This window comes from Xenopus laevis, chromosome 3L (assembly GCF_017654675.1).
Source record: "Xenopus laevis strain J_2021 chromosome 3L, Xenopus_laevis_v10.1, whole genome shotgun sequence".
Classification (NCBI taxonomy): Eukaryota; Metazoa; Chordata; class Amphibia; order Anura; family Pipidae; genus Xenopus; species Xenopus laevis.
Window position 1 is genome coordinate 87,803,678 of NC_054375.1, and position 245,363 is coordinate 88,049,040.

The window sequence follows — 245,363 nt, forward strand, 5'->3', positions numbered from 1 at the left end:
AGCACCAACGTGCTTATAATGGTGCATAAATCACTTAATTAACTTTGTGCAGAGCAGTGGTATTATTAGAGCGATAGAATGGGTTTTAATCTTATATTTAGGGGTAGTTTTATCAAATGTCAGTTTAGAGTATAATAAATAACACATGCACATTCTATTCATTCCTATGGGATTTCTAGAAGTGTATTTATCAAATGGTGGGGGTCATTTATCAACACTGGGCAAATTTGCAGTAACCCATGGCAACCAATCAGATTGCTGCATTCATTGTTCTACTTGCAGCTGGTTTCAAAAAGCTAATCACTGATTGGTTGCTATAGGTAACTGCCCATGGGCAAATTTGCCCAGTGTTGTTAAATGAGCCCCGGTGAGTTCTAACGTTCACACATTGACAAATACAATTTAATACATCCTATAAGAATGAAGGGAACAAGGGTGAATTTTTATTTATTAAACTCTAATCTCATATTTTGATAAATCTGCCCCTTAGTGTTACTGGTCCTTTTAAAATTGGCCCACATAGAACTATCTCAATGGCTTTGTACTTATTGTGCTTCCTCAATCTAATTTTTCCTAACGCAACTATGCTGTTTGCGCCAATTGTAAAAAAAAAAACAAAATACATAAGCTGTAAGAAAAAAAATATTTGAAATATTTATTATGCATACACTGTAGTTTAGTGCATTTTAATAACCGGTTTTTACAGAAAACTTTAAATTGTCAATGTACCGTTAAGTACCTGTACCATATGGGAAAAGCATGGGAGGTTACTAGGATAAGAATTTCAGTCCTGGATGAATAAAGTTAAGAACTACTTCTTTAGTATAATAGTCTTCCTTTTAAGGTCACTGTTCTTTCATTTAGTTGTATTTTGGGAAAACTAAGAAGTCCCTCTATTCATAAACACCTATGCACAGAGGTCAGTAAAGAAAATGCATTTATTGCATTTATTAAACTTAACAGTAAAAAGTTAAAGTAAGAGCACTGGTTCAGTATAAGGATCCAAATGACATTCCAGGTTATTTAACAGTAGGTGTTTGAGTATTTTCCATGTTTGCTATTGTGTAATAGGAAATCTGCAGAGTACAAATCATATTAGAGAGAACTATCTTTAGGACCTCGATGTTGAAAGCAAAAATCAAAGCTTTAAGTACAAATCTGTGTTTGGTAAAGTGCTTTGTAATAAAATATATATCCCACTTCTAAAAGGAAGGAATTCAGTGGCCCAAATGGAGACTTTGGTCTTAGGTGATACAGTCCATGACGTGAATCTGCAGCGTATCCATGTCTGGAACAGTCAGGTTACATTTTGGACATGTATACACAGTAATACTTGGCTGCTCCATGTTGGCTGCCCCTGCAACAAGAAGAGAATGAAGACTGATCAAAACAGTAAACTTCTATTCATATGCTTTTAGTCTGATGGCTCATGGGGCATATTTTTTGGCCAAATCTGTCACAGCCAGATGGAATTCACTTCAGTGGGGACTGGCACTTTTGAGGCTAAACCATTAACAGGAATATACCAAGTGTGCCAGCCTTCAGACTATAAATACAATGTTGTCTTTTTATTACAGGTCAAGTAACAACACATATATACACATATACACATATATATTTTGAAACACTGATTATACTTAGTGTTTGTTTACCTCTTGCCACTAAATAAGGACCCTCACTGGCATCCAATAAGCTTGTGGCACCATGGCGCCTCTGGAGCTGCTCTATTGACTGCCTAAAGGAAACAGAATACAATTTGTCATGTTACAGTTAAGTTATCAATTTTGTTGCTGTTAAACAGGCTTAAATGTTAAAAGTATGGTAACTGTTTCTCCAATGCCTGGATGGAAGTTTCCATACATTACTGTATAGATGTTTGCTTCCCAGCACGAAAAAAAAATTGTATTTGTATATGTTGATTCTGTCTGTTATGAGCAAAGTCAGATATACAGTGGTGTGAAAAACTATTTGCCCCCTTTCTGATTTCTTATTCTTTTGCATGTTTGTCACACTTAAATGTTTCTGCTCATCAAACACATTTAACTATTAGTCAAAGATAATACAAGTAAACACAAAATGCAGTTTTTAAATGAGTGTTTTAAATGGGTTTTTATTATTTAGGGAGAAAAGAAATCCACACCTGTGTGAAAAAGTAATTGCCCCCTGAACCTAATAACTGGTTGGGCCACCCTTAGCAGCAATAACTGCAATCAAGCGTTTGCGATAACTTGCAACGAGTCTTTTACAGCGCTCTGGAGGAATTTTGGCCCACTCATCTTTGCAGAATTGTTGTAATTCAGCTTTATTTGAGGGTTTTCTAGCATGAACCGCCTTTTTAAGGTCATGCCACAACATCTCAATAGGATTCAGGTCAGGACTTTGACTAGGCCACTCCAAAGTCTTCATTTTGTTTTTCTTCAGCCATTCAGAGGTGGATTTGCTGGTGTGTTTTGGGTCATTGTCCTGCTGCAGCACCCAAGATGGCTTCAGCTTGAGTTGACGAACAGATGGCCGGACATTCTCCTTCAGGATTTTTTAGTAGACAGTAGAATTCATGGTTCCATCTATCACAGCAAGTCTTCCAGGTCCTGAAGCAGCAAAACAACCCCAGACCATCACACTACCACCACCATATTTTACTGTTGGTATGATGTTCTTTTTCTGAAATGCTGTTTTACGCCAGATGTAACGGGACGCGCACCTTCCAAAAAGTTCAACTTTTGTCTCGTCGGTCCACAAGGTATTTTCCCAAAAGTCTTGGCAATCATTGAGATGTTTTTTAGCAAAATTGAGACGAGCCTTAATGTTCTTTTTGCTTAAAAGTGGTTTGCGCCTTGGAAATCTGCCATGCAGGCCGTTTTTGCCCAGTCTCTTTCTTATGGTGGAGTCGTGAACACTGACCTTAATTGAGGCAAGTGAGGCCTGCAGTTCTTTAGATGTTGTCCTGGGGTCTTTTGTGGCCTCTCGGAGCTCTTGGGGTAATTTTGGTCGGCCGGCCACTCCTGGGAAGGTTCACCACTGTTCCATGTTTTTGCCATTTGTGGATAATGGCTCTCACTGTGGTTCGCTGGAGTCCCAAAGCTTTAGAAATGGCTTTATAACCTTTGAAATTTAACTCAGGTGTGATAAACCACAGTTAAGTTTTTTTTTTAACAAGGGGGGCAATCACTTTTTCACACAGGCCCATGTAGATTTGGGTTTTTTTTTTCTCCCTTAACGTAAACCTTCATTTAAAAACTGCATTTTGTGTTCAATTATGTTATCTTTGACTAATAGTTAACGTTTTTTGATGAGCAGAAACATTTAAGTGTGACAAACATGCAAAAGAATAAGAAATCAGGAAGGGGGCAAATAGTTTTTCACACCACTGTATAGCTGGTTCAAAGAGAAGCAGTTTCAAGTAGGGGTTAGAAATGTATTGGACTAACCCTTACTGGGACTAACTCCTTTTATACAGTGTGTCTTTTATATGAAGCTCTAAATGCAGTAACATTGTGAATGCAGCTACCAACCCTGTTGTAATCTATAGTTGCCACTGGACTCGTGATTATCTTCTCAAAATAGTGCATAATTGATTTGATCAACTGTGCAGGGCAACTGATGGCACTTCCCATCTATAGCAAATGAGAAGCGACCTGTGTTAGGTGTAGAGATTTGTATAAAATGTAGCTATGGCCTCGTTTATTTTGTAAAGTTCTTTACTACATGAATGTTTTACTGCTGGTGTTGTGGGTGTGGGGACAGCAACGAACAAAAAATAAAATATCAAAGTATGCACTTGCTACATTAAAATGTGATGTAAAAATTATATTTCCATTTTATATAAATAGACCTTGTATACCTTCTTGCACTAGCTGAAAAATGAGGACAATGTTAAATAGATGTCATAGGTCTAAACCAGTTCACAGTTGAAAAGAGATGAATATATTGCTCTGTAGCAAAACACATACTTGCCCATCATTTCTTCCTTCAGTTTTTCATATTCTTGTATCATATATGCCAGACGAGTTGCTAACTGCTCCTTCTCTTGATGAATGTTTTCTCTTGCTGATCTTTCAGCATGGAAATCTGCACAGTACACGTCAACCTGCACAAGATTTTAATAAGAAATAATACATGTGCATTACAGAAACCTTACATAGGCATGTCTCCCCTTGATTTTTTATATAGTGAATAAACAACCCCCTCTTATAAAATAGAAGGATATTATTAGTTACCAAGAAGTTTCATAACCATCCAAAGTGACTTCTAATTTTGTCATTTTCCAACAGGGGGAACTTTATAAGAATACACAAGTGAGTCATGTGACATATGACATCACTAAGCTCTGATTCAGTAGCACCTAATATGCTCTCTCCCACCAGCCAGGTTCCAGTTTTCTACAGCCTCTTTAAACTAAGTACACATCCCCCACAACTATCTTAATATCAGTGCTAAGTAATTTTAATTTAGCTTAGTTCAGATAAACAGAGAACTTCTGCTAGCACGGTCTCACCTGAGCACGAAGAAGTTCAATTGTTTCTTTATCCTCCTCGTGTTTTGTGTCCATTTCTCTCATTTCATCAATTTCAAATTGTTTTTTTGCAAGTGCCTTTTCACATACATCCAGCTTTTCAAGCAGCTCATTAAACTCAACTTTGGAAACTTTTTCAATCTGATATGAAATGAAACAGAAGAGAACATATGGTGTAAATAATCTAAACTAAAGCATGCCAGGGTGGATTTACTTCTTATGCTAGTATTTTTTTTTTTCTGTACCCCAACATACAGTAGTCCACAAACTGTCATCATCCTATATATTAGTTAGTAATATGTATAAAATACATGTTACTAACAACCACCAAACTTCCCCTATCAAAATGTTTATCAGCAACACTTACAAAAACACTGTTTACAATAAGGGTGCCTGCCACCACAGACAATGTTTTAAACTTCCCACAAAGATGACTCATGATGTGACATCGCTAGATGATGGGGTGGCTTTGGGACTAGGGATCACCTAGAGATGGGAGCACCCAAACACATATAGTTTGGGATTTGTTATCTGGAAATCATTTATCCAGAAAGCTCAAAATAATGGGAAGGTCATCTCCCATAGACTCAATTTTTAGCAAATAATTAAAAATTTTTTTAAATAATTTATTTTTCTCCCTTTACAGGTATGGGACCTGTTATCGAGAATGCTTGGGACCTGGGGCTTTCCGGATAAAGGATCTTTCCATAATTTGGATCCTTATACCTTAAATCTACAAACTAGAACATCATGTAAACATTAAATAAATCCAATGGGCTGCTTTTGCTTCCAATGGGCTTTCCGGATAAAGGATCTTTCCATAATTTGGATCCTTATACCTTAAATCTACGAACTAGAACATCATGTAAACATTAAATAAATCCAATAGGCTGCTTTTGCTTCCAATAAGTATTAATTATACCTAAATTAAGATCAAGTACAAGGTATCGTTTTATTATTACAGATATGGGACCTGTTATCCAAAATGCTCGGGACCTGAGGTGGTCCGAATAACGGATCTTTCCATCATTTGGATCTTTATACCTTAAGTCTACTAGAAAATCATGTAAACATTAAATAAACCCAATAGGCTGGTTTTGCATCCAATAAGGATTAATTACATCTTAGTTGGGATCAAGTACAAGGTACGGTTTTATTATTACAGAGAAAAAAAGAAAATCAATTTGAAAAATCTGGATTTGATTATAATGGTTCGATTCGAACGATTTAAGTGTTCGATCGTACAATATCTATTCGATCGTTCGAATATGCTAAAAATCCTTCGACTTCGATATTCGAAGGATTTCAATTCGAGGGTCGAATTTTGAAGTTTTTTAACTTCGAAATTCGACCCTTAGTAAATCTGCCCCTTAATGTCCGTCTCTGGTGTTTGTCTGGCTTCTCAGTAATTCAGGCGCAAATTCTAAACTGTTACAATTTTGCAACATTGCGTTGACACATTTTTCAGCAGCATCTCTGGAGTATTAGCAACTATTATATCAATTCTAACAGCTGCCTGTAATGAAACGCAAGGATTCTGCTCAGCAGGGACACATAAGAAATGTATCAACTAAATGTATCAATTTAGAACAGTTTACAGGGTCGGTGACCCCCTCTTCCTAGAGCTGCTTTAGAAGGTGAAAAATTAAACTTTACACTTCAATATTAGAAAAACAGTCACATACAGAATATAGGAAGTCATTGGAAAAAAAATCTTTATTTCTGATGAACTGTCTGAAACCAACTGAACTGAAAAAAAGTGTTGGAAGGTGAACAACCCCTTTAAGGCATAGCGATCCAAACTACGGAAATATCCCCAAGTCCTAAGCATTCTGGATAACAGGTCCAATACCTGTAACTCTACAAAAGGTCAGTGCAGAGCTCATTTATTCAGCAAACTTGGCTGTATTCCAAAAAGATGTACATATGATTTTCAGAGGATCCTAGAAGTCATATTGACTCAGTGTATAGGGCTAGTAGCAGAGTGGTGCCAAGTAAAAGGACCAGAAAACTGCATTTTCTGACAAATTCTGAAAATAAAAACTATACATTACTTAGAAAGCCAAAATGTGCACCAAACAAAATAAAATTCTTGATCAGTGTGCATGCAAACTTAAGCACATAGTTAAAAACATACAGTAAATTAATCAGTAGTTTCCAGCTGCATGTGCACATACCTCTCTAATCCTTAGTTCTTGATATTCTGAGTTAAGTTTATCATATGAAACCTGCAAGATGCCTAGTTGATTTCTATGGAGCAAGTAAAAACAACATGAAAATGACTAATGACTTACAATCTTTTGAATACATTTATATTATATGTGAATGAGTATTCTTTTTATAGAGGTAGAATAAAGAACAAGCATTCTTAAACTTTCAGATATTCATTTACAATTGTTTAGCATTTGGAAGAAGCAGAAAATTTTTTTTTCACAAAAATGGCTGTTTATCTACCTACCCATGAATATATCATCATATGTAAGCAACATGCTCTTCTGAGCACATTTAGAGCTTACATTTAATTTGTACATGATAGTACCAGTGGTACACTGCTAATATCATGTGTCACCTGAGAGTCCCCTGCTGTTCTGTCCTGGTGAGAGCTGGACAGAATGATATAATCTTAAATTACTGGTGTAAGAAGCATTTTAGTGCTTCTCTGCTCGGTTCTATTGCCCAGTGTGGGTTAAATCTGCATCAACATCTTAAGCTTTTGCTTTTCTGTCCAGCCACAAAAACACTCTGTATGCATAGCTAGCTTAAGAGTATAGCAGGGGTTATCTGTGGTCATTCATTTGATAACCTGTCACAGCTAAGGCCCAAACGTCAAATGCAACATTGGAGGACAGTTAGCCCTTCAGCTTGAAAGTCTAAAAGGACCCTTCTAATAAATCAAGGTACAAAATGAATTCCACCAAATAACCATACATTCCCCTACTGCAATCAATACACAAGCCAAATATTTGAAACAAAAAACAACCCACATTATCTGTATTAAATTATGATTGCATTACATTATGACTGTTGAATGAATATTCAGCTTACTTTTCAGCCTCTGTTTTGTTTTGTTCTAGTTTGATTTCAGACTCTTGACTTTCCACTTGGAGTTCTAATTTCTTTATAGAATATCTAAGACTTTGCTTTTCCTCCAAATCAACCTGGTTTTCTTGAAGTCTCTTATCTAGCAAAATGCACCTTAAGTTAATGAAAAAAAAATGTGTTCACAAAACAATTAAGATGTATATACAACATAAGATATAGTTTTGTTAAGTGCAAAAATCATTCAAGGAGATTTTGTATATTATTAATAGTTTCCTGTACAATTCAAATCTGGAAAATAATTACTGTAAGGATTTTCATGCACTGTTTTTTTTATTTGCATAGTGAAAAAACGAAATGCAGTATTTATGTATCCCTTTCTGTTCTATGGTTCTGACTCTTGAACCAATGTTGTAGGAGTCACTTCTCCTTGTGGCTAGTCAGCTGGCTTCAACTATATTGCTTCAAGATTCAGAGCCAAAACATCCTGCTTTTAATAGCAATTACACTACCAATAACAAGGTAACTAGTTAATAACTAGTAAAGTTGCTTAAAGATTAAATTGACTTCCACAGACAATGCTGAATCAAAAGCCTCAAAAAACAATACAGGTCTTACTTTTCTTGAAGACTGTTCTTGAACTGTTTGGCCTCATTTAATTTATCATTGGTTTCCTGGAGTTCTTTATTTAGTGACTTCACTTTCTCCTTTAGTATATCTACTTCACTAGAAATCTGTAAAAAAAATTAATAAATAAATAGTGCACAGAAGAAACAGTATACAGTCATGTGAAAAAATTAGGACATCCCATTAAATATTCAATTCTTTATTAAGATATGTTCACATATCTATGTATTTTCTTGTTTTTATTTATCTCTGTACAAGAAAGTAATTTAATTGCAGGTAAACAACAAAAAACCTTTATTTACTCATTAAACAAAAGTGTTTATTCTGAGGAAAAAGTTAGGACACCCTACCCCCTAATAGCTAGTGTTAACGCCTTTGGCTGAAATAACTGCAGTGAGACGCTTCATGTAGCCATTTTGTCTATGACATCAGTCTGAGGACAAGTTTGCCCCACTCCTCAATGCAGAATTATTTCAGCTGTGAGATGTTTGAGGTTTTTTTTGCATGTACAGCACGTTTCAAGTCACCCCCACAGCATCTCAATGGGATTAAGATCTGGGCTTTGGCCACTCCAGGACTCGTTTTCAGTCAGTTCTTGGTGGATTTACTGGTATGTTTTGGGTCATTGTTGTGTTGCAGTGTCCAGTTCCACTTCAACTTTAATTTTCATACAGATGGTCTGACATGTCCCTTAAGCAACCTCTGATACACAGTAGAATTCATGGTTGATTCTATGATGGTAAGCTGTCCAGGTCCTGCTGCAGCAAAGCATCCCCAACCCATGACACTTCCACCTCCATGCTTCACAGTTGGTATGAGGTTATTTTCCTGGAATGCTGTATTTGGTTTACTCCACTCTGTTCTGGTGTCCAAATAATTACATTTTGGACTCATCTGTCCAAAGAACATAATTACAAAAGTCCTGGTCCTTGTCTATGTTCTCTCTGACAAACTTCAGTCTGGCCTTGATGTTTCTCTTAGAGAGTAAATGTTTCCTCCTTGCACACCTCCCATGCAAGTTAAAGTTGTGCAGTCTCTTTCTGATTGTAGAGCCATGTACTTGGATATCAAGAGTAGCAAGAGTCTTCTATAGGTCCCATGAAGACATTTTAGGGTTTTTGGAGACTTCTTTTAGCATCTTGCAGTCTGCTCTTCGGGTGAACTTGCTTGGAAGGCCAGACCTGGGCATGTTGGCCCACTTGTAGACTATTTTCAGTGGAATGGCTGATTTCAAATTCTTTTGAGATCTTTTTAAATCCTTTACCAGACTGATACGCGGCTTCAATCCTCTTTCCGAAGGCCTTAGACAGCTCTTTTGATCTTACCATGGTGTCCACTCTCATCTCAACAGTCAGGAGTACACCAGACTAAATGTCTGAGGTTTAAATAGGGCAAACCTCCTCCTTCAACACTTTGTTTATGTGCCTAATTATGTTGGACTGGTGGACGACAGAGGAAGCTTCTCATTTAACCATCAGACTGTAAAATGCTGTAAGATCAAGGTTAAACACTGCACTGTGTAATTAACAACACAGGTTTTTACACTGAATAGAATGGGATTTTTTTTTCAGAAATACTTGAGTGATCATTCACTTGCTTGCATAGACAATGTATTAATGATGCCTTTAATCCTGATTTTCCAAAATTAAACGAATGAATGAACCTCTGCAACACATATATAACCTTGGGACAGTGTTACTTTGTTTAAAAATATAATACATATAATATTATTGCCACAAAAACACCACAGGACATGATAGCAAGACATGATATAATATAAGAGATAATGATTTTGCCGAATTGTACATACCCCCCACTTAGTGTATATATGTCCTTCACTTCAGAAGTGCATTGTATTGCAGAAAGAGTCAAATCTAATAAAATATTGCTTCCCTTTTAATTTAAATGTAGTGTATTCTGTGTGGTAGATATACTTACAATCACTTCAGATTGACTCTGTTCAGATTCTTGCTCTGTTTGCACGCCCTTGTCACAGAATTCAGAGGTTTGTTTTTCTAGTTCTGCCAACCTTTCGAAAAAAATTATTTTGTTTGGTTTTGGCAATGTACAATTCATTATATAGAACTGATATTTCCTTTCCATTCTAGGTTTATTATTTATGTATTCAGCACAAATTAGGATGATTACATTTATTTCTTTTGAAATTGCCACACTCCGCTGCTCACAGCCTGCGTACTTCTTTCAGGCTGAGAGAGGCGGATTTGATCCGTGTCACATCTGGATTGAATTTAATAAGATCCACTAGTGTGCAGTCATAGGGAGTGCAGTGGAGCAGTATGGAGGTTAGCCTGAAAATGTGAAAGGAGACATTTCCAGGCTGACCTCCGTTCCGCTGCATGTGACTCCACTCCAAAAGAGACCGTTCAGATGGATGAAGCTGGGGCACAGAGTGGATGCACTTCTTTTAGTCTGCAAAAAATACACAGACTGAGATCTGCAAAGCCTATACTCCATGTGGCATTGCCCTTAGTAATATTTTTGGGTTCCAAGCTCCGGAAAGGCTTTAGAAAATAATGTTTCAAGAACATATATTTTTAAATAGAAAATATATTTTTTATGTGCCATTTCTTTAGAAGTATCCAAGTTAATAGAAGTTGTGTGTGTTTATTGACTTATTTGCAGTGTCATGCACACAATTGGTTTATATGTGATTGGGGGGTGGGTCCTGGTGTGGTACACTCCCACCTATGTGTGGCTAGATAGTTTGTACACTAGGCAGGCTTGAGAAAGGGCGAGACTAAACCCGAAATGTTGCCTGGTTTTCTGACCTAATAAATTTAATGTCTCTCTTTTGCAAAGAGGTGCTGCAGCAGTATTTATTCTTTCTAGTAATTCATTGGAAGTAAACATAGATGTTTGAAAGGGTATATTTATAAAGGTGTGTAAAATATTTTATGCCAAAAAAAGATGTAGAGGTTGGTGTAAAATAAATGGTGTACCATGGCATTTAATATTGTTGTATTTAAGTGCTGTTTTTTTTTTTTTACATGCCATTATAACTATGCTCCTTGGTTTAAATGGTATTGATTGATAACAGCAGTCATCCTAAAATTTTAATGCAGTTGAAACTAATTACCACATGTGATTGTGGAAACTCACATTTATATAGCGTGAACACCATTAGCGCTTGATAATTATGCACAGACAATTTACTAAACATATCTAGATATACTTTTGGATAAGATATTGTTTCAATACCATAAAGTTCCCTTACCTTTTATTTGCACTAAATAATTCCTTCTCAAGTCTCTCCACTTTTTGAGTTTCCTCTCTTAGACTGCGAAGAAGCCTGCTGATTGCCACCTCTTCTGGTTCAGTGCCACCCCCTTCTTCCTTGATAGAATTTGTCCTGCTCAAATAATTTCATTGTTATAAGCCAAAAAAAAAAAAGAACAGTAGTTATTTATACAGAAAAGCTTTAAAGGAAATGTATTATGCAACATTAGTGCAGTTGGAGGCTGCAAGTGCTAATGGAGATGGTCCCTATTATGAAGCTGAAGAACACAAAAAAAATAGTAAAGGAAGTCTTAGATCTGCACCACTGTGGGCAGATATCATCGGAGTGAAAAATGACAAAGATCTATCAATGCAAATGCAGAAAGTGGTAAGAAAAGACTGAAGCTTACAAGTTAAGCAGTCAAATAACAAGTTAGAGGAGTAACAGGTAAAGGACAGCAGGAAGGAATAGTGGTAACATAAAAGATTAACTGGGATGATGGCTCATGAACTTGAGCCAACAGAACTGAAGAAACAAGACACCCAGAAAATGAGATGTAGTGTCAGAATATTTTCTTTAACACAAATGCACAGGGTTGGTAGTTTTCTATTTTCTTGCTGATAAACTACAATGTCCTTGCAAAACTATATATTTTAATAATTCTGTAAAATACATGATATCAGCATTAATGAAGGAATGCTTGCTCTGTTCTGTAAACATTGTAGGACTATTGTTCTGAACAGGAAGCCACACCCATACACATTTTCACCTATAACATATCCCGTGTCAACTTACTACATGCAATCACAAATAAGGAACAGTTAAAGCAGGTTTTACCTATATGAAATATTATGGTCAGACAATATTTTATTTGCCTTTTCTTCATTCACTATTTCACCAGATTCCCTTTCCTGAAAAAGAAAATATATAAAAACTTGATATATATGTAAATAACACAATGTACCCTTACACAGAACCCCTATCTGACCCAGACTGCAAATAGTTACCACTTTGTGGGTATTCTGTGGGTACATGAACCAGTTATTGTGTATATAATGTTTGTAATCTCATAATCTTGCATTTTAGCTCTACATTAAAATAGTCAGGGTGAACTTACAGAAAATCCGATTTCCACAAATGAGTCTTCAGAAAAACTGCCGAGTTTCAGCTGCAATTCTGATATTAGACCAAGTAGGTCGGCTTTCTCCGCCTGTAAACGCGTTAACTGATTCTTCAGCTGTTTGTTTTCACTTGCTTCCTCAGAAGTAGAGCAAACTGCCGAACCCTGAAAGCAAAGACGTGGACTTTACACACAGAATTAATTATTATATATGTAGAAATGGTACATTTATGCAGAAATTCACAGAGACTGATCATTATTTATAGCAGTCCATGGCCAAGTACGTCTTATAATCTAAGGTCCCGGCCACATTCACATACAGACAGGTTAAATTAAATTGACTTTAGTGTGTGTGTGTGTGTGTTTTTCCACATTTCTAGATGAATCTTTGCTGTAGCCATATTATTTGTAATTGCTAAATGAAATGTATATATTTTTCTAAAATTCTACAAATACAAAACACCTGCTTAGCTGTACTGAGCTTATGCTTACAATGTATTTTCAAGATATTACTTGTAATTTAATTTTCTGAAGTCAGGGCCGCCATCAGGGGGGTACAGGGGGGAACTCATGTACTGGGCCTGGGCCTAAAGGGGGCCAGGCTGTGCCATAGTTTTCGAAATAGCTGGGCCCCCCTTGGCAGTGCCAAAGCCCTGCGGTCTCTTCGGAAGTCCTGAACCGCCGAAAGTCCCTGAGCCACAAAAAGACCCGAAGCCAACGAAAAGAGCTGAAGTTGAAGTCTTGAAGCCGCGAAAAGAACCAAAGTCACAAAAGGAGCCGAAGTTGGATTCCTGAAGCCTCTAGTTCAGTTCTACTGAACACCAATGCATGTTTTTTATTTTTTTTAAAGCCCTAGCCACCAATGTATTATTTTAATACTCTACAGGCCCCTGTCACCAATGTTTTTTTAAAAAAAATATTGCCTTGGGCCCCAATGGTTTTTTTAACTTGTAAGGGGGGCCTTGTCGCCAAAATTTTTTTTTTTTGTTAACTTATGGGGGGCCCTGACCATCAATGGCTTTTTAGAACTTGTGTGTGGGGGGCAGGGGTTTACAATTTTTAGTGCTGATGTCTGTGTGGTTTTTCAACTGTAGTGTGGAGTGGGCGGGATCTGGGGTGGGGCTTTGGCCTGAAAATTTTGTTTCTACGGGGCCCCATGATTTCTAATGGCGGCACTGTCTGAAATGATCAAATTATAGTATACAAAAAAATAGAAACTCCAAGACAATCGTTCTTTCTAATAGCTGCCAGCCCAAGCTCCCAAACACAGGTTTTCGCTATTCCATTAGTTAGGAATTAACAATAGGATATCATAAGAAGTGGCACTACTATAATGTCGGATGCATTGTCGGTTGCAGAAAGTAAATGACAATGTCATTTAGGTGGTTTTCTCCATGCTAAGATACAATAAACTGCAATTTATCATGCAATACATACTTGGTTAGATGTGGCAATCTTTTCTTTTAAACTTTGCAATTCCTTCCTCAACACCTCGTTTGCACTGTTCAAGTCTAACAAATGCTGATTATGTCTCTTTAAGAGCTCTTCAAGGCGTTCTTTCATCTCCTGATTCATTTGCTTCATGGTTTCTAAAAGTGAGACATAATCACAGAAAATGTAAATTTGCACAAAAATCTAACAACGTTTCTTTAAAGGGGACCCGTCACCCAAAAAAAACATTCCAAATCCTATTTTATCACATTAGTCAAGCAAAATGAACTTTAATTACACTATATAAATTATTTGAATCTTTTTTCATTCAGTCTGGGAATTCATAATTATAGCAAGCAGGCAGCAGCCATTTTGTGGACACTGTTATTAAGACAAGCCTTGTATCATCTCAGAATCTTGTTTGTGCACCAGAATGGGGGACCTGATGCCCATTCCCATGTCCTGGCTACACAATTAAATGGTAAAGAGAACAGGGAATGTGTGGAGAGCAGTGACATCTAGGAAGTGCTGAATGGAAAGTGAAAGTGATTGTCTGCCCCGCCTCTATGCCACTGGCATAGAGGAGGGGCAGACAATATTTGATTGACAGCTGAGATTTTTAAATGAGTTTACAACAGCTATGAATGCTTTAATAAAAAATAGAAATTGGATTTCATGTTTAATTTGAAAAGGACTTTTATCATACAAATTTGTGTGTCTGGATGACAGGTCCACTTTAAGGCTGTACAAAAGGATATTATCTTAAAAACTATTTTAAACCATGTTTGCGTGATTTATGTCAGTCACTGCTAGTGTAGTGGTTACAAATCTCTAAATACAAACAAAAAAAAAAAAAAAATACTGGTTACTTTTATTAGTGGACAGTTGTTATTCTGATTATCCCCTCATGACAATCACTATGTGAATAAAATGCAAGACCATGACCGCCTATATATCGAGGCAGCATACTGTATCTATGGAAAAAGGATCCTGGCATTGCAGGCATTTTCTATTCAAGTCCATGAGAAGAGCCTGCTGGCTGAAAAGAATTCCGTGTGGCAAGAGCGTAAATGCTGCTTTTGATATATAAACGCACAATATTTTACAGAAAAAAATGTTAAGCATCAGAAGTAAACTGTGGCATGCTTGTGGGAGAATTTATGTTTGCACTCTTTCTTAGTGAGTGCAGCTTGAAAGAGCTGCTAAACTATGAGTGGTGATTAATAAGATGTATGCAAGAAACATATTGCAGGGAAAGACCTGCAACTCAGCAGTGACATTTTAAGGGTGCAGATTCAACTAGGAGCTCTGCTGCATTGTAAGATGTGTGATCGAGGCAGAAAGCACTACATATTGGTATATAGAAACAAAGAATGGGAGAGATATACAAGCAATGATACTTGTATATGTTATAAGCATTGCATTAATTTTACCACAACAGTTTTGTTACCTTTTAGATTATTATTTTCCATTAGAAGCTGTTTTATCTGTTCCAGCATTTCTGCATCATTCTTCATGCTAAGAGCATCATAGGGAGCATCCTGATGTCCATTTACCATGTTATTATTATGAGGATGGTTTAACAATTCATTCTCCATGACTGCAGACAAAAAATCCCAATCAGGTATTAAACACACCGTGAAGTAACCATGAAAGCAACGATGTTCTCCATCTTTACTTATCTCAGGGACTACCCCCGGGCTGAAACACATTACCCTTATGATGTTCTGTTGCTGGACAGCTATCACAGCATCCTGTAGCTACAACACTAAACAAAATATTAAAACATCCCCTTTGGTTGGTGAATGTCACCAACAATATGTATTTTTTTATTTTAACTAGTTTAAGGTAAATGGCTGTTTTAGCTCTAATAGTGTTGCCACCTTGTTTGTAGAGTAGTGTAGAAAAGATATTTAAAGGGAATAATGCCACAGCTACATGCATACAGGCCCATAAATTCTGGCTATTTCCTACACAAATTATACTAATATATAACCAGTATGTGCTAAGTCCAAATGCGTTAAATGACCTTACCGCTGTACACAGTGGGCCCAGGTGCACACGCCACAGACCTTCAGCAAGGGGAGCAGATACCAGGAAACTTGAAAAGAGGCTGGCACAAGCCTGGACCCACAAACTAGTAAAGCCGGAGTCAGATTGTAAAAGGATTAAAAAGCTTACATTTTATTTTCCATAATTAAAAACCATGGCCAATAAAATGTAATCTTTTTTAATCCTTTTACAATCTGATTCCAGCTTTACTATTTCGTGGGTCCAGGCTTGTGCCAGCCTCTTTTCACGTTTCCTGGTATTTCCTACACAAAGCTAACTTCTTGTAGCAAGGTTGCCATTTAAAATTCTTTTTGTATAACAAGTGAACTTTCTCTTTCGTTTCTACAGCAGAAATAAAAACAATAAAGTTACCATGTGATGTCTTTAGCATTAAAGCATATAGCTTGAAAGACCTTACTCCACCCTGTAAAAAAAGAATCTGAAACTTATTGGTTTCATTTTTTTCAAATAGTATGTCCATGGCTTAATAATTAACCTTCTAACCAGACAACACACATTGCCCTACCCAGCAGTGTCAAATGTTCCCTCAAAACTCACCTCCTCAGCCAAGTGTACATACCAATGTCTTAAAGGTGATGTAAACCCTTTTAAATACAATGCCCCCTCCCAACAACAAAAAAATCACCCAAAGGCCTATGTGGATCATCATTCTCAAGACAGAACCCAATACATAACTGTACAAAGGAATGGGTGTTGGACATGCTTGTGGACAAGGCCTGTGTAGGGGACCCAATGGGTTTAAAAAAAAGTTTACTTCTCCTTTAACAATGGTTTACTAGCCCCTTAAAGGTGTTGTTCTCCTTTGAATAAACTTTTAGTATGATGCAGAGAGTGATATTCTGAAAGAATTTGCAATTGGTTTTAATTTTTCATTATTTGTGGTTTTTGAGTTATTTAGCTTTTTATTCAGCAGCTCTCCAGTTTGCAGTTTCAGCATTCTAGTTGCTAGGGTCCATATTACCTTGCAAACATGCACTGATTTGAATCAGAGACTGAAATATGAATAGGAGAGAGCTGGATTAGAAAGATGAGTAATAAAATGTAGCAATGACAATAACAATAAATGTGTAGCTTTTCAGAGCATTTGTTTATTTAAATAGGGTCAGTGAGACCCATTTGAAAGTTGGAAAGAGTCAGAAGAAGGAGGCAAATAATTCAAACATTTGCAAAAACAGATACCCGCTGTGAGCGCTGACCGTCACATCATCATCATCATTTATTTATATAGCGCTGTCAAGATACGCAGTGCTTACATCCACACTGAAGACGCTAATATTAATAACAATGCGGCTTTATTGTGACACACAATGTGAACACAATTTGACAGTGTGCAGAAACTCCGCCATAACCGCTTCTCTAGATTTACCCACAAATATTACGAAAACTATAAAAAAGAAAAAATGAAGACCAATTAAAAAGTGTCTTAGAATTAGTCATTCTATAACATACGAAAAGTTAATGTTAAGTGAACCATCTTTTTAACAAAAGGGGATTTAAAAAAATCCACAAGGTCTAAAACCTCAGCACACTTCATCCAAAAGCATGTGGATAATTGAGGGGATATTTAATAAGACATTTATTAGATATTGGACCAGTGTAGTTTGTTAGGTTAGGAGGTGCAGTTTAGGTGAGGCACAACTGGGCCACATGCTCCCCATATACAGCGGTAACTAGAGCATAACTAAAGTAACTAAAGCATAACCCATTACTTCTTCTAAAATGAAATGGTTTGTGACTCACAGTTTCATTTTAGATAGAAAAAAAAAGTCATGTAGCAGCAAGTGTGCCTGTGAATGTAGTGTGACATAGTAAGCATCAAATGATATGTATCACTGGCAGTTCACTAGAACACTGAGCTTGGGAGGTTAGAGCAAAGTGAGCAGCAATCATTTAAACAACGTGCTACTAGCATGTGAGATAAGGGGAGGATCCTGGATAGGCGTGTGGGAACTAGTCAGAGGTAACTCCAGTGCAATATGTCACCATTTCCCAATTTGTGAACATATATAATAATAATGTACACTGCAATTCACACCTGAAAGAAGTAGCCAGTGCGCTTACAGTGCTAGAAAAGCCGTGTATCATAGAATTTGTTATACTTTACTTATTTTAAACAGCGCATTTCCCGTTGCGGTCTCTTTCATTAGTCCTGGTATCTGTCAGCAACCCACGCTGCATAGTCAATTAGTAGTTTACGAGGAAGAGAGGGACGGAGACAAGGACTACATTGCTACACAGAAAGCCTAAACCCCACCAGCAGACACTCACTTACCGACACTTAAAAAATACGCAGCCTCAGATCCCTGCTGTACAAACGTTGTAGCTCCAGCACTCACCTACTGACAGTGATAACAACATACTCTACCACGCCCACCTATGACATTTCAGCTGACTACGCCGACATCGCAAAGCGCGTGAGGTCAGTGTAGTCACGTGATGCCCTTTAACAAGAGCGCTTTATTTCTTGTTTTTTTCGCGCAATGCATCGTTCTGTCCCTTTCCAGCAAGTATAAATAAGCTCATTTCTTAGCAAAAATTATACTGTTTCATTGGTTCTGTCGGAGTCTTGGCTGAAATGACGTAGCTTGAGCTTGATACGCTGGTGGTGTGGGAGGGGGAAGTCAAACGTGCGCATTCGGTTTCCATTCTCAGCAGCGTCTTTACATAGGCGTGGCTTTGTTAGGGAGATGCACCCTATTTTTAACATGAGATTATTCAATTGGGCTTATGTAACATGGCCATAAACACGATCTTTGTTTTGTTTAAAGGGTAAGGCATTTTTCAGTAGCAGTATGCACAAAATGTTTCTGTCTTAAATATATTGATAATGGGTTGAGTGCACCCTTCCCAGCTATAGTCAGGTGATCCCACTGGTGTCTAATAAAAGGGCAGCCAAGATTGGGAGTTTTACTTTGAAAGCAGCTAGTAAGTTGCAGGTAAAACTTGTATAATGAAGCAATAGAATTCTTAATGAATCAGATGAAAATTGAGCGTAGGACTGGCCAGATATGGGATGACTTTGACGTAGTTGGCCAGCTTAAATATATTGCAATATATGGACAAACAATCCCTGTTTTCAGTAATGTAACTAGATGGGGCGGGCCCTGGTGCAGGACGTGCAGCCGAGCCCACCTCCGTACACCCGGAACTCCGTAGAAGACAGTGGCACGTGACCTGCTGGGGGGCCCTGGCCCAATCCCACCTCCTGCTCCCCCGGTAGTTACGCCACTGCCTGTTTTGTTTAAAGGGTAAGGCATTTTTCAGTAGCAGTATGCACAAAATGTCTTTGTCTTAAATATATTGATAATGGGTTGAGTGCAGAGGGTAAGGCATTTTTCAGTAGCAGTATGAACAAAATGTCTCTGTCTTAAATATATTGATAATGGGTTGAGTGCAGAGGACCTCTTGTATTTGTCCATAAACACTATCTAAACATAAATAAATAAAATTATAATATTTTTTAGTTACACAAACATACCTGATTTCTCAAATTGAAAGGAAACCATAATAGTCTGTTTCTGTTCACAGGCACCAGTTCCTCAGCCATTTTTGTTTCAGAGTGCGATGCCCCCCCTAACCTTCAAGTCCCTCTGTGCACCACCCACTAAGGAGAGTAGAGGGACTTGAAATCCCAAAAAGCTCTCTGTAAGACTATAGTTTACTTGAGCAAGGGGGTTGTCCTCCCCAAATCATCGTAGAGACGCCTACAAATAAATTAAATGTTGCTTTTCTGATAATCTCAAGAAAAGTCTCTGATAAAATCAAGTAAAGTCAGTAGTACCATGAGTCTGTGCATATAGACTGAGCAAAGTGACTTCCTAGTGGGACTCCAAGAACCACAATATTGAATACAGTGGTTGTTGCAACCACTCTTCTAAATATTGTTGCCGAAAATACAAGCCAAACCTCCACTTTTTTTTTTTGTTTAAAAGATATGTGCATGCTGTCTCAAAACATATAGGTATGCTGTTAGGTCTTTAAGCTTTAAGTTTGCCTTACTCTGCAATTGTACAAACACACAAAGCAGAATCAATGTTAACCATTGGATGAACTAATATAAACAACATCAAAAGGTAAGAATGTATTACATGGAGCTACAAGACTCTTGTTTGCTGATGTTTTCTCACGTCTTTATTTGAAAACCACAAACATTGTGCTATCGACTAGGTCCGAACAAACTAATTTGAATTTGATTGGAAGTTTTTTTTTATAAAAAAAACTTATTTTTCAAAGCCCACCAATTGACTCCAAATTGGTTCTAGGAGGTCCCCCATAGGCTAAAACAGCAATTCGGCAGGTTTTAGATGGCGAATGGTCGAAGTCAAATTTTTAAGGAGACATTACATGATAAATTTCGAATTAGAATTTTTGCATTTTTTTCAAATTCAAATCGAATTTGGACTATTCCCTAGTCAAAGTACAAGCACAACAATAGCTTGAAATTCAATTTTTTTTTTTTATTTCGAATTTTCACCCTTGATAAATCTGCCCCTGAGTCTTTGTTCTGAGACTGCCTCTTGTGCAGTGTTTTCATACAGGGATCTCTCTCTTAACCTAGAATATGTGGTGGTAATGTGTTAATTCACTTGCTACTCTGCAGCTATAGTCTAATACCCACATCCCCATACAGTCAGCAAATGGTACTGGATAAATAAAAAACCTTTGCCTCAAAAACATTTGTTACTTTGTTTTGTTTGCCCGTGTTTACATTTACACCAATGGTCTGCACTGCTGCTACATTCTAGATGACACTTATTGGTTAGGTAATTGTATTGTTCATTTCTCCAAGGGAGCCCAGCACAACACTTCCCATGTCATAAAAACGGAAAAGCTTTTATCTTTTTATCTCACAGTAAACCTCTATTGAAAGTCAGAAGGGCACCATTAAAACTAGTTTATACTTATCAGATATTTTAATCCTAAACATATTATTTCTTTCCTATTAGAAGTTTCCTTTTTCACTTATTTGCCTCTGATTCGCCCATCATCATTCTTGGTGATGTTAACATTGCCACTGACAATCTCACCATCACTATGGCTCTCAGCCACTCCATGCACTGACAAAGATATATCTACCAAAACACTCTTCTGCCCCTCTCTCGTGTAGATTCTGTCTCACTCTTAAGCTCACATTTTACCAAACTGTTACCATGGCTCAATTAAGCTCACCAGGTTTCTGTGCTACAGCTTGAAACATTAAATGGGTGCATACTATACAATTGTAGCCTGTAGTAAACTTTTGTGACTCCAGCAGTGAGTATTGGCACCTCAGCTACATATAAAGTGAGAACGGTACTAGCACCCAAAGCATCTTTTTTACATTGAGAGTCAATAGGTATTAGTGCACCAAGCATTTTGCACACAGTGATAGGCAGTGAGTTCTTGCACCCAAGTATATTATATCAACTGAGAAGCAGTAAGTAACAGGAGCCAAAACACATTATACAATAAAAGGTAGCAGACACAGCCAGCACATGGCAAGCAGTGAGTGATCCCTCTACTCTTATACCACCTGTGGTTTGGTAACATGCTTGTTACCTTTAGGGTAGGGACACACTGGGCGATTTGGGGAGATTTAGTCGCCTGGCGACTAATCGCCGCGACTTTCCACGACCAATCTTCCCCGAATGCCTCCCCTCACTCTGCGCCTGGATAAAATGAAAAATCGCCTGCGCTAATCACACGCGGCGATTTGTTTTCCGAAGTCGCCCGAAGTTTCCTCGTGAGGCAACTTCGGGCGATTTCGGAAAACGAATCGCCGTGTGTGATTAGCGCCGGCGACTTTTCATTTTATCCAGGCGCAGAGTGAGGGGAGGCAAAAGTCGCTGCGATTAGTCGCCAGGCGACTAAATCTCCCCAAATCGCCCAGTGTGTCCCTACCCTAAAAATCATTGTAACTGCCCATAAATCCTCACTTGCTGGAGACTGTGTTACTGTTCAGCAGTGTGGTTTTTTTATAAGGCTCGTTTCCAGAAGCAGATTAGGATGTGTGTTGTGACCTTTAGCCAACCACAGCTTTGCACTCACACGGATATTTATACTGAAAGTCCAATAAGCTGATAGTTGGCCGGAGTGATTCAGGTGCTGCAGCCCTGGAGCACCTAATTATAAAATAAATGTTTGGGTTTTAAAGTTACCAAAGGCTTAATTTAGCTGCAGCCCCCCTCATGGTAGATGTTTACCTCCACCAGATTTTATAGGAAGTATTTGGATGTATTTATCTACAATCTGTGTAGAAAATACTCAATCTGCTACAGAATGTAGACTATAAGATCTGAGACTCTGGCAGTTTCAGCTCGCCTACCCTGCCCTTAAGCAAAGTGCTGAGTTGCGAAACAAGTGGTACGTGGGGCACAATTAACCCAGGGGCCACTAAAGCAGCAGACACATAGAAATCATGTTTTTAGCCATTTTATGGCATATTTCGTTTTGTATAGATATTGAAGGCTTGTTTTACTATCCTATTGAATTATACATTGTTCTTTATTACTTGTTTTTATCTGTGAAAACTGTGTGTGTGCAATATTTTTGTTTTGGGACCAATACTTGACACATAGTTTGGTAAAATCTATACATACTAGGCATCACACTGTTCAGAACACTCCTGGCATTCATACTTGTTTTATGACAGGATACATGGGGCATATTCTAAGATGAACATACGTGGATTCAGCTGAATGTGTACTATTAAAATATATATATATATATATATTTCTGGTGACTTTGTACAGTTTGGAGGTCTTACAACACTATTACTCATGCAGGGTGCTTATTTGGAAGCAGTGACAGTATTAACCATTAAAATATATATACATTACATATTGGGTCCTCTACATGTCATATACTTGGGTAAACCTATAAACATTGGCCATCAAACTGTTCAGTAAACATTGGTATTGTTTTTTAGACTGCTTGATCTCAGTATATAGGAATATGTGACAGAAAAGATGTTGCAAAATAGAAGCTTTGTAGTGGTGTGTTTTATATGTTATAAAAAGTATTAAATGTATTATAAGATTTGGAATTTGGTAGTTCAGACTAGAAATATATCTTTGGATTTGGCAGAATGTGTACTTTCCAAGCAAAGTTCCCTCTAATTTTATATAGCCTGTGTGCGCAAAAAGAAATGTTGTGTACAAATGTGTGCGCATTTTGAAATGCCATTCACCTTAAAGTTTGTCTTTCCAATATCTAAATTAGAAACTAAGCAGCAGCATTTGTTCTAATTCTGACATTATATTAAAAAAATTAAAAGTGAGCAGTTGGCACTGCAGGCAGTTGGTGTTGACACCTAAAATACATTAAACAGTGGGAAACACAATGAGAAACAGTGGGCACTTACAACAAAAACACATTATACAGACACTGGTTCTGGCACCCCAAACATAATGTACAGTAAAAGTCAGTGGGTGCTGGCACCACCAGTACATTATACAATAAGAAGCATTGTGCACAGCACACCAACCATATTAAACCATTAGTTGGAACTGGCACTCCAAGTACAATGTACACCCATTATATACAGAGAGAGGCAGTGGGTACTGGTACATAAGCATATTATATACAGTGAAAGGCAGTGGGTACGTACTAGTCCCCAGCACTAACAAACTCCCTTGCTCCAGCCACAAGCTATTAGTGTTGCTCTATAATGTTAGTTCTACTAGCTCTCTAATGCTGCACCTCCAGTCTATTAAAATGTCAGCAACTACAGAAACGGCTATGCCCACAATTATATCAGTCATCATACATATATGTATGGAGCTCACCTTCTGTAATCCATTGACCCCTACTGTTTTTTTTTTCTCTTTATTTATTGTGTTTTTCCAACAAATAAATACATTGTATCTTCATATATTTCTCAAAGGAGTAAGATCTAAAATTATCTATAAATATAACAAAAAAAACCCCACACATTAGTTACTTTTTGTTGTATTTGGTGGATATTTAGAATCTCCTTTTTTTCCATTTCCCAGCTATCAGAAATTGACAGGTATTTAATACTTGGAAGGTCAGCATTTCTAGGCTCTTATTTGGAAGTTTGTCATGTAGATTTAACAGCATTGCTTCAGGAGATAATAGACCTTTGTAATCAATGATCTTAGCCAGAAACTTTGTATAGAATCAAAATTCCACCAGATGTGTAGCATATCTATATCTTTGTTGCATCTCCAGCATTGATTTGAAGCATACATTTTTGCTATCCTTGAAGGTGTTAGATACCAATTATATAGGATTTTGTAATAATTCTCCTGATGAGCGACACATTTAGTAAACAATTGTGGTTTGATAATAGCCTTTTGCCATTCCTTTATTGTGAAAGTTTTCTTTAGTCTTTGTTCCCATTTAATTATGTGAGATAGTGAAAGTCTTGAGCTGATCTAGACAGAACAATTCCAATAGTTTTAATGGAGTATTTCTTTTCCATGTTGATAGATTGATATTTAATAACTTTTCCAATACAGAAATAGGTGCCACTGGAGAAAGGAAAGAAGAACACCAAGGGGCAAATTTACTTAAGGTCGAATATCGAGGGTTAATTCCTCTATTCCTTCACTCGAGCTAAGTAAATGGGCCCCCAAGCGTTATCTCGATTATCCATCCCTCCAGATGTTAATTGTCGTCTTTAGAGTTACAGGTAAATTCATTTTTTTCCTTTTGTTATATTTCTCCATTGTCCAAAATATAGACTCCAGAGATGCTGACTTTAGAAGAGTCCTCTCTATATCAGACCATTTTGTCTGTGGTTGTAGGGAAAGTAGAATTGTGACTTGGTTAATTATGTTTTCCTTCTGTTTCTTAACATTGTTTTTTTCTTGTCTTTTTTGCCACCTTTGCTTCTATCCACTTTTATGTTTCCCCATTGTTTGCCTTTTTGTTCTGTTTTCCCTCTGTCTTTTATTTTTCTCTGTACTCTAACACCTTTTAACACTTCTGCTTTCTACTGCTATTCCATATCCCTTCTACACCTACCCAGTTTTATTTTCCTTCCATTCCTTTTTCCTGTTGTTATTTAACACACCCTTCCTTTTTTTCCCACACTCCATCTTCTAATCATTTCCTCCTTAGGAGCCATTGGTTTTGTCCCTCTCCTTTTGGTCAACTATCCTTAGTTTTATTCTGTTCATTCTTAACCCCTATATCTCTTTCTTATTCTTAAAATGGACCTGTCACCCAACACAAAAAAAAATGTGTCTTAAAAGTCCTTTTCAAATTAAACATTATATCCAATTTCTATTTTTATTAAAACATCCATAGTTGTTTTAGGGCTAGTCCACACGGGGAGATAGCGACGCGTTTGCGGTCGCGGCGACAAAGCGCCGCGACAGTCGCCGCGACCGGCGCAGGCGACAGTTTTGTATGGGCGCCTATGTAAAAACGCCTGTGCTAACCACACGAGGCGATGCGCTTTTCAACAGTCGCCTGAAAAAGCCTGGCGAGGCATTTTCAGGCGACTGTTGAAAAGCGCATCGCCTCGTGTGGTTAGCACAGGCGTTTTTACATAGGCGCCCATACAAAACTGTCGCGGCGACTGTCGCGGCGCTTTGTCGCCGCGACCGCAAACACGTCGCTATCTCCCCGTGTGGAATAGCCCTAAAGCTCATTTAAAATCTCAGCTGTCAATCAAATATTGTCTGTCCCTCATCTATGCCTTAGGGCAGACAATTACTTTCACTTTCCATTCAGTACTTCCAAGATGGCACTGCTCTCTCCACATTCTCCCGTTCTCTTTACCATTTAATTGTGTAGCCAGGGCATGAGAATGAACATCGGGTCCCCCATTCTGGTGCACAAACAAGATTCTGAGATGATGCAAGGCTTGTCTTAATAACAGTGTCCACAAAATGGCTCCTGCCTACGTGCTATAATTATGAATTCCCATACTGAAGTAAAGAAAATTCAAATAATTTATATAGTGTAATTAAAGTTCTTTTTGCTTGACTAATGTGATAAAATAGGATTTTGAATAATTTTTCTGGGTGACGGGTTTCCTTTAACGGAACCCTTCCGATTTTTGTCCCACACTCCATTTTCTCATAAATTCATAATTTTCTCCTTAGGAGCCATTGATTTTCTCTCTCTCTTTTTGGTTTCCTATCCTTAGTTGTCTTTTATTCTGTTTACTTCTTTTCACCTTTATCTCTTTCTTATTCTCTCACACACTGGTCTCTGTGGTATCTCCTCTCCAGCTCTTATAGTATCATATTCTTTCACTATATAGTGCTTTCCAATTCTTACCCACATCTCTTTCTTGCTTCATCTTGTCTGCTCTCCCATCCACTTTCTTATTTTTCTTTTTTGTTTGGGCTGCCCATGCCCAACATTTTGTGGTTCTGTGCAGCACCTGTACAGTACATTATAGACAAATAGCAGGGGACCTATTTGCTGAATTCTTGGATGATTTCTTGGACAGACATAATATAAAAGGTTATTGTGATACTAAACTCTATAGTTAGTATAGATATGGGTATATATAATTTATGTGAAAGTATGGAGGCGTGTGTATGGATATTGGATTTTCATTTGAAGGGATTGAACTTGATGGACTTTGATTTTTTCAACCCAATTTAACTATGTAACTAACTATGTAACCTTCCCGCAAAGTTTAGCTACAATGATCATAATTTAAAGATGTGAAATGTAGAGCTATGTTATTTGCATCTGACATCGGTTCAAGTTATGAACATTGTCTGGAAGATGCAGCACAGAACCTTTTTTAATAGACACGTTCCATATTTCTGTTATTAATTATAGAATGAATCCTATGCACATCCCATAGTCCCTGTAAAATCAGTCAGTACATGTTAGTAGGTAAAGCTCTAAATCAGTGTACTGGTTTCTTACCTGTCTTTATTTGTCTCTCTTCATAGTTCATAATCTGCCCTTTAGCTCTGTTCTGTTTTCACCTGTGCCCCCAAAATGCTCTCTAGTTTTCTTATTCCTGCTCCCAAATAGGAATATGGGCAGACACCAAGAACGAAGGGCTTAAGGTATCAGTGGTTCAGTGATTGATTCTTCAACATTCTTTCATGCATCCAGTTATGCTGTGACAGAGCGCACATAATAGGTGTGTGCTGTGTGTGAATCCAAACTGAGAAGAGCATTTTGTAAAATCTCCATGAGCTTTCTTTTGTGTGCCTGTGAAAGAATTAAGACTTTGAGGCCACTGAACCACTAATGCCTTTCACCTAGGTGCTGTCTGTATTCCAGAGGGGGGGTCAGGAAAAAGAGAGCGCAGTAGTGAGCTGCCGGTTCCAGTGCCTCCCTGCCCAACCCAACTTTCTACAGTGCCCCACAGCAGAATGCCCACAAATAAAAGGGACTGTGTCTGAAATATTTTATACCTACCCAGTGTGCTGCACCGCTCCTAATGACTTCTGATATCCATCTGAGACACTCTTGCCTGTGAATGACCAACCCCCCTTATACTTTAATAAAATCCGAACTCTATGGGTCACATTTCAGTGGTGCTCTATCTGGGAACTTTGCTGCTCAACAGTTCCATGTATACAGCAGTAACCAAGAAGATTCAGATGGCACACACATAGCAAAATGTGCTTAAACTTTGTGATTTATTTGGATCCCTGCACAACGTTTCAGGGGATCAACCCCCCCCCCTCCTTTTCCCTACCCCAGTTTGACAGTGAAAATTCTAAACATTATTTCTGACAATTTGACTTGAATTATGAAAACATAACCGGCAAATACTGAAAAAATGGCTTCCCCTGCATCTGTCATTTTGTGTATGCTCTGCTTTAGTTTGTGTGCACTCATCTTAAATGTTTTGTGCACCCAAACCTTAGAGGGAGCATTGTTTGCAACAATATATGTATTGTCCCGGAGTATACCCGCTGTTTGTGGAAAATTTGGTCTTGAAATGCTGGGAGATTTGGATTTATACAAGTCAGAAATCTCCATAAGACATATTGTGTGTTGGCAAGTTGAGGAGATATGGGACAAATCTGTTGTAAAATAAATGTTTCTGATATGTCTTTATATTGTGATATATAGATTTCCTTTTTTTTAAAATGTAGGTATGTAGATGCATATATCTTGTGACCAGTGTCGGACTGGTGGGCCCAGGTGTCAGTGGGCCCTCCTGCTTCAAAACATTTGGCATATTTCATAGCCATTCCCTATTTCTATGAGAACAAAGAGACTATAGGTTGAATAATAGCATACCTCCCAACTGTCCCTTTTTCGGAGGGACAGTCCCTCTTTTGACAGCTCAACCTGCAGTCCCTCATTTGTACTGGAAAGTCCCTCTTTTCTCTGCACTGAACAGCCAGAAAAAGAAACAAAGTTTCTTACTTAATTGGCTTTTAGCAGAGAGCCCAGAACAGCTAACAGGTGCAAATAAGATACTTTGTAACAATTTTGAGACACAAAAACACAGTTTAGATAAGGAGAAATATTTTCAAACTTTCATAACCTGCCAAATTTTGTAAAACAAACATGGTAATCAGGGGGTGTGGCCACAGAAAGGGGTGTGGTCAAAAAATTGCTGCGCTATGTGCAGAAAAAAATTTTTTGTCCCTCTTTTTACTTCCAAAATGTTGGGAGGTATGTAATAGATTATAGCATGTAACGAAAAGAATAGAGGTTGAGTGGGGAGAGGAATTAAAATATTACTGAGAGTGGGCACCTGGTATAAGATTTTTAGGTGGGCCCCTGGTGTCCCAGTCCGACACTGCTTGTGACAACATTGGAATTACAGAAAATGTATAGTTTTTAAAACTTTAGGTTATCCTTAACCCCTGTAATGCACCGAAAGTGGAACACTTGAGAATTTTCTGGCAGTAATTGCAAATGAAGTGCGAAATTGTCCTGCCAGTGAGGGGGTGAAAAGAACGTTGACTGGCTGGCTCACTAGTATCAACAAAAAGGACCGCTAGACTTCTCAACAACAAACGGAACGCCTTCCACTTTTCGGGAAGAGACCCGCCCCTCCCGATTCTTGGTGTACAAATTCGGTGGAGAGGGGCGTGGCGAGTCTGTATAAAGGGCCGGCTGTGTCCCATTCAGCCTGTGTGGGGCGAGCTAGCATTATGTAGTGTTAGTGGGATGCGCAAGGTATGAGGGATGCATTGACACATTTAACTTTGTAACGTGTAGTATAAATTAGCTGCTCGGGCTCCAGGGACAAGGCGCTACTTTGCCTAAATTCTATTGAAATCTAACTAATGGAGGCTATACTGTGTAGTCAGCAGTAAAGAAGACCGCTTCTCAAGAGACGAACTACAAAGTGTGTGTAATTCGGCCGCTTGGTAGATTGCGCTATGTTGTTCGTGCTACTTGCGCTGCTTGGGATGGGAAGCGCTAGCTTGCAGTGCCAACTGCCCTCTGACTGGAGGTCCCTGAGCGAGGGATGCAGGGCAGAGCTGGCTGAGATTATAGTCTATGCTAAAGTGCTGGCAGTGCAACAAGAGACCTACAGCATGTATAACTATTTGCCCTGGCAGTATGAAACTCCGGCGGAAGAAGGGCTCTTTTACTCGGCCGACATCGAGATGCTTTGTGACCAGGCTTGGGGAAGTATGCTGGAAGTGCCGGCTGGATCCCGGCTTAAACTTACTGGTCTGGGTTATTTCTCCTGCCACTCCCATACAGTCGTGCAAGGCCACGCCTACTACTTCTTCCTCAGGTAAGTTTTATAACCACACCCACTGCGACTTCGCAGTTAAGTAGCAGCGACTACCATCGTGTCTGCTCTCCGCTCTTGTATGCTAAAACAAATTCCCTCAGTACAGTGTATCATGGCAACCACTCAGGGGGAAAGGGGCATCATTCATAGTTAAAAATCAATCTGGTGAGGTTATTTGCCTGAAAGTAATTATCTGCTGTGGGTTATTATGTTTTATCCAACCAGTGTACCTACATGAACTGCATTTTATACCTCAGGTGCAACTGTGGGTTTCTCCAGTCAATTCTTATTTCATATATTACTGCTGAGGTGGTTGCTACTCTACTCCTTGTTCTGTTGCCTATTACAGTGAACACACTGGACTTTCATTTATTCCTTATTTTACTTCAGCCTTATGTATAAGTTGTGCATCTCGGTAGCTTGGCAGAAAAAGCTTCAAGCACAGGCATCCTTTTGCTTCCCATGCGGAAGTGCCAGCTGAGATGCCTATTCAAATTGATGGAGGGCATAAGGGCCCCTGCCTACTACAGACCAGCTAATTATTGGAAATCTATGCTATGTTCAGACTAGAAAGGAGTATCTTTTCTGTGGGCTCAGTAGTACACCCTACATGCAAATCCCTACAGTAATATCTGGGTGAGGTGTAGTTGCAATGTACACATAGCATTATGTTAGTGGGGTTAACCTATATTACCCATCACACCTGACCAGTGTCGTAACTAGCTATTACTGGGCCCCACAGCAAATTATTTTTCGTGCCCCCAAAATGTCTAGAGGTTTTACGAATATTTATTGAAATTGTTTATGAAATAGAGCCTTATGGGGCCCCTTCTCATGGGCCCCCCCTGGGTCGGCTTCCTCTATATTACGCCCCTGCATCTGACCCCTATGAAACCTATTCTGAGTTGCAAATAAGCAGGTATGTATTCTGCAAGGCTTCACAGAAACAAATGTTGCTTGCATCTAAATTAATTGGCAATTGTTATTGCAGATGTGGGTTTGGTGTGTGCCTGCTGCTTTTAAAGGGGTATTGTAAACTAGTTGCCCTAATAAAGGGACTTTTTTTGGGAACATTACAAAGATGTTGTACTATTGGCTGCATACTGTAAACAATATTTACTGGCTGCATTCATACACTTTTTGGGAGAGGCTGGGGAGTGTAAATAAAATGTTTCATGACTGAGAGGGAATGCAAAACCTTTAATCTAAAGACTGCAAAACAAGACACCTTAGGGCACATGTAAAGGGAAGAAAGGCTGTTTTAGGTATTTTTCCAACATCTGGAAAACTTTTTTAAACACCTTGTTTAGATTTTTAGCGGTGTTCGACTTTTTTTTTTCTCCTCTGAATTTTAATGTGTCAAATGGAATTTAGAGAGATTTAATGCTTGATTCTGCTCTGCACATGTTCTGTTATCTAGAACAAAATAAACCCTGTCATTGTTTTGGAAGCTTCCTCAACTCTAAATACTTTATAAATGATAATCAGAGTAAATAACTTGTTTATATAACTACTCTATTTGCAGAGGTGTAACATGTGTGAATCTATCAACAAAAAGTCTGTTTTTTGGTTTTTTTTTTGATAGGATGCAATACGTTTAGGACAGTGGCACACACACTTATTGTGAACAGCCCTGTAATTCTAAATCAAGTGGGCTGCAAAATGCTTCCAACTGTCCCTCCATTGACTCATGCCAATGAGCTTTCCGAGCAAGAATCACCTGACCCATGGCTGCACCACTATGGTTCCAAGCAATAGGCTGGAAATTGCACAGGTGGTAAACCACTCACAAATTCCTTGTGTGTCACTGCTCATAGTGATTGAAATTGTAACCTGTCGGTGAATAAGCTTGTCATCTTGTTTGTAATAGAGATGATAACTGCATATTAAAAAAACACTTGACTGTCTAGTGAGGAATTTACTATGATGGTTTAAAGCATTTTTCTTACTTCAACTTTAATTATATGACAGGAGTCAAGATTTTCCAAACATGTTCTTACTTTTCCATGCCCTTCTGAACACCATGGGGAATATGCCACCCCTCTGTCTTGCTAGTTTTCTAACCATTTGTTTCTTCCAAGTTTCCAAACTCCTTCACACAGTATTAAATACTGTAAAACATTACAGGACAAATGCAGTAGACTATACTACCTGGAGATATTCACCTCTCCATGCAAGCATAAAGAAACTCTCAGGGGATATTGGTCAATTTGTCACATGCAGAAAATATTACAAGTTTAAATATAAACCATTGGAACCAACACTCAGTATAGTTGCTTATAAATTGATTTTACATTTGTGCATCTTTGAATTACTTTTAGAACATCCTTGGGTTTGTTTACCTATGAGCATGCTCCCTGTAAATAGTTCTTGTGCTGGTTCTAGGACAGTTTGAAACTCATGACATTGCCACTTTAGACAGTGTTGGGGTCAATTATCAACTCTGGGCAAGTATGTATCCGGGCAGTAACCCATAGCAACCAATCAGCAATTCCCTATTACTCTATTATCAGCTGGCTGAAATAGAACAATAAAAACACCTTTTTGATTGGTTACCACTCGTTACTCATGTCTAGATACTTTGGCCATAATAGTGTATATTGACTTTGACAGCACCCCAGGGTTCTAAGGGAACAAACGGATCAAATTGCAGCAAAAAGGATTTTGGTGAACTATAGCCCCAGGAATATATAAAAAATTTAATTTGTTGCTCAAGACATATAAACATCCTAATCTAACATACAGTAACATATTAATTTTATTTTGGTATACATCTTTAAAACGTTTTTTTTTTATTAAAATGCACTCTGTCTTGCAAAACATTTGTGCTCTGAGAACTTTTCCATATATTCTATGGAATGTCTCAATATCTATCCAGATTAGTAGATTGGCCTGTTTTCCATATTGGTTGGTAAACCTATTGACTGCATTAATAAGTTTACCTTGAAAACTGCTACATATATGGTTTCTCTTTTGAAAAATGTACTGCTCGGTATTTTTTCGGAAATATGGAATTACGCAATGTCATTGATCAAATGAGAGCAGTGAGATTTTGGGGTAAATGGATGGCAGATTGAATCCCCTATGTATTTCTCTTGAATTTGGCCTTGCCCTATGCTATGGAATGCTGAAATTTGATTTGGTCAGATTTGCAGCCCATTTTGGATGGGCAAGGACTGTAGTTTTGTAGCTCACCTCCTGAATATGAAAACAGTCCATGAAAATTTGTAAGGCCCACAACATTGTGTGATTAACAGACCTGAAGGAAAACCTGCAAAAAATACTGCTTTCTGTTGAAATAAAAAATGTAAATCAAGTTTAAAACCAATAAAACCTGGCAGAACCTCAACCGCAATAGCTACCTCTGAATATTCCATCATTTGTAGCTAACACAGGGTCAAATGAAACCATTTTGTTATCAAATGTTGCATCTTTATTTAACCAGATGCAATAACTTAGAACAACATGTACACCATTTGTGGATGAGAAAACTATGGAGTTGGTCGTGCCCCTATTTTGCCACAAATAGAGCAAAGAGGGGCACAAGCCTCTTCTGGAATTTTACATACCTCCCAAATGTCGCTCTAAGATGTTCAGCTCACAGCCCTCAGTCCTGGGTTGATGTTTAAATGTCCCCATTTATCGTCTGTTCTTAGCTCCTTGGCTGTTCCTTGAGAAAAAGACCATGTCTGGAGTTAATGGAGTGCTCATTGGCCATTTCAAGAGTGATTATACTGGTATCTCTTGGGGTTAAAATGCAGTTTTTCCATTTTCTGTAGTAATTATTGTCACCTCTGGGGTTAATATGATGATTTTCCCCCTCCAATTTTTTTTTAGTAAGTAAAAGAGCATGTCTGGGTTCAATATACTGATTAACCATTTTCTGTAGTAATTGTACTAGCATGTTTTTGGTTAATATATTACCTATTTTAAGTGCGTATACTGTGGGTGGGACATGGCTATTTATGGCTGCTGCATCAGGGAAACTCATCAAATCCCAGTCTGAGCCCCTCTGTCTATTTTTTTTTTCTTCTTTTTTTAAGAGCTGTTAAATCTAGATTGTTTGGGAGTTGCCCAATTTTTTATTTGTTTCCTGTCTCTTTCCCCCCCCAGCCTCCAGTCATTTTAGTGGATTCCCCCAGATCTTTTGAATGCTCAGTGCACATGTGCAGTGAGCGTTCAGCGACATCAGTGTGCATTGTGTGCATGTGTGATGAGGCCCTTTTGTTGCACCACGTTATCCTCAGGAGTGTATATTGACCACTCTTATTATGTGGTATATCACTTCCAATAAAGTCTCTTGTGTTCTGGCTCTTCCCATTGATTGGCTGCTCTGTACCTGTTTGCCTGTCCTGCTTCTAAACTATCCCAATATGTCTGCCAACTTGCCAAGATACACGTTTATAAAATGTATAAGTAAATAAAGTACCTCTTCTGTAGATATTCTAAGTTACAGAGGAGTTCGGCTGAAGGTCAAGTGCTTTTACATAGGTCGTGGAACTCAGAGGTGACTTCTAAAATCCTCATATTTTGCAACAGGGGGTACTTTATTTATTCTAATACACAAGTTTCAGTGAATCATGTAATGGAAATTACATCGCTAAGCTCTGATTATAACCAATGTCTCCCGTTTGCTTTGCCAAAAAATTTGGGAATTTCCCTGCAAAATTTGAAACGACGAAAAATTTGAGAAAAAATTGTGAAAATCTAAATTGATGCCCGCGTCCAATTTTGGACTCGTGACCAAAGTCGCTTGCGTTAATTTTTGACGCTTGCGTTAAAGTCAATGGGCATCCAAATAGTGTTGACGCGTGGCGATTTTGACGCGAGCGACACTTCGTCTGCAAACCTAGCAAATTTATTCGCCGGCGGCGAAATGTGGAAATTCGCCGCAAATTTGTGACAGGTGAATTTATTAGCCCATCACTAGCACCAACTTATTGTATACTGGCTTAGTCTAGAAAAAAACATGTTGTTTGTGATTGATGACTTCCCACCCGGAAAATTTTCTATGGACGTACCTTTACATGCTCTTGACTCGCCTGTCTCTCAGACGGGTCTCTCTGTAATGCTTACCACTAGAATGGCTGGTGGTGCTTCTCTTCCAGGCTAAATATTTCCTGCAACAAGCTTCATAGATAACATGTATGCAACTTAAAAGCACCGCAAAAGCATAGCAATTTAGAAGAATAACCTCCTATTTCCACTCTTTCATCCAGAGTCTGACTATAGCCTTACAGAGACTTCTGTAATTTCCACCTTTCTTATAGCATTTTAGTGATCCTAGTTCTTCATACCAACAATGTGACATTGCCATAAGCCATATCTGATGATGAGCTGTTTATCTCCACAAACCTTTGAGAAACATTCATATTTATTTTTCTTTTATTTAGGATGGATGAAAATTACAATTTAATTCCACATGGAGTAAATTTCCAGGATGCGATATTTGCAGATACATTAGAAAACAGAAGAATGTTTTCTAGTCTTTTCCAGTTTTCCAACTGTTCTCATGGGCAGAATGCTACAGTGTTTTCCAGTGACTGGGAAGTTCAAGAAGACACTAGGGTAAAGTTTATGCCTTATTATTGTAATTTTTCTTATACTTGTTAACAGTATGACTTGCATAAGTGTAGGTGCATGATGAGATGTAAAGCTGAGTATTTTAGACAAACAAATTCATCTGGCCCTAGCTTTGCAGTTCTTCAGCATGGGATAGAGCTGAAGTTCATAAAGTGTGTGGCTGTAAAACTGACAGCCCTGCATTTATGAAGCAATGCAACACTTCAAGAATGTGATTGTAAACAGCTCCTGAATTCAGTGTGTGAAGTAACTACTTTATTTTTATTGGCTTTAAAGGACAAGAAAAGCCTTTCAGCTGCACTGTAGTATATTCATGAGGAGCCCTTCCTGTCCCCGATCGCCAGGTTAATACCATTTATTTAGCCTGCAGTTCCCTCTTCAAAATCTATTTTTCTTATTCCCAGTTGAGGACTCCATTTTGCTGAATGTGACATCACTAAGATGGCAGTCTTCCTTAATGTGAGCATGCAGATTAAAGGTGGGTCTTCAGGGGGACACTATCAATGTGAAGTTCGTTCACAATTACATTTACTGCGCACAAGCAACTTTTAGGTCAACACTGCTGCGTATGAGCATGGTCTTCGTCTGTGTGAAGGAGCGAGGGGATGTGGGCGTTTTGTGTTCATAGAGTCTATGCTTTTTAAAAAAGCTCTGCCACAGCTAAACACTATCAAAGTGAGTGATTTCATGAGCACTGCTGATCTCATTGCTATTATGATTCAGATGATAAGCATACCTGCAAACAGACTTTCCTTGTCCTTTATAAAAAATGAATGGCCTTCCTATACGTATATGGTTATTTGTTTATTCTTAATGCATTGTTGAAACTCTTAGAAATTAACTATATAGGACTTTTCCCAAAGCATAATTTCTCAACATTGAATTTTTCAATGGAAAATTTTTTAGCTCTAAACACATGGTACTTGGTGGTGACATTGAGTATTCAAACTGCTTACCCTATATGAAACCACTTCCCATTCATTTGAATTACTAAGTATGTCACCTCATGGGTAGAACATATCTATGGTGAAAATGAACTAAAAATGCTAATACAGGTTTACATTTCAAAGTGTATATGCAAATGAGTAATTCATAATTTAATTAATTCCAAAAGCCTACAAAGGTTAAAGTGTAGACCCTAGCACTACCGGGTATCTCTGCCCATGAACATAGTTAATCTTTTTAATGATGAGTTTGTTTTGATGCAAGTTTAGAAGCAAAGTCCTACAGCTACTGCCTTATTTGATGCAAAGTAGGTCTTCAGCCCTCTCATATGCCAAACAAGGATAGTCTGGGTATTCTTGTTTGGCAGGTCAGGCACAAAAGAAACAGTGTGGTATCAATCTGATGTCCTGCAGCTGACTGACAGGCCTGGGCCATGCCGACTGGGTGCCCAAGGCAACTTCGCCCCCACCCCAGCGCGTGCGGGAAAGTGCACACTTGCAATGTAGTGATGCGAGCATGAAGGAGCATGGCGAGTGCCAGTAAGGAAACAAGGGTCCGGACCAGGGGTAGGTGAAAGAGGTACGTTGTTGGTGCCCATACTTTCGTTGCACCCTCTTCTGCCTACCCCTAATGTCAAGAACAGACCTGACAAAAAGTTGGGCCATCTTGCTGTATGTGACTCTACATACTGACGAAAGCAATGTTTTTATATGTTTTGTAATGTGGTCAGTATTATGAATATTTATCACATATTAACAATTATACTTTTTTTTTACTCCTTGTTTGGTTCATCCGGGATAGATAGAATTCGATTTTCAGTACACATAAAATCCCACCCCATTAATGGACTCCTGCTTATAAAAGTGTGAGGTTGTATATTGGTAATCTAATTATCTGCCACGCAAAAGTCAAACCGTGTAGTTCCTCTTGTTTTGGTAGAAGATTATCTTCTCCTGTGTGATGCTAATCTTTTTACCTAAAACCATTAGCCATTTTGGTTAAATTAATGAAATATCATAGAGGAAAAAGCTGCCAGTTCTTGAAATTGCATTTGAAATTTGTATAGTGATCCTGAGTGTATATTCCTGTATAACCACAGTTATTACTGTCATTTTAAAGACGTCTTGTTGCACTGCTGCTTTAAAATGTTCCATAAATATTTTGAGACACCTTTTTGCATTTACTATAATGAATCATACTTATGAACTAACTTTTGTTGTGCTTGCAGTTTTTAGTTCTGTTCAAATTTAGTTTATAATTTTTAACACGGCAAAGAATGATTTGTTGTCAGGAAAATTTACTGCAAATTACCAATCACTCTTTGAGAACATGTACATGTATGAATAACATGCTAGAATAGAGAGACACTGGCACACAAGGCAATTGAAATGCAGGATTACCACTTGCTATTTATTTTTGTGCAAATGCGAACATGAATAACATGCTGTCACATTCTGGTTGTGTGAAGCTGCTTTCTTTTAACTAAAATATTTTAGTGATAATCACAGGGAGTCTGAGTATTACTCCACTGAAGTCTACAGAGTAAATTCCTTTGCTTCTCTGTGCATTGTTGGGTGGTAGTGTCATGGTTTAGCTGAAGTTAATTTGTACTCCATAGCATACTGGTAAGCTGTATACAGTCTGCTTCTTGGATGCAGTTCTTATACAAAATGTTGGTTAACTTGTTATATGTTTCACTTTGTCTGCCATAGCTGGAAATCTATTTTTTTGCCTTGCTCTCTGTTAATTCATACTACATATATTATTTTTTTTTAATTCAGTCAAGATTTCAAGCTGAACTGTGACCCTCCAACTCCTGAAACTAAAACTGCTTCTTCCTCTTTAACAGCTGGAGGCCTGTAGGAAGGGTAGTTTGGCCAATTACAATGTCATAAAGTGAAGACTATGGAGCTCTTGAGCAGACTGGGGACCATAGAAATTATTTGGAGGACCACATCTGCCACATGGGCCTCCAGTTGGACAGTCTTGTCCTAAAAGAATGTTTGAAATCTTATGGAACTGAAGTAACAGAAAAAGTAATACAAATGGCTTTCTTATTGAAAGAAGGCTTAAGTTGTGGGCTAGAATTTAATTTGTGCTCTGAAATGCATGGGTCACAGGACATGTAAATGAACCTTTTCAAGGCAGCATGTGTGGGAGTGAAATGGAGTATTTAACAGAAAAGATGTTCTAGCTAAAGTAGATGTGATATAGTGATTTGGAGCACTAGGAAATACATGAGTGGGCTGCAATGTCAGGAATGAAAACTCATAGCGTGGGAACAACTTCTGCTAAATGAGACTTATGTTAATAATGCATTTTATTTTTATGTAGGACAAAGTTATTTCTATTAAAGTGAATGGTGAGGAGAGCCAATACACCGTTTTGGAGAAAAAGCAGAAGATTTCTGCAAAGTAGAAAGTGCTGCATTCTTACACAGGACAATTCATGAGCACTTACTCAAGAATAGACGGGCTTGTCTTTGGCTTCTATTGTACATAAATAGGCAAAATGACATGTGCAGTTGGCCAACAATTTTCAAAAACATAAAAAATGTCTCTAAACAGTGATTCACAGTGTTCCTGTTTTGTTGGTTAACATGATCATTTTGAAAGGTGCAAGCCTTTTAGCTTCAGGCAAGACAACCACTGATAAGTCAACACATCCAGATATTTAGAGAGCCATGGGAATGGTGTAATGGGATGTGCCATAGCTATGGCCAAAATCACTACTAGCATCGGGCATTTCCCGGGTGCACAAGAACAGGCAGAAGCCCCTCTTCTTGGAGCACACAAGGGTGCTTTCAGATCAGATTTTCTCGCATTTACCTGTGGGGAGAACAGCCAAGGCTTCAGACCAGGGGTGGCCAAACTTTTTGCAATGAGGGCCAGATTGGGTGAGGTGATAGCTCGACCATTCAGCCTGACATTCTTTGAACCATTAACATTTAAATTACAGGAATCGAGTAATCGTAGCAGTAATATTTGGGCACATTAGTGAAATGACCTGCCACTTCGTCTATACTGCTGCCTGTGTGCTGAAGGTGTTAGTAATAGACACATACTGGCACATAGTTTACTGTATTGGCACTTCAGTAAGTCTATTGACACCTTCAGCCCTAAAGAAGTATGCGAGAGTGGCATGTGCCAGTACGTGTCTATCACAAACTCCTTCAGCACACAGGCAGCAGTATAGACCAAGTGGCAGATCATTTCACTAATGTGCCTTAATATTACTGCTACACGATTCCTAATTGCACTGTGTTGGGGGGCCTCATTATTATTAATTTCATGATGGAGGCTGAGGCCGCACGTTGGACTTTGGTACACAGAGCTTGTGTACATAGGTAATCGCACAACAGCCATAGAGCACTGACTCTGGGTCTGAGAGGCAAGCTTCATTCATCCTGATTAAAGGAAAACTATACCCCCCAAACAATGTAGGTCTCTATAAAAAGATATTGCATAAAACAGCTCATATGTAAAATCCTGCTTCATGTAAATAAACCATTTTCATAATAATATACTTTTCTAGTAGTATGTGCCATTGGGTAATCATAAATAGAAAATTGCCATTGGGGCAGGTAGGATTGCCACCCGGCCGGTATTTTACCAGCCTAGTCAGTAAAACACCTGCCAAGCCTTAAATACCTTTGCCACATTGTCGGGGCTTCAAATAAACCCAGCAAAGACGGAAGCTTTGAACCTCACTCTACCCCATAATGTAGTAAAACTACTTGAGATAAATTCCAACTTTAAATGGCAAAAGAGGAGCATAAAATATTTGGGGGTTCATCTTTTTCCAGATTACAGCTCTCTTGCTTTTGGTTACTATAAAAGCGTTTCCCAGAAAGTGTTAGGCATGATTGCCTCTTGGTCAAAATTTAGATTGTCCTGGCTAGGTAGGGTGAATGCACTGAAGATGGCTGCATTTCCCCTACTGCTTTATCTATTCAGGACTCTCCCAGTTGCCCCTCCCAAAGGTACCCTAGAACACCTACAAAGGTCCTTTAACAAATTTGTCTGGGACAACAAGAGGGCCCCGTCTTGGTTTTGCAGTGGCTTCCCGTAATAGACAAAAGGGTGGTCTAGGTATACCCCATCTTCATTTATACTATTTAGCAGCGCAATTTAGCCAGTTGACCTTATGGCATAGGGGACCAGATGCCCCACTGTGGGTTGATATTGAGTTAGAGGAAATGACTTCTAGCTATGCTATGAATGTCTTATGGCTAAACACTATCCCTACAATCAAATCCAATTATTGTTTATTCCATTTAGCTGTGGCGGAGATTCCGGACACGTTACAATTTATCTCCCTCCTACCCTGCTCTCAGTTTTTTTGCAAATCCGAAGTTTATACCAGGACTTTCTCGACAAGCCTTTCAATGGTGGGAGCAACACGGTTTGACTACAATTTATTCATTGACAAAGCCAACATCCTTAGTTACCCTTCAGCAGCTTTTGGATCATTATGACTTGCCTTCTCAAGAGGTTTACCATTATCTCCAAATTCGCAACTACATAAAGTCGATTTGGAAAGAAAACACTTTCCCACGTCCAACCCCATTTGAGCTTATGTACCTGCAGGTTCTTCCTCAGAAAAAATCGATTTCTTCACTATATAGTGAATAAAGTACCCCCTCTTGTAAAATATAAGGATATTATAAGTTACCGAGGAGTTTCATGACCATATAAAAAAACGAGGCCGAAGGCCGAGTGTTTTTATACAGGTCATGGAACTCCGAGGTAACTTCTAATATCCTCATATTTTACAACTGGGGGTACTTTATTTATTATAATACACAAATTTAAGTGAGTCATGTGACAGAAACGACATCAGAACTCACCGTTTATAACTGATGACATCAGAACTCACCGTTTATAAGGATATAATTTACAAGATATTCATGGCTTTTGTGTATTATATAACTATATCACCAGACTGCCATTAGAGACCTACCATTTGTCTGTCGCTGGGAAAGGGACCTGAAGGTCGCTACGACGATGAAACATGGTCTGACATTATCTCGGCCTCCACACATTGTTCCATTAATGTTCTGATTCAAGAGACTTCCCAAAAAGTGCTTCATCAGTGGTATCTGGTTCCCACCACTTTATCTAAATGGTACCCGTCTTCGTCGCCTCTTTGCTTCAGGAACTGTGGTCAAGTTGGTTCTTAAATGCATATCTGGTGGGAATGCCCGAAAGTCTCCAGATTCTGGATAAGAATCTATGCTATGATCACTGTCACTGGTCTTCCATTAAGAAAAGATCCAGTGGAAGCCCTTCTTAATAAGTATGTCACAGGGGGAAATAAATATACCTGGACTCTAGTAACACATATATTCTCTGCCGCAAAGCAGATAATTGCTAGAAATTGGAAATCCCCTTTCCTAGATGTTCAAATGGTAAAGTTAAATTGGACTCTTTTAACTTGAACACTTAACCAGCTGTCGCACGGGTAAGCTGAAGCGCCACAATAAAGTCTGGAATCGTTGGCTAGCCTACAGAGGTATCCGCAACGAATAATTTTTTTTTATTTTTTAATTGTTTTTATTTTTCGGGCGTATCTCCTAATGTCTTTGTATGCCTGGAGGGTTCAACCGTACTCTCCGCCACAGCTCACCCATACTTTCTCTTTTTTTCCTTATTCCTTGCTTCAGACATCATTTTTTGTTTTATTTTATTTCTTTATTGTTGTTGCTTGTTTTGTATTATGTAATGTGTATCACATCTTTCATTCTCTCATAGCACTTCACATTGCTTGTCAATGTGTTTTGCTGCAATGGAAAGAAAATTTTTCCGGATTTCATGTTTTACTCAGGAATACTTGTTTATTTACATCTGAAGATGGGACTGGGATGTCCAGTAACCGCTTTTTCCTGTATTTTGCAACTTGTTTCTTTATTAAAATAAAAAGAATTAAAACAAAACACCTGCCGGGGCCGGTATTACAAATTTACCGGCAATGCAGTTGCCGGTAAATTGTAATACCCTTTAAAAAAAGCCCTCGGCCTGCCCCCAATTCGCGCAGAACTTACTGTTTTTGCAGTGTTCTTGACATCGGGTCGATGTTGCTCCGCCCCTTTCGCGGCACACTGCGTAGCCCCGCCCACTTTTGCATCATGACCCGTCCCCTTTTTGTGCCCGCCCCCCACCGGCCGGTAATTTTTTTCAGTAAAGGTGGCAACCCTAGGGGCAGGCCGCAATATTATGGATTTCTGGAGAGACACTGTGGGCCGGTGCAAATTTGTCCGCGGGCTGCAATTGGCCCGCGGACCGGATTTTGGACATGGCTGCTTTACTGATTCCATTTCAGTAAATATCACTTTTCTTTGTATCACTTGTATCTGTATAATTTAAATACTTTATTAAAGAGTGATATTTTCACCATGTACTCCTAAAGACAAATGCATTCCTATATGTTTTCCGATAGAGTCCCATAGTGACCCTATTGCTACAGCCTAGTTTCATGGTCGGTCTGAAGGTATTTCTTACTATTTGCAGCTGTGCTTTTACAGCAATGAAGAAACAGTTGCCATCACTAATGCCATGCTAATTATGTCTGGGGTCAGTTGACTCCCGGAAAAAGTGGATAGTCCACAAACATATGGCACCTAAGCTATTTCTGGGATTGTGTTTCATAGACACACTTTTTATGTTTACCAAAAAAAGTGTATATTCCTGCCCGTGTTTACAGAATAAAATGCTTGTAAAATATAAGCCTGGACATGTGCTCTTTCTACAGAAATTGTCTAACTTTACTTTTATGTATGTGTTTTGCGTTAACATTATGTTGCAGAGCCAGCTATAACTCTTAACTCTCCAGTACAGTTTCCCAATAATAAAAGCCATATTCCGATATCTTGCACTGATGAGATATAACAAGATCGAAACAGGCTGTCTGCAAGTTTGGATATATGGCTGTGAACCATTAGGCTCTATCTGTGCTATAAACCAGCGGTTCTGGATGCATAGTTGGCCAAAGGGACATAAAGGAGTGATTTGCATGTCTCCACCCATGATGCCTTATGGGAGAATCAAAACTCTTATTTTGGTATCTAGGCAGTGCTGTGTGTATGGCATGAGACAAGTAAATACCTTCTGATTTCAGAAGGCTTCACTTTGCATGCCAATAATAAAAGGAAAGAGTTCCTCTTGTAGGGTGCTTAGTGAAGTAGTATGTGCTGATCTGATACAAAAGTACACTATTCTGTTTTGACCATAACCATAAAAAAATTGGTAATTTACTTCACTGTGGGACAAGTACACCCATGAAAAACATAATGTGATATTAAAAAAAAAAAAAAAAAAAAAAACTAAAAAAGAACAAAAATTAGTCACAATTCAGCAGAACATCTTTTATATACATTGTTTCTACCAATTTCCAGGTCGTGATGTAATAACCGTATATAAAACACTATTCCTAGCATCCTCTGGAGAAAAATATCTTTAAATCAGTTCTGTACCCTGGAAAGGTCTCCATATACATAAATAAATTACAAATATAGTGTCTATTGTCTATAGTCAGTTCATCAAAAATGGAAAGTTGCTGCCAACTAGAAAAAAACAATAAGAGAAAATATATAGTTTTTTTCATAGTTGACGGGAACTTTCCATTTTTGATGAGATGGGATTTTTAGAATTGTATTTATCAATGGGTGAAAGTTAGAGTTCACTACAAGAGGTCCTCTGCACTCAACCCATTATCAATATATTTAAGACAGAGAAAGTTAGAGTTCTCCATTTAAAATCCCATAGGAATTAATAGAAAATGGGTGAGTTTTTCTGTGACAAACGGTAATCTCACATTTTGAATAATCTTAACCTGTCACAGAAAAATTCAACCACTTTCTGTTCATTGATATTCATTCATTCCTATGGGATTTTTAAAAGCATAACTTTCACCTATTGATAATACGATTCTAAAAATCCATAGAAAGTGGGTGAATTTTTCTGTGGTGACCCAATCTCACCTTTTGATGAATCTACTCCATAGCATCAAGCCACTACAGTTAGAGGGTTGTTTATTAAATCTCCAATTTTTCTGGTCTTGCTTTTTGGGTCAAAACATCAAAATTTTTGTGGAAAAAAACCCTCAATTTTTTCAAAATTTATTATACCCCAATGCTGCTAAAAGCCAGAATCTGAAAATTTGTCATCTCAGACCTGTCGAGGCAAAAACCCGAAAAAAAAAATATATTGATTCGAAAAATCAACATTGTATGTTTCAGGTTTTTGCTCGATTTTATCAAGTTTTTTACCAATGCAATTTATTCAAGCTACTTTATTAATAAATAAGGCAAAATCAGGGATGGCAATTTTGTTGAGCATTTTTTTTTTTATTGAAACCATTAGATAAAATCGGATTTTGGTAAATAACCCCATCTTCCTCTAAGATCAAAAAAATCTAGTAATTGGGACCGTCTGGCTTTTTGAGTTGAATCTGACAAAAACAAGGACGTGCTGATAAAAACTGCTTGTGGAAAACATTTGTAGCTTCATAGCAGTGGGAAAATAGCTTTTTAAAAAAAGTTTAAAGGAAGTATAAATAAAGGGGTTGGGGGCTGTAGCAGATGTTGTCTTCCTTCTGTGTTTAAATAATTATATGGCAAAACTAGTACGTTCAGGAGAAATGGAGAGAAGAATAATTACTAGTCAGTCCATGGTTCAATGACTGATTTATGAACTCTTGCAGTGTAGTTATTGTCAATTTAAAAATTGCTGTTCACCTACATGTATTGAAATCCATCATTCATTCATTTAAAAATGCTAGTGAATACTTTGTAGGGAATGAGGAATTCAGTCCACTATTATTACTAAAATTTCCAAGGGCTTTGTTTGGGGTAGGTGCTAAACACTTGCTTTGCAATAATTTTTATAGCTCCCAGCATTACAAAATAACATTCAGGGATAGGTGCTGGTGATTTATAATCTCCTATGGGAGAATGTGCCTTTGCTACCTAATATTGTTTGCTTAATCAGAGTAGTCATAACACTGCATTTTGAACACTAACACCAAAAAATAAAAGCATCTTAAAGTAATTGTAATGTGCTGTTGCCCTGCATTGGCAAATGTGGTATTTGCTTTAGAAAGACTACTATAGTTTCTATAAATAGGCCACTGTGTAGCCATGGGGGCAGCTATTTAAGTTGAAAAAGTAAAGGCACAGGTTACTTCGCAGATAACCTATAAACCCTGTCATAGAATACAATGTTGTTCTACTAAGTGCATCTGTTATCCTGTATTTAAAGGGATCCTGTCATCGGAAAACGTGTTTTTTCCAAAACGCATCCGTTAATAGTGCTATTCCAGCAGAATTCTGCACTGAAATCCATTTCTCAAAAGAGCAAACAGATTTTTTTATATTCAAATTTGAAACCTGACATGGAGCTAGACATTTTGTCAATTTCCCAGCTGCCCTAGGTCATGTGACTTGTGCCTGCACTTTAGGAGAGAAATGCTTTCTGGCAGGCTGCTGTTTTGTCTGTGTAGTTGTTTGGCTTATATAAAAAAAAATACAGCGACCTTCCTGGAAACCATTACAAGGAGCAACAATTCTTAAAAAGACCCTAGAAATTAAGGACTGTTTGTAGCCATGTTTTATTTGTGCATGCAGCTGTGTTTCAGGTGCTGCTGCCGCCCTTCCCTCTTGCGCTGCACTTTCAGCATTTTAGCATTGGAGCAGGTACAGGGGGGCTGCATCGCTAGTGCAGTGAGTGCTATTGCGCTCACTGCACTGGCAGAGCAGAATTTCCATTTTAAAAAACTTAAATTTGGCTCTTAGTTACCACATGCGGCTTTTTGCCACCCCTTGTTACCACTCCATGCTGCCTGATGCAAGGTTTCTCACCATGGGTGCATGGCATTGACTAGTTGTAGTATTGGGTAAAATCGGTTATTAGTACAGGATGGCTTAAAGGGACACTAAACCGAACTATAAAGCTGTCCCACTGCACCCCCTAGTTCTCTATAGAAGTTTACACATGGAAACAGAATTACACATGGAAACCAATTCAAATGACCAAAAACTTAAATTACAGATGCAAGAGTATTGACCAGTGAGAATGCTGATTCCCAGCACTTTGCCAGGCATTTTGCTCTTATCTTATATACAGAGATTATGGAGCCAAATTTCTACATTGGAGAATTGTTTTGCATTTTAATGCTGCTGTGGGCAATATTGCAGGACTACAATTCCCAGCATACATTAACTTTGTTATTATGTTAAAATATGCTGGGATTTGTAGTCCAGCAACAATTACCGTGTACCTTCACATGGTCGTCTGCCCACCATTGAAACAATGTAGCTGTTCTTATCTCATCAGATGAGATCACTACTTTTCCCACAATGCCTTCAATGTTCTATGATTAACAGTCCCCTCCAGCCAATGTGTTGCACACTTCTATGATTTGTTGGCCTGCTACATTGTACAGTGATATTTGTAGTTAGAACCAGAATTGCTATGGACACTGGCTAGTGTTTCAATAGCAATTAAATTTACAAATCTCTTTAAAACCATTCAAAACTTGTAATGTAAATTGCAAAGTTGCTGAAAATTTTAAATTGTATTTGGTTTTAAAGGAACAGTAACACCAAAAAATAAGTCTTTAAAGTCATGACAATATAATGTTTGTTTTTTGTTTGTTTTTTTTGAATGAGCACTAGGGCACAGAATATTGCTCCTCCTCTTGAACTTGCATCCAGGGTTGTCAAACATTATCTGCATCAGCAGAGTCCTTTGTTTTCTCTACACTAGAAGGTGGATTGACACACTCCTAAGCTGAACCAGTGCTCTCATATGTTACTGGGGAATGTCCCTTGTAGTATGTTAGGGTGTTTATAAACAGTATTTTATGTCTATTTTGCTTCATTCTCTAAAGGGTATACATGCTTATTGTAGGGCTGTTGTGCTAGTTCACTTATCTACCAATACTATGACTCACTACAGCTCGATGACACTTTTCACATATCCTTGACCACAGCCCTCCTCATCCATGTTCAGGGCTTATGCTCAATTATGTGTGCTGCATTTGTAGTACAGGAGATGGAGAAGAGAACTGGTGGAGCTTGGAAGGGAAGTTAAGCGGATTCTATGCTTTAACTTGAGGGGCATGGGGCTTCAGGCAGTGCCCTGTTCTGTAAAATGTTACTGATATTGTTTATATCGGTACTAATTATTATTATTATTATTATTATTATTATTATTATTACAGCATTCATTCTATGGCATGCAATTATCCAATGAACAGTTTGATGCATTGTTTATTTCAGGTAACTTTATTCCTCAACATTTTTTGTCCGGTCATATTTATTAACTACTTCTGTGGTTAAGAACACCATTCATCAGCAACCATTAGACTGCTCGATAATTATAATGTAAAGTGGGGGTTAAATGCTTGCGACTTCCCAGCAGTAATTCTGAATGCATAACCACAGCATCGCATGGGAAATGATAAAACTTTTATGGTAACCTGATGGGTCTGTGAGATTTCTTGTCCTGCTCCCTTCCCTTCCTTTACAAATCTTACAATTCATTTTATTGCAACCAGATGGCAACTATTTATATACACAATAAAGGCTGAGATGTTTGTCTTTTAGAAAGCTTTTTTTTTTCCCCTTTATGTTTGCAACCAAGTGAAGAGCATACACTGGAGGGAGCATTCATGGTGCATTGCAATGTGAAATTTTAACAACATAAACGAGGCGCTTCAGCCATGATGAAGGGTAAAACTTTGCCTCTGGCAGCAGCACCCCATACTTGGTATAGTAAAAAGCCACTCCTGGTATCTTTAAAAGCTGAATATCTGGTTATTGGTGCGCTATCTGCAATAGCGATGCAACCCCACCTGGACTCCCTCTGAAAAAGGTAAGCGAAGTGCTGGGGGGCAGCATTGCAGAAGCTTCCTCAAGGCAGCACAGGGCCATAATTGCCCCTAAACATAAACTCATAGCACCCTGCTATGTCCATAGGCAAGGTCAGATAATGTCCATGAACTTAAAGGGGTTGTTCACCTTTAAGTGAACTTTTAGTATATTATAAAATGGGCAATTCTAAGAAACCTTTCTTCTTCTTTTATTCTTTACAATAGTTTTTGAATTATTTGCCTTCTGACTCTTTCCAGTTTTCAAATGGGGGGTCATTGACCCCATCTAAAAGTAAAATGCTCTGTAAGGCTACACGTTTATTATTCTAGTGTCGTATTTAAATCAAAGCATGGTTGCAAAGGTAATTTGGACCATAGCAATCAGATTTCTGAAATTGCAAACTGGAGAGGTGCTGAAAAAAAATCTAAACTCAAACATCACAAATGATAAAAAAGGAAAACCAAAAGGAAAGAAAATTGTCTCAGAATATCACTCTTCACATCAAACAAAGTTAATTTAAAGGTGAACAGCCCCTTTAAACTCATAGGCATCACAATATGGCTATAGGCAGGGCCAGGTATGAATGAAGTATAAACTCTGTAAAGCACCGTGAAATAGGTTATATGTAATGAAAGAAGAATGAAATAAACAAAACAAAATATGGGAAATACCTACAACAAATGGTAAATTGGACTTTTTTTTTTTTTAAATTAAAATGTTTAAGCATTCAGAAGTGTAGCACAGATATTTTTTATGGTTTATATACCTGTGACACATTTAAGCAGTGCTTTACAAGGTGCTTTTCATTTCTTCATCTGCCAAGGCACCATGATCAGAGTACATGAATATCAATCTAGAACAGTAGGCCTGCATACAATAGATACAAATCTTGAGTGTTCAGCCAGCTCAAATGAAAACTATACCCCCAAACAATGTAGGTCTATAAAGAAATATATTGCATAAAACGGCTCATATGTGAAACCCTGCTTTATCTTAAAAAAAAAAAACAAAAAAACATAAAAATATACTTTTTTTTTTTTGTTTAATATGTGCCATTGGGTAATCTTAAATGGAAAATTGCCACTTTTAGTAGTAAAAGCCATCCCCTTTTCTATATTTCACAAAACATTTACAGCTCTTACCTTATTTGAAATACATAAATATAGGTAAGCTAAAAAAAATTATAAAATATTAATGGCCTTTTTCACATTCTTGCTTTACACATCAGCAAATATGTGGTTTGGTTGTGTTCTATCTTGTTTGTTTATATTGCTGACATGCTGACACCTGCCTATTCTACCCAGGTTGTATATTCATATTTGCTCTAGGCATTTTTACTATGGTATGTAAATGTCTATTGCATAAAGAATTTTAAGTGAATTACCAAAATGTTAAATGCTTACCTGTCACTTCACAGAGACTGCTACTAAGCAACTTTGTTTCATACTCCCTGCATTTTATGCAGTTTTAAGAGTATTTTTCTAAATGTCAATTGCCGCTATATATTGAGTGATTTGATAGAAACTATTTAAATTGGCACAGTGTATTTAAATTTATTATCTGGATATATCCAGATAATAATTAAAGTTGTGTGCCCACTGACATTTACTCAGAGAATGTTTAGCCATATATTTGTAGACACATTGCCACACCAAGCTATAGTTTTTGGCCAAGAAACCAGTTGATGCATGTTTCATGGGCAGGGCTAGAACTAGGGGTAGGCAGCAGATTTAGGATGCAACAATTTAGGAAGAAGGTGAGCTACAAATAGTGATCAATAACAGCTCATTGTCTCTCCTTTCATTTCCTGTGTAAATTGTTTTTTGTCTGATACACTCTTCCAGACAGCAGGTAATACACACATTACCACCCTTGCCTTGGCTGCCAAAGCTCCGTGGTCTGGGTCTGACTTTATGATAACTGCAGTAAACTGGAAAATCTTCATGTAGGACTTGAACAATGTTCAAAGGCAGAAACTGAAGGGTGATTTATTAAGGTGGAGCAGCAAAAACAATTGTGACAAATGTTTCTTTGTAACTTTCACTTTTTCTTCTCGAGGTTCTGATATAGACTCTTAGCATTCATTTTTAGTGAATGTAAATTTCCTGTTATGGATATTCCATCTGTATATTATTAAAAACTGATATTGATGCTTACTTGACAAGCAAGATCAAACTGTTAATACAGGAGAGGATCTTGTTAACCCATGTACAGTAATAACTTTAGTATAGATGTCACATAGCACTTTATTGTAACAGGCAAAGACAACTAAGACAAAAAGAAAATGCAGCAGAACCCTGCTTTTACGTTTTCTAAGGTACCTCTCAAAAGGAACTTAAAATTCGGGAAAACCTAAAATCCAGGAAGAAAGGAACACCGCCCGCAAGCACTGGACCCCCAATAATTTATGGGGAATATAAATTCTGTGGGGTCAGAATTGTTAACCAGTTTTTAGTGAATTTCACAGCAGTAAACAAAGGTAGACATTGCAATATTTGTTTCCTTGTAAAAGTTGTTAACACAGTATATTTTATTTGTCTAAAATCTACTACTTTTAACCTAAAAGCAGTTAAAGAAAAAGCAAACTGCAACTGTGCAGTAAAAATACCTCTCTTTCAATGAAGCGTAGTCCCCCAGCTGTCTGTCTGAGACCGTGCATATTCCTCCTCCTTCATTGCTGGGAACTGGTTTGTCAGTGCTATGAAATCATTTATATTACCTTTATTCAAACTTAAATCATTTTATAGCTAATATTAGCAGCATGTTAATGTCATGACAAACCCCTTTTCAGTATGTTTCCTTTTGAGTCTAGTCACCATTCTTTTGTAGCTTAAACATTTTTAAATGACATGTAATGGTAAAGTTTAAGAACTACAAATTAGAGCTACTTGATTCTTATATAAAGGCATTAACAGTTGATTATTTATTTACAGCTCATGTTTCATACTCCAGATGTATTATTATTATGCCTATGTTCAGTGAGATTTAAGGCTAATGCCAGATGTGGATCTTGGTCTGAGCAGAAATCTGCAGGCAGATATCTGCAACATCTGGCGCTAGCTTTAAAGGAGAAGGAAAGGCTTTGCGCACTTGGGGGTGCCAAATGTTAGGCACCCCCAAATGATTGTATTGACTTACCTGAAACCTGAAAACTGCACCGGCCCGGGGTTATACCAGCGAGCACCATGGAGCGATCCTCTTCCAGCATCTTCTTTCTTCAACTTTCCCAGGGCAGACGCATGCGCAGTTGAACTTAATAGCCAACTTTTTAGTTAAAGTTCAGTTTTTCGTTGTACACATGCGCAGCCGCGCTAAGAAAGAGGAAGACGGAAGAGGATTGCTCCGTGGTGCTCACTGGTATAACTCTGGGCCGGTGCAGTTTTCTGCTGATAGGAGCACAGGTCCGGGGTTTCAGGTAAGTCGATACATTTGGTACCCCCAAGCGCACAAAGCATTTCCTTCTCCTTTAATGTACCTGCCTGTTGGTTTGTTCTACTAAAGTCATACATAAGACCATGTAAGGGTTATGTAACACTTTGGGGTAGAGTTGTATTTTCCACAAATAATGTGAGTTTTATAGGGTATTTTTGAGCCAAAAATAAATTTTTACTCCTTTCGACTGGGAGGTAATTTAAAGTGGACCCGTCACCCAGACAAATTCTGTATATTAAAAGTCCTTTTTAAATTAAATATGAAATCCAATTTCTTTTTTTTTATTAAAGCATTCATAGCTGTTGTAAATGCATTTAAAAATATCAGCTGTCGATCAAATATTTTCTGCCCCTCCTCTATGCCAGTGGCATAGAGGCGGGGCAGACAATTACTTTCACTTTCCATTCAGCACTTCCTAGATGTCACTGCTCTCCCTGCATTCCCCCAGCTCTTTTAACGATTTAATTGTGTAACCAGGGCATGGGGATATACATTGGGTCCCTGTCCCCTGGTGCACAAACAAGATTCTGAGAGGATACAAGGCTTCTCTTAATAACAAGTTCCACAAAATGGCTCCTTCCTGGTTGCTATAATTATGAGTTCCCAGACTGATGGAAACAATATTCAAATAATTTATACAGTGTAATTAAAGTTCGTTTTGCTTGACTAACATGTTAAAATAGGATTTGGAATAATTTTGTTTGGGTGACGGGTCCCCTTTAAGAAAAAAAATGTGATTGTCTAATATGAGATCGAATGGTTCCGACACGAAAATTAGAATCGTATTTGATTTGTATACTCTATTCATACAAGTAATTTTTCTCCCGAAAAAAACCCCCCTCAAATGTCAGGAAGGCTAGTAACATCTCAGGGGAATCATCAGGGGAAATTTCTACTTCCATTACATGCTAGGAAGGCACTGGCTTGTGGCTCACAGGAGCATATAACCATATAAAAAATGTCAATTAAAAATGCATACAGGTATGTGATCCATTATCAAGAAACTCCGTATCCAGAAAGCTCCGAATTACAGAAAGGCCATCTTCCATAGACTCCATTTTGTCTAAATCCAAACTTTTAAAAATATATTATTGATCCTTATTGGAAGCAAAACCATTTTATTGTTTTTTTTTAATATTTACATGATTTTCTAGTAGACTTAAGGCATGAAAACCCAAAATACCCTGTGTTGCTTTCACCTAAATACTCGTGTTTAGTGCAACATGTGTTCCTTTGTAAAATATTTTAAATAAATTTGACAATTGAAATGTCATTGACATTTATTAAATCTTGGTCTTTTCTTATACTGCTAAAACAAAAAGCAGACAATGATCTTGTGAACAACCTCAACAGAAGCTTCAGGGGAAATCAGATCAGGCTAAAATAATTTTGAGAGAATTCAGGAAGTAGAAGAGTTCAAAGAGTGGATTAATGTTCATTATGTTCAGAGAAAATGAATTACTTTCAACAAACGAAAAATCTTTTGGTCTTGTTTTTAATAATTGTAGAACCATCTATATTGTGTTAAGCTTTAATATGTCCCTATATCAGAATTGATATTGTGGTACTAAAAGAGATGTAGGGACGCCAGAATATTGGAGCATGTAAGGAACACTTTGGGTTTCAGGTCATGTTGCTATTTGTCACAGTGGTAATCCTACAGGGTAAATATGTACAGTTTTAGAACATATTCCCCATACTGTACCATTAGAGGGACAGATTGATTAAATAACAAGAAATATACTTTGTGTGTGTGTAAATTGGGCACTATGGACATTAATGGGATAAACAGTTAATTGGATCAAACTGCTTTTGGTTGAGCAGTTTATACGGTTTATATGTGTTTTATATAATTTAATTGTATTATGTTTTAACATGATGTAAGAAACTGTTTCTTAACATTCAGTGACCGTAAGGTTTTGAGTGTTACATATGGCTGCCATAGTAATATGTCACTCTTTCTGTTGCTCAGAAGTGACACCATTGGCAGAGCACATGAAATTGTTCAAACAACTTGCAATGTTTTTTCTTTTTTTGCTGCTTTTTTAATTTATCACTTATTAATTTTAAACAGATGTCAATTGATAAACACACAACAATAAAAAACCTAAATAAATACATATAAGGCTATCTTAACTAATATCAGGTATGCTCAGCTTTAACTCTGCAATTTAGTGCTGTACACTAAATTGTAGATTTCTAAATTCCACAAGAAGAAACACAACCATTATTAGCAATATATACAGGGTACACCCACTTAAATGACACGGTTAGTCCCAAAACCTACTCTTTACTTGATGGATGTTTGTCTTTTTTTTCAACCTAAGGTTATATGTTACTATATAGATCCTTTAAAAGGACCAATATTTTTGCCCAAAACATCTGTACTTTGTCACATTCCCACAAAATATGCTTTTTTTACTGCTGATGAAAAGATCAATACGCGAAGAGGCCTATAACATCTACATTGTGTTGCTGGAACAAAGTATTTTTAAATTCGATATATTCATTTTAAACATTTTAAATTTGCAGTTGACTATGAATGTAATTTTTATAGCTAAGCATTGATCTTCAGCTTTCTTTATTTGAAACCTCTTATAACAAGAGGAGCAATTCTACAAAAATACCAGTACAAGTATTGTGTACAGAAATACCAAAGCGTGATAAGTATCCGCTATAATCTGTTCATATATTTGCAAATGGTCAGCAGTAAACTTATTTAATATTGTATCCGTTGCATACTTGTACAAATGCTGCATTCACAGAGATGACAAAATGCCTTATTTGCCATTACCCTCAAGCACATGGAAGTTCTGGGTAAATGCTGTTCTCTTTTGAAAAACTTTCCTTTGGATAGAGTATAATATGCTTTTTTTTTTTTTTTTTTTTTAACAGCTAAAGACCAGCCTCTCTAATAATGGTGGGGAGGAAAGCTGAACTAGACCAGACAGAGCACAGGTCTGATTTTAATTTAGGGGTACAATCTGTGTAACCTTGATAGATTATGCCTCAATTGAACTTCTGCGTTACGGGGGAAAGAATGGCTAAGAGACTGGAGGAGTGTTTCAACTAGGCAACGAGGTTAGGAGGATGAGTGAGCAAGAGCATTATGGAGAAACTATTTTAGATAGGGCTGTGGAATAAATATCAGGGTAGAAGTGAGGGGGGCACATAGCGTCAGTTCAGTTTCTCTTTATGTAAAGTTGGAATTAAAGCCATGCACTAAAGTAATTACCAAAATTACAAAACTCGAATTGCTCTTGTTTCGTGCAAAACCTTCCAAAAAAAAAAACCTCATCATGAAGGCTATTAACATCTTCAAATAATTCAAGGGACCTCTGCCATTTACTCCTAGATGACCCGACCGATATTAGATGGTGTGTTTTCAGGTTCAAGCTATTTCCAAGGTCAGGATATAAAGAATTAGATTTTTTTTTTTTAACTCGAAAAATTGATTTTTTTTTTTTTTGTCAACCGTTGGGATGCTGAAGGATGCCTGCCTGTGCACCCCATTACCCTGTGTACGTACGATCCTGAGTGGGTGCGGAGGAAGTGGATGATGACAGCCTCTGGGCGCCCACACACGAAATCCAGCCCGGTGTCTAGGTGAAGTAACCCATAGCAAACTATAAGATGATTGCTTTTAAACAGGTGATCAGTACAAACTGCCTGTTGATTGGTTGCTATGGATTACTGCACCTGGGCAAATTTGGTAATCCATGAAGCAATGTGTCTTAATAACTGTATACATTTTATATGTGCAAACTTGTGCAGTATAGGGCATATCTGCAATATATGAACTGGAAAAACTTTGTACAGCGAGGGAAATTAAATGTCTTTTAAATGCTGCTCAACAAACATACCTTTCCGCATATTCACCTTGTAATCAATAAAATATGGCAAAACATTACCAAGCTAAAATATAAATAAAATGGGTATTGCAGCGAGTAAAGAAAATAAATTATTTTTCAAATGATGTAAAAATGTGAAGAGATGGGGCCATTCATTTTAGAGAGGTCGAAAGCAGGGGAAAAGCAGAGATTTTGAACTTTTTATTTTTTGTGTGTTTACAAAACTGAGGAACCAGATAATTAAGGCTTCCTTTTAATAGGCCCAATTTTAAAAATGTAACCATTCATAGCTGGTTTACTCAGGAGGAAGTTCAATAGACACGAACATGTAAAAGTAAACCACAAAACTCAGCTCTATGATAACCAAACCACTTTCCTGATTCTTTCAAGGACTGACAATGGTGTTGAGGGATTGACAAATTGTTAATATGCCACTATTCAAAAAAGCTGAAAACATATAGGCCTTTTAGATTTGACATCCATGTTGTGGCATAACTACTATGCATGCCCCCCCCCCCCAACGCTACTGTATCTGCCCACCTGCTTGCTTCGACCAGGCCCTGCTCCATTCATGGTAGGAACAAACTATGGTGGAAGCAGACCCTGTGGTCTGGGCCACCTGTTCCGCAGTCGCCCCCCCCCCTGCAATTCATTTCTCTATAGTTAGGCCAGTACAACAGGGGTAGGAAAACTTTTGGGGAAGTAGTAAGGAATAAGATACTGGAGCACATTACAAATCACAATATTCGGAGTTTGTGCCAGCATGGCTATAAGCACAATAGATCTTCCCAGACAAATTTTAATTGCTTTCTCTGGGCTGTCCAGTTCTTTTCCCTTACAAACTGCAATGGATTGTATCCAATAATTGCTAGTTGGGTTCACACTTGTTTTGTTTTTAAAAGACAAAGGTAAAGTTCACACAGAAAAGACATTGAAGCAACTAGATATTTTGTATGAATGCCTATACTGACTATTGCATTGTGTATGTGTTGAATATTCCAATGTTACACTTTTCTAATAAGAATATATTGTCTCTGCAGCTGCTGTGCTCTTCTGTGCAGAGTGCCTTATTTGAGGAAGAGGACAGGGTGAAGGAACTGCAGCACAAGGTGGCCACATTAGAAGATCGCCATAAACAATTGAAGATACGTATAAAAAAACTCAAGCGGTCCTTACGGCAAGCAAAAAAAAATGCCAGGCACTTGGAAGTAACGAATAGGAAGCTAAATGAGAAGCTGACTTCAGCATCAAAGCAAATTGCACATGTGAACTCTTTCAAACCAAAGCATTCTCATTCAACCTACCTAAAAGTATAAATTCTATTATTTTGAAACATGGACAAAAACTGATACAATAGGAATAAAGCCAGCTTTATAGGTATCACTGAAGAAGTCCCAAATGATGATAATTTGTTCTGTAGCAAGTATAGATGCGTTCATTCTGCAAAAAGTGATTTAAAAATCCTTTTCTTTGATCAATAAGTATACTGTAAATGAGAAATTGTAGCTTTTAACATTGGCCATTCAAAGTCAATGTAGTTTAATACCAGGGACATGGCTAGAGAGGAAGCAGATTCTGCAGGTGAAGGGGGCAAGAGTTTAAAGGGCCCAGTGAGGTTAATTTGTGGACAGTTTCAATATATCTTGATAGAATAGGCCAACTTGCCAATGTTTTGGAGCCAAAAATTAAATTTGCTCTGGGCCCAGTAATATCTCGTTATGCCACTGGTTGATACAATAAGGCACAGTTAGGATTGCCTGAAGTACATTTTTAATTATACATGAAGAATAGCTCAACATTACACTGCCTCTATGGGTGCTAAGTGTAACAACAACACTGCAAAGAACAAAAACACACCTATATTTTTGGCATTGGAGGGAAATGGTGCCTAACGAATTAAAACATGACTGTTATTCTTAAAAAAAAAAAAAAACAATGGCAATAGTATAATAACTCAAAGGGGACATAGTCTATTTCTGACTCTATATTAGCTCCTAAATGTCAACAACTTTGCTATACACACATTTTGTACCATATTAAAAAAAAAACAACTAATTTTCTGACCTAAATGAACATCAGGCTGTACTTCTTAGTGTCTATTCCCCATATCAGGTGGTAAATTTGTATCCTCCTTGTCTGCTCATGTGTCCGATTGTGCAGTGTCTGCATTCCCTGGCGAAATCTCAAATGTGATGTGGTGGTGTTCTTTTATTGAGCAGGAGAGTATAGGACTGCTGGTGGCTCAAAGCTTTACATGAACTGTCAAGAAAACAAAGTAAAAAGCTCAGTGTGAAGTTCATTTTGGACAGTGATTTTTTTTTTTTTTGGGGGGGTACAAAATTTCTGTTAAGTTTATATGGGATAGGGTTTTGTTCTGAAGTTTAGCAGCTATTGAAGAGTTTTCAGCATTAGACTCTATGTTCTCTTTAAACAAATCTAGTGCTTATTTATAGTGGCAACCAAAGTTGCATCTCGCAAAAATGCACACATTTTCCTGATTTTGGGAATAAACATGGTGACTTGCATCCAAAAATTGCACTTATGTGGCATCACATCTTATGTACATCACACTCTCTCACAATTACTGTATACTTGTGGGAGCAAAATATTTCATTTTCATTGTGGGAAAAAAACATACTGACTGTGTGGAACTGAATTAACAGATTTGCTTCAAATTTAATTGCTCAATATCTGCAGTCACGAAAGGTGGCCCAGACTGCAGGGTCTGCTGTCTAGAAGCGCCCCCTCCTTCCCAGCCTTCTTAAAAGTTGCAACTGGCTGGGCTAGGAGGGGTGCCGAGAAGGGGTTTCTGTGCTTGCACTTTCAAAGATTTTTTTTTTTTTTTTTTTGCCGGGTAGATCCAGCACCCAGTGATTGGTGATGTCATCAGTTAAAGTCTGTGCTTGAAGATGCGATTTCTGTCACATGAAACTTGTATTATAATAAAATATGCCCCTTTTGTAAAATATGATGTATTAGAAGTCACCTTGGCATTTGTTATGCCTTGTGCTTTTATCGGATCATAGAGTTCCTTGGTGACTTATAATATCCTTATATTTTACAATAGGGGTATATTTGCAAATGTGCTGGGGAGAAGATTATCTGAGCATGAACTGAGATGAAGCACTAAAGAGGGACTCTGTCATGATTTTTATGGTGTCATTTTTATTTCTAAATTGCACTGTATACACTGCAAATCACTTTACCATTTAAAATTTTATTCCTGAACCAATCTTTTTGTTGTTGTAATATTGGTGTGTAGGCAGCCATATCCGGTCATTTTCCCTGGTCATGTGCTTTCAGAAAGAGCCAGTGCTGACCTATGGAACTGCTTTCTGACAGGCTATTGTTTCTCCTACTCAGTGTAACTGAAGAGGTTGCAGTGGGACTTTTTTCTATTGAGTGCTAGTCTCATCTACCAGGGAACTTTTAACATGTTACATTACCATTGTTATGTTGATAGGCTGCTGGAGGCAGTGCAGCAGTAAAGAGTGACTAAAGTTTATCATAGCACAAGTCACATGACAGAGGGCACATGGGAAAATAACATGTCAGATTTCAAAATTAAATCTAAAGAAAATCTTGTTTGCTCTTTTGAAAAACTGATCTCAGTGTTGTCTGCTGGAGCACCACTATTAACTGATGTATTTTGGGGAAAAAAATTTGTTTTCCCGAGACAGAATCCCTTTAAGGCTTTTCCTGATAAATCAGTGCCCTTATCCAGTGTTTTGCAAGTTGCGCTCTGGTACTTAATATTGATTATGTATCCATATAGAATGTGATATATGTTTTATTTCGCTTTTAATGCTTGATTAAACAGGCTCACATGTCTGAGAAATGTGTACTTAAAACTTGGCATACATTCTTCATCTCTTATAGCAGATTTATCAATGGTCAGTCTTTTTTTATTAGTCTATGGTAGCCCTACTCATACTGTATAAACACAGGTTTGTAGATAAACGGGTCACCAAATGCAGACTAATATGTTAACGTGTCTTAGAATGTGGAAGCAAATATAGAGCATTTTTAAACGGGATATTATATTGGGTTGTATATTACAATATTCAGTGTGCAAACTGTTGTAACATTGTTTCCTTCAATAAAATTACAAAGAAAAATATTTGTTTACATGAAGGTTAACATTATTTGCAGCCATGTAGACATATTTCCTATGTCTCTTTTGTTGCAGCCACTTTTTATGTCCTATTTAATGCCATGTGATTAAAGGGGTGACCTAAAATTCATAATTTTGCTATTAACCAATTACAGACTTTGTTGTTCAAGGCATGCTCAGCTGCCTCCATGATCTTTGTGGTATACATTCCTGGCATTTTTATTGAAGGTCAGCTTGCCTTTAATAAAGCATGTCTATAGATTTTTAGACTGCAGGCTAATGGGCTTACCTTCAAATCACTTGGAGAAATGCAAAAGGTGGGACTATTGTAAAAGTAACCTGATTAAAAAAAGATCACTAATTTTCCTAAATATAGGCTTATATTAAAAAGTGATTGCAGATGGAAGTTTAAAGGGGAGGGGGATTTTTTTTCTTTTTGTAGTTTGTAACCTTAGGGGTTTTTTTTTAGGCCTATACAAATACTTGGTAGGTTAATGCTGTTTAACTTTCTGATTAAGGCTGATTATCTTTTATATATGTTTGTTTTTGGAGACGGATACATTAAAATGTTTACTGTATATTTATTTTTGTATTTTCTATTGCCTTGCCAAATAGAAATACCTAAAGGCTGAATGTTATATTAATTTGCTTCATTTTCAGTGATTTCTATGAAGGCATTCTTGCTACCATATAACACAATGGGCAGGGCCAGATTTACCCTGAGGGCATCCATCGCCCCCTCGCTCTCAAAGGATAGCGCGCATGTGCATACTGTCTTCTCGCCGGAGCGCTAGTGCCAAACGCTAGTGCTCCGGAATCAAACTAATTTTGTGTGCGGCATGCCCCTTAATTGATGCCTCCCTAGGCCCGGGCCTTTGCGGCCTTGCTGCGAATTCGGGCCTGACAAACAGTGACCGTAATATGGGGATATTTAACTGCCATCATTTTCACAGCAAAGAATAATGCCCTATGTGCCATAAGCCTTGGACTTGCCTAAGCAATCAGTTGCTGAACATAAAGTTAAAGAAGCAGTATACCCCCTTGCTACAAAAAAGTTCATTGATTAAAGGTGGCCATAGACTTAACAATTATATTTCTTGGAAAAGATTTTTCCAAGAAAGATCGTTCGTTCCAATACACATATGTACAGCTCAATCATCAGATATGCAGGTAGAAACAATAGAATTCTACCTTTATCTGACAATTCAGCACCAACAATGGCTAATGTTTGGGTGCCTTCAAAGGCACCCGATCAAAATGTGTCCGTCCAGCCAGATCGACAAGCCGACAGATATCCAAGTCTTCTGCCGATATTGGTCGGCTCTTTTCCAACCATACCCATACTGAATATCGTACAAAAATTTGTTCAATATTATCTGTGCATCTATGGCCACCTTAAGGCTTGTGCTGAAAATACAGTTAGGTCTATAAATCTCTGGACAGACAACTTTTTTTCTCATTTTGGTTCTGTACATTATCACCATGAATTTTAAAAAAAACAACTCAGATGCAGTTGAACTGCAGACTCTCAGCTTTAATTCAGTGGGTTGAACAAAAAGATTGCATAAAGATGTGAGGGACTAAAGCCTTTTTTTTTTTAACACAATCACTTCATTTCAGGGGCACAAAAGTAATTGGACAATTGACTCAAAGGCAGGTGTCAGCAATTCCTTCGTTATGTCATTATCAATTAAGCAGATAATATATATGGTGTTATTTTTTGAGCTTAAGAGGGCAAAGGGGGAAATGGAAGCAGCTCATGTGTGGTCCTTGTGTGGAAGGCACCTTGCAAAAAACAAACATGGAGTAGCTGCAAATAGTCCTCATATGATATAGATGTTAAATGTCTTTCTATGTTTCTGTCCAATAGTTATTGATTAATATGTCCCAAGAGGGGGTGATTTGTTCTATTATAGGACCACAGAAAATCAGAAGAAAATGGTGGCAATAGTGTTTTGCTATATTTTTTTTTTTTTTTTTTTAAAGATTTTGTTTTAATACCTCCAAATATTTGAAATTACTATATGCCTCTATGTAAGCATATTAGTAAGCATTCCATACCACTATTATTGTTGAGTTCCTTAGTTTTGGTTCAGTTGGTGGATAAGTCCAAACATTTTGGAAACCGAAAGCAGGAAAAGATTTGCCGCGCTATGTTTGACCACAAGCATTTTGAGACCACACCCCCTAATTACCATGTCCATTTTACAAGACTTGCCAGGTTATAAAAGTTTGAACACATTTCTGTGGTTTTTAGGTGTTATTACAGTTTTGCTAATGAAGGTGAATTGCCCTTTAAGCTGCAAATCAGTTTCGCCAAGAGACCACCTTGTCTCAAAACTGTTACAAAAGTATATTGAGTATCTATTCTGGGCTCTCTGCCAAAAGTCCGTTAAGTTAGAAACATTGTATCTTTTTCTGATCAGTGCAGGAGATCAAAAGAAAGTTGGGAATGGTGGTCAAAGTTTTATTTTGCACCTTCAGGTATGCATTTCTTGGGGGAGTTGTTAAAAATATATATAAAATTAAATTTGTTTCTCTACTTACATTTGTGAAGGTAGGTGGATCTTTCTTGACTTTAGTAGTGATGTGTGAGTCTAGAAAAAAATCAACCTTCACCCGACCCTAACCTGCTCCTGGAGAACCCACACCCGACGCTAACCTGCTGCGATCTCTTTATATACCCACGACCACCCCACGGTTATGTCACGAAAGGGGGCAGGGCACGCCAGCGTGAATATATAAAAAGAATTGTGTCCAGGCAGAAGTGGGGCAGTAGAAGGTTGCAGACCAGGTGGACACAGGCTAAAGTTCCTGTGGGCTTCAGGTTGGCCACACATCGCTATTGAGTGCCACCTTATTGGTTTGAAATATAAACCAAAATCCCGTTTTAATTATGTGTTCTTTTTTGCACAGTTGGTAAGGCCTATAGCAGAGACAAAAATGTGTTCTCTTCAGCTCAAAACTATAAGCCTGTTTAAACTGAAAAAATGTTATCCTGGTAGATAAAATGCATCATTATTATATGCTTTTTGCACTCCTGCAAGAAAGACCAATTGCTGAAAGGGGAATACTGAAGATTTTTTAGAATTAGTACAGAATTTTTAATTGATTCTACTTATGAAGTTCCTTAATTCTGTGTAAGTACATTTGTGTTAAAAATGACAGTGACAGGTTTAAGTTTTGCTGGTATGTTCTGTGCTGGTATGTTTTTTTTTTTTAATATACCTTTTGGGACAAAAAAAAACTGGGAATTTTTCACTTTCCACAAGGTGAGGTTTCATATTGGTTTAAAGGTTTTTCTGCACTTTCTTCCACAGATTGTGTATAAAGGTTCTCCTGCACCTTTTCCAACAAGCCATGCATCTAGGCTTTCCTGCAGCATTCCCTACAAACAGTGAGTAATTGCCCATAGAATACACAAATACATATCCTGCCCTTTTTTACTCCCAAGAAATGTGTATGTGCCCCTCAGATTATGTAGTCGTTGTACTTTGTTTTACAAACAGTTTGCAAGTTCAGCCTTGCAGTATGTGCAGTCCTGCAAATATATATTTCCAGCTATAACAAAAGCTCTACTGCAGTGTAAGAACTATGTAATATATATATATATATGTATATATGTGTGTGTGTCTTTTGCCAGTTTTTCATGTATATAGAAACAAGTGTTTTGCCTAGATTCCATTTGTTGTTTAAACTTCTTTGTTTTATATTTTGATCACTGGCAAAATGCTAATCACTGTACAAATTTAAACAGAGAAAAGATGTTGTGCACTTTCCAAACCAGTCTCCTTATTAATCTAAGTCAGGAGTATAAGAATCCTTTGCACCTGCCCTTATTCAGTGACCCTTAAATTTCACATTCTGTTGCTGTTCCACTGTGTTAAATTAGATGTAATTAGTCCACTTCAAAGGCAGAGACTCTAACTCTTAAAATGCAATTTTTTTTTTTTGGCTCTAACATTTAGGGGGTTATTTATTAAGGATCAAGTTGTGTTTCCACAAAAATTCTCGTTTTCGAGTTTATTTTTTTGGTCAAAATTCACATTTTCAGGGTTAAAAATGGGAACTTTTTGGGGCAGATTTATTAAAGGTTGAGGTGAAATTTCGAATTGAAAAACTTCGAATTTCGAGCTATTTTTTGTGTACTTCAACTAGGGAATAGTCATACTTCGATTCGAAGTTGAAAAAACGTCGAAATTCAAAGGTCTAATTTTTTTTGAAGTACTGTCTCTTTAAAATTTCGACTTCGACCATTCGCCACCTAAAAGCTGCCAAAGTGCAGTTTTAGCCTATGGGGGACCTCCTATAACCTGTATGGAGGCAATTGGGGGAGTTTGAAGGTCTTCGTACAATTCTAAATAGGCCCTCTTCGACCTCAAAAAACTTCGACCACCATTCAGTTGGTCTTTTAGAATTTTAAGTTTTTTATAACTTTGAACTTCGACCTTTGATAAATCTGCCTCTTAGTGTTTCTTTTCGAGATTTATTATATCCCAACCCTGGAAGAATGGCAGAGGTCCCTTGAACCATTTAAAGATGTTAATTGCCTTCATGGTGAGTTTTTTGGGGGGTTTTCAGAGGGTTTTGCCTCAAAAAACTCATCAATTCGAGTTTTTTCTTAAATTAGAATCCATTAGAGTTCATTTGAGGTATATAAAGCTCTAATATTCGACTTTGATAAATAACCCCTTTACTGTAATCTAATTAGAATAGATCTCAAAATGTAGCAGTAAATAAACTGAATTACGACAGACAAACTGTTACATCCGTGCTAAGATCCACGAAGTTCACAGGCGCCATCTTCTCCTGTGCAGTCTTCTTCCTGGATTGCCCGGCGTTTGGCGGCGCATGCACAGTAGGAGTATTTGACGGATCAGCTCTTTAGCGCATGCGCCGAAAGTCACAAAGTTTTCTGATTTTTTTTTCCGGATACTTCGTGACTTTCGGCGCAAGCGCAGAAGAGCTGAGCCGGCAAATGCTCCTACCGCGCATGCTCTGCCAAACGCCAGGCAATCCAGGAAGAAGACCGCATGGGAGAAGATGGCGCCTGTGAACTCCGTGGACAGGACCTGCGCCGAGGGGTAAGTAGCAACTTAAGGGGATTTGCCCGGGGGGGGAGGAGGGAGGGTGGGAACACAAGGGAGGGGGATTTTAGCGCCAAAGGGGTTGACTTCTCTTCTTTAAAACAGAACAAAGGTTTCTCTCTCTCTTCAGGCTAGTGGCTCTGTTCTATACACACTCCAGACACAGGGGTCAGCCTTGTGTTTAGGTACTAGACCCTACTTACCTAGTTCCCTCTTTCTCTGGGTCGCTGTCTGACAAGGTACTGCTGGTACACTGGCCCATTCTTTACTCCTCGTTGGAGCCTCAACTGCTTGACTAACTGGTCTACCATTTCTCACCACCTACAGGGAGTTCCATGAAGCTATCACTATCTACCCTAGCTAATGACTCTCTAAGATACCCCACTGAAGGGGCAAGCCTCAGGCTCCCTGCTGTCATTCACTCTTTTCACATCAGTTAAGAAGGAAGTAGCACACTACTGTCCCTTATATAGCCTCCATAGGGGAATCCCATCTACAGAGGAATAGACAAAACAATATATTGTAGGGTGGATTAGTGGCACTGGAACCTTAAGGATCTTGCATGAAGTGTGGGTCAATTTCTATGTTTATTCACCTTTCCCACCTTTATTCACCCACGGGCCTCTTGTCCCGTTACACAGTAGCTTTACATGGTAGTGCTGAAAGTACTTCACTATATGTATTTTTTTTATTAGCATTTTCTTGCAATGTAAAAAGGATAGTAATAAAAAAAAAGGTGCATACCAGAATTTTTTGAAAAAATCAAAAACACAAATAAAATTCTCATTAAAAACAGGCCTACGTTTGGGTCTCCTTCTAAAACCTTTATCAAGACTATGTTCACATATATATAGGGGATATTTATAAAGTACAAGCGGTTATCTATATCTCCAGGAACATTTTTCACATACAGTATGGAATTTCACTTGGCACTAATGCATCCCTAAAATCCCGGAAATAGCAACGAGCCTTTTCTTAATGCAATAAGATATAAATTGTAAACCATACAGATACAGAGAATCTTATTAGCTAATATTTGCTTATGCCTGTTTCAACACTGCTGCTGATAGTTTTCTTTCTGATATAATATTAGCATAAACAGACAAAACAATTAAGGCACAAGTTAAATTTCCAAGGTTTAAGGGGTTATAATTTACAATTTAGTTACTGCCCGCATCCTGTTTCATTTAGAGGAGGAGAACAGTGGAGCTGGATCTGGATTTTATCCCAGTGTCTTTATCTTTTGACTGCACTAAGAAAGGTTACATTTTTAAACAAGTTAGCAGTTACCAATGCATGTTGGAAATCTTCCAAAAAATGTTTAAAATGAGCGGCTGCAGTGGGCAGATCCACAGGAAGCAATTATCTTACAGAATCCATTTACAGATACAATAAATCTGACCTTGTCCCACGGCCACATGGAATATCCTCCAATAAAATAGATGACTTGTCATGTGAAAGATTCTTATTTATATTGTTTTTATTGACTTGTGCATAACATGTACTTCTGCTTCTATTTTTCATCTTGCCTTTTGGGACCAGAATGGGGTGTGTACAGTGTTCCCTGTTTTAGAAAGGACCAAAGCTGCCATTTTTGTTTGTTTTGACCCAGATATTAAGCAGAAATAGATCTTAACAGCCTCATAAATGTTCCATGACCTTGAAGGTGATTATAAAGTACTGATTTGATTAAAATGTATATGGTATTTTCCAGAGTGCATAGTTTCCATGTGATTCTGTTTTTACTATGTTGTAGTGGTTGGTGCTGTAGTTTGCATATATATTCTTTTAAATTTGTCTTGTTTGTTCCCCAGTGTAACACTGAGATGGCACCATTTCAGATTTTGAATATTAAGGAAGCTGTCTAGGAAAAAGAGAGAGCATAATAACAATAGCCACCCAAAAGAATGTGCTCTTTCTTGGACTACTTACTTGATTTAGATTTTTTTGGGCTATTTGTACAGAGCAACCATACTAGCAATTCGTCTCAGAGTGAGGCTTTGTTTCCTTGTGTTTATTTTGGCTGCTACACTGTTTCCATGCCACTGTACAAGCATGAATTCATTGATATGCGAACTGCGTTCTGTAATACCTATTATCTTTAATATTTGCAAGACTTTGTTAGGGCTGAACCCCTTTTTTTGCTTTTAAACGTTCTCTTAGAAAAGCTTAACCTCATATAGCCAAGCATTCCTTTAGCACACTATATGCTACTACCACCACCACCTGCTAAATGCAATATCTCTCACTTTGCTGACTTATTTCCATCCTCATACCTTGTGTCTCAAAACTTGAGCTTAGAGGGAACATTGCTTCCAACCTGTACAATGTTTATACTTTTGTTTTAGTTTGTTTTGGTGCGTAAATCTTAAAACTCAAATATATAAAAAATATATTAAAAAAGGCCCAGGAAAGCCTCCTGTCTGACTTTAGGCTTTAGCATAATTTTTACTGCAATTTGTAACTAGTTTATATCATTTTAATGCCACTTAACATTTTATATTCACTTTGTCTAATCTTGGCTGGATGCCTACAGTGAGGGGACATCACTACATGGGTGTGTCTGGATATATTGAATTTAGATTTTCAGGGCTGTGCTTTTTGGCCATAAAGATATTCCAAAATTAACTTTTCTTCATTACCAAAATACTGGGGTGTGGTTGTGTTTTCCATTTCTTGAATTCCACTTTCTTTGAAGTTTTGAAACTTTGATTTTCTGTCATCTTGTTCTCTGGAAAAAAAATTGTGTGCCATAAGCCAAAATGTCTGAATTAAACTGGGCGTTCTTGGTATTTAACACAGTGCCTTGAAAAGTATTCAACCCAGTTTTATCTTTTTCCCAAATAACAAAACCAACCCTGAATATATGTATTCTTCAAAGCACTGATTTCATAAAAAGAATTCATTTATAAATCATAAGATTTGTTAGTTATTTTGCCCCATTCTTCTGCACAGATTTACTTCCAGTTGTTTGAGTTAGTTGGGTGGTTCTTTTGTACCTGCATTTTACATTTTTCCCACAGATTCTTAATTGGGTTGAGATCAGGGCTTCAACTGGGCCATTGCCAGATATTCTGCTTGAGCTACTCCAGTGTTATTTTTGCCTTGTGTTTGGGATCATTGCCTTACTATGAACTTTTACCCATGCTTCATTTTTTCTTTCTTTTGACAGACTAAGAATTTCTCTGGCAGACATTCCCTGTATTTTGTACCATTAATTCTTCCTTCTATTTTATCCTATATGTCCAGTCTCTGCTGATGAAGAGGACCCCATGGCACAAAGCTATGATGGTTAGTGATTTTATGCAATTTAGCATTTCACCACACACATTGCTATGGAGTTTGGGGAATTATAATGGCAACATTTTTTGCAAAACGTTATTTTGTACATAAACATTCAGTACCCGATGAGGTGGTTCATTTTGAAAATGGTGCTTTTTAAAGTAGGGGCAGAAATGAAAACACATGTTGGAAAGCACACTGGATTTGAAGGTCATTATAGTCCATATACCAGGTTTTCTGTAATGTAATTGAATGCTGTCTTTTCTATCTTCTTACAGATCGCTTCATCCCAAATATGGAGACTAACTGCTCCACTGGTGTGTAAGTTAAATTGTACAGGACATTGATCTAGTCTTTTCAGGTGTAAAGTAAAGATAACATTTGAAATGGGTAATCACACAGACATTTTGTAGTGTTATTTCCGATGGTATACACATTTGTTAATACAAATTGTCCCCCCAGTAACGTCAATTTTGTGGTTTGCACTGACATTAAAATTGAGTAAGCTCTTCTAAGTATCCTAACTTGTGTATGATCCTCTACTTTATATGTACATTGGAAATGGGATGCTGCCATACATTTGGGGGATTCAATACCATTTCCATTATCTTTCGGGGGAAAAAAGTGCAGCTGTGAAAACTGTGTAAGCTCATTTGACCTTCACCCACAGGCCAGTCTTATGCAGAGCTCATAACTGTATGGTGCACATTTACTCCATTCTCAGCCACCGAACTCCCAGTATTACTTTATTTCTAATCTTTTTGGAATGATTTTAGCCATCATTTTCACAGCTGCCCTTTAGATTCATAACCTCAATAATGATCCTTTAATGCTGAGGGGCAGTTTTGCCTGAAAATGTGTCCATTGGGGTAGGACTACATGGACGCTGCGACAACATCCGACAGTCGCGTTGCATCTGATCAACAATGCAACTTCATCCGACATTTCTATCTCTTACCTTATTTCTGTCTCATGTGACTTTTCTATCTCATGTCGCAGGCGTTTTGTCTCAGCACGTCGGATTGCACTGAAAACGTCCATGTAGTCCTACCCTTACTGAATCACTCAGGGTTGAATCTGCTGCCATTTCAGGTGAATATGCGATTGTAGAAAGTATACTTGTCCTCTTTACACTTTGTAGCTTAAAATAAAATATAAAGTCAACCCTTAAATTTACCAGGCATGACTTTTTTTGCCAATGGCTCCATTTACCACAAAGCAGAAATTGTTTGGCAGCTGTGTTATAGTTAGAGTAATAGTTTTTCACATGAGTAACCTTAATGCATAGAGGGGTTGAATACTTATGAATAGAATTCTTTTCATAGGCAAACAGAACAGTGCCATCAGTTCTCATACATTCTGACAGCTATTGATGTGTAAAAAGAATAACGTCAATGAATAAAGCAACTTCCTTTTTAATCTGCTGGAGAAGCCTTACAATATATTTGGAAATTGATAATTTCTTCTAGTTGCAATTCATGTCGTTTATGTGGTATATTTATAAATGCATAATGTAAAATGTGCATTATCTGTCTATCATGTATCAATTATCTTGATATAATGTTTAGTTCATTCCTTGAGCACTGTATTTGGCTGAACTATTCCTCTTGGGAACAAGGTGTTCTGGTTTATGTGTGTAAAGGTAGAATTGGCATAAAAGGTATTTATTTCTACATTTTACAGTTTGCCTTCTCAGTGCCAAGTGTGTTATAAATCATGAAATAATCAGATTTTGCTGAATGAATATGCTCCCAGTCAATTCCCATGTGTTTTATATAAGTACTGGCCATTTGTTCTGAAATATTTTCATGATAATATTTACATATGGTGTGAGCCTAATCAAAGACACTGTTATACAGCACTGTCTGTTGCTCATTTATTTGGCTTTGATAATCTTCGAATGAGTGACTCAGACATTAAGAATCTAGCAGCATTGATCTTACCACAATATAAAACATATTTTTTTTTTAAATAAGTTTATTTTTTTCAGAACACTGTATAAATAAGTCCTCATGAGATCAACAAAAGTCAGAGCTTAAAATATTCTTCCAGGCATTGGAAAAATGATTACAGATATCAGGCATAACTGACCTGATAAAAGATGAAGAGATAAATATGTTTCAATTTCAAGGCTTCAACAAATAAAAAGGGATTCTTGTAATGCAGTTATTTGTAAACTGGTGTTCTTGTCGGATAAAAAATACTTTGTTTTGTACTAACTGGACATTTAGGGGCTGATTTATCAAAAATCGACTTGGGTTTTTTTCACAACACGAGAAAAAAACAGTGATAAAAAAACCCACTGGTATGAGTATACTCAAGAATATCCTTTGTAACCTCGAATAGTTGCCATTTATTAAAGAATTAAACCACGAACAGTCGCCAGAAAAAACTCTGCAAGTAAAAGCTAGCAAGGGTGTATAGAAGTCAAAGGAATGTTCTCTGACAACTTTAATTATTTTCAGTTTATTAAAACATTTGAGTTTTTCAGCCTCATTAAAAGCGGATGGGACAATGAGATTGTGATTGGTTTTTTTTTCCACGAAAAAAAGGTGTGCGGGAATATTGTCACGTTTTTTTCTTAAGTTAGCATTCGAGAAAAGTCAGCTTTTTTTCCCCCTCATCCTTGTTTTATCCTTGTCTGCTTTTTTTTCCAAATAACAATATTTTGATAAATCTGCCCCTTAGTAAAAATTCAAGGTTTTGATTGTGCCAATTTTCTGCTTATATTTTATCCAGGTTGTCTGATATAGGAGGCTATATTTAGGGTGTATAGGTTTTTCTTGTGGTTTTCTGGTTTGAAGTCACTCCAGCTGTACCTGCTGATTTAGTTCACTTGGCGTTGTGATTTTCTGTGGCACATAGGAGCATAAAGTGCTATAATAAATATACCTCCAGTCAGTTTGCCATCCAATTGTTAGTCATTTTCATTCGTTCATCCATTCAGTACTTGAAAGGAGGACGTTTTAGTGGTTAACTGCAAAGTTGAAGAAAAACCTTTACAGAGAAAAAAGGTTGTAGGTTCACCACACCCAAACAGACCATTGATAGTTTTCCTTTAACATTTCCTAATCTGATTTTTAGTAGTCTCTGCTTTAAGGGTCATTTAACTATCCCAATCTATGCCGTAACCAATGTCTTATTGATGCTGTTAAATCAAATAATTATTTGAAGTGGGTTCATAAGGGTCCCTGATGTAATTTTCACATTTACCTCCGACCAACTTTGTAAAGCTTATTTATATACGGCAGGAAGTTAAAGTTGAATGGACGTATATGTTGCAGCAAATACCTTACATTACACAAGTCCAAGGAACCTTAACAAAGAAAATAGAGTTGTTATAATGCCCTACACATAAGCCCACTGTATAGTTTATGTTCCATATGTTAGAAAATGTAGGGGGAAAGCCGGTTACCCCAAAAGGGTATCACCCTGAAAAAGACGAGTTTTTTGGGACTTAGAAAAATTTTCTACAATTTTTGTAGGAACTCCCATCTACTCTATTGCACTTCGCCTGGTCTGAGGTGGCAAAGGCAAGTCTGGCACAAGAGGAAACGTTCAGTAAAATGCGCAAGTTAGTGAATTAGCGTAGTTACGTCCACTCGACAAAGCGCAAATTCACCAGGCAAGAGTCCATCTCCTTCACTAGCGAAATTACGCAAATTTTGCCTGCGTTAGTCACTTCACGCTTTAGTAAATTTGCCCCTTAATGTTTTTGGGCTACACATATGCACAGGTATTGGTTCTTCCAGGAATTTGTTCAGTATCAATGAAAAGTAAAACAGACAACAAACTCGGTTGTGAGGTGATTTAAAATTAGATTTATTAGAGGGAACAATTAGGCATCACTTTAGTTTCTCAGTATGACAGACGTAATGTGTACATGATTGTCAAGGCAGAATACATTTGTGTTCTAAGTCTATTTCAGTTTGCATTATGCCAATCACATCAATGTGTTTTCAAGGCTGTTTTTTAACATGCGTTTTAGGACATATTTGAGTAACACAATTATTCCCAAAATATCCGATTAAACTATGAATGTATCATTTTCTGGAGGATACAAGGTTTTGCAGTGCATGCTGCTGCTGTTTTTGTCAGTTGTGGGCAAGTGGAGACATTTGTTGGAGAATGTAAGCTGTATTTAGCCTGTGTTTTTTGCTCATGAATTGCTGTAAGGCTGCAAGTTACATATTATTTGCATAAAACCTATTTAGATGGTAATTCCTACAATAAACATTTACTTATACATGCTTACTGGATAGATTATAAAATCCAAAAAAAATAAGGTACTGTTACAGTTTTGAGCAATGTGGCCCTAATGTTCTAGTTGCAGTTACACAAAAATACCAAGTTGTCTGTTTATCCAGCTATTTAATTTGGTTTGTAACCATAAGACCTGTGTCTCAATTAACACAGTACAGCTAATTGTTGAGTCTGATTGATAAATGTCTTATTTACCTCCCCCCCAATCAAAGCTCCACTCCCCACAGAACTGCACAAGTATATTTCCAAAGACAGAATATTTTAAGACCATGTTTACCAATCTCCACCAAACCAGAGAGATTGTGCCATTAATACAGATAAGGGGTTGTTCCCTGCTGATCATCGGCCATTGGTGTACTTTTTATTGTGGCACCCATAATTAATAGTAACCACAGGGAGTTATTACCATTACTTAAATAAATTTATAATGGTAGTGCTGGGACTTGTAAAACTGTGCTTTTTTTTTTTTAGCATTTATTACAAGGATGAATACAAGACCAACAAAATTACACACATAAATCTGGACAGTATTATAATTATTCATACCTGATGGTCTTAGTCCAGTAAGAGACCATTTACTGTGGTAAATGCATACAACGGCCTCAATTGTCAAAATGACTGGAACATTGAGATCAGTCCAGAGAAAGCTCAGTAACAGACCCAGTGGATTAGGCTAACGGAGTTGAAATGTCTTAAGTAAAACAGCAGAGGCTCCTAAACATAACACAGGAAGCACTGAACAAGTTGGGGAAAATCTATATAAGATTTAACTTCCAAAACAAAAGGAAAAAATGAAAAACACAAGTTGTTTGCTCACTTAATGTTGATTGGATTTTGCTCTAGGCCTCTGTCTGTAACACAAGTATGTGCCTGCTGCTGTTCTTAACAAAAACCTCCAGCATCCCTGTAGCCTTTATCAACTGAAAAATACTGGGGATAGTTTTGTCGGCTGAAGGGCCCATAGCTCCAACATGCTTGGACTTTAGCAGAGTATACATATTTATAATGCTAAAAGAAAATACCAGATTCAGCTCACAGATTTACTCTACTTAATTTCAGCACATGAAGTTAGCTGATCTATCTAGTTTACTATGGACCTTTGTCATGTTTAGGAGCTTCATGTTGTTCTGTGAAAACATTTTAAAGTAAATTTACATTGATTTCATGCACAAAAGTACACATTTACAGGTGTGTATATATTGAAAATAAAGTATGTCACAAGAAAGAGGTAGATAGGTATTATATATCATGTCTTTGAAAAGACACCACCAAAAGGTGGACTTTGAACCCATTTATTTGGTGGTTGTTCTATGTTGAATGGATTGATTTTTATTGAGGATTAACTAGTCGCAATAGCGTATATGGGTATAGTCTTGGTGGGGAAAAAGTTGATTTTACTGAACTCATTTTTTAACAAGGTTGTTCAGATGATGTTTGAATTCTATCTGGCCATGCTTTGCTATACCCATGTATATATGTTTATAGGAACAGTTTTTTACAGTTGCATAACATTAGATGCAAACTCTATCATTGGAAGCTCATGCATTTAGTGCAGAATTTGAAATTCACATGGCAGTAGGGTTTTTAAATACACCTTAATATTGGAATTGAAATCGTCACCTCGTGATTACTGTTATACAAGACAGAAAAAGACAGACAATTTGTAACATGCAAAAAAGACGCCACTGCATTGTTCACACAAAATGCGGACAGTCCAGTTAGGCTAAGCTTTGCTCAGCCAAGGAACATACACCTTACCTAGACACATAGACTACTGCATAGATATTCAGCACAACAGATTTCCATGACAGTAAATTGCATTGATCCTTGAGACATTCTTACATTGTACAATGCCCAACACTGCAGCTCTTGCACTTGGATACAATTGAACATGTTTGGGTGGGGGTATTTTTCTTTTTTTTTTTTTTTCCTTTTTCAATTATTTAGGTCTGGTAGAAGAAATGTTATTGATGGAGGGCATATATATTTAGTATTAAATACTCAACATGCATTGACATTTCATGCAGTTTGGATATTGTTAATCTTTATATTTGCTGTTTGCAGGCTTCTCATACACCAAAACATCCAAACTCTTTCGTGCCGTTTGGCGCCTGCAATGCAAGGTAACCTAACACCCAATGCTTTATAGATCCAATGGACAGTACAGGGGTTAGGTCGCTGTCACATGCAAAAGTCTAAATTGTAATTGTTGTCTGTGTGCACTTTACTTTTGTTTATCATTCTTAAAGGTAATGACTTGTAGGCAGATTACTTTCTATTGTTATATAATACACTTCAGTAATCTTGTCTAGTACAATCAGTATATGCAGAGCTGTTAGTCTGGCAAATATGAGAGGAGCTGGTGTGCCAAAGGACTTGTGGAAATATCTTAATGTTACTTATAACCACCAGCCTGACCTTGAGCATTTGTTGCTTCACTTATGACTGTTCTGAATGGATATATTGGGCACAGTGAGACATATTTATCAATATCTGAGTTAAAGTGCCAGTACCAATCAAAGAGCAGGGAATCTAAGGTGTCCTATAAATTCAACAAAACCCCTAACATGTGGCTATTTTGTCATAACAACAGACATAACAACAGATATACTTGAAAGCTTCTTTGTTTCCACTAGGTGTGGTATTTCTCCCCTCAATTTTTGTAACCTTTATGGTCAGTTCCTGTACCTCGTCCTTGGTACTAGCATTCAATTGAAAGTGTAGTTGGTGGAACAGACCAAGGTAGACGCAGAGCTTTGCTGCAAAAAATCATTTTATTCACACAACATGTTTCGAGCAAAAATGCCCTTTGTCAAGTGTGTCAATACTTGACAAAGGGAATTTTTGCTGGAAACATGTTGTGTGAATAAAAGGATTTTTTGCAGCAAAGCTCTGCATCTACCTTGGTCTGTTCCACCAACTACACTTTCAATAACAACAGATATAGTTATGCTCTAGGGCTGCACCGAATTCAGTTCAGTATTCGGCCAGGATTCATCCTTTTTTAGCAGGATTTGGATTCGGCCGAGTTCTCATGCCTGGCTGAACCGAATTAGAATCCTTAAAATCGTGTGACTTTTTGTCACAAAACAAGGAAGTAAAAAAAAAAAATTTCACTCTCCCTCCCTGAATTAGGGTCCATATTTAGCCAAATCTTCCATGAAGGATTCAGAGGTTCGGCTGAATCGGAAATGGTGAATTAGGTGCATCCCTAGTATGCTCCCCCATATCAATCCTAAATATTTTCACCATGCCAACTTTAGAAGTATTATAATATAGAAATCAATGGTGGTAAAATTCTTTGGCACTCACTAAATTCCACTGTGTTTTAGAACAGAAATCTATCCTGCAGATCAGGAGGCATAATAATTCTCTCGATAGAAACGTCAAGTACAGAACACACTGTTAATATGTCCAAACTTGCTATCATTAGAACTTTTAAAATTGTATTAAATATATAAATTGAACATTAATTTATAGTTTATTTATAATACAATGGGTTTAGTTCTTATACAATAAATTTAATTGGGTTGTACACAGCATATCTGTTATCTGCCAAGTAACCTGGGCCCTTCTGTATTTTATTTATTTCCGCATACAAACTCTACAGTTGAATATATTTTCTAAACACTAAAAGAAATATTTTTGTAAATTGTGTTTTGGCTATGTTTTACCTTTAGTTGTACATATTTACTCATGCTCTTTGGCACATTCACAAAAAAGGGTCTCCACAAAAAAAAACACTGACCTTGGAAGGCTGATTTATCAATTTTCAAGTGAATGGTGAACTCCAAATTTCACCCATTAATAGATACGTATTTAAAGATCCATTTCAATTCAGCCCCACACACTGGAAATCTACAGACATTAAGGTTTTATAGTATATACACATACAAAAAATGCAATTTATGTATAAGAGCTTGGCACGTCATGCAGTGTTCAGAAACCTTCTTTTGCAATTGCTATGGAAATTAAACCAAACAAAATATTATAATAAGGTAACTATGAAAAATCATTTATGGTGAAACATGTGACAATTCTTATTCTTTTTAAAAGTTGTTTTTTTTAAGTGTTTGTTAAAATAGAACATGATTCCATATCTATCTGCTTGGGGTCTTTATAAATAATCTTTATTTAATTTACAATCTACATTTTTTTTACACAAACAAGCAAAATGTAATGCCTGATGCAAACTGTGCTCCTGTCCATTCATAGGCCAAATACCGGGATTAAATGGTGCAAACCCATTTACAATGACCAAATTGGTTCAAGGAAGGATGAGCTAGTGAAAAAGTAAGTAAGAGAGACTATCAAAGGAAAGAGGTGATTAGGGGTTTCCTGTAATTCTAAGGCATTTTTGAAGGCAATGCACTAATAAAAATATTTTGCATGTTGGTACAGTAAGACTTTTGGAAAAACTTGAGGGGTTTCTGTACATATTCCACTAGACTATGTATTAGGTGGAAGAAAACGCTTGCACAAAGTGTATATTTACATATTTCTCAGTTACCCTTCTTTTTTTGATTGGGATAGATGATCTCTAGTGTGCTGTAATTGTACGTGTATATAAAAGTAAAGGGGTTGTTTGCAGTACAAATATATAATTTTGCATTTGGATAAAACTACACATTAAGCATACATTATGTGGGAAGCTGCTTATAGATTCCCCATATTTCTCATACATAGAGTACTACTGATTGGTGATATGGGCAAGATTAGAGGACTTCAATTTCTGGAAACCACCAATGCAGGTATTCAAATACCCTTGCCTGATTGGCAGATATGCCACATGAAAACATGTTTTTCCCTGCTCTGTTGCCATTGTAGAATATCATGTGTGCCAAAACTTCAGGAAGCCATGATGGATTTCTAGAGTAGGAACTCTGAGGTAATGAATGAGATCATGGATTTCACTTTGTGCGATTTTTCTACTCTCTTTCTCAAAGATTGGATATTAGCTGGGAGTTGACCTGCCTGGCAGAAGTGAGATATGTTACTTTACAGTTCATGTCCGCTAACTAGCTCGTCTCTTTCCGTTATAGTTTATCTGATTTGTTAGATTTGTCTAATACATATGCATCTGGATACCTCTTTATATATTCTTGAAACTTTTGCTACGTATAATGCAACTAAATTCTACTGATTACTGGTAATATTTACATACATTGTAAAGCTATTATACCAGTAAAAAGATTGAAAACACTTTATAGCAATACTGTATCATTTCTTTTAATGTGAAAATACAGAATATTTGATAGACAATGGCCAATGGTAGTTGTTTAAATGTTGTCAACCTCTCCATATTTCCTAGGTCTATAATAGGTGGCATGTCTTTATTTGTGGGTTTCAATTTTGCACTTTTAACTGATAAATGTTAATGAATTTGAGATGTATTAGGCACAGCCAATGTGTTTAAAAATGTTTGAAGATGTATTTTTACTTGATTTGCATGGGGAATGGTAATTGATGGCATGGCCAGCTCAACAAAGCTTGTAATCTATTACTCTGGGGAAACCCTTATGTTTTACTGCAATATTTAAATTGTGTCAACATGGCTGATTTTCGAGTGATTTCAGTGAAAGAGATGCAATTCTATCACTCAGAGAAGCTTCTTACGGTAATTACAGCAGTGATTACAGCAAAGTTGACAGAAGAAAGAAAATGGTGAGTCAAATTGGCACTTGTACCTTACTCCAGAGGATTTGTTTAAGCAGAAAGCAAATTGTACTAATTATATAAAGGGAGAAAGACATTTTTAATTCACAGTAAAAGCACAAAACGTGGGCCCATCACTAAGTCTGGCAGAATAAATGAAACAAAGGTTTCCCTCCAGTAAACACTTTTTTATTTTTTTAAAGACTGTGACAAAGTAAATAAAATGTTTAACCTTTATCAGTCTTCACTTCATAATGTACCAATATACTTCTCCACAAGCACTTTTTGCTGTTTGTATATTTTGCATGGAAAACAAAAAAATTATTGTGGGTTACAATGCAACTTAAAACAATGACATGCAAATGCAGGTATCTAGATTGAAACTATCACATACATTTTAGGTGTGCAGCTATTGTAAAGGTTGTCACTGCAATTGGTGGATCTATGTATTGGACACTTCAGATGGGTAATCCAATATTTCTCAACTGTTTCCTGCAGGAACATTCATTGGTTTTTAGTGCCTAGCAGACACATTGTTGCATAGTTCAATCTCGAGACAATAAGTGTGCAATGCATTTACAAATTTCATAGAATAATGTACTCTGGGAATCTAATTTCTGTATTGGCACTTTCTGTAAGCAGATCTGGTCCCAGATACCACCAATTTCCAGTTTTGGATGGTTATTGATGGGTGCTGCATGGGTAATATGACTGGGCTTCTTGGCTGTCCAAAGCCTTTCCATAGACGGGAAGGCAAGTGGAAGCAATGAAGCCCAAAATTGTTGAAAGTAAGTTTCCAATGATGGGAGATCACTAAATGTCAACGGGCTGGCAAGTGTGGACAGCCCATAGACATGCCGCCCCTAATATTCTGCTGCCCTAGGCCCAGGTTTTTGTGGCCTCGCCACAAATCCAGGCCTGATTGTCAAGGGGGCTGTACTCCAACAGATGCATGTAAGAGGCAAACGCAGGTGGGACGCAGCATGTTGCATTTCACTTGCGTTTGGTACATACATGCATCTGTGTGAGATCAGCCCCCTTGACAATAATGGAGTGCGTCTATTCTTGTGCTCCCCTGCGGCTGAACAGAAGAAAGCGCAATGCAGGAGAAAATGGCCATGTGTAAAAGCCCTTTAAGCAAACATCTTACTGGTTGCTATGGGTTAATGCATCTGGGCACACAGCGCCTTTTATTGCATAAGGAGGGTAAAGTGAGATTTGAACAAAGCTCAGTCATTATTTGAAACAGAATAAGTAGTGGTCATCTGTTTAGAAGATGTATTGGAAGTTTTGAAAAACAGACTGACCCCACATTAGGCACATCTCATAAGTGGAACTCCAAAAAGCTGGAATGTGCAGGTACCAGTTGCTACTACTTTACTGCTGAACACTATCCAATGGCAATTTTTGAAGTACGCATCATAAGCATTTTATTTTTTTTTCCCCAAGGGCAACGCTGACCATAATGGAAAAAGCATATTGAGATTTACCAGGGTAACGGAAAGAAGAGACTACGTTTATGTGAATGAGTTGATCATTATACAGGTATCGTGTCCTTGCTGCATCTACCACAGTGAATACAGTTTAGACCAGGGATGGGTTTCTTGCAATGCATCAATGTAGAGTTCAGTATTACAGGCTGGATACTCACTTATCAGACTTGTCTATTTACATGCACACAACTGTGTTGCCTTCATCTGCTCATCAACTGTTTTAGCAGCAAGTGCTTTCAATTTTGACCATGACTAAAATCTAAAGTATGTACATCTATGTTGTTGGAAAAGTTTGAAGTCTACATGAACCTCTAAATAATGTTTTCATTATTTAGACATTGAAAGAAACAACGATGAATAACAAGATCTTATTGTAAAGTGGGGTAGGGTAGAGAATGGAAAGGCTTTTTATTCATTTCTTTTTCACACCTATATTTAGGGCTTCATTTCTTGCTAAATTAGGTAAAGTGAGTTTTGTACTACCTATGTCTCCACAAGATTAGACATTCTTTGGTTTTGAGATTTGTCTGTGGCAAAAATAAAGTAGCAGTAGATGATAGAAGCTGGAATGAAGGTTCTTGAAAAGGGTAGAATTATTATTACATAAACTATCATACTTTAATGTAAGGACTATATGGTTATTTGTAATAACAAATGTTCCATAATAAATTGCCTGATCGACATACAATAATGCATCAGACAACTTTCAGTATTTATTATAACTTGTGCCTAGTGCCAGGAAAAATTTGGTCCCCCTTTTCTATAAGCAAAGCCAAAAAGAAAAAGGAAATACGCAAATCAAAAGAGAGAACAAATATAAGTAACCACAGATATGTAAATTGGGGGTGGCAAAACCCATCACCCTACAGCTGCTACTGAACTACATCTTCCAGTGTATTGACACTTTGTTCAGTAACAGCTTCAAAGTACCAGGTTGATGTTTAACAGGTACATTATTTCCTATCATAAGCTGCCGTTCTGCCCTGCCCTCAATCCAACAGTAAAGTCTGAGATGACTTCATTTAGGTCCTGTTTACAGCAGGTTCTGGCTTCCTCTCCTCTCCCAGGTTAACGTATCATGGATACCCTGCAGTGGCCTTCCTCTCTCTGTACAGGCAACCCTGCATCTGGAGTGAGTGGCTTCTGCTGATGGAGATACCCATTGTAGAATAAATACAGCAAAGGGTTTATGTACATAAGTGCATAAGAGAGGTACCCAACATATTGGCACCCAACATATTGGCACCCCTTGTTTATTATCCTATCCTTTTACATTAACGTCTTCAAATCACCTTATTTATAGTATTACTGTACTTTCTTTAGCAATACAGTTTTTTTTACATGAATGCATTTTGATGATCAAATCCAATTACTACAAAGACCAAAATAACATGGTTCACATTGCACGTGATCTCCTCATGTGCCAGTTCCCTTACCCCTATATGTAAAAAAGGCACTAAGTTTGCCCAGGAGCAGTAACCCATAGCAACCAATAAGATGTATGGTTTTAAACAGGTGACTGGTAAATGCTGCCTGCTGATTGGTTGCTATGAGTTACTACCCCTGGGCAAACCTAGTGCCTTTATTACATAACCCCCATAATGTCTTGCAGTTGCTTGCACCACAATATAGAATACTGGGAAAAAAAGGTTAAATGCACTTCTTACATCTAATAAAAAGGATATTGGAAGTCAATATATCAGAAGCTCATGTCACAAAGTTTTCAGGGAGAACCAAAGAAGTCAAAATGCCCTGCCTTTACTGTTTACTCAAACAAACAAGTTGTTGTCCTATCAACATATTGTATAACCCTACATATTGTATAACCCTACATATTGTATAACCCTACATGTATGAGATCTCCGTTAAGATTTGCATAATATTTTTTGCAGGACAATATTACTATATAATATGAAGGATTAATGTGTTTTTGTGGTAAATCATAGCCAGTTCAAACATTAGATGAAGATTTTCATTCCTTCTTTCTCACATTCGTATTACACATTTATATAAAATATCATTGGCTCATAGATAGTAACTGAAAAAGGCCAAGCCAACCAAGTTTGGAGACGTCTTTGCTCCAGTTTTTAACCAGGAGACTAATATTCCTGAAATGTAACTTTTTTTTTTTTTTTTTAGAAGATTCTAGTCATTTTTACTTAATGTTCAAACCAAGTATCCATGTATAAAGTAAGAGTGTTCTCATTATTCAAAACATGGTGTGTCAGTATTACTGTGCAAGCAGCATGTATGAAGTTCACCGCAGCACCTGTTAATACTGTATATGTGCGGTGCACCAATGGGCAGCACACACTGCAATCTCCCAACATAATCATGTTCTGATTGAAGCCACATCACACCTTGCTCCATCTGTACTTGTATAGGGACACGGTAGGGCAATGTACAGTTGTGACGGAGTTTCACAGTCGCCCTGCCTACAACACATGGTTTAGATTGTAACATCTTGTACATCCTCAAAATAGAACAATATGTTTGATATAAATAAGTACCTGGAAACGTGGAGCAACACTTGACACAACGTGGAAAGACTGTGATCCTAAAAATCTTTGTGGAGGCATAATATCAAATACATTCAAATACTATGCATCATATTTGTAGGTTTAGATATACAATTTATATGAAGGTTCTTAAACATAATTTATATGTTCACAATACAAGGGAATACTGCATTTGTCTGAAATCATAAGATGAGGGCCATCTCATATATATATATATATATATATATAATATATATATATATATATATATATATATATATATATATATATATATATATATATATATATATATATATATATATATATATATATATATATATATATATATATATATATATATATATATATATATATATATATATATATATATATATATATATTTCGTTTTTACGATCACTTCCTAAGAAAATGATTTCCATTGAGAGCTCTGCTTTACTATAAAACTGCTTTACAACTGATCATTCATTACATCCTGAGAATGAAAATAATGTAGCTTTCGGTCTGTCTATAATCTGAGAGTGAAGCTTTTAATTAAATGGTAATCAGAATGTAGGCTGAGGATAACTCACAAGCCCTTTTGCGCATATATATATTTCCCAGACTCTGACCATCAGTAGAATAAGAGAAGATGTATTATATAAATTCATGTATACCAGCTAATCGTAGAAAGGCATTTACCACTCTGGACCTTTGAAGTATTATCCACTCTAGAGCTTTGATTAGTAATAAATATATATTTCAGAACAATATTACCATTCCTTTATTGCCACCTGTTTCCATTTCTGTATTGTATCTGTCACAGTCTTGACTACTACATGTTCTCACCTTGTGAAAAAAAGAGGGCTGCAGTACAAGATGTGTTCAAAAGTATTACTAGAAAAAAACGTATAAATTAAGACACCCAAATTAGTATTAAATAATCCAGTTGAGACTTCAATTAATGAAAAATACAACATATACAGTACCAATACCCCACACTCAGAGAAAAGCAAATTATTAAGAAAAAAACAACATAAAAGAAATGTCCATTAGTAAGAATGTTGCAAGACTCGCACAGCACCAGAGATGGTCAATTCCTTTTGCCTTACTGGAACTGGAGTCATTGCAGTTTCTAATATTTTAAACCATTTTTGCTGCAGTATAAAATATGGCCATAAAAAAATTATTTTTATCTTTTGAGTCCATTCTGGAGTGTACAATTCAGAATGAAATCACACTTGGCAAGTCTGCTGCTCTCCAACTCTGCCCTAAAGCTCTTTGGCTGCTCATTTGCTCCCAGCATGCACTGTTGTGACAGAGCTTGGCCTTGGTCTCCGGTCTCCTCCTACTGCAGAAATGGCTGAAGAAGAGGAAGAAACACCTGACAGGAAACTATAAGGGTTAGATGGGGACTTACCTGCAAAAGGAACAAACATGAATATTATTAGTTATTCCTCATGTATAAAAGAGATGTGATTGGATAAAAGCATGTCAATTCAAACACTGAATTATTTTGCCCTAGGATAACTTTTCAGATAACAGTATTGCTGACTTGCAAGGTTGGGTCATATTTTTATTGGTCAATTGGACAATTTTTATGGTCCCTGTTCTAGACATGGCCTCAATACATTTTTTTTTTTTAGTAAGACATAAGAATTGTATTATTATATGACTGTGAGGATGGTCTATATAAGACAACAGATTTAAAACAGGTTGTGTGCAATATGATGGGATATTCCAAGGAAATTGTCCTGGAAAACATGTCTACCCCATCACTCTTCTCTCAGTCTGGCTCTGTTTCAGCATCTCGCACTTCTTTTAACTTCAAGGGCAACTAGTTTTGCTCTGCATTTCACAGGGGTGACTGCTTATAAGAAACAATTTTTTTCTTTACCTACACTTCTGTAACATGTTGTAACAATATACAAACATAGAAGCACACTGAGAATTTTTTGAGCCTAAAAAGTAACTGTGCAATCAACTGGGTCTCTTAACAGCTTACAAAAAACCCTCTGCATATACAATGTAACAGCTATGCAACTTCTTATTTATTCAGTCAAATAATGTGTTGAACATTTTTTTAAGCCAATGTTAGCCAAAATTTAGCTTCAGTTAAATAAAATGATTCCCTTAACTTTGTTGTATCTGCTCTCAACTGGACCATAAGCTCTTTGGGTCAAGGTCACTTTTTCATGTATTTCTTTTGTATGACTCTCAAGTGTTATATACTTGGTACTGTATGTACAAGATTTATCAATGCATTCTTCATTACAGATAAGGTCTGGTAAGTTCTTTCTGATCCTGCTCCAGATAAATGTCATCAGGTTATGAGAATATTTATATAGATGCTTATATCTATACCCGTCAATTCATAGAGTATAAATAGCAGCATGTTTAATAGCACCAGGTTTCACGTCATGCAAATTAAATTGATGCAGCTTGTTAATATTGCTTCCAATTAGAAATACAAAAAAGGCTTAATACAAGATCAAAAAAGCTAAATCCCATGAATTCCTGTACTACAGTTGTCACCTCAGCTTTCCAAGCACATTAGCCAGCTTTTTATTTTCCCCGGTTTGCAAATGATATTTGGAAAATGTCTTGGTTTCCTGTTTGGCAGATAAAGTGTGCTTTAACCAAACAGAGCTGTCTGTGTCACTTGTTCATTTGTTAGCTGGATGAGAATAAGACTGGAGTCTCGTTTGGGTAGAATGGCAGTGTTTTGTAGCAGCCAATGCTTTTTTAGATTACATGCACTTATCTGTTATTATTATTTAAACTGCCTTTCAGGTCTTTTAGTGAAAAGACTAATTCTAGAGTTACCCTGCATCCAGTGTCAGACTGGGGTGTCCTGGGCCCCAGCCCAGCCCCTCCCCCCCTGCACACATCACGTACCTAACAGGCAGGGGCGCTCCACCAATGAGGCGAGTTGAGACACTCGCCTCAGGCGGAAGCGCCCCCCTGGTTACCAGGGGCGGCAAAAATGCCGCTCCTGGTAACTAAGAGCCGAATTTCCGGTTTTCAACCCGGAAATTCGGCTCTTCTAGTGCAGAGAGCGCAATTGCGCTCTCTGCACTAGCGTCGTGCAGCGCCCTGACCCCCTCCTGCGCAGAAAATGTGAGCGCCGTGAGGAGGGGTCGGGGCGGCAACGGAAGGCCGCCTCAGGCGGCATAAAGGCGCTGCTAACAGGGTACTCCTTGTGGGGGGAGGGGGCACTGCAGACCTGCCCCACCCCATTATAGAAAGGACATTTTTATGGAGCATTTATCAGACTAGCGAATTGCATACTTACAATCTTTACGGCTGGTTCCATCTGGGAGGGGGCTGGCAGGGCTGTTGCCACCTGATACACTTGAACTGTCCTGGCTGCTTCCAAGATGCAATCTTCTCATGTGTCTCACTACTGCAGTGGCATTAAAAGCTTGCTAGAAGGCATCATTTATATGTCAATGGATGTAATATTTAAAATGGTATTATGCACATTAGAAATCTGTATTATAAGGGGCAGATTGATCACAATATGAGATTAGAGCTCACCACAAAAAAACTCATCCAATTTCTATTCATTCGTATGGGATTTTAAGGAGTATACATATCAAATAGTGAATTCTAACTTTTAGCCAAAGATCAATAAGCTTCTAAAATCCCATAGGAATGAATAGAAAAAGGGTGAGGTTTTATTTTTACTGAGCGCTAATATCACATTTTGATAAACCTGCTCCGTAATCTGAAACAACAAACACGTTGATGTGTCTGCACAATTGAAAGAATTTGTGAAGTAGAGGAAAGCACAATTTTTATCTGAGCTTTGTTAGAATGTCATACCACATTATAATTGTACACTGTCAACCCTCCCGCTTGGCATAGATGAGTATTTGTGTGTAAACAGCAAGCATGTAATAATAATAATAATAATAATAATACCCACATATGGTCATTGGTGCATTTCACAAAGGATACCATGCCTTTAACACAACTGGCAATGGGTCCACCCAGGTCTAGAGCTGAAAACTTCTAAATGTTTGTTTACATAGATATAAACAGACTGATTTATGCCAAACTTAGCTATATAGTAATATGTTATTATGTGTAAAATATTTTTTAAATAGTTAAAACAACTGAAAAGGAAAATTTACCAAATCAAACCATTTTTCCTATTTTGTTATATTAAGGTCTGTCTCTAGGCTTTCATGTATCTAGTTTTTCTATAACAACTAAACATTTTCTTCATATAAAACAAAATACATAGAACTTACCCTCCATTTGCTTTTTGCAAAGTTTTTACGAATTTGTGCACTGACAGATTCATGGATATTTTTACAAAGAGCTGTATCTCCAGCAATCCTGTGGAAACAAAGACATTTTCTATACAATACTGTGTTTGGTTAAAGTATTTGAGAAACTTAACTCTAAAATGTTTATGCCTTTGTGTTATGGCACAGAGGGGATGTTTTATAGTATTTCTACAAGCTCTGGCTAAACAAATTGAGTTGTTTTTCTGAAAATAAACTCGAATGTCAGAAAGGCTATTAACATTTTTCAAATGGGTCAGTGGACCTCTCCCATTGACTTATACATGAATTCGGCAGGTTTTAGGTGGCGAAAAGTCAAATACGAATTATTTCCAGGGTATGGGTTTGATTAATCTTGAAATTTGAATTCGAATTAATATTCTAATTGAGTTTGGATAATTCACAATCTGAATTTGAGACCAAATTTAATAAATCTGCTCCTTAATCTCAAATTTTTAGGGAAAAAAAATAGGAAAACAACAAACTTTTAGATAGAGATTTGTGGAAATAAAAAATGAAATTTCAATTGTTGGTAAATTGGCACCTTGTAGTTATTTATTTAGTACTGACCTATATTGAGTATCGTTTTTCAGAGAATACACATCAATTGCATTTGTCCCTACTGCAGAAGCGCTTACAATCATAACGTTCCTATCACATTCACGCAACTCACCAGGGTTAATTTAATCATTTTCATTATTTTTTTGGTGTGTGGGAGGAAACTGAAGTACTCAGAATAAACCCATACAGACACAGGGGCGGGTACCATAGAAATTTGTATTAGTCCGTAACAAATTCAGAATTCAAGTCAAGACCCCAGTGTTGTAAGACAGAAGTGATTATCACTGAGCCACTGTGATTGTAATAAAAAAAAGTAAAACTGTTATATTTCTTTTAAAACTATTACATAATTATGTATCCAACAGGCTGGCATTCTGTTCCATCAACACATCTGTATCCAAACTAGTATTTTTCCCATTTCCAAAGGCTTAAATTGTACTAAAATCTGGATTGAAAGAAAGGCTTGTTATCCTACAGTGGACAGCAGTTACTGGCGGCAGGAGTTTATTAGGGGTGGGACCTGCAGTAACTAGAAACAGGAAATATGTCTGGCACATTTGGACATATGCTACTCCCTTAGATCTGCTTCACTAGCCTGCTGTTAAAATTCTTTTAACTACTTTGCTTTTCTCATTCTGGTAGCGGTTTTACTGCTCCAAACTTCCCTTTCCGCTTTCCAAGCCACCTCCTACTGATCTAGGCCCCTCCACCCTACATCTTGTTCTGCTGCTGATGATGAAAGGACTCCAACCATATAATAAAAGACACACCAAACATTAGATTTGTATCCAAAACTTCTTGCTTAGCGAATGTTTTGGGCTACTGCCCTTTATTAATTTTGCATTAACTGTGAACATTTTTGAGTTACAAAGCAACCATCCATCCACTCAAGCATCCGAGTCTAAAGCTGGCCAGCCATAGATGTGCAGATTATCCTTAAGTCCGACAAACTATCATGCAATCGTCCGACCTACCACTAACCATTCAGATTAAATAAAGTAGTAAAAAGAACAAATCGGACAATGTTCTGGCCATGAATTGACAGACGGCAATTGTACGACTTTCATCAAGTCTGGACTGAGATTCCAAATAGGCCCTGGCATTTCAAGTACACAGAGGCCCAAACAGGCCACACAGAGGTCCAAACAGCCCCCCACCAGCCCAATATATAATGACTGTCTATGGCAACTTACAGCAGCCCCCTGGCATTTGCCAGAACCCACAGATTGCCAGTCCGGCCTGACTGTCATGTCTGACAAATAGTAGTGACCGTCATCCACTGATATCATCAGGCAATTCATGCAAAGTTATTATCGTTAGTCGACAAATCTTCTAACCTGTCCATTCATTTAAACAACCAATTGCCATAGTATGATGTCAGGACAATATACACACGGTCCAAAGATCACACAAAGCTTTGTTTCATATGACTATCTTTGTGTCTCTGGCCAGCTTTTGTCTATGACTACAGTCCATAATAAGAGTTAATCCAAAGTACTGAACATTGTGGGCACTGCTTCAATATGCCTAGTAAGAGTGATCAACAAAAAATGAGCAGGGAGGATACTGGTTTTTGTATGGGGGTATATTGATAATATTGTCTTCCATTTTAGTATTCAGCTATAAAACCGTGCCATAGTTTAATATTGTGGGTCAGATAGGAATAACTGTTCCAAGCCTCAGTTCATTTACTGAGTCTTGCTTGTGGTAGGGGTGGGAATTATGCAGTAACCGATCATTGGTATCAAATCACTGAGAATATTTTGTATTATTCAATTTGAATTGAAATTGTGTGTGTGTGTTAACATTTAAACAATGGCAGTTATTTTCATTTCATTTGCCAATATGTGCAAAGTTATATCGGATGCATCTGCGGTAACAGTTGTCTACAGTTCTTGATTTCAGGCTAGTTATTTTTATCTATTTAAAAAGCAACAATATTGACCTATGTAAGGACTTTCTCAGGACCTTGTATACAAGTGTATTTATCTAGGTCCCAAAGTTGAAGGCTGATTTTGGCTTTAGCAGTCCTTCTTCCCAAGCTAAATGTGGCTAGACTGCATACCAGAAATGTCACTGCAACAAAGGTCTAATGAATTATAAAGGTCTAATGAATTATATGGTGGATTAAGGATAACTTATTTTGTGATTTTTGGACAATCAGACTCTCTACTGTACCTCTTCCATTTATTATTTTTCTTACAAGGCGCCATTATCTATCCTTGTGTTAGAGCACCTTACCTCCTAGCATTTGAAAATGAGAATGAGGGAAAAAAAGTTCTGGTGCACATAGCACGGCAAAATGTTGACCACGCCCATTTTGTGGACACAACCCCTCAACACAATGTCCATTTTTCAAAATTTGGCAGGTTATGGAAAGTTTGAACACAATTCTGGGGTTTGTCATGTTTTATGTGTTATTGCAGGTTTTTCTAATAAAGGTTGCCCTTTAAGCTACAAGTCACAGTTCTCCCAAGAGACCTGCTTATCTTAAATAGTTACAATTGTATCTTTGCTTAACTTGAATTGTTACAAATGTTTCTAAGTGCTGGCACTGAGTATTCGGGGCTCTCTGCAAAAAGGCTCTTATTTAATTAAATTTTAGAAATATAGCATTTTTTGTTGTCAGAAACAATCCGGGACTGCAGGCTGAGCTGTCAAAATCTAGACTGTGAAGAACAGGATGGTTGGGAGGTACGGAGTACATCAGGCAAAACTAGTCTGCTATGTGTTTCCAAATCTCAGGTAGTCTTGTTGCAGTGACACATTCCACAGCTTATAAACTACAATCAGGGCCACTCCTGCCATGAGGTAAGGTGACGTAAGATGAGAACCTTATCTCAGGCTGCAGTAAGCGGTCAGTTACCAGGGGTGGCAAAAAAGCAGCCTCCTGTAACTTTAAGAGACAAATTTCTGTTTTTAAATAGGAAACTTGGCTCTAATAGTGCAGCAAATGAAATAGCGCTCTCTGCATTAGCAATCCGGCCCCCTTTGACCCGATCCGACGCTAACTTTTAAAGGAGACATTTTGTGTAAAAAATAAGAATGTACCAGTGCATTATACTCATTTATATATAGAAGAATTGTGCTTAAAAAGTAGTGTTTTAGGCTGATTTATTGAATATTTCTGCAAAACCCTAATAATCCCTCCTTTCTCTTCCCCTTCCTGCTCCTGAAATCCCAGGCTGTACAGGGGAGCCGGTGGCTCTCAGCTCACTGTGCACTGTAGGACAGGAACCAATCAGCAGCTAGCAGGACCTGATAGGAAACTGAAGCCTCTCTGTGCTTGTGTGACTGCAGGGCTGTGATTGGCTGTCCTCCTGTTACTGTGCTTCTGGCAGGGACCATAAGGACACGCCCACCCCTCATTTGAAACATGGACAGGGACCGGTGAACATCTATAGGGAGCTCTAATAAAGGGGCTATTTTTAAAGATAATATTATTTTTTAGCACCATGTAAAAGCAACACCATATATTGCTTAATTGCCTACAAAATTAGGGTTTTTGCATTTATATCTCCTTTAAGCGTGAAGCAGAAGGGGGGGCATCAGGACAGCTGCCTCAGACAGCAGTAGCCTGCAATACTACATATGCTAGATCTGCTCTTTTGAATGTAATTCTACCACATAGGGATGGGCGAATTTGACCTGTTTTGTTAAAAATTAGCCGCCGGCGAAATGTCGCCGACGTCCATTAAAGTCTATGGGCGTCAACATTTTTACACACGACACCATACAAGTCTGTGGGCGTCATTTCCGCGCCGAACAATGCGAAAACATTCGCCCATCCCTATCTACCAGTCACAGGCACCTCCGTTCAGTGCAAGGCACATCTCTTTGCACTCTGTCCATGGGACACGTTACAAAATATACTCTATTTGTGAAGGTATTTGCTGCAGTAAATTCCTTGCTATTTTCTACACTACCCCCGGTTCTGACTTGAAACAATGTTGCTCAAGCCAGCTGCCCTCTGGATATCATTCCAATTCCCACAATGCTTGAAATCATTATTTACAGATTTGTTTATAAATTGGCTTCTGCTCCATTGTTTTATGGTCAGAACTGTCAGTACAGAGATTAGCAAAAAAGAAAATCTGTAATGAATTTAAACTAGAAAATTAGGCAAACATTTATTTTTAGGTTTAAAACTCCTTTAAGCTGAAGGCCATGTAAAGTATAAAATGACCCACTCATACTTTTAAGTTCCATAATTAATGCAACCAAATTCAGTTATCCAATGCTTAAACATTACTTAGACAAGTAAGGCAATGTGTAATATGCTTATACACAGAACATATCACTGTAACCAAACTAAAATGTCAAGTAAAGTCATCCACACAGGTAATTAAAATCACATCAGCACAAAACAACATTATTTTATTAACTTAATGATCTTGTTTTCTGCCAACACAAATCCCATTTGCATGCTTGCTGCCAGGGCTGTATTCTTTATCTAATGATGTATTGGAAACATAGACACATGGGAAGCCTAGTAAATACACCCCTGAGAGAGAAACAATCTCATTTATTTATTTTGCTAATCTCATGTTTGGGAATATCTTCAGCATTGCTTTTCATCTAATGTAGGCCTCAAAATAGATTGTATCATTGAGGCACTTTTAGGAATTTCTGTGAAACAATACATTCAATCTTTTCTCTTGAGGCAAAGTAAAATTAGAAACACGTCTGATGTATTTTAAGCTATTTCAGTTTATAGGATGTTCAGACTGTGTGGCAGTGAGCTTTTGACGGCATAAACGGGTCTCTGGTTTATATAGACAAGCTTTCTGTAACTGGAATCCATTGGAAATCTATAAAGGGACATTAGGTGTAGTATTAAAGGATGTGCCAGCCTTATGAATTATGGCTCCTTAGTCAAAAAAACTTTATGACCTGTTAAAATGCATCTTTAATTTGAGCTCTAATTGGATCCTCTCTCTTCTCGGGGTGCAAAGAGTTTGTGGTGCTAGTAGTTACCCAGCGCCCCCCCTCTTTATGACTTGTTTTCTCTTCCCCAGTCTGTATACACCAAAGGAGCTATGAGACTGAACAGTTATCCAGCAAAGCTTGTTACTTGCACCCTCCAACCTGACCCATCCTTCCCCCCACCATACAAAACGTACAGACCTGTAAAGCTTAACACATTGCAACTGATCTGTGGCCAGCTGACTGCTTCATATCTTCAAATTATAGCTTTAACATAAGATATACATTCAGTACATACAGTATGTTTGAGACTTACCAGGGATGTCGCAGAGCTTGTTCACATGCATATCTCTTGTTGGGATCCTTTTCCATCAAATTCTGAATAAAATCTTTAGCTGAAAAAAGATGGGAAAGGGTTTAAAAAAACTACAGTGACACATTTCTGAGTTACATCCAACTTTCCCTCTTTATTTGTAATTTATTGTTTGGCATACACAATATAATTATCTCATTATGTAAATGTATTCATTTACATAATGTATTATAATAAGTAAAATAGCAACAGCAATTTATGGACAACAGTGAGAAAGAAAAATTACAGGTCTCTTCAACCTAACCTGCAAATGCTTCAGTTTAATACATTTAATAACCTTAAAGGGGTTGTTCACCTTCCAAACAGTTTTTTCAATTCAGTTGTTTTTAGATTGTTCCCCAGAAACAAAGACTTTTTTCAAATACTTTCCATTATTTATCTTTTACGTTTTTTCCAAAATCTAAGTGTAAAGTTGAATGTTGGTGTCTGTGATGTTTGAGTCTGGCAGCTCAGTAATTCAGGTGCAGACTCTGAACTGTTACAATTTTGCAACATTGAGTTGATCCATTTCTCAGCAGCATCTCTGGAGTATTAGCAACAATTGTATCAAGTCTAACAGCTGTCTGTAATGAAACCCAGAGATTCTGCTCAGCAGGGACAAAGATAAGAAATGTATCAACTAAATGTATCCATTTAGAACAGTTTACAGGATCGGCGACCCCCCCTCCCAGAGCTGCTTCAGAAGGAGAGAAATTACACTTTACACTTCAATATTAGAAAAACCGTCACACATAGAAAATAGAAAGTCATTGGAAAAAGTCGTTATTTCTGGTGATCTATCTGAAACCAACTAGTTGTTTGAAGGTGAACAACCCCTTTAAAGCTCTCAATTTACTGGCCAATCTTAACACTCAAAAGTCAAACATGAAAGTGACAAAAGATACTCACAGGTGTCTGTCCATAGGAAATATATTAATAAGCTAGAGAGAGTGTAGAGATGTGTAACTAAACTGGTACAGACAATGGTACAATTCAACTATGAAGCTATGAACAATTAAACTATAAAATAGCTTAAGAGAGGCAAATTACCACTGGGGCACATTTTTGAACAGGTAACTTATACACGTTGACAATTTTGTACATGTATAAACTTAGTATGTGTTTTGTTTAGCAAGTTTTTTTTTTCCCCCTAATGCAGGTCAGTGACACTGAGATATGCAATGGAGGGTTAACGTTTGAAGAACAAAGAAGTGGAACCAAATGCAAGGAATAATCATTTTTGGAAAGAGCATTGTTAATCACTAAGATGTGATGAATACTATAGCACAGGAGTGCCCGTACTTTACTAATGCAGGGTCTCCTTTTAGTGATGTTGTCCCATTAAGGTCTACATCCATAAAATCATTAGCATTCTGTTCCATGGAAAATATTACTTAAATATTGATGCAAAAATGTATATTGTTATATTTAACAAACAATTATTTCTTATGTAACCTTAGCATAAATTTCTGAATGAAAAACATGAAACGGGTGATTTAGTCAAGTCTACTGATCACCAACTAAAGGTCTACAGATCCCGATCTACCTTTTGGGCACCCCTGCTATAGCAAGAGCCATACCCAAGAATAAAGGATCCAACTTGACTCTTTCCAGTGCATAATACTTTTATGGAGGAATTGAGCACAGTGTTTTGACAGAAAGGCGTTTGCTAGTAACAGAGCTTGCTGTTGACACTTGCAGGAATACCTGGTGGTACAGCCTATTGCTTTATCATCTGTGTGAAGCACTGGCCCTCAGCTCACAATGCACATACAGTACAGTAAGGAGTTCAGCATTTCGCTGGTGAAAGCGTTAAACTCTTGTGAAAGAGTCTTGGCTACACTCACATAAAGGCACCCATTTATCAAATGAAAGTCATGGAGCTATGATACGTATTAGTGAGAACCTTAGATGAGTTAAGATAAAACTATGTTCAACATGGTATTATACCAGGCATAGTAGGTAGTAGTAGGTTATCATATGAAAGCAAAGATAGAATCTAACTCCTTCTGGGCAAGGAAAATAGAATAGGGTATGGGCTAGACTTCTGTGTAAAGGGGTTGTTCATTAAAATGAACCTTCAGTATCTTCATTTTTTATTCTTTGTGGTTTCTTAAATAATTTACGTTTTCATTCTGCAGCTCATATGAGCAGACATTAAAATGGTAAAGAACAATAATAAAAATGAAGTCGCACGTTAATCTGTTTTTTGGTTGCTGGGGTCAGTGACCCCACTAAACCGACGGCATTTTCAGCTGCAGTCTGGAAAGAGGCAGAACAGGAAGGCTAATAAATCAAAAACCATGCAAAATAAATAATCAAAGGTTGTCCAAATGTATTGGAATGTATTTTTAAAAGATGTAATAAACTAGTAATGTCCCATTGACAATGACATGTATCTGTTCTGTACAGCCAGTACTAAAAAATGTGGTACGGCTGCTACTGTATCCCTGACTTAAACTAAGGTAAACCTAAGTATCCACAATCATGTTGTAAACCCTGGAAATGCCAATGCTATGATAACCCGTTCACATGGAAAGTATATGAAACATATTCTAAATGCAGCTGTACCGGGGATTAGGAAAATAGTGTAATGAAGAGAATTAATGTCACTTTTTAACTTAAATGATGATTTATGATTGAATGCTGTGGTTGAAATTCTTAGTGTAATTAAAATTTCTGTTAGTAGAGCAATTCCCTTTTTTTTAAATTAATGTTAAGCTTTTTCCTTTCCAACCAAGTTAATATTTCACTGGGGCAGAGACTTTCGGCAGATATCTTGTCTGCATGCATTAGACTATTTCAGAAGTAAATTCAGTGTTTGTCAACCTCATAAATAATATGCATTGTTTTATATAAAATCCATTAATAGTTCCTGTAAAGGCCTGTGCCTTCAGTTTTGTTAGGATTGGCTTTGAAATTGCAGGCACGCTGTGATGCCAGTGGGTGAAGTTAAACCATTTGCCAGGAACAAGTGAAGCACCAGACAGTCTGACATCGCATTTCCATGAGACTGTGCACAAAATGTTATTAATAATATGAAATTTTAAACAGAATTCATGGGCTGATTTATAACATATTTATTTTTTCTGATAAAAAAAACAACTATTGTCCTGTTTAACAAATTATTTTCCACACAAATAATTTGTTAATTGGGCTGCTGATAAACTAGATGCATCTTATGCATATGGTGTGACTACAGCTTCATGCAGCCACCAACATAAAAAACATTGCTTCTAAAGTTGTCCCAATATTAACAGTCATGGTGGGGGGTGATCAATGTTCAAGCATACCAAGACCTGAGCTAAAGCCCAGCCGAGAGGTAGAGTGTTTACCATGATGAGTGTTTAAGGTGAGATGAAGACTGTCCGAGAGCTCGGGTATGACCTATTCCTAAGTATGGATCTTCATTGTCATTGAGCTGCTGCACCCTAGGACTAGGTCAGTATTAAGACCTATGTACAAGGTTCTCAATTTCTAATTTAATCTCATGTTCGGCTTAAAATGCCCTTTAAAATGATGATCTTATGGGAATGAGTACAGTTTGAAATGCCAGCAAATGCTAAATGCTCGGACACTAACATATGTAATTTATAATATTTAACTGAAAATGAAAGAAAGATCACTTTGACCATACCAGAGTCTGAAATATCATCCCAGTATGGAGAATCAAATTCATAATCAGCCTTTAGAATCTGTTCGAATAGTTTGGAGTCATTCTCATCATAGAATGGTGGATAACCGCAGAGCCTGAAAAAAGTCACAAATGCATATTATTATAATATAGCAAGTCTCCCACAGAAGAATATCCCACCAGACTCTCCTATTCCTTAAAAAAATAATAGAATTTTATCTGCACCAATGTCTACAAAATTCATGGAGTACCAGCCTCCTGTTGAACTACCACTCCCTTAAGATGAAAGGTCTGGGGCATGAGTACCTGGACCTCCATATAACTCTGGTTAATTTTACTTATCTAGTTTGCATTTAGGTACAAAGGCTAAACATAACAGTTTCCACATACAAATAATTTTATCATACAGAAGCAGATATTTTACCATTGGTGTGAAAAGGCAACAGAGGGTGAGGGTGAGAGTGAGTGAGTGAGTGAGAGAGAGAGAGAAAGAGAGAGAGAGAGAGAGAAGAGCAAGGATGTTATGAAAAGTCAAGAGGACCTATAGCTTTATCAGAGCTTACAATGTAAGTGAGTGACCTGCAGGCTGTGGGAATGGTTGCTGAGTGCATTGAAGTTGGCATGAGAATTTTGAAGTAAATTCAGTATATGACTGGTAGCCAGTGCAGGGACTTGCAGAGACGGGCAGCAATATATCAGGAGAAAAAGTATATGTCTGGCAGCAATGTTCAAGATGGATTGAACGAAGGTTAGTTTAGACTGGGTGGACCCATAGTACCCTGTTGTACAGTCTATGTGGGTTAAAGTATGATGAGAGGGTGCATGAAAATAACAATAAGGGATGGTAGAGGCTATTTCCCAACACATAAATATGTTGCATATTAAAAAAACTGTTCAGTGTAAACATAAAACTGGTTAAATAGATAGGCTGTTCAAAATAAAAAATGTTTCAATACAGTTATTTAGTCAAAAGTCTGGGGTAATTGGATGTCTAACCTTATAGGCAGAGCACTACTTTGCAGTTCTCTAACCTGTTACCAGTCAGTAACCAATGAATGACTTGAAGGGGTGGTATATGGGACATATATGTCCAGTTCGTTTGCTTTTGCGCTGAATGATGAGGATTGAAAGCAGACTAACAGTTTTGTCCCATGAGGACCTCCTTGCAGTCGCTGACTAACTAAGAGGTTAGAGAGCTGCAATGCAGGAAGTAGTGTTCTGGCTATTATGTTATACATCCATTAAAATATGACACACTTCTTTCTTATATTCTAATTCTCCTACTTCCAATTAGTTATAAAATTTCAACCAATGACAGCAGTGACTGTGGCCATACTATACTTTGTTCCAATCCCTTCTACACCGAGTTGATTTCTCCAGCCAGGATGTGCTAGTGATTTGTCTATTTCTTAAATTATTCATAAATCAAGTTTATTTAAAATATCATGTTTAACAACTTAATTCCTTAAAGTTGTCCTTTATTTGGAATTAAGGGAAACTGTATGGCACAGCTCCCACCAAAATGTTTTTATTTATCCTTTTTGGGGCCTCAACACTGCGCAGTCACATAAACAATGGAGTCTGCTCTGTAGGCTGAAGTGCTATAGTAATAAATATTATACAAGCTATCTAGAACAAAAGAACATAGCATATGTACATATGGGGATGATATGATATCAAAATTCAAATTGGATTCTCCTGAGGTTTCCCAGCAGTTTTTTTTTTTTTTTTTAAATGTATCAACACAAATTATCTGAAAGTGTTTGACTACTTAAAGCAAGCTCCATTATTTTCTTAGGTTATTATAGTTCAGCAATAGTTCTGCGACTGACTTAGATGTTAACAAATGCTTGGGATCTGGGGTTTCTGGATACTGGATCATATAACCATACTACATTTTGACAGTAACACTGAAAATGATTTGTTCATATTGAAAGATAAGTATTTTTTTCCAAGTGAACAACTAGTTGAAAAATTACCAATCATTGATCTGCTCCTTAGTTTGGAATATATTTAGACTGAATATGCTTCAATAAAAAAATGTCTTATTTCCATTAATTTTACGGAATTAGGAAACATCACTATCTATTGATCTAAAGCTATGAAAAGCCCCTGAATAACAATAAATCAGATATTAAACTACTGTAACCACAATATTCTGGATAAATTTCACTATACGCCAACATCTGGACATTTAGTCTAAAATGTAGTCCATTAACCTGGTTATTATCCAGTATAACATTAATTTATGCACATGAAATAGAGAGCTAGCATGCAAAACCGAGAAAAATTATAGAGCTGTGGCTAGACCATAAATAATACACGAGTACATTAAATTGTGGAAGCTTTAGGGGCTAATGTCCTTATACAGAACAAAACCCTTAAAGTAACAGTAACACCAAAAAGATTAAAGTATTTTAAAGTAATATAATGTCCTGTGCACTACAATGGTACAACTGGTGTGTTTGCTTCAGAAACTCTACTATAGTTTAAATAAAGAACATGCTGTGCAGCCATGGGGACAGCCATTCTAAGCTGAAAAAGGAGAAAAAGGCGACTTTGGAAAACTGAGTGCTGCGAGTGCCATCCTGCTGGCGATTTTTCATTATAGCAGGCGGGAAGGCAGTTCAGGGAGATTGTCGCCCCAAAGAAGAGGCAATTTGTCGCTGGGGCAACTAATCTCCCCGAATCTGCCCGTGTGTCCTTACCCTTAAGGTATCTTGTCAATTTGTATATAAACACAATAATAAGCAAGCATGCATCAGTATATAATAGAAATGACTCTTTCTGGAAAATAAAACTTTGTTAAGGGGAAAAAGTTAATTATGTGGGATGTAATGGTGGATTTTACCCTACAAGGCTGGATTGTACTTGAAACTGGGAAGAGTTGTAAGTAGATTTGTCATGACTTTAAGGAGTTTATTTATCAAAGTCCGAATTTATCTCAATATTTCCTGAAAAAACTCAGACCAAATCCGCACTGGTATTTTCGGCTTATTCATTAATGCACTTTCCTGAAAATTTTGTTTGCGGGAAAAAATCGTGAATTGTGATTTTTGTCCGGATTATTGCATGAAACCCAGCGCAGATCAGAAAGTCTTTGGGATTTATATGCAACCTTGGCAGGTCTGAGATGCCGGATTTTCGGATTGACTTTTTCCATCCTCGGGGTATAATAAATTCCGAAAATTTTGTGTTTTTCCACTAAAAATTCGGATTTTATACAAAAAAAAAAGCACACAACTTTTTCGGGTTTTTGCCGTACGGAGTTTATTAAATAACCCCCTAAATGTCTGATTTTTAAAAAGGGACTGCTGGAAGGTAAGTCTAAAGATAATATGTATTGGGCCAAATCTACCGGATCAAGTTGTTTGTCTTTGCCTGAGGATATTTTCAAATTCAATAGATAATATCAACTGAGCAATAAGCTGGCAGCTCTGGAAGAGCCCACTCAGCAGCTTATAGTGGCTTGTGTATGGTCACCTTGTCATAACAGTTACAGTCTAGCCCATTACATAATTCAGAGGAAGTGATATGATCTATCTAAAAGAGGGCAAGGCTACTTCCTATTGTGTGTATCTGTACAGTAAATAACATTAAAATCATATCATAAAAATAAACCAGATATTTAACTGGTGACAAACATATTGGGCTGCAATTATCTTCTTTGCATTTAGTTCATGAAAACAAACTCAGCTCTTAACTACCATTCTGGAAAAAAACACATGTTCCATACTTTGTTAAGGCAAAAATATTTCGTAAAAATGGATGGTTTTCCCCGGTTTCTATGACTTTGCTTACTCTGTAGATTCCAAACTGGCTAAACACATTTTCTATCAATTCATTACTTCAGGGAGGAATAAAAATGCAAACAGTGGTGTCTGGAGGTAATTATGGCAGTGTTTAAAGAATATTCTTGGATTACACTCAAAGTCTCATATAGTGGCCTATGGTAAACTATTTGCTTTGCTTATCTAGTCTATTTTTTAATCCTTATAAAACACAATAGTGACATTAGCTGAATAAACAAGCTGTTATTCAACCCCTTTTTATGGAACACAGGTTTCATGCTCTGTAAGGGATTACTGGAAAATGTATATTTGCCATGAAGGTACCACACATACTACGCCAACGAAATTTTAGTTGTCATATGATAAATGTAAATATAGCAAATACATACAGGCATTTTATTTCCTCTACTCCATTTTTAGCACCCATCCAATATAAATGAGCAACCAAAATTTGTTATGGTGTCCAGGTGTGCTGTGCTTTTAAAGTCTTTATTAGTGACCTTAAATCAGATCAAAAGTAAAATGTCACCTTGATATTGAAAAAATCTATATTGTATTGGTGAGTGAGCTGCCAGCACAGTGTAGCCATTTGCAACTTATTGGGCAATTGGCTGCCAGTCGACATAGTATACGGCAGTGCCTGTGATGTTAGATCCCCCTTAAAAATGATTAAAATGCCCAAATACCCTGAAAATAAACAGAGAGAAAGCAGATTTAAAATAAGTAAAGGATCACTGTAGGTCATTTCCAACTGGCAGAAAGTTAACCCACGGCAGTCTCCTGGGCAATGACTGTAGGTCAGGCACTGTTTGTTACTCTAGCCTTTTGCTGTCATTTGAAAGTGTCATTTGTGATCTTTGCTGTTTTGATCTCTGCCAAGGAGTAGCGATCATGTGCCAACATTGTCATTGCTTAATACAGTGGCTGTTGGACTTTTTCAAATGAACTTTTCCCAAAAATTCATTAGTTGGTAACAAACACAACTTTCTATTTAGTATAGTAAATAAGTATGCACTACAAATAGCACCCTAGCTCAACTTCAAGCTGGACCTTTAGGTGTATCTAGGAGAAATAACAATAACTCTCTCAATAACCTCTTCTCAGATCCCATCCTAACTGGCCTTTAGGCTGAGCTCTCCTCTGACTCCTTAAGGCCAACCACATGGTTTTGAAACTACTGCCTTAAAGCATTCGTGAGGAGTTTGTGTGAAAACATGAAGTGAAGTAGTGATTAGAAAGCCTTTCATCAAGAAAGTCATTGTACTTACAGAATGTATGCAATAACACCAATAGACCAGCAGTCTACTGCTTTGCTGTAGGGTTTCTGGGCCAACACTTCTGGGGCTATAAAACATAACCAACATTTGTTACTGTACATCGGATAAGGAAAGCAATAAAGCACACACTTCTTAACACACAAACAAAACTGTCCAATGTTGTGAAGGGAATCTAACATAAAATGCATAAACATTTTATTATTTTTAGCATTATCTTCAAATACTGTTTCTAAGGTGTAGTAACGCCAAGGTTAGTAAATGATTAAGATTATCTCTGCCTGTGATACTCAGATACTGGAAAATAGGACCATTCAATAGTATTCAGACACTTGCCCAAATTGATCAATGTTCTCATGTACTTATTGATAAAATTATATATCCTATGCTTACATTTTGTTTTGTGTTAAAGTAAGGTAAAAAATTTTAAAAAAAGAGTACCAGTGATTTCAAATGTTGCAGAAAAAAAATCAGTATAGTGTTTTTTATTCAGTAAAGTAAGAGATTTGGTTAAGAGTCTGAATACTTTTGCTAGTCGCTGTGCGTGTGAAAAAGTAAATATTTAATGCTGTGAGACTAGGGGAACTGGTAATAGATTACAGAATTATTCAGAATAAAATATTTAGAATCTGTCAAGTACTAGCAATGCCCCTCCTGGTCCCTACAGTAGTGCAAAAAGGTGGGGCAGAATCACTCCTATATAGGCATATATATATATCGTTTAACTGCTTTACTATAGGGTAACATGATATTCCAGGGTAAGTGTTGCTCATGCCTACAGTATGTAGGCCTATCCATTGTCCATGTGCATTCTGTACACCAAGAATACAAACACTGTGAATATCCATAGTGAATTCCTACAAATTCTGTGGCACATCCATTTTAAGAGTAATCACAGACTTTAGGGTTCATCCATGAGGTGTAAGGCAGGGTGCAAAGTGTAAAAAACAGGAACAACCTGCTGTGCATTGCACATTGATCTGCAGGCTAAATGAATTGCCACAGTTCTCTGTGCTCCATTTCGGAATGCAGTTTCTCCAACGAATATCGTTCTGCCTGCGTTAATCAGCATTATCTTTATAAGGGGCCCGACGAGGAAGGCACGTAGGCATATACCTTTCTGCCCCTTAACTAGTGTGTTGGAGTGTGGTACAGAGTACATCCAGATGCAACTATTGTACTTATGTAGAGTGGCTTTTTTTTAATGACCCCTCAAATAAATACAGGACAGTCAGAGAGGACATCTTAATTACACATAATTATGTTTTCAGATCTAGATGCAAGTGCTGGGGCTGATTTGTTAATTTATCAACCACTTACCAACATAGCCAGGAGTTCCACAGGCTGTAGACATCACATCCCCTTTACCTTCCATTTTAGACAGACCAAAATCACTAATCATAATCTTTGACTCTTCTACCTGGCTGAAATACAGCAAGTTTTCAGGCTGGAAAAAAAATATTAAAAAAATAAGCCAACCTTTAAAGAAGTGATCAGTTTTTTTTAGCACTGTGTGTTATGCTACAATGGAAGATGTAAATCCTACTTCTAGATAAACAATATTTTAATCAAGCATATTTAATGTAACTGTTATTACAAGAATTATATATTCTTGTATCAAACACACATGTACCCCTATATATAGCTGTCATATTTGAGAAAAAAAATTACATTTCCTTTGTTTTGCAGAGAAATCAAATATAAAAAAACAACACACACAAAAAATGTAATTCTTAACTTATTTCACACAGATATCCTAAAATGAATCAAAAAATTAAAGGCATCTTAATTTGTGGGATCTGAAGCTAAGGAATGAAACTTCATATATGATTATAGACAGGATGGTACATTATTGCACAAAATGGATGGCTAAATTGAATTGATGGGCAAACAGGAGTAAGGAGGTTAAAGGGATTCTGTCATGGGGAAAAAAAATTTTTTCAAAACACATCAGTTAATAGTGCTGCTCCAGTGAACTTCTGCACTGACATCTGTTTCTCAAAAGAGCAAACTGATTTTTTCTTTAGATTTCATTTTGAAATCTGACATGGGGCTAGACTTATTGTCAGTTTCCCAGCTGTCCCCAGTCATGTGGGTTGTGCTCTTATAAACTTCAGTCACTCTTTACTGCAAGTTGGAGTGATACCACCCCCTCCCCCAGCAGCCTAACAACAGAACAATGGGAAGGTAACCAGATAGCAGCTCCCTAACACAGGATAACAACTGCCTGGTAGTTCTAAGAACAGCATTTAATAGTCAAATCCAGGTCCCACTGCAACACATTCGGTTACATTGAGAAACAATAGCCTGCCAGAAAGCAGTTCCATCCTAAAGTCCTGGCTCTTTCTGGAAACACATGGCCAGGCAAAATGACTTGAGATGGCTGCCTACACACCAATATTACAACTAAAAATACACTTACTGGTGCAGGAATTAAATGTTATATTGTAGAGTGAATTTTTTGCAGTGTAAACTGTAATTTAGAAATAAAAAACGACATCATAAAATCATGACAGAATCTCTTTAAGGCCTCTATCATGGTAAATTCCCTCTACATAGATTGATGCAAGGAATAAGCAAAGCAGACAGATGGTCTGTTAAAGCTGCCTCCAGAAGGATGTATACATGTAGCAATTGTGCATTGCATTTAACTGAATACAGGTCCAAGCAGCTGCAAGTGTCTGATCCTCCCTAAAAAACACCTACTAATGTCCATCTCTCAAGATTTAGTACACAGGCCTTGAGAATGCAATACAGCTTTGCTTTGCTTCAGTCAATATACTGTATATGAGGTTCCCCAGGTTCTGTTTAAACTTACCTTAAGATCTCTGTGCACAATGCCCAGTCTGTGAAGGTAGGAAACAGCATCTAAAACTTGTCGGATAAGGGTACTGGCATCTTTCTCTGTATAAAATCCTTTCTCCACAATCCTATCAAACAGCTCTCCTCCAGACACTCTAAAAAGAAACAGAACACATTTAGCACTTAATTAAACCATGTTTTTTATTATATGTCATTGAAATTGTTGTGATGACCTTAGTACACACAACGCAATTAATCTATGAAACTGTTCAAAGCAGAAAGTGATGTCTAAACAGGGTTATTATGATGTAGGCAGTGATATACTGAGACTATGCACATTTTTTTATTTTTGTAATTTTTGAATGGAAATTGAACAGAAAAGGGATACAAGGTAAATAATAAAAAAATACCAGTGACATTCTGTAACATACTAACACTTTAAGGTGAACTACCGCTTTATAGGAACAAGCTGCTGGGTAGCCATGGGGGCAGCCATTCGTGCATAGGATACACAGTAGATTGTCTATATAAATTATTGTAAAGATTCTGAAGCAAACACACCAGTTTTACCAGTGCAGTGCAACATTATGTTATATTGTCATTCCTTTAAAACACTTTCATTTATTGGTGTTACTTTTCCTTTAAACAAGTCAAAACTATAATTGTGAGAAAACTTATCGGCTTTGAAATCGAGTGGGGATATGATTGACAAATGTAAAGAGATTTGTGGAGAACTGCACTTTAACTTGCACATTCCAAGCACAAAATAAATCAAATAAAAAATTAATGTCTGGAAATCTGTTGCAGACAACAGTGTGTGCACAGTTAGGGCTCAGTGAATCTGAATGCTATGGGATAAATACACACATTCCAATTCTTTATGTGATTCTGCTTTTCTGGTGTTAGAGCCTGTCCAAAGCTGATGATAATGAAACCATTACAATAACAAGTGCATAGAAAAGTTGCATATTTATATGAATAGAGTATAATGAATCTTTTTTAGCAAGTGAATAGTCTTGAACAGGCAAGCCCAATCTGTGCTCTCAGACTGAAATACTACTAAAGTGCTGTTGATTATTTGGAGTCATGTTGCTGGTTTTACACTGCTACTCACGTAGCCTATAAAAGAAGGCCTGGGCTAAGGCCCTGCACACTGCTGCCCTGGCCTGACTTAACAAAGGTTGGGTTTCCTGCTCTACTTGATTTTAACTACAAATGTTTTTCCTACAGGATACATTGAAACATATAACAAAAATGTTCAAGTGCATTTTTTGCCACGACCAATGATTGACTGACCTGTTGAGCCCCCCCAAAGACCTGACTGATCGATAACTGGTCATAAACCCTGTGGGGTGAGGATCGTGTTGATGGGGGGGGAGGTCATCAATAGACCACTGTAGGCCCCAGGGTCAATGATCAGATTAGCCAGATTTCACCCTGCATATGGGTGGCCCAATTGGGCCCAGATAAATTTGTTTGGCAACCTCACCAAATGAGTAATTCTACCAATGTATGGCTACAATTGTCCCAAATTGCATGCATGCTAAATGATTTGGCCCATTAATTTCTCTGCTCTAATGAATCATTCCAAAGTGGAAAATAATTTGTTAAATAGAAAAAAGATTATCATGTTTTTCCAAGTTTTTGTACTGCTCAGAAAAAGATACAGATTATTGATCGACCCCATAATACTGAAAGTATTATGAGGCTATTCAGTGGTTTTGAACTATTTCCCCCTCACTTAGCCAGTTCCAACTCAATATTTGTAGTTCCATTCTGTAAATAATAGATAGATAAAATGATGACCTCACTCTGTTTATATAAGCAAGCACTCTAGCCAATTACATAAAAGCCACCGCCAAAGCCTTTGCTTATTTTACTTCTTCAGATGTTAGCATTGTGTTCATGAGCCCTGAGCAATGCTGACTTCACAGAAAAGATGTTCTGTGCTGCAACCAGACCCACAAATAATGGGTTTATGACACAGCTCAGTGGAATAAACAATCCTCTGTTTGGCTGGCGACCTCTCATGGACTACAAAGGTTACCAAAATACCCCTTGCTTTTCTTCTGTTTTACCAAGTAAAAAGGAAGGTTTTTTTGGCTTTTCTGCAAGTGATCATTTATTTTTTCTTTCTAAATTGCCTTACTGAACTTCAATCTACTGTACTTTCATATACACAATAACCAAGGCTGTAAGCAAAAGACTGACTTTCATTATTTGTTTAAGATCCTACAATAATACAAGGTAGGGGCCCTGCACTAACTGTATCTGAAAGCTGGAGATCTGCATCTACAAGGGTATTATGGTGTCCAGTACCAAATTAAATAGGAAAATGGGGGACTAGAACAGAACTCCTTCACTACATAAAATCTACAGGCACTATAGAATTTGAGGAAGAATATACAGTACACTGAATGACCTGTTGGCATGTGAGTTCTTCCTGCATTCATCCAATATCAGGAGGTGGCAGCTGTTTGAAGATACATTTATTTTAAGTGAAAATAAGAAAAAATATTTTTAATGACTTTTCACATAAATTCCAGATCAAAACACTACCTCTATTCAGACAGCCACCCTACAATCAGACGGCTTGCTCTGAGATCAGAAAGTTAATTAAATGCTATGCTAAGGCATGTTTCGCTGCTGAAATGTACTAACAAAAGAAAATACACTCGTATAAATATAAATTTGTCAAATGAACATTTTTGAACAATATCTTAAAAAGCCAAAAAAAGATAAAACATCCTTTATTAAACAGAGACTGATTGCTCAATTGACACAGATGGTGCAAGAGAGTTCTGTCAGTAAGGAGATACTGTATATGCAAGAAAATGTAAAATGTTTATATGCCAGATTGATATAAATACTAGGAATGCACATAACATTTGATCCTTCAAAAAGTGCAAATTTATGATATATAATGCCACAAAGCATAGCAGGGCAATCCTCCCCATTCTGTAATATTGAACCATATTGCACTCCCTTATGTAATTGGAAGCATTTTTGGAGTAATTCTGCCATGGATATACTGTACATTTATGGAATCCGTTATCCAGAAAACCATTACCTGAAGGCCCTGAATTACAGGAAGGGCATCTGCAATAGACTCCATTATATTCAAATAATTCAAATTTTTTAGAAATTTCCCTTTTCACTGTAACAATAAAATAGTACCTAATACTTGATCCAAACAAATATATAATGTAATCCTTATTGGAGGCAAAACAATCCTATTGCGTTTATTTAATTGTTAACTTTTTTAGCAGATTTGGGGTATGGGGATCCAAATTAAGGAAGGATCCCTTATTGGAAAACCTCAGGTCCTGAGCATTCTGGATAACAGGTATAAGTATTATATATGTACAATGTGTATTAAAGGGGACATCTCAACCAAAAAAAAAAATTATTCAAAATCCTATTTTATCACATTGGTTAAGCAAAATGAACTTTAATTACACTATATAAATTATTTGAATCTTGTTTCCTTCAGCCTGGAAATTCATAATTATAGCAAGCAGGCAGCAGCCATTTTGTGGACACTGTTATTAAGGAAGGCCTTGCATCAGCTCAGAATCTTATTTGTACAACAGAACTGGGGACCTGAAGTCCATCCCCATGCACTGGTTACACAATTAAACAGTGAAGAGAGGGGGTGAATGTGGGGAGAGCAGTGACATCTAGGAAGTGCTGAATGGAAAGTGAAAGTATTTGTCCGCCCCGCCTCTATGGCTAAGGCATAGGGGAGGGGCAGACAATATTTGATTGACAGCTGAGATTTTGAAATGAGCTTAAAACAGCTATGAATGCTTTAATGAAAAATAGAAATTGGATTTCATGTTTAATTTGAAAAGGACTTTTATTATACAGATTTGTGTGTCTGGGTGACAGGTCCATTTAAGTAAGTCTCCTTAAAAGAACATTCTAACTGTGCTGCCACTGTCAGTTTCTGTGCATGTGGCTACAGGTCATAAGTCAATGACAGACTGCAAAATGATATCCTTTGTACATTAACAATTGCACAGGATTGAATTTCTATATGTCAGTTGTACAGAAAAAGTGTGGTGCATTTTGGAATAAACCAAGCCAACATCTAAATAATGCAATATGATACTGCATGATGCATTTTGATACCACAGGATAACCGTTATATAAATAGATTTGGTGGTTAATTAGTGTTAAAGTGTTATCATATTGTAGTGTTTATTGTATGCACTTTAGGAGAAGACAAGCACAGAATTTGAGACATTAGGGGGCCATCTGCTGGCTTGACTGCTGTGTTACTGAATTCTTATTACTGTGATGCTATTTATATGAACATTATGGCAATGTAAACGACAGCCCTTTTGGCAAACTGCATAATTAATTAAAACATTTTAACCATGTCCTTTATTAAAGTGGGAGCTCACTTAAAAATTATCTTTTAGTATGATGTGGACAGTAGTTGTCCTAAGAAAATAAACTGCAATTAGTCATTAATAACTCAGAACAACCGATCAGTGATGATTTTCATACATCTGCAGGTAGAACAAATCAAAGCAAATATTATTATTATTATTTCCATGGGTTACTGCCCAGGTGCTAATTTGCTGATTTAGCCCAACTGTTCCTATTTTGAAGCTATGGATGACACAATCATATGCATGTCTGCATGAGCTAGATGTCTGGCATAGGTTGCTTACAAACACAGATACGTGTAGTAGACTGTTAAAATCAAACTGCAAATTTGTTTCTGGTGGCAACTGAACTCGTGCAATTAAGTGCCTTAATGGCAGACCCCAAAATAACTTTCCAAATAAAATATATTTATTTATATAATGCATTTATTGCCAGAATATTGTAATCCTCCTCTGTTGCCACAATAACAGAGTGGTTAAGGGAGGTGAGAGAATCAGAATGGTTTGAAGAGTTATTAGCTGAAACAGCCAAGCAGCCCAAAGATTATTGTGCAGTTTGTCACCCCTGGATATCTCTTATTTTGTACTCATGAATATAAAAGACATATGCTGCATAATGTACTGTGAGCCTGCTGTTATTATATATCCACAAGATAAACAGTTGCTTCCTCTTGACTTGTGGTTTATAATCTTTTCGTTGTCTAATGCTCAAACCTGATCTCCTGTGATAGACATAGTAATGTTATACTGTCTGACCTTTTTGTATCTTGTTTCAATAAAATGTAATTAAGTTGCAAGTTCTCCGAGTGTGAAAAGTGTACTATTCTATTAACAGTTTCTATAAAAATTATTCACCCCCTTGACTTTGTGTTTCATCATAGAACATTGAATCACGGTGGATTTTTATTTTGTTTAATGATCAACAGAAATATACAGATTTAAAAAAGTTCTTTGCAAAGTGATTTACATTTATTGCAATGAAGAAACACAAAATAAGTGAATGCATAAGTGTACATACAGTTTTTAGTAGATGTACCTTTGGCAGCATTATAGCCGTGAGTCTGTCTGTATAGATCTGGTTAACTTTGCACATCTGCACACTAACATTTTCCATGGGGATAGTGAGTGAGCAGCCTTTTTCAATTCCATCTTCTCTGTTGGATTGAGATCTGGACTATGGCTTGTTCATTTAAAGGAGAAGGAGAGCTCCAAGACAGTGTATTGCCAACAGATTAGCCACAATAGTGCAAGCTATAACACTATATTTATTCTGCAGAATGATTTACCATACCTGAGTAAACAAATCTAGACACTGTCTCTGTTTGTTTAGGATAGCAGCTGCCGTATAAGCTTGGTGTGATATCACTTCCTGCCTGAGTCTCTCCCTGCTCACTTACAGCTCTGAGCTCAGATTACAGCAGGGATGGGAGGAGGCAGGGAGAGAGGAGCAAACTGAGCATGCTCAAGCCCTGCCCTGGAGGTTTAAGCTGAAAACAGGAAGTCTGATACAGAAGCCCATGTGTACACAATAAAAGGAAAGAAATGCAGTGTTTCTTTTGACAGGGGACTCAGAGCAGCATTACTTTGAGGGTTTACTGGTAGGCCTTTCTGATAAACCTTACTTAACTTTAGCCTTTCCTTCTCCTTTAAGGACATTACCATTACTGTATTAAAGCGACTCTTGTGTAGTTTTGGTGTTGGGCTTGGGGTTTTTATCTTGCTAGAAGAAAAAGTTCCTCCCAAAGCACAAGTTTCTGGAAGACTGCATCAAGATTTGTCCAGGATTCACTGCATTTTGTTGTCTTCATTCTATAGATCTCACGGGCCTGCTGCATCCAGGCATCCCCACAGCATGATGAAGCCACCATGCTTCACAGTGGGGATGGCATGTTTATTACAATGGGCAGTATGGCTTATGCCAAATATAGTGTTTAGTCTGAGGGCCAAAAACTAAATTTTGGCTTCAACATACCATAGGACCAATGTTCAAATTGTGGAGCGCACAAAGAAATGTGAAAACACAAAATTTTGCATTTATTCTGACCTGAGCACACAGTTTTTAAAAATGCACTCACAAGCATCCTTTGTTTACGGGCAGGGCAGATCCTGCGTATTTTGCTGCCTGAGGCGGGCTTTGTTTTGCCGCCCCCCCCCCCTTCCCCACGGTACTCACTTTTCCAGACTGGGACAGGGTAGGAGTCCACGTTGCTAAGGCAGAGAGTGCAGTTGCGCGCTCTGCACTAGAAGAGCTGAATTTCCGGGTTGAAAACCGGAAATTCGGCTCTTAGTTACCAGGAGCGACATTTTTGTCGTCTCTGGTAACCAGGGGGGAGCTGCCGCCTGAGGCAAGAGACTCAATTCGCCTCATTGGCGGAGCGCCCCTGTTTACGGGTGCACTCTCACTCGTGTCCTTCCACACGTGTATATACTTGTCAGCAATTCAGATGGGCAGCACTACAGATAAAAACGCCTTTATTATCTTAAGCAGAGCAACAAAGACAGAGCAACATTTCGAGCCTACATACTCTTTGTCAAGCTTGAGTCCTGTCTATGTTACTCTGCTTACGACAATAAAGGCTTTTTTATCTGGAACATTCCCATCTGACAAGCTCTCGTGTCAAAGCTGTGACTGGTGAAGCACTTGGGCAACAGTTGTATGAATAGTTTCTCTAGTCTGAGACAACAAGGCCTGTAAGTCCATCACAGTTGTCATGTGTCTCTTGATGGTCTCCCAACTTCTTTTTGTATGGTCTTTCACTTCTGCTGGAAGGCCTATTCTTGGCAGATCTACAGCTGTACTGCAAGGAATATTCAGTAACTCAGAAATATTTTTATATGCACTGAGGGAGCTTTACATACACAAAGGGGCCCATTTACTAAGGGTCGAAGTGAATTTTCGAATTAAATAAACTTTGAATTTCAAAGTAATTTTTGGGTACTTCGACCATCGAATAGGCCGAATAGTGAAAATACTTCACAAATTCGAAGTACTGTCTCTTTAAAAAACTTCGACTTCGACACTTCGCCACCTTAAACCTGCCGAATTGCTATGTTAGCCTATGGGGATCTCCTAGAACATATTAGCAACATTTGGCTAAGTTTTTAGAAGTCAACGTGTACGTTTAAATCATTTGAATCAAAGTACGATCGAAGTACGATCGTATGATCGGAGTACGATCTTAAAAATCCTTCGATTTCGTATGTCGGACTACGGTATGTGATGGTCGAATTTCGAAGTTTTTTTCATTTCGAAATTCAACCCTTGATAAATCTGCCCCAAAGTATAACGGTGTATGTAGAAGTTTAGTGGGCTACTAGGCCTTTACTGTGTGTTGGTGCAAAAGAGTTAAGGGGCTTTCAGTGGCATTGGAGGAATTTTATATTACAAGTTAAATTAAAAGTCATATCTTTAGTAATAGAAAAACTAAAGAAATTGACATGATGAGTGATCACTTGAAAAAAATCTATGCATTTTTGCTTAAAGTCAAATGTACACTTCTAGTATTTCTCCAGCAGAGGTCAGTACAAAGACACCAAATATATGACAAAAAAAAACTCCAAGAACAAAAACTTACAGATGGACAATCTTTCTAATCTCAACACTGAGGAAAATTCCCAGGCTTGTTATTTGATCATCAAAAAACTAACCAGATAAAAAACTTAAATAGGCAGATACTCACATAAAAAATATTATAAGGTTGCCTGGGTGCAGGTCTTAGTGTGAAACATCTTAAATTTTATATTGTTGTGAAGATTGATGTTTCGGCCTGTAATCAGGCCTTTCTCAAAAATATAAAATATATATATATACATATACACACACAAGTTCTGCAAGAATTTACTAAATGGATGGTCTAAAGAGCATAACCCACAGTACACAATCCCAGAGGCGTAACTAGAGGGGGGCGGGCCCTGGCGCGGGACGTGCAGCCGGGCCCTGCCCCCTCCATACGGCCGGAAACGGCCGCAGAACTGAGTGGCGCGCGAGCTGCTTGGGGGGCCCTGCTCCCCCGGTAGTTCCGCCACTGCACAATCCACAATCACCCTGGCAAACATCACTTCATAAAACTATCAGAGATGCACTTGTGTTTATTTAAGGATGCCTTTAAAAACTGTTGAACTGATGTTGGAACGCACTAATATATACAAACAAACAAGAGAACAAATGTCAGACTGGTGCCCACCAGAGAACCTAATATTAAAGGGGTTGTTCTCCTTTAACTAACCTTTAGTATGATGTAGAGTTTGCAATTTCAGAAATCTGGTTGCAGGGTTTAAATTACTCTAGCAACCATGCATTGATTTGATTGAGATAATGGGATATGAATAGGAGAGGACCTGAATAGTAAGATGAATAATAAAAAATAGCAACAACAATACATTTGTAGCCTTACAGAGCATTTGTTCTTTAGATGGGGTCAGTGACCCCCATTTGCAAATGGGAAAGCGCTGGAGAGAGAAGGCAAATACTTCAAAAACTATAAAAAAACAAATAATGAAGATCAATTGAAAAGTTGCTTAGAATTGGCTACACTAACACATACTAAAAGTTAACTTAAAGATGAACCACCCTTTAAGGGCCCACCAGCCAGAACCCTAAAACCTTTTCTTCTTATTGAGGAAAAACCCTGGGATGCCCATGTTTGAGAGGTTCATTTTTTTAATGTAACAGATGTAAATGTAATATAGCCTACAAGGCACTGTTTTTTTGCCCACTAGATGCAAGTTTATTGAAGTCCATGGGAAATATTTTATTCATAGAGATTTCATAGCAACCAGTGTGGACACTTTCAAATGGACACTAATTCTATGTGGGCAGCTGTGCTCCCCTGTGTGTCGCATTATTACAAGTACAAGCTGTGTAACCTCTCCCATTTACACTGTACAAATTCTTCTCAATAAACCACCCAGCATTATATAATGAGCAGCCTCCATGGATTCTCCTGCTTATCTGTGGCAATAAATTGGTTCTGTGCTATCACCAGGAAAAGCCCTGACACTGAAAAAAAGATGCTAATTTAAAAAAAAAGAGAGAAAAATTTCTCTTGGTCAGTAACTTACACTTTTGATTTTCTTATCAGTATGTAATAATGCTGCTTAGAACATTTAAGGGGAGATATGCAACTCCCCATTTTGACATGAGCTCAAAAGCTTAATAACACTAACTGTACACAAAAAATTAATAATGGGTTTAAATCCGTCAGCTCCTGCAGTGATGTCTTGAATACGCATTCTTGTTGAAACCCAGTAGGCAGTATTCATGTAAAAATATAGTTGGACTTGTTTTGTTACGAGCTAGATCCAGTAAAAAATGTCTATAGTTTATTTTGCTACTGAATATCCTGGGACATGAAGACGCCTAAAGCAAAAATTTTCTTCCAGGAAAATAGTAGCGTCTGTCTCGGTCTCTCCGTTTTAGGCAATGAATTATGCAGGAAATAGTTAGCTACCTATAAATCAGTTTTTTTTATAACCACTGATAGAACTCTTTCAGCTAAGACTCATGTTTTATTGCATTCTTAAATATGACTTATGTCACACTCCTTGCCTAGTTATTATTTCTTATAGAGCCAGCAGATTTGTAGCCCAAACAAATGGCTTGACTTCATACTATCTGTTGCTCTCCATTCATCTGTTTACTTTGAAGGAATCTGCATGGTAAGTACTACCAGGGTCAGACCGGGCAGGCAGGACACTGGGAAAAAACCCTGTGGGCCCCGGCTGACTCAGGCCTGATCCCTGTCAGGAACTGTGAGTGCTCCCCTCTCACCTCAGCCGGAAAAAGTAGGAGTGAGGGGGGTCGGGTGGAGGAGCTGAGGGTGACAGCCCCGGTGGGCCCCCGAACAGCCCAGTACAGTGTCTGTTGATGTATACGTCCAAACATTTGAAAAATGGAAAGAGCGACAAAAAGATCTGTCGTGCCAATGCCATGCCACTTTTGGGACCACACCCCTAAATACTACATTCCTTTTAAAAAATTTAGCAGGTCATGGAAAGTTTGAACAAGTTTGAATATATTTCTGGGGGTTAAGGTACATGTTTTATGTGTTATTAGAGTTTTGCTAATGAAGGTGAAAAGGTTGTGTAAATTTCAGAAACTATGTATCTTTTTCTGGCATCATGCAAGAGATCAAAGGGAAATGCGGGACATGTTAATAAGAATCTGGGACTGGGAGCCGAGCTGTCAAAATTGGGAATATCCCACACAAAAAACAATTGGGAGGTATGTATATACTGCTTTAAATCATGACCTGAGGCAGAGGGAAGAGCAATCAACGTTTGTAAAACAAGGAACATATACCACACAGGTGTATTTATCATACAGGCATGCAAGGGCCTATGCCAAGGGCGGTGTCTTTAAAGGGGCAGCCCTCGGATGCCTATATGGTAAATAGAAAAAACCTTTAAAAAAAATACTTCCTCTGCAGCCAGATGCTTTTATATTAAATATGGAAGCAGAGGTGGGGGTAGGGGGTCCATCTAGCATTGCGTTGTGGCATCACGGGGTGCTCACAGGTCTGGTGCCTAGGGCAGCATTGCACTTGAATACGCTACTGGTACCACTTAAAGGAAAACTATACCCCCAAAATGAATACTTAAGCAACAGATAGTTTATATCAAATTGAATGACATATTAAAGAATCTTACCAAACTGGAATATATATTTAAGTAAATATTGCCCTTTTACATCTCTTGCCTTGAGCCACCATTTCGTGATGGTCTGTGTGCTGCCTCAGAGATCACCTGACCAGAAATACTACAACACTAACTGTAACAGGAAGAAGTGTGGAAGCAAAATACACAACTCTGTCTGTTAATTGGCTCATGTGACCTAACATGTATGGTTTGTTGGTATGTTTGTGAGTACAGTGAATCTTACGATCTCAGGGGGCGGCCCTTATTTTTTAAAATGGCAATTTTCTATTTATGATTACCCAATGGCACATACTACTAGAAAAGTATATTATTATGAAAATGGTTTATTTACATGAAGCAGGATTTTATATATGAGCTGTTTTATGTGATATCTTTTTATAGAGACCTACATTGTTTGGGGGGTATAGTTTTCCTTTAATCACAACCCCAAGTGTGTATTGTTTTAATTGCAGACACTACAGGGCCCATTTACGAACATTCGTATTTTTTTCATTTCACGAAACATATTTTTTAGCATTAAAAATAGTGTTTTTTTTCTTCTGATTACTCTAAACCAAGAAAAATGTGTGATTTATTAAGCGTTAAAACCAAGAAAACTCTAATACAAAAGTTTGCCATCTAAAAGTCAGTGGGAGTTGTCCTTACCCAATTGTACAATTTTTCTTTAATTCGGGGTGTTAGAAGTTTTTGTGCCCTAGTAATTGCACGAAACAGAGGGATTTTTGATGTTTTGTTGTTTATTCAGATCATTCTGCTTTTTTTGTTCATGCTTTTTATATTCAAATCTTTTAATACATTGCATGGCATTTGTGGTTTTAGAGAAAATTAACTTGTTGAAAAATGGGTCTCTCAGATTTTAATATAAAGCAAATAGAAACTGGATAATTTATACACCTGGCTTGTTGTGAATTCATAGCAATGGGTTCAAATATTGTAGTGGTTACAATATATTGAGCAGAGGAGAAAAAAAGAAATAGGTACCTGTAGTAGATCACATTGCACGGAAACCAAAGGGCAGAACAGGTGGAAAGCAATCCATGGTGGGTAGGGGGGTAAATGGGGCATATTTATCAAGCTTTGTAAGATGCCAGTGAAATGAACAATATCAGGCTTAAATACAATCACTCAACACAGACCAACCTTTGGGATCTCATTGAAATATAATTATTATTTAACTATATAATCACAAACAGTTGAAGGCTGCTGATAGTTCAGTACCAGAACACCACAAATATTGTACTGAGTTAAATCTTGACTCTGTGTATCTGCAATTCTAAATGATTGCAGCAGGAGGAGTACTAACACTAATCATACGCATACAGAAGTTCTTCTTAAGCTATTTATAAAATGCTTGTGTTTTGCCATTAGCTGGAGAAAACATGGACAGAAGTCAGGCTGTGAAACATCTATTACAGTGTGCTATACACATCAATAAACCCAAAGCTTGCAGTGTGCACATGCTATAGGATTGTTATGCCACTGGTTGCACACAATGTATTCAGAAAACAAATCTGAATCAAGTCTAAGTAATTAGTGATGCATCGAATCCAGGATTCGGTTCAGGATTCAGCCAAGAGTAACCCTTTTTCAACAGGATTCAGATTCGGCCAAATCTATGTTCCTAGCCGAACTGAATCCGAAAAATCACGTGACTTTTCATCATACAAACAAGAAAGTCAAAAATTTCGCCTAGAAGTTCATTTTTTCCTCTTTTTCTCCTCATATATATGCAAATTAAAGTTTGGATTCAATTCGGTATTCGGCCAAATCATTCACAAAGGATTTGGGATTTGGCTGAATCCTAAAATAGTGTATTCGGTTCATGACCAATAAGCAATGTAATAGGATGTAAGTATAACTGTATGGAAAAGCTGCTTTTGTTGCTGCCATATGTTGATACATTTTTATATGATATTTACTGAGCCACTGGCATACAGTAACGTGAATGTACAGTAGATCTCCCAGATCTTGCATTCTTACACTTGAATATTGCTGATACAGGGCTGGATATTAATACAAATTGAAATGTGGTGGTTAGAAATTTCCCACAAATATCTTGCAGAATGACTAAGAGACCGTGACAATCTGGGACATTTTGCAGTTGCATGTTTTATATTATTTATGCCACAGCTCTGAGCCTTTCAGCTAGATACCAAATAGCAGTTCCAAATATCTTCCCTATGTACTAGACACCTGTCCATTGAAGCACAAGCACAGTAATCAAATGACAGAATCACATATACGCAATTTGTGCAGTTTATTATGTGGACACCGTGTTTTAAATGTAACCTTTTTCACCAAAGGGACACATAGGCTAACTGACTCCTTGCAATCAGAGATTTAAAGGTCAGTGAGAAGCACAAATAAGAGAGGACCTTAACAGACAATCAATACAATTATTTTTAAAAATGTAAGCTCCCAGTTAATTAACTTTCTGATTCCTAGGCCTAACAACCAGATGGCATTTTTATGGTTCCCTTTGGAAAGAGGCAAGACTTGGTTCTATTATGTTATTGACCATTCATTATCAGTGCATGTATTGGATTCCTAATTTATGATACACTTTATTAAATGTGAGCATTACTTTAAACCACTGAGTAAAATCTGTGGTCAATTGTCTTTGTTGTTGCTGTTATTTTATCAAGAACCTCCTAGCGTCCAATTCCTATCTATTTTTGTATACAGTAGCCTGTGTTTTGTAGTTCTACTACACCCAAAGGGGAAAGCTTCCACCTGGCGAAGGCCCCAAACCTGTTGTGTAAGTCGCAGTGTAACCCATGCTCACACCAGTAGCTGGACACTTTAACTCCTTATGGTCTGGATAGCCCAGATTAGCATTACAAAACTATAGTAGTCTTTCTGAAGCAAGCACACTAGTTTTACCAGTGCAGAACATTAGTTAGATTTTAAATACTTCGATACACTTTCAATTTTTGGTGTTACTGTTCCTTTAAGCCTATAGAGTATAAAATGGGACAGACACCCTAAATAGAAGTTAGTACTAGGGATGCACCGAAACCAGGATTTGGTTTGGGATTCGGCCTTACCTATGACTACGTATCGGATCATATGAAACGTGTCAGGGAATGGATGTTTTTAATATGCTGAAATAAACATTTGCTTTTTTTAATCGAATGGGTGAATGGAGTGCACATCTAATCTTTTCTACTCACTTTTTCAGCAGGATTCAGATTCGGCGAATCATTCTGCTCGGCCGAACCACATCGTAATTTGCATATGTAAATTAGGGAGAGGGAGGGAAATCGCATGACTTTTTGTCACAAAACAAGGAAGTAAAAAATGTTTTCCCCTTCACACCCCTAATTTGCATATGCAAATTAGGATTCCGATTTGTTTTGGTATTCAGCCGAATCATTCGCAAAGGATACTGTGGTTCGGCAGAATTCAAAATAGTGGATTTGGTGCATCCCTCGTTAGTATAGCTGTTAAAGTTTAAAGCAGAACTGCTTTATGAGTTTGCATGTAGAAAGAGGCTATGCAAAAGAGAGATACAACTCCCTTCCCATACTATTTACATAATTGTTTAAATCTTATATTTTCGCCCCTTGTGCTGCTATCATAAAACATGCTTACTTCAACTCCCAAAGTCATGTTAAAGTTGGGCTAGGCAGTGTTCTAGCTACTGAGGGGCCCCAGTAAAAGTAAAGTGAGGCAACCACCACCAACAGCTCCTGTCACTATTTCACTGGACATGAGCGATGCAGCGACAAATGGTGTTGCCGACAGTTGGGGAGTGACAAACACATGCCACTTTAGATTTTAGGTTAGAGAGTGATATATAATTAAAAAAAACAAAAAACCTATAGTGATCAATTTCAAATTGTCTAAAAAAATATATATATATATATATATAAAAGGGCAGTTCTTCATTATATTTACTTTTAGTATTTTATAAAAATGTTTAATTGTAGCAACTTTTTTCTTAGAGACTTTTTTCAATTGATCTTCATTTTTTATAGTTATTGCATGATTTGGCTTTTTCTGCCTCTTTCCAGCTTTCAAATGGTAGTGACTGAATTCTGAATTGAGAAAGCCAGTTGGATGACTGGTGAGATGTCTTCAAGAAAAACACAAGTCCCGTTGATTTGACTTATTTCTACAGCTATACCATGACCTGGATGAATGAGAATCTTCACAAACTGACTGACCCCCAGTAGCCAAAAAAATACACCATTGCTCTGTGAGGCTACACTTTTAGCTATTGTTACATTGTATTACTTATCTTCCTATTCAGACCTCTTCTGATCATTTTCCAGATAAACTAGACCCTACTGAGAATGAGAAAGCTGCTGAAATTTCAAACTTGATAACTGATGAACATAAAAAACAGAAAAACATTCAAAAACGGCACTACCACAGTAATCAATGAAGACCAGTTGCAAATTGTCTCAAGAGTACCACTGGCTGCATAATACTCGAAGTTCATTTAAAGGTAAACCGCCCATTTAAGGTTCCATACTAAAATAAATGTTTTGCACAGCAGCATCACTTATAAAATGCTTCATTCTGCTGAAATATCAGAGCACCCTAAACCTCAGGTATACTTTGACCAATGGCTTTGCTTGAGAATATAGCATATCAAGTATGTTTTAATAGTTCAGTTACTGTTTTAAAAGTAAAGTTCACAGTGCCAGGCCAAAAGGTAAATGTGGCCAAAGCAGGGTACCCCTTCCCCTCGTAAATCCCCCCTACTTATCTGCAACCCACACAATAGGTTACCATTGCTCACTGCTGTGCTGATAAACGAGTTATAGGAGGGTCAGAATTTGGGGTATGCAGGCAGAAGATGTGCCTAGTGCTCCCCCCCCACTGTTTAGCCCTAGAAAAGTGCCCAGCATTAGACTGGGGTGTATTGGGCCCACTGGGGCTGCCACCTCAAATGCCCCCACACCCCAGTGGTCAGCTTCTCCATACACAATACATGACTCTCTCTCGTTCCTCTCGTGCATACCTTTTACTTCTTATGACAATCGACGAGGGATCGGAGAGAGTGCCTGCAGTTTCTGGTCAGGATCGGGTCTACCACTGTACATTCTTCTTCTGCTCACCCCTCATTCCGGCCCTATGCGCACAGTCCCACTTATGGGACCAGCAAGTCCAATATTTCTTACTATGCCATCGACACTAAGCAGCCGATTAATCAAAATTTTAATTGTGTTATTTTTACAATTTCAGAAAAAAAGTGCAGAAAAAACAGGACTGACAGTCAAACATATTCTTTAGAATTTAGAGTAGTCAGTATATATTAATGGCTTTTTCTGCGGAAAAAAACTTGCACTGAAATATTTTGCTGTATTTTTATTAACGTAGCATTTGGGGAAAAAAATAAAACATTTTCACAGTTTTTTTGGCACTCACTTTTTTCTTGACCTTGAAAATTAGGAAACAGACCTTTAATTTTAAAGATCTGTATCATTTGACTTGGGATATTTGTATATGCTTATGTGGGAAAACAATATAGTCTATTCCCCTTTATATTATAGTATATTTATGCAGCTGACAGTACTTTTACTGGTCACTGTACCAAGATAAATGAGCACAATTTCTCACATTAATACTCGGACGGCATAATCTCACCAGTAACAGCCAGAGCACCACAGGGGTGATGTATCTACACGATCCTACACAATATGGGTTCACTTCCAAAACATTCAGGATTTCAGGATAGCAACATTTTAAGAGGTTTCTTGTACTACTTGATTATTATGCTGCTTTTGTGTGGTTCTAAATCCATGAAGATTGAAGAGTGTATTATCCTGATAAAGTACCTTGTCAAATGCTTTCAAAGAACCACACATTTCTGTAAACTCCCTATTAGTCTACTATGTATGCTGTTTTATGCTAAAAGCAAAAGAGACAATACCTTTATTTCCTACATCTTCTCATTGCCTTGACAAATCTAGTACTTCTGCATTGCCACACATTATACAGGTAGCCCTCCTTCAAATAATTCAGCATTCACTGTATACTTTCAGTAAGCTGCATATCATTCACTCAGAATAATATATGTGAAGAAACTACTGATAAAATAGTTCCAGAATGTAGATTAGCGGAATTCCACCTGTCCCAGGCCAAGTCACGTCTATTCCCTAAAATACAATTGTTTCTGAATACTGGCACTGTTTTTACAGACAAGGTTAGACATGTTACACAATTACTGTTCATGAAATTTGATTGATTCGTGGTGGATTGGATTTATATAGGAACATTTGATTGAAAACTACATTTAATGTAACTGTGCACCTGTTCTCTTGACTGAATAAATATAATTTTCTTCCATTTGTGGGCTTACATGATGCATGCTGTGTTGCCCAAGTAAAATATAACAGCTGCACTCTTTGATTTGATTGAGTTTTTCCTCTGGTCACATAAACACATACACCATTTTTAAAATGATTTAATAAAAACAGCATTGCATGATGATATTATAAGGGGACAACAATGCACCAGAAAATACTTAAAGCTTCTATAACAGATTTGTCCAGGATCTTCTAATAATCCCATTACATCCTGTGCAGCACAACAAGCTCTTGCTCACTGGCAAAGTAACTGCACTCCACTTTTCTTGTGCCTTGGCAGAGTCCATCTCACTATATGGATTATATAGATTATATCAACAACTGCCAATGACAACACAGAAACAAACCGCCTGGAATTGTTTATGAGAAATCAGAATCACCATAGGTATGGCATATAATAACTGTGATTATGGCACAAAGACAAAATGTCAGAAAACATCTTGAGTGCCATAATTCTTCGTTGTGGTTTGAATTAGCTTTATTGGGATCTATCTGAATGAATATTCCAAGGACCATGAGCAGCTAAACTATACATGCTAGTATAAAATGGTTGGTACAACATTAATCCGAAGCTGACAATACCAGGGTCGGATTTACATATCCCTTCTATACGCTAACATTTTCATCATCGGGACCAGAGCAATGGGGATTGGCACACAGGAAATTTAAAAAACGATCATATCTCCTGTGCATCCCCAGTGTTTTTGAACCAATATGGGTGTGGTTGGGCAGCATGCCGCCCCCTAAAATCCTGACGCCCTAGGCCTGGGTGGCCTCTCCACAAATCCGGGCCTGGACAAAACATGATAAAATATGCTTGTTTTGCTAAATGAGCAGATCTTGCTAAAATATGCCCACCTTGAGCTGGGAAATATCTGTCTGATCCTACCATTTGGCCCTTGGGCCAAGAAACAGATCATAATTGCTGTAATGCCGGTGGTTGGATCAAAGACAGCATCGACATGCAGATGCGGATGGTAAAATCAAACTTGCCTGATGAACATCTGGGCAATTTTTCGACCAGATATTAGTTGGGTGGGCCAGTTTGAGGGCCCCATATGTAGGCAAATAAGTTGCCAATTCAATTCGACAGGCCTGAATAGGCAGCTAAAATCTGTCTGTGTATGGCCACCTTAAGATCAACACCAATTTGTTTCCCAGGACAGACCTCACATTTGCTGAACAAATTATGCAGGTATTCTAGACAAGTATCAGGTGGGTTTCAGTTTAAAAGTGATATAATGTAAACATTCCCAGGTAACGTTCATAAACAGTTTGCAAAGTATGGTGCCCTTAATGACTAGAATATGTGTTGTCAGAGTGAAAGCAAGAGAAAAGATGCCTACTGGTAACTGCCTTATACTAGGCAAGTCAACTCCCAGGATGGAACCTACAGCCAGGTTTTTTGAGCTGTACGTAAAGATGAGACATTGCGGTAGCCACCACCTACAGAAAACATTTTAAAAATGTTTTTCCCTATGTTTTTCTTTTGCATCACAATCCCCATACTGGGCCCCTTCAGAGCCATCTGAAAAACAGATCACCTCATAAGACTAGCAAAACTATATTTTAATTAATGATTGGCACTTTTGCACATAGTAGAACCTCAGTGTACCACAACACAGTATTAAAGGTAAATATGATATAAAGATGGGAGATTTTTTTACATAAAGGGATACTGTCATGGGAAAAATCAGTTAATAGTGCTGCTCCAGCAGAATTCTTCACTGAAATCCATTTCTCAAAAGAGCAAACAGATTTTTTTTAATTTAATTTTGAAATCTGACATGAGGCTTTACATATTGTCAGTTTCCCAGCTGCCCCCAGTCATGCAACTTGTGCTCTGATAAACTTCAATCACTCTTTACTGCTGTACTGCAAGTTGGAGTGATATCACCCCCCCCAGCAGCCAAACAAAAGAACAATGGGAAAGTAACCAGATAGCAGCTCCCTAACACAAGATAACAGCTGCCTGGTAGATCTAAGAACAGCACAGCAGTAAAATCCAGGTCCTACTGTGTTACATTCAGTTACATTGAGTAGGAGAAACAACAGCCTGCCAGAAAGCAGTTCCATCCTAAAGTGCTGGCTCTTTCTGAAAGCACAAGACCAGGCAAAATGACCTGAGATGGCTGCCTATACATCAATATTATAAATTAAAAAACTCACACTTTTTTAATGCTGGTTATATCACTCCAATTTGCAGTACAGCAGTGAAGTGACTGAAGTTTATCAGAGCACAAGTCACATGACTGGGGGCAGCTGGGAAACTGACAATATGTATAGCCTTATGTCAGATTTCAAAATTAAATATAAAAAAATCTGTTTGCTCTTTTGAGAAATAGCAGCACTATTAACTGATGCATTTTGAATATTTTTTTCCCATGACAGTATCCCTTTAAACTCAGTTGACTGCATTGTGGCAAAGCAACAAGGGTCTATTTCACCAAAACAGGGAGCGTTCAAACTTATGACCTTTGTATTTATCCCTTTAATAAAAAGCCAAAATAATAAACAGTTGACCCAATGCCTCTGAGGAAGCTGACAGAGATGTGCGTCAGGTGGCAGAGACCAGACATAAGTGTAATGGCATGTGGTACATTTTGTCACTTGCACTAAATCTCCTCTAGCACAGGTGACAAAACATTCAAAATACCTTAGTACTGTAGTCAATCTGAATCTCCTCCATTTTTATGCAAGAATGTAATTAAAATGTTTCAAATACTCCCGATATCTCCTCCTTCGAATCCCTATGTAACCATCCCTTACGCAAACATAAAATTAGTGTTTTATATTCTTGTCTTGTGGAAGCCGCATATACTCAGGGGAAAACTACTACTATGCTGAAATGGGAACAGAGACTAGGGGAGCCCATAGAAATGGTGGAGTGGGAGAGTATTCACAAGGTAATGGCAAAAGCTTCTATAAATACATATATTAAAGAGAATGCGTATAAAATTTATCATGACTGGTATTATACTCCTAAGAAGTTGCATAAATGGTTCAACTCTTCTGATCTATGACTGGAAAAAAAAAAAAAAGGTAGTGTACCAACACCCACGATTCAAGGCCTGTGCCACGGCCTCTGTCCCTTAGAGGCTAGAGCAGCTGCAAATTCTTTCAGGTTGTGGACAATCAGGCTCAACAACTGCAAATACTGTGTTGCAAGTTTATTTAACACAACATGTTTCATGGGGACATTCGTAACTTTAAGAAAGATACAGCTACTGATACCCCCGTTTCACGCCACTTTAATATGAACAAACATCATGTATCACAGTTAAAATGGTTGGTATTGGAGGTGGTAGAGTCACCACATAGGGGAGGTGACATTAGGAAAATAATGTTACAAAAAGAGGCAATATGGATAAAAAAACTAAATAGCCTGATTCCAACAGGCATGAATGACCAATGGAGCGTTGCATGCTTCCTTTAACATGTATTCAATGATTAACTTTGTTCTTTATCCATTTCAGCAACGATTGGAAGCGGCTGCCCTATAGTCTGAATGTAAGATAGAAAAGATTTTCTACGTTAGCAAAACTACTGATTGGTAAGATACATGGGGCAGGTCCGCAATATATATATATATAAAGAAAAGTTTTGGTCAGAAAGATATGTATTTACGATTAAATTATGGTTTACAAACCTATAATGATTTTTCATGTATATGAATTTACAATGAATGTTGAAAGCTACTTGGACTCTTTTGTAGGCTGAATTGCAATACAAGGGGTTAAGTGTATGTTTGAGGCTAATTCGACAGCCTTCTACTTTCACTTTTTTTCATTCACTTATTGGACTAACTTTGGATACCAAGGACTATTGAGTTCTTCACAGATCACAGATGAACTTTGTCGGATGTGGGGTCAGGCTACAAAAAAACCCCAACAGCAGTGACCTCATCGTGTCAATCTCTTAATGCACCCTATCACGTCAAGGGGGTGGGTCGTAACTGGGTTTAAAACATATGTGTAATGTGCACTGATCTTCTGATCTATGCCCAAGGGGTTGTGGGGAAGTGGCAGATGAAATGCACATGTGGTGGACTTGTCCAACGATATACAGACTGTGGGAGGAAGTCTTTAAAACGATAAATGACACCTTGGCGACGTCGATGCCACCTGATCCTTGGCTAGCTCTTTTGTTGCGTAAACCTGAACAGATAACATACAATGAACATAAATTATGTGTTCAACTCTGCCTAATCACGAGAGGCTTAATAGCTAAAAGATGGAAGGGCCCACCTCCTACTATGCAGGAAATCCGAAACCAGTTATGGTGGTCTATCGAAATGGAGAAACTTACAGCTTTAATGAATAATAGGCTCAGTAAATTTGAGGATGTATGGAATATTTGGCTATATAGAGAAGGGTTATTGCTAAGACAAATATAATACCTCAACCACCAGAAGGACTCCCTCAACCCCTCCCTCCCCACCCTTTTCCCCCCTCTCCTTTTCCTTTTTTTTTATAAGGATTTGTTGTAAATTTGTTAACACATACATAGGTTTATGAGTGTGTAATAATGCGATAGACAAAGATTGCGTCTTAGTGAAATTTTTATTGCTGTATATGTAAACAGGAAAAGTCAATTGCATTTTGTCGATCTTGTGTTAACTTCAATAAACAGAAAGTTGAAAAAAAAAAAATGTTTCAAATACTTAAGGGCAATGAAACATGGGATGTTTTGGCAAGGAAACGTCTGAAATGCCATGTCATTTCCCACAATGTAAATTGCCATCAGTACATTACGGAAACCAAGTTTAAGCTATGTGAATGAACAAAGATATCAGCATACCTTATCTGAAAGGCAATAATAAATAGCTGGACAGATTTCCTACACTTAACATAGAAACACTTCTTTTCTTAATATAATTTATCACGCACCATTAAATACTGACAATGGGGGGAAAATAAAGTAGTGGAATCACAAACTGAATCCCAAACACAAAACACTATTAATTATCCGTCTCATTTGCAAATGTAATAAATTCATGTTCTTTAATTTGTTTCTCTAATTATAGAACTTCGTTCTGAACCTTTGTGTGATTATTCTGATAAGATACAGTTTTTGTGTGGTATTTTACATTTTTCACAAATGAAGATCACTGAAGAACACAATGTCTGGGTTGCTGCCCCTACCCAGATGAACCTCCTTAAAATAGAGAGTAGTTTGAACAAAGCAGCTTAAAGGGTTATAGGGGAGTTGTGAAACATATAAACTCATTTTGAGCATATTTATCCTACAAGGCAGAAACAATGGAAGATTCTGCCAAACCAATATATAATTGTTCATATTTGCTAGGTCAACAACAATTCTGAGATATCTGAAGGATTGGACTATCTGTAACTGTCCAAATGCAGGAAAATGACCTACAGGGAGCAGATCCATGGGGAATAGACAAAGTGGGATTTTGAAAATGTTTATGAAAAAATGACAAAATTATGACAAACGTGCTGGGTTGTAGAAACAAGGCAACGATAACAAAGACAAATGATTTTAACAAACTTCAATTAACATAATGACATAATGACCAAAAACTATTTTTTGAATTTAGAATAGAATTGCATTCAAGTCCCAATGCTCTAGTATTTCCTACTGCCAAAAGCTTTATGTGGGGGTGCATACTTAAAGGGGACCCGTCACCCAAAAAAAATATTCAAAATCCTATTTTATCACATAACTCAAGCTAAATGAACTTTTTTTTAAATTACACTCTATAAATTATTTGAATCTTGTTTCCTTCAGTCTGGGAATTCATAATGATAGCAAGCAGGCAGGAGCCATTTTGTTATTAAGACAAGCCTTGCATCAGCTCAGAATCTTGTTTGTGCACCAGAATGGGGGACCTGATGTCCATCCCCATGCCCTGGCTACACAATTAAACGGTGAAGTTAATGAGGGAATGCGAGGAGAGCAGTGACATCTAGGAAGTGCTGAATGGAAAGTTAAAGTAATTGTCTGGCCCCCCTCTATGCCTAAGGCATAGAGGAGGGGCGGTGATATTTGATTGACAGCTGAAATTTTTAAATGAGTTTACAACAACTATGAATGCTTAAATAAAAAATAGAAAATTGATTTCATGTTTAATTTGAAAAGGACTTTTATTATACTGATTTTTGTGTCTGGGCGACAGGTCCACTTTAAGAAATTGCCAATGTACCGTTTTGATATGCTCCACGCTTTGGATTTGGTTACTTTTTTCCTAACAAATATCTACATACTCTTTTAAGAAAATATTTTATATATTTATATTAGATTAACTGTTATAATGGTAGTCAACACTGGTTTTTGATCAGAGAATACAGGGGTACCAAAATATACATAAAACAGGATTTTCCTTCACTTTATTCATCAGCACATCGTCTGTTCACAGGTTTTTGTCACACACTTTTGACAAGCCACACTCGCCACCAAAAAGAATTCCCTTTGCTATGCAAATACCCCTGAAAATTCACAGTCACCTGTCTCTTTACTTTCACACTGTGGTTCACAGCTTTTGCACAGCTTTCATCTCTTGCACGGACGCCAGAAAAAGATACAAAGTTTCCGAAACAATGAAAACAAAGAGGTTTTTTTTTGGCAGACCTCCTAGAACTCTCAACAGCTGCACTTAGATACATTTTCAACAATTTAAGATGAGCAAAGATACAATTGTAATAATTTAAGATAAGCAGGTGTCTTGGGTGAACTGAGACTAGCAGCTTAATGAGCAATTCATCTTCATTAGCAAAACTGTTATAACACATAAAAAATGGCACTAACACTCCCAGAAATTATTTCAGACTTTCTTTACCTGCCAAATATTGTAAAATGGATATGGTAATTAGGGGGTGTGGCCATCAAATGGAGGTGATCAAAAAATGTTGCCACACATAGTACAGCACATTTTTTTCTCCCTCTTTCTGTTTTATAAATGTTGAGAGTTATGCCCCAAGGGCAGCAGCCCTTTACACACCAGCCTTTCTCGGAGTTAACCTATACCCCTTTCCTGCTAAACAATACTTAACTGGCTCTCACACAAACCAGAAAGCATTATATTTATGACAAAGTAAATGACAAGCAATCCTCACACATTATATTAAAAACACAGACATTTTCAAGCCACTGAAAAAATGCCCTTCCCTATAAACAAGGCAACTATTTGTCCATATATTGCAATATTAAACATTTTCCAATCTTTAATATATTGGACAAACATCTAAAGTTCTCTAACAATGCACAGTAACATCTCTTTCTCAGTGTCTAATTTTAATAAACTTCAGAAGAATACTTTTTAATAAGCTTTTGCTTTGTTGTTTAGTATCTCACTTCGCTAATCTTGTACATTTGACCTTTCCGTAACACAATTAAAATCATGGAATACAAGTCAGCAAGGCATTTGATAAATTACAGTTTTAATATGCTTGACTGAACAATGAAGAGAATGTTGCCTGCTTGTATGATGCTTAAAGGGCACTCAAAAACAGCTTTACGTTGGCAATGCAGAATTTTGGGCTAACATCTTCTTGCCAAAACACCTCCTACCTTGACCTACCAAAAGTTCAGCTTAATATTGTGCATTGTGTATGATGTGAATAGTGTTTTCCTGAGACAATTTTCAATTGGTTTTACTTTTTTTATTATTTGTGGATTTTGCGTTATTTAGCTTTTTATTCAGCAGCTCTCCAGTTTGCAGTTTCAGCAATATGGTTGCTAGGGTCCAAATTACCCTAGCAACCATACAATGATTTGAATAAGATTAGTCTGGAATAGGAAAGGGCCTGAATAGAAAGACGAGTAATAAAAAGTAGCAATAAGAATAAATTTGTAGTTTTACAGAACATTTTTTTTAATCTGGGCTCAATCACCCCCCAAAGCTGGAAAGACTTAGAAGGCAGCAAATAATTAAAAATTTTTATAACATACTTAAAAACTTACTTAGCTTAAAGGTGAACCACCTCTTTTAGAGGCCTATTAATCATAATTCAGATTTGTGAGGTTTTAGAGTTTTTTTCTACTTCAAATAAACTTACAATTAAAAAAACTTGATTGTTTATTAAAAAATCCAAATATAAAATACTTGAATGAATAAAATCATGGACTCACGGTAGTTCGAATTTGTGAGTTTACAAGCTAAAAAAAACTTGAAAAACTAGAATTGAATAAACAGTTTCAATTTTGCATGGGACAGCTCCCACTAACTTCTACATGCCAATGTTTTACATTTAAGTTTTTCCAGTTTTTCAGCCTTATAAATACTTGATTTGATTTTATAATTCGAGTTTGTGAGTTTTAGCTCACAAAAAACTTGAGTCACAGTAAATATTACAATTTGAGTGTTGATAAAACAGCCCCTTAGTGTTGGGTCAATGCTTTGTCAGAATTGTAGATTTGTTTGCGAGTGAGTTTTGCTAAAGGAAAAAAGAACAAGGCAAACAACAAATGCATTTATTTTGTGCAGTAAGTATAGTAAAAATGTTCAGTGTGTAAGAAATGTAAAATTGTGGTTAACTTTCTACATTTCACTCCAAACTACAAGAAATCAAGATGCCAGTAATTTGTCATGCAAATACTGTATACACTGGTAACGACTCAACATTCAAACACATTTCCCCCAAGATAAGATATAAACTATATTTTTTTTTCTGGCCAGTATTTAGTATATTGCCATTTAGCAAACTTGAATCCTACTATTTTTATTTTAGAAAATATAGAATCATCTTCCAGAAGGTTCTGTGATAATACTGTAACGTTGCACCTAATACATATAATTCACAATAAAAGCATCCAGGGTGTGAATTTAATTTGTACATTACTTTTATTTGCACCAGTTTGTCAAACCTTAAAAAAAAGTCAAATCGAACATTGGCAAGGAATGTAGATTAGATTTGACAAGCAGCTCAGCTAGGTGAAGGTTAATTTTTTACCTTGCAATGTTTGCATGAAAAGTCATGCAAATATATAATCAATCAGATATAATACTCCTTCTCCCATCTGGCCAATTGAAGAGTATACTGACGTCTCAGCTCATTGGCTGAAAAACTCAATAGTATGAGATTTGGCTAAATGCAAAAGTGGTTAATGATCCAGATATACAGCCCACAGAGTGGGAGCATCTACATTACAAGAGTGGAGATGCATTCAACATTTAATAGGCACATCAAAAAAGGCAATGTGTACAAAATTTACAGAGTAGATTTAAAGACAGATCCTACAAAAACAGAATAGCTACTAAAAATATAAGAATATTTTCATAGGAAAAAGCAGTCTTTCTTCAAGCCATAGGAACAAAATTCCAAATTGGTATCACAGATACATAGTTCCATACCAGGAGCTGAAACAACTGCACTAATAATTAAGAGTCAACGGGAGATTTATGGGCAGATTTATCAAAATAAATTTTAATAAATAAAAACTCACCCACGTTCTATTCATTGCTATTGGATTTTAGAAGCATATTTATCAGTGAGTGAAAGTTAAAACTCTCTATTTAATAAATACCCTTCCAAAAATCTAAACTCATATTTTGATAAATCTGCGCCCTAAGTGTCACTCAACCATACAGAAAATATATAATGTAATCATCTATTTATCAAAATCTTTATGAAAGTTTAAAGAAGGGGTTGGCATAGACTTCCTATCTCTCAAAATTAGCCATGGCAGGATTGATATTAAAATTTCACAAGGCAACATTTAACCCCATTCCCTGCTAGAAACATAGTTATAAAAGCACAAAATTTCACAAAGAATAATTTCCAGTAGGGCAATCAAATTTATACTGTGGTAAAGTACTGTGTATAATGACCACTGGTTTTAGAAGGCATCTCTCTGATTATGCTGGCACCATCCATTGTGACAAAAAAGATAAAAGACTAATTCCTGGAAAAAAACATTATACAATATGGAACGATTCAGTAAAGGGGGAGCAAGGGTTTAGGTCAAAAGTCAAGCAGTGTGACACCAGATGAAATTAGTGCTTTCTACATTAGGAGATCTAACTGGCTGGGCAGAATTCTTGTGCACCTTAGTAAAGCTATAAGGAACAGGGGTCTTTTGAAAGAGCACTAAAAATAATGTTGCGATTGTTCAATTTGACATATCCATTTCTGTGACCTGGCTTTTTTCTTTTTTTTGTCTATTTGTGCCCCTGAGGAAGACCCTTAAGGTAGAAACGCGTTGGGCTCACCTCTTTATTTTTGTATAATTTTGTAATTCTTTCTTGTTTTTGCTTTTTTGTAATAAATTCATTATTTTTGGAATGTATAATGTGTGAGAAACAACATGCTTTGGATGTGAAGCAAACTTTTGCAGGCTAGCTTTGGATACAGTAAGAATAAGGGGACTAAAAACAACACAAAAACAGACCTTCCTTCACAAAAAAAGATACTAGCTTAGTAAATTCAATAATACACTCTTGTAGTGATGGGCGAATTTATTCAGCAGGCGCAAATTCGTGGCGAATTTGCGCGTTTCGCAGCCGACAAATAAATTCACTAAATGGCCGCAAAAATTCGCTGGCGTTGAAAAAACGGACGCCGGTGTCAAAAACGACACAATTCGCAAATTTTTCGGCGAAGCAAAACTGTGCAAATTCGCCCATCACTACACTCTTGTTAAGGAAAACTATATTATAACAAAAAAGTAGGTTACAAATTTTGCACACAATGTTCTGAGGTTCTGTACCAGCCAAAGGGAAATATGATCCCATCAGTTACCTGTTCTTAAGGACCAATTCCCAATATAAGAGAATATAAAAGTTGCTATACAAGTCTAATTATATTCACGTTCTTATTGCACAGCAGATCAGAAACCTGTGCAATTTGCATGAAGATGTAACAATCAGTCCTGTAACATTGGTTTCTATGAAAGGTGCTTGTGTGTGTCACTGATATTTCTACCAAAATCCAACATGAGGCTCTCCTGTGACAATTTTGATGGTCTGGGTCATATAGAAATGCTAAACCTTTAGGCTTGCACATTTCTATCCATACTTGTTATTAGGCTTAGTACGGCTGTTAAATGGTACAGGTATGATACCTGTTATCCAGAATGCTTGGAACAAGGGGTTTTCCAGTTAACTGGTCTTTCTGCATTTTGGATCTTCATACCTTAAGTCTACTAGAAAATCACATAAACTTTAAATAAACCCAATATGCTAGTTTTGCTTCCAATAAGGAGTAATAATATATTAGTTTCGATACAATACAAAGTACTATATTATTATTACAGAGAATAAAGGAAATCATTTTAAAATGTTGATTATTTCTATAAAATGGAGTCTGTGGGAGATGGCACAAGGGTTCCGGATAACAGATTCCATACCTGTAATGTCAGAATCGAGATATTTATAATTACTGACTTCAAGCTTTGTGTTGTGGTAGAGATGTCATCTATATGCTGGTTTTGTAACTCATAATGGTAGCTAAAAGGGATTAGCCTAAAAGAAGCAGTGCCAGAGTTTGAGGATTCAACGACAACTCAAGATAGTTGTGGTGATAGTACATTATCCAGGCAAGATAGGCTTTGTCCATTGTGGTTGATTACGCATAGTACAAATCACCACTGTAATGCACCATAAGCAACAATAAAGTTATAATAAAGTTGATAGATTCTTTTGTAGATTTTAGGGCACTGTGAAATATAGCCAGATGGAATTATCCTGTGACTTCAGATTAAATTCCTTAGTATTATCCTTTTCGTTTTGGTTCCGCCTTTTAATGTGTTCAGAGAACTCTGAATTAATAAAACTGTGATGCTAAATGATAATCAAAAGGGAATGCTATGGAATACAAAGTTCGTATCTCAAGGCTCCTGGCTAAGCTCTTTGCGAGAAGATTTTTTTACAGTATTTTTAAATTAATAGCACATTGGTGATGCAGTCAGTGCAAGAATCCTATTGTTATGCTGAACGGTTATGGATTTAGACACATTTCATATGACTTTGCTTGCTAAGCACTTCAAGGACACTGCTATGTTTGAGTGATGCTTAGTTAAATATGAATTTCCTGGCAAGAACTTACATGCAATCTTAATAGGTAGTTGCCTACTAGTAATATGGTTTCATTAGAATCCTTGGACAAGGTTTACACAAAACGATACTATAGACCAACCAATAAAAATAATCAGAAATATGCAGAAACACAAGGCATGAGCAGAACAAGATTTACTTAACAGTTAAAAAGAAGTCAATGTAAATCATGGTCACAGAAAGTATATTTCCCCCTTGCAAGATCTAGCAACATTGTAATTATTCAAGGATATCATTATCAGTCTGGAAAGAGACAAAGAAAGAGAGAGAGCAATGGGTAGGAAGGATATTACTGAAATAAACAGTCATTTATTATGCATATGTGTGATAAAAGTATCATTTGCAGACATTCTTGAGTATGTAGCAACATGACTGCTGTGAAATGTTTCATTAAACTGTTGGGTTTATCTTCAAGGCCAGAATTTGGCAGTGGGGATTAGAGGCTATATAAAAAGAAAAGGTATATGTAATATAGTCCCTCAGTTGTGGAGGTTGAAAAAATGTAATTTACAAGTTAAGCCTGTTTATGATAATATCCCTATGATTTACTAGAGTTATGTGAAGCTCATGCTCACATCAGTTTTTCAGCTAAACAAGTATGCTTTTTAGATTCTCTTTCCTTGGCCCACCTGTAGCCACATCTCAATCAATGAAGTTCACTCAGAACATTAACCAGTGGATGGTCATTTGAGGTATATGTAAGTGCTGGGTTCATCAAGGGCTTTTTTGGGCCCAGGTATAGCATCTGCAATTAGTGCACACAAGAGGAAGATGTTGGGGTGAAAATTAACAAATATGGTTACAAATAAGATTTTCTCCACCAGCATTTTTAATCAAGTGAATGAAATGCATGTGTGCCATTACCCTAAAAGATCTTACTTACTTCAGGTAAACAGACTAGCAAAACAGCAGCACATTCTAGCTGCTGTGCTGCCCTGAGAAGGTCTTCCAGATGCCACCCCACCACACTTTTTAGTGTTGGAGCTGGATATGAGGGGCTGTATCGCTAGTGCAGAGAGCATGATGTCAAAGGAATGGCGTTGTTGACTTGCTTTACCCATGAAAGTTTGGAGGTAGGGGGCCAATTCTGTGCATTAAGTGCTTCTCTGTTAATATTCTGTAGTCCTCCCCAATGTGATGCTTAAACCTGCCCAAAGAATACTGCCAGATTCTGGAACAGATATTGGTTGGGTAGTGCATCTGAAGAGGCCTGTATACGAGTCCATAAGACATTTAGGCTTTTTTTCATCATCTATGGACATGATGCAGCACACAGACAACGGGGAGAAATCTGAAGCATTAGAGGACTAACATCTGGCAGCTGCAGTGCACGTTCGGATAGCAACGCCCTTGATGATTTGCTGACTTAGTGTTTCATGTTGAGTTATTACTGGCAGTGAGAAGCACATGCAATGCTGCAACCTCCTCAATTTATCTGGCAGTTTCATTTAAGAAATACAGAATAGTTGTGAGATATATTTTATCCACACACAAGGTACTAATACAAAACTAATTTCACACAACATATTTAATGCTTATCAAATGGTACAGAGAAATATTATTGCTCAATTTTTAATTTTTAAAGGGGAAATAATATGTGCAACAACTGGACAATAACTGGAATTAAAAAAACAACATTTGCATACAATCAATCTACTTTTTTATTCAGCAAGTTTTTAGTTGAAATATGCTCACAATATGTTTTTTCTAAATGACAATGAAACATTTTACTCTTACACAATTAAACTAAGAAGTAGAATGCAATCACCTTCAGAAGACTTGATCAGACAAAAAAAGAAAATGCAATCCTCAAGGAATCACATATAAGGGCTCATTTACAGTATCAAAGAAACAATGGTGCAGGTGCAGCGAGAGATACATTAACAAAACTATTATGATTTTGTTGAGGCCAACACTTGGAATCCTACCTCTAGGACGAATCCTCTAGACCAGTGCTGTCCAACTGGCAGCCCACCCTTGTGTGTGGCCCCCACATGAAAGTCTGCCTGCTGTGACTTCTTACCTTTGTGTAATCTTTAAAAGGTATCAGTACTGAGATTACCTGGTCCTGCATTGTTTACACCTCAAATGAAGAATGTAAAATCCTGCTTTTTTTACACCTGTAATTCCCCCTGCATTGTTCACATTGTGGACACCTCTATTGTTCACGCCTTCTAGCCCTGTACTGTTCAGGCCTCATATCCAGACTAAAAGTGCCCACATTGTTTACACCTCATCCAAACCTCTGCATGCCCTATGCTCCCTGTGTTTGCAATACTGTGGTTTCCCTGTGTTCCATGCCATACCCTATGCTCTTCTGTGCCATACTCTGTGTGCCTTATGCTCTCTGTGTATGCCATACTCTGCTTGCCCTATGCTCCTTGTGTGTGCTATACTCTGCCTGCCCTATGCTCCCTGTGTGTGTCATACACTGCCTGCCCTATGCTCCCTGTGTGTGTCATACTCTGCCTGCCCTATGCTCCCTCTCTGTGTCATACTCTGCCTGCCTTATGCTTCCTGTGTGTGCCATACTCCGCCTGCCCTATTCTCCCTGTGTGTGTCATACTCTGCCTTCCCTATGTTTTCTGTGTGTGCCATACTCTGCCTGTGAGAAGTGAACCTGATGGGGATTTGTTAGCATCTGAAAATACTTGTTAGGGCCCAAGGAGTTTAATCATGTGCTGGGAGTTGCTATGCTATTCACAAGGTTTATTAAGTCATATTAAGGCATACCCATAAATCCATATTCCTCTTTCTCCCTTATGCTATCCACAAGGGAGAAAGAGGAATATGGATTTATGGGTATGCCTTAATATGACTTAATAAACTTTTTTTCACATATGATTGATGAGTGATATCCCTGCAGTGAGCACCAACCATTTGTTTTTTGGTGTATTACCACCATTAATATGGATATGGTCTTAAAAGTTCTTGTGGTAACATGGGTGTGGTTTAAAGTAGGTGTAGATTAAAAACAGGGAGTGGTCAACACTGGGATCCATTATTGGCCCTCCACCACATAAGCCAGAAAAATTCCGACCCTCGGTGCCACAGAAGTTGGACAGCACAGATCTAGACTTTAGAGAAAATGTATGCCATATTTATTAGAGTATAGCACATTTGTATACAGAGACATAACAAACTGAACCCATAATTTAAGCGAATACCAAATCTGTTAGCACATACATATTGTTTTATAATTGTCCATAAGTACCTGCTATAAGCATCAAACAATGAAAGTTGTCCACCACAACATGAGACGTTGCATCACAATTCTGAAGGACAATGAGTCTGTCAAATGTATAGCATTATTTAGGCAACACAAATATCTAAATATGTTAATCTTCCAATACATTAAACTGATACCATCTACCGTCTTCCAAATGATTATATATCTGGGTGTGTAAAAATATATGGTTGGTTCAGCGTACTGTGTGTTATATCTGTTTAAATCCTCAACCTGATATTTTGGTTTGACACTGCACAGAATGAATATGTCAACTGCAATTTGACATCTCCTCCACTTGGCTAAAATTACATGCCTAAGGGGTGTATCGCAGGTCAATCCAGGTCTTGTGTATAATAAAAGCTGGTCTATTTCCGGTTCTGTCACAGTGATTATGTAACTGTTTCTCTTTAGTCCACTCAGACTGCATTTAACCTTTTAATAGTTAGTGGGAATGTGTTAAGAGGAGTATGTGTTATATTTAACTAAGAGATATAATCTCACTTTATTTACTTCTTTTTCTAGGGATAAAAACATGAAGTTTTAAATTCTTCTTTCAAAGAAAGGGTATTTGTAGACCATTACATTTTCCATGCATTGTTGCAATTCTCAAAATAATGAAAAATGTAACACATTTATATAGTGTAAGTTTATTTTGCTGACTAACACAATATAATAACATTTGGAATTATTTCTTAAGGTGACAGGTCCCCTTTAAAGGACATGTAACCCCTCCCACAATTTAATCAATGAACAGCCCCTTTGAAATCTTTAGATAAATGCCACTGTGGTTAGTAAATAGTAAGGCTGCAGCATCCCCTTAAAGGAGAAGGAAAGGTTAAAACTAAGTAAGCCTTATCAGAAAGGTCCATCTAAATATACCAGTAAACCCCCAAAGTAGTGCTGCTCTGAGTCCCCTGTCAAAAGAAACACTGCATTTCTTTCCTTCTATTGTGTACACATGGGCTTCTGTATCAGACTTCCTGCCTTCAGCTTAAACCTCATTGCCCTCGGCAAGAGCATGCTCAGTTTGCTACTCTTCCCCCCCTCCCTTCTCTGCTGTAATCTGAGCCCAGAGCAGGGAGAGACTCAGGCAGGAAGTGATGTCACACCACATTAATACTGCAGCTCCTATCCTAAACAAAGAGAGTTTCTAGAGCTTTTTACTCAGGTATGGTAAAACATTCTACAGAATAAATATAGCATTCTAGCTTGCACTATTGCAGCTAATCTATTGGCAATAAAATGCCTCTGTAGCTTTCCTTCTCCTTTAATCACTTAGAAACCCTTATATTCCTGTAACCCACTCTTCCACCTCCCTTAGGAATTTACTTTTGCCGTTGACTCATGAGCATGCTCAGTTCTTCTCAGCTCAGATTACTAAACACACCCTCCAGTCTAACAGCCAATGAACAGATAGCATTGCTGGTTCCCATAGAAAACACTAGCTGTCTGATCCTATTTCTCCTAACCACCTCTCCTAAGCTCATATTAACCATTACAATGCTCAATACAAGCAGAACATTTTATCAAAGTATGTTGAGCCTGTGTAAGCCTGTATTCTGCATTGCATGAACTTTATAGCATACATGTCCTGTTTGCAGATGTCAATGTTACTGTTGATGTGTCAGAGGGAAAATGGCCGTCGGATGAAAGCTTGTTTTTTAACCTTACTGTTAATTCTTTCTTACTTCTTTCTGTCTCTAATTTTTTTTTACATTTTCTGTTCATAATTTATCACTTTGACATTGTTTATCAACATGTTTTTGCTTTTCCACTCGTGGTTTCTCAAAATCCCTTTTTTATTTTTAGATTCTTTATCGTTCCAGTAGTATTATTTTTTTTTTTGCATTCCCATAATTTAATTTGCGTTATTTCACATAATTATGTTTATCTTATATCTTTCCCCTCTGTTATGCTCTGCTTTCTCTTCTGCTCTTTAATAATCTGTGCTTTGGCTTGTTTGTCCTGTGAATGGTGTTCCTGACTTTGTTGAAATAAAGTTTCTATGTAAACATATAAATTAAGAGAAGTGCACCCATGCCCAAAGCAAAGATTAAAGGCCCTAAACCACCATGCTGAACAACCAAAATAATAGTTATTGAGTTTGATCTATTTGGAAGCTGTGTTTATTAATCAGTTGTTGAAGCACAACTGTAGTACACTGCTGATATAGTCACCAATGAACATGCACCAAGGCAGAGCACCACAGAAAAGTTAAATGGCCCCGAAGTGTTCTTTATTTTATGCTACAGGTGTCATTATTGCACAGAATAAATTCAGAGTAAACATACATGCATATATTTAGCTATTAACTTGCTAATGAGGAAATTTAGTGAACCTGATCTCCAGCTTATTCTCAAAGCACCATTCAGTGGAGAGCCAGGCATCGACGATCTCTGCTCTAAATACTGAGATACAGTCTAGTATTCAAGCTACACATTACCACAGCAATTAAAAACTTTTTCCAAAACTAAGACACAACAGCAAGAAGTCCCTGTTATACTGCTTGAGAGAATTTCTTGCTGAAAGATTATAATTAGTGACTACTTACAGCTGCATGACCAAATACAAATGACTCGGACTCTCATAAATATCTTCCAAGGCAACGATATTCTCATGTTTGATTCTAGGGAAAAATGGAAAAGAAAAAGATATGTTTTGAGTGAAGTATTAACCTTGATAAGCAGGTTCATCTGACAGGAAAACATCATTTGTTACAATTATTGTCTTAGCAGAACTGTACCAAAATTATTAGGTGTGATGACCGAAAGGCTTGCTGCAGAATGTAGAAGCCATGGGTTTTTTTTTCTGTTTCCACCATAATTCAATTCTAAGGCTAATCATTTCCAGACACTGAACACATATTAGAGACAGGTTTTGTTGCTAAGACACAATGATATGATAAGGAATGATTAATGTTGTGGTTAAACCTGATACTTTGAAAACAGGGATTTACAGTAGTTACGTTTTTATGAGCGAAAACTGAATAACTGCAGGAAAAGTGGCCAGACAGACAAACTATCATGATTCAGTGGATTACCAATAGGTAATCAAGATGTAATCAAATGTAAATATGGCGTGCTTCACAGTGCTTCTTAGGCAAAACTGATTATCATTGCTATAGTAACAGGTTGAGAAAAAAAAGACACTTGTCCATCGAGTTCAACCATTAATACATATATAAAGTCTGCCTACAAAAAATCCCAAATCCCTTCTGAAGCTTCAGAGGATGAAAAATGATTTCCTGATTCCAAGGTAAATTTTCCATATCTTTTACCAGCTTAGTTGCCCTTCTTTGGACTCCCGTTTGAACACTGGAGACCAAAACGGTGCTGCATATTGCAGATGGGTTCTCGAGGGCTCTGTCAGGTTGAAGGATAACGCTCTCCTATCTTAAATCTAAGCCCCTTTTATTTCGGCTCAAAACCTTGTTTGCCTTTGCAGCTGATGGCTGCTATTGACAGATTATAACCTGTACATAAACCAAAGGATTTATAAACTACTGTATCAATCATGTCCTTCTTTCCTAATATGTCAAAGAAGCTGTCACTTATTTAACTTTTTTCTTACCTTCTACCACTCAAATAGTCAAAGGTTAATGACGTCCTTTGCCTGTGGTGTCCATAAATTTACCTTGGAGTAGAGTACCCAAACCTTCAAGCTGGACAGGCCTTTTATATGTCAGATAAGATCACACCATTGTTTGACCCCAGCCCTACCTTCAGTTTGGCGACAAACAGTGCTGCAAGTGCATGTAGGGTTTATGTAATAGAGGAAATAGGGATGCACATAGGACCCTGTCTATAAACATCATGGGCATTCACATTTCAATTCATTGCTATAAACTACATTTTATAAAGCCCTACAATTGTACTAACAAATGTGATAAATTACAACAGTTTATGCTTTCTTTGCTTAACAAAATATGCTTCATCTTTTACCCTCAGTTGTAACACTGTGCTTGTAACCATGCCTGTATGGCCTGGTAAATGACATACATGTGAATTTCTGGGGCACAGAGCAGCTAAGGCAGGTAAAAGTGGTGTATTCCCAGACCTTGCAGCCTTCCTTGTGGGTGAGAAGGAGAGACATGGCACTTCCCTGGATGTTAGAGGGAGGCATGTCACTTCTCGTGTGTCTGGCAGGTATAACCCTCAGACTGGACCTTGGAATAGCTCTACTAAAGTCATGACAGGAAGGCCCAAGTGTCCAATATGCTGAGACATACAGTTGAAAAGTAGCGTGAGGAGACAGGTGGCTGTCTGATGTATTGTTTCCTATTCCTTCTAGGTGGCACTTTATACTGAGAGAAGTTATCTTAAGTGCAAGATTGTGCTTAGAGGAGCATGATTTACTTTAAGTTTTATGGCCAACTTCACTTGTCAAAAGTGTCTTTCAAGAACCTGTGAAAAGACTGTGCGAACCGTTAAAAAAAGAAAAGTCCTGTTTTATGACAAATGTCCCTGAAATTCGAATTTTCTAAATTTTTTATGGTCAAAACTGTCAAATTCGACTAGGAAGTTATTCAAATTGGATTTGAGTATTTAAAAAAAAAAATAGATTTTTGAAATTTATCATACTCTGGCCCTTTAAGAATTTGAATTTGACTATTCGCGACTAAAACCTGCCAAATTGCTGTTTAAGTCAAGGGGAGTTTTTAAAAAAACTCATATGAATTCGAAATTCAACCTTTGATAAATGTGCCTATACGTGTACATAATCTATAACCCATACACTACATAACATAGCTTTGATGTTGTCCATACATGTAGAATATGTTATATACATTTTGTTTTCATTGGCTGACTTCAAATAAAATGTACTTGATTGAAAACTAATACCCTCCTGGCCAGAATTTCCAATAATAAGAGTACAGTATACAACCTTAGATGTCAGCAATCCATTACAGCTGTACATGGATAAGGTAATCAGATCTAGGCAGCAATGGACGTATTAAAATAAGAATGTTTGTTTACCAAATTGTCAGGCATACAAAATCCCCAACTATGTTTTCAATCATTGAAATTCTGCTCAGAGAAAACCTTCTGTCCTTGCCTTGCACACAGCTGTCACCATGAAATGCATATCCTCTAGTGAAAGTCTGAAATAAGGCAGAAATAGCTAGATACTTTATTTAAGGAAATATCTAACTGCAAAATCAGAAAAATCATACAGTTTTATACTAGTTTCTTCAATTGTCCCAATTAATTGTTAATGGCTGGATATCTTATTTCTATATGGCGTACAAAAACAAATTACTGTTTATGTAAAAGCCAACCCTCTTGCTTTGGATAGGCTAGTAGTTACTAGCAGAACCCAGGTCTGGACTGGTATTCAACATCGGCCCTGGCATTTCAAGTACAAAGAGGCCCAAACAGCCCCCCACCAGGCTAATAAACAGTGACTGTCTATGGCATCTTCCAGCAGTCCCTCAACATGTTTTTTCCCCCAGAATTCTACCTACAGAATTCTATAAGTAGCAGTTACTAATCTGTGTATGTGATATAAGACTAAACTCACTGATTCCTTGCAGCAGTGATATATTTTATACTTGAAAGCCGTTCATCAAAGAGTGGTATACTACAAGATTAGTAACAGTTCTAAAGAAGAAAAAAAGACCTATTTTTGAAGCCTGAGCTGCCTGGTTTTTGATAATCTGCTTTTATTAAGCATTTAAAAGGGATGTTCACATTAAAATAGACTGTAGTACGCTGCAGTCAGTGATAGGCTAAGAACAAACGGATCTTTGTTTCTTTTCTTTGTGGTTTATGAACTAGTTTAGAATTTTTCTCCTTGTATTCAGTACATGGTTTCAATGAGAGACTAGAGGATGAACGAGACAGGACACAAATAGAAATATAACTTACATACAATTTGATGTGCACTGTATTGAGTTGTTCTAAGAAATGATTAACATTGTCAACCCTGCAAAGTGATTAGTTACTGGGAGATAGTGTGTACTTTCCTAGCAGAGTAAGTGCAGACACCTGTTTTCCCTGCAGTATGGCAAGCAGGACAGCTTCTGGTATTACAGCTTCTGGCATTACCTTGTAATTTAAATCAAGTATGATAGTATTAAGGAAAAACAGGAAACGCACGCTAATAAGTGAATGCAATGGTTAATAACCCATGAACTGATGCTGCGGATAGTGACAAAACAGATTTGTGTATTGTTTGGAGAGGGGTTCTTCATTAAGATTTGTACTACTCCTAGCGGGTGAGTGAAGGAGCTATTACTGGATTTGTATGTTCGATGTTTTGGGTAGTACAATGCCAAAAGTAATTTTAGATGGCAACTTACTAAGGTTTAACCAGTGCAGTATCTTTACTTTATGTGTTTCTATGTTTCTGCCATGTTTATGATGCCATTGCGATCCATTTGTAGTCCAAAGTAAACTAATACATTACCGTAATTAGCTTCTCGTGAAAATGGATCCAGTGCATATGTGTGTTACTGTGCCTAAGGTAAAGTTCATTATACTGTATGCTACATTCTGACAGTAATAGATGTGAATGATTATGATGTGTTCTCTAAATATACATATAATTTGTTTAGGAAATATAAATAAAGGATAATAATAATGTATATATGTGCCTAGCGTATAGAAACTAAAACATTTTATGTCTGCTTCCAGAGAAAAGCATGGATTGGGCTGAACGAAACAAATGTGTTTGACCTTGAAAAGATGTGTGCCAAACTATAACAAGCTTATTAGCACATACAAGGCTTCAATATAAAATGTGTAAGCAACATCAGTGTTTTTTAATCAGTTCTGAAAACTGTTTTACAGACATCATTTTTTCATCAGATATAAAAGACAAAAGCAACAACTGCTGTCCTCAAAGAGTATTTAGCTGGCCATCACCCCAGTAAAAGGATATTTTATTTCCTCATTTTTTGTGCAGAGAATGGAAAATTATTTAACTGTTGAAAAATAAGAAACTCTGCAAAACTGTGCAACAATCTTAAAAGGCTAGCAACTGTTTACAATACATAACTCTCAATATGGTGCCTCAGTCTGAGTTAGAAATAAGAAAAAATACAGAAAAATCTACATAGTGCAACAGCAACACTCAATCACAGGTTGTGCCACTGACTCCATCTTGGATCATTCCACTAAACAAATGAGCTCACGTTCTCAATTACTTCTTTCCCTGGAATAATATCTCAAATATCAATTCAATTCTGAGGATGTATCATTATAATAATTGTAAATGCTTCTTTCCAAAACCAATTATTACGCCATTTAACTTGTATTATTTATCCTAGGTCCATCATTATTCTAAAACACAACACCACAACACAACATACTACCCAATGTCCCATTTCCAACTCCACCACTCCCCACAGTGTGCCTATCATTAAAGTCATTCTCTAACAGCACCCCCCCCCCCGCCCCACATTACAGAAAGCACTAGAGATGCTATTTCCACGCAAACATTCTGTTCTGACTTTGGCTTGATACACACCTGCAAGAAACATTCTGGTTTCTCATCATTGTTTGTCTTGTTACACTTATCTAGATCTATTACTAGACATTCTATGTGTCTGCAATACACTGGCAGACATTTATGATTTATTTCTGTATCACACATTCAATCTGTTAATTATGACTAAATCATGAATCATATCTACAGACACTAACTCTTTTACAGTGCACAGTATTTTGTCATTTGCCTAGATCTAATAAAAAAGAAGATACGAGGATCCAACTGCCCTTATGCTGTGCCTTTAAAATCTTGCTAGCTGTACCCTCTTTTCCTGTCTTTCAATAGCTTTGAGGGTAACGCTATAGGCACAATGTACAGTGATAACACATATAACAGTGATAACGCTTAGGCTTTGGGTATAGTAGCCCACAGCGACCAATTGTATATTTATTTTCAAAAATATGGATAAACGGAGGGCACACCAATCAATTGGATTTTCAGCAAAATATGCATATAGAGGTGCAAAAAAACCCTAAGGTTACCCCTACATAGAGTAACCAAATAGTCACTTATAATTGGTCTGCACACTCAAAAGAAGAAATTCAATCATAAACTAAGGTAGTATCAAAAAAATCCTTTTACCGTTTAAAAATATTATTTGGCAATGACAAGAGTACTTGCAAAGAAATTTGCATACTTAACAATAATATACATACCACCCAAAGGTTTTTGTATTAGGCAAAATAAAAACAACAATGAGCGGATATACTTGCCACCAATGAGAATAACCCCAACATTTCAGCACAGAGGCCTTTGTCAAGGGGATTCTGATGTGCCATGAGATTACCAAACATATAAAAACCCTATTCAATTATGGTTCCCTTTCGCGCTCTGCCCTAACTTCAGGGTCTGTGATGACATCAGAATCCCCTTGACAAAGGCCTCTGTGCCGAAATGTTGGGGTTATTTCTTTGCAAGTACTATTGTCATTGCTAAATAATATTTTTAAACAGTAAAAAGGATATTTTTTGATACCACCTGAGTTATGATTGAATTTCTTATTTTGAGTGTGCAGACCTATTATATGTTAAAAATATATTTATTTTCAAACCAATAAATAAAATGCTGGTTTGCTGCTAAGGCTTACTAGACCTTCAGCACGTTTCACCATACACAGTGACAACACTTTACAGATTGGCTTTCTAATTTACATACTCATTCAGATCCAATCCACACATGCTACAGTAACTCAAATGTCAATATATAGTACCAAGTTCCTTTTTCCACTTAACCTATCAAAAATGTTATTTATTATAACCTTCTCCCTTGCAACTAACCTTTTGCACCCACCCTATTAATCTCCCTTTATATATTTATACATACTTATCATACATTCGCTTAGAGCCATGACAGATGGATAGGAGATAAAGAAATCCCTGTCAAAAAGAACTTACTATCTATTGAAATCACTGCATGTAAACCACTTCACATACAGCAATGATCCCAGGTTATTGTGCAAAAATGCAAGGTAGGCGACAAAGTGACCCATCTGTCACAGTCCTTAAACAGCTTACTTGTCCTGCACTGCATATTCTAGATGTGGCATTAACAGTGCTTTGTAAGGGCTAGTCCACACGGGGAGATAGCGACGCGTTTGCGGTCGCGGCGACAAAGCGCCGCGACCGGCGCAGGCGACAGTTTTGTATGGGCGCCTATGTAAAAACGCCTGTGCTAACCACACAAGGCGATGCGCTTTTCAACAGTCGCCTGAAAAAGCCTGGCGAGGCTTTTTCAGGCGACTGTTGAAAAGCGCATCGCCTCGTGTGGTTAGCACAGGCGTTTTTACATAGGCGCCCATACAAAACTGTCGCCTGCGCCGGTCGCGGCGACTGTCGCGGCGCTTTGTCGCCACGACCGCAAACGCGTCGCTATCTCCCCGTGTGGAATAGCCCTAAAGGGTAAAAATTACCCTCTCCCCCCCATGAACCTGCACACCTTTTAATACACCTCAAATACTTTTATGATCTTGTAGCTGCTGACTGGAAGTGTAAATTATATAATTATATAATTCTGTTCTATTATATGGTTCATCAAAAATTTCCTGACCATCAAGAATATATTATGAAAGTCTGAAAAGTTTTTTTTAACAAATTGACACATTTATCAAAGATGATGCCCGTTTCAGTTCATTAGAACACAAATAACATCTGGGGATAAAGGTTATGGGCAATTATTTTTGGCACTAAAGTGTACAAAAAGACAATGATTGCTAATTTTTCAACAATCAGAAACTATCATACCCATATAAACAGTAAAATTTACCAAGAACTGATGAATCGGCCCTGTTTCTAAAATAAAAAAATGATCTAATGAGGCTTCTATACAGTAGGTAAAAACAGAAGCTGAATAACATTATTTGTTACTATTTGAATCATTAATTTATCACAAATTCGCAAGCATTAGCACTAGATTATACCACCATGAGTGTTTTCCCTCTTGTAACCTCTAAATCATCAGAGCCATATCAAACAGCTGTGTGAGCTATTATCTGACAAAACTCATTATATCTGCATGCCTAGTTTCAAAATGACAAACAAATCAATTAAAGGAATCAGAGTAAAAGTCTTTATTCGCCCAAAATGCAATGGCTTTGCATTTCTCGAGGGTATGAGAATTACTTCAGAGAAAAATCTCTTTGGGGGTCATTTAAATAATTTCTACAAAGAACATATATGGATGCAGACATCTATTTATATGGAAAGCTTTGTACATTATTTTTACAAACCAAAAAGCACTGCGCTCTGCATATAGGGAGCAAATACCCGAAGGATTCAAGCCTTGTTATGTGCTCAACTGGGAGAGTCTGGAGCCTATAAAGAGATCATCGCTGTGGATGCCTGTCAGCTCTGTGTGAGACTACCCGTCTGTGTGACTCCTTTGGGGTGAGTGTTACCTGAGGGAAGGGGTAGGAAAGGATAAGGATCCAGAGATCTCCTGTTTGGAGAAACAGGCTGTTTGTGTGCCTGCCGCGTGGGAGCATATACTTTCCATCGGGAAAGGTATTTGGGCAGGTATCACTACCTAGGACTGGTACTCTTTTGGGGGACAAGGGATGGAGACTCTTGGGCTGCCAAAATGGAGTTGCGGGACTTTTCCTGTCAGGAAATTACCAGGACTGGACTGCTACAGGTTCCAAGGGTAGTGGATCATGCTTTGAATGCATTTATGTGTATAATGTTACAGTTTACTTCCCCTTTAAAATTGCACTTCTTTGTATAAAGTTTATATTTTTATATAATAAAGTGTATGATTGATTTGTTTCCTAATGGGACTATCCTCAGGTGTATTCCGGGACCCCATTAGGTGGAGGCACTGCCAGAGAGGAGTTTCCCAGTACCTTAGCAAAGGGGACTCAGGACCTGCATTGGTAAGAATTATGTGATGTACCACCTTGGCATCAGGGGGGTGGCCAAAAATGGGTTACAATACTATAACCCCTATACTGAACACATGTGATCTCCATTTAACTAATTATGACTTAAGAAAATAATTGGGTTTACCAGTGCTGATTTAGGTATGTCATATCTGCTAAGCACCACTTTTGTAATTGCTATAGGGTGCAAATGGTATTGGCATTCCACTTAATCTGGTTGAAATGGATTATAGTTGCACAGAAAATTCTGCATCCCTTCTACAAGGTTTTATTTTCACCTTAAATAACAGCTCATTAAATATATTACTAAAAAAGAAGTTAGAAATTACTTCCATTGATTCATTTAATTTATATTGCAGTCATGCTACATTAATTATGCTCTATTACCTTTTATTATTTTTATATATTGAAGTAATAAAACAACATACATTTGTAAAGATGTTTCATAAAAATAAACTGCCAAAGCATCAACTTTTCTGTTGACACCGAGGTCAGATCCACTGTAGCATCAACAGTGCATACAGAACTGGTATGGTTTCTGCTATGTGGAATGCTTAGGCCCTATGTTTTTTTTTAATATATACGAGATATCCAAAGATTCAATAAACCAGAAGGCTAAAATCCCTCATATGCCAGCTTTCATTCAACAATACATTATTTAGACCACTGATTTAATTTTGGGGTTCAATAAAGAATGAAGGACTTGTAACATGTAACCATATAAAAGATCACTATCACTGAGCAACTCCACCCAGCCAAAAGTGAGATGTAGAGACATGATGAAAATGAAGAGTGGACATTTAGAATAAAAAACCAAACAAACAATACAACAGTTATTAGTGAATAGTGATTCAAAGTGAAATGTTTTGTAACTGACCAAAAATCATAAAATGTAAAATCATAAAATGATCATTTTCAAAGTGTGTTGTGTGCAAATTTCTGATCATTATGATTTTATACTTTATTTTCCCAAGAAGCCTAAATTACATTGCAAAATCATCTTCATGACCCCTAAAAACTGTTTACAACCAGTTATGCATTTTGTTTTAATTAATATTTTCTTTTTAAGAAAGACATTTGATATTAAAGAGATCATGGTGGGCTACTCTAATATGTCCCGACACACAGGGTAAGAATCCCAGATGAAAAATGACTATGAAGATATTTCATTCAAGTCCAGTTGTTTTTAGATTTACCTATACTAGATATACCTGATGAAAAATATTGTTTTTACGTTGTCATCTAAATCTTTTTTCACATAATGTTCTCATGTCTACATTCATAGTAAAGAGCTCAAATAATTTTACTAATTATTACTTTTACTATCACCTTTGATTCAAGGTAATTTTGTTTCTTGTACCCCCAATGTTTATAACTTGATAGGGGTTACATGATTTTAGATGGTTTGTAGAAATACCCAGTTAAATAGATGTTCAAATCTTTAGTCAAATTGACCCTCAGCTTGACTAATTAACTATTTTTTATTAGATTACTGGTTACAGGCTATTTAAAGTAAATCTCTAAATACCTTGGAGCATTTTAACATGAAATGTTATTTATAAGATAATATTTTCAAAAAGGTTGAAATAACATTCTATTAAAGGAAAACTATACCCCCAAAATGAATACTTAAGCAACAGATAGTTTATATCAAATTGGATGACATATTAAAGAATCTTACCAAACTGGAATATATATTTACATAAATATTGCCCTTTTACATCTCTTGCCTTGAACCGCCATTTCGTGACTCTATCTGTGCTGCCTCAGAGATCACCTGACCAGAAATACTACAACACTAACTGTAACAGGAAGAAGTGAGGAAGCAAAAGGCAGAACTCTGTCTGTTAATTGGCTCATGTGACCTTACATGTGGTTTGTATGTGTGCACAGTGAATCTTACGATCTCAGGGGGCGGCCCTTATTTTTTAAAATGGCAATTTTCTATTTATGATTACCCAATGGCACATACTACTAAAAAAGTATATTATTATGATAATGGTTCATTTACATGAAGCAGGGTTTTACACATGAGCTGTTTTACTCAGTATCTTTTATTAGAGACCTACATTGTTTGGGGGGTATAGTTTTCCTTTAACAGGGGTCACATGCAAACCATAGTTTATTAAATTTTAGGTTAACTTATATACCAACTTTTAATTCCATTTTATTTTTTGTAGTTGGGTGTTTGTTTGCCCTTTGTCTCCTAGAAGTCTTTTGTTTATTATTGAAACAAATAATTGATCTGTGGGTTTTATAACCAGGCTCTGGGTATTATTTCTCATATGTTGAGGTTCTGAAACAACTCTAAAAGAAGATGAAGATACAGCTTATAGTGGAAAAATAGGTGTTATGGGTATATTTATACCATAAAGGTTTATTATAAATATTCTGGAATGCTTGTCTGATGAAAATTCATTTTCAGAGGAAAAAATGCTAACTAATTAGATACATCAATGTCGTTGTTAATAGGCAGCATATTCTTTTTTTGACTTCTAGCTTAAGCTTCCCAATCTTTTTTTTTCTTTATTACAGTTCTAAATTTGACCACTTTACTGGCTTGGTGGTGCTTGTGCAAACACGCTTCCTTACTGGCCTGTGCATACATCATGTCTCTTCTAGTGTGTTGCTACAATTTGACAATAACGGTGCCTAAAAATATATGTGCTTAACCAAACTTGGTATCTGCAATCTTCTATTGTTATATATGATTTCTATTTTTATACATGATTTCTTGTTTTTGACCCTTGCTATCTGTCATCTGCCCTGACCTCTACTTGGACCTTGGACATTTGCAGCTTGCCCTGAAAACTGGCCTCAACTTTGATTATGCTTCCTGTGTGCCATATTTACAGTTACTCTTATCTACTGATTGGACCTCTGTAGATGCCAACTCAAAAGCCCAGGGCCCAGAAAAGCGCTCCAGGCTCAGTAAGAAACCAGTTGCATGATGCATCTTTTGAACCATTAGCAGCTGACTAGAACATCTAATACTAGTTTTTAAGTTCTTTAACATAAATACATATCTGCTTGGAAGCATCAATGATTTTATTTTTATATATTTCTGGAAGATGTAATTTGTTTAACGGTTCATGTGTTAATTTCCATCGTATGTACATTCTTCTTTTCTTTAATTTATTGTGCACCAATATTGTTGATAATATTTTATTTCTGGATGATGAATATTTCCAGAATGTTAAGAGCCATGCCTTTAGGCTACTAAAACAATAAAACACCCAGCATAGATTTATGCTACCTCGGTGACAAAGAACTGGTTTATTATTACTTAGAAAAAGTAATTTATCAAAAAGAAAGGTCGTTTAAACAGGGCATCAAGGCAAATCACGTTTCTGTGTTTTGGAGCTTTCCAGATATTGGCTCACATACCTGTATTTAGTCAAAATATTTACATCAAATTATTTGTGTAGTGATAAATAGTAGATGTAGGCCACATACAAATACCAATAAGTACAATTATTTCATACATATCACTGGATTACCTAATTTGATTGGAATTCTAACTCAAGTTCAGGATTTTGTACTATGGTGCTTGGGATACAATCATGATTTTATAATGATTTTTATTACACTGAGTGCCTTGAAAATAATTCACCCTACTGTTTAAAACTTTATTCTCAAAAAAATAAATGTATTTTTATAGTTTCAGGTTAATAATTGCATATTTCCATAGTAACAAGCAAGGCATCTCTTAGAATGTATAATTTCTGTGTTTGGGAGTGTTACCTTTCTCTGTCTTAGACACATTTGACCTCATAATATTTTTACTAAAGTACAGAATAGCAATGTTGCCTGGGAGATGAAGTTGAAATCCCAATGTTTGCAAGACAATGTGCTTAATAAGAAAATTACTCTGGGCTAATTGACAAGCAAATGAACATATCAGCAAATATTTTATTTCCATAGATCAGTGTAACGTGTATATATATATTATGAAATGCTCTATATATAATACAAGTATGTCTGTCCTTTGTTAGCTACTGTTTTAAAGGAAAACTGTACCCCCTAACAATGAAGGTGTCTATAAAAATATATTGCAGCTCAACCCTGTTTCATGCAAATAAACCATTTTCATAATATACTTTTCTTGGCAGTATGTGTCATTTTATGGACTAAGGCCTGCCCCCTGGGATCCTACGATTCATGGTGCACACAAACAAACCATACATGTTAGGTCACATGAGCCAATTAACAGAGAGTTATGTCAGATGATCTGTGACGCAGCACAGAGACCATCACAAAATAGTGGCTTAAGGTAAAAGATGTATAAGGGCAATATTTACTTAAATTTATATTCCAGTTTGGCAAGATTATTTAATATACTACTTAATATGTTATACAGACCACTGACCCGGATTAACAGTTAAAAAGAAGAATCTTTATTGGAACATTTAAAAAATATAAATGCTTGACGTTTTTCGTGTCCTGCATTCTTTTTTTTATGCTTATGAATAAGTGCAGGACATGAAGCGCGCCAACAAAAAATATTTGGGAAATATGGGTTTTGGAAGGGCTGCTTACCAGGTTTTCCAAATTAGAAAAATCAGTCAGAATTTTCAGAGATTGATGCAGTGATCAGCCAATCACAGATTGCCATGTTTTAGCACCACCCTGTGATGTCACTGCCTGCTCCCTACCCAGACTTAGAGGTGGGGAAAGATGGCAACCCTATCTCTACATTAGGAACCCTATCTCTACATTAGCATTCTCAAACTATGGAATAAGTCTGAAAAGCTGTTCATTATTCTAAACAAATGTTTCACAATTTTTAATTTCACTAATTCATTTTGGCCCAATAGTTACAAAATTATAAACAACTAATAGGATTATTTTGCTTTATTAATTTTAGGCATATATCCTACCAACCTTTTTATCACCCATCTCTTTTTTGTTCTTCAAAAAATATCAGTTTTACAAAGCCATCCTTTTAGAAATGTCAAATAGTGAGCTAAAATGATCAGATGACAAATGCTAATAGGTGAGAAAGGGAAGCCCGGGACATTGTATGCTGTTTGAGGGATTATAACGGGGCAGGGCAAAGCTGCCAGGCAGGGGTTATTAGTTGGGATTAGTTAAGTAGTGGGGGTGGAGTTTATTGAACTTGAAGCAGCAACAATTAGGAAGGGCATCCATTTTGGATAGAGAAAAAGGAGTCCCAACCCTTGGATTAATCCTTTGTGCTAGTTGTCACAATTGTGGCCGGGGTTAGTGGGATACAGGTTAAGTCGACGTGGTATGGTGAGTAAGCAGAGAGGAGGATAGCCTGTTGTCACAACTGGGTGGTGGGTCCCTGGCAATGAGGATAGTTGGTTGACAGTGTGGATTTTACCAAGCCCAAAGCTGGTCAGTGGAACTTGGTTGATGGTTTTCCTCTCTAAGAGTGCTGGTCTCTGTTATGTTACATTAGTTGGAGCATGCAATCCAGCGTACCCATCATGCCAATTTGGGGGGAATGAGGCAGGTATTTGTCTCTGCCCATGTCAAGGATTATTTGTATTATTCAATGCTAGTCAAAGAGGTAATGAAACTGAGATTGCAGGGATTTGCTGCCTGATCTGTTGGATAATGCTGGAAGTTTTCAGGGAATACCGGGTAATGCAATATAACTTTAGCCTAGGACAGAGATAACAACTGGTCCCCAACTTGCAGAAGATGTTTTAGAATGGAGCTGAGAACAAGGCGGGTGGGTTTTTGGTATAAGAGTAATCTAATGTAGATCCTGATACCAAACACAAGAGAAAATATTATTAGAGGCTCAGATCTGCAGTCCTATAAACAACAGCTAGGGCTATCTTGTATGTGTCTTTCGGGCTGGCCTTGCATCAGTCTGCCCAAAATATCCAAAGTGTTTCAATAAACTCAGTTTTAATAAGACACTTTTGTCCTCTGTTCAGAATAAGTTTAATTTATCTAATTTTCTTAATTATTAAATATGCAGCAACATAGGTGGGTCATTTGAGGGCAACTGTATATTTCTCATCTGAACAAAGCTTAGTATCGAGTACAATTTTTCTGCCATAGTTTTATTGTATCTTCTATACAGGATGCAAACATACATAGAGGGATGATCTGGTTGTAGCTTTGCCTGTATAATTCCATTACCAGGCACATTTGGATAACTACTTCTTCAATGACTTCAGGTCATGAGCCCTTTTGTTTAAGTAAATTATGACTCTGTAGTAGGACTATAGGGGATAAGGAAGACTATGCTCATATAGTTTGAGAACTATAACATTTTATGCATAATAGAAACAGAGCCTGTAAAGCCTTAATAGAACAAAGCAGGAGGAGATTTTGTATGCTTAGTTATTTATGATATGTAACATAATGAGAAATCTCCTTTGTGATGATATGTATAGTCACTCACTCACTCACTCACTCAGACACTCAGATATGGTATCACAGACACGTCCCTAGTGAACAAACCATGAGCAATAATCCTTTATTACATATGTAAGGTAATATCTCATCACTTGAGTGAAATGAAAAACAAATAAAAACACTGACTGACAGCTGCTCCCCTCTTCTCATCAATATGCTGAAATGAACAAATACACCACACGGTAGAGTGGTGGCCATCAGACATGTCATGTCTATCATCTTTGAGTACAACCATTAAGTGCACTTTTCTTGGAAGAACATTGTAATAATTCCAACTAATCGTACCTCTTTTGGTGGATAAAGAAGAGAAATGGCATGGGAAAAGTGATTTTTTTTTTTAGTCTAGTCATGTAGTTATACATAAATTTCTATGAAGCTTTAAGGAAACAGGAAATGAATAACATAAATGTATATGAATTTTAACAAATGTAAGGACCATATACCTCTTAATTGAGTAGAATTCCTGTTTCACTAGATTCCTTAAAGAGGTGTATTGCAATTGGATGCTACATTTTATAGTATTTATCATCATAGGCAACAAAACAGCATGTGACAGAGCTCTCATAAACATAGAAGTTTATTAAATTTTTTCACATAATATTAAAGCTAGGTTGACAGACAGGCTGCAAGTATGCTTAAATACTGCATTTAACTTTCCCCATCACAGAAGACTACCATCCCCAAGAGAGACAAAAGGTCATTCTGCCCTTAAAATACAGAGGCAGAATATTTTAAAAATGTTACTGCTACAGAGGGAGTGCCACTTCCCCTTCTTTATTGTATGCGATAGAAGTTTTCCAATTGTGGAAGTATAAAAGGATAAAAAATCCACTGATGGCTATAATTACTAACATCATTTGATTTAATACAGGATATACTAGTTCATCCATGTACCTGTAAAACACTGAACAACTTCTATATTAGAATTGTAAAGCAGAATTATTAGAATTTACAAAGTTTGAAAGATGTTTTAGGTAGGTTTTGGTTTGTTTAATGTATATATTTGAAAATGCTAAGTATAATTTCAAAAAATTCTAAATCTAGACACAAAATTAAAATCAAGTATCCATTCATTAAATGCACAGACAAGCAGGATCGACATATTTTTCATACAATGTACACAACAGAATTTATGTTTATGTACAAACAGTGTGAATATTTAGATTCTTCAGCTGAACCTGCTCCATCTGCATCTACTGTAAACATACTACAGTTTACTAGTTAGCCAAGATTTGCTATCGATTATTTCAGACAGACTGGGAAACTTTTACATATAGTATTATACAAGGACATAAAAAGACTAATTTATAAAGTGCAGGGCAACCCTCCAAGGTTTTTGCACCCTTTCCCCTAAGCACCAGTGCAGGTCTTTCCGTTCCAGAATGGACCTGCATTTCTCCAATGAATACAGTGCTACCTGCATTCAGGAAAGCCATATTGCTGCACGTGGTTGCCCCTTATTTTATTCATTATCCCCTCATAACTTGCGAATCATTCAAACTTAAGGAACCTTCAATTCTTTTTGATGACGATAATTCACATTGTGATTTGAATTAAAATAGCATGTTCTCCACAGATTAATAATCCTGTGCTTTCCCTTTCCGTTACTTTATTCCTCCTGGGGTTTCTGATGGACCAATTAATATAATTCATTGTCACACAGGATAATAACACCTGTATATTCAGAGGTAATGCAGCATGTAGCACTTTAATAAACAAATACATGAAAATACATTTGTTAATAAAGTCTTTCTTGAATTTAGCCAAACATATGTTGCACTCAAATTAATACATTTTAAGAAATAGAAAGTGCATTGAAAGTGCATATCTAGGATTAGTGATTACACTTTTTCAATCATTATCCTATATACACAGTAAATAAATTTAGGGTTAGACTGGCCCACTGGGATACCAAAAAATATTTTGGTGGTCCTCCGATCCTGCTGGGCCTCACTCACTACTGGTCCTGCTGCCTGCCTCCCTTTTTTTGTGGCCCTGTCAGCTGCCCACTGATAAAGCCCCCCTATATTGGGCCCCATCAACTGCCTATTGACCGTCTCGCTACCTCATCTGTTGCCCTGTCCCCCCCCCACACTGTGGACCCCGCCAGCCCCCTTTGCATGGCCCCATGGACCATTCACTTGCAGTCCTAATGTAGGAGGTGTAACGCTATTTTTAATTTGTATATTGGCATTTCAAGCTGCAAGAAGCAGAGCAAGCTGTACAGGAGTCTAGAAAGAAGAAAAGTTAGAGGCATTCTGCTTATATCTGGGCAAGTTGTGCAGGGTTAATGTGTTTATTTTCTGCAGTAATATTACTAGCATGCCTTAGGTTACTCAATTATTTTCTGCAGTGATTATTGCTTTGTTTGGGGTAAACATGCTTAGTGTCCCTTTCTGCAGTGATTTTCTTGGCATATATTGGCTTAATGTGCTCAGTCCAATTCTGCAGTGATCTACTGGCATGGATGGGGTTAATTTGTTCATTATTCATATTATGTAGTGGTCTTACTGGCATGTCCGAGGTTAGTGATTGTTATCCTTTTTCTGAAGTGATCTTACTAGGAATTCTAGGGCTAAAAGGTGTGGCAAATGGCCTAAAAAGTTGACAATGAGCAAATGCAATGGTTTCAATTTGCCCTTAGCACCCATATTTTGTTGAGACAGTCCTGTTCATCTATGTACATAGCAGGGTGTGGGGCAGGGTCTTTGATTGGTGGATAGGTCTTTGGTTGTCTCTGGACTGCTAAGTGAACGCTAAAAAATTACATAGTTAATTTCAGGAAACTGACATGTTTTCTAATTAATTGAATTCATTGTATCACCATTCAGAAGGACTTACTGCAAAACTCTGAATCTTATTATTTTTGGTATTCTCGAGAAACAAAAGCAACATCCTTAAAACCTACAGTATATCCTGAACCTTGATTTTTGTTATATGCCACCTAAGTTCATCCCTTATTTCTCCTTATATGCACAGTTAAATGGAAGTGGAAAGAATTGTCCTAGTATGACATCCATAAATAGAAATAGGACACAAAATACTGTAAAAGTAGTCTCATGTTTGTTTATATTATTGCAAATTTTCCAAGTCATTGCAAGCATAATTAAGCAGGTTCAAGAAGGGTTCTTATATGTCTGTAACATCAAAGGAGTAAAAGTCTCCTTTTACTCTATGTCAGCATTTGCTTAAGGCTAAAATTGAAAGTGCTTACTGCATGCTTGATTATCCATTTAGATGCATTTCTTTGACAAACTCCTACGAAAGTAAATTTGCATTCTTAATAAAGTGTGAATAAATTTTGTAGGTATTTCAAATGAAGAATAACATACCCATTAATCATAATTATCATTAATGTAAACATGCACTCCAACAACATACAGGAAAACTAATGAGAGATTCAAAATAATTAAAAATAAAAAAATCTTATTTATCACCGAACACAGCTCTATAAAAAATGATCTTTTTTTGTTTAAAAAGTGATTAATCATTTTACTTTTTTTTTGAGTCATGAAGCATGGCAGCTTTAGTGTATAAAATCCATGTTAAGAGAGTGAATTTATTGTATTGTACTATGGCATTTTAATCAACCAGAATTGAAGTCTGTGAATAGTAGAACAGTCTGTGATGGGAGTGAATCTTTTTCTGGTAAAGAGAAAAAAAAGTTCTGGATGTGCGATTTATTATTTTGCCGTTTCTGATGGATAGGAAGTTGTATTATGCATATAAAGTTATGCACCCAATGTATTGCCCCCAATAAACCTCCATCAGCATCCATGCTTGGTCTTTAATTATTGTTGAGGAATATAGAAAACTTTTCCTGGGTTAAGTGGGTCAATATTGTGTGTTTGTGAGCCTTTCCTACTTAATCAAAAGGAAAACAAGCTTATTGGAATATCTGACATTTCAGTTAGTTGGGCTTGAATTATTTTTGAAGTCTTCTTTTGACTACTATTTATGTGTGTATGCTCCATCTGTATGCCTAGGTACTTATGCATGTGGGTGTGTCACTTTCCATTAATTATTATATAAATTACCTGTCCTGCTGCTTCTTCAAAAATTATTACACATATGAAGCGCAGGGTGCAATCTACTATCTACCATTGTATGTGTATGTGTATTGGTTTTGTTTAATGATAGCTGAGTGTGAGGAACTTGGTTGGGGGGGCACACTTTAAAATCCTTACTTTGTGTGCAAAAAAAACTTGGTCCTGATCTGATTACAAGTTTGATCAAACTGTTGAAACATCTCCATGTTGCAGCACTATTTTATTTTAGCAGCATTAGTGTTACATATAAATCAGTGTTAAACATCTTTTGGTTAAAAATTGGGCATAATATGACACTAAATTTATAGTCAACTGATTTAGATAACATAATAACCCTCTATGGCTATGGTACAGAGTGCCCCTTTAGGGCAAAGTCATCCAGGCCAGGACTACTATTGGTTGACATGAGGGACCCTCAGGAATTTTTGCATTAAAGTCTTCGGAGGGTAGCAGTGGAAGCTTTGATGCCACATTTACGGCCCACTAAAAAACACATCACTTTGAGTTCTCTAAGTAGATTAGTGTGCCATTACCCTAAATTGTGAAATGGGTGATCCTAATTAAAAAAGTCGTCAGTTTTGCTGATGCTGCGGATTCACATTCCTGATTTGTCAAAAAACATTAACTCACATTAGTGCTAAACAAAAGCGCTACATCTAATGCAACACTAATCACTTTCTTGCAGGTTTAGATCTCCCAGGTAATTTGAAAATTTCTTCCTCCAATTCTTTTAGAAATCCCAAACAAATGCATGGAACTAGTGGTTTGGTCACCGGTAACCTATTGGCTTCATTATCATTATAGTTTAAAACTCCAAAACTATATAGACATTCAATAAATAGCGGCGATGCGTTTTCAATAGTCGCCCAAAATTGCCTCAGTGAAAACGCATCACCACGTGTGCATTAGCGCAGGCGATTTTGCGCTGTAGCCTATGGGAAAAAGACGCTGAGGCAGTTCGGGGAGATAGTCGCGCAAAAGACGTGGCGATAAGTCGCCAGGTGACAAAATCTCCCCTAATCTCCTCGTCTGGCCTTACCCTTAATGTATGTTTAGCAATTAATATTTTGTGTGTGCCTTATCATATACAGCATAGGATGTATCAACACAAGAACTTTACAACTTCTTTAAACTAGAAACAATTCTGGCAACATCTCATTGAGCAAAATACATGTATTCTATAACCAAGGTCAACAAAGACCAAGCTAAGTTAAAGGGGTTTGTTCACCTATAAATTCACTTTTAGTCACAATTGAATATGTTTATCTGGGGGGGTAAGAGGCCACGAATCTCAGCTAAAGTGTTACAAAAGCCCTCGACTAGGATTGCCCAATCTAACACAATATTACAAAGCCTCTCTCATGGAGACGGGGTGAGAATGCAAAGTCCCCCAGACTATAAAAATTGGTTAGACATTGAGAACTGTACCCTCCCCAACATAACCATTTCTCAATTCTTGTGATTGCCGTCCAAGAACAGACCAAAAAATGTAAACTTACTACCCACAACCAAATTCATGATTTCCCAGTGGGACTCTCTAAACAAAAATGGAAAAATGGGAAAATTTCCTTCACCAATCATAACACTGCTAAATGTGAAATATTTGGTGCTGGATCTGGATTTACAAGATTGGATACAAGGAGGAATTACCGAAATTTCTGATTTGTATCTGATAAATATCTACAAACAATTCACAGAGCTACAAGAAAAATACCAACTTCATGGGAAAGACTATTACACTTACCTCAGACTCACACACTTTCTAAGCAAGGTCTCATCAAGCTACAAAACCTTACGTCAAAAAACCAGGATTGAATATTTAAGCAAAACAGGCGGTCAAGCCAGAGGAGTCCTATCAGACTGTTACACGTTTCTACTTACACTACCACCAGACCATAAACATCCACATATGATTAAATGGGAACAGGACCTGAATATAGAGATACCCCCTGAAAAATGGCAAGAGATTCAACGAACACTCTTTGGTGCTTCTAGATGCACCAACAATATAGAAGCATACAAAAAACTGCTATACAGATGTCACCTCACGCCAATAAAGCTAAACAAAATAACAGGGACATACTCTTCTATGTGCTGGAGGGGATGCGGACATCAAGGAACATTATTACACTTGTGGTGGTGTTGTCCCACAGTTGCGGAACTATGGAAAAAAGTTTTCACTCTGGTAAATGCTGACCTAAAATATGATGTCCCACACACACCAGACGCAGCTTTGTTACTAAACCTACCAGAAACAGTCACGAGATATGAGAAGAAACTACTGTTCTGCATTTTTAATGCAACAACACTTATGATTGCTAAAAACTACTGTCCTGATGGACTTTCAGCAAATATTAACCGCAATTGACTCTAGAGCAACCATGGAGTCTATGGCAGCCAGAAACTAACACAGATACTCAAAATTTGACAAAGTGTGGTCTGATTGGCAGACTTTCCGACAACCCAACCCTAATGTCTATCACATGATTCTAGAGTGTTAAGTAAATATAAAGCAATTTTGATTCATAACATATAGTACATGGACATACCTGGTGACCTAGTTGACCTAGTTGACCAAGTTAACCCAGTTAATGTTTTATCCTTTGTGATTTGTTTGGTAGGGCCCAACCATGCACTGATTTGAATGAGAGACTGGAGAGGGCCTGAATAGAAAGATTACTAATCAAAAGTACCAATTACAATAGAGAGCATTTGTTTTAGATGGAGTCTATGACCCCCCTTGGGAAGCTGGAGAGCGTTAGAAGAAGGTACACATTCAAAAACTATAAAAAAAGAAAGGGCAATTGAAAAGATTTTTAGAATTCTATAACATACTAAAAGTTAATCACCCCTTTAAAGGACTATAGAATGCATTTATATAAGGTATGCAAATATTTGTTTTTTAACCATGATTTTTCATCATATTCAAAAGGAGCAAACATTAGAAGCAATTAAATTACTCACATATGGGAAGTTCATAACTGTCAACTTCATATAATGTCTGTGCTAGTAATTTCAATGCAGCTCACCGCCAAAAAATTTCCAGGGTTTGTTACATCACAGGAAGTTACGTCACATGTAAGCAGAAACTCTCCTGAAGCCACCGAATCCGCGCTGCGCATTAGCACTTTGCTTCCTTCTCTGCATGCACACACCTAATTTTTGCCAACAAATCTTTTGGAATCTTCCAAGATAGGGACAATACATAAGGGTGACGAGAGTCCAGGGAACAGAGCGGAAAATCCGATTCCTGAAAAAATTGGGTGGCGTAGACAGCTCTGGAAGTTACGGGAAGCTATACATGAAAAAAGGGGGCAGCATGTGTTTGCAGGATTTATAGGCGTAGAGTTAAGGTCCTTCATTTGCATGAATTTCTAGTTGGGCTACATTGAGATCTTTCAAGAGCACCAAACCCGTCGCAGCTTAAAGAATGCCACGCGCGTATCTTGTCTTGCTGCCTAATCTTCTCCCAGCAGGTACAGTGCATCCGATCGGACCGCCAGGTGCATCCATGAGGCTGTGACCCTGACCACCAGACTTAAATAAAAATAAAGACAGAGGGGCAAATTCACTAAGGCGCGAAGCGCCGAACGCTAGCGTTTTTTCGCTAACGTTTGGCATTTTCGCTACTGCGCAAATTCACTAACGAACGCTGGCGTAGTTTCGCTAGTGTTACTTCGCAACCTTACGCCAGGCGAATTTTCGCTAGCGACGAAACTACGCAAATTCACTAACTTGCGCAGTGTAGCGAACGCTACCTTTTATGCTAGACTTCCTTCGCCACCTCAGACCTGGCGAAGTGCAATAGAGTAGATAGGGATTGTTTAAAAAAAAAAGTCTAAATTTTTTCTAAGTCCCAAAAAACGCTGGCGTGTTTTCTACATGATGGCTGATAGGCTGAAAAAGATCGAAATTTTTTTGGGGCTCCCCTTCCTCCCCCCTACTTTTCCTGACTCATGGCAACTTACCTAGACAGTGGGCACATGTGTAGGGCAAAATAAAAATTTTATTGGCAGATTTGAAGGTTTTCTAGGCATTTGTAGTGCAGATACGTGTTCCTCCATTGAAATTTGAATTTCGCGCCGTATGCAAATTAGCCTTCGCTAACGCAACTTCGCTTTATATATCGAATCAACGCTAGCGCAACTTCGCAAACTTACGCTACCCCTGTGCGCAACTTCGCATTTTAGTGAATTTGCGGAGCGCTGGCGAAAATTCGCCTGGCGAAGTGCGGCAACTTCGATTCTTAGTGAATTTGCCCCAGAGAGTGAGTCACTCACTGACTGTGCATTAATCCACCCCTTTAGCCTAGAAGGGGGGAAGGCTGTGGAAAGTGTAGCCTAGGGGCCTTAAATCTTATTAATCCACCACTGTCTCCAGCATATAGGTAAAACTATTAAACGGCTAAAAGAAAGAATAGGGGAGCATGTCAATAACATAATTAAGGTATATGAAAAACAGTATCTAAACATTTCCTTGAGAAACACAAGTGTCCATTAGGTTTATGGTGGTTTGAAATTGATATAGTTAAACCACACTGGGGGGGGAGATCTAGTGATCCATAAACCATAAGTTTGTGGATACATAGGTTAAAACTCTGTGCCCCCAGGGTCTTAATATAAATTTTAATCTTAGGTTGTTTTTAATGTATTTTTGGGATTTGAGTATTTATTTCTGTTTCATATTGTTTTAAAATATTGTGGATACATGGAAATGTTGGAGGATTGATAACGTTTTGTTCAAATGTGTGAAACAAAACATTGCTTTCGAATGACGGTCAATCCTCTATGAGGAGGCCAACCACATGAAACACCCCATTGGTGACATCAGGAAGTATAGACATGGAGACATTATTGTGTATGGGAGGTTGAAGAGATCCTGAAATATTTTGGAGGGGGAACAATACGGATTTGGGATTTTGGGCCAATTTTGGTTATTTGTTAAGCAATTAACGAGCCATTTGTTCTTACACACTGAATTACAATTTATTATAGATGGTATAGGATCTATGGTTACTGGATCTTAAGAGGATTGTAAATAGAAGATGGTACTGTATATTTTTCGATGGCTTCTGATGGCATTATATATAAAATCACAGAACACCTATGAAAGAGCAACATTTACTGTAAACTGTTTCATTTAGGTCCCCAGTGTACACACATTTCATGACTGTTAATTGCACTGCTACCATTCATGTCTTGACTTTATGTTAATAGTTGTACTAAAAATGGATTTATATATTTACAAGACTTGTATTTTACATTCACTGAATATATTATGCATGGTAAGAATGTTATTATATTGACCTATGTCTGCAATAAACTGTTTTCATAAAATAACAGAGAGATGTCATGCCATGCAAGAATATTCCAACAGTGATTTCAGAAACAAATAATTGTTGGTATAATAAGGTTTAGATACCCTTACGCTGAGATGTCAAGGTCACTGGATTACAGTAGCAAATGAATGCAACTGGTGATTATAAATGAGCAATGTAATCAGAGACTGGTCACGAAAGGTCAGGCTTAATAAGGCACTGCGTTATTTGGTAACATTAAGTGAGCTGTCAACTAGTCACTAAAAAGCATCTGAGCCTGCCTGAAATTGGTTTTTAACAGGCATGTAAAGTGCAGGTACAGCAGGAAGAAAAGTGTCAGCTGGATAAGGAGCTGTGCTTAGAATTCACCACACAAGAATTGAGACCTAAAGATTTTCATTAAGCTTCAGACCAAACCAAACAGTTACAACCTTCTACAATAAGCATTTAGGGCTTTACATTTCCCATGTATAAATTATTATTTAAGCTATTCAGAAAGTTCTCTTTTACTGACTTTTCTCCCCAAATTTTAATTATTACAATTACATTATGACAAGTTTAAGCCAAGTCAAGTCATTTTATTGCCTTTTGTACTAGGTACACAGGCGATGTATTGCTAAAATGTATTTAAAAATTATATATCTCAGAACTCATAATTACTATGCCTCATGAGCACACATGGAAAGTTAATGTGTGGTGGGGTACAGGAGACAAATAAAGGAGAATAGGTGTATCTCAGATGTCCTTTTAACTGGAGAACCATACCTATGAGCACATTGTGGTAGGAAGTAATACAATTATCACTTAAGTCCCTAGACATCTCTGCACCTCTGCTCAAATGAATAACTTAAAGGATAACTATACCCCCAAAATGAACACTTAAGCAACAGATAGTTCATATCATATTAAGTGGCATATTAAAGAATCTTACCAAACTGGAATAGATATTTAAGTAAATATTGCCCTTTTACATCTCTTGCCTTGAGCCACCATTTTGTGATGGTCTCTGTGCTGTCTCAGAGATTACCTGACCAGAAATACTACAACTCTAACTGTAACAGGAAGAAGTGTGGAAGCAAAAGTCACAACTCTGTCTGTTAATTGGCTCATGTGACCTAACATGTATGGTTTGTTGGTATGTTTGTGAGTACAGTGAATCCTACGATCCCAGGGGGCGGCCCTTATTTTTTAAAATGGCAATTTTCTATTTATGATTACCCAATGGCACATACTACTAGAAAAGTATATTATTATGAAAATGGTTTATTTACATGAAGCAGGATTTTAAATATGAGCTGTTTTAGGCAATATCTTTTTGTAGAGACCTACATTGTTTGGGGGGTATAGTTTTCCTTTAATTGGAAGGAACCTAACTTCTGCTTACACCATTCCCAACGGGTTAGAATGGAATATGTAAACACTGGCAGGAGTCTGACATGAGTCACTAAGTCATGCTGTTCCTGGCAGCCAGCCTTATGCCCTCACCTATGTGCACAACTCCCAACATTACCAATTTGAAATACCGGAAGTACTACATTGTTTAAAAGTCCTGTCATTTAAAAAACAGATTTAATACCAGTCCAGGACAATATTTACATTTTAAAGAGCAAAATTATGTTTTTAATCTTCGAGTCAATGCCCTTTTTTTTAATTCAAGACATAACTTAATTAGCTTTAGAAAACACTAACCAACACAGTCTAGACTTACACAACCTGTTGTCCACAAAAATCCCCAAATTCTTCTGGATTAAGGAGACCTCCAACCCACTTCCATTAAGGGTATAACTAGCATTTATATTACTTTTTTTCCTTTTCCCAAGTGTATAACCTTGCATTAATCAACACCAAACACCTTTAATTTTTTTACATTTAATCCGAATCCTTCTGTGTGGTACTATATCAAACGCTTTATTAAAACGTAAGCAAGTCACACATCCCAATATCTAGGTTTCTGCTTTCCTCCTTACAGAAGGCAATTATATTAGTCTGGCAATTACTTGTTACGTGTAAAACCATATTAAACATATATTCCAGTATCTAAGCCTTTAATATCCACTTCAAAAGCTTTCCTACCACGGATGTCAAGCTAACCGGCCTATAGTTTTCAGGCTGAGAATGAGGTTTTATTTTTAATAACAGCACTGCATCAGTATTATGGCATTATAAAAGCAACCTGTGTAGGAATTGATTGTGCAGCTCCATTTTTCACCGGTAAAAATCGAATACTTACCTTAAAAACTTGATCTACTTAACAAACAAAGCAAATGTTAAACAGCTGCCATTGACACAGTATTGGGCCACCTTCCATGTGATCTCCCAAAGGAGGAAGCATGAGGGTTCATTTACACAAGGAATTTCATGGATTTCACTGGTAAACTATTTATGAGTTCTAAGAATGTATCTGTTTGTTTATTGTGTCTTTTTAGGTGAGTCATTATGTATAGCTGCTGCACAGATACACCAGCTTTTTCGGCTTTTTGCAGCTTCAGGATATAATAAATCTCAAAAGATTAAAACAAATTTACACGAAAATTCTAGTTTTTGCCCCAAAAAGCCAGACCAGAAAATTTTGAGTTTTAGTAATTCCCCCTTGTCAGCTGTAAAGCAACAAAACCCTTTATCATCTAAATTGTGTGAAATGATACATGCCTAGTGAATTAAAATCTGATGAATGTGTATATCCTTGCAAATTATCATTACTAATTAGCATTTTCCTACCTTCAACTTTAGATTGTGTCCTCTAGTTCTAACCATCCCTCTTCTCTGTAAAAATTAAATTCTCCTGAATGCTGTTTAAATGTCTGCCCTTTAATTCCAAGGATAGATTTAAATATTTTCATCAGATCACCTCTCTTTTTTTTCTCTACAGTAGGAAGGTGCAAGTTGCTGGCAAGAGCAGAACAGTCTCCAACCAAAGAGTACCGCAGGAGCTTAAATTCTTGCACCCAATAGAGAAAATAAATATATCACATCTTAGGGTAGGTCTGTCTAGCCCTGACCTTCAGATCAGAAACCACTGAGAAACCACAAAGCAATTTTTCAAAAATTGCAGATACTCTCAGGCATACTTTAAACAATGTCTTAGCAATTTGGTCAAACTTCTTTGTGCAAAAGGAAAACAAACCAAATGTTGCACTGAGATTTTCAATTCCGCTTACACTTTTAGGGAAGTAAAAAGTAAGTAAAAGAAAGCAAAGCATGATGTCTAAATAAAACAAACAATGGATCAGAAATGAAATCACAACCATTTGTACACCAATATTCTGCTGTGGGTGACTTAACTAAACTCCCATTGTTGGGAGCTGGATGAAATCTACAGTGACCCTGTGTGTTTTTAACAGCAGTGAAGAGCTTTGCCTCAGAAGTAGGGGTACACTGAATCTGGTTAGGGATTTGTCAAATCTGAACCTTTTTTGTAGCAGGATTCATCCAGATTGAATCTAAACCCTATATAATAGAAAACATTTGCCACTCAGATCGTGTGTCAGCAATCTCCACCCAGCGTGAGGGTTCAGACTTGAATCCCGCTCGGATCCTTACCCAAAGATTCGAGGATTTGAAAAGAAGGGTTTGGTGTATCCCTACTCAGAAGCTGCTTCCAGTAGCTCCCATTTTCCTTTCTGCTTATTCCCAGCACATGCTCTTGGCTGCTCTCAATGATCAATGATTAGGGACCAACTGACAATACACAGTATATGCTGTAAAATATATACACTGACAATAAAAATACAAACACATAAGAGCAAAATAATGATTCAGATTCAGTCGAATCCAGCTGAAATCCTGGCCAAAGCCTGAACTGAATACTGGACTTGGTGCATCCATACTTTCTACATACAAACTGATTGATAATCAGCCCTGTAGCATCAGCTTCTATGACAGATGCTTTGATGATTTCCGAGGACCCCTAAAGCTTAGCTTCTTAACAGCCCAGAGCACACTGAGCAGCACTGATAAACAAATAATGACTCAAAAAGGAAAGCGTTATTCACTGGGGGGGGGGGTATGCCAGTATGTCAGAAACCCCCCTAGAGAATGCAATCATTACATTTTTCCCTGGGCTGATTCCCCTTTTAGAAAAAACAAACACTAGCCTGGGGCAAGAAGAAGCCCTTTACCATTATCTTACCTTTCACAGGGCAGGCTTAGACTCACACATGTGCAGCAGAGTAATATCCAAAAACACAAGCTTGAATCTAATTCTGGCAAGTTAGTGGCGGGGAACCAAGTTACTGTTTTTTTCTTAGCGTCTGAATTCACTCCGTTTTACCTAACGTACTGACACCCCTACCATTAAACTGGGATTCCCTGGTCCTTTAGCAAGATTAGGAGACAGGGTGCCGATTTACAATTTTAAAGGCAAGGATCATTTTTGTTTTAGGTGTGCTAAACTTCTTGGCTGGTCCAATAATACATACATAATACAGCATTTATCATCATATTCTTATTTTAGACTTTAACTTACCTTTGATCAAATACCTTTCCTATTCCACTTTATTTTGTAGACTTGTTTCATACACCCAGCATGTAGGTTTTACTAGTTTTAAAATCTTGCAAATATTTTTAAGCTAGAAATTCAAAATGAAGTTGGGGATACACAGGGAGGAGTGGAAAGTTAGCACTCCCTTATCAACTCAAGGTCACAGACAAATATTTTTCCTCGTGTCTTATGAAAACTGCTTTGTGAAAACACAACATAGGGAAAAAATAGTGGGGGTGGAGTTTCCTATGGGCAATTTTCCCTGTGGCCAAGGTCCTGAAACAGGGTCTAATTGAAATCTTATTCTTTGGTCAAATAACACTCCAAGTATTGTTTCTACTGGCATTCAGGAAGACATGGGAAATGTCGATTTTTATAGCGGAAGGGAATTAAAAACCCTGGTACAAAACAGTACAGTGCCTCAGCCCAGTGAGGTCCAACTGAGATTAATAAATAATAAAGTACAACTAAAGTGGATGTTTTATCATTACAAAAATATAGGATGATAATTATATTTATAATTAAAATAGAAAGAGTTACCTTAAACACTCTATATATATATGTAATTTGGTAAAGTCTTAACTATGGCTAAAATGTCCTCCAAGCCACCCACATCTTTAAAGCCTCCACCACCTACACCTGAGGAGCCCTAAACAGCCAGACCCACAGACTACCCCTGAACCTCTCCCCCTGTGTACCAGTGTGAGCAATCTTGAAGGTTGGGGGGATGAGGGGCAGAGAGAAATAGGGAGCTGTTGGTTTCTAGTGGGTCCCCTTCTTTTTCCAAGCCCCCCGTAACTAACTGAAATATGTAATGCCACTAGAATTACAGCAGTGAATGGAGGAGTGGTTAGTGCTGAAAAGGAGAGAGCTCTCGGTACATATAGTTAACTATATAGATTGAGCTTATTTTATTCTACTTCTATAGTAAGTAACAAATAGGATTATATATCTATGTTATTTTTACAGTTGAAAGGAAAAGTTTGGGCACCCTTGTCAATATGAATTCCAGTGGTCCAATAAACAGTTTGATGCCCAGTATGCATAGGCTCACCAATGTATCAGTCATGTTGAGACATCGGCTACTGCATTTTTTTGGGATAAAGCCACAAGAAATGTGTTATCCCCAGGAAACCATATATTATTGCAAAGTACACACAGTGCCAAATTTAAAATGGGTAAATATGTCTCTTTTTTCTCCAAACTATTAAGCGGCAGCCAGCAAAGCTTTTTTTTTAGCTGTTTTGATAAAATAATTAAAAAAATCATCTCAATGCTTGTATTTGACAGCTTTTTATCTACCATGTCATTATGTACCAAGAAAGCATATCATAAATATGAATATCAGCGGTTCAGTTTGATGCCCAGCATGCACAGAATTGTATGACATGTAAGGACCCCCAAAAAAGAAAGCACATTTATTGTATTTTATGTGGTATAAAGTTACAAACCACAAGTTTACCTTCAACCACTCCAAAAGTACTGCAGAACACAGACTGTACGATCTATGAAATTTAAGGGGTTCAATATTTGCAATCTTAATCACTGCTGCTGTTGAGCTGAATTATTCTTTCCTAGCATATGAGCAATGTGAGTGAAGCAGTGGCTAAGCTAGGGATCAACAATATGTCTGTTGTCGTACATACAGAAATGCATGAACATTACTAGGAGAACATATAGCAGTGAAAAGGGAAAGCTTTTATTGCTCCACTTAAGTGTTTTAGTTGCTCTTTGCCAATTGTCTGTATTTTTAGAGGGCTCAAAGATACTAATTACAAACGTATGTTTTAAATTCCCTTATCGTTTGTTAGTTTCTATGGCAGCAAGAAATTCAGACCTGTATCTTGAAGTTAAATGTTCCATTAATTAAGAAAATTCTGATAACACCCTCCTTACAGAAATGAACTTGAGACATTTACAGAACTGATTAATACAAATTCATCTAATGTAATCCTCACGTTATAATAAAGTCAGAAACACCTGTCTACCCAAATCTAAGTTTATGCCACACAAACAGGGCCAGGCCTTAGGCCGATTGGACCGATTTGGCCTGTGCCATGGAGCAGCACGGATAAGAATTCCCCCAGCACATAAAGCTGCCCAGCAGGCCCCCAATTCTGATAGGCCCAGCCCCCTTCAATTTCCATAGGCGCAGCCCAACCCTGATAGACTCAGTCCGTTCTCTTCCCAACCCTGATATGCCCAACCCACCTCAATCTCCATAGTCCTAGCCCACCCCCTACTCTAATAGGCACAGCCCTCCCAACCTGATTGGCCCAGTCCCACTCTTCCTTTGTGTCTGGTGCCCTGTGTGCAACCACTTCCTTCCTTTCCCTGTGTGCCCCTATTTCCTCTCTCTCCTGTCCATGTGCCCCTATTTCCTCCCTCCCACTCCTTTCCCTGTGTGTAATGATTAGTTCCAGAAGGAATCAGTAAGGTATTTACCACTAATGATAATTAGAAAAAGGTACTGATTGATACCAGTTAAATACACCTTAATAATTTACAGCAAAAGTTATCCAACTGTCCAGATGCACACAACAGAAACCATACACTGTGGAGTCACAACACTAGGAGGCAACGCCAAAATAGTCCATGTGCCCCATGGACTATTTGTATCATCCTTGAAAAAGGTCCCAACAGGGACCGAAATGTTGGATAATGATGCAATAAAAGATTATTTGTTTTACATCAAAGGGAGTGCTGGTGTATAAAACATTGGTATATATATATATATATATATATATATATATATATATATATATATATATATATATATATATATGTGTATGTATGTATGTATAATAGTCCTGTAAAAAGAAGGAGCATGTTAGTGCGGAGAATGTGTGGACTAGTCCAAGATGCTTGTATTATGGTTTAAATGGCTTGAGTTGCGCCTGAGGATTTATATCAGAAGCATTTCAATATTAAAAACTAAGGGAAATGGAAGCTGTGGCGTTTATTTATACATCAAGGATGGAGCTATTGGCACAATTTTAACTGGCAAATTTGTTTTAACCCAAATTCAGAAAATATTGACGAGCAAACAGCTTTAAAGAAAAGAAAAAATATTATGCATTATAATATGTAAAAGTATTTAAAGACTTACTTCCTTAGAACAGCAATTTCATTCTCTATGCTGCTTTCCTTCCCTTTTAGGGCTTTCTTTGGAATGCACTTCACAGCAAAAAGTTTACCGGTTGCCTTCTCTTCAGCTAAAACTACTTCAGAAAACGCTCCCCTGCAAAAAAACAGAAGTTAAAGTTTATGATGCAGTTCAAGGCACTTGATACATACAGAGGTGTAACTATAGAAGCTATATATAAATATATATATGCGCATCAAAAAAACGCACTCACAGGACTTAAATTAAATATATATATATATATATATATATATATATATATATATATATGTATATATATATATATAATGAAAGCAGACATATCGGTGGCCCATTTGAGAATGCTCGAGATGTGGAGTTTTTAGGATAAGGGGTCTTTCCCTAATTTAGATCAACATACTTTAATTCAGGTATATATCATTTAAATGTAAATAACCCCAACAGGTTTATTTGCCACTAATATGCATTCATTATATCTTGATCAAGCCCATGGTAAGTTTTATTTTACAGAGAAAAAGAAAATAATTTTAAAAGATATGAATTATTTGATAAAAATTGTAGTCTAACCTACTAGAAGCTGCCATCATTTCCAGGGCTACATTGTGGTGGTGGTGGCTGTAATTGGCTCTGCTCAGTACCACCAAGTAGAGGTATGGAAAAGCTCCAAGACCCCTGGATTGAATTTGCTGCAAGTATTTTAAAGAACTAAACAAAAAGTCAACAAATAATTAGGCTACGAATTATACATTATACAACACACTTTTAGCAGTGCAGGTCTAGTGGTCCCATTGAATTCTCATCTTCCCAAAATTATGTTTAAGATTATAGAATTAGAATTATAGAATTATAGAATGTATTCTGGTATCAATGCAAATCAAAACAACATAAAGATTGTTCTTAGTCCTTGCTAGTAGAACTCTTATCCTGATATCCCTCCCTAAATCACATACTTGCACAAAGGGACTGCTTCCAAATATAAGAATAGAAAACTGGCAAAATCACTGCAAAGTAGTATGAATTATAATCTTCTGTAGAAGATCAGAGAAATCTTTCCCCTGTTTTTCTGTCTGTGACATCATCCAGCCCGGTTACAGACTGGAGAGCCATCCGATTGGCTGGGCACCCCAGTGCATCCTTGGGAGAGAGGGAGTGCCTGACTTTAGAGCTATTTGTACAGGGTCTCCAACAGAGCTTAAAGGAGAATTCAACCTGTGGGGGAAAACCCCCGAACCCCCCACCCCAGGTAGACCCCCCTCCTTCCAGGCTAACTACCCCCCCATGGGAAATGCTCCATACTTACCCCTCGCCACAGATTCTTCCAGCGGAGTTGCACGTATCCATCTTCCGGCTCCTTGGTAAGCTGACTGAGAGATCAGCAATATCCGCGTAATTCTGCACATGTGCAGTTGTCGGAAACCGGCAAACTGCTCCAACTGCACATGCGCAGAAATTCCAATCTCCCAGTCAGCTTACAGAGGACGCGGAAGATGGATGTGTGGAACTCCGATGGAAGAATCTGCGGCGAGGGGTAAGTATGGAGTATGGGCGATTTCCCCGGGGGGGGGGGGTAGTTAGCCTGGGGGGAGGAGGGAGGGGGTCTACCTGGGGTGGGGGTACAGGTTTTTCCCCCCCACAGGTTGAATTCTCCTTTAACACTTTAACATGGGTTGAATGCTGCAACATCCAACCAGAACCAGTTTGTGTAAGACTGTCCAGTGTAGAGAAGCTGCTGTATCTCGAGAAGTACAGAGAGAGCCCATCCTTTCCATGCCAAGCTGCTAGAGACTCAGGAGGAGAAAGGTGCCACTGATGAGATTGATCCTGCTGCAGAGCTGCCTGTAATCTCCAGTGTGACTGCCTCTGAGAGCAACCCAGTCAGGGAGCCACACAAGGGAGGATACTGGCAAGGATACAAGTGTGGGGCCCCAATTTGAGGACAGGTCTTGTGCTAAGTGAGAGCGGCTGCTAAGTTCCAAAGGGAGAGGTACTTTTGGGAAAGGTAGCGCTACCTGGGGTATAAGAGCTTTGGGGAAAGGACATCCCATTGAACTGAACTGTGTGGTTATTAAACCCTTGCAGAGGATTGGGACTTTGATAATAAAAAGGACTGTGTTGGAGAAACATACAGGTACCTAATAGTGAGTTAGGTAGGTCCCACATGTCCCCAGTGAAGGAGTGCATTGTGTATTAGATTGCCCAAGTTCTTTCACTATTGTTTTATATAAAGTTTATATTTGTTTCATTTACAAACTGTGGGTTTTATTTTTCCTAGTGGAACCCCCCTGAAGTGTGCTATTCAGTGTGCTATTCAGTGTGCTATTCAGTGCGCTATTCAGTGTGCTATTCAGTGTGCTATTCAGTGTTCCATACGTGGAGGCACTGCGCTGTAAATCTCAGTTCCCAGTCCTTTTCATACGCAAAAGGGACTCGGGGCCCTGGATTGCCAAGGGTTAATTGCTATTAAAAGAGACAGTAACCAAATTAGGGTTACACTTCCTTATTATTATCAAAAATAGTTTCAAATGAGTCAGTCAGCTAGCACTGGAGCTCTCAATGTAGGGGCAGATTTATTATGGGTCGAATTGAAAATTTTAACTCAAATTTTTGAATTTTTTATGGTCAAAACGGTCAGATTCGACTAGGGAATTATCCAAACTCGATTCGAGTTTTTTTAAAAAATTCTAATTTGAATTTTTAAGATATATCAAACTCTGGCCCTTTAAGAATTCAAACTCGACCATTCACCACCTAAAACCTGCCGAATTACTGGATAAGTCAATGGGAGAGGTCAAGTGACCAATTTGGAGATGTTTGCATCCTTCCGGACATTCAAGTTTTTTTCGGAGAAAAAACTTGAATCAAGTTGGTTGAATTCAAATCAATTTAGATTCGAGTTTTTGGGTTTTTGGATTTGTCCAAATTTTAGTAATTCAATTATTTTTTAATCAAATAACCCCCCAGTCAAATTTCGAATATATTCAATATAATATATTCAAATTTAAGGGAGTTTAAAAAAAACGCACATGAATTTGAATTTCGACCCTTGATAAATGTGCCTCTTAGAATACACTTTCATTTAAGTTTCATCAGTTCTCATGTACACGAGTGAGACGTACAAATCTGGACATTCAGATGTCATTATGATAGTCAGGTGAATGGTAAATGTTATTCCACTGAATAGCTATACAAGCTGTACTGCCGAGCCAAGAAGTTATGTACTTTTACCAGATTAAGATTTCCGCTACATTACTCTCTGTATTAGCCTGTCTGGCTTGTGTTTCATCAGTCAGTCACCACTTATTCAGACCTTGCTGGCTTTCTTCATTCACATATCTTCTCCAAGTTAAAAAAAAACAAAAAACTAGAGTTGCTGATAACAGGTTCTTTCCTTATTCATTTGAATTTTGCAGCTTCAATATTTAATGATTTTAGAGCGCTGCAGAACTGGCATTGGTACACTGAGCAGTCCTTGAAGCAGAAAAGCATTTAGTGAACCATACTGTTATTTCACAAGTAGTTACAAAGTGCTAGGGACACAGGCCTGCTTATTGCTGTTGTCTTAAGTGTTTTCCACTTAGCTGCCAATCACACAGCCCTTTATCTGCTAAGCAAGATTTCATTATAATACTTGCTCCTCCATTCAATGAAGTCCAAGAAACATAGGGCTTTATGTCACAGTAAAAATTTTTTTAAAAAAAGGACAACTTTTTGGGATATGCTTGAGATTTACAGAAAACATGGAGAAGGAATTCTAGTTTAAAGTGATACTGACACTAAAAAACTACTTCGTAAAATATGAATGTACATTAAAGTTACCTATAGGTCATGTTGCTGAGAGGTCTGTTTTTGTCAGTTATTGTTAGTTGAACTATCTAAACCTGACTGTTTTGCCAACCTGACTGTCCCATCTCAGCCTGTCGGCTAACGTTTCTAATGCTAATGGACTCCGGCTGCACAAATATGGCAGCCCCCTCATATAGGAACATGGGGCATCAGACAGGTAAAGTAAAAACATTGGGCAAATACTTCAAAGGTATAAGTAGCGATCATAGGCAATATTATGATAGATGTAAAAAAAAGAGTTTAATTTCTGGTGTCAGTATCTCTATAATAAATTTAAAAGTTTTATACAGTGAATAATGAACCCCTATTTGTATAATATAAGGATATTATAAGTCACTGAGGTGTTTCATGACCATATAACAGCACAAGTACAAAGGCTGGGGGCTTTTAAACAGGTAGTGGAACTCAGAGGTAGCATATTTATGATAATGGGAAGAGAAAGTTTCAGCCACAGAATGGAAATTTATACTTTCACATTATTGCGACAAAACCCCAATTCATGTGTGTTCACAGGCTGACTCAGCAGATGATAGCACATCGATTTTTCTCTGCCTGCATTGCTAGTAAACAAAATATAAGACCTTTAATCTACATTTTATGTACTGTATATGCACACACATACTTATATACACTGGGCATGCATGGATAGTAACGTCAGAAAAATATTTGTGTTAAAAAACATTTAAAAATAAAATACAGAATATTTTCTTGTTCTTACTCATAAAAAAATCCATTTAAAAAAGCATTCCTGGCTTGGCAAGCTGGTATTTGTAAAATCTATCATCCAAATTGCTTGTATACCAGATATTCAGAATCTCTCCTAATGCAAAGAAATGAAATACCCTTGAAATCAGTAATCCTGATCAAATAATCTGCTTTACAGTTCAGTTTACAGCTGCAAATCCCATAGGCAATTGTTGCTTCTGTTAATGCACATTATAATTGTACATACAACTACTAATTGTACAGTTCTAATTTAAGGTAGTATGTAGCCATGTGTCAAAAATAACCATATTTGAGACAAATAATATCAGACTAAAATAACTTAATACAGCAGTAGAATTACTTAACGTCCAAAATTGTATCAGATCAGAAGTTTTTGAAGCTTATTTGTACATGAATATCCTACCTGAAGCATGTGTTATTTTTGTCCAGTATAAGGAATCATATTCACTATTGTTCAATTCTATATGCAAAAAAAACCCTTCATATCAAAATCTGATCAACACATTTAACTGACACGGCGTTCAACTCTGTAGAGTGGGATTTCTTACTTTGCATCCTTAAATGTGTGTGGGCTTTCCCACAATTTCTTTGAGCTACATTTCTGCTCTCTAGAATGTACTCACACTACTAATATTGACACTGAGCCACACTTTTCCATTAAAGTCTTCTGGCTCACTCATTACATGCATGGGTGTGACATCACACAAATGCATGAGCTGAGACAGTCCTCCTCGTTATTGGCACTCACATGGCACTCACTAAGAACATTTTCTGGCCCAAACAGTGTTTCCCCCAACTGGAGCATTGACTTTATTAACCTGCACCTCTTGTGGGGAACAACTTTACTGTGATAGGAGCATTTAAAGCAGCCTTAATCTGAGTAATAATAATAATATGAAGCATGATGTCTGAGCACTCTTCTAAAAGCTCATATCTAAACTGCATTCTTCTGAATACTGTGGTCTTTTAAAAATTAATTCATTGATTCTTGTGCACTCTCTTTTCTGCAGATATTAGCATAAGGTTTGGCGATAGCTTTGCAAGGGCATTATGAGACATGTTCTGGACATGCCATTCTGTTTTAACATCAATGCATTTTTATAAGTTAGGATTTCACCAACCGACGAGTAAACATCACATTTAATACTGGTGTCATTAATAAAGAACAGAGGCACCACAAATAGGAATGTCAGCATTGCTTCCTAAAAATGTGTTTTCTTATATGGAGTTCAAAAATGAATGTTTACAACATGCTCTGTTCATTTCTTGCACTATAAATCAATATTTATGTACAATCCAATGTATCTACACACTTTAGGTGTCATGCCTCCTTTTTCATTTGTAAGCTTTTACTGAAGACTGAACATATACATATCTTTTCCATATAAAGACCTATCTGTACATGACCTTGTTAAATAGAATCTCAGTGCATATCCTAAGGTGTGATTTCCCAGGGCACAATGGCAACACAAATGGTTTTAAGAGAGAATACGATGTCTCAATATTTAAATTCTAAATCTCAATGAAAGATACGTTTTCAAAGACACTAGGTAGGTAATTTGTGTTTTCGTTTTCTAGGAATTAAACCTCTCATTGCTGAACATATATTTTATAAGCAATGGTATACATTTCATTGGCTGTGACTAATAAATCTGCTGATCAAGGCACATGTATTATAGTAATTCTTCAAGATGGTAATCCTATCTGTAAAGGAATGCTGTATTTAGTTTCACTTTAGTGTTCCATGAGTGGCTTCCTTACCCAAAAGAAAACCGAACAGAGTCTAAAGCAATTGATCAGTTTCCTGGCGAACAACGATGTTTCCAGCAATGATTATTTTGACAGATTAAACAAATTAAACCTGTGCCTGCAAAGAAAAAGTCAAATGAAAGGTGACATTTCAGTACTGCAAGGTCATTTTAAGCCACATCACTGCCTAATGCTCCTGTTTGTCAGCACATTTTACTTACATGCAGCAGTTTGTAGCAATTCATAATCAATCTGCAGGTTCTTGATTCTTGACACATGATAGTGTTCTCTTTATGGCTTATACTATTTCCATCAAGTTCAACACCTCCAAATGAACCCCAGTGCACATGTATCACACAAAAAAGGTGGCCATAGATGTAACAATTATGATCTTTCCTGCAACCACTTGTCAATATAGACGTGTTAGAGCTGAATCGTTAGATATACAGGTAGAAACAATAGAATTCTATCTCTACATCAATTCATCACTAACAGTGGACGATGTTTGGGTGCCTGATCCAAATTTTACAGCCAGCCCAATCGACGAGCTGACCAATATCCAAGTCTTTTGCTGATATTAGTCGGCTTGTCTCCCCCCATACATGCACTGAATATCGTACAAAAATTAGTTTCATACAATATTGGTGCATCAGTGGCCACCTGCCCTAGGTAGCCTGGCCAACCTCGTCACCCCTACCCCCTTGCATGCACAAATGAATGCACGTATGTACGCTTTCACTTGGGGGAAGCAGAACTGGCCAGTAACGGGACAGTGGTCAGACTAGGGGTAGGCAACAGATAAGGTACATGCCTAGCACCCCCAAGCGTTGCGCCCTATGCATGTGTCTCTTCTGCCTACCCCTAGTTCCAGCCCTGATCTACACAATTGCTTTAGTAGCCACTGAATGACACTGCCAAGAGATACACATTTTCTTATTCAAAATATTCCTCCGTTACAGATGACCCAACACACTACCATTTAGTGTATAACTCGCAATTATATTATTTATACCAAAGTTCATGACCTTCGATTTATCAACACTGAACCTCATTCCTAGTTTACTGCCCAGTTCTCGAGTTTAGTCAAATCACTCTGCAAATTGGTGGCATCCTGCATGAAACTTTGCACAACTTAGTATCATCAGCAAAAATATACACTGCACTTTCAATGCTCCTCTCATTTATAAAAAAGTTAAAAAGCAAAGGACCAAGAACAGACCCATGGGGTACTTCACTAACACCACCATTAGTCCAAATAGGAAGTGTGCCATTTTCCATCACTCTTTGTAATCTATCCTACAGCCAGTTCTCTATCCAAGAACAAATATTAAGTTCCAGGCCAATATTCTTAATTTATTCAGTGGCAACACATTAGCAAATCACCGATCTCTCGGCACCATGCTAGAACTAAAAGAATCCTGAAAGATTAAGTAAAGAGGTTTGGCAATAACAGAGCTAAGCACCTTTAGTACCCTAGGATGAATACCATGGTCCAGGACCTTTATTTACCTTCACAAATTCTTGTTTCTTTTGAATTTCCTCACTCATCCATCAACTGTCATGGGTGAGGAAAATCAAAAGGAAGCCTTCATTAGCTTGGTTCTCAGTTGTGTAGACAGATAAAAATGATTCAGCATCTGCTCTCATCAACCGATTTACTGCCCTCTGATACTAAGCATCCCACCCCTTCTTGCTTTATTTTTTTTTAAATATGTAAATAGTAATAGAACGATCTTTTGATCATTTTACTCTTTGCTATAGTGCCCTTTTCAACCTCTATTTTAGCTTGTTTGATAGCAATTTTGCTTACTTTATTTGCCTCTTTGAACCCAACAAAAGTTTCTGCTGTCTCAGCTAACTTGGTTGCCTAAAATCCATGTTTTTGTACTAACAACTTCAACACTAAAACTTCCAAAAGGAACCATAAGGGTTGTGTATTAATTTAAAGACATTTTCCTTCTGTTTAACCCTGTCAAACGCCTTTCCCATTTAATATGTTGCAGAGATCCCTTTATACTGCTAAAGTTTCCACATCTAAAATTGAGTTTCTGTAAGGGAAACAAATCACCGACGCCATTCCTTGATCCAAGATGGCGGCCCCCTGTCCTCCCACATGGTTCTTCCTGGTAGCAGCACTGTGATGCAGCTCCTTCTCGCCAGCCGATTGGATGCCAGCGTCCGGAATGGACGCCAGCGTGAACGTCATCACGTCCAATTTTGTCGCCAAAGTGGGCCTATTTAAAGGAGCCTGAAGACTGCAACATTGCCCAAATATAGGTTTCGCTTTGTGCATTCCTGGGTGTGATTCTAGTATTGTTATACTGATTCCTGTGTACCGACCTTTGCCTGTTTAACCGTTTTGACCCTATTCTGCCCTGATTGACCTCTTTGCCTGGACTCTGACCATTCTATTGCCAAACCCTTTTGTACCTTGAACTTTGTTTGTTGAACTGCCTCCTCCTTGGTCCGCACTCCATACTGAGCCTTCGGGCCCTTACAGTTTCTTAGTTACTAAAAATATTGGGGCATCTACATTTTGGGGCTCCTATATGCCAAATGCATAGGTAAAACTATACATATTGGGCATCAAACTGTTCAGTGGACTCCTGGGAATCATATTTACATTTACATTGATACCTAATGATGTGTGGGAGATATGATGCTGTAGATTGGAAGCTTTGAGGTAATTTTTAAAAAAAAAATCACCAATTTCTATAGAATATTATAACTTTAGGAAAGCATTGCAACTTGCTAGTTTGCTGTACATAGATATATTTACCCATTTTTTATTTGCCAGAATCTGCTCTAATAATGCATCGGTTTTTAGGGTAAACCTACTGTTAGTGGAGTGTTTGGCCTTGAAATCAGAAGTATGCTGTTTTGGGGAGCGGTGCTTTGGAAATTTGGTAGTGTACTGCCTGGATATTTTGATCTATGCAAGTGAGAAATCTCCTTAAAACTATGTATATTTGGTATTGGTGCGTTCAGGAGACATAGAACTTTCCAAATCGGCTGTGTTCTCTTACATAAAATAAATTATATTTCTTAAATATGTGATAGTACTATGTGAAACATGATTTTTTCTTTTTATAAGACACTACGAAGCGTATATCTTTTTACAGAAGTGGAATTACACCAAAATTCTAACATATTTTGAAAGCTTAGGTTGTCCTGAAAAAAAAAAACCAATATATTGTTTTCCTTGGTAAACTAAAATACCCCCCAGGAAAGGCCCTTAAATTGAAAGACTACAAAATGTCTAAAAACTGCTTGGCAGTAGATATTCACATTTAGGACAAATCGGCTGGCAGGGAAAGGGTTAAAAGGTCATTAACTTACACAAATTCAATGTACATTTTTCAAACACGATTTCCTATGTTTTTACCTACAATGCAGGGTTGCAAGCATCATATATACTGGATTAATCCAACTGTTTTGCAAATATAAGGTTTGTGGCAAACTCAGACAGTTATTTCAATGCTCTCCTTCAGGTTATTAATAAACAGGCCCAAGTGGACTCAATACAAAACCATATTCCAGATGAAGAATGTAACCTTGACACTTACTCATTTGTATAATTTCTTCGGCCAGTTCTGCATTCATGTACAGAAAGCATCACCAAGCCAAACAGACCTTTGTGTAGAAAGCAAACATTTATGCTCCATATACTGTATAAAAATGATCATGCATCAAGAAGTAAGGACAGTTAAAAGGGCAATATACACCTACATACACCTTTGCTTAACATGAGCAACATAAATAGGACTTGTGCTGAAAATGTATTCCACATACCAGCTGCAGCATGTGGCAATTTTATAGATAAGGCTTATGACACACAGGGGCTTCTCTGGGGAAACGCCTGAAACCTCCAGCAGAGGTGTTTTTCTTTTTGGCAACGTCCGTTGACAATCTGGGGGTATAGATTCCCTTAAAATCTGAATGTAATGTAATCTGAAGTAAAACAATTATCCACAATACCAGGACAAAGCTAATGTGATGTGACAGACAGTGATGACTAGGATATATTATCTATGTGACTGCCTATTTGTTAGCTAAAGTTGTTTTGGATAATCCATTACCACTGAAAGCAATATAATGGTATAATACTTACAGTATACATTATTAATAAAGTCACACAAAGCCAAATACTGTTGTTGTTTTGAAACAGCACTGTAGCATCTGCTTTTTTCCTGCTTTCTGCATTATTTCTTGGCACACAAATGCTATCTTTATGCTGCCGTAAGGCACATGTGGTTACAAATATCTGCTAAGTCTAGTAGACACATCATTATTAAAATTACAATTATGGGAAATGTCAGGCAAAAAGAAAATATGGAACACTGAAACATAACTAAGTATCCATTTGCAAGGATTGTGGCCATTAAGGCCTATTTATATGTCATCTCTTGTTATTGAATTTTCTGTAATGAGTCATATTGTGAGTCTTTATACTATATCAAAGGATCCAGTAAAATACAAGACCTGAGTTCTGTTGTAACATCTTCAATAAACTCCTTCAGATGGGAAATATAAAGCAAGGTAAAATCTTCTAAGTTAAACTATTTGATTTGCTCCCATACCAGGAAAGAATAAAGCAAAAGCTATTTATAATTATGGATACTTCACCTGTCTGTCAGACTGAACATAAAGGAGGAAGTCCTCTTGCATACTCTAAATAGATTTGTGTATATATACCATTTACAGTATCTATATTGGAGGATGTGCAGAATTTGTTTTGACAAAAAGAGATGTTTCGGAGCCCTAAGCTGCATATTTCATGGCAAAATAAATATCAATGGGATTTGATAGTATTAATATGCCAGGACTGTAATTGTCCCAGAGAACAGACTACAGTTTAACACATAGTGGTTATGTTGTAAAAAGCACAAGATTTGCCAGATCTACATGTTAAAATTGACCATGTATAGTAAGCAAAGAGTAGAATTATTTGTTTAAAATAGACTCTATGGGAGAAGGCATTCTTCCCCTGGATATCAGATTTATGGATGAGATCCCATACCTGTACTAGTACCTGAAGTGTGTAGTGATGGGCGAATTTATTCGCCAGGCGTGAATTTGCGGCGAATTTGCGCGATTCGCGGCAGGCAAATAAATTCGCAAAACGCCCGCGAAAATTCGCGGAAAAAATACGCCGGCGTCAAAAATTTTTTTCTAAAAAACGGACGCCGGCGTCAAAAACAAGACGCCGGCGCTGTTTCGCGAACTTTTCGGCTGTTTCGCGAATTTCGCGCATTTTTCAGTGAAACGACGCAAATTCGCCCATCACTAGAAGTGTGTGGTTTATTATTCAGTTAAATAAGAAACATGAAGTATATGGCAAATACATCTGCTTACAGGCTGGTGTTGCTCGGGAATGCACTCCTAATGAAAAGAAGTAATTCATCATTCAGTATTTTGGGGTTGGCTGCCTTTTTAGCCAGAAAGAACACGTAAAATAAATTATTTTGGGTCAGTAAGAAATGTATTTTGTGACTCCTGTGAGATTGAAGGTGACCTACAAAGTGTCACTTACTGCTTTTCTTTGTTTCAACATTTAGAGGGTTTTGGAATGGACAGAGTATGTTCACACCATTTCATCTTAAAGGAGAACTAAACCGTAAAAATTATTAAGGCTAAAAATACCATATTTTATATAATTAACTTATTGCACCAACCTAACGTTTCAGCTTCTCAACAGTAGCAATGATCCAGGATTTCAAACTTGTCACAGGGGGACACCATCTTGGAAAGTGTCTGCGACACTCGCATGCTCAGTGGGCTCTGAGCAGCTGTTGAGAAGCTAAGCTTAGGGGTTGTCACAAGTAACCAAGCAGAAAATAAGGTTGGCCTGTAATATAAGTGGATGCTTCAAGGCTGATTATTAAATCATGATGCTAGTTGCACTGGTTTCTTTGCTGCCATGTAGTATTTATCTGTACTAATTGCTTATCAGCCTGGTTTGTGACATTTATATTCTATGTGTATTGTATATTTTGAGTCAGTACCTAAGCTCAGTAACTGACAGCAGCACAAAGCATTTGCAGTGAATTCTTTAGAGACACAGATCTTCTCTGTTAAAGGGCTGTGGTTGCCTTGTACTGGTACATAAGCCAAAAACATAATGTACAACATTTCTAGCCTACTTCTTTACTTAAGCTTTAGTTCTCCTTTAATTTAATGTTATTACATAATCTAAATGGACATGAACTGGCACCATACATTATACAGTTTTTCAAATTATATTGTAAGGGATTGCACCACCATCCTCAAAAAACACATACATTGTATTGCTATTTGCTCTGTTTGGATACTCTCCGTTTCAACATTTTATTAAAATTAGCAAATAAAAAGTTAAACCAAATAAAATTAACAATTAATATTTCAAGTAAAAACTGCACTCTAGCTTTAAAAAAAAAAACCTCACAGACGCTACAACAGAAATGCATACCATATGTTCTATTATGTATTCTGCAGTAACAATGCGGAATAAACATTACGCATTGACAATTATAGCCAGTAGAGGTGTTTTATTATTAGAAAGAATTAAGGTACTGCCAATATATTTCCATTTTTCCATTTTAAATAATGACATAAAGAACTTCAATGCAGGGAACAAGCTTTGGTAACAAAAGACATCAGTGGGGTGTAACTGCAGGAGCGGAAAGAAATATAAATAGAATATTTATGTTATTAAGATGGTTCTTTTGAGTACTTTTTTAAATTCTATGCACGATTTTGATTTTGAAGTACTAAATAACAATAAGAGGGTTAGAGGCATATATATATATATATATATATATATATATATATATATATATATGAGGATGTATAATTATGGTGCTCGCAAGGAGTTCACACATCCCCTTTTTAAATAAGGTGCTCTATTTTTTTTATTTTAAGAGAGTACAGATGCATTCCCTATACCAGGAGTTAAGCATGGGTCCAAACCAGGAGGACAAGGGACAGGATGGGAAGCAGGGGCAACAGAATAGCCAGAAATGGTTTTATCTATGAGTGAGCATGCTTATTCAATACCATTTTGTTTGCATAGGTTAGTTGTTGTAAGCAACATTTCCAATAAATATACACCATTATATCTTAATTATACTTTGCACATATTATGTGTGTGCTTATGTATTTTTGCAATAGGTACACCTTGCACTAATACATACTAAAGAATAACATGCTTCCTCGTTGTTATATTTCTGTTTATCAAACAATGTAATGACTAGTCTGTAACACAAATCCAAGCAAAGGTATTTGGTGAAAGCAGGTGCAGTCTACTCAACTGGGCTGATAGCCGATACCACAGGTTAGCCAAAAATGATCTGTGATGCAGGGCAAGCCCTAATATTTAGTATAATTAGTAGATTTTAAAGCAGTGGTTCAGCTTCAAAATAATTTTTAGTATGTTACAGAATGGCTAATTAATAGGTCTTCATTATTTATTTTTTTATAGTTTCTTTGTTATTTGCCTTCTTCTTCTGACACGTTCCAGCTTTCAAATGGGGGTCACTGACCCCATCTAAAAACAAATACTGTAAGCCTACAAATTCATTGGTATTTCTAATTTTTATTATTCATCTTTGTATTCAGGCCTCTCCTATTTATATTCCAGTCTCATATTCAAACCAATGCATGGTTGCTAAGGTCATTTTGACCCTAGCAATCAGATTGCTGAAATTGCAAACTTCAGAGCTGCTGAATCAAAAGCTAAATAACGCCAATCAAGCAAAATAAAAACCAATAGCAAATTGTTGCAGACTACCACTCTTTACATCAGGGATCCCCAACCTTTCACATTCACATTCGAATAAAAAACATTCGGGAGCAACACAACCATGAAAAAGTCCCTTGGGGTGCCAAATAAGGGCTGTGATTGGCTATTTGGTAGCCCCAATGTGGACTGTCAGCCTGCAAGAGGCTCTACTTGGCACTATACTTAGTATTAATGCAATTAAAACTTGCTTTCAAGCTTGAAACTCAAAAATAAGCACCAGCTTTGAGGACCCTGACAGCAACATCCAAGGGGTTGGAGAGCAACATGTTGTTCACGAGCTACTGGTTGGGGATCACTGCTCTACATCACACTAGAAGTTATCTCAAAGGTGAACAACCCCTTGAACATCTTATTTTATGAAAGGAAAAATGTGGAGATCAGTACAGAATGCTTCAAACTGCAATTTATATCATCATAAGAGGAAATACAAATAAATCTACAATCTCTCGGCATCCTCATTAAAGCAACAGATAATCCATAAACAAAATGACACAAGGTAATTCATGCATGGCTAATATTTAAAATATAAACAAGATTAAAAAGTATACCTACATGAATTATAAATATCCTATTAAAAATGTTTCAACCACAGCAAGTTAGACTCTTTTAGGCACAGAACACATTTGCAAATGGTATGTAAATCCACAAAGTACTATATGCAAACTTACCATGTATGATTTTAAAAGAAATATAAAAGGCAGACAATTTAGTAGGGTTTGTAAGTTAGAACATGAATTGTGTAATGAATCCTGTAGAGCAGACAGAGCAAATTTACTGAGCAGAGAAGAAAAGGAAAGACTGGCGAGTAAAATACCTCTGGCACGAGCACTCAATAAGCAATGCAATGCCTTGTGTTTTTATTTGGTCATGAAACTCCTCAGTAACTTATAATATCCGTATATATTACAAGAGGGGGTACTTTATTCACTATATAAATAGACGAACAAGGTGGCACAAACAAAGGGTCAGTGAAACATGAGATCAGTGGGCATACGGTCAACCAAAGTGGGGTGTGAATGCTATTCTTCTAATCAGGGACACCTCCCTTTTTTTACTGCATGTATAGAGAAATACTACCCTTAGAAAAGAAACTCAACCAGTTTCTATTCATTCCTATATGATTTTTAAAAGTGCATTTATGAAAAAGTAAACTATACTTTCATCCATTTATGAAAACAATTTCATGGGGCTTTTTAGCTTTAGCAGGGAAACTTCTTTATTTAATAATTCTGTATTCTCTGTTGTACAACTGTGCTAGAAAAATATGAGCTACCAAAATACATACAGCTGTTTCCATGCTCAATGTTACAAAATTCTATAATTCCTATGTCTATAATATCCATGTATATAACTCACAGGGGAAAAAGGTTATTTAATTCCAGAGTCCTGTCAGTTCTCTAAAATTCATAGAGCACAATGCTGCTTGAAAACAAGGCAGCAAAGGGAGGTCAAACAGCTTCCAATGGCTAATAAACAAGGTGTCCAAATGACCCTTTCCAACCATGATTCAGTAATTTGTTCTATTATGTGCTGGCAGTAAAACACTGGAACACTGTTTTACCTTAGAGGGTTATCAAAAGTACACTGAGAGGGAAAATAAATCAATTTACTGTTTCCTGAGAGAATAGTATACACAGTACATTCAATTTCTATGCAGGTCTTTATTGCATTGAAAATACACATTTTATTGATTTCCAAGCTTTGCTTCTATTTGATTAATTCAATTTCCGCCGGTTTAAAAAAAAAAAAGTCTTGAATAGGTCTGCTATTAACCCTCTATTCCAATACTTTAATACAATCTTGCTATACTTCTAAGGAAACAATGACCTGAGATGGAAAAAGTAGAGGTTACTTGGATGAATTCGCAGTAAATCCCAGGTTGAGGGGAAATCTGAAAGTTAAGGTGCAATGAGAACTCAAGGGTAAAGGTTTGCTGAGATACCAGAATGCAAGCAGAAATATACAAGTGTTTATTATTCTATTCACTCAAGTTATCAGTGTTTGCATCATTATGTAAATAGAAACATCTCACATTCAGTGCTAGGTCGGAAATACTGTCCACGCTGGCCTCAGCAGGCATAGGCAAAGCATGCCAAGGTAACTTGGCTACGGTGGGATTAAAATATCCAGCTAATGCTCCCTTGCAGTGTCATTCCTTTAGCAAGCAGACTTAGCATTTTGCATTTTACAAACATAACTATTCGTGGAGAAATTTATTTAGAAAGGATTATTTAAGTGCAAAAATAACATATGTATCACAAACCCCGAGATAAGGGATAGACAAGCAACATCTTAACTACACTTTTCAATATATATTTCTCTTTTATAGCACTAATTTAACACTAATACAACTGAGATAAACAGATATTCATGTAACACAACTGCATAATTGCAGTACAGTTCTGTGTTTTTACTGCAGTATCCACACAGGTTACTTTCCCTTATTTATCAATACATTTTCCCGAAAATTTCCTGTGTGGGAAAAAACTCGAAAAAAATTGTGAAAAATTTCCCACTTGAAAACTCAGAACCCAACGCAATAAGGATATCTTCGAGACTTCTCCCATTGACTTATATACAACCTCGGCAGGTCTGAGATGCCGGATTTTCAGATTCTGACTTTTTCCATCCTTGGGGCAGAATAAATCCCAAAAAGCTTTTTTTCAAAAGTTTTTTTTTCACTAAAAATTCTGATTTTATAGTAAAAAAACCCAAAATTTTCTGGCGTTTTTGGCATTCGGACTCAATAAATAACCCCCTTAATGTCCTATTATGTATTCTTAATGAGCAAATTACTACTAAAAAAACTACTAAAAAAAGTATTAACATGTGGCGTTTGTTTAGAATTTATTTCATTCTAAGGGGCAGATTCACTAAAGGGGGTAGTGGCTAACGCTAGCGACTTTACAGCAGAAATCCAATCCGCAGAGACATCACTAACAGGTACAGACGACAATTCGCTAGTGAATGGGACCGTCGTCATTTGCACTCTATCACCAAGCGACTTTTCACACAGGCGAATAGTAGTTAATCCACTAATTCAGTAAAGTACTGATTTTTCTGAATGTTACCTCTTTCGCCAGAGTTGACTTCACCACCTCAGACCACTAGAGAATTTTCGCTAGGCACAGACAAACAGTAGCGCATCTTCGCTATGAAATGCTTGCACTGCCAAAGTAACGCTTGCCAAAAGGACGCAACTTCGCATATTAGTGTATTAGCATAGTGGTAGCGAATTTGTGCTTGACGAAGCGGTGCGAGGTGTGCAAACCGGTCGCTGGCGACAAATCGCCCTTTAGTGAATCTGCCCCTAAGAATAGGTCACAGCATTTACAAATGTACAGTTATAGTTTTGTTAATATGCCTTAATTTTTTTTAAAAGGTGATGAACTCAAGAGCTTCATTATGCACCTGGCTTGATAATCCCCATAATCCTTTCTATAATCCTGATTTAAACTAGCTAATATCTGGAACTGTATTAACATCAAGGTTTAAAAAATTGCCAAAAAATTACACTGCCGGAGTCTAACAACATACCACACAATTCTGTAAAAATAAACACTGGGACAACACTTGTACACAGGATGCCAGACAAAATGATGAAGCAATCTTAAAGGGCATGTAAAGTCTAAAATAGAATAAGGCTAGAAATGCTGTATTTTGTATACTAAATATAAACATGAACTTACTGCACCACAAAGGGTTAATAAAGGATAAGATACTGGACTTCATAGCAAATCATAATACTATGAGTTTGTGCCAGCATGGTTTTATGCATAATAGATCTTGCCAGACTAACTTAATTTCTTTTTATGAGAAGGTAAGTAGAGACCTCGATTCTGGGATGGCAGTGGATGTGATTTACTTAGACTTTGCTAAAGCATTTGATACAGTGCCACACAAAAGGTTACTGGTTAAATTAAGGAATGTTGGCCTGAAACATAGTATTTGTACCTGGATAGAGAACTGGCTAAAAGATAGACTACAAAGAGTGGTGGTAAATGGAACATTTTCTAATTGGACCAGTGTTGTTAGTGGAGTACCGCAGGGCTCTGTACTAGGTCCCTTGCTTTTCAACTTGTTTATTAATGACCTGGAGGTGGGCATTGAAAAGTACTGTTTCTATTTTTGCAGATGATACTAAATTGTGCAGAACTATAGGTTCCATGCAGGATGCTGCCACTTTGCAGAGTGACTTGTCTAAATTGGAAAACTGGGCAGCAAACTGGAAAATGAGGTTCAATGTTGATAAATGCAAGGTTATGCACTTTGGCAAAAATAATATAAATGCAAGTTATACACTAAATGGCAGTGTGTTTCCTTAAATGAGAAGGATCTAGGGGGTCTTTGTAGATAAGTTATCTAATTCTGGGCAGTGTCATTCTGTGGCTACTAAAGAAAATAAAGTTCTGTCTTGCATAAAAAAGGGCATTAACTCAAGGGATGAAAAAATAATTATGCCTCTTTATAGGGCCCTCGTAAGGCCTCATCTGGAGTATGCAGTGCAGTTTTGGACTCCAGTCCTTAAGAGGAATATAAATGAGCTGCAGAGAGTGCAGAGACGTGCAACTAAACTGGTTAGAGGGATGGACTAACCAACTATGAGGGTAGACTGTCAAGGTTGGGGTTGTTTTCTCTGGAAAAAAGGCGCTTGCGAGGGGACATGATTACACTTTAAAAGTACATTAGAGGACATTATAGACAAATAGCAGGGGACCTTTTTACCCATAAAGTGGATCACCGTACCAGAGGCCACCCCTTTAGACTAGAAGAAAAGAACTTGAAGCAACGTAGTCGGTTCTTTACAGTCAGGACAGTGAGTTTGGGGAATGCACTGCCGGGTGATTCTGTTAATGCCTTTAAGAGTGGCTTGGATGATTTTTTGGACAGACATAATATCAATGGCTATTGTGATACTAAGCTCTATAGTTAGTATAGGTATGGGTATATAAAATTTAATTAAAAGTAGGGAGGGGTTTGTGTATGGATGCTGGGTTTTCATTTGGAGGGGTTGAACTTGATAGACTTTGTCTTTTTTTAACCCAGTTTAACTATGTAACTATGTAATAAGCCTCAAACAAATAATTTATGCTTTCAAAGTTGGCCACAGGGGGTCACCATCTTGTAACGTTGTTAAACATCTTTGCAAGACTAAGACTGTGCAGCTGCTTGAGTTCTGTTTGAGATTCAAACAAAGCTGCTTGAGTTCTGCATGGCTGGGAAGTAAGGTGGGCCCCCCCTGCTGTTCATATAAGTATGATTGTTTCCCTGCACAGCAGTTAGGGACCATCTGATAATTCCTATCCACAGCAGTAAATGAAGGGAGAATTTCACTGCATATAGTCAGGTTTCTTATAAAAATGGTTTTTAATTAAAGTATATTGGAGGTTTCTTTTTCATTAAAGGAATAATTCAGTGTGAAAATAAAAACTGAGTAAATAGATAGGCTGTGCAAAATAAAAATGTTTCTAATATAGTTAGTTAGTCAAAAATGTAATGTGTAAAGGCTGGAGTGACTTTATGTCTAATATAATAGCCAGAACACTACTTCCTGCTTTTCAGCTCTATAACTCTGAGTTAGTCAACGACTTGAAGGGGGGCCACATGGTACATTTCTGTTCAGTGAGTTTGCAATTGATCCTCAGCATTCAGCTCAGATTCAAAAGCAACAGATATGACCCATGTGGCCCCCCTTCAAGTCTCGGATTGGTTACTGCCTGGTATCCAGGGTAACCAGTCAGTGTAAACCTGGAGAGCTGAAAAACAGGAAGTAGAGTTCTGGCTAGTATATTATACATCCAGTCACTCCAGCCTTTATACATTACATTTTTTGCCTAACTAACTATATTAGAAACATTTTTTATATTGCACAGATTATTCACCCAGTTTTTATTTTTACACTGAACAATTCTAAAGTAAAAATGGGATTTTTTTTTTTTTTTGCCATTACATGCCCTTTAACCTTGCACAACATGAACAAATATGTCAAGCCCAAACATAATTAATTCTGTGGAAAATATTTGTACTTTTTTCGTTCCAGATCCTTCATGAGGTTCTGTTATTTGGGAATGTACAAACACTATCATGTAAACCACATTATTATTAGACCCTCTTAGATGTCTTTGGGTTTTATAAAGCTACAGTATAAGCCAGTCTCAGGTTCCATTGAACGCAAATGTGACTGATTTGAAATATTTATAAACCACGGAAAGGCAGCACAAAATGAATTAAATGTGTTTCATAGAACATGAAAACACAGAAGCCTTCTGTCATGGCCATAGACGTGCAGATTCCAGCCTCATTTCGTACAACCCGATCTTCTAACCTGTAACTAACCATTCAGATTAAATACAGTAGTAAAAGAACAAATCAGACTATGTTCTGGCCATGACAGCAATCGTACAAAAGTTATGCCTGAAAAATACTAGTGACAGTCACTCATTGATATTATCAGAGATATCGTTAGCCAACAGAAATCTTCTAACCTGTCCAAACAACCAATCACCATGGTACGAAAAATGTCGGGACAATCCACACACAATCCGCAAATCATACGATTCGTTTAACTTTATCTTTGCGTCTTTGGCCTGCTTTAGGCATGGAGCCCTTAAGCTACGTTCACACTGGGATGATTCTCAGTCTGCAGATAAACGCAGACTGAGAATCAGCAATGTTCTGTGCTTGCACCCGGACCCACTGCATTGTCCGGGGTGCAGGCACAAGGAGCAGATTTCAGTGCTAAACCACAATGCATTTTGGCACCGAATCTACTCCATGTGCCTGAACCTGGGCCAAAACAATGGTTCTGAATGCAGGCACAGAACAGAGCTGAATCGACCATAGGGGTGGATTCACGGCCTGCGTTTATCCACAGACTGAAAATCAGCTCAGTGTTACTGTAGCTTCAGTTGCTTAAAGTTATTAGAGCACATTCAGTGGCGTACTAAGATTCTCTTCCTCGGGCTGTCAGACTAGAATAGCAGAAACTACTTATTATTTGAGCTGTATCCTCTACAATGTAATTCTACTTCACTCAGATTTATATTTTTCATTATTTCAGAAAGAACACTGAAATTAAACTGAAACACTGATGGCAGGAAAATCAATCTCCTCCTGAAACTGATTCTGCTGTATTGAGGCAAAAGGCTAAAGGCAATTAATGCATGCTGAAATGAAGGCGGCAAACAGCCACCAACAATGGCAATGTACCCTGGGACACTGTAGTCATGTACCCTGGAATATGTAGGCAGTGATGTTGGGACCATAAACAACATTTGATTACAACACATGGCATGTAAACACCCAGGGATACAGTAAAATAAGTAAGTTTACAATACTCAGCCTACTGTGTGATGCAATGTCAGAAAACCTACAGGGACCTGCAACCTGTGATTGTTTAAGAACTTTGGCTATTAGTATCATCATACATGCACTGGCTAAGAAGCCTTCATCCTGCTTTTGTGAGGATGAATTTATTTTAAGATATGCAAACTTCATTAGAGCTAAGTTTCATGTGAAAGAGCCAATGATATTTTATCTTTACTGTTTGTTCCACTGAGTGATCTGAGGTGATGGACAGTTCATTCCCCCTACATGCGGTGATAGAGTTGGTGCTCTATCACTGACTTCCTGGTCAAGTATTATTAATATAATCAGCAAAAATAATTCAGAGCTTCAGTTACTTGTTACCTGTACCACTAACCTCGAGCAAGAAGGAAAGAGATGTACAGTATATGTAGATCACGTGACATGCATAATATTACAATTACCATACAGCAAATATTATCAGCTCAGTTATTAATTTCACAACATTCCTTAACATAAGCCTGTTACTGTAGTGGTATGATGACTCCAAGCCTGACACCAAGTTTTGTTTAGTTGCCTATAATCCTCCTTTATACAGTATTTTATATTTTATTCCCACAGGACAAAACATCAGCAGAAAATGAAATGAGCTTAAAGGAGAAGGAAAGTCGTTTAGCACTTGGGAGTGCCAAATGTTAGGCACCCCCAATTGAATGTATCTTCTTACCTGAAACCCTGGGCTGGTGCTCCTATCAACAGAGAACTGCACCGGTACGGGGTTATTCCAGAGAGCACCACGAAGCGCTCCTCGCATTACTTTAATTAAAAAGTCAGTTTTTTCATTCTACTGCGCATGCGTCTGCCCAGGGAAAATTGAAGAAAAAAAGAAGCCGCACCGTGGTGCTCGCTGGTGCAGTTTTCTGCTGATGATGTAAGACTATAAGTTCACTTGGGGGTGCCTAACATTTGGCACCCTCATTTAAAGTTAGCCAAATGACTAATTTTTTATCTAACTAAGCCATATTCTGTACAATGGCCAGTGTTTATTAGATGCACTAACTACATGCTGTTCTCCGCTGCCACTCTAGAAAACGGCTTGCAGAAGTGAACCCTTGTGTATTTGGCATCAGTTCTACTTATATTAAAGATTTGATGCCTACGCTGAAGACAGGAAGCACACATTTTTTCCGAAGTAGTACATCAGTGATAATTTGTGATGACAACTTGCTCTCCCTTGCTAAAATGGGAAGAAGAATCCCCAACCATTCAAGCAGAGATTGAAGGTAAGTGCAGAAACTCATACTTTCCCTTTTTTTTCCCACTGGTGTCTAATAAAAAGGCAGCCAAGTTTGGGAGTTTTACTTTGAAAGCAGCTAGTAAGTTGCAGGTAAAACTTAGTCCCTTTGTAAAATGTATAATTAAGCAATTGAATTCTTAATGAATCAGATGAAAATTAAGCGTAGGACTGGCCAGATATGGGATGACTTTTACGTAGTTGGCCAGCTTAAATATATTGCAATATATGGACAAACAATCCCTGTGTTGTTTAAAGGGTAAGGCATTTTTTAGTAGCAGTATGCACAAAATGTCTCTGTCTTAAATATATTGATAATGGGTTGAGTGCAGAGGACCTCTTGTAGTTCACTATATGTATTTTGTGGTCACACCCTCATTGCACCCCCGCTTAATGGTTTTAAAAAATAGTGGTGAGCACAACTTTCCCTTGTTTGCCAGTAGATAGCATGCCACAACACGTTGGTTAGATTGCCACTTGCTGTTTTTTCTATAGTTGTCCTGTACTAAAGCTATGGCTATAGCTTGAGAATGCCTTCTAGTCACCCAGTGGTGTATGGTTCTAATGATAACACTTAATGAGGGTGCCAGAGAATGGTCACTGTAGTAAGCTGAGCCAGCCTGTAATTGATATGCATTATCTATATATGAGCATTTTTTTATAGCAGTTTTCATAGAAATACATGTACTTTGAATAGTTACTATAATGGAATTATGTAAACCTAAATTTTGTAAAGGGAAGAAAATATAATATGTATATAAATACCCTATTTTTTATTGTACCATAAATCCCCTGGCTCCCATGTTAACCCATGATTTTATGTAAGTTATTGAACACATTTTTAAAAAATGGAAAAAGGGGCTGTCCAAATAGTGTGTAAAGCAAACAAAATTGCAAAGAACCTAGAAGAAGAAAAGGGGCAAGTCAGTAAAACAAGTATCCAAAATATAGTATTGTTGATGTTACAATGGAAAACCGTGTGACATCACACATAAAATATACTACAATGTTTGTAGGCAAACACAGTGATTTAAGATTAAAACTTTTTTGATTACGATACTACCAATAAAAATTAACTTAACAAGCTTTTAATCTATCTACTGAACTATGCACACTAGGATTGCCACTTTTGCCAGTAAGGGGCAGAGCTACAACATGATGAGCAGGGAGAATGCACCAAGCAAGTAGCCTTAATACAGAAGCTCTATTTTGTGCTGCGCAAATGTGCTTTATAGGTGTTGCAGGGAGTTAAGAGAACTGAAGGAGTTGCTATTTGGGTAGTGAGTAGCCAGCATTAAGGCATGGCAATTAAAAATGAGAAGGCACAACCTGGAGCTCAAACAACCAACCAAGTGGTTTTACTGTGCCCAGTGGTATAAAACAAAACTGTGGTACAATAAATAAATATATGACCCCCAGAAATCTGAGTGGAGCCATGAATAGTGATAGAACACCAGGAAGTCTTGTATGGGGTTAAACTAGAAGTATAGTTAATCAAAGGTTAATCAAGGTTCCCTTTTTCTATAAAAAAGGTAATTTCTGGAAAGGAGATATCCTCTGGGGACTCACATTTATTCTGTTTTGTTCTTAAACTGCCAATTAAATCTCATTTGCTCACCACTTAGGCCCTGCTAATTAGAATGTGTAGAGTGATTAACTGACCTCTAATGCATTAACAAAACTACATGTAAATTTCACCCCATTAGTGCCAGGCATTTTATAATTTAGACATGCAGGCTTCATCGTTTTGATTTCAGGTTTCTAGGAACATTTTTATTTTTACTATGCCTGTTACAGTTATTAAAAATTATGGCAGTCAATTACACTTTAATATCTCCCATCATTGCCTGTCAGAGCGAGAGAGTGAGAGACAGAGAGAAAGAAAGAAAGAAAGAAAGAAAGAAAGAAAGAAAGAAAGAAAGAAAGAAAGAAAGAAAGAAAGAAAGAAAGAAAGAAAGAAAGAAAGAAAGAAAGTGACTGGTTAAAATGTCACATATAAACTTTTTGTTTATATGGTGTGATAACTTACACAATTTTGTTTGTTAAATAAAAATATTTATCTGACTTACAAATAGTAAAGCTAATTTATTAAAGGAACTTTAACACCAAACAATGAAAGCATTTTAAAGAAATGACAACATAATGAACTGTTGCCCTGCACTGCTAACAGAAACACTAGTATAGTTTATATAGACAAACTGCTATGTTATGGGGGCAGCAGTGGCGTAACTAGACCCCTAAGGGCCCTGGTAGATAAATTTACAACTTGCCCCCCCTAAAGGGATTGCTCACCTAGGAGTTAACTTTTAATAGGATATAGAGATTGATATTCTGAGAAAGAAGCAGTTTGCGCACTAATGCGCATGCGCGTCGTGTAGGAATAGCCGTCGGGTAGGAATAGCCTTCAGTACACGGAATAGCCGTCAGTACACAGGCCAGTACTCCTCTTCTGGGTTGCGGGCCCCATTGGGGGTGCAGGGGTACGACCCCTGGTGCAGCTGCACCCCTACACCTCAGGTAGTTCCGCCACAGTAGAAGCCCTGAAGAATCCCACTGAGTACTACAAAGTTTATCTGTTGTGTATCCTGTGCCTTTTCTCCTTTTTAAGGTTTGAATGGGTACCCCCATGGCTACACAGCAGCTTGGTGTAGTCTTTCTGAAGCAAACGTACCTGTTTTACCAGCAGCACGACAGTACATTATATTTTCATTAGTTTAAATAACTTTCATTTGTTGTGTTACTGTTCCTTTAAAGCTTCAGTGCCCAGACACAAGAGTGCAGCTTATAGAACTCACGTACAGGGAACTTGCGTCCAAGAAATGCCTCAGCACCGTGTGTCAATTTAACTTATGCTATATATACATAAATTTAGTAGCTCTTTCAGTTCCATGAGTGCAAAGAGATGTGGTCAGAGCACAGGCTGTGGATACATTTGAGGCAAAGTGCAAAAAACGATGCACATCACTCTTTGCACTTTGTCAATGAATAATAAACAAGGCCCACTAAGAGCAGATGATAAACTACATTTAGGGGCAGATTTATCAAGGGTCGAATTTCGAAGTGATCAATACTTAGAAATTCGACCCTCAAATTGAAATACTTCGACTTCGAATATTGAAGTCGAAGGATTTTTCACTGAATTTGGCCATCAAACGATCTAAGTAAAATCATTCCATCGACCGATTAAATCGTTCGAATCGATCAAATGATTTTACTTCGATGTTTAAAGACTTAGAAAAATGGTCTAGAAGGTCCCCATAGGCTAACATAGCACTTCGGCAGGTTTAATTTGGCGAAGTATTGAAGCCGAAGTTTTTTTAAAGAGACAGTACTTTGATTATTGAATGGTCTATTTTTACTTCGAATCGAGACATGAACAGTGATTAAATGTTAACAGAAGCAAAACTGTATCAGTTTAAAGTGGGTAATTCAAGGCATTCCTGCTACGGAATGAATGTTGCTCTCAAAGGAGAGTAAGATGAAGCTGAAAGGTGTGATAGGATGGACACAAGTCGTAGTATCCTATTCGATGGTCGAAGTATCCAAAAAATTACGAATTTCGAATTTTTTTACTTGGAAAATTCCCTCGAATTCACTTCGACCCTTGATAAATCTGCCCCTTAATTCTATTTATATAGCACTGACAAGTTTATGCAGTGTTTTACTGGGGTTATACACCATTCACATCAATTTCTGCTCAGCTGTGCTTTCAATCTAAGTTCCCTTTCACATTTACAAATACAGTCTTCAACGTCATCAGGAGTAAGATGGCTTTTGTGTTTGTGGGGGGACTGGAGGAAGGGATACAGATTTGGGTATAACATTCTCTTTCATTCAGTCAGTTTGCCCTATGGCATACATTTCTAGAGAAGACACACTTTGCACAGAAGGCAAGAATAAACTAGTATACACAGAGCTCGTCATACCCACAATTGCTAATCTTGGGATTTTGACAGTTAGACAAGGAAGGTGTTCCCTCCCTGTAGAGCTTACAAACTAAGTGGATGGGTAACTTACAGACACCAATTAGAGTATTGCAATGGTGTGGCCTGTGCTCACTACTTCTGTCAGTTGACACATTTTCTAGGCACCACCCCAGAACAATTATTCAACAGATTTGAAAATGTTGTTAAATACATTATATTTATGGACTACTGTTTATGGCACATGCATATGTTTGGGCTGGGTGGTAGGAGTAGGAACTAGATCAATAAACATAAAAAACAGATCAAACAGGTGAAAAAGAAACACTTTACTATTCAATCATAAGCCCAGGCAAAAAAATTGTATCTTGGGACTGGGATGGTTACAAAAATTACAGTCCTTAAAAATGAAATGTCCCTTGTCATTATTATAAATGTAAGCAGAGATCTAAGATAAGAAAAAATGGCAGGCATCCTGCCAGCATGATACTGCAGGCATACATAAAAGTGTCTATATCTTGGACTTTGGCTAGAACTGATAGGAACTGTCACTAGCAAATACTGACAGGCAAAATACATAATCCTTTTATATGGGAAGAGAAAAGTTACACACATACATACAACTGCACACATGCCAGCAATGTTTTTAGAAGAGTGCTACTTCTCCTCTTGAGCATTATATCGAGACATGAACAGTGATTAAATGTTAACAGGAGCAAAACGGTATCAGTTTAAAGTGGGTAATTCAAGGCATTCCTGCAACGGAATGAATGTTGCTCTCAAAGGAGATTAAGATGAAGCTGAAAGGTGTGATAAGATGGGCACAAGGAACAAGTTAAATCAATTTTACATTATCTGTATGATACAGACATACTAATGTCCCAGTCTGTTCATTCCACTGTTTATGTATTGCTTACTAAGTCCCAATGGTTCTATGATGTAATATGATTTTATTTTTTTCTTTCTCATAACCTGTTTGTTAAAGAGAGAAACAAATTGATTTTTATGTCCTGTGAAAATAACACAACATATTGGAAAGCACTTAAGTTTCAGCTCTTTACAATAATGCAGGTATTGTATGAGCAGGTAGTTATAAAATGTGGTGCAGGTAAAGTGCAGGACAGCAGGGAGAGGGCTAAATTTGAAGGAGAATTTGGCTCTACTTCTCCCAAAATAAGATTCTCTGCCTCCCTACCATCTCTCAATTTCCCTTGATTAATTTACTTCTGGTTTCTAATTAAACTTCACTGCTTGAACAGTGGATCAGGTGGTGGGTAAATATTTAGCAAAAATGATTTTGTAGCATAATTGTATGCCTCTTATTAAAATGATACTGACAGGTTTTTGCAATTCTTGCTAAGACATATTCAAGATCAGATATACTAAGCGACAGCATGTTTTTAAAATTGACCATATTTATGTGCCTGGTTAGGAGTTTCAAGTTGCTATAATGATATAAAAACGTCTATCCACACGATACTGGGTCTTGGGTATAACAGAACAGAAATTTTCATTGTCCTTTTAATGGAAATACAACCAGCTATCATTTGCGATTTTGAGTGCAACTTTTTTTCCCCAAAGTGCTCAGTTTTTTCCCCAGAATTCCAGCATCAATGTAGTGATTTTTAATGGTGTTACGCACAACTAACTGTGGAAAATTGCAACGACTGCAGCTGCATTTAATATAAATGAGCCCTGTTAACTGCCTGATTGAACAATATTATCATTTCCCCTATACAACAAACTAGTTGTGTAAAAATGTTGGCCTTTTTGTGCATACGGAAAAGAAAATCCCTTATTGAAAAAAAACATCAGAATACTATACATGACTGAACTTTACACACAGTACAATTATTCCATGCAGTTTCATGCCACAGAAGTACATTTAAACACTGAGTAACTTTCAAGTAGTTTATTCACATAACCAGAAAAACCAAACTAAACAGGTCTAGCAAAGTACAAATTACAATATAAAAGTAGAAGTTTGTAATATTTGCATATGTTCTAGCCATAATTTGAAGTTGTATAACATATAATATATGTCTGTATTCCTCTAAATATTTGCCCACTTAACCACTCTGCATGCATATTCTGGCTACAGTTTTACATTCTTCTGGAGCAGACACTTTGTAATATTAATCAAGGCAACTATACATGGGCTGCTCTACTGGCTGAAAGAACAGGTAACATATGAGTGGCCTTATGTTATGGTGGGAGCCACATGGCCACTGTCAAAAGAACCAACCAATATCCATGTTACATTGGTCATGACTGTCCAGCTAGCAAGTTCAAACCGAACGAAACTGTTTTATTGGTATGTGTATGGACTTTTTTTCATATTCTTACTTTTTTCCGCTGCTGAAGGTTTGGGGCTACTAGTGAGTTTTTACTGCTTCTATCAATTGGATCTCATTTCTTTATCTTTATTTGCTTGGAACTCCAGCCGATCAGAGACAAAAGCATTGTCAGCTACTTAACACTTTGAATGGAAAGATGTGCAGTGATAATGGATTCTCCTTCCTCAATATGTGTGCTAAAATACATTTATTTTTATGTCATGAACCAGCTTCAGCAGACACAAACCATCCATTAAACTGCAAACTAGCAGGGCTTTAGGGAAATTTACTTGTTGAATTTAGATTTCACCCATTAACATGTATTGTAGCCCCTGGCTTTATAAAACAAATTAAATAAATTGTATGCTTATTTAGAGTAGAGACATCACTGAAATTATATCAATATGTTCTTCTCTGCATTTTTGAGTGCTGCAAATCACAATAAATTCAGCCTGTAAATATTTTTGAACTAAGCCCACATACTATTGTTGTCGGATTAAACAGAGAAAGATTAAGTGAATTGCCAAATACCACATGGAGACGATACAAAACTAATCACCTGGATCTAACCCTAGCCTCCCAGAGTCATAGTCCACAGAATTAACCTCTGAGCTTCCCAGTTATGAAACACAGCACTACACTCAAGTATAGGGTTAGTGATTTGTTTGGTGCTCTTGTATATGGATACTATGTAAATTATTCAAATGCTATAGAAGACCTTCCTAGTTATATACCTAGAAAGCACTTTTAAGAAGTCCAGCGACAAATTGCCTCTTCTTCGGGCAACTAATCTCCCTGAAATGCATTCCCGCCGGCTGGGCTACTAATCTCCCCAAATAGCAGCATGTGCCACCACCCTTTGGATGAGCAGAGCAGCGATAGAAACATGGAGATAAGCTAAATATAGCTAAGGAGGTCCGGAGAGAAGCTGCCATGTTTTAAAATTGTTACTACTAGGAGATAAAATGCTGACCTTCCTATCAAGTCCAGTTACAGACAGACGAAATAATGAAAACTCAAGTGATTAGCATGCATCTAGTAACACAGAGTAATAACAGCTTCTATTTCCCTTATAATTTACATCTCCCAAAGAAAATGCCTTGACCATTCCTTAACACAACCTTAGTTGCTCTTGTCCTATTATTAATTATACCTTGGAACACACTTACAAAGGTACAAAATCATATATATATAATTTATATATATTATATATAATAATGTTAGCGGAGGGTTTTGCGGAGTGTGCAGTCACTGAAACCAACGGCTGCCTACTACCAGCGGTTCTACCCAGCCGCATCATTAGGGTTACATGGGTGCCACAGGCCTTCGTACTGCTTGTGTTCAGCTCACCTTGGTATAGGGACCCACATGCAGGGCAGGGTAGTACAAACACATTAGGGCCATGCAGAGTTATGTTAGGGGAACTGACTAAACCACCACCGCTTCCTTAAGCCAATTAGCCTCCCAGTGCTCATCAGAGGGCCGCTCCCAATGGTTATCAGAGGGTCACTTTGGGACAGACAGGGCAAATATGGATACATAACAGATGCAAATAGTCAGAGTGAACTGTGCTGTGTTTACATAAGAAGGGGAGGACAAATGGGTAAACCAAAATGACAATAACCATAACTGAACAAGAAAGCAACATTTGTAGCAAGCTAAATTGCAACAAAACCGGATACAAAGTAGTAAAAGTCAATATTGTTTCAATATACAGTGGTGTGAAAAACTATTTGCCCCCTTCCTGATTTCTTATTCTTTTGCATGTTTGTCACACTTAAATGTTTCTGCTCATCAAAAACCGTTAACTATTAGTCAAAGATAACATAATTGAACACAAAATGCAGTTTTTAAATGAAGGTTTACGTTATTAAGGGAGAAAAAAAACTCCAAATCTACATGGGCCTGTGTGAAAAAGTGATTGGCCCCTTTGTTAAAAAATAACTTAACTGTTGTTTATCACACCTGAGTTCAATTTCAAAGGTTATAAAGCCATTTCTAAAGCTTTGGGACTCCAGCGAACCACAGTGAGAGCCATTATCCACAAATGGCAAAAACATGGAACAGTGGTGAACCTTCCCAGGAGTGGCCGGCCGACCAAAATGACCCCAAGAGCGCAGAGACAACTCATCCGAGAGGCCACAAAAGACCCCAGGACAACATCTAAAGAACTGCAGGCCTCACTTGCCTCAATTAAGGTCAGTGTTCACAACTCCACCATAAGAAAGAGACTGGGCAAAAATGACCTGCATGGCAGATTTCCAAGGAGCAAACCACTTTTAAGCAAAAAGAACATTAAGGCTCGTCTCAATTTTGCTAAAAAACATCTCAATGATTGCCAAGACTTTTGGGAAAATACCTTGTGGACCGATGAGACAAAAGTTGAACTTTTTGGAAGGTGCGCGTCCCGTTACATCTGGCGTAAAAGTAACACAGCATTTCAGAAAAAGAACATCATACCAACAGTAAAATATGGTGGTGGTAGTGTGATGGTCTGGGGTTGTTTTGCTGCTTCAGGACCTGGAAGACTTGCTGTGATAGATGGAACCATGAATTCTACTGTCTACCAAAAAATCCTGAAGGAGAATGTCCGGCCATCTGTTCGTCAACTCAAGCTGAAGCGATCTTGGGTGCTGCAGCAGGACAATGACCCAAAACACACCAGCAAATCCACCTCTGAATGGCTGAAGAAAAACAAAATGAAGACTTTGGAGTGGCCTAGTCAAAGTCCTGACCTGAATCCTATTGAGATGTTGTGGCATAACCTTAAAAAGGCGGTTCATGCTAGAAAACCCTCAAATAAAGCTGAATTACAACAATTCTGCAAAGATGAGTGGGCCAAAATTCCTCCAGAGCGCTGTAAAAGACTCGTTGCAAGTTATCGCAAACGCTTGATTGCAGTTATTGCTGCTAAGGGTGGCCCAACCAGTTATTAGGTTCAGGGGGCAATTACTTTTTCACACAGGTTTGGATTTCTTTTCTCCCTAAATAATAAAAACCCATTTAAAACCCTCATTTAAAAACTGCATTTTTTGTTTACTTGTGTTATCTTTGACTAATAGTTAAATGTGTCTGATGATCAGAAACATTTTGTGTGACAAACATGCAAAAGAATAAGAAATCAGGAAGGGGGCAAATAGTTTTTCACACCACTGTATGTGTGTGTGATTTAAAGTACCCTTTATATACATTAAGCTTTTACACTACAGTTGGGGCTGTTCAGACTGGTTTGCTGCCCCGCAGGTCAATGGCAGACAGCATAGGTGGTTTTTGGAACTTCTGTGCATGTGTACAGAGATGTTAATTACAGCCTATTTAACATATTAAGGAAAAGTAGCAGTGAAATTCTTACCAGGATTCTCTGGTGTTTTACTTTGCTAATCAGCTTCTATTTTCTGTAAATTATGTCAAGTTGCAAGGAAACGGACGTCTAATGATACAGATACAGTACAGGATAAGGCGAAAAACAATTATTGAAATCTAATCTTACTCATATTGAAACTCTGTTAAATCTATGTTATTGCCTTTTTTTAAGTAACAAAAAAAACAAAACAAAAAAAAACAAAACAATACAAAATGTTCCTACTAATGTTCCTTTTCAGATTCTTATAAACCTATGTTTTTTTCTACATTTCTTCAAATGACTTTTATCTTACATCAAGGAACTACCTATACGTGAACTCAAAAATAATAAGCTTCAAGGAAGCTGGACCATAAAAGCAGACTAGAATTATTGGTAGGGATAAAGTTTGGGAGCAAGCACTCATTAAACAAAAACTATACCCCCAAAATGAATATTTAAGCAACAGATTATTTTTTGTTTCTATTAATTTAAGTGGCATATTAAAGAATCTTATCAAACTGGAATATATATTTAAGTAAATATTGTCCTTTTACATCTCTTGCCTCGAACCACCATTTTGTGTTGGTCTGTGTGCTGCCTCAGAGATCACCTGACCAGAAATACTACAACTCTAACAGGAAGTGTGGGAGAAAAAGACAAAACTCTGTCTGTTAATTGGCTCATGTGACCTAACATGTAAAGTTTATTTGTGTGCACTGTCCCAGGGGACGGCCCTTATTTTTTAAAATGGCAATTTTCTATTTATGATTACCCAATGGCACATATTACTAAAAAAGTAAATTATTATGAAAATGGTTTATTTATATGAAACATGATTTTACATATGAGCTGTTTTATGCAATATATTTTTATAAAGATCTACATTGTTCGGGGGTTTAGTTTTCCTTTAACCCAGTGGCATTTGTGCTTTATTCAGAGATGGCAAGCTAGCCAGTTTTCCCCCCTATCTCATTTACACACGCTATGGTAAACTATATGATGTTTTTGGAACATGGAAGGAAACCCACACAGATTCAGAAAGAAGACAAAAACTTTCAGATAATTCCCTGGCTGAAATTGAAGGTAGTACCCCAGTGTTGCAAGGCAGCAATGCAAACCACTGCAGCAACAGAAATAAGGTTCTTCTACTACTATGCATCTGTTAATTTACATTTAGAGCGATTTTACTAAAATGTGAAAGATTGTGATCTGCACCTGCCCAACAACAAAAAAATTTATAATTTGCTTTTAAATGTTAGCAATTTTGTAGCTGAACAATAGAATTTATAGGATTTACTATATATTGCTCCTCTGCCAAAAACAACGGCTTCATACATCCCTAATTGACACACTTTGCCCAAGGCTTATATTGCTTTAGCCTTGCAATATATTGTGTTCATGACAAGTGACCACTTCAGAAGAACGGATATAAACTGATTTAAGTGCATTCGATTTACATTGTATGTACTGTGTTGTACCTAAACAAGGGTATAACTCTACATGCTGTTTTTTGCATGTAAAATTTTGTAACTATGTATTTAAAAAAATATGTTGTATAATTGCCAGAGAGACTAAACACAGTCTGTAATTATATTGACAAGATTAGGGAAGAACAACCAATGGTGCATATGCACTGGAGTCTTAACTCTTCTAGGGTTTGAAGAGTACTAGAAAAACAAAGCAATGCTAAACATTTGAATTCTAAAAGGCAATAAAATCTTTGCTTGTGTATAATGAAGAGATTATAGTGGAGGGGGATGGTGTCCATACCATATTTCTAGGCTTGGTCTGGCTAGTTTTTGGATAGTCACAGATCCAAGAAAGAAGAAATAGATACAACTGCACAATATGCAATAGAGTTAACAATTGTACCTATATAGTGAATAAATAACAGCTCCTTTATCAAGGGGCAAAAGTGCAAAGAAAACAAGCAGAGCAGTACTTTTTTCCCACAGACAGGCTTTGATACATCCAGGAGGGGAGGTATATGGGTAATCGGTGTATCACTTCAAATCACCCTTCCATAGCTGCTGACATAAGGCAGTCCAGAGCCTTCTATTTAATGGCTGTTTAGGACAGACAAAGTAGGCACCTCCCTTGTGTCCATAAGCTCTGTGCTCTACTGCACGCACCAGATGTGCTTCTTTTCACTCGCACACTTCCCCCATATTTAATTTGCATTAACACCATTACTTTCTCCCACCCCCATTAAGAATGTAGAATTTTTTAGCATTACATAAGAACCAGTAAAGGGAAAATGCTTAATGATAAAGGTTATATTGATCTTCTCCTTGTAGTTCATTCAGCTGAAGCAAAATAGCCAGCTTTCAAGTAAAGAAAAATATTGTTCTTTGGTGTCAGCAAGTCGTTATATAACACAATTGAATTCTGGATTTCAGACTGTTAATCACAAGCTTTATAAAGCTTGTGATTAACAGTCTGAAATCCAGGCTTTATAAAGCTTCATTTCACTCTGAATAGTTAATGAGCCGTAAAGGGACATTCATTTAATGAAATATTTTGCCACTGCTTTTGCTTTGGTGTGATACCAAATGTCATAATTCTTGCTCCCTGATTCATAGCTGAAAGAACCAATCCAGTTCAGAAAATAAATTGCTGAGTCATAAAGGCCCAATAATATTCTTCTTAACCGTACTCTTGTTTACCAATCAGTTAGATATACCTAGATATTATAAAATAGTTAGAGGGTAGCATCCAGCTTACAGGTTCCGAATTGGGCAACCATGTAATAGGATTTCATAGCACACACACACATATATATACATATATAATGTCTGTATAAAAAATAAAAAGAGAATCCCGCTATGCTAGGATGACAAAGGAATAACAGTACAAGTGAAAACTGCTATTGGAAGATATACGTGACATACATTTTTCCTGTTTTTTATATTAACCAATTAAATGAAGACAGGGATCCAGTGGGTTAAAATGTAATGCAAGTACTCATGGTGCATAAATCCTGCTGGCTCTCTGGCTAATGTCACACTGAATTCCCTAATCAGTGCTCACAACCCTGGGTCAGATGGATGTACAAACACTCTCCTTTCTTGTAGGGATAAATTGAAACAAATCAGTAATGACTAAGAGGAAAACCTGAGCATTCTTGGCAAAAGATAATTCCCATCTCCTAGCAAACTCTGCACAGAGAAATGACGTCACAGTCCATTAGCTGAACAAAAGCAGATATGCATTGTAAAGAGGGAGCAATTCATTAAGCTATCCACTTCCTCTTTAAAATTATAACGCTTCAATCTCCAAGTGATTGCAATAGCAGTTTCTTATCTTGTGCACCACAAATCAATCACTAAGTAAGCGAATCACAAGCAATATCCATACCTAAATCACCTCTTTATGTAAATAGTGATTTACGCATTTAGGAAAGCGATCACATGAGAAAGGCATGGCAGTAATCGGCAGCCTGTGGGTTTATGAACTAGATCTCCCAGCCTCCTTGTGCAGAATATCCCTTGCCTTATGACAAATGGCAGAAATATTGCTATTTTTATGAATGTATAGATTGGTCATTGCATAATAAAATCACCTTGCAGTAGGAAACAATGGTTATATTGTTCATGTTGCATGTCATTTCAGTGACACATAATCAAATGATTATATCTAGTTTGAGTGTGCTTCCTCCAGGTAACAGTATTTTGTATAATTTTTAAGGTTATTTAAAAGTTGCAGTGGGATTCAGTCTTTGGGCAAAAAAAAAATCCTTTCCTGTAAATATATTATGCTACACTGGATTGCGTCTGTAATATTGTAAAACATCTTTACTCATTCTATACATTAGGCTCTTGCTGCTCTACACATGGGGACATGCCATATGTCTTTATTAGTTATTACACTGGGAATCATAAATTGTGCAAAGTGTATGTTTTACCATTCTGGTGCAAAAATAACTTTTAGCAAAAGGTTTTATAAGATACACTGCCCATTGGTACAACATGGGGTCAATGAAAAGTCAGAAGAAGGCAAATAATTAAACTACAATAAAGAAAAATGAAGGCCAATTGAAAAGTTGCTTTTTAATTAGCCATTCTATAACATACTTAAAGTTATCTTAAAATGAAGTGCCGATTTAAGTCTCATTGGCTCATGTTAGTTGGAGATTATAAGATGAAGCACAGGTACCATCTTTTTTTTACTGTGTTTACCATGTACTTAACCTCCACCCCACATAAGTTAAAGGCTTACCTGCAAAGTATGCTGAACACTGAGCTGCAAAAGAAGATGCTATTTATAAAATACAAGATCTATATAAATGTGATCAATTATGCACTGAGGACATAAACATTGTGGCCTCAAAGAGAATACACAGACATACTGACATGGTAGTTTTTTTCCACAAATCTGTTTCAAAATAACAGATTCATGGTACACCTTTATACCAAACTTCTCAAGAAAAGTAATGTTTAAAAGGTAGTTCACCTTTCATAAATGCTTTCACTTCCATTGCATTCCATCGTTTCAATTGCTCTTAAATTTTCTGGCCTTTTTCCCCAGTCAGTCTGAACCTGGATTACTGAGTTGCCAGACTGAAACACCAGACAGAGAAAAGATTAAACTTTTAAGATTTAAGAAAACAGAATAAATAGAAAACAGCTGAAAAAAAGTCTGAATTTCTGGTGTACTATTTGAAACCACCTGAACTGAAAATAATGTGTTTGGAAGGTGAACAACCCTTTAAAGATGTACCAGCAAGACAACAGATGTATCCATAGACTACTTGTGGACTGCAATTTATTGTGACAAATCAAGCAGCTTCAGTTAAATGATGTTTACCCATTATTATGAGCTTAGGGGTGAGAAGATGGGACTGGGGAAGTATGAGAATGAAAGTGAGGTGGGTTATTTAGTGGCATATACAATGTAAACGGATATCTTATTTAGTGGGTTATCCAAAAATGAGAAAACTTGCAAATGAAATGTCATTTTTTAATTTCTTAGTTATACCCCATAATTTAATTCCATTAACTCTTAAATACATAATTAAAATATATAACCTCTCAAATAGTTGATTATATAAAAGTTATAATGGCATTTTATGCACTAATATACAAAAGTTAACCTCAAGTACCTCAAGTTAACTCTAAAATAAATTAATTATGAATTGTAAGTGAGAACCATCACATTTTGCTATCCACCCTGGTCATTTCTTATTCAGCTGCAGTTGTTCCACTGAAATAATAATATTGCTCTAGGGAAAGGGACAACATAATCTCATTCTCCCTGTGCCTTCCGACGTCTCCTGGGTATGATTCTCTTATGAAAAGCACATTTCCATGGCTGATAATTTAATGAAAGCATTTGTATTCTTTTATGTTTTAACAAAATTAAAAGCTTTAGGGACTGATGGTTATCTGAAAGAATTATGAAATATATAAAATGTTTATAATCATTTCAGCTTCAATGAAACATTATACAATGTAAATGTACATTAGGTTTACATCTCACTGTTGAACTAATATCAGAAGAGCCTAAATGATCCAAAACTAAAGAAAACATAATTTTGGGTATGGCCAAACACTAAATACTCCTCAAAAGATTTGACCAAACAGCACTTTAAATCTGAACACCAATTTGCATAGTCTGAGCAATAGCTAAAATCACCCTAACCTGTAAAGTCACATGAATGTATGGGCTTGAGTTCGAATATGTTGCCCAAATCTAAATGTTAGCAGAGAGCTGATCTGAACTGCACGTGCAGCTTCTCTGTGAGGACAGACACACCAACATCTGTGTGAACAGTAACTCGGTTGCTTTATAAACATTTCAGCATAACATGTCTGCAACAGGAACTTTTCATAGAGAGCATACACAGGAAGAAGAAGAAGAAAATTACACAGGGTTACATTGTTAAGTAACATGCACTGGAACAATCTCTCTGTGGTTTTCCAACACTAAATTCTAAATAAATGTTAGGTTTTGGGCATACCTTTGAGCCCATTCCTATGCGGACATGGAAAAAAAAAACGCTGACAAAATGTGTGTGACTTTTTCTTGTATGCTAGCTTATTGAAGAATAAAACTGACAAAATTTTCTTGTGCATGCTTTTTTTTATATAAAATGTAAGAAAACATTAAGGGGCTTATTTATCAAAGGTCAAGATGAATTAGTTTCCAACTGTATTTTTCAGTCAAAACTCGAATTTTCTTTCTTTCAAGATTTATTATACCCCAAAGCTGGAAATAGCTTGAATATGAAAATACTCCAGCTAAAACCTGTCAAGGTCATGTAGAAGTCAATGACAGAGGTCCCTTGAACCATTTGAGGATGTTTGTAGCCTTTATGATGTTTGATGTTTATGATATTTGTATTTGGGAAAACTGTAAAAAATAAAAGATGGAAAGCAATTGAAAAAAGTCAGTTTATGGAGAACAATCTGAAAACTACTGAAAAAAGTGTTTGGAAGCTGTACAACCCCTTTTAGTATTTAAAGCACTCATCAAGGGAAAAGTGAACCCTACAGTCAACATTTCTGGAAACAAAAAAAAGACTTAAATTCTTTAACTATATAATAGTTAGAACATCTAAGACAAACATTAAATGTAATATTTAATACTATAAAAGGTATAACATTGCGTTTGTACAAAATAGTGATGTGCGCGAGGGTTCGGGTTGAGCTCTTCTGCCTGCTTTCCCCACAACCTTAGACTACCAGCTTCCGATTTCCGGTTTTATAGGTGCATGCCTCTTTTGTGATGTAATCGGTGGGGTGGGTCAGCACAGGTCTATAAAAGGAGGAGGGAAGCCGGGTTCAGGCAAGTGTGGGTCACTAGTACAAAAGCATACATGCTTAGCTCAAAATATAGAATTTCCTGGTCCTGGAGGCAAGGAGAAACAAACAGGATAAACACCCAAGGAAATGGGTCCTCCAAAGCTCAACCAGAAGTGCTGACTGTTTATCATTGATTTCAGGGGCATCAGGTAACTGGACTGTTCCCCAGCCTCAGGAATGCCAGGGGGTATGACCTACAGTAGCAGGACACATCAAGAGTTTTTTTTATAACTTCCTGTGAGCAGGGACTGGGCCAAGATAGGTAGCTATTAAGGCCAGTCTTGATAAGCAATATGAATTTATGCTTATAAGTGAATATGAAAAGATCACAAAACTATACAATCTAATCAAAGTAGTCTGATACATTTTTACATCAAACTTTTATATGGTAGAAATATTTGTTTCATTGTGGTAAAAAAAATTTCACTTATACAGGTAATTCAAAAACAGATTTTAACAGATTTAAATATGGGAGACATTTAATGAAGAAATACTTATATTAAATAAAAAAAATCCTCTGTATGTATACACAGAGACTTGAAGGAACTTCACTTTCTAAAAGATAAATTCAAGACATAATGCAGAAGCTGAAGCCCCCAATGTTTGACAAGATAAAACAGACTTGCTTCCACTTCCCTTCTGAAATCAGAGCAGCCCGTTGTCTTCCTTGCAATCATCTCCCATTCCTAGGCTGCATTGTGTTTTACTTAACCACAGACATTGTTGTGATATAAAAACATACAAAAACACCATTGCCATTGTTATAGAATATCTTTCAAGAAGCAAGCTAAAAGTTCCAGTTCTAAAATAGAAAAAAAGCACTACTGATATCCATTTTCTTTAAAGAAAAAAGAACAAAAAAAAACAAACCATACGGCACCTCATTTAACCTACAGCAATGTATTAAACTCAACTGACCTTTTAATCAGTTTTGGGTGAATTGCAGTCCAATAATTTAAGGTTTATATAATAAAAGTCATATTTTCAAAGTTATGACATAGCTTGTTGCTCACTACCATTTGGGGAAATGCCAGACTGTCTCTGCAGCACAGGGTACATCAGCTAAACAACAATTTGACCTGATTCTGAAATCCCTTCTCTATACTGATCATTTGTTACATAAGATTTTCCTCTTTAATATTAATCCTTTTATAATACTCAGATAAATTTCCCAAAATAAACCGTCGCCATTTGCAGATGCAGCTCCTCAGACAGAGCTCCCACCAAATCAGTGAAGGATGGTATGTGACTTTAACAAACAAATTAAAAGCAGGCTTAGAACATAAGTTTTGTACACTTGCTCCTTTCCAGCTGCTACCATGGTAACTGCCGCCAAGTCCTAACCACCATACAGTTCACTATAGCAACACATAGCAGAACTGGTCTGCTTCAGGTCTTTATAGCAATACCTTTATATTTATGGATCATCAATGCACATGAAGGCGTAGCAGAATTGTTTTTTACATTAAAGTGCTGCTCTGCCTCCATGATGTGAGATGCATATGGCCCACAGTGTGTCGTGCACAAATGCTACCCTATAGCTGTTAAACATGGATCTCTCTGAGACACAGTGGCCCTTTCTGGTGACTGTCTATCCATTTACTAAGTGAGGGAATCTCTCTTGTACTGTGCCTTTTAAGCAAATGGATGAAATCACACTGGGACAGACAAAAACAGGCCGCAATGCTGGATATTTGGCCAATTTACCCAACATGACAGTTGCACATATTTTCTGATGCCTACCCTTTGCCCGCACATTGGCTTTTTGCCTTGATGGCCCCTTCCCTGTGTTGTGTTTCCATACAGAATGCTAGACAGAACCAAGGTGTCCTTGACTCACATTTAAAAACTGCTTACCTGTTTGTCATGCAACAGCATGCAGGAAATAAACCACTGTGTGACAGTACCATTTACTGATGACAAAGCAAACACTTGGCCTTTAGGTGAGAGCTCTATGTTATACTGACTCAGTAGTGAGAACTATGAATCATGCAATGCTGAAATCATAACATGAGCAAAAAACTGGAAATCTCTTCTTTATTTATTCCTCACTTTTCTGCACAAAAAAAATCAATGTTTTGATCTTGAGACAACTTCATCTTCTGACAAGCTCAGTCTACAGTGTGGCCTAATAAATCAAAATATTGATCCATTTCTGCAATTGCCAGGTCAGCACTTCACATCAAATAAACATGAAGATCCAGCACTGGCAGGGTTACGTTGGGGCTCAGCTTGGCTCCAATACCTTTAATCAATGCCTTGCATCCAGGGCAAACATCACCTGATTAAATGGAACTTTTGCTAATAAAGTAAACAAGCAAACTGTTTATTAAATATACAGTAATACATTGCCGGGCCCAGGCGCCCACCAGACTTTAAAAAGAGACTCAAACTACTTCTATGTGCTTTGTGTGTCATAACTTGAATCTCCTAAAAAATTATTTTTATATTAATTAAACCCAATAGGTTTGTTGAGACTCCAATAAAGATTAGTTATATCTTAGGATCAAGTAGAAGTATTTATTACAGAGAATTTTTTTTAAGATTTAATTAAAATGGATTCTATAGTAAATGGGCTTTCTCTACTTGTTAACTTGAGATTTCCAGAAAACAGATACCATACCTGTATTCTGTAAGACATATTCCAAAACTCTTTATTTTAACATCCAAATAATCTGACTACAATACAGCTACATCCATAGGAAACTTTTACTTTTTTCTACTCTATGTGGGTCTCCTGTCTCAAACTTATGTAAAATGACACAAAGTTGTTTCTGACAAAGGGTGGATTGTCCCTAAAAAGTCTCATATAAGACATAGCTATATTCATCTCAGATTATCAGATCTATTACTTGCTTTAATTTAATGATCAAATTGACAGTCAATAAAAATATCTGAGAAATTAGGAAATCAAAGAAAATTCTAATAAAACTGGCCCAACAGTGCAAAGGGTTGAATAGCAATAGTACCTGTTTTTCCATTACCATGTTCTCCCCGTGCCCTTTTTACATGTTTGCCCCTGCTGTCCAGTTCTGATATAATAAGAAATCAATGAGAAATTTTCAAATATAAGTCAGTATGACTGCCCGTTGTAATAGCAGAATCTGGATCTATAAAAACTCACAGACATTACTCTGTCCTCTGCAAGAAATTTCCTCCCCAATGGGTGACCCAAGTAGCCAAAAATACATTGTCTGGAATTGGGGTTATTGCAAGTAAAGGCATTTTTGCACAATTACCAAGGATTGCCAAAGTGTTTTGCATTTGCCAAATCCAATGGATCCAAATGGACAAGTATTTTCAGGAGCTTTGTCGACCATGGAAGATATTTCCTGTGGGGTAATAAGTGCCCCATTTGTCACTGTCCTTGGGGGGGGGGGCAGTACAGATGAAGGAGGCTTGTATTTATCATCCCCCCTTATCTGGCCCAATTTAAAATTAACTAAACTCTCACAGGTAGATCAGGGCCATGTAGCACCACTATGGATATGCTTGGTAGGTAACTGCTGTCCTAGACACTAATGAAAGTGGTCAATAACTGTATGGGCCAATAAAGATATGTTAATAAGATAATTTAGAAACAAAGGCTTCTGCCTAGCAACAGTGTGCAGAAAAACACTTATAAACACTCATTAAGAACAAAAGCAATATTTACTGAGATGGTATCAGAGTTAAGCCATCCAAATCATAACCTTATTCAAATGTTTCTTCTTGATGGAAATCATAGTTACATGGTAAGTTAGGTTGAAACAAAGACCCACCATCAATTTCAAACTTTTATCTCTATATAAAACCTGCCTTACTGCTAGTTAATCAAGAGGAAGGCAAAAAAACCCTTATGAAGCCTCTCTAATTTACCTCAATTGGGAAAAAAGTCCTTCCGGACTGGAAATTGGACCAATCTCTGGATCGACTTTTGCTAAAAGCTATTTTCAATAACCCTGTATTTCCTCACTTGCTAAAAAGCCATCCAACTCCTTTTTGAAGTTTTCCAACGCATGAGCCAATACGTCCAACTCCTTTTTGAAGTTTTCTAACGTATGAGCCATTACGACTGATTCAGGCCAGGAATTCCACAACTTTAATATATCTAAAGTTTTTGGGGGTTAGTCTTAGCCTCTTCCACATCTCCTCCTCATTTTCTAGCTTTGCCTTCAAATTCTGCATACTTGACAAGGCAGAGAATAAGGAACAAAAATGTGCAGTTAACATGAATATTTCACAGAAAGACAACATGCAGCATATTCATGCACAGCAATGGGCTCTCATGGAAACATTTACGGGTATACTACAGCCATTTGAGCAATCGAAGGTGAGATAAGTGCTGGAAATGCAGGTTTATCCATTATCTTGCCAGCAGTAGCAATACTAAAGCATTATATAAGTAGCACTGTAGCAGGCAATTGTATCAAGCATATGAAAAATCTTATCCTATATCCAGTCAAGGTTCCAGGGTCTGGAAGAGAATAGTCTTTTATCGCAACAGCATTAGACATAAGGTTAAACTTTGGACAGCAGAAACACAATGGTGTAGAGAAAAAGTATTAGTTGAAGAGGCTGTTGCAACTGTACTTAATGCTCACCCAGCTTTTAAGAGTTAAGAAAAAAGTGATCATACTAGTAATAATAGCGATGGTGGTAGCAACCCGAAATGCCGGGTTCAACGTCACCAGATCAACACGAAAGAGGAAAACAATGTCCATCCCCTTCCAAAAAAAGTGCAATGGCTTTCCGTCTCAATCCTAGATTTGGTTGCTCAGAGGATCCTGTTCAGTGGTAGAAATCCTAAATTTAGCATACCACCTCATGGAAAAGAAAACTAAGAACTGTGGCTCCTATTCACTGCCTCGCCTGCTGATGGCCCAAAAGCTGGCCAACATGGTTGATCAGCCTATTAAAGTTCCCAACCAGTCCAATCCCCAAAGCAGCAGTCCAACTTAACAATTCACTTAACAACTTAGTTTTCTAGAATATAATTTGTAAACAAATACTGCTTTCACCTAGATACATTTATATACAGGTATGGGACCAGTTATCCAGAATGCTCAGGACCTGAGCTTTCAGGATAATGGATCTTTCTGTAATTTGTATCGTCATACCTAAAGTCCATTAGAAAATCATATAAACATTAAATAAACCCAGTAGGCTGGTTTTGCTTCCAATAAGGATTACTTATATTTAATTTGGATCAAGTACAATGTACTGTTTTATTATTACAGATAAAAAGGAAATCATTTTTAAAAATGTGGATTATTTGGATAAAATGGATTTTATGGCAGACAGGCATTCTGTAATTCAGAGTTTTCTGGGTAATGGGTTTCTGGATAACGGATCCCATATCTGTATGACTTTATTACTATTTAATGTTTTCAATAATTGCTTAAAGCTACATTTTTTCATAATGAGAAAAAAAAAGAGTTTTTGGTGGTGAACCCATTTCAGTAATTTATTTAAACATTTCTTAACCAGAGGCTCAATTTTGTAGGTTTTGTAGAGTAAGAGTAATTCCTAAATACATACATAGGCACATGCCATGTAGAAAACCTGCCTGACTGCAGCAATTATTTGGCCAAATCTATTCAGCACCATATGTGTGTAGCTGATTGTAGTTACTATTTCAGCATTCCATTCTCATAAAGAAGATAAGATAAACAAATACTCTCTATCAGCCGAAAGCACCCTAGCACATATAATCTAAAAAATATTCTCAAACACAGAATGGTTTTGCTGCGACCATACCCATACCCCCTGTCTTGGAGGTAAATTAAATGAAGGTTTTCAAGTCTAAAAAATAAAAAAAAGAGACATTCATATATAAATGGTTAATTAAAAAAATCATCATCTATTTTCCTTGGAAGAATGTTTCCTATTAGGAATGCACCGAATCCATTATTTTAGGATACAGACGAATCCAGAATCCAATCCGAACCATAATTTGCATATGAAAATTAGGGAAACAATGGGGAAGGGACTTCCTTGTTTGTGTAACAAAAATTTTTGGATTCGGATTCGGTTTGGCCAGGCATTTGGATTTGGTTGACTCCTGCTAAAAAAGGAGTTTTGGCCGAATCTCAAACCGAATCGTGGATTCATCCCTAATTCCTATAGCTGGGCTTCTCAGAGAAATAAACAGGACACATATTTAGTAATAAGCATGCCATTAGACCTATGGCAGGCAAACCACACACAGATCATAGAAACATACCGGTATATATAACTTATTTGTATCTGTCAGCCAAAGTCTCATAAAGCCATGCATGTGCATCACCCACATTTTATGAAAAGAACAAGGTTTCTGTTACCATTGAAAAGTTGCAGATAAAGACTACAGATAAAGTTTACCTATAAACATATTCTATACAGAAAAATTAAAGTATGCAAATACTTCTGATTTTATATTCTCAATAACAGTTCATGTATAGAAAACTTTGGGGGAAATGTACATCTAATTTATATTAAAGGGGTTGTGTACCTTTAAATTAACTTTGAGTATGATGTAGAGAGTGATATTCGGAAACAATTTGCAATTGGTTTTCATTTTTTAGTATTTGTGTTTTTTGAGTTATTTAGCTTTTTATTCAGCAGCTCTCCGATTTGCAGTTTCTACAATCTGATTGCTAGGGTGCAAATTATCCTAGCAACCATGCACTGATTTGAATAAGAGACCGGAAAATGAATAGGAGAGGCCTGAATAGAAAGAGGAGTAATAAAAAGTAGCAATAACAATACATTTGTAGCTTATAGGGCATTTGTTTTTTAGATGGGGTCATTGACCCCATTTGAAAACTGGAAAGAGTCAGGAGAAGAAGGCAAATCACTTAAAAACTATATAAAATAAACAATGAAGATCAACTGAAAAGTTGCTTAGACTTGGCCATTCTATAACATATTAAAAGTTAACCATCCCTTTAATATAAATTAGATTTTAAATGAATGTATATTTGATGGTGCCTTGCCAATAAATCACCTCTGCTGGTATTAAATGTGCTAGTCAATTTAATTGTCCCCCTCCCCCCTCGTTCAGGTTCCCCCTCGCAAACCCTATAATATAGGTAGGTCAAAAAAAAATCCCCATTTTATGTCAGAACCCAAGTAGCACGATGGCATCAAATAGGCAACAAGTTAGGCTAAATATGCTGATCTCTTCATATATCTATTCAATCCTTAAAACCTAAATGGGGAGAGGAGAGAATATTTCATGTCGAGAAAGCAACTCCCTTATTCAAGTAAATAAATTGATAATGGTAGAGATACATTCACCACTTGTTCAAAATATTAATAACAGCAGATAAGCCACATTCCCCCTAAAATACAAAACTTAACATACAGTAGCTTGCTTACACACAAACACACGCACATTGCTTCGTGGGGAGCCATGTGAATAAATCCATTGCATGAAACTAGAGAAATGGCAATGTATCCTTCAACAGGAAGTATGCTGCAGCACTCCAAAAATTGGGAAAAGGTGTTTTCTATTTCATTGTGTTTTTGGCACAAATTAAAAAAACACCTTTTTTCAAAATTTTGGAGCAGAATTCCTTTTGTAGTATACTGTGCCTCAGGAAGCAGGGCAAGCAGCTGCACCCAACACCTCACAAGGGAATTTGTATAAATTCAGCAATTTACCACTTGTTGCTAGAGAAATGGCAAAATATACTGTATAAAAAATATTTTAAAATTAAATTATACTAGGAAAAGGTAACATTTGTTAATGTTAACTCAAAGAAGTGCCTAAATGACGGGTGATTTTATGGAGATATCTGATAACACCAGATCTTTCTTTTATAGGCGTATTTATCAAAGGGTGAACTTTCACTTCACCCATTGATAAATACGCCTTTCAAAATCCCATAGAAATGAATTGAGAGCTGTGGAATTTCACTGTAGTGGCGGAACTTCACTCTTTGATAAATTTACCCCTGTGTCATGAGCAGTAGAATATCCACAATCTGAAAAAGTACATTAAGCTATATAAATAAATGATGATGATGATGAAGTAGGGCTTACAGTAGTCTCGCCATATGTCCAAGCCTAACAGCTTTTCAAGCTAACTTCACCAGTAAGTGAAATGGGGTAATCTCTCTGCTTTATGGTGTGTATAATTAATAACATTAGCCTTCTTTACCAGTTAGTGTAAATGAATACGAAACTTTGGACAAGGTGAATTTTAGAGAATGTCATTCATTCAAAACGCGCAATTTATGTTAATACAAATTACCGGAGATAAAGCATTAAAGCAATGTTGTACATTTTATAGTAATTAATGGTTCCTGAAATTAAATGTCTCTCTCTCTCTCTCTCTCTCTATTCCTGCATAGTAAAGTACCCAACTAGGAACAACACCAACTCAACTCTCTATTATAAAAAGGAATCCTGCATGAGTTACGATGGTATAAGTAACTGGTGGCTGACAAATGTGTTGATATTAGTTTTTAATATACATAAATATGCCTATGGACAATCAAAATATAAATCAGAGTATAAAAATATCCTTCTTTTGATGTTTGAGTGCGAATAGCAAGTGGGATAACATGTTAAACGCAAATATTATTCTATCTTTCCATTTTATTATACTGAAATACTGCTAAAAACACCGTACCTTAAGAAATTGCCAATCACTTTTTATTAAATTGAAAATACTATCAATAAGGATACAAAAAAAAAGGTCTATTAGTATGCAAATATATTCGCACCTAGCTAAACACCATGTAATAAGATCGTGAAACTAAAGAATGAGGCAGACAACATGCAGAAGAAAACAGTGCCAAGGCTGCTTTTCCAAGTAAGACTCATAATAAAAAAGGATTAACATTTCTATTGATCTTCTACTGCGAAACCTGCACATCATTCAACAATATGTGAGAGCAAAGTAAAGGAACACGAGCTAATTTTCTGCTGGCAATAATCTAACCATGGCTCAGGCTCCCTACACTGTACTTGTGTATGGATAGAAATATAATTCCAGTTACAAGTTTCATTAACTAACACAATTTAAGGTGTACACACACCTAAAGGTTCTCACCCAACAAGTGGACAATTACTTGATTTGACAATGACAACTTGACAATAAGGGGCACATTTATCAAAGGTCGAAGTTAAAAAAACTTCGAACTTCGAATTCAAAAAGACCGGTGTTGAAGTTTTTTTGGGGTCGAAGTGGGCCGAAGTCGGCCTACTTCAAATCGTACAATCGTACTTCGAATCGTACGATCGTACTTCGAATTGTACGATCGTACTTCGAATCGTACTTCGAATCGTACGATCGTACTTCGATTCAAAGTTTTTTTAACTTCGATCTTCGATCTCCCAAACTCCCCCAATTGCCTCCATACAGGTTGTAGGAGGTCCCCCATAGGCTAAAACAGCACTTCGGCAGCTTTCGGCGAATGATCGAAGTCGAAGTTTTAAAGAGACAGTACTTCAAAAAAATTCGACCTTTGAATTTCGAAGTTTTTTCAAATTCGAATCGAAGTATGACTATTCCCTAGTCGAAGTACACAAAAAATAGCTCGAAATTCAAAGTTTTTCACTTCGAAACTTCACCTCGACCGTTAATAAATCTGCCCCTTACAGTTTGCCCCCGTACCCCCAGGCCAATGACTAGATCAATATTCAAAAAAGTGATTGGCACTCTCACACATAGGTTCACTTTTGGTTATGTTTGCTTACTTGCATACACTATGTCAGTTGTGATCCCACTGGGGGCTCTATGTGTGGACACTGTCCAATTACGTTTAGTGGCACTTTTTGGTTGCTTTCTTTATCACACTATGTCTACATGGTTACGAATATTGACTGCAGTAGGTATGATTTAAATTAAGGAATATCCTGTTTTATGTAAACACTTAAATGGAAATTGTTGATTGGTTCATTTGAATGGTGCATAGATTTTCACTAGCCAATGAATTGGCTACACATCACAAGGCCCTTACCTGACACACCCCCACTTGTCATATCAACCGTTTTTTTGCAGTGTTGTATCAGTTTGAGAAAGGCTGGTGTCCCAGCCGAAACGTTAGTTTTGTGCCCGTATTAAATAGATTGTTTCCATTTATAAGATCTGTGAGTGCTCCTTCTTGAGGACTACTTTGATAATACGTTTAAGGATTTGGCTAGCATAATGCATACTGTTTATCTGGAGCATACCTGTAAGTATTAAATAAGTGTCTAAATTTAAGCTAATAAACAGCTAAATTTCAATCTTATAAAAAAAACTTCTATTTTTCTATGCAACGCATTTTTTGAAAAGAAGCTTCAATTTAGTAAACACACCTACACCCCTAGTTTCTAGAATTTTACATAGGAAATTTACACAAATGCAGATTAATAATAGTTTGCCGACTATCTAGCATTACAAATACCTTCTCATTGTTAAGGGGCCTATCGGCTCCCAGAGGGAGGAGTGCGGACCAAGGAGGAAGCTTCCAAGTTCGCAGTACAATTGGGGATCAGGAGTCGTCATAGTCTATATTCAGGCAATAGGCAGGCAAATAAGTAGCAAAGTCAAGGTTCAGGCAAGGTCAAAGTCCAGGAATAATACAAGATGAATTATAGAACACCCAGGAATGCGGTAAACAAATCCTATAATTGGGCATTGAACCTGTGATGAGGTCACGCGCCTGTGTCACTGTGCTGGCACCGCTGTCCATGGGCACAGTGCCGAAGAGGAAACATTACCCTCCAGAGGGGGCCACTAAGCCTGGTTTATGTGGAAATTGACTGTGGAATTCCCTTACCAAGCGAGGGGCATGAGCATTCTTCAGGACCAAGACCCTACCACTTAATGAGGAACTGTAGAGACCCCCTGGAGACTCTGGAATCCAAGATCTTTTCCACCTCCTACTTCTGTTGAACGTCCATGGAGATAGATGAAGGAGGAGGGTGATCTGAAGAGGAACGATTGGAAACTGCTGGTTTAACCAGGGAGACGTGAAACACGTTGGGAATTCGCATCTCAGGTGGAAATGAGAAATGGAGAAAGGACCGACAAATCTTGAGCCCAACTTGGGAGAAGGAATCTTTAAATGAATGTTTTTAGTGGATAACCACACCTTGTCACCGACCTTGTGTAGAGGAGAGGATCTCTGTCTGCGATCAGCAAAAGTTTTATGCACAAGCGCGCTCTTTTCTAAATTTGCTTTGGTCATGGTCCAGATAGAAAACATATGGGCTGCATGACGCAGAAGATGGATATGTGCAACTCCGCTGGAAGAATCTGCGGCGAGGGGTAAGTATGGAGTATGGGGCATTTCCCTGGGGGGTAGTTAGCCTGAGGGGAGGAGGGAGGGGGTCTACGTTTTTTCCCCCACAGGTTGAATTCTCCTTTGTCATCAATTGCTGATCTAGGAAGGCAGAACTGATGATCGTCTTAGTGGCCAGACAAATCTATAAAGGCAGAAGAAACCTGTGAGAGTTCTCTTGGGGTTTTGGAGTTACACCACTGACATGTATCACCCCAGGTTTACCTTGAAGAAGAGAACCCTTTGGCTTCACAGGGCAGGAATTGGCAAAATTAGTTTGGCCACCACAGTACAGACACAGACCTGCCAAGCGCCTTCTTGGAGACCTGCATAAGTTTCTCCGGAGGAATAACAGAAGGCTGCTGGGATGGAGGAGGCAACAGGGGTTTTTGGAAGCGTGAAGTCAAAGTTGGCTGAAGTCTCTTGCCTCGCTCCCCGACGGATTGATGTTCCCTGAGCCGGGTATCCACCTTGATGGAGAGGGCAATTATGTCTTACAATAATTCTGGATGATCCCTGGAGACCAAGTCATCTTTGAGTCTGGATGACAAGGCTTGATAGAGCACTGCTACGTATGCCTCGTTGTTCCAGGCAGTTTCAGCCATCAAGGTTCTGAAGTCAATGGCGTACTCATTGGCACTGCGGTTACCTTGCCGAATCTGTAGAAGTCAGAAAAAGGCGTTAGCGACACGACCAGGGGCTTCAAAGACAGTACGGAAGGCCTGAAGGAAAGCCTTGGCATCGAAGGTCAGCAGAGAATTCTTCTCCCAAAGTGGTGTTGCCCATTCTAGCGGTTTCCCCTCTAAACGGGACATCACATACCCCACCTTGGCTTGTTCACTGGAGTACTGGGAGGGTTGGAACTCTAACTGGATCAGAAGCTGAGTAGAGAAACCTCTGCAAGCTTGTGGATCCCCACTATAGCGAGGGGTGGAGTAATACGGGGCTCACCAGCCTATGAGGCCACACAAGCAGGAGTAACGGCCGTGGGAGGATTACCGACGACCGGAGACACAGAAGGCATACGGGAGAGAAGAGTATTCAATACTTGCCCAATACGGATCTGCTTAGCTTCATACTCTTCCATGCGGGATGCCAATCCCCTGAGAGATTGTCAGACATCTGGCGTAGCTTCCTCAGTGGGGTACATGGCCCGATTATAATGTCAGGGGGCCTGTCGGCTCCCAGAGGGAGGAGTGCGGACCAAGGAGGAAGCTTCAGGCAAAAGTGCAAGTTCGCAGTACAATTGGGGATCAGGAAAAGTCGTAGTCGATATTCAGGCAATAGTTCAATAGGCAGGTAGATAAGTAGCAAAGTCAAGGTTCAGGCAAGGTCAAAGTTCAGGAATCAATACAAGATGAATTATAGAACACCCAGGAATGCGGCAAACAAATCCTATAATTGGGCATTGGACCCGTGACCTTGGCATCCTTTTATTTTGAATTTTGGAACCAGAAGCGACGTGATGATGTCACGGGATACAAAAGAATGATCGTTTACTTCCCAGTGAGCAAAAACTGCTTAAAATCTGCCCGTGAATGATGACCTTTAGATTTGGAATCCCATCCCTGAATTCCTCAATTTCTTCAGAAATAAGCACAAAAACTACTTCATAGAGCACTCACATAACACCTGAACTGGAAACTGGCACTTATATTGCAGTGGATTTTTTTGGTCTCTGCCTTATTGCACCCATGCCTAATGGTTTAAAATGTAGTGTTGAGTACAACTTTCCCTTTTTTTGCTATATTGCAGTGTCAACCACTGTAACCTTCAGAATGTAATATCCTCCTATTTGTGTCCGTCACCCACCCACTTAAGATTGTGCTCTATGGGGCGGGGATCTCTTTCCCCTCCCCCGACACTTAGCTCTTAATCTTAAATGTAACTGTATTATTTATTTTATTAATATTATATTGCCTAGTTTGTTCTATTAATTTACTGTTCTACAGTACAGTACTCCACACATAAGTAGAGCTATATAAATAAATACAGCATTTCTAGCACCATGGTTACATCAAAACAGGAACACAGAACAGAAGGAATATATAGATTAGTTGGGAGAGGGTACTGTAGTCTATTAGTATCAGTATAATTATCAAGAGTTGCCCATCCCTGTTGAGACTTTACTTTCATAAATATCAAGAAATGACTTTGGACCTGAATCTGCACTTTATACATCTCATACCAGGTACAAGCTACACCAGATTTTTTTGTAACCAAGGTAACACCAGAGTGTCTCTACTTTTATTTCATATCAGCAATGCAGCCATAACTAGGTCTATTCATTTCTAACCTCAACAGAGACAAAAAGAAGATTTTATGATTTTGTTTAACAAGCCACATGAACAAATAACTTGTTTTGTGGACCATTTCATTCAAACTGGGACTTGTGGTATTAACAAAGGGCCGCAAAGCTTTTGTGAGCCAACCTGTCATGATGGTTGGCCAGTCAATTATTAGGTGACTATTTAAAGAAGAAAAAAAGTGAGATCATAGCCCTATGCCCCATCCAAAAGCTCCTTCCCACTTCAGGCTGCACCATTGGGGACTCAAAAAACTGACCAGTTTGCCTGCTTGAAAAAGCTAAATACTGCCATGGGGTGACAGGCACTATCTAAAAAATTTCAGGTTTGTGCCCTTCATTCTAGTGCATTTTTCTGGTCAAATTCAAAAAAGCATATATTTCTCGTAATTTTGATCTCCATCCTTTAAGGCGCCCAAGGCAACCAGGCCGGCCGTGGTGCCAAAAGGGGGCACGCATGTGCAAATAGACGCTCACAGATGCTGGTGCGCATGCGCCAATCGATGCAGAAGCGTATGTGCAAATCTACAGCGAACAGACACAGACAGCCTAGACAGGAGAGAGGGGACCAGACTAGGGATAGGAGTTAAAGAAGGTATGTGCCTGGCACCCCCAGCTTTGTGCCCTAGGGCCGTGACTACTCTGCCTACCCCTAGTTCCGGCCCTGGTCTACTAAACATATAATTTAAATTAAACCTAACAGGATTGTTTAGCCTCCAATAAAGATTCATCATATCTTAGCTGGGATCAAGTATAATTTATTTATTACGGAGAACAAAAAATAAAATTTACAAAATTTCAATTATTTGGTTAAAATAAAGTCTATGGGAGATAGCCATTAATGTATGGATCCCATAGCTGTACAGGTATAGGGTTTAAATTATTTTGAAATCATTACATTCACTTTTTACTTACATTTTACAGTGTCCCAACTCTATTTCAATACAGGGTTATACACATGCTGCCTACACTGAGCTTTAAATAAACTCAGAACACAACAATGTAATGCAAATAAATTACTATAGTGAATGGTGTGAGTAAGCAGAGAAGTGTAGTGTGATTATGGGGGAACTTAATTATGGTTCAAATGGTAGGTATCATAACCTAAGTGACAAAGTTATTTTTTCTGCTGGGGGTTTCTCTTTGCTAGTTACCACCTCAGCCCCTATCAAATGACAAAAGTCTCAATAATGAGATGCACTTGCAAGGAAAAGGAGTATTAAATTAGTGTCAGGCTACACCAATGCATTGACAAGACCTTGCCGTTTAATTGTCTTTTCCACCGCAAAATAAATTATGCATTAAAGTAAAATGTAGGATTTTTTTGGTTTCACCTGGCAGAAGAGCAATACATATGTTCTTTAAAGTATGTAGTTCCCAGTTCCAAGCAAAACCTTGGCAACGTATACACAGATGCATTCACACCAACTGCCTGCACCCACTAACGAATGAAGATAAACATTTCCTTCAATACTTAACTTAATAAAACCACTATTAAATTAGTAAACCAAGTATAGTATGTGGTATTCAGAATATAAAAATTGTTGCAATGAAACATTAGGTATACTGCATAAAAAAATATTTAGTGGCAGATTCTGCTTATTAAATTATACCTGTCATAATGTTTCAGATTTTGAAATGAAAACCACATACTGTATTTCTGCAAGATGAGTAATGGGAAATACAGTAACCACACATTCTGCTGTCAGTAATTACTCCTAGACTGTGGGGGAAACATTTCTGGTAACTAGAGGGACTGTACCATCATGTAAAACATTATATAAAGAAAAATCTTAAACAGGAAGCCCAACATTGTGGGAACGCCAAGTTTAGAGACTTGGTAACCAGGCTTGCCAAGACGCTACTGGGAAACTAAACCAAATTATTTTTAACATCAGGGGCGTAACTACAGAGGAAGCAGACCCAGCGGCTGCAGGGGGCCAAAGAGGGATAGGGGGCCCAATGAGGCCCTAATTAATGAGCAATTTCAGAATATATTGGTAAAACAGGAGAACTTCTGGATATGATGGGGGCCCTAAAATGAATTTGCTGTAGGGCCCAGTATCATCTAGTTATGCCACTGTTTTAACATTTAAAGTTTAGACAAGCTTGTGCCTATATGGTAAATATGTCTCTGGAGGCCACCACTGTGTCTGTCATGAAATAGCAGGGGGAAAAGTGTGTCAAGAAATGTGGAGTCTGTGTAAAAAGGGGCATTTGTTAATTAAAAACACTTAAAATCATGAATGGTGCCAGCTGCAACTGAGCATTTCTATTAAAATGTACTTCTATACAAAAAAAAAAGAAAAAAGGAATGCTCTGGACCTGGGTTTTTTTCTGGATAACAGATCTTTCTGTAATTTGGAAAATAAGTAAACTAGAAAATCATGTAAACATTTAAAAAAAAATGGTTTTGCTTCCAATAAGGATTAATTATATATCAGTTTAGATCAAGTACAATGAACCGTTTTATTATTGCAAAAAAAAAAAAAATTAAAACAATTTCGATTATAAGGATAAAATGGAGTCTATGGGGGACAGCCTTTTTGAAATTCTGAGCTTTCTAGATAACATGTTTCCAGATGATGGATTCCATACCTGTACTTTACTCTGTATTTTGGTATGTTGCCATAATGTTCCAGATCTTATGATACATGCTGTTGTGAGTCTCATTTTCATTTCTTGTTTCAATAAAGCTGTGTATTGGGAGTGAGGTCCCTTTTAATACATCCAGTTCCTTACTGATGTAGCCTTTATATTAAAGGAGAAGGAAAGTATTCTTCCACTTGGGGGTGCCAAATGTTATTGTATACACTTACATGAAACCCAGCAGAAAACTGCAGTGGCCCGGGGTTCTTCCAGCGAGCACCACAAACCGATCATCTTCCGGCTTCTTCTTTCTTCTCGTAGTTGTGCACGCGCAGTAGATCGAAAAGCCGAACTGTAACTAAAAAGTCGCCTATTTCGCTCTACTGCACATGCATCTGCCCAGGAAAATTTGAAGAAAGAAGGCGGAAGAGGATCACTCCGTGGTGCTCGCTGGAAGAACCTTGGGCCGGTGCAATTTTCTCCTGACAGAAGCACCGGGGGTTTCAGGTAAGTATATAAAATCACTTGGGGGTGCCTATCATTTGGCACCCCCAAGTGAAAGAAGACTTTCCTTTTCCTTTAAGCAAATGTTTTGGCATAATATTGTATATTTACAGTAAAATAAACAGCGAGTATGACATTTCTACTGCATCATTAAAAGGAAAACCATCCACAGCGAGAGAAATAATTTGTTAATCAGGAAAGATAACGGATTAAATAAAGGAAGGGCATGCTGATTTGAGAGAGAGAGAGAGAGAGAGAGAGAGAGAGAGAGAGAGAGAGAGAGAGAGAGAGAGAGAGAGAGAGAGAGAGAGAGAGAGAGAGAGAGAGAGGGGGATAAAACCACATCCACTATACTTCCGATGCCTGCCTGCTTTTTTTTTCGATGATTAGTCAGCTCTAGGCGATTGGGTGAAGTCAGAGTGAATTACAGAAACACACAGCGTGATGTGCAAAGTAAAGGCAAACAGAAACATGGTATGCTTCACTGGCTAGGAAATAAGGATGTCACAGACCGATGGGAAGGCATTATCATGCATATGGCAAAGGCCCCAAATTCTTTACAGCAAAAATATGCCCTGAGTGCAACAAACAGGAAATGTATTCAAATTCTGGTGGACATTTTATCTTGTCATATCTCCAGTTTGTTCAGTGTTCAGAATCAGTCCATAATTATTAAGAAAAAAAATATGCATCTGGCATTTCTGTATATAAAAATGCACTAGGTCATAAATTATTCCACTGCATAATATAGCAGGTAAAGGAATAACATGAGATTAATTCCTATAGTATCAATGGATTCACTGTCAACGACCTAGTGGCACAGTGCTTCTGTTGGTTCTAAATCCACTAAATGCCACGTTGTCTAACATTTTCAGGCTGAGCAGAAATATACATTTCATATTCGTTAATCAATATTGCCGAGAGTGTACATTGCAAAACAGATTAGATCAATATTATAATTTTGTGCTTTTAATAGTAAATACAATACAAAATATATTGCACTAGAAAACTACATCTTCAGCCATCTGTTAACATCAAATGATACAGGCAACTTTCTTGCTGCAACTTAATCACTGTAACCAATATAAAATCTACTGAGCCCCTAGGACTTCCTTTATAGAGACATTCCAGCCCCCTTCCTTCAGATCGTCTGCATATTAATTACATTTTTTGAACTCTGCTTTATGTGCCCTTAGTTTGTGTGCAGCGTATGTAATAAACCTGTAGGAATACGTACAAAACAAAACCAATGCTGAACCTGACCATAGGTAAAAATTCCTTTCCAAGTTCCCCTAACAGAAAATGCCTGTTTGAACAAGCCCTAAGGGGCAGAAAATATAGGTGATGAAAGGATTCAACGTGATCCGACAGTTGCTGCCAGAAAGCAGTGTTTGCATGGCATCTGTAGACACATGTAGAAGCCTTGTGAATGAAGGAGATTAATAAACAGATACTTACATGATGTCAGGGGAGACACCCTGTTTGTCCTGCCCCACCCAGCTGCCCACTGCAATAAAATCATAATATTATCACTCTGTAGTGGAGATAGACACAGAGAGAAAGTCACCTCTATAACCTTGCACTTTCGAATATTCTGTCTATGAGAGCATTTAGGTACTGCGTGGTCCCAATGATTACAGATGAATTTTGTGTCTTCACTACAACTGTACCAGTATAATTCCAAATAGAATAAATACATATATACACATATATATATATATATATATATATATATATATATATATATATATATATATATATATTGTAAATAAAAGGCAAGCAAAGACACATCAAGTGCGATGTGAAGCAAGCAAGGTGTGCTCTGGCATCTGACTTTTCTAGCACAAAGGCATAAAATCATCAACATGTAAAAGTGCTTATTGGTTTCTAACAATAACATGACCATGTAATTATGAAATGTTTTCCACCTTGATGTATTTGGGAGAAGGCCTCTGACTGTATCAGCTTCCTTCCTATCCCAAACCAAACGCAAACAGCAGTTACGGCTTGCTCTAAAGCTTCCAGTCAGTCACTCATCTACCCTGCAGCTTCTGCCCCTTAGTTTTGCCACAAAAATGGTAGGCCACATTATATACAGCACACATATGATAGTTTCACAATCAGCCTCAAATCTCCTGCTATGTGGTTGACCTCATATTAGATAACTGCTCAACCGCAATAGTAAACATGTTTGACCAATCAATATTCTATTGTTCATGGCCTGTGACTGGTTGGTCTAAACAGTGATTCTAACTTTTATTTGGCGGTGCTTTGTTTTCAACACCAAATCATAATCCAGACCAAGTTTGGCGATTCATCACACAGCACTATTTATGAATAAATAAAACACAAAGGAAATTATGGAGGCATTATTTTAAAAAGTATCAGGGTAACAGATGAATCCCGGTAACATGTCCTGAAACAGAAGCTTTTTATTGAACTTACCATACACTTACATTGGCTTCTTCACAGGCAATGGAAAAAATAACTGCATTGTGTGTAGCAAGCAGCTAAGGGAATCTCCATACTATGCGTTGCAAGTCCCTCACCATGAAAGAGGTAAATGTCACACATTCTATTTTGAGAATTACATGGCATTGTGTATGTGATGATGGCACTGTTTCTCCTTTACATTACAGTGATTGGACAAATATATACAAAATATGAGAGCCAGCATCCGTACAAGCACTGTTAATCACAATATACTTTCTGCACAGGCTATAGTCCTAATGCAGATGTGCTGCATAAAATGATTTTATTGACAGGATAATAAGCTTCCAGTGTGTGGGTGTCAGAGAATAGAAACTGGTTGGCATTCAGGAGTGTCATGAAATGTAGCCCCTGAACTGCACTTTGATGCCCATACCATTTAGCTGAAGAGTATGCGGCATGTGTGCACACATTAACATTCACACAAATACACCAGCATGATTACCAGCCACCTGGAACAGCAACGTATCACTTACTTGGGCCATAACACAATGCCTCTGTATAATGTATTTATATGGAAAATCTTTTTAACTTTCATTGCAAGGAGGAAAAAAAAAAAAGGTTTTTAAACTCCAACTGCCTCTGGCTTTCCCGCATGGATACAATGTCATAAGCCACCAGATTTGAAATAGAGTATTATTGCAGTTTATAAATAAACATTAAGGCCGTGTAAGAAGGCAGAGCATCAATAGTGTGATGTGGTACAGTGTGCACAAAGCACACAAAACTGCAGTGTCATATTCCACTACAAATGAAAAGGAGAATGTTGTACACATTTACAATGGAAAGGTGGCACTGCAAGAGATAGTAAGTGGCACAATAGAAATAAATTGACAAAATACTATTGCATTGTGAGGAGGGCAGGTAGTAGGATGTTGTTAGACTAGAACTCTCAGCAGTGCAGGTGACAGGCAGAAGGAGGGCCACAGGTAGGTAAAACCCTGCAGTACAGCGTGTGAGGAGCAGAAAGCACAACAAGCTCTCATTCACTATGTAAAGCTTATCAGACATTTATTTTTGAAGTTCCCCTAAAGTAATGGCAGCCCCCGCCCCTGTAGAGTTGGGTTTCCCTCAATGCCCTTCCCTGCACTTACGTGCCCAGGACCTCCTTGAACTGAAACATCCTCTTGATGTCCTCCACCTGTTTCTTCCAACAAGTGCCGCTGTTCTCGCCGTTCTCCCGTGCCATGGCCAAAAAAGTAGCGGCAGCCTTTCGCCAGAGCCCCAGTGCAGGAGCTGAGCGGTTAGGTGGGTGCCCCTTGTTACACTTGCTGCTTCTCCCAGCCCCAGAATAAGAGCAGCGAGAGAAGAGTAGACTTAGCTACAGCTGCACGGTGTCACGGCTCCTCTCCTCTGGCCGCCGCTGTTGTTGTTGCTGCTAGATGCTGTGCAGCAGGGAGCCCAGTGTGAGGATGAGCAGGCGAGGTTTATGCCCTGTCAGTGTGTAGCCTCCTCCTCCCCACCACAATGGATGTATGATCAGAGACAAGCAGAGGGTGGTGCTGTTACGGGATCCCCGGGCTGCTGTGTCTGATAGGAGCCAGCGGTGGGGCAGGCTGGGGTGCAGGTGCTTGTGGGAAGAGCCCTGTCGGTGCGGGCGGAGGGCTCCCGGGCGGAACTATTTGGCAGCTCTTGCTCAATGGATTCGCATTGCACCAAAGCCGGCGCGCGTCAGGCTCTTTCCTGTGGGCTGGACCTGTCCGTTAGTGGCTCCCAGCTCTGAAGTGCACAGAAAGGCGAGCGGCAGTAGCACGGAGACCCCCGGAGAGGCCTGGGATTGTGGGGGGAATCTACATGCGCACAACTGCGCTGGGCTCACCTCATTGTCGCTTCCTTAGTAGAAACATATAGCGCTTGATGATTTTACTTTTTTTATACATATACATAGAAGCGATACGCCACTATTTGTGCGGGAGCCGTACAGTGTCGCCCCGGCATAGCCAGGAACCACGTCGAGTTGTGAGCCGGCCCATTGTACATGCGGCAACTTTGTGTCTCCGGGGCTCTGCAAACTTTTCGCCGCTAGAGGTCACTGTTCTTATCGTGTGTATGTGCGGGTGGGAAGATCAGCGACGTAGGACACCTGTGCATTGCTTTATGCTTGGAAACCTCTTTGGCAGTTATCTGCTGTACAAAACATAATAATAATAATAAAGGGGCTTGCTTTCTTAATCTGTGTTACAACCTGAACTTTGCTTCCACTTTTAGTTTGTCATAGAAGGCTATCAAATTGTGTTTTATAGAAACTCTTATATTTAAATTCGTCTATTGTGCCTTCAGTTGAAAAGGGTTTAATTTTATTGTCATTTCCATTATACATTGCTCATCTTTCTTTTCATCTTCATTGTGACTTCCAATCATCACTGGTTGTCAGGGAAATTAAGCCTTAGCAACCAGGAAGCAATAGGATTTGCACTAATGTGAGTTGCAAGCAAGCTCTACTTGTTAGGGTGTCATAATAGGTTCATCAGCCTGCCATTACTGTATACAAGGGACACATTTGTCCAAAAAAATAAAAAAATCACAACTTTTCCCATGATTCATTTTTTTACGGTGATGTTGCACATATTTATGAAAAGATTCTGTAAAGCCACAGCTAAAAAAAAAAAAGATTACAGGACCTGCAAATCATATTTTTTTCTCTTGTATTTTCAAGCAAATTTATAAATAGCAAATGACACAAAAATCACAGACATGGCTGTCTCTGGGCACATCCCTGTCTTTTGTAGGGAAACACTTAAAGGAGTTGCTCACCTTCCACTTATTTTATTAATAAATGTATTCAATTACTTTGCAAAATGTTGCAGTTGGTCTTCACTTTTTATTTCCAGCGGTTATTTTGCTTATTTGTTGAGCAGCTCTCTCGTTTAGAATATCAGCAGTTATGTAGTCCAAGTTACCCTAACAACAGAGACTGGAATATGAATAGGAGAGGGGCCAAATAGAAAGATGAGTAATACAAAGTAGCAATAACAATAAGTTGGTAGCTTCACAGAGCAATAATTTTAAGCTGTTGGGGTCAGTGATACCCTTTGAAAGAGCCAGAAGAAGGTAGCAAATTAAAAAAAGTTGAAAGGTTGCAAAGAACTGTAAAGTGGTTGTTCACCTTCCAACACTTTTTTCAGTTCAATTACTTTCTATTTTCTATGTGTGACGGTGTTCTAATATTGAACTGTAAATCCAATATTTCACCTTTCTAAAGTAGCTCTGGGAGGGGGGAGTCACCGACCCTATAAACTGTTCAAAACTAATACATTTAGTTGATACATTTCTTATCTTTGTCCCTGTTGAGCAGAAGCTCTGGGTTTCATTAAAGGCAGCTGTTAGAATTGATACAATATTTTTATTATTCCAGAGATGCTGCTGAAAAATGTATCAACTAAATGTTGCAAAATTGTAACAGTTCAGAATCTGCGCCTGAATTACTGAGCTGCCAGATTGAAACACCAGAGACACGAACATTAAACTTAGATTTTGGCAAAACAGTAAAGAATAAAAAAATGGAAAGTAATTGAAAAAAGTATTTTTCTGATCTGAAAACAACTGAAAAAAAGTGTTTGGAAGGTGAACAACCCATTTAACATACTAAAGGTTAATGTGAACAACCCTTATAAGGTTTTTCAGAGATGTGTAATTATTTTGCAATGCACGTGCAGCCTTCAAGTGATTACTACACATACTTTTTAAAATGACCTATTTTCTGTTTGTGACAGTTTTTCTAATACTGAAGATTAAAGTTTCATTTTTCACCTCCTAATGTCTTTCTGAAGCAGCTCGGGGGGGGGGTCACTAACCCTGTAAACTTTTCTAAATTGATACATTTAGTTGATACACCACTTTGTTAGGAACTTGGGAAATATGTAAACTCTGTACTGAACTTCCAGGAATCCTGACAGTGACCTAGCCACACCATACTGCATACTAAAACAATGGTCCAGAAACAGAAAGACACTGTAGGCTAAGGAACAGAATTAAAATATACAATGGCATAAATGTCACCTTTTGCAATATGTTACACTTACATCAGATAAGGGGAAATAGTAAAATAATGGAGATGAACTAAGAATGGAAGCTGTATGGAACCCAAAAGGTTGTATGCTGCATTAATATATGATAAATTCATAGCCTGCAGGGGCATGACAACTGGGGTTTAAGATTGGGATGCCATTTCACACTGCGGCCCCTACAATATAAACCACCGTTCATTTTCAGGAGATGTCAGATATTCCTTTATTCTAGTTTGGCTAGAATGGTGGTAGGATAGGATTTAGCTAATTTGACACCTTGTTATAAAACCCCAATAACATTCACTTCCACTTTGTTGTCAAGAGAAAAAGATACTTGGGTCAATCTAGCACACATTATCACAGTGATAGAAAGAGACCCATACTATTTACACAGTAATTATGATTAAAATTTGTTCCAGAAGTGTGGGTTGACATGTAATCAAATGGGGTGGGGAATATGATGTCATTGCACACTCAATGATGTAATATATCAGTGTAATAGGCTTTTTCCTTGTGCAGTTCTGTGAGTACCTTTAAAACAGGGAACATGCCATCTGCTCTGAAAAGATGGAAGAAAAGTTATATTTGGACAGCGAATATAATGAAAATTGCAGAATATGGTCATCTGTTTTATCTGTGAAATAGCACAAACTTTTTATAAGGTCTGACGTACTGTATTTATGTGTAGACTTAACTGGATGTGATTGCCTAAGAAAAGTTTATATTAAGGCCAATCTTCTGTATATTGATAATTTACCCTTAATAGCTCTTTTTTTCTTGTACATATTGCTTGTCTTTAACACTAACCAGCAGGAAAAAAAAAAAAAAAAATATATATATATATATATATATATATATGCATTAACAGAAGAAAAAAAAAACTGTTTCACTGTAACACTTTTTACTAACCCATGAGACATGGAATTTGGAAACGCTAGTTTCCATGGTGAACAGACTAAATCTGTCGACATATAACTGTATTAAATGTTTATCGATGAGGTCTCATGTGCCAGAGGAAGAAGCAGGATGACAGGTGCTAAAAAATACACAGAGACAGAGTAAGAGTCATACTGCCTATTAGAGTAGATTGAATATTCCATCATTATCAAGGTATCTAGACCAACTGCGGAATTATTTTTTTTCAGCTATAGAATATAAATTATTTAGTGATGTAACAATTTTGAGGTCAAATATGGTGAAAAGTTTATTAAACAGTTCTTACTTATGGCATTAGGAACAATGTATGCATTCCAGCAAGTAATAATGTATAGGAAGCTCTTAAAGGGGCAGTACAACATAAGTTCAATGATTAGGGTATTGTACATACTTTTTGCCTATTGCTTACAATAAGCAAATTTTAAGGGTTAAACAGAGAAAACAGACACATTGAAGCTAGAGTTTTACAGTGGCTCAGGAATTCATGGTTTACCTGCAAGAAAAGCATGTAAGCTGCAAGTAGGATTTTCAGATGCGGGTTGGCGGGTCTTTGGGTTTGCAGGTCGGATTGCAAGTCTTATCTATAGCAAGTTTTACTCCTTTTACACTTTAAAAAATAAAATCTGACCCCTCCCATGTCTGATGTTGTCACTTCCAGTTTGCAGCAACATGACATCATGTTTAATGGTGGTCAGTGGGTTGTGGATTGGGTTGCGGATAAGGCAGTTGCAGGTTGAGTAGCAGGTCAACGTGCAGGTTGTGGACCATGGGTCTGGGTTTTCAAAAATTGGTTCTGCGCAACACTAACTAAAGCTCATTTATTAACACTGGGCAAATTTGTACCTTGCCATTAACCCATGGTAATCAATCACTTTTTTGTTTTCATAGTCCTACCTGCAGCTGGTTGAAAAAAAACTAATCAATAATTGGTTACTGTGGGTATATGTAAGAGTCTAAGACAGTCACAACAGAGTAGTGAAATAAGTGGGTTGTATAGGGATCTCATATCTATTAAAGGAGAACTAAACCCCTACCCTCCATAGTCCCCCCTCTGTGCTCCCCCTGCACAGAAGTTAACACAAGTAAATACCCCTAAACAGGTAATTACCCCTTGTTGCAGAGTCAGCACAGCGGAGCTCACAGGGGCCATCTTTAGCCGCTTCGGTAATCTCAGAAAGGAAGCTCCGTATAGGTGCATGCGCAGTTGGAGCATTTTCCCGGTTCACTACATGTGCGCATGCACCAAAAGTGACGAAAATTACTGATCCCCAGAAGAAGACCCGAAGACTACCGAAGCGGCTAAAGATGGCCCCCGTGAGCTCCGCTGACTCTGCAACAAGAGGTAATCACCAGATTAGGGGTATTTACTTCTGTGCGGGGGGGGGGAGCAGGGAGGGGGGACTATGGAGGGTAGGTGTTTTTATTAGAAAGGGGGTTTATTTCTCCTTTAAAAATAACAGTACGAAAGAAAAACAAGGCTCTCTTACTGCTTTATATTGAAGTAAAAACTATGCATTTATTCATTAAAATGTTCCATTTTATTTATTTACATAAATTGTGACAGTGTGTTTGGAAAATAGCATAATCATTTAAAGAAAAGTGTGCATTTAATGACACTACAGGGGAATGCCTAGTAGAAATAGGGCTAATATTCCCTCTTACAATTAATGAAATAACTCCTTTATAATCAATATATACTCACTTATATTACTTAATTTTAAGCTGTGTAGAGGTATATAAACCAATCAAGATTATCAAAAAAGAAAAAAGCAGTTTAACCCGACACTTCTTTAAAATTGATTGAGGCCTAATTTATAATAACTTATAAAGTGCTTAGTGCTATCTTAGTCACGTGCTTATTTCCCAATCAATTTGGCGCCAACATACAGTTAATGATGTTTAAATCAATTGTGCTATATGTAATAAATTAATTTAAGTGCGTGTGCTATAAATCAAGTGCTGGATAAAAAGATTTTGGCAATAATTAGCTTTAAAAAGTTTGACGGTTCGCCGACGCGCGTTTCGCATACGCTTTATCAAGGCAAATCTCTGCCGATGCGCGCCGGCGAACCTTCAAACTTTTTAAAGCTAATTATTGCCAAAATCTTTTTATCCTTTTTTTAATCCAAATCTCGGATTCATAGAATTTTAACAGAGATGTAGCATTACAAGCGCAGCATTCATTCTCCTGATTCTCATTTAATTCTAAGGCACAGAGGATTTGTTGGTTTGATAGTAAAGTCAGTTTCTCCAACAAGCTAGTTAAATGTAGTATACGAGACCACAGTACTCAGTGTGCTGCCTTTCTCCTACGTGTGGTGTCCAAGGGCTTAGAAAAATTGCAGCTAGTTTCTTTGGGACAGTTCCATCTCTATACTATCTTCCATTTATCATCTTTTATTCATGAATTGCTGACGCTTAATTTAAAAATTGTAATATTACGAACTCACTTTGAAAAGTATAATTATAGCACCTTATTTACATTAAATCGTATAGGAAGAATTAATTTTTAGATTATTCATTAATTGTGCATAGAAATAAAATCATTGGAAGTCACAGCACTTGATTTATAGCACAAGCACTTTAATTAACTAATTTATTACATATAGCACAATTGATTTAAACTGTATGTTGGTGCCAAATTGGGAAATAAGCACGTGACTACTATAGCACTAAGCACTTTATAAGTTATTAGAAATTAGACCTCAATCAATTTTAAAGAAGTGTGGGGTTTTCCTGCTTTTTTCTTTTTTGATATTATTCCTTCTCAGTCAGGTAAATAGGTGGCAGCTAAGAATGGAGCTTCCTGCAGAGGTAAAAGGGGTGCGCTCCAAAACGTGGGGGTTCTAGCTGTTCTGGAGCCTAAGCTTCGGAGCAAAAATCAAGTGCCAAGGGGCCTGTGACTGTGCCTGGATAAAGACAGTGTTTGGGAAAGTGCAGCATTGAAGTGGACTTGGAAGCAGGCTGTGTGACCTGGCTGAGAGAGAAGTGGATCTCTAAACTGTGAGTAACAGAGTGCTAACCTTGTGGTGGACCAGAGTCTGGGTAAGAGCCCCTGGGGTAGTCAGGAAGACTACATTTTGAGCTGGTCAGAGAGACTGTTATATTTTGTGATGCCATACGAAGATAAGCACCATGTTAATGTGTTTTATGTGAATAAAGTAAAGGCACAGTACTGCTTGCCTACCATTTTAAAAAAGCTGATCTTTCTACAACGTGTATACTTTTCACATAACTGTTGTTGTTACCACTTCTTTTGTGTCAGAATTAATGCAACATATTCTCATTAACATATCTACAGTGTTTAAAGGTAAAAATGATTAGGCAAAACATTTTCCATCATATGTTACATCCAAGTGGAACCTATGCCTGCCTAATGCTTGTTAAAGGGTTAATGATCGTTTTAAATTTAACAACGTATTTTCTCTTCTGAGATGACTTGTTTTAGCCTACAAAATAATTGTCCATATCCTTCCGTCCCACATGCAACTAGCATCAGGGAGAAAAGAGTCGGATGGTTCATAGTGCTGATTTCTACTATTGCAAGGCTGGTTGGAGTGATGTGAAGGCCTTTATCTTCCCCTTCACCTCACACCAAACAAGTAACTGTGAGGGTGAAACAGTGGAGCAATGGCAGGAATGTCAATGGATGAGGGTTGCAAGACTGGGCCAAAGTTTGGCACATGCAATAGGAATCACATTTGGAGAAATCAGGCAGAGGTTAGCAACACAAAATTAAATACAATTTGAGGTCTTACCGTGGCACACCACACATGAATATTTAAATGCATGTCCAAACAACCAGGCAAAAGTGATCTATTTGTGTTTTGACAGCTACAATCCCAATAAACAGGAAAGTGTTCATTGCCAGTTTATTAAAATCAATGAAAAGGTTTGATAAACTGTATAATAGGTCAAACCACTGGGAATACTTTACGATTAGCGCTACGATTATTAGTTAAATGCCAAGTACAGTTTTAGTTAGGTATCTGTCGATCCCTTAGAACAGAGCTGTCCAACTGGTAGCCTGCTAGCCAGATGTGGCCCTCCAAAGGATTTTCATGGCCCCAATCCGCTGAGAGTCTCCAGGACCGCCATCAGAAATCGCAGGGCCCCATACGACAACATTTTCTGGGCCCCCTGGGCTACTCCCACTACAAGCCCCACCTACAGGTCCACCCTCCCCACCACACAGTAAAAAAACAAAAAAAATATTGGTGGCTAGGGTTCCCACATGTTAATAAAAAGATATTGGTGGTCAGGGCCCCCAATAAAAACATTGGTGGCTAGGACCCCACATGAGAAAAAAAATTGGTGGCCAGGCCCCTCCCCCACATTATAAGAAAATTGGTGGCTAGGGCCCCTTAAAGGTCCATGACTTCCCGAAGTCAACAGCTCTCAGAAAGATGGGGGGCCTGGCTAATCAAGTAAGTGTGGCGTTGCCAGGCCCCCCTTATCCTCGGGGCCCCCTACAACTCTCCGCCCTGATGGCTGCCCTGAGAGTCTCCATAGACTTCACTATATCATGTCACTTTTTTTTCTTTCCCTACAATTATTGCTGCCAGCTCTGCCCCTCAGAGTAAAATGATGATAATTTGCTAGACAAAGCAACATGACACATAGAACTAATTGCACAATTAGAAAATGCACAGTATGTTGGCAATGGGGCATATTAATTTATGATGAATCTGTATGATACAATAGCGGATGTCGCTCCTTGTCGTACAGGAAGTAATACACTACTATTGGTTTTAGCCCCTTTTCTAATTTTTTTCAATATCGTTCTAAGAAAAGATGCATTATGAAAGATGAAATCTATTAATCACATAGTCAGAAGTGGTTTGATGATATTGTTAGGAGCCTTCAGCCCAGAGACAGTGTATTCAGTCTGGGACCTGACATTGTCTTTTCTCTGCCATATATTGTATACTGTAATTAATGTCAACATTTCCACCAGTCTGTCTGGCAGTAATAGTAATAGTGTTTGTACAACGAAATTGTTTTGTGATATTTAAAACTTAGCATTTAACATATGGCTAGTAAGATGACACGAACCTGTTTGGAAGAAATTTTGGTATAGCCTTTTCTCATAAAAAGAGTGGTGATTGGTGAATTCTAGTTTTAATGGCGTATTTCTGTAATGCCAGGTAGGTCTTTTATGCATTTTTTCAGGGATATCAACAGGCTTTAGTTCACATTCTGTATGCATGTCAACACACCTCCTTATACTTCCATAATGTTGCTGCTATCTTTGGATAGACAGGCCTTTGTTAATAGAATATTGCTATTTGTATTTGGAAGCAGGAGACTCATTAGTGCAATAAGACACAAACTTAATCACAAGCTAAGGCACATGACCCACAAAAGTCCAGCACAAACACTCTCAGACAGATGCAATTCCAGTTAGTGGGAGCTGCAGGAGGCAATTCTCTTGAGCTTTTCAGCTGGCTGCAAACCACATGTCCCATTAATCTAATGGTTGAAAGAAAATAGGGGTTTGCTGGAAATGCTAAAAGCTAACATCCTTTGAGAAAATGCAATAAAGCATTATGATAAAAGGCCTTTACACAAATATAGCATTTTTCCATGCTTCTTTCCAGTGAAGTTATTGCACAGATAATTGCAGGATTAGCTCCCCATGGATAATTCATTTCCCGAAATTAATGAACTGAGATGTTATTTCAGTTTCCAGTGAGGTTCTGCAACATCATTTGTGTTCACATACAGAAAATCATACCATGGTTTGAGGACAAACTGCAGCTATATTTAATGCAAAATAACCCCCTTGAACTTTTAAACATTTTGCCATTACAACCTGGAATTAAAATGGATTGTATTTTCATTAGATCATACATTTAAGTAAGTAAATAAGGGTGAAGTCACTTTTTTCATATGTATATATGGGTGTTTGATAACGTTAGTTCCTTAAATAAAAATGCATAAATAATTTAACAAATGTTATGGGTTTACTCAGGTTCATTTTAATAATATTACATTTCATTTAAAGAAGCTATTTAGTATGATCAGGAGAGGGGCACTGCATCTCTGAGTTCTAAATAGTATAAGTGCAGGTGCCAAAAGCAAATAATTACCATAGCATAGAAATATTAAAGCAATGATCTGATTGGTTGCTTTGGGCAATTTTGGTGTAATTTAGTGCCAATGTTTTTTAGTGCAGGATTGCAGTTTTTGAACTTTTTAAAATTAACTTAGACACCGTGGGGCAAATTCACTAAGCGCCTAACGCTAGCTTGAATTCGCTAGCGTTGGGCATTTTCGTTACTTCGCAAATTCACTAACGGACGCTGGCGTAACTTTGCTAGTGTTACTTCAGACCCTTATGCCTGGCGGACATAACTATGTAAATTCACTAACGCGTGCAATGTTCTGAACGCTACCTTTTACGCTAGACTTCCTTCGCCACCTCAGACCAGGCGAAGCGCAATAGAGTAGATAGGGATTGCTTCAAAAAAAGTTAACATTTTTTCTAAGTCCCAAAAAACGCTGGTGTTTTTTCTTTTAATGGGTGATAGGCTGAAAACGATCGAAACATTTTTTGGGGCTCCCCTCCTTCCCCCCTACATTTCCTAACTAATGGCAACTTAACTATACAGTGGGCACATGTGTAGGGCAAAATAAAAATTCTATTTGATGTTTTGAAGGTTTCCCAGGCTTGTGTAGTGCTGCTACGAATACTTCCATTGAAATTTGAATTTGGTGCCGTATGCAAATTAACCATCGCTAGCGTAACTTCGCTTTGCTTGGCGAATCAACGCTAGCGCAACTTCGCATCCTTACGATACCCCTGAGCGCAACTTCGGATTTTAGTGAATTTGCGGAGCGCAACTACGATTCTTATTGAATGTCCGACCATATGTTTTTCTCAACTACAGTTTTTGTTTCTCTACTTGGCAGAGCTGTTACCATGTTTTCAGATCAGTAACAAACAGTTAGAAAGCAGAGATGCTCAGCAAGCATTAATGACTCATTTTAGCTGGCATTATCTGCTTCTCTGTATAAATATCAAGTATGAATTTCTAAATACTTTCATTTTGTTAAGATTTTATTCATTTTCATTCTTTTACAACATCGCAATGCAAATGAAAGGCACTGTTGCAGAGACATGGATGAAACATTGAATTGACAGTGATGGCAAAATGATAAGTTTACTAATGTAAAATTATCACAGCGAGTCACAGGTAACCTTATTTGGTGATTTATTATGTGTAACGGTCGAACATTCTGGGTTAAGTTTCCTTACAGTAGTTTTTTTTTTAAAGAAGTTCTTTCCTCTTAACCAGGTTCCTTAGAAGAGTTGCATCAGTCCACGGAGAGGCCTAATCAATCTGTAAAGGTGTCTGCATTGTCAGAATATCATAGTGCAAACTGCGGCCATTCTTCAGCACAACAAGGCAGGAAACAAACCCTATTTATACAGAATGCTTTGGGCCCAAATATTAGTAGCAAAGTCTTTTAAGGCATGCCATTTGCTAGAGGGTGCTAAATCAGTATAACTTTGCAGGTTATAGTTCTTATAGTGTATTTCAGAAATATTCTTGGTAACTTGCATAATAACTTCATTACTAGTGTATGTTGTAGCTTAATACATCTTAAATAGCATTCTGGCCAAGCATTCTATTGATCCTGCCCATTCTCCATTCATCTTTAAGGAGCACTATTCTGTGATAAGCAATCAGAAATAATTCTGATTTCAATATAGTAACTGCCGCTGTGATTGATGTTTTCTTCATCTCGGCTAGTTTTGTAAATAGCATATCTAGTTATTTTCTAGCTCTAGAGGTGTCACAGATGTTTGAGTCCTCTTCCTCTACCACTCTAACATTGGTATGCTTATCATATTAGGGCCATCTAGGGTCCATTACCTCTGTTCCCTTGGCTGGCTATAAGCCTTGTTGAACAATTACATAATTTGCCCCTAAAATTCTTATTTCATAATCCAAACCGATTTCAGTATAAGGCATTCATTGCTTGCTATCATTTGTGGCAGTACTAAAAATTATTAGTTTAAGACATTTTTCTTTTGGGAGATTTAAAAGTAAGAACTATCTGAATGAGTCAAAGGGGAATAGTTGCTCAGATACTGAAAATATATTACACTCATAACTCAAAATTGCAATTAAACATTTTTTCATTATCGCAATTCTGTCTTATGATCACACAACTACCATTTTCCCTACAGAAGGACATAAAGTTGTTTTCTAAGCTCCAGCGGATATTTCCTTTATGAGCATTTCATGTCAAACTATGAATACTATCCATTTAGTACAGCAAACTTTGCAGAAATGGTTTCTGGGTATAAAAAAAAGAAACCTTTTAAAAATAAATATATTTTTTGCACTGAATGTTTTGTGTCATCTGTAGAGAGACCTTACACTGTAAGCTTCACTAGGGCAGGGACTGATGTGAATAATAAACAAATAAGTGAGGGGTAAATCTATTGGTTTATATTTTTTAATCATTGTGTTTTCCTGAAGTATAAAGTAACAATTTAGTTTTTTAAAGTTATTAGAAAATGTGCTTTTTAAATATGAAATAGGGTTGTAGATAAGTCATCTTTCATTTTGTCATGCTTCAGGACTGTTTTTTTTTTTAACTTCTGCAAACTTGACCTGCTCTGTAATACACCAATGTTTCTGATGTGTCTTAAGGCTAGTTTCTTGTGATTTCTTCTAAATCTACCCACATCAAAACACTAGCTTTGATTTTATTAATTACATTTTTGTTAAAATTGGTTCGTTAGCATAAATTATCTATAGCTAGAAAACCACCCATAAAGACGTGACCCCTGTATTGTATCAAGAGTACAGAGAGACAGTCAAAACTGAACCAGTGAATACAACCTCTGCAACATCATTATACATTTTAATAGACCAAAGATTTTAAAATTTGTGGTTTAGAGCCAACAAACATGCAGAAGAAGAAAGTTAAAGACATATGAAAAAATACATAGGACCTATATAAGGACCCATGCATTTGTTTTTAGGTATTTTTCAAACATAAATTCCTCATGTAGGAGTATCCATATATAATATAGTGGATAATGTGCCCCCTACTGTAATTTATAAAGATATTATAGGTCACCAAGGAGTTATGTGACCATATAATCTACAGTTTATCTTTGCAGGGTCTTCATTCCTAAATATCTCTGGCTTTCCTTTAATTTACTACAAAATTAGCCTGTTTTGCTTCTGTCCCCATCTGTAGTCTGTCCCCCTTGCTGTAACCTGTGCACCCCAGATGGAGTCTGTTCCCAGTAGTCCCTTTATTGGGGGCTACTTAGCTGTACTGGAATTAATTTAATTGTCTTTTTGTGCCCATTACCTTCTTGCCTGCCATTGGTGTCAGAAACAGATTTTTTATATTCAATTTTTAAATCTGACATGGGGCTAGACATTTTGTCAATTTCCCAGCTGCCCCTGGTCATGTGACTGCATTTCACTGTATTTAGATGGCTAATTATATGAATTAACTATTATAAAAAAAAAGTCACAGGTTTAAAACTGAATACATTAGCAGTGACACATATACATTGACAACGAGGAGTAGCCAAACTCACTGTACACATCTGCTTGTCTGGTGCAGTTGGATCATAGCAGGCACCTATGCATGCCTGTTTGTAGAGGACAGCATCAACAGACTTCTGTGGTCTCTGCCAAATGAGATTTTCAAACCTGATTTTTTGCCTGATAGATATCTGTTGGGGAGCCAGCCAGGGAGGACCCATACACTCGTAAATAAACTGCTGACTCAGATGACTCAGTCTGATAGGGCAAAATCTGCAGCATAATGGAGAGCTAAAACTTGACAAAGAATTAGGACAGAAATGCTGCATATTATGTTTTGATATTCTGTACCAGCTCTAGGCAACCACAGCTGTTTCGAAGTTACATAGTTACATAGTTAAATTGGGTTGAAAAAAGACAAAGTCCATCAAGTTCAACCCCTCCAAATGAAAACCCAGCATCCATACACACACCCCTCCCTACTTTTAATTAAAATTCTATAAACCCATACCTATATTAACTATAGAGTTTAGTATCACAATAGCCTTTAATATTATGTCTGTCCAAAAAATCATCCAAGCCATTCTTAAAGGCATTAACTGAATCAGCCATCACAACATCACCCGGCAGTGCATTCCACAACCTCACTGTCCTGACTGTGAAGAACCCTCTACGTTGCTTCAAATGAAAGTTCTTTTCTTCTAGTCTAAAGGGGTGGCCTCTGGTACGGTGATCCACTTTATGGGTAAAAAGGTCCCCTGCCATTTCTCTATAATGTCCTCTAATGTACTTGTAAAGTGTAATCATGTCCCCTCGCAAGCGCCTTTTTTGCAGAGAAAACAACCCCAACCTTGACAGTCTACACTCATAATTTAAGTCTTCCGTCCCTCTAACCAATTTAGTTGCACGTCTCTGCACTCTCTCCAGCTCATTTATATCCCTCTTAAGGACTGGAGTCCAAAACTGAACTGCATACTTCAGATGAGGCCTTACCAGGGACCTATAAAGAGGCATAATTATGTTTTCATCCCTTGAGTTAATGCCCTTTTTTATGCAAGACAGAACTTTATTTGCTTTAGTAGTCACAGAATGACACTGCCCAAAATTAGACAACGTGTTATCTACAAAGACCCCTAGATCCTTTTCATTTAAGGAAACTCCCAACACATTGCCATTTAGTGTATAACTTGCATTTATATTATTTTTGCCAAAGTGCATAACCTTGCATTTATTAACATTGAACCTCATTTTCCAGTTTGCTGCCCAGTTTTCCAGTTTAGACAGATCACTTTGCAAAGTGGCAGCATCCTGCATGGAACCTATAGTTCTGCACAATTTAGTATCATCTGCAAAAATAGAAACAGTACTTTCAATGCCCACCTCCAGGTCATTAATAAACAAGTTGAAAAGCAAGGGACCTAGTACAGAGCCCTGCGGTACTCCACTAACAACACTGGTCCAATTAGAAAATGTTCCATTTACCACCACTCTTTGTAGTCTATCTTTTAGCCAGTTCTCTATCCAGGTACAAATACTATGTTCCAGGCCAACATTCCTTAATTTAACCAGTAACCTTTTGTGTGGCACTGTATCAAATGCTTTAGCAAAGTCTAAGTAAATCACATCCACTGCCATCCCAGAATCTAGGTCTCTACTTACATTCTCGTAAAAAGAAATTAAGTTAGTCTGGCAAGATCTATTACGCATAAAACCATGCTGGCACAAACTCATAGTATTATGATTTGCTATGAAGTCCAGTATCTTATCCTTTATTAACCCTTCGAAAAGCTTTCCTAATACTGACGTCAGACTAACTGGCCTATAGTTTTGAGGCTGAGAACGGGATCCTTTTTTGAATAGAGGCACCATATTAGCAATTCGCCAGTCTCTCGGCACAATGCCAGATCTCAATGAATCCTGAAAAATTAAGTAAAGAGGTTTGGCAATCACAGAGCTAAGCTCGCTAATTACCCTGGGATGAATACCATCTGGCCCTGGACCTTTGTGAATCTCAATGGCTCCAAAGATGCCCTTATTGGCTCCATATATTTATTTCTGCAGATTTACAGCCCATACTCTGAGCTGCTCTCAGTTACCTGAGCTTAGGGACGGGCTGACAATATAATGTATAAATTGAATATACCATATAAGGTTAATTAGTAATTCAGATTATCTTTACATTGAAGCACAGAAGCCAGTTCATTTTGCAGCTAAATTTAATAATCAACCCTGTAGCATCAGCTTCTATGACAGGTGAACCTCATTTTTTGCTTGATGATTTGCAAATGACTGACACTTCAATCAACATTCCAGATGCTTAGGTCCTGTACACAATACCTGAATTATTACTGTATCAGGTTTCGAAACTTGATGCTGGTGCATTAAGTTCAGTATATAAAATATGGCAATTTTACCCATATTTGTTTT

General features: G+C 37.4%; 3 protein-coding genes and 1 long non-coding RNA gene across 8 annotated transcripts; 2 read left to right on the forward strand and 2 right to left on the reverse strand.

Moving 5' to 3' along the window:
• Nucleotides 1-629: 629 nt before the first annotated feature.
• On the reverse strand, nt 630-18,414 carry optn.L (optineurin L homeolog). Of its 3 annotated transcripts, none has more exons than XM_018251182.2 (14): nt 18,378-18,414; nt 15,419-15,568; nt 13,975-14,126; nt 12,535-12,702; nt 12,255-12,328; nt 11,415-11,549; nt 10,118-10,208; nt 8,171-8,286; nt 7,559-7,708; nt 6,691-6,763; nt 4,496-4,654; nt 3,951-4,087; nt 1,653-1,735; nt 630-1,357 (listed from the first exon to the last, which is right to left on the reverse strand). In XM_018251182.2, exons 1-14 carry the CDS (start codon nt 18,397-18,399, stop codon nt 1,245-1,247), a joined length of 1,623 nt encoding a protein of 540 aa, XP_018106671.1. In that variant the 5' UTR covers nt 18,400-18,414; the 3' UTR covers nt 630-1,244.
• A 10,600-nt stretch (nt 18,415-29,014) lies between these two features.
• On the forward strand, nt 29,015-57,299 carry ccdc3.L (coiled-coil domain containing 3 L homeolog). Of its 3 annotated transcripts, XM_018250887.2 has the most exons (4): nt 29,020-29,683; nt 35,077-35,251; nt 54,411-54,473; nt 56,407-56,584. In XM_018250887.2, exons 1-3 carry the CDS (start codon nt 29,319-29,321, stop codon nt 54,450-54,452), a joined length of 582 nt encoding a protein of 193 aa, XP_018106376.1. In that variant the 5' UTR covers nt 29,020-29,318; the 3' UTR covers nt 54,453-54,473; nt 56,407-56,584. The 3 variants fall into 3 exon arrangements, with proteins under 3 accessions (XP_018106375.1, XP_018106376.1, NP_001085089.1); XM_018250886.2 differs by lacking the exons at nt 54,411-54,473; nt 56,407-56,584 and adding an exon at nt 38,546-38,775 and having other exon boundaries at nt 29,015-29,683; NM_001091620.1 differs by lacking the exon at nt 54,411-54,473 and having other exon boundaries at nt 29,083-29,683; nt 56,407-57,299.
• Nucleotides 57,300-61,114: 3,815 nt separating this feature from the next.
• Nucleotides 61,115-74,907, forward strand: LOC108711220. Its single transcript, XR_001934869.2, has 4 exons — nt 61,115-62,877; nt 67,817-67,858; nt 68,128-68,170; nt 74,177-74,907. It is a non-coding gene; the product is annotated as an uncharacterized LOC108711220 (long non-coding RNA).
• Nucleotides 74,908-82,523: 7,616 nt separating this feature from the next.
• On the reverse strand, nt 82,524-230,146 carry camk1d.S (calcium/calmodulin dependent protein kinase ID S homeolog). The gene is given in 11 exon segments (NM_001090721.1): nt 82,524-83,175; nt 85,051-85,183; nt 86,015-86,102; nt 91,854-91,932; nt 95,527-95,639; nt 100,583-100,658; nt 101,909-102,035; nt 103,407-103,545; nt 138,558-138,632; nt 170,225-170,356; nt 229,564-230,146. Coding segments are annotated over 11 exon segments (1,188 nt in total). The 5' UTR covers nt 229,659-230,146; the 3' UTR covers nt 82,524-83,044.
• Between the last annotated feature and the right edge of the window lie 15,217 nt (nt 230,147-245,363).

Bases quoted from the DNA above. Each gene is read 5' to 3' on its own strand.
- optn.L (XM_018251181.2), bottom strand. From the start codon at position 18,185: ATGAAAGAGACCGCAACGGGAAATGCGCTGTTTAAAATAA. The intron at 6,764-7,558 runs GTAAGCTGAATA...CTTGCTCCATAG, and splicing joins AACAAAACAGAGGCTGAAAA to AAATCAACTAGGCATCTTGC. The intron at 1,358-1,652 runs GTAAACAAACAC...TTCTTGTTGCAG, and splicing joins TCCTTATTTAGTGGCAAGAG to GGGCAGCCAACATGGAGCAG.
- ccdc3.L (NM_001091620.1), top strand. From the start codon at position 29,349: ATGGGAAGCGCTAGCTTGCAGTGCCAACTGCCCTCTGACTGGAGGTCC. The intron at 29,684-35,076 runs GTAAGTTTTATA...TCTTTTATTTAG, and splicing joins GCCTACTACTTCTTCCTCAG to GATGGATGAAAATTACAATT. The intron at 35,252-56,406 runs GTAAAGTTTATG...TTGTCTCTGCAG, and splicing joins AAGTTCAAGAAGACACTAGG to CTGCTGTGCTCTTCTGTGCA.